This window comes from Cryptomeria japonica, chromosome 7, assembly GCF_030272615.1.
Source record: "Cryptomeria japonica chromosome 7, Sugi_1.0, whole genome shotgun sequence".
Classification (NCBI taxonomy): domain Eukaryota; kingdom Viridiplantae; phylum Streptophyta; class Pinopsida; order Cupressales; family Cupressaceae; genus Cryptomeria; species Cryptomeria japonica.
Window position 1 is genome coordinate 598,374,430 of NC_081411.1, and position 288,358 is coordinate 598,662,787.

General features: G+C 36.5%; 1 protein-coding gene, 1 long non-coding RNA gene and 1 other non-coding gene across 9 annotated transcripts; 2 read left to right on the top strand and 1 right to left on the bottom strand.

The window, feature by feature from the left end:
- Positions 1-20,779: 20,779 nt before the first annotated feature.
- On the bottom strand, positions 20,780-21,629 carry LOC131857103 (uncharacterized). Its single transcript, XR_009358535.1, has 2 exons — positions 21,222-21,629; positions 20,780-21,087 (listed from the first exon to the last, which is right to left on the bottom strand). It is a non-coding gene; the product is annotated as an uncharacterized LOC131857103 (long non-coding RNA).
- Positions 21,630-77,225: 55,596 nt separating this feature from the next.
- LOC131079306 (uncharacterized protein At3g52155, chloroplastic) lies at positions 77,226-187,652 on the top strand. 7 transcript variants are annotated; one of them, XR_009113952.2, is made up of 6 exons: positions 77,230-77,687; positions 100,708-100,807; positions 137,721-137,900; positions 140,882-140,999; positions 163,613-163,717; positions 179,518-179,656. XR_009113952.2 is itself a non-coding variant. In XM_058017215.2 (5 exons), exons 1-5 carry the CDS (start codon positions 77,360-77,362, stop codon positions 183,049-183,051), a joined length of 873 nt encoding a protein of 290 aa, XP_057873198.1. In that variant the 5' UTR covers positions 77,226-77,359; the 3' UTR covers positions 183,052-183,217. The 7 variants fall into 7 exon arrangements, 6 of the variants coding, with proteins under 6 accessions (XP_057873198.1, XP_057873199.1, XP_057873200.1 ...); XM_058017215.2 differs by lacking the exons at positions 163,613-163,717; positions 179,518-179,656 and adding an exon at positions 182,905-183,217 and having other exon boundaries at positions 77,226-77,687; XM_058017216.2 differs by lacking the exons at positions 163,613-163,717; positions 179,518-179,656 and adding an exon at positions 141,729-142,109 and having other exon boundaries at positions 77,226-77,687.
- Positions 135,863-135,934, top strand: TRNAV-AAC (transfer RNA valine (anticodon AAC)). The gene has a single exon. It is a non-coding gene; the product is annotated as a tRNA-Val (tRNA).
- Positions 187,653-288,358: the final 100,706 nt, after the last annotated feature.

The window sequence follows — 288,358 nt, forward strand, 5'->3', positions numbered from 1 at the left end:
AGATAGTGATGCTATGAGAAAGCTCTATGCTAATACCAGTATAACAACAATACTCTAAAATGCTTCCTTTTTTGCTTGAGGAGAAGGATTCTATTTATAGAAGAAATGGGTAAATGAAGGGTTAAGATTGAGCAATCTTAACAAGGGTTAGGATTGAAAAATATTCAATCCATGTGAGACTTTCAACCCAATCCCATGTTGACAAGTGTCACCATGAGGAGGCTTGAGAGGAGAGATAAGGAGCATTAAATGCTTGAGGGGACATGATGGCTATCCTAGTCAAAGAAATAAATGCTTTGAAGAGACACATGGGTTACATGAGGGTTAAGTTAGGGGTCAAATTCCTTAACCATGGGTGCAAGTGGAATTAACCATTAATGGTCATGTAAGAGCCATAAGTGGTTTGGAAGACTTTAGAGGTTAATTTGTTGAACACACAAAGCATTAATTGTTTTTCAAAGACTTTGGAGTCTTTGAGAAGAGACTCCAATTTTCTTAGGAATGTGACAATATTTAGGGGATGGATTAGGTTAATTAGGAAGGGTTTAGAAGAATCTAGAAGGGGTTTAGGCATGCAAGTGGATTTTGTAGGAAAATGCAAGTGGGAGAAATTTTGGTATTTTCAATTAAAATAAAATCATTTATTTCAATTAAATGGTGTAATTTGCATTTGGATAAATATTCAAATAAATATTAATTTATTTAAATGAGAAAAAGGAAGATAAAGCATTAAAATGCTTGAAGACTTTGAGGGAAACCATTAAAGGCTTGAAGACTTTAAGGAAAACCATTAAAGTCTTAAGAAGACTTTAGAAGGAAGCCATCAAGTTTGAAGACTTTAAGGGAAACCATTAAAGGTTTGAGAAGACTCTAGAAGGAAGCCATCAAGTTTGAAGACTTTTAAAGCCATCAAGTTTGAAGACTTTAAGGGAAACCATTAAAGGTTTCAAGTGGGTGAGGATAAATAAGATTTTAATTAAATAATTTATTTAAAATAGTTGTGCAACTTGCATTTGTAGGAAAATGCAAGTGGGTGGAGGATAAAGGTGATTTAAATAAATGATTTATTTAAAATAGTTGTGCAACTTGCATTTGTAGGAAAATGCAAGTGGGTAGAGGATAAAGGTGATTTAAATAAATGTTAATTTATTTAAATGTGTTGTGCAACTTGCATTTGTAGGAAAATGCAAGTGGGTAGAGGATAAAGGTGATTTAAATAAATGTTAATTTATTTAAATGTGAGAGGTGGGATTTTGGGGGATTTAAATAAATATTAATTTATTTAAATGTGAGAGAAGATTTAATTAAATAAATATGATTTATTTATTTAATTAATGGTCTGAATTTGGTTAAGTGAATTAAATCAAATAAATTGAATAATTTATTTAATTAATAGGAGAAGAGGGTTAAGATGAATTAATTAAATATATTAATTTAATTAATTATTAATTGATGGTTAAATAATCAAATAAATATTAAATATTCATTTAATTAAGTGGACAGATTTATGTGACTACATATTCTATTTGTGGTTGACCTAGTTGAGTTTTTTAATGAATAATATTGTATATATAGGTGTGCGGATGTACATGAGTTGAGCATGGAATGTGTGTGAATTGATGTGAAAATTAAATTTTGAAGAGCTTTGACGATTATATCTTTAGTGTGATAGTGTTTTAAGATAGTGGTTGATGTCAAATGTGTTTGCCATGATATCGGTCGCTTGACATAGTGGTTCAAGGAAAATTTCTTGATTAGGAGATCTTTGTTCATTTCAATTCATCTATTCTTTGTACTTGTTGAAAGAAGATGTGTTCCTTTTGGTAGCTTGTATAGACCTTCGTATCTTTCCCTAAGGTTGTGCACCGTAATCTTGCAAGTCCTATTAGCTGCAATAAACTCCTTAACCTTGAGCCTAAAATATTTTATTCAATTATTCGTATTATGAGTGTGATTCTCATTGTGGTTTTTCGTTAATTAGTGTTTTTCATGTAAATTTGGTGTTCATGTGCTTGTTGTACTTTGTGCTTTCATGTTTTATAATTGTTGTAATAAGTTAACTATAGTTTGAAGTTTAAAAGATCAAAAGTAAAGTATTGTAAGGTACATGAACTGATTCACCCCCCCTCTTAGTCTTGTGGTGTGTTCAACACATTTCAATTGATGTGAGAATCCACATCTTGTCCCAGTTATAGTCAAACCATGTTATATTTATTCAATGATGTTAGAACAAGATTGAATATGTTCCATAACCAAATTGTAATGTTATTTGATGCTAAATGTAGTGTTAACTCATTGATAACTGTTTTTTATCACCTTGCTCTTTGTTCTTGTTTACTTAGTGATTTTTCTCTTTCTTTCTTTGCATGATTTAGAATTACCTAGGACTCTCCTTTATATACAAAACCATTTGACATGAATCTTGTCAAGCTGTAATCACTATGATCCTACAAAATCAACTATAAACGTGGGTAAAAGATATAATTGTGGTCAAGGTCACTCTTATAGTATTGAACTAGGTTTAGGACTACAATTATGGTTTTAACATGGGAATAGAAACATTATAGAAAAGGATTAACTCAAATAATTGCCTATAACCACTACAACCCTGACAAAATCTTTAGATCTCAAACCCCGAAACATACAAGATCAAAACCAACAGACTCCTCACACATTCCTCAAATAATGCAACACTTGTGAAATCAATTCGCCCAAGTTAAACAGGGTGTCAGAAGATGCTTCTGCCAGCCACCAGTCTTCATTCTCCTTCAACTATCTAAATGCAATCAATTCTCCATTCGATACCTCATCTCTGAGAGTCACCTAGGCTGACATGACAAACATCTTCTTCTATCGCTTCTCCTCCCTCTACTCCCTATCCTCTCGCTCCTCTTCGTTGTCCGCCATATTCTGAACACCACCTACCTCCTCAACATCTGACAGGTCTTCATCCTCCTCTGTCTCTCCTTCTGAATTAGAAGACAAATAGTAGTCAGGATTAAAATATACTTTAATAATACTCTCCTTCACTTCATTCTGCATCTCACACAGTGCACCAACCACGGCATCCCCATAGGCTTCATTAATAAAATCACCCACAATCTCAATGCACCTCTCCTTGGATTCTAGAACATCCACAATCGGTGCTAAAACAACCTCATAGATGAAGTCGTCACACCAATGCCTATCCAGATTTAAAAAGATATCCACCATTTCCAGAATAGCCTCATAAATCTCATCCTCTGCACTGAAAAGTGTTATGCACTGGTGTTCAATAAACTCTACACAATTTCTGCATTTTATCGCTATAAATGGAGTCATCCTAATCATACACCAAATATGTTTCCCTATACAGTCTCTCTTCATATAGAGATCCATTGCTTCTAGAAGCAAGTCATAAGCGCACACCACCGTCTAGAAAATCTAATATAGATCTTCTAAATCTGCTAATTCTGACTGACCTCTACAGAAGCGTCATATCCGCCAGTAAGTGACCATCAAATACTCTTATCTTCCCATGACTAAGATACTTCGTCGATGGTACTGGCAAGTCCTGATGCCTTGTCTGCAGTGCATGACTGTGTGAAAGAAATATAAAATTGGAACACAAATAAACTATTCCATTGATTCAAGAGATTGCATGAGCTTCTTGATCAATTGATCAAGGATTAGACTAACTGATAGAGAATAAATTGCAACTGCCTCATTATATAGAGGTTTTACATACATGTAGATTTTGGAAAACTTGTATTATTAGAATTAAAGCAAAAAACTAAAACTAAAAAATAAACAACTTTTATGCATAATCATCCCAAATAAAGCTGAAAAACTAAAAGCATAAAACTATGCAAGTGGGAGGAATTACTAAACAGTATTCCAACACTGAGAATGTCATATATATTGAAATGCTCAGATTTGTTATAGAACAATTTCATGCACATAGAACCAAATTTTTTATTTTTTTTTCACCATATATATTGAAATCCTCAAATTTCTTAGTGAGCCAGAATAGAAGCTCAAATTTGGCCACAAATTTGTGCTACAAGAATTTAATTTTATTTGCAGTCATATATATTGAAATGCTTGAAATTGATGTTATAGAACAATTTCATGCACATACAATAAAAAACATATGTTTTTTCACCATATATAATGAAATGCTCAAATTCCTTATCAAACAATTTCAAAACAGAGACGATAAGAGTATCAGTTGTTGTCAACAAAATTTTTTTTGTTCGATAAAACTATATTTTATATTAATTTTGAAAATGTTTACATTCTAAAAGAAAAATCTCCACGGCTAGCCGACTAGACTATCGAAGCCAGTATACATAACGGTCCATACATAACACATTGAAAGACATTTAAAAAAACATAGTCCTTGCTTCAAAAAAGGTTATATGTTCCATCTCACTACTCCACGTGAATAATCACCGTGCCCTCTTCCACATCCATCACTTCCATGTTCCTCACTTGGTTCATTTTCGTCTCCCTGTTGGAGCCTTCACCAAACTATAGCACACAACCCTTCTTATCTCTTCCTCGTCCACCAGGTCGACCCCATTGTTTTGTGCATGCAGGAACCGTTCGTTGCACAAATGCTCTATATTCCGACCAAGGTTCCTATTTTTCCATCTCAACACGGTCTTGCCAGACATCGACCGTCTCAAGGTATTCCACAATAGCATGCATTCTAGCCTATGCTACACTTCTTCTCACCTCTTTATCGAATGTGGTGCTCCAGAGTAAGAATGGTCGCAAGGGAGGAGTGAATTCACTCACGTAAATCCATGCTTCTTCCACACTATCAAAGTCATCCATGTCTCGATCCAAACCTAATAAACATTCCATTCCCCCTAGCCATTCATTCTTGACACACCTGTTCATTATTTCTCTGACTTTCACAATAGGTCGGAGCTCCAAACACCATGCCATAAATAGAGACACTATGTCTGAATTTGTTATGTACTTCCATCCACCGTCTAGATACTTAGGTCCAAGGATTAACTTCACCGTGGAAAGGAATGTGTTGTATTCATAGATGAACAGGTTCATCAACCTATCATCGCTTATTCCTCCCCAAAATGCAACCTGTGTTTTGCTTGTCTGTAAAGAAAAGTTGGCCTCCATATTTCAATTCAAGATACCTGTAATTCCAAAACGGACATGCGAATCTGTCAGACTAACAATGACGTCTATAAATTATTTCATTTTTTATCAACCTATGCGTTAATTTTTTAGTGCTTTCTAATAACTAATTTCATCTACCACAAGTTCCATGCTATTGCCCTTCTAGAATCTAAGTACTTGTATTCTGCACCATAATCTGTTAGGGTGTTTGTACACTTACACGTATCCATGCTATCCTACGAAGACCTTGGATTCATATGATGCACATAGCTAATAGAAAATTTCATTCTGATATCAACTAACAAGGCGCGTTATGCGCTTTCGCAATTTTGCACATGACCCTTTCAATGCATTTGCTACTACCATGAAGCAGCGATGAAGACTAACACTACGTGTAATGCACTTTCGTAATGTCGTGACTTCACGGGTGAATGCCATCTATTGACCCACGAGACAATGATTGCACCTAACACACCATGTTAGGTGATTTTGCACATTCGCACATGATCTGTTAAACGCATTCTCTATTAGTGCAAAGCAGCAATTTCAACTAACACGGTGTGAGTATGCTTTCAAAAAATTTGCTACTTCAAGGGTCAATAACATTTGTTGACTCGTGAGGGGGTGATGGAGACTAACGCGCCGCATTGTCCTCATTCACAATTTCACGTATGACCTCTTTGATGCATTCTCTACTACCACGAAGCAGCGATGGAGACTAACACCATGTGTGATATGCTTTCGCAATTTTGTGACTTCATGGGTCAATACCATCTGTTGAGTCGCGAGACAACGATTGTGACTAACACACCATGTTAGCTGATTTTGCACTTTTAAACACGACTTGTGTTCGTGACTTCTAACCCTAACACAACCAATCAAAAACCTAACGCAACTTCTAACCCTAACATGGTTTCTAACCCTAACATGACTTCTAACCCTAACGCAACTTCTAACCCTAATGCGACCAATCGAAAACCTAACGCGACTTCTAACCGTGGGGTGACTTCTAACCCAATCCCAGTCATCCAATTGAAAATCTACGATTCCAAAGATGGGACTAACATCGTGTGTTAGTCCCAGCGGGTTCACTACTTCGCGGATTAAGCCCAACATGTTAACCCGTGAAATGATGATAACACAATCTCTTCTAAATCTAACCCTAACCCGACCAATCAACACAGCTTCTAACATGGCTATGTCTGTTAGGACTGTCTATTATGACACTTAATGCAAAAACCTACGGTTCAAAAGGGGTGACTACCATCACTTGTTAGTCGCGTCGTAAGGTTTTGTGGAGCCAGCATACATGCGTCCCGTGTGGTCTCTAACCCTAACGTGATGGTACGCATCTATTCTGGCTCCAAAATAGGCAAATATTCAACATATAGAGGCAAACAAGAAATGCAAACAAACAATGCAAACCCTGTTGATTTTAAACAAAATCCAAACCGAAACAGGAAAAATACAAGTTATAGAGGGGTAAGTGCAAAAAGATGGTGGTCAAAAAGGGGGGTATAAGTGGACACTTATTTTTTGAAATCAAGTGAACTTGAACTTGGAGGCAAATTTGAAAGTCATCCACTCAAGATATGAAGATAATCAAACAACAAATATTGTATTACTTTGAATCTAATTTCCAAACTACTAAACTTTTTCAAAATTGGATAAGATTAAGGGGGTCAAATCCTTTGTGCACGAAAAACTGACCTTGATTTTTTCTGAAAAACATAACATAGTGTCTGACGTGCGCATCAAAAAATTCATAGTTAGATTTAGTATTTTGACAAATCCTTTGGTATAAAGATAGATAAGATTGAGCACTAGAAGATGTGTATTTTTTGTAATTTTTTGTTGAGTATTTTTTTTTTAATGATTTTTCCAATCGAGCACATCCTAAAAAATTAGGTACCTGTTCATGCGCGAAGCATAAGTTGCACTAAACAAATCAAAAAATACAATTTTTTTTTTAAATTGTAAATAATTAAGTGCACTACAATAATATATAAAGTTTTTTTAATTTGGATAAGTATATCAAAATTTATTCAAAAAATGGTGCACCTATGTCTGTGAGAACTATGGAGACACTAGTAAAAGAAATTCAATAATAATATGTTATTGTTGTTCAAATTGAAAACAAATTATATGGTTAGAAAGCTCAGAAGATGGGTGAAAATATGGTGGCAATTTTAGAAATACCCACTTTATGAAGTGTAAACCTCATGATGAAAAAGTCGATAAACCAAGTTGCTAAAATAAAACACGTCAAAAATGAGAGAAATGGAGGGAAGTCAAACTTTCAATCCGTAGCTTTGTCATCCAGGCCTATTTCCAAGCCTAAACAGTCAAAAGCGCGTACGGGGTACTTATGGTTTAAAAAGTGCGTACGAGGTACTTATAGTGTAAGCAGCGCGTATGTGCTATTGTATAATATGATATTCTATGTATAATATGTGTATATACATATAATATATGTAATATATTATATGTGTATAATATGACATTGTATATATAATATGTTTATATACATATATTATATGTATATATATAATATATTAAACATATATATACACATGTAAGTGTATCGTCTCTCCCTCTCAAACGCATACGAGGTCTCTCTCTCTCTCTCTCTCTCTCTCTCTCTCTCTCTCTCCATACCCCATCCCTCTTTCTCTTCTTCTCTCCCTCCATACCCCACTGCAACTGTGTCTGCACTTCTATAGAAGTAAGTGAATTTATTTCTTGTCTACAACTTCCTCTTTGATTTTTATCATGTATCCTCTCCTAAAAAAATTGACTGATGGATTTTTGTGTGTATATTGAATAGGAGGAATAGGGTTTGAAATTGAACCATGGGTGTATTACTATGACAAACAAGGAAACCTATAGCAATATTCTTCTTGAATGTGTTTTTAATGAGCAAAGCAGATGTGGAAAATAGTGTCAGCAAAGCAACATGATGAGTCAGAGTACCCGCAATATGTTTTTTAGAAGAAAACAACAGGTAGGAAGAGAAAGAGGGAGAGTAACACAGATGATGTCCTGTAGAATGATAGTGGTGGGTATGTGAGAGTTCCCATGTTGTTACATAATGCCTGTCACCTAAAGAAATTAAAGTTTGTTGTATGCATGGCAGTGGTAGTATATGATAATCATCACTTGTCAAACAACTTGGAATGGTACATACCCATGAAATAAATCAAGTGTGTAATTCCTATAGTCACAATCGAGATCAGTCTTATAACCTTGCAAATTTAATAGCATCATATGTTTTAGAACTTAGGCAATAATCTTAGGGTTAGGTCAAGCTCTTACACTTGCTTTTTAGTGAAGCCTCGTTGTTTGTTCGCTTGGAGTTTCATTGTATGATGTTCTATTCATAACTTTAAATTTAATATATCATTTTATTATCCCACCATATGACCCCTTAGGTGTCATTAGAGGTCGTATTGTTTCCTAAGAGGTCATATGGTATCCTGTGATCCCTTAAGGACCCCTCCTCTTTCTCTCCCCCCTACTCTCCCCCCTACTCTCCCCCCTCTCTCTCTCTCTCTCTCTCTCTCTCTCTCTCTCTCTCTCTCTCTCTCTCTCTCTCTACCTCCCTCTACCTCTCTCCCTCTCTCTACCTTCCCTCCCCCCTCTTCTCTCCCTCTCTCCCTTCCTCTACCTCTCCATTCCCCCCATATTCTCTCCCCCTCTCTCCCTCTCCCCTCTCCTCTCCCTCTCCCTCCCTCTCCCCTCTCTTGTCCCTCCCTCTCTTCTGTCCCTCCCTCCCTCTACCCTCTCCCTCCCTCTCCCTCCCTTCCCCCCTCTTCTCTCCCTCTCTCCCTCTCTCTCCCTCTCCCCTCCTTCCCTCTCTCCCTCTCCCTTCCTCCATACCCCTTCTCTCCCACCTCTCCCACCTCTCTCTCTCTCTCTCTCTCTCTCTCTCTCTCTCTCCCTTCCTCCATACACCTTCTTCTCTCCCACCCCCCCTCTTCTCCCACTCTCTCCCTCCCTCTACCTCTCTCCCTCTCTCTACCTTCCCTCCCGCATCTCTCTCTCCCTCTCTCTCTACCTGCAATATGTTTTTTAAAAGAAAACAACAGGTAGGAAGAGAAAGAGGGAGAGTAACATAGATGATGTCCTATAGAATGATAGTGGTGGGTATGCGAGAGTTCCCATGTTGTTACACAACACCTGTCACCTAAAGAAATTAAAGTTTGTTGTATGCATGGCAGTGGTAGTATATGATGATCACTTGTCAAACAACTTGGAACGGTACATACCCATGAAATAAATCAAGTGTGTAATTCCTATAGTCACAATCGAGATCAGTCTTATAACCTTGCAAATTTAATAGCATCATATGTTTTAGAACTTAGGCAGTACTCTTAGGGTTAGGTCAAGCTCTTACACTTGCTTTTTAGTGAAACCTCATTGTTTGTTCACTTGGAGTCTCGTTGTATGATGTTCAATTCATAACTTTAAATTTAATATATCATTTTATTAGCCCACCATATGACCCCTTAGGTGTCATTAGAGGTCGTATTGTTTCCTAAGAGGTCATATGGTATCCTGTGACCCTTAAGACCCCTCCTCCTCCCTCTCTCTCTCCTCTCTCTCTCTCTCTCTCTCTCTCTCTCTCTCTCTCTCTCCTTCCTCCATATCCCTTCTTCTCTCCCACTCCCCTCTTTTCTCTCTCTCTCTCCCTCTCCCTCCCTCTACCTCTCTCCCTCTCTCTACCTTCCCCCCTCTTCTCTCCCTCCCTCCCTCCCTCTACCTCTCCCTTCCCCCCATCTTCTCTCCCTATCTCCCTATCTCCCTCTCTCTCCCTCTCCCCTCTCCCTCCCTTCCCCCCTCTCTTCTCTCCCTCTCTCCCTCTCTCTCCCTCTTCTCTCCCCTCCCTCCCTCCCTCTCCCTCCCCCCTCTCTCTCTCTCTCTCTCTCTCTCTCTCTCTCTCTCTCTCTCTCTCATCTCTCTCTCTCTCTCTCTCTCTCTCTCTCTCTCTCCCTTCGTCTACCTCTCTCTCTCTCCCCTCTCTCTCTCTCCCTTCCTCTACCTCTCTCTCTCTCTCTCTCTCTCTCTCTCTCTCTCTCTCTCTCTCTCTCTCTCTCTCTCTCTCTCTCTCCCCCTCCCTCTACCTCTCACCCTTGCTCTCCCTTCCCCCCTTTTCTCTCCCTCTCTCCCTCTCTCTCCCTTCCCCCCTCTTCTCTCCCTCTCTCTCCTTCGCTCCTTCCCTCTGTCCCTCTCTCTCTCCCTCTCCTCTCTCTCCCTTCCCCCCTCTTCTCTCCCTCTCTCCCTCCCTCCCTCTCTCTCCCTCTCCCTTCCTCCATACCCCTTCTTCTCTCCCTCTCCCTCTCTCTCTCTCTCTCTCTCTCTCTCTCTCTCTCTCTCTCTCTCTCTCTCTCTCCCTCTCCCACCTTCCCTCTCTCCCTCTCTCTCCCTCTCCTCTCTCTCCCTTCCCCCCCTCTTCTCTCCCCTCTCTCCCTCTCCCTTCCTCCATACCCCTTCTTCTCTCCCACTCCCCTCTTCTCTCTCTCTCTTTGTCTCTCTCCCTCCCTCTACCTCTCTCAAGAGCACGTACGAGGTACTGAAACTATTAGTTCCCTGCCCTGCCATAACTTTTTAAGGCTTAGTAGCGCGTACGCAGTACTTATTACTCATAAGCACGTACAGGGTACTATTCCCATTATTTGTTACCCTGTGATAACGTTTTTAGGCTTAATAGCGCGTACATTCTACTTATCAGCCCAGAATGGGAAAAAAGAATACCATTGGGCTTGTCAACATTTTATGGTCTAACGGTGCATACGCGGTTATTAATGTAGCGCGTACGCGGTTTATAGACATAGTTTTAGTTGCTCAAGAGCCTCAATGACCTCAAAAGAAGTTTTTAAGGTCGTTGAAGGCCCCACTAGAACTGTGTCTGCACTTCTATCACTGTTGTATACATAAAAGTAAGTGAATTTTTTGTTTTTGCATGATTGAATTGTTATTTTTATTAGTTTTTTGTTTTTGCATGGTTTCAAATGATTGAATTGTGATTGTTTAATAGTTTGGATCCAAAAAATAGTGATAAGATGCATATTTATGGTTATTTATTTATTTATGAACTTTCTTTACATATATATGTAATATGATTCTATTTAGGTCAACCGATATCAACCATGGGAAAGAACAAGCGAGGAACGATGGAACAACAAGAGGCTCAAAAGGAAAGACAAAGGCATCGTATGAAGAAATTACGTGACATAAGAACAATGGGAGAAGAAGGTATGTCATCCTCAACATCTCAATTCGATTTATCAAATGAATATAATGCACCTAATGCAATTGAAGAAGAAATATTTGGTAATTTACCGTTTGAACCTAATGCAATTGAAGAAGATGCCGCATTGAATAATCAATTAAATGAACATATTACACCTTCTCTACTTGATGAATTGAATGTACATAATGCATCGATGTTAACACCTCCTAGAATCATTCGTAGGAAACCAAAGTATCTAATTGACATTGATGAGAATATATTTTCCCAATAAAATGAATGAACGAACTTGTAGGAGAATGGTTAAAAGAATATTGTAAAACTATTTCAAAAACTTAAATCAAACCGCAAGATGTCAATTAATTGTTCAAATGATTAAAAATTTGAATTTTAGAGAGACAATGAAAATTCTAGGCCTAAGATCATCTGAAAGTAACAGTGAAAGAACTATTGTCAGAAATCTATTTGATGCATATCAATCTATTGGTTCAAAATCATGTAGTAAAGATTCTAATGCTACTCGACGTGTCATTACATCAACCATAATGAGCAAGAAAATAAAAAAAGATCGTTTGATAAGCAAAACAAGTAAGTCATTAAACGTTAGTAGAACAACATTAAGTAAAGCATTAAATAGGCGAGAACAAATAGAGGAACCTAACAATAATTCTCTTTGGGCATTCTCAGGTAGACTACCACGCAAAGACAAGGTTGTTGTAGATGCACTAAAAACATTAATTGAAATTTTTTGGCATGACAACGCAAGAGTATCGCCCAACCAAAGAGATGTTGTTGGAAGACGAATTGGGTCTAAAAATCATGAGCCACATGCGAAAAACTATTTGGATATGACTCAAACTAAATTTTATGAAAGATTCCTTCAAAAGTTTCCTCAAATAAACATTTCTCAAAGATTTTTTGAAATGGTAAAACCTTTTTATATTAAGATTAATCATGTACGCACCACATGTTGTAGGATGCATATTAAATTTTCCATGCATTATGATATTTTTCGTCATATTTGTTCTACTTTGCACACTAACGATGTTCTGCAAGAATGTAATATACAAGCACCTCCTAAGTCGGAAAGAGAATTTATTTCAAGTGTGCTATGTAATAGACATGATGGTTGCATTTATTATAAGATGCCTTGTTTGAAAGGTTCTTGTGCTATATGTGGTAGTTTACAACGTTTACCAAGATGCATACATTTGGAGAGCACACATGAAATTGGTACGAAACTAGTTTCTTTCAAAAAATACAAGACAATCACATATGGAGTTAAAGATGGAAAAGATTTGAAGAGATGTGAGCTAGTGAAAAATGATATGTGTAGATCAATTTATGAAAATATTTCAAGAGAAACTAGTTTATGAGTACATAATGCATACACATAGAGCTCGATGGTTAGATGAGCAATTCAAGTTATGTAAGGACACATTTCCTCTTGGCACCATTGTCTCTATCGTTGATTTCGCTGAAAATTATACACTACAACCTCAAAATGAAGTGCAATCCATGTATTATCACTCTACACAAGTTTCTATTTTTGTACACATAGCATTCATGCATGCAGATGATAGCACAGAGGAGGATAGAAAGGTTGTAAGAGAGTATCACCTCTACATAAGTGATGATCATACTCATTCATTGGATTTTGTACAAGGATGCTTTAAAGTTTTCTATGATAATTTAAGGGAAAGGAACATACGATACAACCGACACTTAATATGGTCAGATAATTGCACCACACAATTCAAGAATGCAAGGATGTTTTATTGGTTGACAGGATGCATGTGACAAGCGGTGTACAACATTTTTGGAATTTCACTGAGGCTGGACATGGTAAGGGAGTGCACGATGGTGCAGGAGCGTGTGTGAAAAGAGCCCTAGCCAAGGAAGAATTGAAGTACGAAGGTGGTGCTGAGTTGGTAGATGCAAAAACAATTGTGCAATGGTGTAAGTCTACGATGGGTCCAGGTAATCCAGGTACGTCATTGGTTCATAGATATTTTTGGTTGATCACTAAATGTAACATTGAAAACTATCTAGATTGTTGTACAGTTGCAGGATCAAGTGACATGCACTCATTTATGAGTTCAAATTCAAGCTCACTGGTAATTTATACAAGACAAATGGTATGTTTTTGCTCTTCATGCATGTATTGTTTGTGGGAAGAATGTGAATCAGAAGAGTGGGTTGACAAATGGTCTTGTAGACCGTTGGTTCCCATTGATTCATATCAAATTCCCAAAGCACTACAATTGAGCCAGATGGAGACATTAGTGGATTTTGACCATGTATCCGACCTAGTGGATTCAGGTGATTTTTTGAGTTAATTTTTTTGCAAGTATTCTTTTTGGTTCATTTTGTTGTACATCATACTTTATTTTTGGTATTAATTAACACTTTATAAAATGCAGGTCATGTGTATGCAGTTGTTGCAGAAGAGAACAATGAAGAAGGAATAGATTACTATTTGTGTCGTTGTGTTGAGCCTAAAAGAAAATTGACAACCACAATCATTGACAGAGAGGGTATTGAGTACCCAATAGGGTTTGTTGTCGTGACAGAAACATGGCTTTGGAGATACCCTATCAAGAATTATGATGTTTGGTTGTTTGAGGACTTTGAAACACACAGACATATTCTTCGTTTCTCTAACCTTGTTGTTGCAACAAATATTCATTTGATGAAGTATCGTGGTAGACCTCATAACAAGATTTTATGGAAAGTTCGTGAATCTGACCACGAGGCAATACTTGACACAATACGGGTTAGAGCTGATCCTGAAGGCTCACTTGATTGATTATACGGTTCAGAGTAGAATGATTTTGAGAATTTTGTATAAATCGTCGACGAATTGTTCTATATTCGTTTTTTGTATATATAAATGCCCATGAGCTGATTTTTACATGTTTAGGGACATAATTTTGTATATTTAAGTGGCAATGAGCTGATTTGTACATATGTACATGCCAAATTTTGTATATTAAAATGGCGATGAGCTGAACCGCACATATTGTAATGCCAAATTTTGTATAAAAGCCCATGAGATGATTTGTATATTAAAATGGCGATGAGCTGAATCGACATATTGTAATGCCAAATTTTGTATAAAAGCCCATGAGATGATTTGTAAGACAATTTTTTGTATAATCAAATAGCCAAGAGCTGATTTGACCATATTTAGAGGCATATTTTTTAATAATATGTGACAATGTTTTGTGACTATTTTGTGTGTCAATGTTTTGAGTATATGTGATGTGTCCCTGGTCAATCGTGAGCATTCTTGATTCTTGTATAATCATGGATAATTATTTGAGTCATTATCGAGTCATAGGGGTCATAGATTGAGACTAGATACAATTTGAGAAAAAATTGTCATTGTTGTCAAAAAAGTTGTCAAGCAACTTCTACATTGCGTCGGTAGGGCATGACTCAAAGTTTTGGTGCTTTGGGATGCATGATAGGGGCATGCCAAGCGTAAACCTGTCCACCTGAACACTCTCGCGACGTCAATTTGTGCATACGACGAACCGAATCAATTCTAGCCAATCTTTCAACTTTTCCTTGCAAGCAACTGATGGTTTTTGGAGCAGGCGAAAAAATGCTACTAATTGAAAATGGCTCCGAGTCGTCGAAAACCGAGATAGGACATTGTAGAGGAGCCTCACGCGACCCCACGAGATCAAACAGATCGACCATATGTGTCGTGGATTGGAAGAAACAGTCCATCAAATTTTGATAATTTTTTGGACTCAGGGCACTTGAGAGATCGCACCGGTAGGGTATGACTCTCGACGTTCTGGTGTTTTGGGATGCACGACAAGGGCATGCTTAGCGTAAACCTGCCCACCCAGACGCGCTCACGATGTCAGTTTGTGCACACGACGAACATAATCAATTCTAGCCAATCTTGCAACTTTTCCTTGCAAGTAACTGACGGTTTTTGGAGCAGGCGAAAAAATGCTACTAATTGAAAATGGCTTCAAGTCGTCAAAAACTGAGATAGGCCATTGTAGAGAAGTCTCACGTGACCCCATGGGATCAAACAGATCGACTGTATGTGTCATGGATTGAAAGAAATAGTCCATCAAATTTTGACAATTTTTTGGACTTGGGGCACTTGAGAGATCGCACCGGTAGGGTATGACTCTCGACATTTTGGTGCTTTGGGATGCATGAAAGGGGCATGCCTAGCATAAACCTACCCACTCGGCCGCGCTCGTGATGTCGGTTTGTGCACACGACGAACAAAATCAATTCTAGCCAATCTTGCAACTTTTCCTTGCAAGCAACTGATAGTTTTTGGAGCAGGCGAAAAATGATACTAATTGAAAATGGCTCCAAGTAGCGGAAAACTGAGATAGGCCATTGTAGAGGAGCCTCACGCAACCCCACGAGATCAAACAGATCGACCGTATGTGTCGTGGATTGGAAGAAACAGTCCATCAAATTTTGACAATTTTTTGGACTGAGGGCACTTGAGAGATCGCACCGGTAGGGTATGACTCTCGACGTTCTGGTGCTTTGGGATGCACGACAAGGGCATGTCTAGTGTAAACCTGCCCACCCAGACGTGCTCACGACGTCATTTTATGCACACGATAAACAAAATTTGACCATTGCGAGTGTGAGGGTGCTCTCGCACCAAACACATTGTTGTTTATATTCATATTGTCGATTTTTGCTGTTTATATTCATATTGTTAATTACATATGCAAATATTCATTTAAATTTATAAAAGGGAAGCCACCAAATACAACGAATACACAATAATGAACTGAATACAAGAAGTTTTGTAGGGTTAATTCAACATTTTAGAAATTTTATCAAATCATATTCCACGATTGCAATGTTTATATCATATATTTTTGTTGTTTATATTCATATTGTTGATTACATATGCAAATATTCATTTAAATTTATAAAAGGACAATCACAAAATACAACGAATACAAAATAATGAACTCATTACACATTTATTGGATCGAATATCGATATTTATATATATAAAAAAGGCATGTCTGCCAAGTCAATACAAGTATTACAAAAATGTGGCATATGCCATGTCCAAATCGATATACAATAAAAATGTAGAATATATCTACATGTATTGGTCATTCTATGACCAAAACTAACACTATATGATCCTAAACTTGTGGTGGATCATCAAAATCAAGCCTTTTCGGCGCAGTACGCGGCTCTGTAGATGGCTGCAAAACCAAAATTCAAAAGCCAAGTTAGAATTCTTTTGTAGAAAATAGTTCACAATTAACAACATAACTATGCATTTAACTTTAATTTCTTTGCAATTGAAATGTAGATTACCTCATCGGCTGATCCAAGAGCTAATGCCGTCGCTCTCCTCTCCTTGTCACTCTTAGGAGTTTTCTTAAAGACATACTTAAATGGATCCACGTTATGGCCGTACCGCGAAGGAGTCTATTGTAGATTAAATGTACAATTAATACAATGTACTAACATAAATATATCAAAAACACTTAAAATCTATAATATAGAGAACAATGACGTACCTGTGCCTGAGATGCTTCTCCAATGGAATGAGGATGGCTCACCATCGATGTAGAAACTGTCGCTATTACCTATACAAAAAATGTACAAAGATTAAATACAATTAATATAATGATAAGTATTGAAGGTTGAAAACAATTAATTTTACATATCAAACAAAAGTGTACCGGATCCTGAAATGCTTCTCCAGTGCAAGGAGAAGGGTTCACCATTGACAAAATAGGTATGGATATTTCCTGTATGAAAAAATTATAAGATTATAATATATCACAAGTTCACATGTACACGTGCATATAATCATGAAATCAAGAAAATAAAGTAGAGATACATACCTCCGCCCTCTCTTGATCCGCAGGCGAATCAGGTGCATTCAACATATCCACAAAGCTCAATGGCCGATGTACATGTAAAATAGATTAAAAAAAACACTAATCAATCTACAAACCCCAACTAATACTTGATTTCAACATTTTCAAACAATTGTACAACTAAAAATGTGTTCAATTACCTTCTTCACATGTTTTGGCATCTTCGAGGAATTCTTTTTCTTCGGACGAGCCCTAGACGCGAAGGGGGTACCCTAAAAACACAAAATTAATATGAGATATTAGTACAGATAAAAATTAAACATAATTTTAAAAATCTAAAATGAAATGACTTGCATATTCCATCAAAACAATACATAAAAAGAGTTGTACAAAATATGATACCATATAGCCTTGTAGGCCAAAATCGATCGCTGAGAGCGTGATGTCATCAATCTAGGACATTTCGTCCCCTGTCAACACCTACAAACCAGAAATTGGACCAAGCATTAAAGATAGTTAGTATATCTTGTATTTTTTTGAATTCAAAGTGTACTATTCTATTTTAACATGTTACAAAATTTATACCTTAGGCATCGAAGTTGCAGCTATGGTAACTGGGGGAGGTGTATGGGATACCGCTGCTGCATCCTGAAATGCATATTATTTGTCTCAATTTAAATCCATGTATAAATGAAAAATTCATTTATGTAATTACAAATTTAAAGTGACTGATAAATAAAATGTTATGAATTCAAATCAACACACCTGTGTCTGTGGCTCATGGGCAAACACCAAGTCCATCAACTCATATGTCAGTGTGACATCCTCAACCGTGTGAGCCTGACATCTACAATCGCAAATCGTGCACAAATGATATGAGTATCCATCTGCACCGACTAAATCATCTATCCCCAAGCATATCCCCGAGCAACTGACACACATATGATCGATGGGCTCTCTATTGCCCTCTAACGACTCATCATCCAATACAATAGGGTGTGCTAATGGCGTCCCATGTTGGATGATGGCACCAGTCAATGTTGTGGCCGCCTGAAGAGTCTGTAGCTCCATCGACTGTTTCAGCTCTAATGGGACAACCTGATGCACCTTGGGTTTGGGTGCTAGGGGGTGGCGACTCTCTGCGGCTAATCGCCTACGGGCTCCAGGTCTATCTTGGGCAGAGCCACCACCTCTACCATGAAACTCTCTCATGTCAAAATAGTTTGGCCGCACATTGAGCACAAATTCACAATATATTTTTCTCAAGAAATATAATGGCACCTCATAATTATTACAAGGTGGATCATTAAAGACCATCCACCACCTCTGCCAAAAAAGATTCTTCATCTGCGCATTGGTACACCAATGTATGGGAAACCTCTTTGCATTAAGAGGTAATGACTAACCATTTTTGGGATCAACAAAAAGGGCACATATTTGTTGTTTAGAAATATTTTTGTTTTTTACTCCATCGTATGATAGCCCATTAGCATAGAATTGACAACACCTATCCCTAAAGCTTCCCCATTTGGTAATTTTTGTGGAAACAGCTATGGCACCACTAGCTAATGTTTCTAGGCTAGTGGCGAGGGATTGATGATGGTCAAGTTCAGAAGTTTTCAATTTTACAATCAGTCTATTGATTTTAGACGTATTTTGTCCTAACTGTTTAATTAATTCTTCCTGTGTTTCGGCTGTGCGGTCAAAAGAAGGAATTGGGGTTTGTTCTTGTGTGTTTTTCAGGAGGTGCATTTGGTTGTTCTTGTGGGTTTTCAGGAGGTGCATTTGGTTATTTTTGTTCTGGATTAGAAGAATCTGGTTTTTGAAACAAAAAATGAAAAAACCTAATCAAAATTAATGAAATTAAATTCAAAATGTAAAACAAATTGCATAAACTGGAAAGAAAGACAAAAATAAACAAAAACTAACCTTGATCCATAGCCTGGAGGACAAATTTAGCACCCCGTTCGCGGTTTAGGTGAGAAAATGGGGAAAAAACAAAGTTAAAAACGCGATTTATGGGTAAATGAGACCCAATTTTTTTTTTTAACTTTTTTTACCAGGCACTGCACTGCATACGTGGTTTTATTTGGATTATTAGCGCGTACGTGCTCATTTTCCTATAAGCAGCGCGTATGCGCTCATTTTCCTAGGAGTAGCACGTACGTGCTCATTTTCCTAAAAGCAGCGCGTATGCGCTACCTTTTATAGGCTCGGGAAGAACAAACCTAAGCGTGTACGCGGGAATTTTAAATTTTAAAACCGCGTACGCGCTACTTGTTTTTCCAAAAAAAAATTTTGGGTGGTGTCCACTTTTCTTTCCACCATCTTTGTGCACACGCCCAGAGGCGGATTTCAACATACCTCACGCCTTGTTGTCACTACCACAAAACGTTTGTCCAGCCCAAGCCGCAACACGACACAAAAAACTGCAGTCCAAGAAATCCGCCCTCAACCGTTGTGAAATCGAACGCCCTTCAACAGTCAACTTGTTTTGTGCTTCAACAATAATGTTTTCGTTCACGCATTAGTCTGCCTTTTTCCACGTTAGGCCGATAAAAAAGGTTGCGTCTCTTCTGGCTCCAAAACGGACCTTTCGTACAACGTGTTAGCGACAAGTTAGTCAATCGCAGTCGTTAATTGTAAAATGAGCGACTAACACGTGTGTTAGTCAATTTGTAGTGTCGTTTTGGAGCTAGAATAGATGTGTTCGATAAAAAAGGTGAGATGTTTGTCTATCGTCTAAAGAAGGTACTTTTTTTGAAGCTCGCGCCCTCTTTTTCCCACTGGTATGTCGTCCAAACATAGTTTCTTCATTTGTCGGCGATAATTTTATTTCTGGCTTTTAATGTGTGTGTTATGCACAAAAAACCGCCAGTAACCACGAAGCAAGTTGCGGCCGTCCTTCGGTATGTTCACATAATTTTGCGTGGGCCCCGAGGATTGAAACCAACGAGTCCATGACAACTCCACATCACATACCATGGGTCTGGCCGCTATGGCAAATTGACATGGTATGCATGTCTCGGACATGTATGTCAATGCATATCGTTGGTACGACAAGTCCCTTTTGGAGCTAGAATAGACGCGTCCGTAAACGTATAAGGAACAACACACTGCCTGTTTATCGTGAGCTAAAATAAAGCATCTACAAATTTCAAAAAACAAAGAACCCAAAAAATAACATTTTATCAGAAATAAAAAGTGAAAAAAGAAGGGTTTATAAAATTTGTTGTTAAAATCCTGAAATATGTCTGATAACATGAAATTGATTTTAGTTGAGCCAGAACCTGTCATAATCAACATTTGTTTTAAAAGATAACAAGAAAATTTGAATAGTTACTTTTTAATCATTAATAATACCACAATCAGGTATTTATGTTTACCAATTTCATATTTATATTTCAGTGTTAATACACTTTTTAGTTCATTGTTAAATGTTAAATGTTAAAGATGTTAATGTTATTTAAAATTCATTTCTAGAGTATTAACACTTAAATTTTATTGGCGAATGCAATATTGAGAATTCAAACTTTGGCACTTGAATTAGAAGTGGCAAATTTTAATCCGTTGAGAATAGGATTAACTGTCCCAATAGCAAAAATTATTACATAATTTATGTGGGGAAAAATAAACCAAATAGAAACTTCACTAGTATGAAAGCACAAAGGAAACGCTGCTACAAGGATGTAAAAAATCTTTGCAGCATCCACCCAAAGCGTTGTTCTGTGTCCATGTCACTGGAGAAAAATTCCAACTCAGCAATTTAGTGACCTTGCTCCACAGAAGATATTTGAAGATAAATTCAACACGGTCATCCACTCCTCTTGCCCTTCTCTGCAACCCTAAACAGAGCATTGTCTTTAACAACAGAGAGATAAACAGAGAATATGAGAGTCTCATTTCATACCCACAAATGTTTGATAAAAACTTTCCAGGATTCTGAAAACAGAAAACGAAATTTTATTGCAGGTCAGCAGTTTAAGAGAGATTACCCGTATTTGAGCCTTGCGGACCACTGAATATTTCCAATTTGGTACCTAACAACGGACGATAGCAATGGCGACATTTCTGCAGCACTAAAAGCATGTATTTCAACTCGTCGCTTATTCAACTACCCTGCCCCTCGATCCAGTAGAAAGGGCTATTCCTATACAGTATGGTAGACTGGTTACTGGATTGTCTGTTTTGGCTTGTAAGGTAGACTGTCTCTTCCTTGCAAAAATAATGCGCCATAAGTCCTCATCCCACTTCAAGCCTTGACAAGTAGAGCTCCCATGTAGCTGGCATCCTGCATCTCTTTCCGTGGCTGGACACCTGTATCTGTAGAGTTACCACATATTGAACTGTGGTTGGCAGTTATCTTTTAAATATCAAATGGTAAAAGTCGCTATACCAGATGTTAGCTTCTAATATTATAATACTGTTTATTGTTCTAATAAATTTTTTATTATATTGGTCAAGTTTGGTTTTATTTGTAATTTATAATATAAAGGTTTTTTAAACTACTAATATGTGATTGCAAATTTGTTTTAAGAGAAAACAATAATATATTTTGTATATTAGTTTTTTATTCTAAATTATTTTATTTGTATTTTTAGTAATAAATTACTAATATGAATATGTTAAGGAATTGTTTTCATAAATAAATAATTTAATTTAAAAAATCAATAATTTTAATAAGAAATCTTATTGTTGAAAAAAATTCAATTCTTATTAATGTTAAAACTAATATATAAAAGATTCAATTGTTCTAGGATTTCATATATAAATATTTCCACATCAATTAGCGATATTGAAGTTCCATTTCTGAAATTTTAAATTTATGTGCAAAATAGTATTTGTTTCACAAGTTAAATAGTTTTATGGAAATTTATTGCGTTCTCAAATTTTTGTTCATTTACATGCCATTGGCATGCATACAACATACTTGTAATTCTTACTTTGATAAATGTAATCTATATCACCTATTGATATGCTCTAAGTTGTTACTAAACTGTATACCTATCTTTCATTTTGTTCGTTTTCTATTTGCATTCCATTGTTAGGCATAGAACATATTAATTGTTACATGGTTTCACATTTTTTGTTTTAGTTTTAGTTTGATTTGTATATATACTCTGCTTAAAAAATATGCTATTCAAACTGATTATTCCCAATTTATACTGTTGTCCCCAACCTCCTTATTAAGAACCACCCGTAACAAAGATATGTTCAACCCTTCACATCTCTAACTCTCTGCAGGAACATGACGCTTCGCGTCTCTTGTTGAGATTATCATATAGGACTTATGAATTTTGTGGATCAAATACAAGGAAAACAAGGGAAAATCTTAAAGATGAGCAGAGAGCAGTCATTGATCAATGACAATGGAGTGAAAGAAATGCAGCCTAAACAATTTTAACAGTCCAAAGCAGTGGGGCAGAGTGAGTAAGCATGACAGAAGAATACAACCTAGGTGTTGTCAAGGCAACACATACTGAAAAGGGTTGTGAGTATCATACTCTAAAAGGTCACAGTCTTTCAAAGGTTGAGTGCACTGTTTTGCAGTCAAGTGAAGGTTGCAAATAAGGGTTTGTCCAAGCAAGCCAAATCAAAATAAATGAGCAATATATGGACAACTTAGTAGTTGGACAACTACTAAGCAACTTTAGACAATGAAAAGAATAAAGGTCTTTAAAGCACACTCCATCACCATCATACACAGAGGCTTGTAATTGCCTCAGTCGCCTAGAAGTGTAGGGAATAAAGAAAAGACAGTCATAGGGTACTGTCACAAAGCCTCATAGCAGCATCATAAGACTTTTGATGATCACTGTCACAAATTTGTAGTATTATAAATTACCCTCTGTCTTTGACTTAAGGCCTTGACAATGACTAACGAGTGATGGTAATGGTAAAGAATTCATAAGGTAAGTATTTTCTTTTCAAATCACAAGTTGAATAGTGTTCACAGTCCCATGACTGTTAAAAGAGGGCAGAGTTTAGTCCATACATATGGAAAGCCCTTTACGAGTAGCCATCATAGAGGTTGACTAAGCTTTCTTCAAAAGACAAAGAACAAAGAAGTCTGGTAGCTGTGAAAGGCATAGGACCATGATAAATTTGAAGGCATCATGAAGACACAGTAAGCACAAAGTAGTCCACAGTGCTTTGAAAGTGGATAGAAAGTTTTAATCGTCCTTTCACATTCAAAGCGACAGTGTTAAGATCAAAAAGTTTCTAGTCAAGGATGGCTTAGCAGTCCCTAAGCAAGTATGGCAGCCATTAACACAATCCAAAAGCAGTCATCTTAACTAATGGATGTAAGGACAGTCACTGGTAAAGGATAAGATGTAACAGTTAAGCAAGATGAATCCAGTTACAGCCATAAAACAAACAAGACGGTCTCATGAAAGTTACAAGGTATATTTTGAGGTTTAAGGACAAGATGAAGAGTTTGCTCCCTCAATCTTCTTCTCGAAGATCAGGGTGAAGAGCAAAGATAGTGAGCATAGCTTGCAATGGAGAGATCACTGTCAAAGATGAAGTATAGATACAATGTGTAGCCTAAAGCTTAAATGGCAGTAAACTTCGACCGTTAGAGGACAATCACCATAGCAGTGGGTCGAAAGGCTTATAGACAATCATTCAAACAATTAAGATGATAGTGATAAGATTTTAGGGGCATTCAGGCTAACTCACAGTCATAGAACCATGAAAAGAACAGTGGCCACTCATCAACATGCCTAAGAGACTATCAAAGGGGGCGGTTCATCAATGCTTTCAGAAGAGCATTAAGGGTCAAAGGTGCAAAGATAGTAATATTGCAGTCACCATCAAAGTCATGAATGAATCAAAACAATAACAGTTGTGTTTTAAGTAAGAAAAGGCAGTTAATGCCAAAGTACAATCCATTGATGATTGAGGCATTATATACTAGTAATAGCAAGCAACACAATGAAAGCCAAACTAAGGAAAGTTAACTCCTTAGAGATGAATGCAGTCATATGACAATGGGATCAATGAAGAGGCCCGTAAAAGACGGTGAAAAATGACTATCCAAGCAATCATAAATGTATGGAAGAAACAACTCTATACCTTGTGGAGGTAGATATAAGACAATGTTACATCAATGGATTCATCCATTGCACTAAAAGACCTAAACCACAAGGGCAATACCTTCAATAGTGCAGGTAGTGAATGGTTAAGATCATCCAAAGGTATTCGCACCCAAGAACAATGAAAAGGCAGATTGGAGACAAAGGCTTCTTTCATATAGCATCAAAGCCATGAATGGGACAATACACAGTCAATGTCAAAGAAATGAGTTGGAAACCTTCATAAGATAGCATTATCCTTCATAAAATAGTGAAAGGGCAGAGGTGTCAAAAGTAAAAGCACAGTCAACTAAGCCATGAACACAACGAATGCAAATCATAATGAAAGCTACGGTCCAAAGAGCCCTTCATTAGTGAAAGTTTCAGCCTCAAAATTGCAATCATAGCACATGAACAATGCACAATACACAAAGACAGTCCTCGAGCTCCTGGGCACACAAAAGAGCATGGGAACAATGCTTATTGAGCTAATGATAGTCATGATACAAAAAATCAGTCTCAATGAGCAAACACAGTAAGAAGATCTTCAAGAGGAATAAGATACAATCAATAATACCATGAAAAAAGGTTTCAGTCGGAGTCATGGATTGACTGTCAGAACAACAAAATACAGTAAAGATAGCATATGAACAGCAAGAATGGTCATTGCCAAAAGCGTAGAATGGTCATTTCCAAGAGCGTGAAAAGTTTGAATAAAGCCACGAGTACAGTCATTGGCGATGTCTTGAAGATGATCAAATGAGTCAAGGTGTGATGAGCAGTCACCACGTGAGATAATACTGTCCAGGTACAAGTAGGGCAAAAAATGAGTGACAAAGAACATATGATGATCAATGAACAAAGGATCACAGTAATAGATGCCCTTACAAACTCAAGAATCAGTCAAACAGTGTCTCAGTCAAAGACAATAAAGTAGCAGAGATAATTACAGCCCTTAAAGGCCTTATTGCGGCTATGATCACAGTCAAGAGTTAGAATTCCTTATGTGAAAAGGATACCATTGTCTTTATATTCATGAGAGAGCATAGTGACATACACAATCAATATTGATATCACAAATGGTGACCTCATTCTAACATATACATTCAATAATAATACTAATAAAATTTGAATCTTGATGACAAGAATAACATCAGCACAATTAAATCATCACACTATACCAATATCGACTTGAATTTAATTGTTTCATGTCTATATATATATATATATATTTTGTGATCATAAATAATTTATAAATCATGATTATGAGAAATTCTTCACAATTACTCTTATAAGTCAACACACAGTTTTAATACAATGCAAAGATTTATGAGCTTATACAAGACTAAGGTTTGATATCATTTAGTACTTTGGTGGTGTACAATAGATTTATCAAATATGTATTAGCAGTTTTAAGTTTTAACAATGGCTTTTACATTGGACAATATAATGCACTCCAAGTTCGTTGGAATGAATTTACACCTTCCATGTCTAGGAATTTGAGCTTCATTGGTGAACACCAACATATATATACACATTGCTAGTAAACGAATTTGTCACTGCAATGTTTCGTTGTAACATAGCTTGATTGACCCAATGGGCAATGACAATGTTAACAACAGTTGAATAGATTGTGATGTACATAGTAGTAACCTTTGCCTATTTTTGCCCTTCAGGCCAAAAATGCCTTATAGAGTCTTAGGCCCTAATAATTAAAATTTTTAGGATAATTTCATAATAAAAAGGGTAAAAATATTAAATCAAATGTATTTTGATTTAATAATAATAAAGTGGTAAACGTTTAAATTCTTCCTTCAATCTTCAAAGGCTATTATTAAAGTCTTTCTTCCACATTGAAAGTCAAACTCAAGCTCTTTTAAGTGATAAAGAGAAAAAAATAAAAAAGGATTAATCAAATGCTTGGAGTTCAATAGGGAAGAATGTTTGTGCATTAAAGCTCTTATTTTGTTGGTCAAAGAGTTTTCAAATAAGCAAAATGAGATTACTGCTATGTTAAAAGAATAAGGTGAAATCTTTTAGTTTCATGTGTTGGAGGGAATTTATAATTTAAATTGAAAGGTAAACCTCTCTACGTTGCATGTAAGAGATAGGACCTAAAGATGCACTTGTGATAAGAGACTCCTTCGCATGACAGTATCTCCATGTGTTAGGGTTCTTTAAAGAAAGACTTGAGTTGTTATGCAAAGATGATCCTATATATTTGCAAGTTTTTGTGTATAGATCTTCAATGGCGGCAAAATAGAAGGTAAGAGGCAACTTGAGTAGCTACAGGCGTAAGGGAAGCATTGCATGGAGTTTTCAGCTTGATACCATTCAGTTTGCATTTTGTGACTCAGGAAGGAAAAGCCTTGTTATAACAGTAAGTCATTACTTATCTCCTCCTCGTTGCATGCTCACAATCTTCATTGTAATTTGTATACATAAAGCATACACAAATCTCATAAGCAAGGATCATAAATCTTGTAATGATACATGCGAATGCATAGAAATGAGGTGATTAAGTGTTTTTTTATGTTAGACTGTGGAAATAAAGGGACTAACAGTTCAAAGTCTAGATCACGGTATAAAAGATCATCTACTGTTATAGTGGTGTATAGATGTATTATGATGAGTGGAATCTTTCAAGGCAGTGAGGATGAAGACAGGGTTTACTCCAAGATTATAGCAGTAGCATGAACAGTCAAACTCCAACTATAGCAAACTTCATGAAGAGAAAAACAACGGCAAAGATTTTTTGCAGCATGCATGGTCACCAAAGAGGATCCCTGAGAATAATGATAAGACAATCATACTCAAGATAAACAAAGAAAAAGCTAGGGCATTTACATTTTTGGGAAGGTTTTATTTATTATCTTCCATGAAGTCAAGAGCAGATAAGAAAAGATTCAATCATGAATGAAATATATCTTTGAGTCTTTGTGAAAAAATCATTGAAAGAAAAGGAGTTTTGATTGTTATTATATTATGTAAGATTTTTCTTTATCACCCATTCAAATCATGAATACAATGAGCAAACCCCATAGAACAAGTTATCAGCCCTGAAGGGAGACAGGTAAAAGATCTGCTACAGGTCAGAGACAGCATTAGCAGCCAAGTAATCAAAAGACAACAATAAAGATGGTCTCACAACCATCAAAGAATGGTGATCTCAGAAAAGGGGACAACATACTAATCAAGGATATTACAAAGATAGTCATGCCCCGTGCCATGAAGACAGTAATGATAAAACAATCATGTGAATCTTTGAGAATCACAAGCATAATGGACAAGAACTTCCAATTTGCAAGACCATAAAAGACAGAGCACAGTAGGCATGAAATCCATGCAATCATAACAGTGAGGTCTAAATTAGTTCAAGGATGAGATCAATCTGTATAAAAGGATAGGTTATAGTGAACCTTTATAACCCATATCACAAAGCCTTAAGCCATGGAGCAGGGAAAAGTGTTTGACAAGCCCTTGAGAAGAGCAGAGATTTCACAAAGCAGTCTTTAGGAAGGCATGAGAACAAAACTCAGAGCATAAAGGCCCTAGTAGCAGCCTCAGGCCATGTATGAATCCAAGAGAAGGGCTCACAAAGTCATGAAAGAGCAAATGTTATGCTAGAAAGACTTCACAGGTCATAAAGATGGTGATCTTATTTTGCAATATAGATTCTATTATGTCTTCATGAACAGCCATAGCAAAAGTTTAGATGAAAGCACTCATATTTAAGAAAAGGATTAATGGCAACTTAGACAGTGGTGTGCAATGAGAGTTTCTAGATTTGATGAAGACAGGGAGGAAGGGCATATTATTGCCTATTATTGATGGCTCGTGCCGCTTCAACAAAACCAACTGCGCAAACAGTTTTGAAGACAGTAAAAGCAACTTCAATAGTGAATGTATGCAGAGGGTTTTGAAGAGAGTCAAAAGGCAGATTGCCATCATCATCCAAAGATAATCTCTATGGTGGCAATGGCATAACAGTGAAGCAGGGTGTTATTATAGAATACTGTCAAAAGAACACAGATAAAAGGCTTGAATGAACTTACATGCAAATTCCATAGCCTTAGATCTAGAAGAGGAAAAACCAAAGTAAGGTTTATGACAGATTTCAAGAAGTGACAAGGATTTGGGCATTGACAGTCACTGTCAAAGGAAAAATAGGTATAAATCCATGTTGTGGTGTAGCATGTGTTACATAGACAAAGAAGGGATAAATAAGGGTTGTTGCTGTCAATTAACAAAGCTACACAAGCAGCTAATCATGATCCAATAACAAAAAAATGATCAATCAGATCACTAGTAGTCCGTAGCAATGAATGAACACAAGGAGATTCTAAGGACAACATAAAGTATGCACAGGGAGCCTTGGAACCATCCATAGCAGTCCAAAAAAAGAAATAGAGCAATAAAATGTTCATAAGAGTAGAGAAAAGACATTTTGCAAAAACAGTGAAATAGAAGAATCGTAAAGCCTAGTAATGAATAACTCTCTGCTCTGATATAGCAAAGACTTTGTATCAAGAGCAGCGATGGAATGTGTAGCAGCCAAAACATCGTGACATTTAGTTCTTAACGTCAGAGAGTGTCATCAAGGATATCAGACACTAAGCACAGTAAATGAGCATATTCATTGGTTAAAAAGCAGCAGACAAAGGACTCTCAGTCCAAATACTGTTACAAGGCTGTCACAGTCTATAGGACACAGAGATGACCAAAAGATAGCAGTACTTTGCATCAACAATGCAGTTAAAAGATATGACCCTCGCAATCAATAAATAGACAAAATACAGTCTCATAACCATTGTAGATGCATATCAGAGAAACAAAAGGTCTATCTCTGTGACAATAATATAGGTGTCAAGTGAGAATAGATAGGTGGCATCATAACGGGGAATAAAGGCATTCAATAATTAAAAGCACAAACAGTGACCATGATGAAGGGTATTTAAGTCCCTTTGAGTACTCACTTCCATCAAAGACCATGTTGGGAATATTAGAAGCACTTTTCAAATAGCAGATCCAAGCAATAAAGATGCAAAATTTGAGTTCATATTTGGAGCCAAAGACATTAGTCACAGTGATAAAGATTTGCACAATGACAAAGATTTACCAGAAAAGTTCTCAAACGAAGCAAGTTGTTGGTCTAAAACAACAACAAGAATCCAGTCTTACTTTGGAGAAAAGACTGAGCTCTTGAAAGCATGTAAGAGCAATACCAAGTATGAGAACATTCCAAGTCAAAAGCTTAAAGACTGTCAAAAGTTCAAGACAGCAATAGGAAAAACCAAACATGGGCATCAAACCACATTCAAAATGGAGTTAAGAAGACTGATCTCAAAGGATTGCAGTCTCAGAATGAATACATAATAGAAAAGGAGCAGTAATAGAAAGCACTACAATGATATTGGCAAATAAGAGCAATCAAGATAGACAACACTGGTAAAAGCCTTTGTATCAAACCATAATAGAGAAGACCTTCATTGCAAGTGATAGAACCTATGAATAGTCTCAAAGGATAACAGTGAGCATTATTTTGTCTTAAACCCTGATACATATAGTCCTTGAAGAACAAAAAGCATCCGTTTGACACTTATGGAAGAGAAAAGATCACTAAGGAAGAGCAGCAAAAGTCAGCCTTCCAAGTCTAAAAAAAGACATCAAATACAGAGGATACAGTCGTGATGGTAACGGGTCTGAAACAAAACAATTTGAGCAATCGTTGTTCAATTTGAGCAATCGTTGTTTTGAGATTGTTAACAAATTTTCCCTTTAAAGGTAAAATGCCTTACATAGAGTCTTCTTTCTTCTTGGTGAGTTTTTTAAAGTGTGTTAAAATGTTGAGAAAGAAAAATCACTCCCAACGCTTTGATTTATATGATAAAATAAATTAAATATAGAAGATGTCTTTTGTTTTTGTATGAGAATTTAAAGAGAAAAAGAACTTTCAAAGTTCCACTTCTACGTGGCCTATGTTCAAAAGTCCATACTTTAGTGATAGTGCATGGTGAAAAATTGATTGAACAAAATAATCAGATAATTACATTGAACGATATACACACGTATATATAGAGCCTATAAGACGATGTTCTATAAATAGAACTAGTCGTTAAAGTGAAATTAAATAAGCTAAAAAACTTTAAAAGCTAAATATAGCTTAAAAGCTAACTAAACAAGCTAAATAAGTCGACTGAAAAGCTAAATAGCTAAATAAGTCGACAACTAAGAATAAAAGATGACCATTATAGAAGATATTAATATTGTTTTAACACCCTCCCTAATGGTCATCGTACTCAATACCCTACAGAAGACACTGCAGGTGTTATGATCACAAATGCAAAGACCATTTGCTGCTACGGAGACCCTCCGAGGATCTGCAAAATATAAATGACCAAAGAGTACCAAAAGCCATCTAAGCTAATGTAGCCTTCACACTCGAATTAGAGATCTAGCACATGCGAATTACCGAAGCCTAAAACCATTATTTTGAGGAAAAAAATCAGCAAACCCTTTTGCAGAAGAGTACCAACTCCAAAACTGACTGCAAGCTACCACGGTTGCAGATGTTCGCCTTAGCAGGTGCGACCCAAACTGATTGCAACAAAGCACGATTTTTGAGGAGAAAAATCGATCAAAACCAGATAACTTTGCGAATCACAAATCCCACACGAACTTCGTGTATTACAGATGATTTTTGAGGAAAAAATCATAAAAACCAACAAACAATTTTTGAAGAAAAAATCATGAAAACCTAGAAATATGAGGGCTACAAAACATCGTTTTTGTGGGAAAAACGGTAAAAACCAGATAACCTAAATGTTACGCGAATATTGCGAATTACAGATGAGATAATTTTTAAGAGAAAATTATAAACCCTGCGAACAATTTTGAGGAAAAAAATGTGAAAGCCCTAGGACTTGTAGGATGAGGTTTGGCCTAAATCAATCTGATCAAGGCGATGATATTTAAATATCGTGAACAAGTGTTGTTTCCAGGTGTTGTGGCAACTGTTGAACTTCTGACTGTGTTCCAAGATGATGTTGGTCAAAGATGTCATCACGAAAACCGAGTTTGAACGAGGTCAACCTAGTGAAGGCACGAGATAGAAGAATCTAATTAAAAAATCAAAATAAAAGCAGTTGCAAAATGAATCTAAAATCCTGGAGTGGAATGTTGGTACGAATCCCAATGTGCGAACTTCGAGGTTTTAGAGAAACTCAAAAAAATTTAATTCCCTGCAGATGTAAAACCCTGAAAATTTTCTAATAAAAATCAGAAAAAATAATTTTTTTAAAAAAAATAAAACAATAAAAAGGACCATTTTTTTAATAAAAATTCGTTAAAAAAAGGGTAAAACACTAGGAGCTAGTGTGACAAAGCCACGATTTAAAAAAAAAATCGAAACAGATTCTAGGGTGCAAGTTGCAGGAAAACAATCACGATTTTTAAAAAAAATCATGTGTTCACTAGATGCCCAAAGCAAAAAATCGCGGAAATACAAATAAACCGAGCCGGAAATCGCGCGATTCACGAGAAAAAAAAAAAAAAAACTCTCACCGTTGCCGCCACACATGCCCTAGGTCGACTTCATTTCTGATCAGAAAAAGACAACTTGGTTTTATTTCATCTCTTTAACAAATTTAGTGAGCCTTTTTGTTATTTCAATGGAGAGAAGAACCTACGATCAACTTTTTTGGTAATTTCCAAACTAGAAACGTGAAGCCGTAGGTCAAAAGTCGCGAAAATCACGAGTGGTTGCAGATGCAAAAATCACATTGAAAATCCTACGGAAAAAAATGCGGAAGAAATCCTTGTGCCGCCGTCGGAAAAAAAAAACACTGAAAAATCGCCAAAAATGATTGCAGAAAACCCCAACGCCAAAATCATGCCACTGCCAAAAATGTCACAAAAAAAATATATATATATATCCTCCGAAAAACCTTCACGCGTTCAAAAAATAACAGTCCAAAAAGTATTGTGGCTCCTACAAATCGTGGTGCTAAAAAAATGACGAAAATCGCGTTTCTTTTTTCAAAAAAAACAATCTCGTGGGAAGCAGAAATAACCACGAGCTGAAGAAATTTGAACCAAAAACCCTCTAGAAACCAAACACGCAAAATCCGAAAACCTTAGCCGGATTTCGTTGCACCAGATCTACAAAAAAAATTCAGAAAAACTTCTTTTCACGAACCTCAAACAAAAAGCCTCCCAAAAAGTAAAATCGTTTTTTTTTTTTTTAAATAATTAAAAAAATCTGGAAAATAAAAAGCTAATAATAAAAAACTAACTAAACAAGTTAAATAAATCGACGAAAAAGCTAAATAACCGACAACTAAAATGACCACTAAGAATAAAAGATGACCATTATTGAAGATATTAATATTGTTTTAACACATGGAGGGAGTAATAGTTTCAATTTATTAAACTCCTTGCAATTTGGGACTTTTCTATCGGGTCTTGCAAAAGGTTTTGTTTATTAGGTGTTCTTTACATTAAAACAATGGTTCTACAAGTTAAGTTGCAGAGAGAAATGTGTCAAAGACTCCATGCAGGCGTTTGATTCTCTCACATGTCCATGCAAATGTTCCTTCACCCCAGCCACATCGCCAAAGATTCAAGAAGGGATAGTTAACAGAGGAATGCAGAGCTTTTTATAGAGAAAGGGCAGGATCATGAATTTAGACAAGTAGATCTCCATGTGGAGGTAAGGGTTTTTTAGGCGCTATTTTGCAAAACAAGTGTTATGCATTTCTATTCATTAGTTTTCTTATGATCCGCTTGAAGCAATACAACATATAGAATAAAAGGGCAAATAATAAGGAAGCAATGATGATAATAGGAGATGGTAATAAGTCAGAGACAGTTCCAGAAGGCATTTTCACAGGTAAATTAAGAGATACAGAGCTCTGGATCAACAACACAGAGGAGATAGAACAATCACGTTAATGCATGGAGAGAATCTCAAGAGGGTTTCAAAAAATAGTCACAAAATAATGTATTTTGGAGTAGTCATAGAAGACCATAAGAGAGCCAAAATATTAGTTTGCACAGTCCAAATGACAACCATAAAGGAACAAAATTTGCTACATCCCATCAAGCGCAACAAATGACAGACCTTTAAAGGTGGATAAAGAATGACACAGATCAGATTTGAAAGGCAAAGAATCATAAGGAATACTGTGTAACGGTCTACTCTCTTGAAATATAGTGTATATTAACAATAGAAGAACCTGGTAGATGTACAAAGACAAGGATATGAGCTAAATCACATCAGAACAGCAGCACTATCAAAACAATCCAATCGACATTTGGCACCCAAAATCAAAAAATAATAGCAGTCATCAGGCATCTTGAACAGAGCAGTAGTTAAAGGATCCCTCTCATTATTAGTGAAAAGGAGGACAACTTATAAGACAATACTGTCAATAGGTGTATAAGCCTGATGCAAAAGCTTTAAGACAGTCACAGTACAAAGACAGAAAGGAATCATTTTATAGAGAAGAAAAAGGTAAGGAGAAGACGTTTCATTACACATTACCATCTATTAAAAGTGAAATCACTATCAAAACTGAACAATGGATATATACAAAGTTGGAGATTTTTCATGATTTAAATAAAACATCACTTATGTTTCATTCAATTGGACAATATAAACCAAAGGCCTTTAAACTACATTTTACCCCTTTCAACAATTTTAAAATCTCTTCTACATATTACCTAGGAACAAATGACCCTATGTGAGCCAATTTTTGGCTGGAAGGGAAAAAATTGGCTACACAAACATAAGAGCAAATTTTGTTGAATAAAATAAATAAATTTAAACAAAATTTTGAAAATACTTGGTCCTATAAAATAATTAGTAACCTTGAAAAACATTATGGAAGTAATGTTTTTCAATAGAGTTGAGAGTCGCTATAATAATTGATGGATGAAAAGTTCATGACTTCCCGTCATTCCTTTGCCTTTGTTATCTAATATTAGAAAATGCAAATTATTTTGTCTTAATAAAAACAAAATAATAATTTTAAAAAAAAACATTTTAAAGTGCTCTCTTATGTAGTAGTGTTTGCAGAATATATATGCATTTATTTTACAAACACTACTACATAAGAGGGCACTTTAGAATTATGTTAAAAGGGTGTTAAGATATTTTGAAGGTACTTCTAATTATTATTTGATTTATTATTGTTATATAACAATGTTGATAAATTGTTGGAAATATAATGTTGTGTTAATGAGGATTTGGCCAGCGATTTTAGTAGTCAGAAGTTCATTAGTGGATATGTATTTACTTTATTTGGTGGTCTAATGAGTTGAATGAGAAAGATGTAGCCCACTTTTTATTTTTGCACTATTGAAGTAGAGTATATGGTTGTTACACATGCCTCCAAGGAGGCTTTTTGCTTACAAAGGTTGTCTAAAGGTATTGAGTTTGATTATAAGACTATTTAAATTGGATGTGACAATCAAAGTGTACTTTGGTTGGAAAAAAATCCAATGTATCATGCTCACAAAAAGTGTATGGATGCTCAATACCATTTTGTTCAAGAAATAATTGAAAATAAATAGGTAGTGCTAAAGAAAACCAACACAAAGTGAATTTTACATATTCATTGACCAAGGTTGTTAGCATAGGAAATTTTTGTTTGTGTAAGGCAACCACAGGCCTCATTCCTATTACTTGATATTTTGGTATTTCTATGGATATATTTACAATGTATGAGGTCAAGTGGGAGAATGTTAGTATAAGGTATCATTATCCATGTAAATACTATGTCATTATATTAATGTACCAATTATATGTTTTAAATGCATTCATAAGCAAGTTTTTTAGCCCGTAATTGTAATTCAGTTCTTCCTATTTTCTTATTGTCTCATGTAGATGCCCAAAAGGAGGTGATAAAGGACAATATAATAAAGAAAAGGTGATTGTTTAACTTCTCAAGTTTGACACCTAGGAAAGAGAGACAAATGAGGGAAATTTGAATGTTGTTTCACATTCCAAACATGGAAAACCAATGGCCAAGTCATGTTAAATTGAAGAGGTAGATTTGGTCACCTATTTTGGGCCCTTAAGGCTTCTCCACATGTCTATATATTGAGGTTCTTGGATGTTGTATGTGAGGAGATAATTTGAAGCATACACATGTTGCAAAATTGGTTGTAAAAGGAATATTGTCGTATATATTTCATGTATTTGAATATTAATACACTCATGACACCTTTCTTATGTATTTTTTCCCTTAAGGGTTTTATCCACATAATTTTTGTTTTTTGTGTTGATTCTATATGTTTTGTTGTTTTCTATATGACTATTTTTTGTCGTAACTTCTATTAATGTTTTCATGACCTCCATTAATGATTTTCAAAAATTAATCTCATTTTAGATGGATGTTTATTCATGATCTAAATATTTTAGTTTGACATTTGCAAACAAAATTTTAGATTCCTAGATGTGGTTTTTACCTTTATTCTTAATAATAGTGAGAAGAAGCTCCAGAGGAGAAAGAAACTCACTAATCTTAATGAATTAATCATAATAATATACATATAGAGACATCCACAACATCACCTATTGTGAGGGTCTATGGTCCTTAATTAAAGGAAGAGTGTGGAATATCATGAAGCTTGTTAAAATTACTAGAATCTTTGCAATGTATACTATCATCGACAAAACAAATAAGACAAGTAAGCACATGCTCAACCTATGAAATGAAAATAAAAATGCAATGCAAAAAGAGAACATGTGAAATTAGTTAAACCTGCATAAATTATTAAAATAAAAAGAGATGTACATATGAAAAAGAGGGAATAAATTTCCACAAAATACTATGCAATAAACTCACACTAACAATGAGTGGTGGTGGGTTAAATTCTTTAAAACTTGCAAGAGGTGGTGAGTAAACCATCTCTAACTAGAAAAATTTACTAGGCTTAATCTCATGTATATAGACATGTGCATAAAATGCATGAAATAATATATACTCTAACATCCCCCTTAAAAATAGCATAGGTGGGCACAATGAAACTAGGTCTTGACAAATAGGCCTAATGAGGTACCCACATACAATGTAATCTCTCATAAAGTGGAGAAAGGGAACAAATCAATGGGGAAAAATCTCTCGCAAAAGAGAGAAAAAAAATAAATATGCTCTCTAAAATATGAAATAACAAATCCTCGTGTGAGGAAAAAGTGCCCCCATAAGAGAAAAGAAGAATAAACATTATATAGCCTACTTCAAAGTAAATTCTCCTACAATGATGGTAGATTCTCAACATCGAATGTTGAAGATGATCCAATCCCATAAAAAACATTGATCCCCTTAGGAAGAAACAAAACCAAGAATGTATGAATAATGTCTTCCAATTCCATAAAGGAATGTGAGGGAATGAAAATTAATATATGGGATGTCTCTAAACTCTACTCAAATATCTCCATGTCCACATTTAAATCTGTCACAATCAAACAAGTTTTTATAGGCTACATTAAGATGAAAATCCATAATTTTATATAAATTATGAAGAACACAATCCAAAGACAAATATGGATCCTCCAAATATTGTTCAAAGTCTTCACATTGATACCAAACTATAATAAATGATGTGGTGGAGAAGGAACAATGAAATATAAATGTTCCTTTGCAACATCCAATGAAGAACAACTCCATATGAAGTAACATCAAGGAGGATTTAAATATCATCAATAGTGTCCTCTAAATATGAAATGTGTGGTTCAATAAATAAATTTGTAATATTTGCCAAAGAATCATCCCTCAAAGATGAAAGTGAAAGACTAGTAACATCCTACTAAAATAAATTGATAGTTGAAGATGTGGGAGGTGGAAGAGATGTAATCTCAACATGAACCAATGTGGATCAAATTAAACATAGATTAAGCAACCAAAATTATCCTCATGTATCTTATCAACTCTAGATATAGGAGAGTGTAAACTAGTCAATAGTATTGTAATGTCAATTAATAAAAAACATGAGAACGGAATGCAACCAATATACATGGTCAAATGTCCTAATTGCATTGAGCTATCTACTCCACAAATCTATGATATATGGGAAATGAGATCTTACCCTATGGATGTAAACTAAGATATCAAATCTCCATGGCATATTATTGGAATCATAAATAGGTTCAACTATAATCCTAATAGGAGAGCTAAACACTAAGGGTTTATAATTCCTTTGTTGCAATGGAATTGGGATTGTGCAGCGTGTGTTTAAATCTATGCTAAATGATATGAAATTGACAACTTTCAGTAATAATAGTGAAATGCAAAATACAAAACCAACATAGTAGGCTAGATCTAGAAATAGTTGTTATGTAGAGCCCAAAGTGATAAACACTGTTGGAGGGTGCCCTAAACTAGGGAGAGTCCAAACTGATAGAAAGTAGCAAAAATATAGTGAAGAGGTCTTATAGGCCTATCTCCAAGAAATCTAGACAAAATGTGTCGAACATAGTTGGAGGGAACCTTAGTTCACGTGTTTTTTCCTATTTGAGATATTGGATCACCTATTATTGTCTTGTTTCCACACCTATAGTTCTCTTTGTTGTCAGATCTAAACTTGTACATAAGAAAATATGAAAAAATAGTTGAGTTGTATAGGGGCTTGCCTAAATAAAACCCCATGTTGGTGTTTTGACCTTCGCAACAACAATGCTTAATTAAAAGAGAGCTTATCCTCATAAATGATAGAGGCTAAACCCTAATGGAAATGTTGAATTGGTAATATTATACCTAAGTGATTGAATTAATGGTGGTGATGTAATGCTCTTTAGAAAAGTCCTCCCAATGTTGATGTAATAATATGACAACAAAACACAATCAACATGAAATCATACTTGAATGTAGGTTATTGTATCTTGTTGCTCAATATGTTGAATGCTCAAATTGGAAGTGCTTTCTTGATAATATGGTATCAACGAAATTCATTCTTAAACTATGTGAATGATAGAAGGTTGTTTTATATAGGGTTCACAAGGTATTTTTGAATGTAGACTGACAACCAAAGCTAAAGTGAAAAGATCAAGATTGTGTTGCAAGGTGTGCGCCCTTGGTCTCCTTGTGTTATGCAGTGTAGTGCTCAAGTTTGTGACATGGCTTCGCTGTCTCCTGTGGATTCTATAAGTCTAGTGGTTGTATCGGGCATTAATAGGTCGATCTTTTGGTGCAACAACAAACACACTTGTAACAAGTGGTATCATAGCTTGGTCACAGGATCAAACCCCTCACTTGCGCTGGGGGGGATTATTGCAAGGTGTGCACCCTTGGTCTCCTTGTGTTGTGCAACGGAGTTCTCGGGTTTGTGACATGGCTTAACTGCCTTCTGTGGATTCTATAAGTCTAGTGGTTGTATCAGGCATTAATAGGTCGATATTTTGGTGCAACGACAATCACACTTGTAACAGATTGGATCATGAATGATGAAGGTTGACAACTACACACATTTGAATTTGGGTCCCTTTTAGAGGGACTAGGGTGATAGGCACCCTAATCCACTAAAAAATGGATGGAAAAAGGTTTGGTGGAGTATCGGGGTAGAAAACATAGCACCTAGTCTCAAAACTAGTATATGACAACAATTAAGTTGAAAGTTTAACAATTAACTTGAAGAATAGGATAGGGTCCAAACAAGCTTAAAATAATATAGGAGAAAGCACACCAAAGTATGAGGTAAAATAGAGTGTGAAATTTTAAAGGGTTGCAATTTACTACCCTACATTTAGCTCCCACTTTATTGAGAGTCTGAACTTATGTTCGAACTTGCTAGTAAAGTAAATAAAGTAGTCAAGAGTAAGACATGCAAGGGATAAGATGTCACTAAGTCAAGGGAAGAAAGCCCCATGCTTAGGTTATTTTCAACACACATAAGAACATCCAAAGTAGAATACACAAAACAAACCAAGCAAAATAAAGCCAAAATAATGCAAAGAAAACAAAGGAAAAGAAAAAGACACCAATAACAAAGGCTCCAAGTCCACTAGTTGAAGAGACCTTGACTTCAAAATTGTCTCAACCACTAAATATCATTCTTTGAATGCTATTGCAAGAGCAAAAATAGACTTTTAAAAAGAGACAAGAGAATACACCACTTTATAATGAGAAAAAGGGGTTCATGGTCCAACAACTAACAAGTTATGTTTTTTTATGGGTCCACGAATAGGCATGAATTATACTGACCAACAAGTTATGTTATGTTGGGTGATTCATCTTTACAACTTGGATCTATTGGCCAAAAAATTGTGTTATGTTGGGTGATCCATGAAAGGTATGGATTACACTAGACAATGAGATGTGGGATTTGTGTATTGCAACAAATAATTACACTAGCAAGCCTCACTATACTAGGTAATCAATGCCTTAGGGAGCATAAACAATGTTGGTTATTCCAATTTGTTATATGAAGGGTTCCTATAAGTTTGTCAAGCTTAATCAATAGACCTTCAAGTCAGTGGCCAACAAACGAGGTCTTAGCTAAAGGCTAATGACCTCCTTCCCTTAATGCTCTACAAAACCTAGGCGGGTGTACTTGTGATACCCTTGACATATAACATGCTATCCATGGTATTGCTAAATAATAAATACATCTCAATAAAAATATACCAAGGAAAGATGACTTAACCTTTATTGAAAGTATTCCTCTTGGTTTGACAACATATAAGTGTAGATTGAGATGAAATCCTACACTAAACTACTCCTACAATTGAAAGTAAAGATTATTATGATTCTAATGATCCTATAAATAGCCAAGAAAGTAAAACCAATGTCTATTCATTGGTAACATACTCAAGTTGCAAAATACATATAACATATGACAATTTAAATTCACTCAATAGCCCCTAATTCAACATTTATGCTTTGCATACAATGTTGCTGAAACAAACATTTAAATTCTTCTTGAAATCACAACCAAGTGCAATTGCATTACTATAAATGAGATGCAAACCCACTACCCAAAATACGCATTCTCCATTAGAGAAGACAAATCAACATATCATTGACGTACTAGTTCATGTAATGCAAACACAATATCAAAGACAATATAAACTGCTTCTTCTCATTGATTCAAAAATAGTGTGTGCATTATGATCATAGTGAAACAATATGACTCTATAAAAACTTTCTTCTATTACTGAGAATTTATACCCTATGTACATTCTACTTGTTTTTCAAGTTCTAGAATCCTTTAGTACTGGCCCTAATTTCCCTTTTATTACACAAGGGAGCAAAACAAACTTCAGGCCAGTAGTACACTTGTCAAAAAATGATTGCATTACAATGGAATATGCCTAAAGGAATCTTTACAAGTACAAGACAAAAATTCATCTTTGAGAGAGAAGAGAAGGCAGTTGAGATAACTACTTCTTGGGATGGGAGTCATAGGCTACATTGTGGTGGTGATGAGGTGTCTCCATGTTCTGGCATCCGTCCCTATCTAAATTCAAAAAATTTGTGTTGAAGTTGATGTTGCCCTCAAGAGGTATGTGCTAAATGTGAAACAAAAAGTGTCAATCTACAAAACAAACCCGCAAAAAGAATATGGCAAACAAAAACTAACAAGGAAAGTTGCACTTCTTCCAGCATGCAATGTTCCTTGTGCCAATTCTCAATTTGTTCAATGGTGGGCCAACTAAAGGCTTTCGACTCTTGTAGCTTGTTCAAAGCTTCCACTAGTTTTATTATCCATAGCATGTTTAACTTCAACAACAAATTTTTGATATAAATAATTAGTTTCCAAAATTTTGTCAATAATCAAATAATATGTGTCATTCTGGAGTTGACTTCCCCATGTGAGCTGATTTAACATTAACTGTATGGCCATCTCAAAATCTCTTTTCCATTCCTCTAGGGCCTTAATTTGATAATCCTCTCCCAAAATTATGGGAATTGTCCAATGTTGCAAATCTTTAAATGAATTCATCTTCTCTCTTAATGTTGTCTCCCGAACCTTAATGTACTGAAGCTCTCTAATCATTATATTATAGTTTTTCCATGTGAATCCAACAAGGGGGGAGGCTAAGGACAAATTCTTAATTGCCAATAATAGTTCCTTCAAAATTGTTGCTCTAGGATGCCACGTAGCCATCAATGCCTTAAAGAATGTGATAAGGTCCTGCATTTGTTTATGGATCTAAAAAATTGTGTTGGTATGAAGAATGGGCCTCATCCAACTTATTTAGAATATGTCCTAATAAATGAAAATATGTCTTTCATGACATTCAAACATTTTTCTTTTCTCTTGGCCTTGGCCAAATCCAAAATTCTATCTTTATTCTTAATCACCCAGGCTAAGGCCTTGTTTTCATGGCTCAACAACTCAAGATAAAAAATAAGAGCAGAAGGAATGTCCTCAAGTTCTCTGAGCCCAACTTGCTTATGTTGTTCATGGGGAGGAGCTTGTAGCTTAGTTATTAAGGTAGAGGAGGAATATTTCTTTGATATCTCCTTTCTTAATCTAATATTTTTCATATATGATTGATTAAAAGAAGCATTGAGAGTTGTATGGTGTATTTTCAATATCTCATGCCTCTTCTCTTCTTCTTTTGCAACTACGTGTGCAAGAAGTGATGAATGGCTCAGTGTAATTGTTGTTGCTTCAATAACCGATGTGTCCCTGAATATTCTCACAACTGGATCACCAACCTTTTCCTCAACCCCATATAACAGTCTAGGTTTGTCAATTCTAGGGGCCTTGGACCATTGTGTCAATGCCTTTATACTGGGATGAAACCTAGTCCCATGAGTGCCAAATTCCTTGGCATAGATTGGGTCCTCGTGTTTCATCACTTGATCGGAAACAAAAAAAAATTATACATCCCATCCCAGGACCAAAAGCATACCACTTTCCTTAATCTTTTTCCTTGCCTCATTTGGGGTGATATTTACATTTTCTTTGTTAAATGTTTTCCATATCATCCTCTAATAGGTCCTTTAATTTGGCTTGCAACCAAAAACTCTTAAACTTTGGGGTTTTGATGAATTCGTCATTAGACAAAAACTGAGTAGCAACTATTATCTTTTCATCATTTGTTTCATCCTCAACAATCATGCTGGTGATAATAGTCCTATCAGTATCTAGAGGTTCATCTACAAAATCAATATCTTGAAATGTGTCTCGAGTAGGGGAAGGAGGAGCCACTCTTGAATCTTCTTCTTCATCTTGGATTTATACAAAATCTAGTGGAGTAACTCTCTCCTTTTCAAAATGTCTCTCTTGCCTTGGAGGAGGTTGTCTTTCTTAGGACTCTTGTTGAGAGGGGGCTGGTATGCGTGGCTCTTCCCCCACAATTTGTTTTCCTTTTCTGTCATGTGTTGCATCTCCAAATGATTCTCCTTGTGCCTCAGCAAAAATTGCCTCAAAATTTTGTAGTTTGTGTTACATTTGCATGGCGTGATTTGATATTTTAAGCAAAATCTTTTGAAGTTAAGGTCTCTTTATTTCCTTCCCTTCTCAATCTTGTTTAAGATGTCCCTTTTCTTTTTGCTACTTAAAGCATTTTAAGGCGAGCAATTTATTATCAGATCTTCATGCTCATAATGCTCATGAAACACCTCCTTTCTCTTCATCTTGCCTACCTTGAGGTCATTTATATACCCCTCATGATTATATTCTCTGGCCTTCCCACTTTGCAAGCGGTAGTTGTCTCTCAAAAACTCCTGCACTTTCTCAATAGTATCACAGCCAACTACAAAATCTCCACATACACAGTATACATGGGAAGATAAGTTCCCTTTTTTTTGGGCTTAACCCACGGTATTTCCATCCACATGAGCTACCACATACATTCAATAAATGCAAGCCTTTGAGAGACATAAATTTGTAGCCTATGAGGTGCTTAAGGGAACCGATAAATTCTTATCACTATACAATATGACTATAAGAAAAAATCACCAAAATTATGAATGAATGCACCCTCAGGAAATTGCACATTCTTTGGCCTCAAATCTTTGGCCCTCAGCACTCTCATAATATTGTTGGGAATCCTTGGGCATTGTAGCCCACACCGTCCTAGAATCTTCATAACAAACTAACCAAAGAATGCCACATAATTTGACCATCTAGACCCTTTATCCCATATTTGAGTCCATCTTTGCATTGGCCACCTGTCACCTTCTTTAGGATCAAACATATTTATGTTTAGGCTAGAGACCTATTTCGTTCTATTTTGAAAAAGAATTAAATGGCACAAGAGGGAATAATATTTGAAATCTACTGAAACTTGATCATTCTTTACCCTCATCAAACCCTCATGCAGCTTATCTTGTATGTATGTGGCAAAACCATACAATTCTTTTGATTGCGGATGTTGGATCTTCATCGCGATCATCATCATACCTACATGCATCTCGGTTCTTCCTGCATCAATCCCCAAAACTTGATACAAAGCATAGTATATTTTCACAAAATAATGTTCAAAAGAAACCAATTCGAGCAGCTCTTGCTCCAACTGAAGCAGATAATGTCTCCCACTCTAATATAACCTTTTTCTTATATCTTCGCACTTCTTCTTTCCTCAGTGCCATCCTCTTCCAATTATATTCGTCTTCAAATTTCCTCAGATCAATCTCTTTCAAGGCATTCATATTCAAATCAAAACAAGAAATTATTGCCTCTTTGTCTACATCCACCAAAATTTTGCCTTGAACTATTCTCACAATCATAGACTCAAGGTTTGATAAAAACCTAATGAGTACAAGCTCCACAAAAACACTAGGGACCACTAACTTAGCCAAGTCTAGCACCCAGGGATTTATTTGACACAGGTGCATCCTTGTCCCTATTTCCATATAAATAATAAAAAATATCCCACCCCTATCTATAGTGAGTGTGTCCCCACACTTCAAACACTTATAAAAAAATACCTTCCTCAAGGAGTCTTGCATAGTTGACCCCTTAAATAAATCCACCAAATCTTGTTGGAGACCCCTTACATCTTTCTTCTTCTTCTCCATTTCAACCAATTGTTCTTCAACTTGTTGACCTTGGGTTTCGACACTCATAGCCAGAGCAGATGGGGTTTGTGATGGTTGTAGGATTTGAGCAAGTGGTAGGGTTTGGACTGGAGGCGGAGTTGTGGCCTTTTTGGACGAGGAGGCTCTCTTTTTCTTTGGACTTGAACTTTTAGCCTCATCGGGTGAGACTAGCTTGAAACAACAATCTCGTTAAAGATTTGAGGTGCAGTGGTAATGGTTGCAATTAGAGTGGTTTTTGTAATTTGTGGGGTGGCAGACTTCTTTCTTGAAGGTTTTGAGCCTTCCCCTTGCACAAGGGTCTTTTCAGCAGTTGGTTCATTGGTGGTTTTGCATTTTGGGGCCACAACTCACTTGCTAGGGTTCTAAATTTTATCTTCTAAACACAGAAAAACCCCAAATCAACCTACTGAGCCTTTTTTAACAGAATTACAGAGTGATAGGCTATAAAGGTTACTTGTGTTAGGAGAGCTTTTCTGCACAATTTTGTCGCTACAAATTGCCTTTGGTCCCTTGGGAAATTTCTTCTCTTTATTTCTTGATCATTGGGTGAACAAATGAATTGAAGAGATTAGTTTTATTCCTCGTGAGAAGCTTGAAATTCATCTGCCATTAATTCTCTTTTGTGTGAGCATGGTAAGTTGGTGGCTTTGAAATTTGAACTTTGTCGTCGATATGGAACAGATGACCACAATCTTGCTTTGACTCCATTTGATTGTTGAGATGGCATCCTTCAATCCTCATCATCATTGCTCCTTGGTTTTCTTTCATGTCGCCCGCTACCCCTCACCACCTATCTTATCTTTATTAGTTCCTGTCAGCGCTAGAAACTAACGGATCCGTTGGATGCATTTTAGTTTTCCACCTCGTTCAATAAGCGGTGAGAATTTTTAGAGCTTGAATGTTAGAACAAATGTTAAAAAATTTAAATTGGAATAAGAAATAATATAATAGTATTTATGTTTAATATGATTGGTGAATGTCGTTAAAATATTTGATTAAATGCAATTAATAATAAGAAAATATGAACGCCCAAAAACTTTAGAAATTGAAATATTTTGGAAACAGTAGACATGTTATTGGACACCAGCTGTAAATCAGGTACAAATGCTCAATTCGATATCTGTAAAAATTTTCATTCATTTAATGAATTAAATGACTTTGGCGGACTTCACTCAGTCCTTAACTTTACTTTGGAACATTCTCGATCTGTGCTTTGCATTGTGTTTGAGTACTGTATTTGAGTACTTCTGCATCTGAGTGAACGCACATCCTTCATTTTCCTGGAAGGCAAAGAACAACAGCCAGAAATAGGGGTGAAAAAGATTGTTAGGTAAGATCTTTATTTTTTTCCTTGTGGCTTTTATTTATGTTTTGGACAAATTAATGCTATTGAATTGTGTTTCAATGGTTAACCAGTTATGAATTCCCCATGTTTTCATTTTGGTCACTGGTTTCACATCTTACTTTCTGTAACAAATGTCTGCAAGCACGGTAAAAATGATTAAGCTACATTTATCTTTAACATTTTTATTGTGATATTGTGGTTTTTCATGAATTATTGAGACAACTAAGATTCGGAAGGTAGTACCTTTTGTAACCGCCATAGGGTACTTTGCTTCTGAGCCACAAGCCCTTCACAGGTCCAAGCTTCACTGTTGTAGATCGGCCTTCACACAAATGTCAGACTACAACCCCCAGTAACGTATAAGGAACAACACAATGCTTGTTTATCGAGAGCTAAAATAAAGGTTTTACAAATTTTGAAAAACAAAGAACCCACAAAATGACATTTTATTAGAAATAAAAAGTGAAAAAAGAAGGGTTTATAAAATTTGTTATTAAAATCCAAAAATATGTCTGATAACATGAAATTGATTTTAGTTGAGCCAAGAACCTGTCATAATCAACATTTGTTTTAAAAGATAAAAAGAAAATTTGAAAAGTTACTTTCTAATCTGAGTTTGATAGAGCCCTGGAATTGCATTCAGTCTAGCTTTATTTTTTTGCCTGTGTTGGTTACTGGGTCGCATAATTACTTAGGGAGTGAGCCCAGTAGTCTTCAATCTCAAATTGTCATCTTGACAATGCTCTGACTAGTCTATGTTGCTTTGGCCCAAACAAACCATCTTCCTCAGATTGCTTTGTGGGCAATACAAGTAAAGATCTGACAGACTTTTTAATTGTGAAATCGCCGAATTGGGGTTTGAAGTTCAAGAAGAAGGAAGGATTTCCCCTACCTAAAAGATTAATTTCTGTGGTCATCGCCAAGGCAGCTGCTGAAGGAGAACCCCACTCACCGATTCCCATTTTGAGCACCATACTGAAAGGATTCCATGTATCATTACGCTTGTAAGCGACTTTTACAGCAGGGCCTGCGTCCCAGAAAGTACCCAAATGCAAGCACAATTATTTGCTATCTCCTGCAGCAATCCCAGAGATCAACGGTAGACCTAATATGTTAATGGGAATCTTAGCCTTAACCAACGGCTTTTGCCCTTCTCTCAGCTTCACAAAAGCCTTCATGGTTGATGTGACGTCAACTGCTCCTGTGAATACAATCACTCCTGCATTAAGCATGATTATCCATTGCTTGCATGCATGCAAATCCAAATCGACTTGCCCATGCAAAGTTAGTCAATTCAATTGAGATTAGGCTCATTCTTCCATTTGGAAGCGCAAATCCAAGGTAGATTGTCTCTTCCTTGCAAAAATAATACGCCATAAGTCCTCATCTCATTTCAAGCCTTGACAAGTAGAGCTCCCATGTAGCTGGCATCTGCATCTCTTTCTGTGGCTAGACACCTCTATTTGTAAACAGTGGCTGGCAGTTATCTTTTAAATACCAAATGGCAAAAGTAGTTGTACTAGATGTTAGCTTCTAATAAATTATAATATTATTAATTTGTAATTAGTAGAAAATTAAATTAGACAAAATTATATATTAATTATATTTTTAGTTATGAATTAAGATTGTTCTAATAAAATTTTTATTAAATTTATCAAGTTTGGTTTTATTTGTAATTTTTAATATAAAGGTTTAAATCTTAAACTAACAATATGTAATTGCAAATTTGTTTTAAGAGAAAACAATAATATATGTTGTATATTAGTTTTTTATTATAAATTATTTTATTTATATTTTTAGTAATAAATTACTAATATGAATATGTTAAGGAATTGTTTTCATAAATAAATAATTTAATTTTAAAAATCAATAATTCTAATAAGAAATCTTATTGTTGAACAAAATTCAATTCTTATTAATGTTAAAACTAATATATAAAAGATTCAATTGTTCCAGGATTTCATATATAAATATTTCCACATCAATTGGCGATATTGAAGTTCCATTTATGAAATTTTAAATTTATGTGCAAAATAGTATTTGTTTCACAAGTTAAATAGTTTTATGGAAATTAATTGCATTCTCAATTTTTTGTTCATTTACATGCCATTGCCATGCATACGACATACTTGTAATTTTTACTTTGATAAATGTAATCTATATCACCTATTGATATGCTCCAAGTTGTTACTAAACTATGTACCTATCTTTCATTCTGTTCATTTTCTATTTGCAATCCATTGTTAGGCATAGAACATATTAATTGTTACATGGTTTCAGATTTTTTGTTTTAATTTGAGTTTGATTTGTATATATAGTTTTTTTTTAAATATGCTATTCAAATTGATTATTCCCAATTTATACTATTCTCCCCAACCTCCTTATTAAGAACCACCTGTAACAAAGATATGTTGAACCCTTCACATCGCTAACTCTCAACAGGAACATGGCGCTTCGCGTCTCTTGTTTTCCTAGTGCGGGATGGCGGGGAGTGCCTTTTCCTTTTAATATTTTTCTATCCTGCAAGATAGAGAGAAAGAATTTCCATTTTCTTTTGTTATTTCCCGCTAACCCGCGGGGTCTTTTTCTCTCTATCATTGGTCATGCGAAGACGAGGGGTTCAAGGATTTCTTTGGCTTTGATTTCCCCCCGTCGTCCCGCATCACCATTTCTTTCTTTATTTCCTTACCACTGAGACACGGGGAGACTGCCCCCTTTACTTCTTTGTCTTCACTTTTCCCCTCCATCCCACATCATATTTTAACTACGATCTAAATCATGTGGGGACAAGGGGATAGCCTCTTTGTCATACACCATTCCTCCTTGCTATCTCGCATCATTATTATTTAGACCTCTAGAAGCCTTGCGAGATAGAGGGATAACATCAAAATCTTGCAAGTAATATTTCTCCCTTCAACCCATAGCACCTTTTATCCTACACAGAATACCGTGGGGGGAAAGGAAAACCCGTTTTTGAATGGCAGCAATCATGGTCCTACTACCCTGCATAGTTTACTTAATCATTTAAACCTCTTTGTGGGATAGAGGGGGTAATATCATTTTGAACAAAATGATACTGCGGAACCGCACTCCCGTAGTATCATTTTAATCACTGAATTAACTACACAAGGGTGAGGGGAAGAATTTGAGATGGAGCCACAACATCTTCTTGCTACCCCGCAACATACTTTGCTTCCTAAAAAGGGGCCCATTGGGTAGAGGGGAGGCCTTAAATTAAGTGAAACAATTACACACATGGCCATTAAAACTTAAGGGTCGGGGGTTTGTGAGAGACATAGACACTAGGATAATTCGAACCTTAGACAAAATAATCCACGACCCATGAAAAAAATTAGCCAGTGGAAACGAAAACTTGGTACATGTAGGGTCGGTAATCAAACGACTTCAAACCCTTAAAGACATAACTAAAACTCAAATTACCCACTCCAACTGGTCAACACCAAAATAAGAAAGGGAAAAGAAAACACCTAGGACAAAACAAAACAAAACAACCCAAGACTTGGACAAAATTTTGAACACCCTAACCCTATAAAGTCCCAAAAGAGAAAAATTCCAACAAAATCATAGCAAATTTTGATAGTCATAACAAACAACAACAATGATGAAGCTATCAAGACTTGCTATATTGGTTGACCAACACCTCAAGGAGAATAAGTAATAATGAGAATCAAACTAGCAAGCCTCGCCTTTGTGAGCATAAACACACACAACAAGGAATCAAGATAACAAGTTTTGTTAAGGTAGAAGATTAGGATGAGTTATATGGATGTTACTGGCTAGCAATTTGTGTTATGCTAGGTGATCCATAGATCATCAATTCTTCAAGAGATCAAACTGGTAAGTCACATTATACTAGATGACCAAAATAAAGGTTATATATGATGCAAGTTGCTAGATATAGGATTGATAACAATTTTGCAACACAACACCACCTCTTGAGGGTACATCATGAACAACTACAAGAAACAAGGAGGCCTCATATGTCCCCTCTTAAGATGTTAACATGTTACTTATGCGGATATCTTAAGGAGGATAGAGATCCATTTCAAGGACGAACACTTTCAACACCAAGGAGATATACTTTTCAAAAATGCATGCATCCAAACTAGGAGTATATCCTTATGAAGGATATAAATCTTCAAGCAAGGAAGAGATTATTGTAGAGGAAACATATTTCAACAAGGCTAAAGGGATTCTCATCAAGGATACTTAACTATTAAAAAGGGAGGGAGAGATCTTTGTCTAAGGATATCTACCTCCATAAAGAAAGGAGATCTTAAAACAAAAATAGCATCGTCAATATTAAGAAGGGAAGGATATCCATAGAAAAATATACACCTTCCCAAGTGCTATGAAAATATATTCTTGATGAAGGATACACATTTTCAATACCAAAGAGAGATCATTTATTAAATATCTACACTTTCAAGCAAGGAAAAGGTCCTAATCAAGGTTGCATACCTCTATGTAAGGATGCACATGCAATTCTATGCAAGGAAGGATATATTTTATAAAAGATACATCTCCAATGGAAAAGAGATTCTTATAAAGGATAAATGTTCCTAATCTATTATTTCCCCCAGTGTATAGACAAGAGTAATTAGGCTATTATGTTGCTACCCAAGCATGATTGCATATGAATTTGTAAAACCATGAATGACAATGAGCCCCCCAAAGGTAAGCTATTGTCACATAGTGAGGAGAAACATAATAGACCAAAAATGTTATCCAATTATGTGAGAACTAAATTAAGAAAAAGGTGAATATCACATATTATAGGAATAGTACCATTATGAACGATTTGTTTAACATCTTTCTTAAAGGCCCTACAATAAGCAATAGTATGACCATACATGCAATGATAAGCACAAGAGAATAAATCTATGTGGTCACCTTTTCTAGTTTCATGATCTTTCATAGGTGGAAGAATGATCAAGTGGACTTTTAAGAGTCTCAACAAGATTCTCTCTTCTTTGGATAAGGGTCAATGTTTGGGTAAAATTCCCCTCCCATGTGGCGGGAGATGTTAAGATTTGGTGAAGGAGTTGGTAAGGAAGGAGTATGAAATCACTTTTCTTCTCTATTATAATGAGGTGTGCAATCTATAGGGATATTAATTTCTTGTTCCATACATTTAAGACCTTGTCTACTATATACTTGTTTAGAAATAATCTCAAAACCAATATTGTATTGTGTATGCAACTTTAATAAGGAAGGACTTTCATTATAAATCTCATTGAAATTTGTTGCATAAGCATATTTTGAAGTACTAAAAGGATGAATAAATGAATAAGGATTGATCCTTGTGGGAGGATGCACATATTTATTAGCATAATCCATACATCAATTTTGGAGTTAAGGGAGTCCTCTTCCATTAGGTTGTGTAATGGTGGTAAAATGGTGAGTGATAGATCAAGAGGAAGACTACCCTTTCCCTCAAAGAGATGAGAATTTCACTATTGACTATCCTTCAAGCACTTTTCACCATTACATTAGAAAGAGGAGATGATAATTCACTAGATTCAATCTCTCCACACAAAGATGGTAGATTGAATTCTGAATGAATTGGGAATGGTAAGTTGATCCCCTCTTTCTTGTTTGAAATAGAAAGGAAATTGATTGAATTATGTAGTGCAAAAGTGACAAAGAATTGATTATAACTTGAGATCGGAATATGGGATGAAGTTGTGCACCTAAATTTGACAGTAAAAGAAGTCGCCTTGCGAATTTGAGGAAAAGTTGCCCAGATCATGGCGGGAATGTATACGGTCCTCCGAAAAATCTACGAAACGAAAAGGGTTCTTCGGCCTCTGCAAATGAAGCCCGAATCCCAAAGTAGAACTACGCACCTGCAATCTACACACAAAAAAGAGAGGAAAATGGGTTGGGATTGGGGGTTTGCCTTTAGGTCAAACCCCAGTTTTGGAATTAACCAAGTAATGAAAGAAAGTACTTGCAAGTAGATGTAAATGAAAGACTGGATTGTAAATCACCTCAAGGGAGGTTGTAGTAGCAATGTTGATAGAAGTGCTTGTGTAGAATTGAATGTTGGAATCAATCTCCTCTTCAATGGTTGAATCCTTGACTTGAATGCAACACCTAGCCTTGAAGGGAGACTTGAGAATGCTCAATGCTGGAAAAGAATGCTTGAATGCTTGAATGCTCTCGAATGCTTGATTGCTTGTGAATTTCTCATTCATCCAACTTAAGCAAATGAGAGGACAAATGTCCCTTAAATACACGATAGTGGATTTGATTTTCGTCAACATGCCGACATTGGGGGAGTTTCCTGCCCAATGCACAACCAATAATGCAACCCTAGGAAGGGTCCTGCCCCAAAACAGGGCAGGGACAGTGGCGCCACGTCCTTGTCCAAGGGGGGTTAGTGGCGCCACGCCCTTGTCCTACCCCTTTCTTTAGGGAAGAATGTGGACGGGGTGATGCAGAGGCCAAGGAAGAAGCTGTTTCCGCAAGCTGAGCAATATTTGGTCTCCGATCAGGCTAGAGGATTCGAGTTCGTGTGCATGAGGACCCTAATGCAATCGAAAATTGCTAGGGTCACAATTTTACGACACTACATTCAGCCCCCACTTTAGCGGGAGTATAAGCATTCACGAATACTGCCAATAAAGTTTAGGGAAACAAGATTGAAAGACTTTTACCATGTCAAGGAGGCAAGATGCACCAAGCCCCTAGTGGACTTATGATCTTATGACTTCAATTGACAAAGTAAAAGGGAAGATCAAGAAGGGGAGAACCATGATTGCAAGTAGCAAAGTTCCATTCACTATGAGTCATGAAAGCAAGGATACACAAGATTACAAAGTAAAATAAAGTTCACTAAGTAATTATAAGTATCACAAGAAGGAACATATGAGCAGAGTGTATGCCCCCACGTTAAAGCGATCACATGCGCCTTATTGGGAGCGATTGCTTTAAGGTAGGATACACCCAAGAGAGAGAGAAGAAAGGGAGCACGTTATCGCAAGGATTTAGCCCCCAATCGAGGAATAAACCCAAGGATAATGAACACAAAACACGAGGTAGTGTCGCTTTCCTCGAGGTCAGTATGTTGTATGATAACTCATGTATATCATGTATGTATATGCATATAATAATCTTCATTCTCGAAAAAAGGACACTACCTTAGAAGAAAGGGAAGAGAGGATGTCTTTTGAGTCAACATGAAGAGACCAAGAAAAGATCTCAATGCTTTGCATCATCCCCAAGTAGACATTAAGGGAACAATAGAAGAATAGGGGTACACATAGAAGAATGGTCACACAGAGCAAGAAAGGAGAGAGAGAGGATCTATAGTGCTAGTATCACTAATCTAGCACGACATCCGCCTCCCGTTCTTGTTGATCACTATTTTAGGAAGGCGAGCAACATGCCAAAGGAGCGACATCGAGCACAGTAGATGGAGCTATCACAAGATCCAAACAAGGACTATGCTCATGTTGTAAGTCACTTTGTTCGATTTGAGGAGCTAGGATTAGGGTTTGTGAAAACTCATCTGATAAATGTTTGTCCACATCAACATATTCATACTTACTGCCAGAAACATTAGGAGTTGTATTACCATTATGAATAACATTTTCACCCATTTCTTCATCAAAGTTTAGAGAAAGAGGAGCAAGAACACGAATAGGAGTAAAACCATCACATGTTTTATGCAACTTATGCTTTGGAGATGTTGGTTGAACATCTTGCTTAGGAAAAAAGAGAATCATGTCAATTGTCGGAGTCTAAGGAGATTGAGTATTTTGAGGGATAGCTTCATGAGCTCAAACACGACGTCTTCGTCGACATTCTCTCGAACAACAATTTTGTCAAGTCTTAGTGGAAGGCTGAGAAGAAGGAGGAATACTTGAAAAAGTAGGAATGTGTACTCATTGATAGTTTTAGGTTTAGGTTGATGTCCTTTTGGTTGAACAATAGGAGAAGTAGGCCTCTTCTCTCAATAAGAGCAAGGAGGTGGAACTGCGCCATAAAAAGGAGGAATATTAGGTGTAGGAAGGAGACCAGGTCCATCATGAGGAGGAGGTATAGGTCTAACCTTAGGAAGAATATTGTTGTTCTCCTTAAGAGAAGGTAAAGTCACATCCATAGGAGTAGGTGGACAATTTTCCTTAGGAGGGAGATTAGTTCTATCAGAGAGGGGAAGAACCTTATCTTGAAGAATAATAGGAATGCCAAGTGTTGGCGATCTAGGTTGACTTAAGGATGAGATCATATCGTTCTTCCATTTTTTATAAGATTGAAAAAGAGCATCGCTCCTTGATGGAAGATATTGAAATTGTTTAGGCCAAAAGAGATCAATAGGAACACCGAGGCTTCTTTCGGATGGACGAAATAAGCTATGGTTCATGATTATGATTTCTCCATTGTGAGGAAATTTAAGACACATGTGTATTGGAGAAGCAATAGCCTTCATGGAAGATAGCCAAGGATATCCCAACTTCACACAGAATTGCTCAGAAGATGGTATGATAACAAAGTCAACATCCATGGTTTTAGCATGAACTTCAACAGGAAGGGTGATAGAGCCAATGGTAGGACAAGAGAAGCCATCAAATAACTTCACAACCACATTAGAAACCTTATATAGTGGTTTATGCAATCGTAAAATGAAAAGATACTCTTCAGTTATGACATTAACCATGCAAGGGGGATCAATAAGGGCACCACGACAAGGGATATCCTTAACCTTTGCAACTATGTATAAAGGACCATCGGGTGCTCTAATGGTCTCACTAGGGTCAAATATAATACAAGGATCCTTAGGCGTATCTTGTGTTTCTACCATATTAACCAAGTTTGAGGCCATAGAGGTGAATTCTTTAGAAGAGAGAGAATTAGGCTCAATCTCAATAACATTAGAGGTATGAGATGGCAAGGGATCGGTGAAAATCTTAAGATTTTGATTAGGAGGAGCCACTGATTTATTCCCTTTTTTTTCAGTATCATGACCAGGTTGACGATGAAATTGGCAAAAGGAATTGTTATCAAAATAAGGAGATGCAAGTTTGGAAGGATCAATTTGTTTTATAGGAGGAAGTTTGATAACATTTATGTGCAACAACTGAGACATAATACTATTTAAAGATTCATTCAAAGGAGTAAACTATCTTTCTCTTTGGAAAAAATTAGAAATAAAAGGCACACCTGTTGTAGCATTCACATGGTTGTTGTTGATTGGATCATTGAACTTGATGAAGCTTTTTGCTGGTTTGAACTTCACAAATGGTTGTTGAACACTCTCCCCCTTATCACTTAGAGCCATAGGAGTGGATTGCTCCATTTGACTCACAACCAATTGATAATTGTGGAGTGTTGCGCGCAACTGCAGAAAGGAAGTAAACTCAAACAAAAAAGTTTTTCCCTGATATCTTTTTGTAAATTAGAAATAAAAATTCTTTGAATATCATTATGAGGTACATGAAAAGAAATTTGAGCACGCAAATGCTTATATCTACCAATGAAATCAGTCACTTTTTCTTTAACACCTTGTTTACAATGCATTAAATTAGACAAAGTGATTTTAGGACCAATGTTGTTTTGAAATTGTTGGATGAAAGCATTTGCTAGTTGTTGAAAAGAACCGATGGAATAAGAAGGCAAAGAGCAATACCATTGTAAAGCCTTATCTCTTAGTGTTCTTGTAAACAGTTTTGCAAGCAATATTTGATCATAAGCAAAATCAGTACACAAGGTATGAAATGTTTTGACATGCGTAAGAGGATCACCTTTTCCATTATAGAGTTCCAATTGAGGGATCTCCACATGTTTAGGTGGCACGACTTTAACAATATCAAGAGAAAGTGGGCTCGCAACATCAAAGGTGGGCACACTAAACTTGGATTGACTCATGGAAGCAATTTGTTGTTGTATGGAAGACACAATTTGAGCAAGATTATTGATTAGCATTTCGGTGGAAGAATTGATGTTAGACATAGGTGATTGAGAAGGTGGTGTGATGTTGTTGAAAGAAGGCATGGATTGAGAATAAGGTGGTGGGACATTATGATAAGTAGGCATTGGTGATGATTGGGTAGGAAAAGGGACACTTAAAGGAGGAATAAAGTTGTTGAAGGAATTGCCCCCTTGTGTCACACTGATTGGTTAAGGAATAGTAGGAACACTCATGGAAGACATAGGTAAAGATGGAGGATTAAATTAAGAAGAGGGATTGCCCCCATGACCTATGGTTGTAGGAATGACATTTTGGGTTGAACTAGACATTATGTTAGATGTGAAAGTAGGAATACTAGTCTTAGGATTAGTCAAAGGAATAAAGGAATTGACTTGTGTTGAAGGTTGTGAGTAACCTAGGGTTTCGGCACAACTCTTGATAGGCATGACATTAGAATCAACAATATGTGCAATGCCACACAATATATCAATTCCATTCTTATCACTTTGAATCATGCACTTAAGACCTTCAATTAATGGAAGAGCTTCACTATTAGGGTATTCTTGGGACATCCATTGTTGAAAACTATCAAATTGATTGTCCAATGTAGAAAGTTGATCTAAAGAAACCCTAGTTAAAACTTCTTCATCATCATGGGATCCATCAATGGGGTGAATAGGCACATGATTAGGATGGGAAGAATTAGCATGATCCTCATTAAAGAAGTCACCCAAATTAGGCTTCATCTCCTCAGTAATTAAACCTCGGCAAACATTAATTCTAATGCTTCGTCTAATAGGGATAAGATAGGTAGGACTAATAGTGGTAAAACTCATGCACTAGAGGGAAAATTTGAATTTTGAATTGTAGAACAAAGCTTACAAAATTGAGTAATGCAAAATTCAAGAAAATAATGATTACACAATTTGAACTTTTTTGGAGGAGGAGGATGACACAATTTCCAAAAATGAAAGGAAATTGGAATTTTAAAATTAGGGCCAAGGGAATACCAATTAATTTTAAAATTAAATTTTTTAAAATTAGAGCAGATTATAATTAACCTCTTAATTTTAAAAAAGTTCTTAAAAGTTGAAATGTTGAATTTTGAAGGTATTTTCGATTCTAGAGCGATAAAAAATCGATAAAATCAGCCAATCTTCTGGATTTAGGCTATTAAATACAATCATAATAGTCTCTCAAAATTTTAGGAAAAAAGTTGAGGACTGTGGCGGGAACGCACATGGTTCGACCAACTTTTTTTGAAATTTTCAGGGATGGATATTACGATGATTTTAAAGCTAACCCCCAAAAATTGGCAAATTTTATGATCTCTAGATGGGCGAAATGAAGGCACAAATGTGAAAATATGACCTTAATAGGGTTTTGAAGAAAAAGAGGAATTGAATTGCAAATTTGAAAAAGGTCAAACCTAATGGATGGGGACACCTTAGAGAATGTTTAGAAATCTGAATGTAAATGAAATTGATTTGAAATTACAAAAAATCCAATTGATTTTAAAAATTAGGGTTTGATGACCTACCCACTTAATTTTGAATTTTGAATTTTGGGGAAAAGGGGGGAAATTGAAAGTTTGAATTGCAGGATTGAAGACAAATCTGAGAACAATCAGAAACCTGAAAATTAAGTTGAAATCCAATTTTTTGCACAAGTTCAAGATGATTTTTTAAAATTAGGGTTTTAACAAGTAACCTCTTAATTTTGTAAATTTTAATTGCAAATTAAACAAGACAATGAGGAAATTGAATTTGACAAACAAAACAATTTTAAGATCTAAGATAACCACAAACAATTTTTACAAATTACAAGTTCAATTTTAAATTTAAAAACTAGGGTTTTTAATGATTTAACCACTAAGATTGCAAAAAGTTGAAACTTGTAAATGAAAAAATATGCAACTTTGTTCAAAGGAAAGCATGCAAGATGTTGGGTTCACCAAAATGTAATGGTGGTAAAATGGTGAGTGATAGATCAAGAGGAAGACTACCCTTTCCCTCAAAGACAGATGAGAATTTCACTATTGATTATCCTTCAAGCACTTTTCACCATTACATTAGAAAGAGGAGAGGATAATTCACTAGATTCAATCTCTCCATACAAAGATGGTAGATTGAATTCTGAATGAATTGGGAATGGTAAGTTGATCCCCTCTTTCTTGTTTGAAATAGAAAGGAAATTGATTGAATTATGTAGTGCAAAAGTGACAAAGAATGTATTATAACTTGAAATCGAAATACGGGATGAAGCTGTGCACCTGGATCTGGTAGTAAAATGTCGAGACAAAGTCGCCCTGTGAATTTGAGGAAAATTTGCCCGAACTGTGGCGGGAACGTACACGGTCCTTCGAAAAATCCGCGAAATGAAAAGGGTTTTTCCGCCTTTGCAAATGAAGCCTGAATCCGAAAGTACAATTGTGCACTTGCAACCTACACACAGAAAAGAGAGGAAAATGGGTTGGGATTGGGGGTTTGCCTTTAGGTCAAACCCCAGTTTTGGAATTAACCAAGTAATGAAAGAAAGTACTTGCAAGTAGATGTAAATGAAAGACATAATTGTAAATCACCTCAAGGGAGGTTGTAGTAGCAATGTTGATCGAAGTGCTTGTGTAGAATTGAATGTTGGAATCAATCCCCTCTTCAATGGTTGAATCCTTGACTTGAATGCAACACCTAGCCTTGAAGGGAGACTTGAGAATGCTTAATGCTGGAAAAGAATGCTTGAATTCTCTTGAATGCTTGATCGCTTGTGAATTTCCCACTCATCCAACTTATGCAAATGAGAGGACAAATGCCCCTCAAATACATGATAGTGGATTTGATTTTCGTCACGAGCCGACATCGGGGGAGTTTGCTGCCCAATGCACAACCAACAATGCAACCCTAGGAAGGGTCTTGCCCCAAAATAGGGCAGGGACAGGGGTGCCACACCACTTTCATGGGAGGACAAGGGCACCACACCCTTGTCCAAAGGGGGACAGTGGCGCCACGCCCTTGTCCTACCCCTTTCTCCAGGGCAGAGTGCGGCGGGGTGATGCAGAGGCCAAGGAAGAAGTTGTTTCCGCAAGCTGAACAATCTTCGCTCTCCAATCAAGCTAGAGGATTCGAGTTCATGTGTGTGAGGACCCTAATGTAGTCAAAAATTACTAGGGTCGCAATTTTACGACACTACAGGTTGTTTGGATGGGAGGAAGTTGTTTCATCATTTAATGTTTCTTCTCTAGTTAGTGTAATGTTAGGTGGCATGTCATTAAGGAAACATCTTCTTGCATTAAAGCATTTTGGCGATTAAAATAATTTTTGGGAGAATAAGCATTTAAGTCCATAAATGTGTTAAGATTTGAATTGTCAATGTTTAAAGAACGTTCCTATTGCATCGAAGCATCCTTATGAACAAAGTGAGTCTTGGGAGAATAATCATCATCACTCTTCAATGCTTCATCTGTATGAGAGCGATCATTGAGAAAAGTATTAATGATCTTCTTTTCTTGCACCAAAATATCCTCATAAATAAGGGAAACTTTGGGAGAGGGACAAGCATGGTTCATTTCAACATCACCTGTACAAGTAGCATCAAAGGTACACCATGGAACATCTATCAAATCTTTTATGAAAGAAAAACATGCCATGGACATTTTTGAAATTCTCAATATACATAACATGAAACATTTATTAAAGCTTTTAGAAATGAAATAAATTTCATGAACATCTTTGAAATCCTTATTATGGCATACATGAATATGCAATGAATGAATGCAAATTATAGGAAATGAAATATGCCTCTTTTGAACAAATGATCTTGATGGATGTTGCTAATTAGCAATGTAATCAATGTGAAAGTGCAAACCAATTAAATTTTGTCGGGTTACTGGATTAAATTTGAAATTAAAAAAAAATGCAAATAAATGAGATTTGAAAATCCAATTCAGAAATTATAACTTGCTAATATGTGGGAATGAGATCCCATCTTGTGGATGCAAACTAATATCTCAAATCTTCATTGCATATCATTGGAATCACAAATAGGTTCAATTTTAGTCCTAATAGCAAAGTTGAACACTAAGGGTTTATGATTCCTTTGTTGCAATGGAATTGAGATTGTGAAGCGTTTGTTTAATATCTAGGCTAAATGATATGAAATTGACAACTTTCAACAATAGTTTTGTGAAATATAGAATAGAAAACCAACAAAGTAAGCTAGATCTGGAAATAGAAAACTGATATAGAATTAATTATTCTAGATGAATTGTATTTGATAATCCACCATAGTTTCCTTTCCCTTCTCAATTGACCATATGATTACATAACAAAAGTAAATGAATTTTCTTAATAATTATAGTTCAATAATTATTAAAATTTATGTATAAATTCAAATAATTCAATATAAACTAATAATACCATATTTTAAAAATATCTATACAATTGTTTTATTAAATGTTTATTTTTGTTTAAATCTAATAAAAAGTAACAAGTCAACTCAATGTCTACAAATATAACACACAACATAGGAAAAATATTGATTTACTTTTAACTAAAATTGAAGTTCCAATTCATCTCGCTCCATAAAAAGCGCATTGCCAAAAGCAATGCTAGACATAGACTCGCTAAAATATTAAGTAAAAATAAACCATAAAGATGATTGTAAAGGACATGCTAAAATCTCATCAACAAACATTTAATTGTAGCTTAACAATGCTAGGGGAAGCATACTAGTAGTCGTTATACCTAACTTTGCGCATCCACAGATCCTAAACAGTACATTAGATTTCAATGACTTTTTTTTGGTTGTCTTCATATGTGACTTAAGTGCTTGTAGCTATTATTATGGCTTCTAGGTAGTAACTATACATGTTGTGGGATCTGTTATGTGTGCAAGGGTCAACAAGTGGTAATTTCAAAGTGTCCCCTGATACCTATTTAAAGATGCCCCAATAAATGTACATTATGCACAAATATACAACTCCTCTAAAGGATGAACAAAGAGTGAACGTAACTACAACATAGACGGTGAAGGGTAGTATTCCCCTATAAATAAATAATCGTAATGAAGCGAACACAAATGTTAGGGCCAGCCTTAAACAACACCCACTAAGCGTTGACCGCTTAGTGTGGCTGGTGTGAGACCCATGGAATCCGTTTCTTTATGGGTTGTTGTTTCCGTTTCTGACTGTTGTTTCAGTTTTCTCCAAACAGTCATGTAAACCGTGACAGTCAGTGGTCACCCACCCAAATTCCCGCCCATAAGACAAACCAAACTAAATTCAAATTGGAGTTGCCGCGCTACGGAAGTTAAATGAATTGAAAGAAATAGATAGCTTACGACATTAATTCTTATGTGCAATCAAAACAGGAAAGTTGGGCTTCTATGTCAATCGATTTTAAGGACAGATCTGCAGGCAAATGCAAAGATTTCTCCGCAATGCACTTTGACAGATGGTGAATAATTATGGTTGGCTTTGGCAGTTTAGTTTACTGAAGAAATTATGATCCTAGCCAAGATTATGTTTTTATTCCTGGTCAATGATAAACACCTGCTTTTGCCTCTATGTGATAAGTTTTTTAGTGAACACGAGGGTACACTTAATTTTTTACAAAGAACAGAAATAACAATGGATAAAATTATTAAAGTAAGAATTATGAATTCAAAAAGTGAAAGGAGGATAAAGTTGTTAAATAATAAAAAATATGGCTTTAAATTCTTGGTATGTTTATTATGAGCATAAGACTTATTTTTATATTTTTTATTATGAAGAGATTGAGTATAAGACTTATTTTTATATTTTTTCAAATAAGTTGTCAAGTTGAATTACAAATCTTATTGAATTAAAGATTTATAATGTTTTAAATGTATAAGATTAGAATTGTACTTATATATAATTTATGTGAAATAAATATTCTTAATCTTTAATTTTTAATTTAAACATATCGATTATTGTATAATAATAAAATTGTAAAAAACAATTAAAAATATTTTACAAAGTTTGAAAAAAAATTGACTTGAAATGAATATAACAAAATTTAATTCTCAAAACATTTTTTTTTTGTTAGAATATTTTTCAACAAGCTTATTTTAAAAATAATAAAATAATAGACGAACTGTTGTTAAATGTAGGAATGATATTTCGCTGGTTTAAAACTAAGAATTGTATAGATGGGGATTACCTATGATAGATGAAATACAAGGATTATATTCATATGTAGTTATATGCTTTGTATCTGTCATTTTATGGATGAGTGGTCTATGAATCATATTCTAAATTTTATAATTCACCTAAAATATGTCCTCGGATAAACTCTAGAATTAAAATGCCTGATTGGAGCATTTTCTGATTATCACTATATCATCCACTATAGTAAGACGGTCCAATTTCCTTTAATCACCAAAGTGTTGCTTGATCTCGGACTAACATATGTTGACGTGGTAATTTAAGATGTATTGCAGATGTTCGAGTGCATGGTTTTGTGTTTTTGGGGTGGTTGGTTTGTTTTGTAGGGCAAGAATACCGAGAAGAAATGATTGTATCTTTTAAGCCACACCCCAGGATCAAAATCAGAAAGTGAATATAAGGCTTCCAGAACTTTCAAAATTCCACAGCATTTGTATAATTTTTTACGATTTTTATTTCAACGACAAAACTGCCAAGCAATGTAAGGTAGAAATACCATCAAAGGATTTTGTATATTTTTCTAGGAAGTCAATCTTCCTTGGGCTAGACTAGAGGTATTCTTGCCTCGGTTCTTTCCTACCAGTGCCCACACCGAACCGAGATGTAAAATATTTTATATTAATAAAATTCTTTCGGCCCTTGGCCTATTACCTATCAAATAATAATAATAATAATAATAATAATAAAACAAAATAGTCAATATATGGTAAGATAAATATTATATATTAAGAATTTGTTTAATAGTTTCCTTATAACCTTTATTAGTTCAATTAACCTTAGAACATGGACATTTTAATTTTAATTATAATAAGTGTAATTACAATAAAAATTAAATGTAATACCAATATTGATATTTTCATTTTTTTATTGATATTTTGTAAATAATTAATGGAATAACAATATTGATATGTTCAATTTTTATTTTTTATTTTGTAAATAAAATTATACTTAATTATGAATAGTAAAATTTACATTACATTAATTATAGCATACATGTATTGAATTTTAATAAATCAAATAATTTTTAATTAGATATTTGATGAGGAAAATAAAATCTTATTATTTTTATACTCGAACAAGCACATATATATTTAAAAATCCATCTATTATTCAAGTTCATTTTCATGACAATCTAATTGATCTTGGTGCATGTATATTTGATGGATCGAAACTTTTAACATGAAATTATATTTATTGAATTTGATTTGTAGAATCTATTCATCTTGATGCTTAAAACTTGTGTTTGAAAGGGGTAGCATCGAAAAACGTCAATCAGGATCTTGCTAGTTTATGAGTGTTCTCTTTTGGTAAAACCCTTGTTATGAACTCAATGGTATGAAATAAATGATCAAATATGTATTGATGTCTAAGGTGATGATATAATCTAATGATGAAATATTGTTTCTTTATTACACTCTCCATGTGATTCCAAAATGTATCTTTAGTGGTTTAATAAGTTAAGGTTTGTCCCTATATACAATACTTTAGCACATAAATAAAAATGTTTCATTCTTAAAGTTCTACCCATAATATCTAATTGGAGGGATTTGTCTTGGGATTAGGTTTTAAATATAAAAATTTGAAACTTTAAGGTCATTCTCACACTCATGAAACTAACTTGGGTTAGTTTTGTTGTCACAAATTTGATTTGAGATGATAAATATATGTAATGAGTATTAGGACAATCCTTGGGGATTTATGTAGGTGAAATTAGGTAAGGTTTAGGTTATATGAATTCTTTTATATTGAAGCATGTAAATTCTGTAATTGTCATCGAACTGAGGATTCAAATTGAGTTAAAAAAGGACAAGAAAAGTGCAAGGTATTCAATTTTTTTACCATTATATTTTACTAAATTGGAAGGTAGAAAATTGCAATATTGTAATCCAACCATTTGTTTTAGCTCTATCTCATTTAATCTACCCATTAAGATAGACTTAGAAAAAGCCAAGTATTTCATTTTAAACTATAAATAAAGTTAACATTTCAAGTCTAATCATACCATTATTACTACAAAATGGCAACATGTCATCGATATATAAGGTGATAACAATAAATTAATTACCATATTATTTGTATAAGCACAATGATAAAATTTAGACCTAGTAGATCTTAATATAAAAATATATGAATGAAGCTTTTGGTATTACAACCTAAGACACTTTTTGAGACAATATATAGATTTATTTAACTCATTTTTTTCCCTTATCTTTCTAATTGCAAGGATTTATAAGTGATGTATAAAATTCTATTTCCTCAAGTAATTATGCATGAAATCTATCTTCACAACCATATGATCAATCTCAAGGTCAAATGCAGTAGCACAAGATAGTAATAATCTAGTGGGTATGGGTATCAGATCAACAACATGAGAAAATAAACATAACAATAACTAGAGTATATATCAATGGCCTTTTGTTCCTTTTGAATTCTTGTTTCTCGCCTAGTAGGTTTCCACTACCTTGACTCTAGCAGTGGTTTTGGGTTTGATGGGGAAGACTACTTCAACTCTAGTAGCATCCTTAAGCCCTAATTTTGGCTGCAAGGTTTTTGGCTCTACTAGTGTGGTGGTTCCTCTACCTCCTAGCTCAATTGAGACTATTATTAGAGTGAAATTGGTGGATTTTGTTGGTTCCCTAGTTGATGTTGTCCTACCAAAAACCTATTTTGCTCATGCCATACATGCCTCTACTACTTCTCGTGCTTCTATGAAGGTGGGCTATATCAAGGGGATCATTCTCTATGCTTCTACTACTCTTGTGATTCCTTTGGAGAGAGAATAGATTGAATGCAAATATTTTCTCACTAGGAAGGTTTAATCTATAGATCTTATCATTTTTGGCCTTCTCTTCTTGACTTGCACTCTTGGATTTTATAGTCATGGCCTCCTTTAGTTGAGGCAAAAATGGATATTTACCCTTCCACCAGAGGTTCTTTTGTGGTTTTCTTTAATTCTGAGCATACAAAGCCACCCATTCTTGAATCTTCTCCTCCTAGCTCAGTTGATGTGTTTGTGGATTTGGAGTTGCTCGCTTATTTGTCAATTACTTCCTAGTCACTCTCAAGTAAGACTCCTAGTTTTCCTTTTTTTTTCTTGTTATGTATGCTCCTCTAAGATAGGAAAAGGGTCCCACATGAAAAGTTAACATAACAAAATATAGATGTTCAAATACAAAACTAGGTGTACACTAATGCAACCCCAAAATGATCAATTAAAAATAGAATAGCTAGAGAAAAGGAAAAAAAAACACAACATACTAAATAGACTTCATATTTTTGAGACTCATTAGATCATTCAAATCCTTCAAAACCAAGTTCAATCATTGATTCCATTTTTTTGTAAAACAAGGTGAAGGAAGTTGCAATATGAACTTGAACCAAATGTAAAGTTACAAATATAAAATCAAGATTAACCCTTAATGTATGTGATTACAAAATCAAGAATAAACAAAGAAAATCATAACACATATAAGGGTAGATATACATGGAGTAACCTTTTCAAAAAAAAAATCCACCACAAAAAGAGAGACATGTATATTACTAATCCAATGAAGATTACAACATCAATGCACTTCTTTGTAGACCTCTATAAATTTGTCAGAACCTTATTACCTACATAGTTAAACCAAACTCAATGGAAAACACAAACTTCGGGCCTTAATTTATAGTAGTTTTTTGTTTTTTTTTTTGTTGGGGGTGGTGGGGGGGGGGGTTTGAAAACCACTATGGTATCACCAAACAAAAGGTAGAAAAACCATGTAGAAAATTGATTCATGCATATTGACCCATAATATTTTTTTGTTGTATCATCTCAACAAAATCTCGATTTGTACTACAACCTCCCCTTGCATGCATATTAGAATGCTAATATGTTGCACACATGGACAAGACACTCAAATATAATGACATCACACACAACTACATAAGAAAAAAATATAATATATCTACACAGCTCGGTATAAGATAGCTATGCATACACACACATGCTTACAATTTATTCACATCACATGACTTGAAGAGTATATTTCAACTCTAACAATAGTATTTATAACTTTTAAATCAACCTCTTGGAATTGCACATGTCTTTCATTTGGGAAACACATGTACCTATAATAATACGATCACTTTAGCTCTAATATCAAAAAGATGACCATGTTTACTCCATAAGATCATGATAGCTAATTGGCACCACATGGATTTGACACCTAGCATAACCTTGGCCATATGAAAAGCACACCATATACAAATGACATAGTATATGGTGGAAATATTTTTTGGAAACATATCATATAACCATAATTTATTACGCTTCTTTTGATTGGAAAATTCATTCACATCCTTGAACCTAACTTGGTTGTACTCTAGGGTTTCTATAGAAAATTAGATAGACAAGCTTTTTTTATTTGATCACATGAGATTTATCTGCTACTAGATTCTTTATAATTATGTATCACGTACCTTTGATGAACATGACTATAAACCTCACATAATTACTTGATGAGTGATTGTATGAAATCCTAACTAGTTATTATCTCTCAAATCTCGCACCTTTATATTGTCAGTTATTTCTTTATTGCACACTAGAAATCATAGTATAGTAAGGAAAATTATATAAATAATTATAAGAATACATAAATAGATTACATAATTTTTACCATGGGAAACTATTTTGAGAAAAAAACCTAGCCTCAAAATCTTGAACTATTATATTATTAGTAAACAAAATTACAATATGATTAGGCTCAATATTTCATAGAGGTCACACAATTATACAATTAAAGAGATGTTTCAATATGATAATTGTACCTACAATTATATATCATAATATTTGCATCCAATTCTGTATATATAGCAAAGAACAACACCATAAAATATAAGTATTATTTAAATCCATCTATTGGAAACCATTGAATAAATTAGCCAACCAAATTGATGCATAAAATTTAATTGCCAATTTATGATAAGTTAATTGACAATCAAATAAAAACTACCATTGCCAACTATTGTGCTCCACTTGTGCTTATCTTTATTTTTTTAAATATGCTTCTTGATTTTCTCCATTTTCACACTTAACTCTTCTTATAATTCATTTTCTATAACAATTAAAAAACACCTTGAAATTTTTCATAGTTTCATTTATCAACTTTCATGATACTAATAGAGACTTACAAATTACCATATTCAAATTACAAGTGACATAAAGCGCCACTCCAAGTAGGATGTCTCATCTATGTGCATATAATAAATAAACAATTGTTTAAATTACTTAATACATTAATATTGGAACCTGTGTATGACACCTATCCCTACATTTACCCCCTTTTTGACTTGCATGTGAACTACTATTAAGATGCATTTCAAAGTATAACAAGTAGCCAACATGAAAAAATATTTACACCCACAAAGAGGATATTGATAATGATGTCAAATTTCATAATTTCGTTACAATGATTTCTCTATGTAAAGAACTACAAGCACAAAATAAAAAGCTCAAATAAATTACATTTGCCAACGATAAAAAAAATACATTAACATACTTTGTAAATTGTTCTTCAACAAAAAATAAATAAATATATAAGAGATCTTTTTTAGCACATAAATAATAGGACTCTAGATGATGTAGAAATAAGATTTTATTTAAATATATAAATAAGATCCTATCTAATACAAAACTATGACTCCTAAAACTAAAAAAAAAAAAGTAAGGATCTTTTTGACAATTATTATAAGTGGGAACTCACCACTAAAACCATAATTATGTCTGGTAATAATAATGATAACATATGATCTCCTACCCGTTAATGGGTCCCTAAGGGCTAATCCCACTTTACAAAAAGAGGAGGTTACATGGGAGCTGCCTAGCAAAGAATGGATAAAAATAAATTTTGATGGGGCATCTAGAGGAAACTTGGGATCCTCAAGTGCGGGGGTAATTGCGAGAAATGACAAAGGGTCTATCCTCTTCAAAGGAGCACATCGATTGCAGGATGGAACAAACAATGAAGCAGAGGTTCAGGCAGCACTTATGGCAACTGAGTTGGCCTTAAACATGAAAGTCCAACGACTGCACTTGGAAGGAGATTCCCAGGTGGTTATCAATGCAATTGCTAAGGGCAATACTCCATCATGGAAATTATCTCGTTGGGTGGCGATCATCCAAGAGAAACTCAACCTCTTTGAGGAATTTCGGGTATCCCACGTCAGGCGAGGTGCCAATGAGGTGGCAGACCTACTCTCCAACATTAGATGCGACATGACTAGCCAAATGGCCAAGTGGTGGAAGGGAAATGGCAAAGTGTGGAAGTGGTCTTAAATACAGTCCTAGAAGCACGAAGCAAACAACATGCACGCAAGGAAGCTCGAAATGACAAGTACATCCTTTTGAAGACGTTGCAATTAATGAGGTAGTTGCTGAGTGTAGAGTACCTGTTAGAGATGATGGCGGAGGGCAGCAAATTTGTTGTGAAATCTTATTCCTTTTATGACATTGCGCTTGCATTTATGACCTGTCTCAAACGACGGTGGAGGAACTTAACTCCTTTGGTTTGTGAGCGGAGTATTGAGTCTGTATTTATTTTGATTGATAAATGGTTTCATGTCATTTGCATTGTAGAGGTTGGCATTAATAATTTGTGCAGGTCCAATGGAAGCAAATTTCACTTTGCGAACCGAGAAGAAATTGGTCCCATTCCTGGGGACTGTATCGGAGAAAAGAATGCAGGGGCTTTTTAGGTACAAAGAGGAGAAATTGTGGAGTGTGGCGCGTCTGATGCTAGGAGAGGAGGTGTCGTATATCCATTTTCGCTATCGGACGAACATGGAGGTATATTCCCTAATTATGGCATGGGCATGTGAGTTCGAACCGGAGGTAGAGAAAATCAGGTTCACTTTGACAAAATTGATAGACGAGGAGTACCTAATCAACCTCGACTCCATTTTGGGGTGGGTTGTGCCTCAAACAAGCATTCACATTAGGGAGGGAGACGTTGAGGAGGAGCTACTGTCGTTTGTTCAAGGGCCGAAAAACCACATTAAGGAACAATGTCATGAGTGAGCTCACATTGGTTGGGAAGCCATGAAGCTATGTGTTAAGCTAATCGGGACATATGAAGTATTGAAGGCTATAAAGGTGGTGGCGCGAATGGAGGTTGGGAGAGATCTACGAGATAGATTCGAGGAAGGGTGGGTGGTCCAATTGCTAGCAAGTCTGGAAGGTGACCCCGATTTTGGATGCTTGGAATGCATCCCGAAGATGAAGAGTGAAGCTGCAAAGGGAAAAGCGCTGGTAGATATCGCGGATGAGGAGAAGGCGAACCAGAGTGATAGTGAGTGAGCGGCCATGGGGCCTTTGTGTTTTTTACATTTTCTCCCACTTCTGTTTTGAAAAGACTTTTTAGGCATGTCTGTAATATTTTGGTGCAGAGATGCACAGAACTGGTTTTATTTCCTTCTTTTAGCTTCAAATGTTTTTCAGATTAGGTCAGGACTATGATATTTTGGGCCGATGTTTATATCTTTAGCATGGTCCTGGATGGTTGTATATCTTTTTTTTCTGAATCAATATACTACAAAATTACCGATAAAAACAAACAAACATGTGATCTAAAATTATTAGCACACATAGGATATAAATAATTCGAGGAGAAAATAATGTGATCATGTAGAATACAATAATCATGTAATAATTTTCGTCAATAACATCATGTGACAAGTAATCAATCTGTTAAAATGTAAGTATGTAAGCACATATGGAAAGGGACAATAAGTTGCACCCAATGTTTCCCCTAATACCACAAACATAAAAGAAATAGGAATAAACATAAATAGATCCTATAAGAATAAGGAATTTGTACAATAGAAAATGTGAACATGTAAGCCTAAATATGAACGTATATCCAATAATTTGTAAGCATGAAAGAACACATGACAATTATAGTAATAACACTAGTGCCTAGAAATAAACATATGACAATGATGAAACATAAGTGAAAGGATAAAAAAGGAGAATAGTAAAAGGGCTTGGAAGATCTAATACCATCTACAATTGCTCTATGTATTTATAACATTGTAAAAGACTAAAACATAAATATATTAAAAACTTAAAAATCATTGAATACCATGTGAATCTATTCGATGCAATAACCTTGAAATATATCATCTATAACATTATAACTATGAGAATAGAATTTTAGAAGATTATCCACTAGGTAACATATAGAATAGAGCTTCTCAAAATTTGTAGCTTAGAACAATTGTAAAAACTAAAGATTAGATCTCCTCTATAATAGTAAAGTGTAAAAAATATAATTATAAGTATGTGAACCAATATCAAATATATGGAAGATATCCTCATACAAATATATACAAGTGCAACATACTCCCTCAAATCTTATTTATAGATATAACATCCAAAAATAAGTCGACCATATCACTTTGAATTTAAAAAAAAAGTGATCATATTGTATAAATGAAGACAAACAAAAATATCATTGAAAAAATCAATATCACATATCATGATTAATAAGATAAATTATGATGAAAAGTAATATCTACACAATTAGTTAGACCAAAAAGTTATAATGCATTTACTATATATTTAAAAAGAAATTAAATACAAACTATATAAAATTTTTACTCTTTATTCTAATTTTTAAATCTATTAATAAACATTAATTAGTTTAAATAAAAGATTATAATTCATACACTTAGATCTTATATTACCTTAAATTCTACCACTAAAATTCCTTGCAACTTCAAAAACAATTTTTTAAAAATATACTATAATATTAAATTTTATACAAATAATACTAATTTGTTAAAATATATAGGAAATGTAAAGGAAGAACGTCTAGATACTATTCCCAAAATGCAATGAATATAAATGGAGTAGAATCCCTAGTGTCCACTGAAAAACTTATCACACAGAGGCAAAGTGGGAGATTATCATTGACCACGAACAAAAACGCGAACTTGCGCACGGACATAATTTCTTCAGCGAACGGAACCACCAAAGCCCGCCAGAATAACTCGCCATCCATCCTAATTTCTTCAGCGTTGTGGAGAAATCTTTGTATTTGCCTGCGGATCTATCCTTGAAATTGATTCACATAGACGCCCAACTCTCCTGTTCTGATTGCATAGAAGAATTATTTGTTACAAAGCCCTAAGCATTGAGGCTCGCTAAAAGTCCTACCAAAAGGCCATAAGAATTATATGTTAGAAACTTGGAAACAGCTCTCATACTCACCTGTGAATTGGAGATGAATTTCTGCACTCAAAATGCCATCTTCAACAAATATAAAATCTTATGGACCATTGCTCCTTTGGCGTGCTCTAATCTCCCATCATCTCTTCACTGGACAAAACCCCAATCTGCCATGTTCGTCTCCATTATCCAACTCTATGAGCTTCTTGACAGCCGGCGTCCGACTCGGTGAAGAACCATATCAATGCATGGCTATCTATTTCTTTTAATTCATTTAACTTCTACAGCGCGGCAACCGCAATTTGAATTTGGTTTGATTTGTCTTATGGGCGGGAATTGGGTGGGTGACTGCTAACTGTTACAGTTTACAGGGCTGTTTGGGTGAAACGGAAAGAGCAATCAATGAAGTAACGGATTCAATGGGCTTAGTATGTGATGTTTAAGCCGTGCCTGATTCCTCTTGGAGTCGATTTGGTTAAATTCCCCCAGAACTGTCCAAATCATGCTACCTGTGGAATGTAGGGGAGGCATTTATAATAAGACTTAGTTTCGTTGGATTGGGAATTGGAAGAGAATCGCCTCTCCCTCTCTCTCTTTTTCTTCCTTTTGCAGACCACGCCTTGCACATAAGGATACATCACTGTTCTTTCAGATTTTTATTTGTTGAAACCCTTGCCAAAATTAGTTAATTTCCCTAATTTTTCCTTCTCTAGCTGAAACCGATTCCACTATGATTGAGTGGATCAATTGATTCTTCTAGATTTAAAAAAAAAAATAGTATTGAAAAGAACATCTAGACAATAGATCGTTTTTAATTGCATAGATAGAAGATGAATTAAAATCTTTTAATAGATTTGTTAATTTAGCCTTGATAATACTAAGGTTGATTAGCTTTTGGATTTGATTTTCTTCCAAAATCAATTGAATTAATGTTTGATTCATATATCTAAAATACATAAGGCTCGATTATTTATATATTTATTTAAATTTCAGAACTTAAATTAATTAAGTTCATTATAATATTAACACTAAGTGTCCATAATTTGGGATTTTTTTTTCTCTATCTCAATTACTGTCTATGATGGATGAACTGGAAGATGTGCTTGTTTATGGGTAAAATTAGGGAAGGGTGATTTTTCTTCCACCTACCTCAATAGGGTAAAATTGGTCAATAATTTATTTACTTTTCTCCCTACCATAACACATGTAGCTGAGTTCAACAATTTGGTTGTTAGGTACTACATGCATGCACAGGTTCATTTCCCGCCAGTTGGTTCCTGTTTGCTAGGAAACTCCGTCATGAGAGTCGAGAGCTTATCATGAGCATTGGGAAGTGTAAGCTTCATTTGGTTGGATGGATAAAATGTCTGGGTCATATGTTTGTCTTCCAAATAGATTTAGAGAAATTATATGTAATGATGTAAAACGTATTCTATTATATTATTGTATTGACCAGTATGGTCTCATGAAAAAGCTATGTAAAGGACTTATGAGGTCTTCTGATGTAAATGCGACATAAAGTCGCCATGCAGATGTAACTAATAGGAAGAAGAGAAAAATCACTAACCTGCTAACATGCGTCTTTTTGTGCATGATTTACTTTCTTTTGGTTGATTTTGTTTTTATGTATGCATGCATGTTTGCATTTAATTTCGATTAGTTAACTTAATTATGGCACATTAATTATAGATTTTACATGTTATTCTACCTTCATGCTATTTCATGCAAACTTCACTTCTACTTCACTTTTTTTACATAGCATGATAGATATTGCATGTTAGAACTTGCACCGCATGGATGTTAAGTTTCACTTAATTTATTTGAATGCATGTTAGCTAACTTAAATATCTTATGTGCATTAATGGAAATTTAATTAGATTTGTAATTATGAATCAATTATGATGGTTAAATTAAGGTTAGAACTAGCGGGTCCTTACATAATTTACACCAACAATACTTTTATGAGAGAAAGAAAGAATGACTTTTATTTCATTAAAAATATATCATAGAGAAGTGAGTAGGAGTACATGCAATTTTGTCAATATTAAAAATAGTAGAAAAATTATAATGCTTAATTAAAAAATTAAAAACAAGAGAGGGAAGAGAAGGAGCATTATGCAATATTATAGCATGTAATAATAACGAGGTGTAAGGTAAAATATGTGTGGAAATGATATTCCTTTAGATCGAATAAAGAGTCATCACATATGCTAGAAAGGAAAGAAGGAAAATTTACACCTAATAACAAGAAGACATCAAAAAGAGAAGGTAAGAAAAGAGCAACGAAAGGTAACTAGATGGAAAAATGAAGGGAAGATCTAAGATGGAAACCTATTAAAGATGAAAAGAAAAGAATTTGAAGAAAACATTACATAGTATTAAGAAAAGAGGTATCTAAGTAGGATTATAAACAAAACTAGTTAAGGGTGAGTAGGAAAAGAATGTGGAAAAAGAAGAAAGGATATAGAGAAGGTTAGGTTCACCAAAATAAAAGGGAAATAAAAGATGAACCTATATCTTGTAATAAAAAGTGGGAAACTAGAAAAATATTATAAAAAAAGAGCTAAAACCATTCTAGATATGCATATATGATAAATTTTGGTCTTATCTAAATTCATTATCAAGGCTATAAATACAAAGCCTTGCTTACAAAAGATGAGTTGTTCTAATTTAAAAGAAGTGTTTTAAGAGATAAAAGGTGTGATAAAAACGTCCTTTGATTTCAAAGTTCGATGATTCGAGAACTTGTCTAGATTGATTTGATGTGGGGAATAATCTACTTAAAATTAAGTGTATGGATACTTTTATAAATATGGTGGAGTCTTCCTAGTTGTGTTTGTATCTTAAAGTCATATGAACTCAATATTATTGGTGCATAAATGTGATAATCTAATTTTTAAAATTTTGAATGCAAAAACTAGAACTAATGCACGCATGAACATAAATCTAAATTTGAACCCATGTCTAGTATAAGGAGAAAGATTGGAAGCTTTCTTTAAGTCCTTGTTTGGATTTTCAATTCTATTATTAGAAATTTTTTTGGACTCTATGTCCATCCTTGTGTACTTTATACTAGGAATGTAAACACAAATTTTAAAAAATACCATCAAAGAATCTAGAAGCTTCTATATAATGTTTGAGAAAGATATACATACAAAAAGAAAAAGAGAATGTAAACATCAAATTGCTAAGAGGTAGAAGAGGCAATCGTAAAGAATTTTCAAGATTATGTTGAAAAGTTAGAAATAAATTTTTAAAAATTACAAGACTAAAAATAAAAGACGATTATATAAATATTATAATTATGATTGAAAGAAGCAACAAAGAAGAATTATCTTTCCTTCAAGAAAGGGGGGAAAAATAAAAAAAACATAATTTTATGAACACAAGGGTAACTATATAATATTGAAGCAACCAACATGCTAAAATTGCAAATAATGCTATCAAATAGGGGTTGAAGAAGTTATATTATTCTAAAACAATAATACATTATTTAGAATTAAGAGATCTTACATGTTTAACAACTAAGAATCTTGTTTTATAAAATATTGGGAAGAAAGCTATCAAGAAAGCATAAAAAAATATTTAAAGCTATTTGATTTTGCTCATTAGAAGGGATAAGGATTGAATTTTGGCACACATATATAATTGGTTTGAATGTCGAGGACACAACAATGACTATGCCAAAGTTCAAGTAGAAATAAGTTTAGAAAATGTAGAAAATTCATATAAACTAGAAAGAGGTAAAATTAGGCAATTGATGTGAAAATTTGATTCAATAAATAGGTTGTATACATCTGTAATGGTGGGAAAATGGTGAATGATAAATCAAGAAGGAAACTACCCTTTCCCTTAAAGAGAGATGAGAGTTTCGCTATCGATTACCATTCAAACACTTTTCACCATTACATTAGGAAGAAGGGGATGAGATGATTCACTAGATTCAATCTCCACACAAAGATGATAGATTGAATTTTGAATGAATTGAGAATGTTAGGATGATCCCCCTTTTCCTTGTTTGAAATGGAAAGGAATTTGATCGACTTATGTAGTGCAAAAGTGACAAAGAATCGATTATAACTTGAGATTGGAATATGGGATGAAGCCGTGCACCTGGATCTGGTAGTAAAATGTCGAGACGAAGTCGCCCTGCAAAATTGATGAAAAGTTGCCCGGACCATGGCGGGAATGTACACGGTCCTCCGAGAAATTCGTGAAACGAAAAGGGTTTTTCTGCCTCTGCAAATGGAGCCCGAATCCAAAAGTACAGCTGCACATCTGCAACCTACACACAGAAAAGAGAGGAAAATGGGTTGGGATTGGGGGTTTGCCTTTAGGTCAAACCCTTGTTTTGGAATTAACCAAGTAATAAAAGAAAGTACTTGCAAGTAGATGTAAAAGACTGAATTGTAGATCACCTCAAGGGAGGTTGTAGTAGCAATGTTGATAGAAGAGCTTGTGTGGAATTGTATGTTGAAATCAATCTCCTCTTCAAGGGTTGAATCCTTGACTTGAATGCAACACCTAGCCTTGAAGGGAGATTTGAGAATGCTCAATGCTGGAAAAGAATGCTTGAATGCTTGAATGCTCTTGAATGCTTGATCGCTTGTGCATACTCCAATCTTATCCAACTTCAACCTATCCAAATTATGCAAATGAGAGAGCGAATGCCCCCTTAAATACATGTTTGAAGGATTTGAATTTCATCACGAGCTGACATCAGGGAGGTTTCCCGCTCGAGGCACAACCCACAAGGCATGCTCTAGGAAGGGTCCTACCCTAAAATAGGACAGGGACAGGGGCGTCACGCCGTTGTCCAAGGGGAGATAGTGGCGCTACGCCCCTGTCCTACCCCTTTCTCCAGGGCATAATGCAGACAGGGTGATGTAGAGGCCAAGGAAGAAGCCATTTTTGCAAGCCGAACACTCTCCGGTCTCCGATCAGGCTAGATGATTTGAGTTCGCATGCGTGAGGACCCCAATGTAGTCGAAAATTGCTAGGGTCGCAATTTTATGACACTACAACATCCTAGAAAATGTTGTGATCGTGGTCACTAAACTAGGCCTAATACATAGACTAGAAATTACAAAAGAGAACATTTTCAACTCTACCTCATCTAATATTTCAATTATTTTTATAAGACACTACATACAATGAAGTCTTTTTTGATGTGAAAGTCTTTCAATTATAAATTATTTTGTTAACTAATTAACTTTCTCTTTCTCTTTAGCATTGAGATATTTAACAAATTTAGTGTCTAACATTGTGAGCACTCCATAGTTTCGTACAACATATCTTAAGTTATAGTTTATTGAAGATCTGTACAGTTAGATTTATTTTCATATTAATAATTTAGTTCTTATTCTAACATCATTTAGTTTTGTCTTTGAATTTTGAAGGTACATTTTTAAATGCTATGATTAGCGACATTATGAATGTTGTGTCAAAATATATAGCTTACATATCAAAATTCTGTGTATTTTTTGAATTAATATTTGCTCACAATGTGTTCCCATAGTTCATCGAATACAAGTTTGACAATATTGAAGTAAACTTTAGCTTACAAGACTTTAAAGTAGCGTGTTGGTAATGTCATTATTTTTTAGATTGACTTTGGTTCCTCTTGTGTCAGTTTTTTTGAAGATTTCATTGCTATTATAGTATCTAATCTATTTATCTATTGATGTGAGTTTCTTTAATATTGATAGTGGCACTATGATAATAATCCTCATCAAAATTAGCTAAGAGAAAGTAACTTACATATTTTTTTATGTGGAACCCTCTCCTACCTAAACAACGACAACACATAAGATATTTAAACAACCATATCAAGTTCATTTAATTGATAAATACAAATATGTTTTCACATAAAGATCAAAATTGAGACCAATATTCATGAAAAGTCCAAATTGATTTATAAAATTAAAGAACACAATAAAAACCAAAAAACAAAATTAAATGCAACTCTAATATGATAAATTCTTCAAATATAATTTAAAGAAAAATCTTAAATAAAAATAAAGTAAAAGAAAAATCTTAAATAAAAATAAATTTATATATAATAAATAAATTAAAACAACTCTTAAATAAATAAATATGAACATTTTATAAATACCTATATTTTAAATATTTAAAATAGTATAAAACTACATATTATGAATATTAAAACAAATTTAATTAAATAACTGCATGAAATCATATTTAAAAACATTCGATCTCTCAAAAATAACAAAACAGAACAAAATATAAAGGTACCTTGGAAGTTCCAAAAAAATAATTTCTGTTGGATAATATAAGCAAATTCATGCCATTACTTCCTTCCGACAGAAAAGACGAATTTATCACAATGCAAATAAAATACGCTGAACACAGGTTGGAATGAAAACAGAATGGCCCTGAATTTGCTTGGAGATCCTCTAACAGCTAAACAGGGCCTCACCCATGCCTCTTCCACCTCAGCATTTGGATTTGTTAGCTTAGCAAGCGGTAGAATGAGCTCTATGATTTGTCCATCTCACCCAAAGAGACACTTTTACAAAATTGATGATTATAAATGGCAATTCAACAAGCAAAATTTGAAGCAGAGAATAAGCTGTGTTGTCACAAAGACTGTAGTGGAGGAGAAGAAGACTGTAGAGACATCCTTGGGGCCAAGGTCACGCCGGCTTATATTGCTGCGTCATGCCAAAAGCTCATGGGATGATCCTTCTTTGAGAGGTAAACTCTCTTTCTATTTAAGGAGTATTAGATTATTTTAAAAAACATTGAGAGTTCTTTTTTCTGCCAGCATTTTTAATGTAAATTTTTGGTTTTAAAATTTGGTGAGACTATGAACCACCACTTACACACCGTGTGCTCAGCATGTACCACATTCCTGAAATTTGCGAACTTGGCTTACTCTGTATTGTACACCATGATTATGTACCTTATATTTGTTACAACACAATCTTGTTCTTTTTGCACCGAGCTAAATGCCGTGGATTGGCAAGGTTCCATTTATTCTTGAGCTTGATCATAGCATCAAAGCACATGGTGCAAATTTGAACAATATATAAGATAGGTGGAGAGAAAATGAATTAAACAATATATAACGGGAATGGAGGGAAATTCCTTGTGGGCTTCTACAGGGCAGGTCTTAAATGCCAATTTTATATCTTGCTTGGGTGACCTAATAATTTAGGTCCCTCTTTTACCAGAGTTGCCAAATGACCATCTGGTTTGGTTGTGGCCTAAAATATTGCTGTTATCTATTAGTAGAGTTATAACCTTATTATGAAAAATGAGATTTGAATCCGGGTCGTGCTCTTACTATCATCATCTTTTTTTTGGATAGGTTAAATAAGAAATTTTATTGGATTCCTCACTCATATATAGAGGAAGTAAAAATGACATTACATTTGTAATGTCCCTTTTTTTGGTAAATACCCTAGTTTTTGCCCAAATATATAAGCCTGCTGCCCAGTTTAATTTATTGTAGGCTGCAAGTATATTCCTTGATCGAATGCCATTTGATCTTCTCTTCTTCGATGCCTTTTTAAGTATTTATTTCTGTATTGTTTTCTGTTTATTGGATTGAGTGCAGACTGTATTACTATTTAATGAGTTCTGCTCCTTCTAATTGATGTTAACGGTTCGATCTGTATTTGATTGCTGAAGATTCGTTGCTTTCTTAGTAGAATTGATGTTAATTGTATTGATTTCCTCTATTGATTGATAACTTCCCTTCAATGCTTGGAATGCATTCTCCTTTATACTTTATTGGTGGAAGTGTCACCACCTTTTATAAAAATCGAGTCACCACTTTTCATCATTGCCTTTGAGAATAACATATTATTCCCCAGATTGATCTCCCCTTATCTATCTCCTCCTCAAATGAAAACTTCTTCCTTTCATATCCTCTAATGTGAGGGAGAGTCACACCTCTTCATAATGGTCACAACCTTTCACAATTTCCACCCTTTGAAAGGGTCACAACCCTTCATCATTGCTGCCCACTTTGAAAGAGTCACTTTCTTATCTACTTCCCATTAATGCTTCCTTAATTCCTTTGCTTCCTTCTTTCTTTTTTCCTTCATCCCTTTTTCTCCCCCAAATGAAGTTCTCTTCTCTCCCTTTTATATCTCATGTTTGAGGGAGTCACGACTTTTCATTTCATGCCTTTTGACCATTCATTAAACTTAACTAAATTTTAATTATATAAAATTAATTTTTTATTCTTTTATATTTTAATTTACTATTATTATTTATTAATAAATCCTATTTCAACAAGGGGACATTACAGTTCGCCCTTTCCAAAATTGCTTGTCCTTAAGCAATGTAGGTTTCTAAGAACTGAATAAATCAACCCTTGGAGATTGGAATTTCTTCTTTAATGTGGTTAACCCAACGCTTGCACCATACTATGGATATCTCTTTGCGTTAAATCAAGGATGATCTTAACATATACTAAGATGAGAATTAGGAGCATGGCACATATCTATTACCCTAAATAAATTCATATCTTTTTGGTTTGCTGTTGTTATTCTCGTATTCTAGATCAACCCAAGGCAGCAATCATAGAGATTCATGGAATAGACATGCTGGGAAGGCATAAGGCCTGAACTAAACACGGAGTATACACATGAATATATGCAAACACAGAGTATACACATAAAACACGAATTGTTTAATTTCTTCTCCTTGACTAGAATGCATCCATAGATTTACCCTAGTACTCCAACACATTAGGATTTGGAATCAAACTGTTTATTCAAGGAAAACAACAATTCCAATAATAACATGCTAAGGTAAACTCAATTTATCATTAATGGTTTAAGAAATAATGAGCATTTTAGTGAATAAGCGGGATTATGATAAATATTATGGCTAGTTAACTACCCTATAAATAGTCATTGCTTAGTTCAATAGAGACTTGAAACGGTGTTAGTAAATTGCCCAACCCAACTAAGCCCAAGAGCGTGCAATATCCAAGTCGTGGCCATTTGCATCATATCCCACAAGGGGTAGGAACTTCCAGTCAGGACTAGATGCATCCCTTGGAGTAATCAATTCATCACTTAGCCCATGAGAGGTAGGAACGTCCAACTAGGACTAGATCCATCTCTTGGGGTAATCAATTCATCACTTAGCCCATAAGAGGCAAGAACGTCCAACCAGGACCAGATCCTTCTCTTGGGGTAATCAATTTATCACTTAGCCCACAAGACGTAGAAACATCCAACTAGGACCAGATCCATCTCTTGGGGTAATCAATTCATCACTTAGCCCACAAGAGGCAGGTTTATCCAACTAGGACTAGATCCATCTCTTGGGGGTAATCAATTCATCACTTAGCCCACAAGAGGTAGGAACGGCCAACTAGGACCAGATCCATCTCGTGGGGTAATTAATTCTTCACTCGGCCCACAATAGGTAGGAATGTCCAACTATGACTAGTTCCATTCCTTGGGGTAATCATTATTCTACAATTCACAATAAATCTCTTCCGCTAATCTGCTTTAAAGTCTTCCAATCTGCTGTAGAGTCTTCTATAATCTGTTCATAAGACTCTCAAAAGTATCCACAATCTCTCTCAAAAGTTTGTTGCAAAATCTTCATATACTTCACCTTAGATCTTCATATAATATTCTCTCTTAATCTAGTGTATATATTATATACTTGATTGTCTTCTTCGCACACAATACACGCATGTTCAACAATCTCTCATATTGTCTTGCCATTGTGATTTAGTTGTTGCCATATTTTTGGACTGAGTTAATATATCCCTTCTCATTGATAAGAATGCATAATCGATTTATCCTTACCCTGCAGGCTGGCAAGATCATGCTCTGATACCATTTGTAATGCCCCATTTTGGGAGGACACTAAATCTTGCCCACTATGCTTGTAGAATTGTTGCAGGTTATGTCTTTCAAGTCTGCTGTGGTAATTTGGATGGATTCAATTCGATGTTGTTTCCCTCTTTGAAAGCTGAATGCTGCTCTCTTGGATGAGTGCTATTGCTGAATGGTTAGATTTGTATTTGATTGCTGAAGATTCTTTGCTCTCTTAGGAGTATTGATGTTAATTGTATTGATTTCCTTTATTGATTGATAAGTCCCTTTCAATGCTTGGAATGAATTCTCCTTTATACTTTATTGGTGGAAGGATCACCACCTTTCATAAGAATTGAGTCACCATTTTTCATTGTTGCCCTTGAGAATAATATATTATTCCCCAAATTGATCTCCCCTTTTTTATCCCCTCCTCAAATGAAAACTTCTCCCTTTTATATCCCCCAATGTGAGGGAGAGTCACACCTCTTCATAATGGTCACAACCTTTCACAATTACCACCCTTTGAAAGGGTCTCAACTCTTCATCATTGCTGCCCCTTTGAAAGAGTCACTTCCTTATCTTCTTCCCATTAATGCTTCCTTAATTCCTTTGCTCCCTTCTTTCTTTCTTCATCCCTTTTTCTCCCCCAAATGAAGTTCTCTTCTCTCCCTTTTAAATCTCATGTTTGAGGGAGTCGCAACTTCTCATTTCATGCCTTTTGACCATTCATTAAACTTAACTAAATTTTATTTTTATTCTTTTATATTTTAATTTATTATTATTATTTATTAATAAATCCTATCTTAACAAGGGGAGATTACACAACCCTTGATATAGGTCGGCCAAGATAGCATTTTATTTCGTTTTTATTTCCCTTCACCAAGGTGGGCACTCATCTTTATGAGGTCATCCCAAGACAAGTTTGGTTTATTTAATTTTTTATCTAATTCATCATTCCCTAAGAGGGGCGAACATAAAAAGGGGGCCGGCCTTAAATATGTAGCCCTTGTTCAAGTTGGCCCTACTCTATTTATTTCCTAAGCTGCGATCTGTCTTACATTACTGCCCTAGGTCGACACTAATATATGCAAAGCATTGCCCAATTTTAGATTATTAATACTGCTATGGTTGGTTTGTTTAAGTCTCCACGGTAGGGGCATTACAGTCTGTCCTTCCCAAAATTGCTTGTCCACAAGCAATGTCGACTTTATCCAAATCCTAGCCCTTGGAGATTTGTTGTCCCTAGATCCTTCATGGGATGTGATTAGCTTTTTCTGTGCAACTCTAATATTAATTCAACTTGCAATTTTGAATTGAGATATGTTTTGTCTTTAATCCTAGGTGGGGTGTCCCAATAATTCTCAAAAATGTGATATTAAGATGAGGATTAGAAGTATAACACACATCTATGACCTTAAATGCAGTGTTCTTTCCTAAATAAATTCATCTCTTTTTGTTCGCTTTGTTATTCTCAAAAATAGGAATCTCATGATGATAGGAATATGCTTATAGTAATCATAGATATTCATGGAGTAGACATGCTGGAAACACATTAGGCATGAGCCAAACACAAAGCATACACATGGATATATGTAAACACGGAGTATACATGCGAAGGCACAAATTGTTAGATCCCTACTCATTGACTAGAATGCATCCATAGATTTACCCTAGTACTCCAACACATTAGGATTTGGACTCAACTTGTTTATGCAAGGAAACAACAATTCCAACAATAAGATGCTCAATTTATCATCAATGGTTTAAGAAATAACGAGCATTTAGTGAATAAGAAGATCATGATAAACATTATGACTAGCTAATCATCCTATAACCAATCATGGGTTATTTTGGTAGGAAAATCTAAAGGGTGTTAGTAAACCACCCAACCCAACTAAGCCCAAGAGCATGCAACATCCAAGTCATGGCCATTTGCCTCACATCCCACAAGCAGTAGGAACGTCCAACTATGACCAGTTCCATCCCTTAGGGTTATCTAACTTGCTTCTTATCCCACAAGCGGTAGGAACGTCCAACTATGACCAGTTCCATCCCTTGGGGTTATCTAACTTGCTTCTTATCCCACAAGTGATAGGAATGTCCAACTATGACAAGTTCCATCCCTTGGGGTAATCTAACTTGCTTTTTATCCCACAAGCGGTAGGATGTCCAACTATGACTATTTCCATCCCTTGGGGTGATCTAACTTGCTTCTTATCCCACAAGCGGCAAGAATGTCCAACTATGACCAGTTCCATCCCTTGGGGTAAACTTGCTTCTTATCCGACAAGTGGCAAGAACATCCAACTATGATTAGTTCCATCCCTTAGGGTAGAAGTTTCAATTTGACATGTTACATGTTTTATTGTTGAGATTGGCTGGATAATTTGTTTCTAGATCTTGAGGATGCAAGGGTGTCATAACCACTAGATTTGTTCCTCCACAAAGCTCCAGTTGTTGATTGTCCCTTCTTCCTTTGATTGGATGACTTAAATATCTCCTTCATTGTGCCTTATTTTCTTGTCTGGGTTTTCTTCTCCCTCTTTTCCTCTTTCTCTATTGGATAATTGCTTCTATATTATAGGCTTGGCTTCTTTTTCCACATGTATGCCTTGGTTCCCATTTTTCTTTACATTTGAAACACAAGTTTTTCTTTTTGAGATCTTTTAGACTACAAATGTGTCCATGCCACTATTCATCTTTGCATTTGTAGCACACCTTTTTCTCTCTACCCCTTGTCTTACTCACAAATATGCCCAGGCCTCCATCTTCCTTCGCATTGGAAGCATAAGTTTTTGCTTCTTAAGTCATCATGGTCATCTTTAGAGATCATGGTCATCTCTAGAGATAATGGTTTCCTTTGCATTGGAAGCATAAGGTTTTGTCTTTTGATATTGTGTGTTTAGAGTATCCCTTTTCCCTTGTTTGGTTAGCATCAAGCCGTGTGGCTTTTAGGATTGCCTCTTGGAGTGTGGCTAGGTCAAAGACACTTACAAGGCCACAGATTGTACTTGATAACCCTTCAATAAATAGATATGTGAGCCTTTCCTCAAATATTTTGGGAATCATAATTGCTAGTCTTTGGAACTCTGTCAGATAATCTTCAAGGGTTCCTTCTTGCCTTATTTTTGTTATCTCTTTAAAGTACCTTTGGGGATATTTCTGGTCAAACCTCTTAGTGGTCTTTTTCTTGAAGGCATCAGAGGTCTTTATGCTTCAATGGTTTTGCGTGATTAAGCCATTGTGCCACCAATCATGAGTGACCCCTTCTAGATGCAACATGGCAAATGTAATGGCATCTTCCTCAAACATGGGGCTAAGGGTTAAGTAGGTTTCTAGTTTTTGGATCCATGCATGGGCCATGATTTTTCCCGACCAGTCAAAGTTTGAGATGATCAATTTTCCTACTCTGTTGTAAATCTTGATTAGTTTGAATCCTCTCCTTTCTATGATTCTTTCTTGCCTTAGCCTTACGATACACCATGAATGGAATGCTCCTCTTGAATTTAGGGTCACGCCTTGCATATGCTTGGGCAAGTTCATATAAATCAGGATTGGGTGTATTGATCTCCCCTTCCCTTGATGGCCCTTCCCTAGTTAAGAGGGGAGGTCGAGTTGGGGTTGACCCTAGTGTAGTTCTATTGTCACTTTTGGATTGGCTAGGGGCAACATCTCTCCCATTTTCCAGGTTGGATCTAAGAGTACTTATGGTGACGTTTATGTTTTGTAGGGCTTGGGCTGTTTGCTCCATGAAGGCCCTAAATTCATATTCCATTTGTTCACTCCTTGTGTGGTCTTGGTTGTGGTTATTGCTTGTGGCAATTTTATTCTTTTCCCTCTCTAGAGCTCTCAAAGCTCTTTGACTTAGTTGCATCAATTTCTTTTTGTCCCTCAGGTTGGCAGAATCATGCTCTGATACCACTTGTAATGTCCCTTTTTGTAAATGCCCTAGGTTTAGCCCAAATATATATGTAAGTCTGCTGCGCAATTTAATTTATTGTAGGCTGCAAGTATATTCCCTGATTGAATGCTTAATTTTCTCTTCTTCGATGCTGTTTTAAGTATTTATTTCTGTATTGTTCACTGCTTATTGGTTTGAATACACACCGTATTTAATGAGTTCTGCTCCTAATTCTGTTCTGAATTGGAATAATATTCAATGATCTCTTTCCTGAAATAACTCCAAATGATCACTCTTATATACACGTAAATGCACCTTGTTGGTTGGTGTTTTATGACCACACCAACACAGAATAACGTTTTCCAACGGTCACTTTATCCTCTCTTGATCAAAATCATATGTATGCTAAGATTGCAGGAAGATCATACATTGACTCCAAAGTTCCAACTGCATACTAGTGACTTTATTGTGGATATAGACTCGTTTTGTAATGTCCCCTTCCTAGGTGACAGGCAGTTGAGCAGGGATTGGCCTATCATCGGGGTCTCGTAGGTTAGTAGAGTGGTTTGGGGGACCCAACTGAGGATTGTGGAGCTCAATAGGGAGCTTTACGAGCCTTTCAGTTTGGAGTTTTGGGGTGAAACCATAATTAAAATTGAAATATTAAAGTTGGCCTTATGTGAATAGTAAAAAATGAAACATAAGAGGAATAGTGAAAAGTGCCCCCCATCCTAGTGACTTAAGTTGTTTTTTAAAAGGAGGCCAAGTTCACAATGAGAAATTAGACCCTCAAGGATATTTTATGATTTCAAGGCCAAATAGTAACCCCAAAATAGATAAAAAGGCATTTTGCCTATCATTTGGATTCATTCTTATGCTTCCAATTTTCAGGTCAGCAGCTTGCTTGAGGGTTTCAGCAGCTTGGAGTTTCCAAGAATGCAAACTTTTGGAAGAATTCGGAGATTTGGATGAAAACCCTTCACACCTAGGGACAAGTTACATCAATATCTAGCTTCATTGTGTAGTTGGCAGCCTTCTTTGGGGTTTTGAGTGCAGAATTATTAGTGTGAGGGCAAATTTTCTTCAATTAATTGCAGGGAAGACCTTTTTGAGGTTAATATCACTCATTTCCAGCTTATTCTCAGCCAGCCGCTCCATTTTGGTAAGAAGGGCATCAAGCCCTAGGTTGTAATTGAAGTTTGAAGCTAATATTAGAGCTGATTTTTTATATTCTACCTGCTGGAAATTTGTATCGGACCTTTATGCTCAGTTAAAGGTATGTACATCGGTCATTTTAAGTGAAAGAAAGTTATCTTAATTGCCTTCTTAATGTGTTATGCATTATTCTATCTTGTATCAACTATTTCTTTCACTTAGCATTCAAAACATTATTAAAAAACTCTCAAAAAATCCAAACAAAACAAAGAAATCAGTCAAACACCTACTTAACATACGCTGGCCAAAGACCTTATCAGCAAAACAAACAGTTGGTTTGGATCAGATTTGGTTAGAATTGGTTTGGGATCTATTGTGATGTTTTCACAACATCGCCCCATTGCAAATGGGGACCCCCTTCTTTTTAGGCTCTTTCGGTCTTTTGGCTTTGTTTTTTGGATCTTTTCGTAGTAGTCTCTCCAGTCTCTTTTCTTTGCAGGTGTTTGGGGGGTTGAATTGGTCAAGTCTGCTTTTCGTTTGAGTGATTTTGGTGAAGTCTAGGGCCTGTTTTGTCAATTTTAGGGTTTCTGCTTTTAGTCCTAGATTTTAGGGGTTTCTGCTAGGGTTTTGAAAAACCGAACATGGAACTAGAATCAAGACCCTTCGAGAAGCCTCCTAGTAATATTTGAGTGAAAACGGAGCAACTTTCTATTTTTAGAAAGTTCCTATGTTTAGGGATTTTACTGAGCCCCGAAATGTCTTCATTTTACCAAAAATCAAACTTACTATTCTTAGTAAGTTTCTATTTATAGTAAGTCATTCCTGTGTCCTGTTTGGGGTCTAACACTGTTGTTCTGAAAGTTTCTATTTTTGGACAGTTTATTTCTGATAGGACCATTCAAGCAGGCAATGAAGATCAAGCATTCACGACCACTTCTAAATCCGGAAGGTTTGAAAAGTAGATAGAATCAGTCAAAATTGGCTAAGTATTGGAAGCCCATTCCATTTTTAGACACCAAATCTCATTTGAATTTTCAAAATTTTTGCAGATTTGGATTCGTAGGAGACTTTTCTATCTCCTAGACTCGGGACCTAAATTTTTGGAAAGTTCCTAAAAAATAGGAAATGTGAAAAGTTGGTCAAAAAACTCCCTACAGACATGATGAATTCAAAGAGCACAAAAATTCCTTCCTCAAGGAACAAATTTCCAGAATTTCTTCTCCAGTTCCAAAATGTGCCCAAGGTTGGAAACAAGACATAAAAATCAAGGTTTAGGAAGAAAAGTCTAAAATTCAAAAAATTCCTTCCTTAGGGAAGAATTGCGCCCAAGAAGAAGAATTCTTGGAAAAGGTGAAAATTTGGCTAAGTAATGGAAATTCCTTCCTTCACGACAGAATTCCAAGAAAGTGGAAAAATTGACTAAGTGATGGAAACTCCTTGCTTCATGACAAAATTCTTGGAAAAAGTGAAAATTTGGCTAAGTGTTGGAAATTCCTTCCTTCGGGACAGAATTCCAAGGAAGGAAGAAATCACACCCAAGGACGAATTGAAGATAAAATTTTTAAGGCAAGGAAGAAATCAGGGATGAACTGAACAAGAAATTTCCCTTGGGAAATTTCTTGAAAAATCCATTCTCGGGCATCAAATCACATCCAAATTTCAAATTTTTTATAGATTTGGATTCATAGGAGAATTCTCTCCCTCCTGGACTTGAAACCCTAATTTGTGGAAAATTCCTAAAAAATAAGAGATGGTGAAAATTGATGGAAAACCTTCTCCAAGCAAGGAAAGTTGAAGAGACTTCAAGAAAATTATTCCTGAATCAAATTTTCTCTCTCCAACAATTCTAATGTGTAGTAGCGGATATACGACGACGGGGTCCACTTGCATGGCAAGGATCTATTGAACGCATGGCAGTATGGTGGCGCATTCATTGCCGGAATATTTGACCAAATGGCGACCCGATCATTGCATGTTGAATTTATGGCAGATTCTTTTTGCATGCAGCTGCCGCATGTGGAAATGATGGAGCATTTATGACATAATGGGGTGATTTTTGCATGGATGAATATTCAACGCATGTTGGGCGAATTTGAAAGAGGTGGTGCATTTAATGTGCAATGGATGCTATTTTGGGCACTTTTGAATTAATTGTACATGGGCTTAGTAGGTATTAATTATTGTTTCCCACCTTGTTGCATCTTGAGTGGGGAATCTTCTAGGGTGAAACCCTAATTAGGGTTTTGCATGTAATCATGGCTTGAGGCCTATATAAAGGGGTGACCCCCTCATTTGTAAGAGGAGGGAGATTTGTATGAAATTGTTGCGATAAGTTTTGAGATGATAGCAGTGAAACATTGTTCTCTGATGGTGTTCACTTAAGTTATTTGTTCAAGACTTGCATGGTTTCACCTTCCTCACTTAGAGTAGAATTTTATTTTCTCAGTTGTTAGATAAAGTGCTTTGATTTCAATGGAGAATGTCATGGTGTTTGATGAATTCCCATGGTTCATACTTTTTGCATCTTGCTGATTGTAAGTTGTAGTGTAAAGTTAGCCTGAAGCCCCAAATTTATGCTAAGTTCGATTGTGAATAGTTGTTTGGATTGCGTCGTGTTGAGTATTCAAATGCACTTTCTCAATGTGAAAATCCTTCAACATCCTCAGAAGATTGCACTGGTTCTTGCAGAGTTGTAGTTGATCTAGGCGAAGCAGAGCTTGGTTTATTTGGAGTTCGTCCACTAGAGCACTATCTATTGATATCACTGCCCTTAGGAGTAGATTTATATCCTTCTAAACCCTTTCCCCTTTATTTCCAGTTCATACCAGTTCAGTTCGTTTGAAGCAAAAGCATCATAGAATTGTTCTATTTGATGATGAAGTTCCATGCCACATGAAAGAAGTGAAAGAATGATTCAAACGTAAGTCCCCTTGGATTACCAGCAATCACATCCGCCAACTGAGTCACGTCTGTTGCATGAAGGAACCTTGGAGTTATCCGTTTGAACTTTCCGCAATCTTAGCATACGGTTAAACTTTGATCAAGAGAGAGTGAAGTGACCATTGGTAACTTTATTTTGTGTTAGATGCTGTCATAAAAAACACGTCAACAGGATCTTTCACGTTTGGTGATGTTGCTGGTAATCCAAGGGGACTTATGCACACTTGAAGAAGACTTAGACAAATTTATAGCTTCAAGGAGATTTTTCGCGAATGATTTGGCAATGAAATAACTCTTTTTTGGGTCTTTTCAATAAGATGATACAAAAAATAAAATGGGAAAGGGTTTAGGAAAGCTATTCGAAATCTAAGAACTCAATAGACAACAATGATGCAGATGAGATCTACTCCACTTTACTTTGCTACTAGTAGACAACTACATAAAGCGGGTGCAATCCTTAGAAGTTTTGTTTGAAAGATTTTAAATCGTTGATGAACACCATCAAAGAACAATGTTCATCCAATAATTTAGATTAAGCATTCACATAGAATAGCTCAGTCCAACCTTGCACTTGGATAGAAACCATCTATCAACAAAAGGTATGAGCATGCAACCTCACATAAAACACTGCAATCAACTTTGTTCATCTAAATGCTTGAAATAAATCTAAACTAAGTGAGGAAAGTGAAATCATGCAAGCTACAAAATAACAAGTGTACACCATCCGAGAACAATGTATCACTGTTTATTACTTCAATAGCTTATCACAACAATTTCATACGATCTCCCTCCCTTTACAAATGAAGGGGTGACCCCCTTTTGTAGGCCTCCAGGAGGAAAATGGACTACCTAGATTACAAACCGATCAATGGCTAAGATTGAACATGCAAGCCCTAATTAGGGTTTGACCAATAGATTCCATATACATGACACCACATAGTGGGAATAAACATTAATGTTACATCACACCCACTATTAATTAATTGCTCCTTGCTTAAAATGGCGCCTATAATGCATTGATTGCCCATTACATTCAAAAAATCGCTCACTGTGCATTAAATGGACCACTTCATTTAAACTCGTCCAATATGCAATAAATGCACCACTATCTCCTTAAATATGACGACTGCCATGCATTGAATCAGCCATAGTTGAACTACTTGCGACTCGGCTCGACTTGCCAAGCCCCTGAGAAAAAAACTTGGCAAAAACTCGGGAAAAACTCAGAAAAACTCGGTGAAAAACTCGGCAACGTAAAAACACACTTAATTTTAATAAAAAATGCATTTTTTTTTGCAAAATTTAATGAGAAGATGCATCCAATGAGTCAATAAATGATAACACAAAAGAAACAAGCTGATTCTAGATATATTTAAATGCAAAGTGTCTACAAAATCGCATCCTCATGAGAAATGCTGATGGCTGGAAGCAAAATAGTAAATAGTTTTTGTAAAACCAAAAGTAAATACAACTTCCTCTTCCCAGCTCTAGCCAAAACTAGTTTCAAACTTTCATCATATTTGAAATTTCATCATTCATACTCATAGTTTCAAAATTTCAACTCTAAAATGTATAATACCCGGATTTCTTCAATGCGAATTATGTTGTTATATGGAGCCTAATCAGACTCAGAGGTTAAATTTTCCCTACTTCCATCAGCACAGTTTCCCCCTATATTTTTCGATGGGGGTTTGGGGGCAGCGCCTTCAGGTTGGGGTCAAGGGGCATTGCCGAAGGATCCTGAAATTTGACTAAGTCTGGAAAATTGAAGAATCCTCCAAAAACTAGATTTTGCATTATAACTCCTGGAGGTCCGAAACCACTCTCAAACATCCTGACAGTATATATGGAATATAACTTGACGTATAAGAAACTTCTTTCTTATACTTAAATGTTATATTCTACGAAACCCGGGGAGGCGTCCCCTACCTGAAAACCCCCATCCCAGTCCCAGGGACGTTTCAGGGACTTGGGGATGGCCAGGGGACGTCCCCCCCCCCCGTCCCCAAATTGTCAGAATTTTGAGGGGACATCCTCGAAACGGGGGGATGGATGGGGACGGATTGGGAACGGCTGGGGATAGATTGGGGACGACTAGGGACGGATTGGGGATGGCTAGACGTCCCCCACATCTAGAGCTAGGGAAAAATATTAAAAAGAAAAGTCGTATTTTCAATTTTTTTTAAATTTTTCTAACATGGGCCCTCTCTATTGAAAAAATTTAAAAAATGACTATCAATTTTTTTATTATTGAATTTGAATAGTTGTGAAATCAAAATACGACTATCTATATTTTATTATTTTTCTAACATGGGCCCTCTATCAAAAATTAAAAGGCAACATTAAATTTATTAATTCATGTCAAATATTTATAATTTTAAATTAATTCATATTATAAATTTTAAAATTTATAAATAGAAAATAAATTAAATAATAAAATATTAAATAATAAATATTATACTTAGCTTTTTAGTATTTACTTAGTACTATTTTGATTTCCATATTGCAATTGACAATGAAACAATATGGCAGCAGTGTGGCCTTTGGGCATTTTGTATGTTATTTCTTTAATATCTATTATGATATGCATATTGACAATGTGAATGAATTGAAATTCTGAATTATGAGTGCATATTGAGTATTGAGTCTATTGATAATGTTGTATGTTCGATGTTTGCATTCTAAAATGTTTTCATAGTATCATACACATGCTATATCCATGTTTTCATATGAATATAATGTATAGATGCATGCTTTATCCATGTTTTCATATGAACATTTAGAATTTTCCTATATATTTTAAATTTTCCCTATATTTTATATAGCCGTCCCCTTTGCTGCCCCCCCCTGTCCCCAAATTTGGCAAAAAAATTGCCGTCCCGGAAACTCATCCCCCCGTCCCCCTGTCCCGGAAACTTGGGGTAACATAGGTTATATTCCATGTGTATATTCTTATGAAGAGAATGAAACTGACCTGAAAAAACAAAAATTGATAAATTTTTCACATGTTTGGGCCTCTTTTTTTAGTCTAGCCGAGTTTTTAAAAGAAACTCGCCGAGTTTTTTGCAAAAACTCGGTGAGTTTTTGCTGAAAGTTAAAGTCAGAAAAACTCGCAGAGCTCAAAAACTCGACGAGTTTTTGCAACTCGCCGAGTACTCTGCGAGTGTGCCATCTAATTAGCTGCCACTTGGTCAAACATTCCCAGCAATGAATGCGACACCATGCCTTCATGCGGTCAAAAGATTCTCATCCAAAATTGGATGATCACTATCTTGTTCATTAATGGCAAATGCAATGAATTTGACAATGATGACTTCTAGTTCTCCTATGGAGACACCTGGCACATTCTCCATTTTGAATTAATTCTAGCAACAAAATATCCTCTTTGCACTTGGAGGAAATTTTCGCCCAACTTGAAGCCACTTCTTGAGTCCTTCGCATCGTGCTGGAGAATAAGGAAACATTTTCCAGATGTCCTTTGGAAAAGAATTCCACAAAGAAGAACTTGTGAAACTTGTCGTTCAAGAAGTCAATTGTCAGCTCATCATCAGTCAACTTTTTTGCAAACAATGGTTCAACTGCATTATGGATTTCTCCTTGTATCTTCCTAACGGACTCCTTCAATGATGTTGACTCCTTGCTGAACCTTTCAAAGGAGTCCTTTCCAGTGTAGACGTCATAAAACCACCATGGGAAGTCATAAATTTCATTCTCTTGGACAAGCTTCCCATCAATCAAAGTCTGCCTAGGAATTCCTATCAATGCCCTCAGTCGTTGAATTGTCAAGTCCCGATAAATATGCACATCTTCCCATGAACTATCTGCAGTCTCAAGTCTGTTCAGGATAGCTAGAATTCTCTAGTGGAAGTGAGCCAAGTCTTCAATGAATTTTTCCAACTGAAGTGAAGAAATCCTCCACCCATTCCTTAGAATATTGAGCCCTTCTTCTCATTTCTTCGATGTCATCAATGGATTCCTTGTGAAAAGAAGGGAGAGGAACAAAAGATGGATCTTCTTCTCTGAGTGGATGCTTCAAGCGTTGTAGATATTCGCATAAGGCCTTGTTCTCACTCTTCAGCCTCTTATTCTTCTCCTTCATTCTTTTCATTTGCTCTTTCAGTGCTAAGGAAGATTCATCAAAATCTTCCACCACCTGTGCCGTGGAAGCACGCCCTAAGCTGACCTCTCTGATTTCATATTCATCAACCGTGATTTCACTCCTATCCTTGTCCACTCTGGGCACAACTAAGTGCAATGGCTTGGATCTTGACTCGTCCCTTGTGATCTTGGAAAACTTCCTAGCTGCCTTCTTTTCTGCTGGCTTATCTATTCTGCTTAGAAGTTCTTCCAATTCCTGTGCAGGATCCATCTCTTTTTCTGGCTCCTTTTTCATCCTTTCCTTCAATTTGGAGTGGTTGTTGGTTGATCTTGAACTTCCATCTGCACTTGTTCCTGCGAAACTTCCTCAAGAGTTCTTAAGTCTCCGAGAATTGTTTCCATGAAAAAATCTTGATCTTGTGGTTCTGGATTAGGGGGAAGTTCCTACCTTTGACTTCTTTGCTTAACAGGTCTGTGAGAAGCACTAATGCTGAGAACATCTTGTGCTTGTGCCATGTTAAGATCATCTTCTTGTGGCTGACCTCTTGCAACTTCCTGTGTGAACATCTCAACCTTGTGCACCCTGGAAGAACTAGCCAGTGATTGCGCTTCTTCTATTCTTGGCCTCTTTTTCTATGGCTCCTCTTGTTGGACTTCTTTTCTCTTGTTAGTTTGTGACTTCCTAGGAACATCTTATTCTTTCCTATGCTCTATTCCTTCTTGTGGAACTTCTTCTTTCCCGACCTAGGCTCTTGATGATATTTTTGTTGCCTCGCTATGGGAATCTAGATTTCCCATCAACTGGTAAGTTAGGGGAGCATTCTTTGTCTTTAACTTTATGGTGTGCTGTTCAACCCAGTGCCTAGTGAATTTTAGGACTGGCCTACTTAAAACATTTAGATCATCAACCTCTGACTCTAACCAATCTGGAGCCTGAATAGGCCTATCCTTTAGGTTTCATACTTTGGTTGAACTATACTTTCATCTTCCTCCACCTGATCTGACACTTGAATAACTTCACAAAGTCTTATAATATTAAGGGACAATCTGGAACACATCCTTTTCCTGACTTCAAAGTTGTCTCTTGCATTGGCCCAGTAATCCTCCAGTTGGATTTTGTGCTTGTGCTTGACTCTTGTCAACCATCCTGATCTTGTTGTATGGATCAAAGCATGATCTAGTTGTATGGAATGTCAAGTGATAAAATAGCAATTCATCTATTGATTTCTTTGCCGCTGCCAATGTTGGACACATTTTCGTGTAATCTCCTAAGACAATTGGAAATTCTATTGACAACTTCCTTTTCTTCTTCTGGATTTTGTCATAGGCGGTCAATTGCTTGGTAAGCTCCAACAACACCATCTTATCCATTGGATATCTTGGCAGCTTATGCAGTTGGTCAGAGAACCCCTAGACCTGGATGTAGGTAAACTTCGGAAATTGGATAAATGAGGCTCCATACTTCTTTATCAGCTTTCTAGCCTCCTACGACAACCTTGTGTCGAGTCCACCTTGTAACAATCTGGTTAAATGCATTGTGAAGGTGTCGCTTACTAGTTTGAAAGAAGTAGTTTCATACAAGTGCAACTATGGATAACACTCATGAACTTTCAATTCTCCTAATCCACATCCCATGGGTCCCTTTCCTGGCAAGCCATTGAATTTGCCCATTCTTGCCAGCGAGTAGATGACATATGAACTCATATAAAAAGATTGGGCTTGCTTCAAATTCTTCAGCTACTTATGCAAGTTGTGGTTGATCAACCTTGCCTAATCTACTATTCCATTGCCTTTTATTACTTCTCCGATGAAGAAAAACATCCAAGTTTCAAACATGAAGGTGTGTGGATATCCCATAATTCTTCTCAACATCAGCACAAGATCAGCATATTATTGCTTAAAGTCCATGCTGGTGATTTGTTTGGGCATCTTGGAAATATGTGGCTTCGGCTTCTGCATCCAAACTTTGTTAATTATTCTAGCACATCTCTCAACGCCAACATCATTTATAATCATTGCTCTCTCTTTGGTCCTATAGGTCATAGATTGGTATGCTGGAATTCCAAATGTTTCTCCAATTGCTTCAGTTGTCAAGTTGGCCAGGATTTTGCCATCTGGTGCCAAAATTACTCTTCTCTCAGCATTATAATGTTTCATGCACTCCATAATCAGCTCCGGGCATTGGATGGCTGGAGGGAAACCAGCAACTGCAATGATCTTGCTCTTGACAACCATCTGACGGAGCATGTCTAGCTGTTCCATAAACTCTCTTTCAGAATTCTCCCAGCTGAAATGTTCCTAAGTTAGTGTCGCTGACTTCCTTCCACTTTGAAATGATCTTTGATTCTGGAAGGAATCCCTTTTGCTCATTTTTGATCTGTGCCTGCCGGGAAGTGTCTGCAGCCTTGCTGGATTCCGCCATTCTTGTAAAATAAAATAAAAAAACATTAAAATCATCATAAATGAATTTAATAAATCCGTTGAAGAAGGAATTCCAACTTGTAAATTCCAAACTTGGAATAAAATAAAACCTCTAAGAACAAGAACTTCTAGAAAATAATAACACTTCACTTCTAACTTTTCTCCACCTCTCTCTAGCTTTGAATTTCTCCAATAATTGTTGTGAGAAATGAATTCCAATTCTTCGTATAAATAGAATTCTCCCACCAAGCTGCTAAGTTGGTGAAAGGTTAAAATTGGCAACTGCATTAAAATGCGTCATGTTTCCTTCGACAACTCGCCATGCAAATGGACCCTGCCATCAATGTTGAGTTCCAATATGGAAATTTCTAAAAAAATCTTGAGTTGTGTGTCATAAATGTAAAATATTCTTTTTGCATGTTGCCAACTCATTATTGGCGAGAATCTTTCCCTTTTAGTCGCACAAAGGTATTTTGAAAGATTTTCCTTCCTAAGGAGAATTTTAACAAATTTATCCGCTTCTGCAGGAATCCTGTTTGTTTGGAATTTTAGGAGAGAGAAAAAATTCTTCTAGAGAGATTTTCATCCCGAAGGAGTTTTCTTGTGCACATCTTGTTCTGAAAGAGAATTTTTTGATCAATCAATCACTTTCCAACTTTTGAGGAATTTTATCTTGTCTGGAGTTTTGGAATATTGGAGAGAAAATTCTCTCACGTAGTCTTGCCAACTCCGCGTTCCATTTTGTCCTTGTACACACCTTAAATGAAGGAGATGAATTTTTTTGAAATTTGAAATTTTCCTTCCTAACACTTCCTTGGCTCTCTATTCTTGGCTTGGGTGTTATTCACCTGTGGAGGAGGATTTTAACTTGGAGGAGAAAATTCCTCCTACTCACCATTCTAGCGCCCTTCTTCTTGAGCAGCATTTCCACCTTGTGGAGAAATTTGTGGCACACTTGGAAATTCCTCCCTTACCCCTATTTGGCGCTATTTTGTCTTGGAGGAAATTTAGAGTTGGAAGGAAATTCCTTCCTTACCATGTTTTGGTGCCCACTCTTCAACTTGAGCGCTATTTCTCAGTGATGGAGGAAAAATTGATTTAGGAGGAAATTCCTCCTCTTGATTTGGCACCCACTTCCAAGTTTGGGCAGAGTTTGCACATGGTGGAGGAATTTGCATTTTGGAAGAAATTCCTCCTCACCCCCATTTTGGCGTTGTATCCTCAGCTTGGGCACTAATTTCACTTGGAGGAGGATTTTTGATAGATTTGGAAATTCCTTCATGACCCCCATTTGGCGCCCTACTCTAGTCTTGGGTGAATTTTGGCAAGGATGAAGGAATTTTGTTAAGTTTGGATTTTCCTCCTTGCCTTAAACATTTTTTCTCATCACCTGGATTTGGATGCCATTTTTGGATTGAAGTGGATTTCTCTTGCCTTAGAACAATTTTTTTATACCTTTCCACTTCAGGAAAGAATTCCATTTTAGCCGTTTTTTTTCTTCTGATCATCTGCTTGCTTTTTCAACTTTCTAGATTTGGACTTGGATTTTCAAGAATGCTCTGCCTTCAATGTCCCGACTTACTAAAAATAGTAAGTACTTCCAAATATCAAATTAGGGCAAATTGGGACATGGTGACACTTACTGAAAATAGACTTACAAAAAATAGAAACTACTAAAAATAGTAAGTGTTCAAAATTCACTCAAATTTCACTGGTAGCTTCCTTGAAGTGCCCTAACTTCATTGCAACGTTCAGATTTTCCAAAACCCTAAGGAAATGACCTTAAATCTAAGTCTGAAGGGCAAAACCCCAAAGTAGACCAAACAAGCTCCAAACTTAGCCAATTTCGCTCAAAACACTTGCAAACTTGATCAGAACTTATCAAAACACTTGCAGACCTAGGGAGACCAAAGGGATTGCTGCCAAGATACCCAAAGAACCACAACCAAAAGACCAATAGGACCTAAAAAGTAGGGGCTCCTTGTTTGGAATGGGGTGATGTGTGATTAGGTCACAACACACCCCTTAATCCAAGGGATACAACCCCTCATACAGGTCAGCCAAGATAGCATTTTATTTCTTTTTTTTTCCCTTCGCCAAGGTGGGCGCTCATCTTTATGAGGTCGGCCCAAGACAAGTTTTTTTTTTTTTTAATTTATTTCTAATTCATCATTCCCTAAGAGGATGAACACAACAAGGGTGTTGGCCCTAAATATTTAGCCCTTGTTCAAGTCAGCCCTACTCTATTTATTGCCTAAGCTGCAATCTGTCTTACATTACTGCCCTAGGTTGGCCCTAATATATGCAAACCATTGCCTAGTACTAGATTATTAATACTGCTATGGTTTGTTTGTCTAAGTCTCCATGGCAGGGGCATGCCAACATTGCATAATAAGACTAGAATAAATAACATAGTATGAAAAAACAACTCAACCCTGGAGTCAACTATATTAGAGTAGAAGGTGCCCTAGAGTTCGTAAAAGAGAATGGTGATCATTTATGTTCCCCCTCCACAATCCGGTACTCCAAATAATTTTTGTCACTCTAAAACTGCCTGCAAACTGCCACAACCTGAAACTACCACCACAAGCCTGCCGTTGCCATACTATACCATCTTGCCAATGCTGTCTGCTGTCAATCCAGACTTCACCTAGCTGTTGCTACTACTGACCCAAAGCAGGACATTCCCTATTGCCCATCCAAAAACTTTCCCATGATTGTAGATAAATTTAGTTATGCTTGTGGTGTCTTCAAACACATGCTTTTGACCCATTCAATCTTTCCAATGTCCTCAAGTATTAAATCCAGGCAATGTGCAATACAAGGACTCCAACAAAGAGTGGGATGCCTCTCCTGAATAAATCTCCCTGTGGGTACATGGTGCTGCATTGTTTGTGATTTGGTTGTATTCTCCATCCCAACCTCTTGGATCACCCCCTCCAACAGATTGTACTCACAAGAAACTCACAAGTTTCCTGCCCTGACCTGACCTGGTTCATGAATCTTTGGCAAGTTAATATGATTATAAATGTCAATTAAGGTAGTGTAAGTTATTTGATGCTTGTAAACAGTTAAACCCATCAATTGAGGCCTATTTGACAATCATTTATTCTTTAAATATTACTTCCACTGTTAGGGAAAGATGCCGATTTACAAAATGCTCTTCTTATATTGCTTGAGTTGTAACTTGTAAGTGAACACTAGCTTTGGAATACAGCATCAATTATTACATTCTAATGCAGCCATTCTTGTTATGAATGCTATTTTTAACTCATACTAAAAATTACTGTACTGGTAGTAGTTTTAGTAATAACATATTTCTTTATCTGAAGGAAAAAAACATATATCGTAAAGCCATCGCATGTTATTGAGAAGTATTTATATATGTTGAATGCTGAGAGTATGGTCTTTCACCTAGAGAGGTTCTTCTCACAGTAGACCATTTGGTCAAACTTCAAAGTGTCATCTCAAAATCTTTTTAAATTTTTTTAGAACTAAGGAGTTTTTAAGAATAGCTTTTTAAAAAACATATATGGTCACTCAACAATTACACTAATTCAATTAAATTATACCATATTCTGCCAAGTATGCCTAGAAGTACCCCAGAATCCTAGAAATGGTATTTGAATATGAAAATAGCTACAATGTTGGCTGTTATTTAGTATTTACATGTAGTTTAAATTGTCAATCCTAATTTATTGTCTTCAAAAGATTTGCACCCACAAGGGAGGTAACTATCCTCTATAGGACTTCAATTTGACAAATGATTTAGTCAATGATGACTGAGAAAACCCACAAGGAAAAAATAAAGAGATTGCACAAACAACAAATAGAAACATAAAAGAGAACCACCAAACTCTTATTAGAGTGGATTAAAAAATTGTACAATTATGAGGATTGTTGTTGGTTAGATGAGGCCAAGCACAAAGAAAGGTAAAAACCAAAGCAAAAGCTGATTATAGAAACATTTACACGAGTGAATCTCACCATTTCCTCCATGCTGACAGCAACTTGACCCAACTTCTACATTAGATAAAAACAAAAAAACTGCAAAAGTGATCTTTGGTGATAGTTTCCCCTTGTTGGATGAATAGAAAATGAGGGGATTATACTTCTATTCTTTGGCTTGTGAAGTTGATTCCCGTCCAAGATGTGCGCTTTCTTTTTTTTTTTTTTATGTTGAAACAGTTTGTGTGGAGATACCTAATTTTTCCAAGAGCTTTGTTCACTGTTAATTATTATTTAAATTCAGTAAAAAATTCTTGGTTTAAGATCCATTTTGCTGGGAATTTGATTATATATATGGAGGAGATTGCATATGTTTGGAAATTGATGTGGATATATTCAAATAAATGATTCATCAATAGGTTTGTCATTTTTTAGGCACTGTTCCAAAGTTCTGTGCTGCCGAAACAATAATCTAAGGCTGCAAAATGACGATCTTACAGCTATTTGGCTGCTATCTGCACCATATATCTATTATGTGATTGTGTGCATGCTCATTTACATGCCTGCAATACATAGATATTACATGTCATACCCCGTCAGAGCTAATACCAACATGCAACTCTTTTTATTCCATAAAACCAATAGTGCAACAAAGAGTATGCCCATTCTTTTAACTTATGTGAGATTGAAAACTACTTATAGCTGCTGTTATGAACCAATACTATGTAATCATGAACAAATCAAGTTTATGCTTTCTTAAAGTGCTTGAGTAAGTGAAATAGCTGCATGGAATGAAGGTAAGTAAGCACATGAATAATACACACATTTGAAGAGAGAGAAACACAAGGATTTACCCAAGAGAAACCAAATATGAAAAACTTCAGAACAATGAAGCTGTCATCCTCATCCCTACAATCATCTTACAAATTCTTACAAGTCAATCGCTTATGTTGAGCCTTCAAGTTTTGCTAGTACCTCTACAATTATCGCCTAGTAACAAATGTAAGCATCATACTTGCTACCTACATACAGACAAACTGGTTTTAAATAGTGGTTAAACTCAGCCTTATGGGCATTGAAGAAGCCTTGATTAATGAGGTAAACAACTTTAATTGTGAATTGTAGAAATCTTGGGTGCAGTTCTTGTCCTTATGATGTTCATGTTCCCAATACTGTCAAATCATGTTAACCTTGACTTTTATTTCCTGAGATTCTGCTGTTTTTGTTTTGATGTGTGCTGAAATGGATTAGATATTCTTGAGAGTTACCATGAAAAGTATGTTAAGCATTGTTTTTTTATTTTGTCTGTTGTAAACTGTTCTAGATCTTTCATAGAAAGATGTTTACCTGGTTGAGATTGACAATCATAATTCATAGAATGAATATTGGTAATTATGGGACAATATTATTTTTAAGAAATATACATATCTAATGATTTATTTTGCTTAATGTGTTCTAGACCATGACAGGCCTTTAAGCAAGCATGGTCGCCTAGCTGCAGCAAGCATTGCTGGCAAACTGTACCAGCTAGGCTGGTTGCCTGAACTAATTTTGTCCAGGTTCATGAATTTTCTTTTGTTTACTTATAAATGCATATCCAGTAATATTGCATTGTTTTATGTGTATCTATTCGTTAGAGCTAAAAGATTAGAATTCATCTGGACTTTCTGCACTAAATAAAGGTTCACAAAAATTCTTTCCTCTTTTAAGTAGTCCTTTTTTTTGCGAAGTGACTAAACTGGACATATTAGGAAGGATGTGCGGATTTTCAAAACAAAGTTTTCTTCAAAAAGGTGCTATAAACAGAAATGTTAATTCAAACTGAAGTCAAGCTCAACATGCATGCACATGCCAAAACGATACATTATACATTATTTTTGTCAAAAAGGGTTGCATTGATATCAGCAAATAAACCAATGCCATTAGGTATTTTGACATTATGAAATGTCCCTGGTAGGACTGTCAGCACAAATTCACCAAATTTTTTTACAGTCAGCTCAAATCTTAGCTCTTTTTAATCATCAAGATCCTGAAATGGGCAAGGTGAGAGCAAACAGAAAGTAGAATGAGGACATTAACCATAACAATGTAATTTATTGGTGGCTTTCCAACCACTTTACAAATAGTACCAATTTATCAAACAAGCAAAATTGATCAATGACAAAATGACAAGTAATGATAAGCAAATTCTGATAAATAATAGAATGAAAAATAACAAGAGGAAGTGTGCCAATGCCAAAATGGCAAACTATATCATCCAATTTTGAGTCAACACCAAAATGAAATAATGAGATGCGAATAAAAGGGATCTCTTGGTGAAACCATGATCTTTTTACAATAAAAACTTGGATCTGATATGGACCATCTAGGATCTTTTCGCAATATATAGATGATCAACAATCTGAAAGTAGTCATTTTGGCAAATGGTTGGCAAGCAATCTGCATAAATGTAAAATACCTGGTATAAGTGGTTAGCTGTAGAAGAAAAATCAATGATATGGCTGATGCAAGCTTTCTAATTGAAATGCCACTTCTGTAACTACCAAGCAATTGTGATAATAATCATTGATACTGAGTATAGGCACCAATGATTTCCTTCAAATCAGCTACAAATTCCTAAGAGAAGTATGGCTGCTTAAAAATATTCATTAGTATTCCTTACTACTTCCAAAGTGAAGTATGACAGGCCAAACATTCAACAATTACAATATTATATTATCATCTTCAAGTATCAAACTGTGATCACTTTAAAAGTTCAAACAAGCATTATAATAATCAACAAATTGTTTTTTGATTTTAATGTCAGAAATGTCCCCCAAAACTGTGGAAGGCATATACCAATCATTCTTTTTCTAATGCGGGTCCCACAAAACATCCTTCTAGGCTGTGAACTACTTTATTCTGTGTGGCATGTAGCTGGAATGGAAAGATATGGCAGGTCCCACAATATTTTCCCTTAACAAGTCACCATCCTTTTCCTTGTGTATGGTGATGAGGGCAGAAATGATAAAGGTGAGATGCAGCTGTAGACAAGCTTGTCAGAGGCTATCTCCTCCAAATGCAGCAGCCTTCACCTATATTTAAATGCTTCTTAGTTAAAAAAGACCAGCGGCAATTCATAACAAAACTGTGACTAGCATGAAATTAGTCATGCGACTCCAAAGTTCCATAGGGATCAACAAATACTAAAAGGAAAGTGGCATAAAGAAATGGAACGAAATCACTTCACTTAAATAAAATAATATTACTTTCAGCATCAATGTATGTTATGCGAAGTATGCAATTTGAGTATTATAAGCCTCAATGAATACCAAAAAGAATGTGGCATAAATAACTGAAACGAAATCACTTAAATAAAATGATAATACTTTCAGCATCAACATATGTTATGAGAAGTAAGCAATTTGAGTGTTATGCCCCTTAGGGTTAACAGATTGCAAAGATCTAGGGTTTCAAGTGAAAGAACAGCTTTAATAATTTAATTCAGGAAAAATAGTGTCAGTGTTATGATCCTTAGGGTTTTAGCCTTGTTTTTTCCAATCAGATCTGTTTTGATACAAAAGAAGACTTAGATCTGCAACCTATGTGTTACGATATAAGTGCAAACTGGAGGTTAAACTTTCACCATTCATACAGAAAGAAAATGATGCTTAGAAATCAAACATTGTTTGCAAATAGCCAATAATAATCAGTCACAAATGGACTAAAGTTTGAGTATGAGAGTACAGAGTTATTGCTGATGGCAGGTCTGTGATAAATGATGGCGATCCTAGACCTGATTCAGATCTGATTCCCTTGGAATTTGACTTGCTGTTACTCCTGGGAAGGGAACCTAGATGTACAATGACAAAATCGCTCAATGGTGATGAGAACTTGTCTTCCACGATGTCGGATTGAGGTATGCAACCCTTAATCTGTTTCCTTTCTGATTGCTGGTCCTTACAGGCATATGGTCTGTGCTCAGATTTGACCTTAAAAATCAATCTCTCAATGATTCTTGCAAGTACTCCAAACTGATGTCAATTCCCTTGTATCTGAATTTCCTGCTGCTTCCCAAACCTGGCCACCTAGGTCTCCCACGTTGTCCAATGATGGTTTCCTAACTGTGGCAGATTTTGTGTAAATCTGATTATGAAACCTCCTCGCAGATAACTTCGCTGCACAGAAATTAGGGCTCATCAAACTCAGGCTTGCACAGGGAGAAATGGCAGATTAGGGAATTAAATTGCAATATATTGAAGGAATGTTTATAGAAGGGTTTAGGTTTTCGTCTGACCTCTTAACACTTGGCAGATTTTGCATCTTGGAAGTGCAACCAAATAGTGAAATTTGTTCTCAAAACTCTAGCATGCCCCAAAAGAGCCTTGAGCGTTCCTATTTATACCTATTTGGAATTAACCAAAGATAGTCTGACCACATGTGATAAATGAATCCTCTTTGGGGCCACCCAGCATATTACATTTGGAATTTTTAAATTTTTTTTTTATATTTATTATTATTATTTTATTACTTATTTTATATTAATACAGATGGTGTTTAAAAATACCTTTATTAATTAGTGTGCTGGTAGCTGATCCATTTTAGTGGGGAACATGGCAGTCCTCCTGCCCCAAATATTGCTTGTCCTTGAGCAATGACAGGTCCAAATATTCTACCCACTTCATGCCAACGATGCTTATTATTCTTGGCATTGCTCTTGTAGATTCAACAATAAACTATCCCCTTTAGCAGTGATACACGCTGATCCTGGCTTCCCTTTGACCTTTGCTTTCTTAATGATTTCCTCATCATTGTGCAGTTGCCACCTCCAGATTGCTATTATAATTTTTATTCAGGAGTCTCCAATTGCTGACTGCGATACCCCACGTCGTCCTTCTTGAAAAATGACTTAAGTTAGACTGTGAGTACATATAGGGGATTGCAGCAGTCACATTTTATTCCAAATTTCATCCTTGACACTGCAAACAATGCTGTTACACAGGTGCTCCCATGTGGTACCACTAACTGACCTCATTTAACTAAAAAATTTCCTGTGTATCTGTTGAACTGAAGCTTTTCAAAACTTCAATGGTGTCCCAATCAACTGAAACACGCTGTCATGATTGTTCCCATGCCTTTGCTCATAAATGAAGCTTGAAAACCTTCCATTATAAGTCTCAAATATGTCTTTCAAGACCAAAGGTGGAAAACGTACCTTCCAAGAAATCAACAGTATCGAGATGGAAAATAGCACACATAAGGTCCATGTATTATAGTTCTTATCTTTGAAATTCCAAAAAGTCCTGCTAGGATGATAACTCTTCCTTAAAATTTCCTTTGTTTCCAATATCTCATGGTGGCCATTTTTTGCACTCCTGTTGACATATTCAACATGGAGTGACATGGACCAAGCTTTATGATAGGAGATATTCTACCTTCAAAAGAATCTTTGACTATCTCCAAGCTTGGAGTGGTTTGACTTTCCCTAACACTCATTTCCATTCTTTTTATTTCAGCTATGCTTGGGGTCCCATTTGTAATGCCTTGGAGTATCACGTCCTTCCCATCCACTTTGATATGCGTTGAAAGACGCGAGTTGTAAATCTGTAGTTACAATTGAATATTTCTAAGAAGTTTCCAAACTGCATCTGCACTATCTGTTAACAAAATCTGTATTGGCATTGATGTCAAAGTTGGCAAATTTATTTTTAACATACATGAGATTTATAGACAGGGGAATACCTTTGAATGCATTGTTTATAATCTCGATTTGTTCTTATTGCCTTGCTTTGCGGATTGGCTTCTTCTAGATCCAATGTTGATGTATTGCTGTGCATAGGACTTTCTTCTGACGTAGCTTAATAATATTGACTTCCATCTCAGAAAGAGGGCGTGATTTAAGCAAACCGCTTTGGTCTCTGAAAGTAATACCCAATATAAAAAGTTTGGTTTGAAACTTTTATCTCAAAAAGAAGACATTAATCAGCCAAACTGTTTTGGTTTCTGATCCGATATATGAAGTTTGGTTTGATCAGTTGTACTTCATTTTGATTATGTTTGTTTATAATTTGGTTATGATTAGTTGACAAACCAACCGATTGGTTTTAAACTGACTTAGCAAGTTGTAATTTCTTAACCGATATGGTTAAGAGTTTTCTATTGCCAACAAAGGCTATATAACTCTTTGTTGTATATATTCTAAAGATGGATGAAATATAGAAGACGTGTATCTGAAAGACTGAATACGATATAAAATATTTTTCATATGAAGAAAGTGATAAGATGTTAAGAGAATCCGCTGCATTTTCAGTAAAGACTATGTCTGCATACAGAGATAATGAGACATGAAAAATGTGAAAGAAATGAAATACGAAGTTCTGCTCTGAGAAATATCTGTGCATGAAAGAAATGTGTGTGGTTGAGACTGGTATTAAGCAATTAGAGCAGATATGAAGATGATATAATTCATCATATGCCTATGTATTTTTTCTTTCAGCGAAATCCCGATGAGATTAAATCATCATGTTATTTTGGATTAGTTATTTGTGGTTCAGAATTATTCCAGAATTGTTTCAGAATTGATATGAATCTTTATTCATGACAGTGACAGGATTAATAAGTACAGTTTGACATCCTTCTGAAGTGTGTTAAGACAGGGAATACTGAATGTTGTGATAAAAGTTAAAACAGAGATCAGATATTTGTTTGGAGACATTATTACTAAAACTTGGCTTGCAGAGAAACAAAGATTTGATTATAATTTTCAGAATATTATCTTGCAGCTATATAACATTCAGATTATACAGAAAGATATTTTGATAAGCAGATCAGTTTTTAGATTTCATGTGCTTATAATCTCAGATTGTGCAGTTTGCACATAAATCAGTTTGATACTTCAGATTTGTAAGAGAATATTTGTGTATTTGATACTGAAAGAAAAAGTTTGTTTTAAGACTTGAGTTGGTGCTCAAAGGTCTTGAAAGTGAAAGTGTTGATGCACTTATGAACAGGGGTTTGGTGACTCCTTAGGGTTGAGGCCCTTAAAGCATTGTAATTGGAGTAAAGATTGTGAGGCTGGATTAGGACAGTAGATCCTAGCAGCATTTCTCGCCGTGGTTTTTCCACATTGGGTTTCCACGTAAAATCTTGTGTGTTGTGCTCTTGTTGTTGCATCTTTTTCAGTTTCTTCTGTTGCATTTTTCAAATCTTTCATTTTCAGATTAGATAGAAACTATAAGGTGTTGAAAAGGATTAAAGTCTTTTTGTACTACTGATTACAATATAAAGTTTAATCATCAAATGGATCATCTAATTCATCCTCCTCCTCCTCCTCATTGACATTGACACAGTGTTCCATGGATGTTGGGGACGGGGAGACGGGGGGACGGGCTTCAGGGATGGGGGGACAAAGGGAAAAAGTTTTGGGGACGGGTTTCGGGGACGGGGGGACTTGGGCCTTGGAGGGGGAAACGTGTTTCCGTGGAACATTGTATTGACATTAGATGAGCCAATGGCACTTGCACTTGCACTTGCACTATAAGTTGGCTCGATTTCCAAGTCATCAAGTGTCAATGCAAGAAGTTGAGAAGCAGGAGCATCCAAATCAGTATGCTCTGGCTCTATATCCCACATCTTTGTTTCTACTTGTGTGTAGTCACGTTGTTTGTGTGAAAGAAGACGTAGGTTGGAATGCACATATACTAAATTCTCCACTCTTTTTGATAGCAGCCTATTGCGCTTTACTGAGTAGATGAAAGAGTATGTGCTCCAATTTCTTTCTGAAGTAGATGAACTAGCAACCTATGAAGACAAAGTAAACAATTAAACTTATACATTAATAAAAATAAAATTACTAGCAACCTATGAAGACGAAGTAAACTATAAATAAACTAAAACTTGTAAATTTAAAATTTTAATTAATTAAACTTACTTGTGATAAAAATTTTATAGCGAGGGGTTGTAGGTGTTGGAAGCATGTGCCATGGAAGTATCACCAGCTATAAGCATCTTTCTTGGATCTATGACGAAGTGCATCAACACTTAGACCATTCCCATTTGCGAATTCTATGAACTCATTTGTAACAACATCTCGCAAATCATCATCAGGATATAGTCTAAGAAATGCTGCCTTGTACCCATCAGATACTTCTAGATCTCTCCATGGTGGAATCCTTCCTGGTTTATCAAGAAACTGATTGCTATAGTACTTAGGTGTCAAGGCATAGGCAAGAAGATGCAAAGGAGTGGTCATCTTATTCCACCTTTCTACAATAATTGCTTCTAGTTCTTTGAAGAATTTCTCCTGGGGGTCATTCTCTTTTTCATTTATAGTGACCTTTATTTTTTCAAGCATCAAGTCAATGCCATCATAAATATCACCTATGCAAGGCCTATCCATGTCTATATAGCGAATCATGCTCATGATGGGCTTAGTGATACTTAGGAGATATGTAACAAGATCCCACCATTTCTCATTCAATATTCTCTCCCTAATTTTTTCTGCCCTCTCAGTGCTACTTTGCTTCCATACAGTCCAATTGGTGCTGATCACCATATTGCATAGTGCCACTTTGACTTTCACAAGTCGTCTTAAGACGATTGTGTTTGATGCAAAACGAGTCTCAACAACCTATAACACAAATTAATGCCAAATGATTAAAAAATAAAGCCAAACTTTAAAGAAGAATACACAATGTAGGTTACACAATGATATTATGAACATTGAAAATTAAAAAAATCAGAAAATGTAAAATTAAATTACTATTTCACTTACCTTCAATAGCTCCAAATTCGAATAGGTTCTAAAAATCTCTTGAGACATTTGGTGGTTTGTGATGAACATATGGATGCCCTCAGCCTTTGCATACACATCTATGATCCATTTTGTTTTTTGCTCAATCCTTTGTAGCATAAGATTGAGTGAATGTACCGCACAAGGTGTCCAAAAGATGTGATCATATTGTTGTTCAACCAATAAACCAGCAGCTCTACAATTTTTTGCATTGTCCGTTATGACTTGGACAACATTGCGGGGTCCCACTGACTCAATGGCGGAGATGAGAATTTCTGCAATAAATTGGCCATCTTTTATTTGGCCCTCACAATCCACAACTTTCAAAAACATTGCCCCTTTAGGGGACACCGCTATGACATTGATCAAGGGACAATTTTTAGCATCTTTCCACCCATCTGAAACAATTGTTACACTTGTCTCAACCCATGAATCCCTTATGGGTTTCAATGCATCTTCAACCCTCTTCACCTATTTCTCCAATAATTACCTTCTCATAATTGGGGCCTTTATACCCTCTTGGAGCCTCATTAACACTTTTTATTATTTGCTTCCAATATGGGGAGCAAACAACATTGAAAGACAACCCATTTGCATAAATGCACCTTACTATATCTTCGTCAGCATTGTCTCTACTCTCATTTTGGAATGCGGTTTCTAAAGGCCCCTTTGTTCTTTTACATGTCAAGGGTGGTTCACTTTGAGGTTCATTTGTGGCAAAGAAGGGGTTGTCTTTCACTACAATATTGGGATTGGAAGGGGCTTGCATTCCCCTTGTTTTCTTTGATGCAGTTTGGTTCAATCTACGGGCTTCTCTCTCTTTTGTCGCCTCATGCTCCCTAATATATTTCATCACTATCTCATCTGGTATAGGTTTACCATCTTTTCCAAGGCATTTTTTGATGCCTCTTCCTTTTATTCCATACAAATGGCCTACCACCCGATAATATGAACTATTACGTTCAATACCACATCCTTGGCATCTCCAACGGAATCCCCCACCTCCTGGAAGTTGTTTTATAATGTCAACATACTTCCATAAGGGAGAATTTGGATCATTTCTTTGTTTTGCAATTATTTGTTCATTGCGAATGGAGGAAAATGTAGATGCCATTCTAGTTCCTATAGCAAGAAATAATATAAACATATTCAAAAACAAAAACTAAATAATGAAAAAAAATTCAAGTTTCATGTTTGACAATTTGTGAAACAAAAATAGTTGGAAAATAATGTTAAAAAACCTACCTCTTGCAGCCAATGGAAGCTTGAAAATGTATGGAAATGATGGTGCAACACTTGTTGAAGCTTCAAAAATCAGTCTTCAACTCCTCTTTGATCTTGGAAGCCAAATTTTGTTCACCCTTTCTTCAACCTGCTCTCATAAAACTTTTGTTTGCAACACAAATGAGGTGAAATGAGTGAATATAATGTTTTAAAAGTCACTTTTAGGGTATAAGTTTCACTTTTTAGAAGGCGGAATTTAAAAAAAAATTAAACTTTGCATATATTTTGCTTTTTTGGGCCGCCCAGCCGCTCGGGTTCGACTGGGTTCGACTGGGTTCAACTAGGTTTGAACCACCTCTGGGTTTTTCGAACCCTGGTCGAACCTAGTTCGAACCGGACCCAAACCAGGAACTCGTTCGAACCAGGACCAGTACTAGGGGGGTCGAAAGGCAAACCCGGTAACTTAGAATATATTTCAGAATGCACATGACATTTTTAGAATGTGGTTTCTAGTCACTAGATTTCACTTTTGATAAAACTCTCATCATGGCTGTGGCTTCCTTATCCATCTGTTTGCTCTATAAATAGCCCTATGCCAAATTTTCCGACATTTTATAAATTGGCTTATCTGTTTCCTTTGCAATATGTCTCTGAAAACTTAAAGTCTTTTCCCGCACACATCCCCTCAAATATGCAGCAAGAAGTAGGTTAGGAAGTCTGAAATCATAACTTGAACTTGTTGACTCCTATTCTTTGAACATCCTCTCAGCTTCTTTAATGTTTCCAACCTTTGTCTTTGTGTTCACAATAAGCAGTGCTGATTCAAGAACACTATCTTTCCTAGGAAGTTTTTTTATCTCGATTCACTCTATGCTTATGATATTGCTTGTAGTGTTAAACCTAGTTTTCATGTGACATAACTTTTGATCCCAAGTCAATAGGAATACAAAAATCCTGAGAATATGTGACGCAATTCTGTACTGATCCTGAAATAGCATTGGAAGATGAATCAAAAGCATGCAAAGTGTCATAGTCTGTTGGTGATTCTGTGCCTTTATTTGGTAAGGCATCTTGCTCGACAGGGAAAGTTATGCCCGATTTCCTTCCAGATATTGAGAGGAAACACCAATCACCTGGTTGCTAATTAGCAGGGACACTTGTTGACTTCATATTCGAACCAAGATTTGCTGCAACAATCCAGTAAACATATACAGAATCTGCCTCCATTTACTGATTGTACTGTCCATACAGAATCTGACACTTTTTAAAACAACTGAAGTACTACCTCATAGTTCGTACATGTTGACCAGAAGGAAAATGCGTACCGCTGAAAACATTCTTATAAAATGACATAAGGCTCTCAAGATCTGCCCTCGTTACTTCACATTTTGAGTCATCATCAAATAAAATTGTCACATTATCTACCACCTCAATGACCCTGTGTGATGAGCCCTTGCTGGTTCAACTCTTCAACCTACTGTAATTTGTAGATCTTCTTTGTAATTTTTAATTATTAAGATGGTCTTTCAGAAATAGATAGAAGTTGCAAAAGAGGCAACACATATTGAATAATACATTAATTTAATCAACTGAAACAATGAAATGGACAATTTAGAAGCATACCTGTAGGTCCTTAGCCAATTTATTGAAAAGAAAGAATAAATCAGCAACTTACAAAGTTCTGATTTTTATTCTGGAACAATTCAGATCTGCTCTTATTTAAATACTAAGACACCCAAACAATGAAAGATGGTGCCAATAAATGAGCAAGCTGTGTGTTTGGGAAAAGAAGCCTCCAAACCACAGAAGAATCAACAACAAAACAGTAAATAGGAAAACCCCACAACAAATCTGCCTTGTAAGAAGCCAAATCTGCCCCAATTCAATTCAATTTGACTTCTGAATGAAGCCAACCAAGCTGCAACAATTCGATTGATCTTTCACAATCTCAAAGCTACTGAATTCTGAAGAATGCATGCTCTCCAAAACAGGTCCAAACCCTAGCCGCCATAGCCAAGTGCTTAGAAGAAAATGTCAAATGCTCAATATCAAGAATGAGGTTTAATTTCCATCTTGGCTGCCTAAATACCCAAAAGGTGCGATTGTTAGCAATTAGGGATTAAAAAATAATAACTTGCTTTTAGGGTTCCCAACTTAACCCTAAAAGCAACGCCTAGCTTAGGAGATAATAAATTTTCACTTAAATAAATTTAAGTGATGCACTTTATGATTTTATATTAATATTTCATTAAAATATTAATTGCCTGTGGAACCACTTAAAAATTCATATCTCTCTCATTATTGCTCTGAAACTGAATCTGTCAGAAGCTAGGGCCACGGTTTGCCATGCCAATAAAAATAGGACCATGTCTATTTTTAGCAATTTTTCCCTAAAAAATAGGAAATCCTCAATAAGTGTCTAGAACTGAACTCAACACCGAACTAGAAAAAATAGACAAACCACTCCTCAAGATACTGCATTACCGACCCCTTTATCCATACTCTGTTAGCCTACAAGGGTCCAAAAATAGGCTAACTCCTCAATCCCAAGTCCCTGACTAGGATGGGGACATTACAGTCCGCCCTCCCAAAATTTGCTTGTGCTCAAGCAAACTCAATGCTGGATGCTATGAAATGCTATCACACTCCCAAGTAGCATCCTCTATCGGCAGATCCTTCCATTTAATCTAAAATTCCCTGATGACACTTCTTCGCAAATGACGCTCTCTGAACTCCAGAATGGCCTCAAGTACTAGCACTAACTTCCCCTCATCATCTAAGGGTGGTAGAACTGCAAAAGGAACTATCTGTTGTCCCAATGCCTTCTTAAGGCGTGACACATGGAACACATTATGAACTTTACTATCAGCCGGTAAATCTAACTCATAAGCCACCTGGCCAACTCGCCTGGAAATCTTGAAAGGACCATAGTAACGTGGCTTGAGTTTCTTTGAGCCCTTCTTTCTAAGAGAGGATTGTCTATAGGGCTGTAGCATCAAATACACCATATCCCCGATCTCAAAAGATCGCTCAACCCTCCTTTGATCAGCATATTGCTTTTGCTGATTCTGAGCTTTCTGAATATTATCACGAAGTGCTCTCATAATATCCTGGTTCTCCTGTAGCAGATTCCCAACACTCGGTACTCGGCAATCACTCATCAATAAATCCAGAAAACTAGGAGCATCATATCCATACAAAGCTCTGAAAGGTGTCATCTGAATAGTCATGTGGTGAGTGGAATTATAACAATACTCGCACAAATGTAACCACTTCACCCAAGCCTTTTGCTGCCCTGAGATGTAGTTCCGTAGGTATCCCTCCACCCACTTGTTGACAATCTCTGTCTGTCCATCAATCTGGGGGTGGTAACTGGTACTCGGAGTGAGCTCTATCCCGCAAAGTCTGAATAACTCTTGCCAGAAGTGACCCATGAATCTGCTGTCCCTATCACTGACAATACTCTGAGGTAAACTGTGCAATCTCAATACCTCACGAAAGAAAAGATCAGCCACCTGACCAGTGGAATAAGTAGTCGTGATCAGAAAAAAATGTGTATACTTAGTCAACCGATCAACCACCACATAGATGCTGTCTCTCCCTTGGGCTTTTGGCAAGCCCGTAATAAAGTCCATAGACACGCATTCCCACTTCCTGTCAAGAATAGGAAGTGGCTGAAGTAACCTTGCAGGGAAGTTGTGCTCCTGCTTGTTCTACTGGCAAACAAAACACTCTCTGACGTACTGAAGAACATCAGACTTGAGACCCTTCCAAGAGAATCTCTCCCGTACTTGCCTATAGGTCTTAAAGTACCTAGGATGTCCAGCCATAGGTGAATCATGGAAAGTCCTCAATACTATGCATTTCACCTCAGAACCTGGGACTAAAAATATCCTCTCTTTGTAAATGATGAGGTCGTCCACAAGAGAGTACCTGCTGTCCTGTACTGTTCCATCAATTATACTAGATGCCCATAGATTCTTGGCATACTCTGCTATAATCAAGTGTTTCCAATCTTTGTACACAGTTGCCATGGAGCTCAATTGGGGGCGGCGAGATAAAGCATCAACAACAATGTTCTGAGTCCCTTTGACATAGGAGATGTCAAAATCATAAGACTGTAACTTGCTGACCCACTTCTGTTGACGCTCATTTAGATCCCGTTGTCCAAGAAAATGCTTCAAACTATTATGATCAGTTTTGACACAAAACTTGCTACCAACTAAATATTGCCTGAACTTGGCCATTGCATGCATGATGGCCAACATTTCCTTATCATAAATACTATAGCTCCTCTCCGGACCTCGAAGCTTCCTGCTCTCATAAGCTATAGGGTGACGATCCTGCATAATTACTGCACCAATACCCTCTCCACATGCGTCACAATGAAGCTCAAAAGGTTTGGTGAAATCGGGTAAAACAAGAACTGGACATGTAGTCATCAATTGCTTGAACTTCTCAAAACATTCCTGTGGGGGAGGTGTCCAAAAAAATGCACCCTTCTTGGTCAAATCAGTGAGTGGTGCAGCATGCCGTGAAAAACCACTAACAAACCGACAGTAGAAGGCACATAAACCAACAAATCCCCTGAGTTGAGTCAGGGTCTCAGGCATAGGCCAATCAACAATGGCACGAACCTTATCAGGATCCATGCGAACTCCCTCTTTGCTGATTATGTGATGCAAATACAAAAGTTCTGCCATTTCCAATGCACACTTGGACTCTTTGGCGTAGAAAGACTCCCTATCAAACATGCCTAAAATAGTATCCAAGTGAACCAAGTACTCCTCCCAAGTTCTACTGTAAACCAAAATGTCATCAAAGAAAACCAGAACGAATCTCCTCAACTGAGATTGGAAGACCCTATTCATAGTGGACTGAAAGGTAGTTGGTGCGTTGGTCAACCCAAAAGGCATAACCAAAAACTCATAGTGTCCACAATGACATCTAAATGCAGTCTTCTCAATATCCCGCTCCCTGACACTGATCTGATGATAACCTGTTCTTAAATCAATCTTGGAGAAGTAACAAGCTCCGTGAAGCTCATCTAACAACTCATCAATGCCAGGAATGGGATACCCGTTCTTTATAGTCTTTTTATTTAGCATACGGTAATCAATGCACATTCTGAGTGTACCATCTTTCTTCTTCACCAAAACAACTGATGAAGTGAAAGGAGATTTACTCGGCCTTATGTGTCCCATTGGTAGAAGTTCTTTGATAGTTTTCTCAATTTCATCTTTCAACCGCTTGGGATGCCGGTAAGGAGTAATCATAATGGGTTTGGTGCCCTCTTCAAGCTCAATAATGTGTTCTATGCCTCTATTAGGAGGCCTACCAGGAGGTATGTCACTAAACACTTTGTTATGCTTAACTCTAAGCTCCTAAATATCTGAATGATAAGGTGTTTTATGCTGCTCCTCATAAGTAGGCATGAGTTTACACTCTGCTGCCCAATCCACCATGTCATGCTTGACAAATCTCTCCATTCTTTTAAGAGTGATTAATTTCAAGTTGCTGGCTTTGATAGCTTTAAGAATATGATTAGTCCCATCAACCCTGAATTTCATCTCCATATCTCTAAGGTTGAGTGTAAATTCACCTATGGCATGAAGCCACGTCATGCCAAGAACCACATCCGTGTTTCCCATGTTAACCACATAAAAATCAGCTTTGAATTCATAATTATTGAGTTTCATGGGTAAGTCTGAAATCATTTTATCACAAGTCAGCACATTACCATCAACAACTTTCACCTTTATGCCTTCAAACTCTTGAGTTTGAATCCCACGCTTCTCCACCAACCGTGCATCTATGAAATTATGAGTTGCACCTGTATCAAGTAGAGAAATGACTCTTTGACCGGCCAAGAGTCCACGCAACCTAAAAGAACCTTCTCCTTGCATGCTAGACATATGAGCTTCCCGTAGATCGAATTCTTCTTCATTTTCAACTTCTTTTTCTGAATTTTCAGTCTCGGAGTCATTTTGATCAGCTTGCTGGTCCGTGTTATCAGTCATGTTTTCTCCCTCATAAAACCACTCCATATTCCTATTTTGACCCTTAGGCTTGAGGGGACAATCATGGTTTTGATCATAAGGACCCTTACAATGAAAACACAACTTCCTTCTACGCAAATCATTGAGTGTTTCGCTATCCAAAGCCGCTGTAAACTTCTTCCCTTGGTCCACATTTTCTGATTTCTTTTGATCAGACTTGCTGTCATTAAATGTTGAGAATGGTTTTGAGTTGTTTGGAGTGAACTTACTACGAGGAGCGGTAAGTTCCATGCTGCGTGCCTTCCTCATGGCTTCTTGCAAGGTAGGGGGATCAAAAGCCTTAATCCAACCTTTCATAGGCTCATAAAGACCTTCAACAAAAAGAATGACCGGTCTTCTCTTTGAAATGTTAGTTACCATAACTGAAAGCTTCTGAAATTCACCAATATAAGATTCCAAGCTGCCCATTTGTTTCAGCTGAGCTAAATCCCTAAAATACAACTCTGGATCTCTTTTATCAAAATGCTCAACCAATCTGTCAGTGAATTCTTGGTATGTAGTAATAAGGTCATGATGCAAAGTCACCAATCCATGGTGCCACCAATCATGGGCTACCCCATCCAAATGCAAAGCAGCAAACTTAATAGCATCTTCTTCTAACATAGGACGTAGATTCAAGAAGGTATCCAACTTGCTGATCCAAGCTCTGGCTGTAACACTACCACTACCATCAAAAGTAGAAAGTATGAGCTTGTTGATTGCATATTTGAGATCATTAGTTTTGTTCCAAGGTTTCCTGTCATTCCAATTCCACTTCTTGTTGTGTTCCCTCTTTTGACTCATAAACCTATCAAAGTTAAGATGTTCCTTAACTCTCGGTGGCAATGCATCCCATTCATCATGAAGTGTGGTTACGTTAACCGTAAAGGCCACCTCATCTTCCTCCTCAGCCACGTCCTCTTCTTCAGGTTCATTCCTAACAAAGGTTGGGCGCGTAGGCCTATCATAGGTGTGTGTGGGAGTCACTCTTGCCCTTGGGCGACCAGCAACACTACCAATTTCCTCTTGGTTCTGATTATGCCCCCTTGGCACATTGATCTGTTGTATGGCTGTAGTCAACTGTTGCAACACATTTGCCACTTGTCGCTGCCCTATTACTAAACCCCTCATAATAACTCCGACATCTTGGTCCTCATTGTTCATAGCCTCTCTGCGTGGCTCACCATCATTCCTGTCCCCCATAATTTCCAAGCGTATTTCTTCAGTTAAATTAGGATCACCTTGTAAATTAGGTCTCTTGCGTGTGTAATACCAGTGAGGTCCAGTTTGTTGTTGATGCATAAAAAAAATTCTAACCCTCCAGGAAGGTAGGATCACAGCTCTGATATCACTGTGATGAACCCTTGCTGGTTCAACTCTTCAACCTGCTGTAATTTGTAGATCTTCTTTGTAATTTTTAATTATTAAGATGGTCTTTCAGAAATAGACAAAAGTTGCAGAAGAGGGTTTCTTTAATTTGCAACACATATTGAATAATACATGAATTTAATCAACTGAAACAATGAATTGAAGAATTTAGAAGCATACCCGTAGGTCCTTAGCCAATTTATTGAAAAGAAAGAATAAATCAGCAACTTACAAAGTTCTGATTTTTATTCTGGAACAATTCAGATCTGCTCTTATTTAAATACTAAGACACCCAAATAGTGAAAGATGGTGCCAATAAATGAGCAAGCTGTGTGTTTGGGAAAAGAAGCCTCCAAACCACAGAAGAATCAACAACAAAACAGTAAATAGGAAAACCCTACAACAAATCTGCCTTGTAAGAAGCCAAATCTGCCCCAATTCAATTCAATTTGACTTCTGAATGAAGCCAACCAAGCTGCAACAATTCGATTAATCTTTCACAATCTCAAAGCTACTAAATCCTGAAGAATGCACGCTCTCGAAAACAGGTCCAAACCCTAGCCTCCATAGCCAAGTGCTCAGAAGAAAATGTCAAATGCTCAATATCAAAAATGAGGTTTAATTTCCATCTTGGCTGCCTAAACACCCAAAAGGTGCGATTTTTAGCAATTAGGGATTAAAAAATAATAACTTGCTTTTAGGGTTCCCCACTTAACCCTAAAAGCAACAGCTAGCTTAGGAGATAATAAATTTTCACTTAAATAAATTTAAGTGATGCACTTTATGATTTTATATTAATATTTCATTAAAATATTAATTGCCTTTGGAACCACTTAAAAATTCATATCTCTCTCATTATTGCTCTGAAACTGAATCTGTCATAAGCTAGAGCCACGGTTCGCCATGCCAATGAAAATAGGACCATGTCTATTTTTAGCAATTTTTCCCTTAGAAATAGGAAATCCTCATAAAGTGTCCAGAACTGAACTCAACACCGAACTAGAACAAATAGACAGACCGCTCCTCAAGATACTGCATTACCGACCCCTTTATCCATACTCTGTTAGCCTACAAGGGTCCAAAAATAGGCTAATTCCTCAATTGCAAGTCCCTGACTAGGATGGGGACATTACACCTTGCTCAACCAATGTCCTTGAAGTGTACAATCTTCTTTTGTGAATGCTCTTATCCATTCCAGCTTCTTCCAGGGACGTCTGTTTTAATTTCCCCAGAAGGCATCTTCAAATCAACAAAAAGGTGAATGTTGATTACTGCACTTGCCTGCCGTTTATATCCAAAATAAATGCAATGATACTCCTATCAACTATAACAAGATCTTCAAGTTTCTTAGTTTTCTCAACAAGATTTGCCCAAATTACCTGAGCATGATCTCTTGATGTAGATTCGACATCTTGATTATGTCCATTATCAGTATCTATAGTTGTAGATACATTGATCCCAATGGGAAGACCTTTTGGTTCTGAGTCACAAACATTCCCAAAGGAACCATTAGAACCAATTATAAGGCTCTTTTCTTGGGAACCCATGAAACTAATTAAGCCTTTCTCTTGTAAGCAGGCAGAATGCACTAAATCTGTTGGGGCAACATCAAAACCTTGGCCTTTCTCTAGCCTTCAGCTTCCTGAATTGACTATATTCATTTGGTCTTCAAGTTGGTGAAGTGACAATTTGGTGTATGCATCTTTTGTCCTTCACTGTCCATGTTGGCCTCTCCTAGACCCACCTTGTGCAAATCAAGAGTCTTGTTCTCATGACTACAAACTAACTCATCAATGAGCTCATTGACCTTCGAACAAAGGAGTTTGAGTGTTCCTTGATCAACCTTTATGTAGTTGGTGCGTATCATCGTGGAGTCTTCTTCCCTCTTGTCAATAATTGCCGAAAAGGCAAAAGAGCTGGAAATTCTGTAGCCCATTTTGCATGACTCTCTATCATGTTGCAGATCTTCATCAAGCATCGTATAAACCTATGAGATCTCATCAAGAGGATGTGTCAACATTTTAGTCCCAAAATATAAATCACCCTGTACCTTGTACTACTACTTGCTCATGGTCAATCTTAACTGTTGTTCTACACATGTATAAGGGATGGAAAATCTACAATAAACAATGGGAGTAACTCCATCAAAGACATAATCAACTGGGTCACACACCATTACATTTGAATGTCCTTGAACTTGAAGAAAAGGAACATCTTGCCCAAAACTATAGGGTATAACCTTCATCTCTCAAATAAATTTAAGGTTTTTATGATAAACTTGCAATTCCTCCTCATGGGGGGCAATCTTAATCGAATCAGTCTTCACATTAGCATAACTAATGTCTTGCAAATCATCTTCACATGGTCCAATCATTTACATACATTGCGAATCATCATTACATGGTTCAATCATTTCCATACATTGCAAATCATCATTACACGATTCAATTTATTCCATACCTAAAGATTGGGTGGATGTTTCTTGGACAACATTTGCAATTATTAACACATCTTCAACACACAAAACCGGTTCTTCGTGAGGGTAGATTCTTTATTGATCTTGGTCCACAATGCCTTTTGTCATTTAGGTACCCTCAACTTCATTTTGTGCGATGAACTCCTTGGGTTCCGGTATAAAGATTGGTTGAGTCTCAATGTCTTGTGGTTTTAATAATGTCATTTCCTTGCTCATTATCCACACCCCTTCTATCTTGAGATCCACAAACTCTTTGAAAGGTATCGCATTTTGAATGTCTTGCCTTAATCTTGTATATTCTGCCCTATACACTCCCAAGTCGGAACCCAAATCAGATAAGTTCTTCCTTTTTCTTCTTCAACTCAATTCAATTTTTGTTTTGTGATACTCTAGCTAGCATTTGACTTTGCATGTTACTTTGGAATTTTTCCATTGAATTGATCATTCTAACTTGGCTCTTTTGTATTTGCAACATTGTATCTTGAAAATATTCTTTATTTTTTCCATTTTTGAGAAACCTAAAGAATCCTTCCATGATTGATTTACCCTGCACGCTGGCTGGATCATGGTCTGGTTCCAATGTTACAACCCATAAGGTTAACACATTACATATCCAGTTTCAGATCTAGGGTTCCAAGTGAAACACCATTAATTCAGCAAAAACAGTGTCCATTTTATGATCCTTAGGGTTTTACCCTTGTGTTTTCCAATCAGATCTGTTCTCATACAAAAGAAGACTTAGATTTGCAATCTTTTTGTTAATGATGTAAGTGCAAATTGGAGCTTAAACTTTCACCATTCACACAGAAATAAAATGATAACTTAGATATCACACACTGTTTGCAAATAGCCAACAAAAATCAGTCACAAATGCATTAAAGTTTGAGCATGAGAGTACAGATATTATGCCCCTTTTTGGGACATTCCTGATCTATACCGAAAACAAAACAACAATTCCAATTTAAGTTGAGAAAATAAATATAAGTTTACAATCAAATTACAAATTGTAAAGGCCCTATTGTAAATGATGTTCAATCCTCAATTCAATATGCAAGATATATTCTAGTTATATTTTCTTGATCTACGTGTTGTGTATTTATATGATAAATCTGATTATCTTCTTTTGTATGGCAGGTGAGAGGAGCATTTATTGATTTCTATATTCTTCTCACAAATATCGATTGATATATATATATATGCAAGAGGGGAGGATCAAGCAATGCCTTGACCGGTCATGTCTTTTAGGCATGACCGATCAAGACATTACTTGATCGCACCCTTTGCGTTATAATTTCCAATCGGTGCACACATTAATCAACAGCCCGATACAAATCGGGGTCTATGTAACTTATTCTTTAACACCAATCAGTGTCTACGTAACTTATTCTTTAACACCATCGGTGTCTACGTAATTTGATTTAACCGATACTAATAGGTGATCGCTTAAGTGATACCAAGCAGTGTATGCTTTGTCATTCGATAACCAATCGGTTAATCCCGATAATCATTTATTAGTTTACTGTCAATACATCAACCGATATAAATCAGGGTTCTTGGTTAGCCCGATAATAATTGGTATTCACAGTTATAATGCAAACCGATATTAATCGGTATACTATGCTATGATATGATTATCGATAGTTTGAACATTTATCGAACTAAGTAGATTGAACATATCCAAAGGAAGTATGATCATCAAATGAAATAACAATAGCTTGAAGTTTTTCCTAATAGTTTATCGATAGGATAAATGATTGAATGAGAGACTTCATTTATCTCTCATTCAATCATTTATCTTACCGAAGCTATCATGCATTAACACTCCCTCTTAGCTAGGTAAGATAAATGCCAACAATATATCAAGCATCACAATTCAAATGATGATTAGTATTCTTTACACAATCTGACTCTCTGAGAAAATCATATCACCTAATCACATGATATGAAGTATCACCTAAACACGTGATACAAATGTCCATCACATCAATCTTGTGATGACAGGATATCACCTAAGCATGTGATATCAGTATTGCCTAAACACGCAATACTTAAGGATAATCATATGAAAAAGATTTAAATTCTCATCTTAGAAAATCATATCACCTAATCACATGATATGAAGTATCACCTAAACACGTGATACAAATTTCCATCACGTCAATCTTCTGATGACAGGATATCACCTAAGCATGTGATATCAATATTGCCTAAACACGCAATACTTTAGGATAATCATATGAGAAAGATTTAAATTCTCATCTTATCCAAGTTGTGGTATGTGCACAAAACACCTTATACAAATGTTTTACCACAACACAATCATGGTACATCCATGACACACCAGAGATCCAACATGATAACTGGTTTGGACATTATAAGATCGTCACCTTATAATGTCTACATACAAGTGTTCATTATCTTGAGAGATCGTCACCTCTTAGATATGAACCCAGGGGATAAAATCCAAAATGTCCTTTCATGACAAAGAAGTTTACACATTAAACATCTTATTGATATGCAAATATAGATTACAAAGCAAATTACCTTTCAATCATACCTAAACCTTTTCTGAAGTGATCAACCTTCACTCTGGGAAGAGGTTTGGTCAGAATATCTGCAGTTTGATCTCCAAGGGAAAAACCTCCTACTCGAGGGGGAAAACCCCAGCATAAAATGTCTTCTTTATATATCAAATATGTCTAGCAATAATGCAAGATATAAACCCAATATATGTTGCTTCACTCCTTGAAGCAAATTTCACAAGAACAAATCTAATTGGCCTTCTTCACAGGTTTGATCTGCTCTAGCTAATATATAAACTGCTCTTCACATAAATTGAATGGATCAGAGAATGAGTTTGCATCTTCTATATATATATGAGGGAGGCACTCTTTCACAAGGGGTCGGTCCTCAATGACACCATATGTCTCTTCACAAGGGTGGCCACTACAACATCAACACTCCCTCTTAGCTAGGGAGGAATCCTTGTTAATAATATAGTCATGAAATGACATCCACCATGGCTACTCCTAGAGGGTAAAACACGATTCATCACGGTACTCAACATGATGACATCCATCATGGCTACTCCCATGTATGAGAATGCATATGAACACAAGTGCCCATCACGGAGTTGCTCAACATGATGTTTTCATCGTGACGTTCACCATGACTACTCCCAGAGGGTGGAACAAGGGCCTTCACCTCAAACTTCTCCCTCACAGAGAAGAGTGTATTAACAAAGGGCTTGCTCCTCAAACTTCTCTCTCACAGAGAAGAATGCATTAAGCATATCTTCATGATGGTGTGGCTCCCTCTGAAATTGATATCAACCTTCTGACCTCCTTGTCTAAGGTTGCTTCTGATGAAATGTTAGACTCCCTTTGAATCTGATATCAACCGTTTGACCTCCTCTTCGAAGAACCAGATTGCAAGGACAAACTGTATGGGTTCTTCTTCTTCGATAAATACTTACCGCCATCAACTTAGTCCTATGACTGCAAGCATCGAGTTCTTTCTCCCTTGAATGAAATCTCTTATGCTTCTTGGTCTGTCCTTTCTTTATCTCGAAAGATCACCTGCAAAACATGACTTATAAAACTCTGGCATGTACTTAGCAAATTCACTACTAGTAGCATAAGCAAGGGCCCCTATGGTCAACATTGCTTCCTCATGGACTGTTGCACTTTTGCAGGCAAATACTTGTTTATAGAATGGAAATGCGAAATCTCAAAATCTCCACTAAAGTCCCCTCCATATTCTTCCTGAATTCTTCATCACAAATAGTACTTCAAAGCTCTATAGCCTAAAGAGTAACAAGCTCTTCATCGCTTTTAACTGCTTTTGTTGTGATTCTAAAGATGTCCTGCATGTAAGGGGCAAGTTTCTCATAGTACGTTGAAGAAATTGAAACAAGATATTCAAATGCTGCTTGTCGTGTGCGGACACCTATTGACAATGTTGATTCACAAATAACACGCATAATGTAATTGCATGAATTAATAACTACATATGAAATTCATGACCATTAATCAAACATGGATTACTTATCTCTTTGTTTATTAGTCTTCCTCGCAATCCAACAATTGTTTATTCCTGATTCTTTGCACTTGAAGATTTAGATCTCATTTGATGGTTGCTCTTTGATACACATACTTTTAGTTGTTATGTTCATCTGACATAACTAGGATCTGTGAGATGTTGAGCCCATATGCCACGCACAGGATACTCAGCAGTATTAGTGTGGCATCGATCTTCCTCAATAATCTTCCCAGCCATGCATTTAAATGAAGACCCTTCTCTGCAAATCTGTACATGCTATGGAAAGAGAGCATCGAATTGATTTTGTCTACAGTAAGACCGTCGCTTCTCATGTCGCTCTTTGATTTGCAAATATGAGTATTGTTTCCAATGTTGTGGCACTAGCGCCAAACAACATTAAAGATAAACCTTAATGCCCAATTCAATAGATGGAACTACCAATCACAAAAACTTGCTAAGTGATTCGATACACAGTCAATCCATCAGATTTATGTCAGATCGAGATCTTGCCGTCTCCCTTGAACTTTCATTGTTGATCAATTTTTTTTTTTTTATTACTTTGGCAATTTGCTCTAGTTTCATAAAGACATTTGTGACTGCATCTTGTCTACATGTAATTGCATCGTCCAGAGGTGTCTATTTCCGGTCATCTTGAACATCTACTTCAGCTCCCTTCTCAAAAGCAAATGAAACGTATTTGCGTGACCCTGCCGAAAAAACAAGATGAAGAGAGTTCTCTCCAACTTCATATTTGTTTGGAGTATTTATCAACTGTTTTCCTCCATCGCATTCCTCCAACAAAAAATCCTACAACTTTTATAATAGCATCATCTTCAATACACCTTATAACATCTAGGGTTGTCAATGCATTATCTATTAAATAGACCGATCCAACCCAAGCTCCGCAATCTAATAAACTCATTACTGTCAATATAACATGTCCTGCCCTCTTTTCCAACTGACTAGGAGCATGGCCACCGGCTACAACAATTAGAGCTTTTTTAGAAGATCATAATTTCTAATCTGGTTGTTGCTCTTCTACATTGCATTGCTTTGCAGTGTCTGCTTGGAACATGGAAGATCATCTCTCCCACATTTTGATGCTACATACTTTATCATCTTTGTAGCGCAACTGTATCCGTAACTGTGTTCATGGGGTGTGTGTACTATGTCATCGCCTCTGCAAAACTTTTAGACAAAAAGTTCCAGATCGCATCACAAGGGTTTCAACTCCATTCACAACTAGAAGGAGATGATACTCACACAGCCTGCGATAATATCCATCAACTTATGTTTCATTACTCTATGAATGTGATAGACCTCTTCATGCGGCATGTTCGAACCCATCCTCGTACATAAAGGCACTTGACAAGATAATTTTGTCTCATGGTACGAATGCCCGACAATTGATCATACAGTCGTTGTTGTCTGATGATAACAAGGCACTGCGAACAAGTGTTCATCTAGAGTGCACTGTTTACTCCTGTGATCTTATGGACAGTTAGAGAAACATATCCGCCATCAAACTTTGACTTGCAACCTTCCTTATTGCCTTGTTCGATTCACATAGAATCGCTCCCTGGTGATTCCACAAAGATCTTGGCTCTTAATGTGCAAACTGCAGTTGATTCCTTGAGAGTAGAGTCGATCTCCCTTAATATCCAAATTGCATTAGAATAGGCAATCTGGATATCCAAATCACCACGCTCAAAGAAGTTCTGACCTAGACGAGGAGTTGTCTGATTGCTTCAACAAATCTGATAGGATCTTTAAATCTGATGGCGCTACCCATTAGAAGAATTTTGATGTTGAATATATGCTTGTTTGAATTTTCCACATAATTGAACAGCCTCAGGTTCAATTTAACCTGGCTCCGATACCATGTAAATGATGTTCAATTCTCAATTCAATATGCAAGATATATTCTAGTTATATTTTCTTGATCTACGTGTTGTGTATTTATATGATAAATCTGATTATCTTCTTTTGTATGGCAGGTGAGAGGAGCATTTATTGATTTCTATATTCTTCTCACAAATATCGATTGATATATATATATATATATATATATATATATATATATATATATATATGCAAGAGGGGAGGATCAAGCAATGCCTTGACCGGTCATGTCTTTTAGACATGACCGATCAAGACATTACTTGATCGCACCCTTTGCGTTATAATTTCCAATTAGTGCACACATTAATCAACAGCCCGATACAACTCGGGGTCTACGTAACTTATTCTTTAACACCAATCGGTGTCTACGTAATTTGATTTAACCGATACTAATAGGTGATTGCTTAAGTGATACCAAGCGGTGTATGCTTTGTCATCCGATAACCTAAGTTACCGGTACGTCCATTTTTTCTGCCGATTCCAGGTACGATACGTTTCTGAAACTGAATCGTGCTGGAATCCCTATGGAATCGGATAGGGTTCCTTTATTTGCCCCCTGAAACGCATCCACTTTTTCAACCAAAAATCCCGACAAATTTAAGATGACATGGCGATTTTGTCACGGTTTTTTGGGGTTTTTTTCGCTTTTTCTTTGAAAACGGGTCTAATACGGGTGTAAACCCTAACGCGAAAAGCAAAACGTTTTCTCGTGTGCGGCGGAGGAAGAGCTTAACACTACACACAGTGTAGGAGGAACTCAACACGACGAAGCAGGCAGAAGGATCTCGACGGCAGCTCACAACAGCTCATGACAAGTCACGACAGGTAGGAGGAGCTCGACGGGTCACGGTTTAGCTCGAGGTAAGTTTTTGTTCATAAATTTTGTTATGAAGTTATAAACTATAGTTTTAAACTTTTAATCTTTAGGATTTTCATTTATATTTATTTTTTTATTTGTTTGTTTATTTTATTTATTTATAATAATAAATTTAGATTTTTATTTTAGGTTTATTGTTTATTTGTTTATTACTTTATTATATGTTTAGGAAGTTAAGAATTTAATTTTAATTTTTGAAATATAATTTTATAATTAATTAATTATTATTTAATTATTTATATTTGTATAATAATAGATGTTAAAACTCAAATATTTAAATTTAATATAAAGTGAAAATGTAATTATTCATAATCATTAAGTAAATTTATTTACTTAATGATTATGAATAATTACATTTTCACTTTATATTAAATTTAAATATTTGAGTTTTAACATCTATTATTATTTACTTAATGATTATGAATAATTATTCATTATCATTAAGTAAATAATAATAGATGTTAAAACTCAAATATTTAAATTATTCATAATCATTAAGTAAATAATAATAGATGTTAAAACTCAAATATTTAAATTTAATATAAAGTGATCATTAAGTAAATAATAGTAGATGTTAAAACTCAAATATTTAAATTTAATATAAAGTGAAAATGTAATTATTCATAATCATTAAGTAAATTTAATATTTACATAATTATTCATAATCATTAAGTAAATTTAATATTTACATAATTATTCATAATCATTAAGTAAATAATAATAGATGTTAAAACTCAAATATTTAAATTTAGTATAAAGTGAAAATGTAATTATTCATAATCATTAAGTAAATATTTACTTAATGATTATGAATAATTACATTTTCACTTTATATTAAATTTAAATATTTAACATCTATAGTTTATTGTTTAATATTAAATTTTAATAATTATTTTTTAATTTGTTGTAGATAGCATAATGGCAATGTTGCTAGCTCTATTACTTATTAGATTGCATATATGTATATATTTATGATTTTTACATTTTTTTGTACGGACGTACCCAAACGTACCCAGCGCCCCACCAAAAAAATTGTCGTACCAGTGTACCGTACCCACGCATCCGTACCCATACCCGTACCGGCAACTTAGCTGATAACCAATCGGTTAATCCCGATAATCATTTATTAGTTTACTGTCAATACATCAATCGATATAAATCAAGATACTTGGTTAGCCTGATAATAATCGGTATTCACAGTTATAATGCAAACCGATATTAATCGGTATACTATGCTATGATATGATTATCGATAGTTTGAACATTTATCGAACTAAGTAGATTGAACATATCCAAAGGAAGTATGATCATCAAATGAAATAACAATAGCTTGAAGTTTTTCCTAATAGTTTATCGATAGGATAAATGATTGAATGAGAGACTTCATTTATCTCTCATTCAATCATTTATCTTACCGAAGCTATCATGCATTAACACCTATAAATAATACTATCACTAAAACCTGACATTGGAAATCATTAGGTATTAAGAATTCATGATATCATCTAAATTGATAAATTTTTAACATTAAATGTTAAGAATCCATGATAACCTTTCAATCCATATAAGCATCATTCATATTTAAATCAAAATACCTTAATATCATTAACAATTATTCCAAGGCATATTCGTAATTTCCTATAGTCAACCATACTAGGAACTCATTGAAAATGCTTGCAAACACAATCTTAAGGATGGTCCTCCTTGTTTTGTTAGAAAGTGGAAAGATTTTAGCTCATTCCATCCCTTAGTCCACCTTGGAGGCTGGCCGTCCTCCTCGACCAAGCCCAAGAGCACAAAATGGATTAATAGTTCATTTAGTCTCCCGACCCATCAGCATGGCAGGACCTCCTGTCCATCCATCTTGGGGTGGTGTGCTTGATAAGACGCATGAAGATTGTCCTCTTCAACCAAGCCCAAGAGCATGGTGTGGATTTATGATCCATTTGGCCTCCCAGAACACGAGCATGGCAGGACCTCCAATCCATCCATCTCGGTGTGGCGTACTTGATATAAAGAATGACTGGTTCTTTAGCTCTCGTTAACTCGGAAGGCTGGCCATCCTTTCTATTTGCAAGATGTTTCTAATAAATTCAAAATAGATTGTTAAAGGAATTTGCTATATGAATTGCTAATAACATGCCATTAAGGAATTGCAAAAGATTTACTTACAAGAGGCTGCAATAACTTGATATATATATATATATATATATATATATATATAAGATTATACTTCAAACTTATTTCAAAATGATACTCTTGCTGAAAACAATATTTTATTTCGAATAGATATCTTGTCTCTTAATTTCCTTCATACCCTCACAAATGAATTGATCTCTTTTTTGAAATCCCTCATGGTGGAGTGAATAGCCACAACCTTTATTATCATCCTACCTTTACAAGGGATGCACCTTCTCCTCAATCCAAGTGCTGCTTGGCTTAATGTAAATTGCAGGTCAATTAATTATTTTTGTTTAGTTTTAAATGCACATTTTGGGAGATTGCTGCCCATTGTATTTCGTTTGTACAAGATCAAAGGCAGCAACATGGAGTTTTACAATGCTGCGGTTTTCTTGTGAGAGTACTGTCCTCATGGCGGGGGCATGACAAGATTTATTGCTGATGTCCGGTCTGTGATGAATGGTGCTGATCCTAGACCTGATTCCCTTAGAATTTGACCTGCTGTTACTCCTGGGAAGGGAACCCAGATGTACGATGGCAAAATCCCCCAATGGTGATGAGAAATTGCCTTCCACAATGTAGGCTTGAGGCATGCAACCCTCAATCTGTTTGCTTTCTGATCGGCAGTCTTTACAGGCAAATGATCTATTCTCAGATCTGACCTTAAAAATTAATCTCTTGATGATACTTGCAAGTACTCCAAACTGGTGTCAATTCCCTTGGATCTGAATTGCTTGCTGCTTCCAAAACCTGGCCGCCCATGTCTCCCACCTTGTCCAATGATTGTCTCCTAATTGTGGTGATTTCATGTAAATCTGATTATGAAATTTCCTTCCAGACTACCAAAATGCAAAGATATCAGGGCTTATCAAGCTTAGGCTTGTGTAGGGAGAAATGATAGATTAGGGAATTAAACTGCAAGATATTGAAGCAATGTTGTTAGAAGGGGTTAGGTTTTTGTCTAACTTCTTCACACCTGGCAGGATTTGTATCCTGGAAGTGCAACCAAAATGTGAAATTTGTTCCCAAAACTCTAGCAATGCCCAAAAGAGCCTTAAGCGCTCCTATTTATAACTATTTGGAATCAACCAAAAATAGGCCAACCACATGTGATAATGAATCCTCTTTGGGGCTGACCAGCATGTTACATCTGGAAATCTTTTATTTTGTTTAATATTTATTATTATTTTTATTCTTACTATATATTAATACAGATATTAATGTGGTGTTTAAAAACACCTTTATTATTTGTGTTGGTAGCCGACCCATTTTAGGGGGCGACATAACATTGAGAAATCCTGAGCTTTGTCATTGGGTGTTGAGAATTTGGGAACTCGCCAAGGACACTGACAGGGTGTTGAGCATGGGATTCGTTCGGCTATGGAAAATCTTTTGCTTGACCTAAGGCATACATTGGGAAGGAGTGTTTCTGATGCAGCTCAGATTTTGTCTTGTCCTTCGTTCTTGTCAATTGTGGCCATTTCCTTTCTGCTTCATTATGATATTGATGATGTGGTCTATCAGTTTGAGGTATATTTTAATTTCCCCCTTGATCATTTGCATGCTACCATGAAAAAACAACAATGCTTGCAATGTTTTGTGGAGAAAATAGACGAGGGTTTGAAGGTGGCTTTGCCTATGGATGTGATTCCAGCATTTTCTTTGTGTTGCAACAATGAAGACTTGATGAAGTGTCGGTGGTGGCTTTGCCTAGTAAGGTTTTGTTCCATGTAAAAAATGTAATGTTGTTTTAGGGGGGTGCTTGGGGCCTATGTAATTTTTCCCAGTCCACATTTTACCTCTCGAACTGTTGTGAGTTCTCTATTAATGGTGAGGTAGGCTGGTGATTTTTGTGCTAGTTTTGGTTGAGCGGTTGCTGTCATGCTGGGTAAAGTTCAGTTTCAGTGTTTTCGGATTATATAGTCTCTTTTTTTATAAAGGATGGGTGTGAAGTTCATTCTCTTGGCAATGTGGTTGATGTCTCGTTGCTTTAATATCCACTTTTATGTCTATGTAATGACTTTTGGGCTATGGTATTGGTGGTTGTTTATTTCTAGCTTCCAAGTTATGGTGCCCATTTTGTTAAAAAAAACTGTCAAAAGTCTAGTTAATAAGTTAATATCTAATGTACTTGTTAAAATGCACATCACCACAGAATACTAACAAAAGAATTATTGGATTGAGGCCTACACGATTATATCTTTTGCTTATGTTCTGCTACTTTCAGATTGTAATATTTATGTTAATTTTTTTTGTATTTATTATTTTTGGATCATTTTATAATTTTTTTAAAGAAGAAATGGATTTTGTACTGTTCTAAGATGCAGTGAGTATTGCTAGATTCAACTTAGCTTAGAAATGTAGATGAAATCTATAGATATTGAGATACAGAGAAAATATGAACTTGGGGCATGCACATGTTACAACTGTGATTGTGCTACTTTTGACTGAAGATGCACATTTGCAATGAAGAGTACTTGTTGATGCCTTAGTGAAAAGCATTTAGATGGTGCTCTTTGACTTGTTGTAATCCTAGAGGGAAAATTGTTTTGATCAAAATGCATACTGGGTATGCATGAATGCTTATAGCAACTATATGATCATTGTTAGCAAGAAATCTGAAGGAGACAAACTGGAATTCTGTTGTAATGTCCCCATTTTGAAATAGGATTTAATAATAAATACTGATAATAAAATTAAAATTAAAATAACTAAAATTTAGTTAAGTTTAATGAATGGTCAAAAGGCATGAAATGAAAAGTTGTGACTCCCTCAAACATGAGGTATAATAGGGAGAAGAGAACTTCATTTGAAACAGCAACTTGGATCTACGATCAGAAGTGCAGATCTGATTTAAATAGTAAGACAGAAATGAAGAGACATGACCCTTTAGAGGGATATCTCTTTCCAAGGAGATGTGTCTCCTCAATGAGAGATGAAGGTATAAAAAGAGTAATCAATTAATATGAAGAGTGGGGAATAAAAATTCAGATTCTGGGTTTAATTCGGAAAATCAGGCAAGAACATTCATTCCTAAAGACATTCTACAAATCAACAACAATCAGCAAGCAATACACCTAGATCAAGGAAGAAAATGGAAATTAAGAAGAATAAATGTTAAATCCATAAATCAGACTCAGACCTGACTGGAGTATGAATAGAATAAGCATTCAATATTACGTAAGGAAATAAGGCAATAAGGGCAGACATCAGAGTAATTTGTGCATATTTGATTCCGAGTATATCATCAAATATCACACAAATTACTATCATCGAACATCAAGAAAACACACAAACACAATCACACCCAAGAAGACATTCAGCAGTTTGAAGAAGGACTAATTCTGATAAAGAAAGGAAATCCAGATCAAACCTTTAGCCATCCAACAGAAAATACGTCAAAGAAATTAATCTTCAGATCAGACTTAAATGAGCAGTCTAATATTATTTTCGAATCTTCCCTTCTCAGCACTCTATATCCTCACAACCGCTTGTGGTATACATATACATATTGCTTATGCATAAATAGATAAATGCTTAAGTGCATACTTATATATAAGATATGCCCAACTGTCTGAAATACATCTTGTAGAAAGGGCTTGGGGTGTAAGAGGAGGGTTATCTAAGTAGGCCAGCCTAGAATTAACCATATAACTGGCTCCTAGGGCCAAGAAGGCTCTGATATCAATTCGCTCTTGGTTTTAGATAAAACAGCCATGAAACCCCCTATGACCTCCGTCCAACTCCGCAATGATGGCTCTTGTTGTTAGGAGGATGAGACATTGATAGGGAAAGCAAGTACAAGGAACCAAGTAGGCCACCTCAGTGGATGCCCTTATTGATTGCCCACCAAGGCCAAGAGGGCTCTGGCTTAGTGTAGAAATATGGCTTCAGGCGGACCTATCATGTTTCTTCCTCTGAACCCTAATGTGCTTGTATAATACTATTGATAATATATGAGTAGGATGTGATCTTGTCTAACCCTAATAATTGGAAGTACGAGTATATATATATGTATATGTTTCTTCTGTTATGATTGTAGGATTCAAATTCAAATTCACATTAATTAAAGAGATATTTTACTTGATAAGATGTAACCCTAACCCCAACTTGTTGCAATTGTGATTCTAGGGCAAATTAGCATGGGGATATTACATCTGTTCCCAAAGGATTTCTGTTAGTTGTAGTCTAATAACCCCGGACTTAGTCCTATTGAGGTAATAATAGAGTTATTCTGGATCTAGTCTAGTCACTTAATTAGAAAGTAAACACCATACGCAATATTAGGCTTGATGCTCAGATCTCTTATATTAATATCTCAGTATATAGTACATTCCTTATATCTCCTTTACACTTTCTATCTTTTATCTCTATTCTTCTATTCTTATCTATCTATCCTCATCTCTTCATCATCTATCTTACTCCTTGGTAACTATCTACTTATATCTCCTATTAGGGACACAACCCTTAGATGATATCCCTAAAGACTAATCTATTTCCTAAGTTATATATTCTGGAACTCTATTACTGGATTACATCCTTATCTCTTCAGACCAGTGTTTGTATCCTGTTTTCTGGTTAACAATCATGATTTATGGTTAAGGGATGTTAATCCTCAATTGATGATGATTGGCAGTAAAAAAAATGAGGCAAAAGAAGCTAGGGATGATAAGAGTGGCTTACAGTCTGTACAACTATTGTTGGACTGATAAACAGACCTCGGAAGGCTTTATTAACATCTTAATTTTACTTTATAATGCTGATGCTTTTCTTATTAATCTTTTTTTTCGCATCTTGCATGTATTTTTCAAGATTTTAAATGTATAAGTTAACATTTGCATGTCCTATCATAAACTGTTAAGCTCGTGTCTGGTATTTTTAAAGATTAATAAGATGGGGGCGTCTATAGGCGTGCCAGCCTGAAAAGCATTAAAGACGTACAAATTACAAAAAAATGATATAGATGTTGAGCAAAGCCCAAACAATAAAATAGAACAAAAAGGAAGCATGAATGGAAGACCATTGTAATTAGTAGCTACTAATCACAACCATCACAACTAAAACCATGAAGCCCACCAAAGCCAAACATCTTCATTGAAGTCTCCAAAACCAAAAAAAGTGCCATAGCTAGAGATGCTAGCAAAAAATCCTCCCAATGAATGGAACTAGTGAGGTTAAACAACTCCCCATCGTCCTATGCTAGACGACTCTGGATCAAATTGGCCAGCTACTTCCTCCACTCCAAACACATTTTTGCCACTTATTTTAATAGTTGGGTCAAGAGATGGACACCAAACACCAGGGACAGCCTTGGTTCTCTACCCTGAGCAGTGCACCAATTTACGACAGAATACTGGAATTATGTGGCAACTAGTGACCTCCAAGTGCCCACAGCAGTGTGTAAGCATTAAACCCAACATTAGATTGTCCATATTTGAGCCATAGACTTATAAAACTGGCACCTCCTATGAAGATCATTGACTACATCATCTGTAGCACCTGCATTCATTGGATCCGTCTTGTTGGCGCTTTCTCTTGTTTTTTCTGTGTCATCAAAAGCTACCAAGGAACCTAGGAGCGACATTCCCTTGAATTGATTTAGAAGTAGCAGCTGGAGTGATCATAACCTCTGTGAAGCATCAGGGACACAAAAGTTCGGTTTTGAAATGAAATCTCACCTAACCATGGCTCTAGACCATAGCGTTGCCAACCCAAACCGTCCTCTCCTAGAACAACTTTGACAAAACCTAACAAAGCTGGAGCCTTACAGCTGAAGCTTGAAACAAGCATACTATTACACACAATACCTTTATGCTGTGGATCCCTTGAGTGTTGAGAAATCCCTTTTGAGCCATGCTGCCACCTTTCCAACCAAGACCAATAAACGCCACACACAACACTGCCCTATCAACCACCTACCACATGCCACCAAATATACATTAACAAGACATGTCACGAGCACAAATACTTGCTTCATACATGCCACATTACAGAAGATTTTCTACCTTACAAGAAAATTGCACACAAGAATATGGTAACAAATTGACAACAAAAACTCTGATAAATGCATCCTGCTCACACCCAATGTCTCTAGGGTCTTAAAAATGAATAGGGATTGAAATCCGTGGGGGCTTAAAAGAAAAGTAGGCGTTTAACCCGCCTCAAGACAAAGAAATGTGACTGTAAAGTAGCATTATGGTTCCTTGATAGACACCATAATTAGCTAAAAAATTTGCCACTAAATCAGCTGTATACTTGCAATGTTGGTATCTAACTTCATAGAGTTAAGATCCTAGAGCTAATGCTTCTTCCACATAGTGCTTGAGACATTGGTCAGGGCAAGATCCTTTGTTCAATGCATTGATTACAAGGAGTCTCCTTTCACAATTAAATTTTACATACCTCTAGCTGCTGCTGCTGCCTTTCCACCCACCAAATTTTCCCATTTTTCTTTATTATTGGTTCTCATTCCTAGGAAGAGATAACCACCATATGGGAAGTTTCTTGCTGCATCTTTGACTAGGAAACTTGTACCAACATTGCAAAGATTGCCATGATATGCACTTTTGAAATTTAATTTTTACAAAATTTTCATGGGTGATTCGTAACCTTGTTTTTCTCATTAGAAGAGCTGGAATCCATATTCTCTCTATTAATTATAAAGTCTCTTACCCTTCGAGTGACGAAGTTTATGTCTATAATTAACACTAGGGAGTGCTTGCAAATTGTTGGAAGAAATCGTCTTCAAAATATTAATCTTTTTGGAATCCATTATTGGAAGAAAAGAATTGGATAACCCACCCCTTGGAAAGTATATTGTAAAATCAAGGTTTTAGTAAAGTGCATGCAAGATATCATCCTAAGTTCAATTTTCTCACAAATGCCTTTTTAACAAGGGATGGTGTGTTGATACTAGAGTATTGTTCAACTGATGAGATGATATTGGACAATGGACTATTTCATTAGTAGATGTGTTGGCTCACAAAGTTGTAACCCCACGTTCCTAGAGGGGAGTCCAATACTCAAGGCTTGGGAAATATAACATCTTGAGGATAGGGCTGAGGCTTATCAATAGATAGTGGACAACTAGGGACCTATGCATGAGAGTGCACAAGCTCTTCTCCTTTAGGCTCTACTAGGCAAATGGTGGTGTTCCCTAGGTAATTGGGAGGAATTTAAAGACAAATGAAATAAAACATAGACCAAACAGCAACCATGCTCAATGTGCTATGAATCCCCAAGATTTGTCACTAGATTATGTCAACACTAGTTGCAAAGAAATCTTCAAGACCTCAAATATACAGATAACAACACACTCTTGCACATCCATCAAATGATAATAACATTTCTGTTAGCATTTCTGCACCCCTACATGTGAATCCACTAAACTATGCGTACACAAGTGGAAGAGGTAAACACACTATCATGATCCTCTGTCCTTTTATCAATTTGAGCTCACATTAGATGTGGCACAAGTTGCATTATTAAATCATGAAAGCATGGTAGAACCTAAATTGCTCCTAAACCATTGAAAACAAGAGAAATGTATATGAATTTATGATTGGTTTGGCCTCTCAACAGTTGGGACTGGTGCCTGCTCCTTTGGGCAATTAAGTCCAAATTTTGATGGGAGTCAAGAATAAATTTGAAAACTACCAGAGTAACTAGATTTGCATATGCATACTGTTGGCGTTGGAAATAAGCCATACCCGGACCGACGATGGACTGGTCCAAGAGGGGCCAGTAGCTCAGTGGTAGAGCACTCCAGCAACATATGGAAGGTCCTAGGTTCGAGTCCTAGCTGGTCCATGTCTCAACATGGTATCAGAGCCAGGTCCAGGCTAGGAGCCCCAATCACACGAGAGGTGTGGCTTAAGGGGGGGTGTTGGTGTTGGAAATAAGCCACACCCGGACCGACGATGGACTGGTCCAAGAGGAGCCAGTAGCTCAGTGGCAGAGCACTCCAGCAGCGTATGGAAGGTCCTAGGTTCGAGTCCTAGCTGGTCCATGTCTCAACACATACAAATTATAAAATAAAGTATATCCACAAGTAAACATGCTTCAGATATTCATCTCAGAACAATAACAATCCGCATACGATAAGAAGAGACCATGACAAAATAGGTTGCAATGCATTATAACGCTTTCATCATAATCAACTTACCATGACATCAGGCCAACAAATGTGGCAATGGAGAACTAGTAACTGGGATCAAAGTATCCCCTGAAATGTTACAGATTGCCATGTTGAAATATTATAGTCGTTTGGAGATCAGTGCAGGAAATATGATAATAATAGTTTTTTTGGACAATTTTTGATTACAAGCAATGCGATTTCAAATAAAGTTGGGTGTTGATGCTGGGGTTAAATTAAATGCACAATTAAGGCTTGAAACGGTTAGGATTCCTCCTCCCTTAAGTTTATGAAGCTCAGTTTTTGATGGGGAAGCAAAAGAAAACCCAGGTTTAATGGGCAGGGGTGATATCTTTATAAATGATAAATGCTAGGAATTCTAACCTTGAAGCTTGGGTTTGCTGGAAAAAATTCAAAATGTGGTTGTTAGGGGCTAGAAGAATCTAATTGTAGGAGCCTTGGAAATCGTGATTAGTACTATTAATAATGAAATATTGCTTCATGGCATCTAAAATAATAGGGTCCAAGAAGTGACACAGATTGCTAGCAAGTCTATTCCTAATTTATACAAGTAAAAAGAAAAGTAAATTAAGTGGCAGATCTTGCAACAAATTGTTGGGTAGGCATTTTTGTCATTTGAGGGTGCTCATACTAAATTTTAAGGAGGCAACTTCTTAGATGGTCTGTAGGGACTCTTGGTTGAAGCTGCTTCTTTGGCCCTCATCTCTCTAAAAATCTAGACCCTAATTTTCTAATAGTTCCCCATCCTTCACCTCCTTACAATGCCATCCCTTCTACTAATCCATCACTTCATGCTATAACAGATTTTCTTTTTGCACTCCATTTGGTTGGAATCTGATCTTTTTCCTCATCCCGTTTTTAATCACATGAAACCCTTGGACCATAATTATTATACTTAAGGGGAATTTTCCACACCCAGGTACATGTTAGCCTCTCATTGAGAGTAGCGTTATATGGCCTTTTGGTTATCTGTATTAAGCATTACATTTTTATTAACATAATTCAAGCTAAGAGTAGGTCCATGGTCATTTTCATCAGGTTTAAACTTTCCTTTTCTTCCAAGTAATCCCAGTGACCTGTTTTTTCTGTGTTGTAATACTTGTCCAGTGGCACTGAGCAATTTACGTGGCTGTGTGTACATATTCATACATATAATTTCAGAGATCAATTTATAAAGTTTAAATGGTTATTGCAGTAACAAAGCATTAGTTTAAATTGTTATTGCAGTAACAAAGCATTAGTGATTAATTTACTAATTATATTTTGAATACTTGAATGGATGTACATCTCCTTTTTCTTTCTAAGATTATTTAGTAACCATGTATAGATACTATACTTATTATGTGTCTCTTTGGGAATCTGCAATCTCTTACTAGGATAATTATTCTTCTTCTGTTTATGAAAGGTTGCTAAATACTTCTCTTGGCTTTACTGATCCAGTGATGCATACCGTACACGTCAGACACTTCAAATTATGCAAGCACATATAAAAGAGTTTTTGGAGGCAGAGGTGCATTTCATTCCAAGCTTTTATTCGATAGCAGCAATGGATGGGCAAACTGCTCAGCATTTACAACAAGCTGTCTGCCAATATTCAAGAGATGACATACTTACTATAATGTTAGAAGCAACTATGCCTTCTTGTTTTTTCATACAGATCTTGGATCAAAATGCATATTTCTGTCGTATTTTCCATTCATCTAAAGCTTGGTTTGTTTAAACAGAAAGATGTTTTACAGTCATTACTTGCTTTTCAAAACTCATATCTTATTAGATTCTTTCATGGATCTTCTTGCTTCTATGCATGAAAAGAATTGTTGAGCACAGCATTATTAAAATGTGGGATGTGATTAAAGTAATTCTCAAATAGGAGGCTTTGTCAGATTGCCATTGTCGCAAGCTTCTTTGAATCAACTAAGAATTGTGCTGAACTATTCGGGCTTCTGGAATTTCTTCCTTTGTAGGCCAGCAACCTTTCAGTATCAAACACATTCAAGTTACTGACTCAAAACATTCACATTTAGTACTTGTTGCAAACTGGCGTGGATGTCAGTGAACACTGCTAGAGATAAATGAGCAATAGCTGATAATATTTGCATCCAGGAACATTGAACATAAAAGAATGTGTTAGGTAATCCTTTTGTCTAGTAAATATTTGGCCTCTTTGACTATAGCTATTTGTGGAATTGATAGCTTGAAACTTTTTTACTGGGGGAAACCTAGCTAAATTGGCTATGTAATAGTTGATTTCCATAGTAATATTCATAGATGATATTGATTATGGTATTACATTGAGGATATTCAGCATTTATATAACTTTTGTACTGCTGGTTCCATTTGAAGTAGGAGCTATAACCTTTATCTATACAAAAGTCTGAGCTTTCTTAGGGAAAGCTAATGGTTTATAATATGATCTTGATAAAAAGGAAATGTCTTCTAAAGGGAATCTAAAATAATCTTTTCTGAACAAATTATGAAATTAGTATTTAGTCACATTGTTCCTTGGGAACATGAATCTAAACTTTGCTACAGAGAGCAATCATTTCAAAATAAATAGGCCTATCTTGCATGACAAACATTATTTTAGATACCATAGTAGCAGTTGTGCACTGTGCTTAAAATATTAGAACAGATCATGATAAACACATCCTGTTTGTTTAAAGAAAAAGAGAAAACAATGTTTTATGATAGCCAACAATAATTCACCTCGATACATAGAGTGAGCCTTAAATAATTTTTATTGTCTGTAAAAAATGGTTAATTACAGTATGATGACATTGGAATTGGTTAATTGTAATGTCCCTTGCTGGGATTCCCCAATTAAGTCCACTGTGCTGATATATCAGTTCAATACCTCATTAATTAATAACTCAAGTTTATTTTAAATATAACCGAAACAGTAATAACAGATTCAATTTGTATTGTATGTCTCTGTCTTATAAACTTGTATTTAAATTAGCTGAAAATAGATATGTCACAGATTGTTATGGTAATTGCAATTTGAGGGCCTATAAATCCTGAAGAATCTGCCAATATATAGTGTTCCTACAACTGGATGCTTAAGCAAAACAGAGGAAGATAAAGGAATACCTGATATGCCGAAGTGAAGTCCTGCAGACAAGTTAGGAGATATAAATTTATAAGATATGTGATTATAACAGATCCTAAAATCCTACTAATGTACAGTATGAACTTATTTTCAGGAGCCTAATCATAGGAACGGAATGTGGGGTAGGATAGCTAAGTGTGGTGCCCAAGAAGCCCCTCACCCTAGGCTCAAGGGCGGCTTAACCCCCTTGACCTCAAGTGGCCCATGCCATCAATGAGGTGTCCTACCTAGCGTGGCGCCCTATCACTGTTCTCCTCCACGTGCCATACCTGTCCCACAATCCAGGGTTACAGATTCAGTCAGTATGACAGAAGATGTACGGTCTATTACAGCAAGGTGCCCAGGAAGCCCCTCCTTTACAGGCCCAAAGGCAGCATCCCCTATGCTCCTTTGGCTTCATGGGACTCCCCGGTCCTCAATCATGAAGTGGCGTGCCTTTAAAGGTGACCCCGGCACCGTTCTCCTTACTGTAACCCATTACCTTAGATCATACTTATGAACAGTTCACCAGAATTGAACGTGTCAACCTACATGGAATTTCCAGCCTTCAAGTATATTCACAAACTGAATATTCAAGGGTATGTATATTTCAAATGTAGGGATGTTATGCATGTCGTATTGTGCAGAATTAGTTGTGATATAATTACAGAATTTACACGTGCAAGTTAACATACCAGATATTCTGCCTTTTAAATCCGTCTGAAATGCCTGTGTGCCTCTCTTTTCACACGCCTTGCATTTCTGTATTCCTTCTGCCTGTGTAATACTGTGTAATCCCCAATCCCTCTTTAAGTCTGCCAGCCCGATCCTATATACCTTTGATGCAAGGGCAGATTAGGAGAGTCATGTCTCTTTTAAGAGGGCGTTCCTGCAAAAGGGTGTGACCTTTGTATTACCCGTTTCTTAATGAATCGGTACTAGTTAAGATCCCACTATTTTGTCATTAGTATTAAGACCAAGCATTACACGTATTAGATATTTAATCAGATTAGGGCATTAACAACTGTATATTATAGTCAAATTGATTTTTACATTAAATACTAATATTTATATTATTAATAGCTGAATTCGTGGTGCTGGGTGCGGTTCATGACATTAATCGGTATTAAAAGGAGTTTGAGTTGTCCACTAAGGAAAGGGAAACAAGATCCTTCTATGTTGTAGTTTCTTCTCAATATCTATCTTTGCAAAAGCATGTTCTGTGCAGTGCTTTGATTTTGATTTTATTGCAAGTAGATGACTATGGAGAGGAGGTTGACAATTCTTTTATTTGGCTAAATCCTATCAGGAAGATAAACTAGAAGCTCTTTAGGGTTTCATTGACCAACTAGAAGGTCTAAGCTTGTAGGTTTGAGGATTTTAGATCCTTGGTGCTAATTATAGTTGTATGTTTCTTATTTTAGTTTTTAAATGCTATTATTTAGGGATATACAGCTCTATTTTAATGACCAAATTTATTCATCCACAAATAATTAGAAATCTATTTTCACAGGTGCATGGGGCATAATAGAGGCTGGGAGGAAGCAGCCTCAGTGTTCTCTGGGGTTCCCGTTGAACTTAAAACAACCAATGCTGCTGTACTAGAAGCCTCTGGAAAGTCTTGGGAAGAGGTAAGTTTTAGTTGACTATATGCTTGATTAGTCACATACAATTCAGTGCTATAAATCTCTTGAATAGGTCAAAAATAACATGACTCTAAATGGCACAATGAACCATGATGTAAGATTACAAGCAAGTAATATCTTTTCTTTTAGATTCAAGAAACCATTGTAAATCAAACATGCTAAAGTTGAGTTATGGACAATATAACTTAAGTCTATTGAGATATTATTAAGACGTAGTTAGAGGAGCTGCTCTCTCTGCCCTTGGTACAGATCTCTGGCAGAGGGGACATGTCTCTGGTACAAGAGATGGGGTTGAAGATGATCCCCAATATCTGGGGGGGATATCTTCTGGTATCTTAGTGACTCATGGTCTATCTTACAGGTAACTTTGTAAGGATATGAATTTTTCCGAATTGTAAACATGGCACAAGGTCCCCATCCCTGATTGGTAGTCTACTTGCAAAACAAAAAAATTAGTTTTGTTATTATTAATAGCCAACCACTTTTGATAACTTCTGAGGATGCCTAACTTCTCTCATCATAAATTTCATTATATGCATCCCTTGGAGAGAATTGAAATTGGGTTCCCCTAAAGGACTGTCATTCTACTAGCAGGTCATTACCTCATGGACCAAAAAACTGGCAGTTTTGAATTTATTTATGAAGTTCATATTTGTGATGTATCTGGAGGGGGATACCTTCTGATATCTTGGGGACTCCTGGTCTGTCTTGCAGGCAACTTCACGAGGATATAATGTTTTCAAAATTGTAAACATGGCACAAGGTCCCAATGGAATATCCCCTGTCCAATGGATGATTGAAAATAAAGAATATCTTTGCCCAAATTTTCCAAATTGGTCTTATATGTGCAGCTGATATGTTTGTCTCAGATTTGGAGCAAGGAGTTAACAGCTACTAAGAACAATTATAAGTGTTCTGTTAATGTTTGGAAGACAAGTCTAAGATACTTACACAACTACTTGAGAGTTCAATACCAAATTAGACACATAGATAACATTTTCAGTCAACTGACATTTTAACAAACACTTGGTATGCGTCCTCAGATAATTGATACAATAAAATATGGACCAATGCAAGCTTCTATCTTCCTTATTCGGATCAAGGGACTTATTACAATGAGTCAATGATAATCATGACCTCAGCTATCATCTTAATAATTAACAGCAAGTATGAGTACAATGGACAGCCATGGATACAACACATAACCAAGAACTAGGACATTAAAAGAGGATTAAAAAACCTGGTAACAAATCGCCTCAAAGAAGGAACCAATATCCACAAGCCTAGGCACTTGATTGTGACAAACTGATCACCCTTTGATGCCACCCCTGCTGCTGAAGTCTTGGACTGAGATCACTGATAAATGGTAGCCCAAATCACCAAGAATCTTCATCAAAATGATCGCTTTATATGCTAGATAAGATTGGCCTCTTTATTGTGTGGTTTAGGAGTCCCTTGCATGCACTAGAAGCCAAAATCGAAGGTGACGACAGTCTGATCCGAATTTCTGATATACATTGATTGGTGGCCGATTCCCCTATCAAACCTCCTCCAAATAGCCACTAAATGAATCGCCTTACTCCCTTAATCAAATCGCTAGCCTCAAAATGAACTTTCAATGCATTAATGATGTGTGATGAGCAAAATCGAAGGGGCTGCTGATCTGGCACGATTTTCTTCAGATTTTATTTGCTGCTGATCTCCTTACAAAAGCTCCTTCAAAATATCACAGAAGGCATCGCCCTCCTTTGCTAATGAATTCGCTGATCACCAAGGTATGGTGCAATGCTTGTTGATGAAGGAAGAACCAAATCGTAGTTTTTCCGAAGCTGATATAAGACTGAATACTGCTGTGGTTGACTTCAGATATAAAGTAGGTATAATTATCTGCTTAACAATGAGGTTCTATATCCTCCAAAGGTCTCCAAATCTTTCTCAAATCCAAACCCAATAAGTTGGCCTTTTGGCCACCACTGAAGCACAATCGAGGTAACTGAAGTATCACCTCCTCACTGCAACCCCTCGAGAGATCTTTCACTCTCTCAGTTATGCGATCAATGGGAGTTCTCGTTCCCAAGGACCCAAGTCTGCAGACACCTCTCGGTTCTACAAAACCAATCAACTCAAATATCAATTCACCAATCTGCCTTGAAGCTTCCTCTTGATCTCTCTTTATACTTTTTTACTCCCATATCCAGAAGCTTCTAGAAGATTCCATTTACAAAAAATGTTCAAAATCACGATCAATTCCTTTCAGCCCCCCCCCCACCCGCTTTCCCTTCCCTTTCCTAAAGGAAGCAACCAAACAACCAGCTAGCTCTTCCGTAATATTATTTTATTTTAGTGACTTTATGATTTAATATTTTATTTTTAGTCACTATTTAATTAAATTGATTAAATATAAAGTCACTTTTTGATTTTTAATTTATTTTAATGACTTTATAAGAAATTAATTTAATTAATTTCTCCTTATTCCTCCATTTAGCCAAAAGGCTAGAAAAAAATGGGGACATTACACCCAACCTCTGATCAGTAGCCTGCATACAAAACCAAGAAATGCTTTGTTATTAAATTATACTTTTTATTCGCAAACCACTTTTGATAACTGCCGAGGGCTTCTAACAATTGTAGCATTCTATTTACACAGCATTGACATGGTGGGGCAAAAGTGTAAATGGAATTCAATTATCCAGATTTAAGATGTTGGGAATAGATTCACCATCTATGCTCATAGGATTATGAGGAATAAAATAAAGAAATGCATAAGAGCCATTGCAAACACACATAAGACTATAAAAACCAGTGGCATATTAATTCATTCCTTCATTCCTGCAATAAAATTAATGTACAATAAAAGAGTAGATAAAAGACAAGGCACAATATAACTCCCTCAATCACCAGGGATGACCACTGCCTTAATTAATCAGTTGTTATTAGCAAATCAATGAGACATAGACATCTTAAGAGTATGAATATGGAACAAGGTAAATACGAAAGCATATCCAACAAACTCCCTTCTAATATGAAGTTTTAAATCAAGCCACAAAAAGGATGAATCTCGCCAATGGATCCATTTCACTCCCATCACGTGCCAAAGAGAGCAAATAATCTGGATAAATCAGGTACATATCAGCTGAGTAACCCCACAAGCAAGAAATACATGTGCACAATTGTACACTAATACATATGTGTACTGGTTAGAATCTAGATAACTCAGGTACATATCAACCGAGTAACCCCATCAACAAGAAATAGATGTGCACAATTGTACACTAATACATTTGTGTACTGGTTAGAGCCCTATAACCAAAAGCTCTTGAACCAATGAAGGCACATGTTGACACTGAAGAAAACTGGGTCTGGCAAAAAAAAGTGTAGATCCTTAAATTTGATTGCTTTAGCTCCTAGCACAGCCATGATTCAGTTACTCAAATGATTGCATTGCTTAATCCAATGCAACAATAAAAATAGGTGATGCATTCTCAGATACTTTCACTCTCCAATGTAATAACGTTTTGAGTGCTATTCAGAGCCATCTCCTAAAATGGTGATTCTGCACTCCCAATCATTGGTGTAGCCATGCTCCGATCAAAGATGACCAGCTTGAAGGCTAACCGGTGATGAGTCACTCTTATTAGTGATACTCCAAAATCATGTGGTGTTTACTCAATTGATCTCATAGTTTTAGAACTCGCAGACTTGGCAAGTACCTGTGAGTAATTCTGGAAATAGGTTATTTGTGCTTGAACTTGCGACTTGAAGGAAATGCATTCCAGTGAATTTGTGACACAAACTCAACTCAAATGCTAGTGAGTACCCCGTGAGACTGCAAAGCAGAATTTCCAGACCTAGATTGCAGGTATAGTGGCCAAAAATATGTGGAAAATAGTAAATATACTAAAAATCCATGGTTTTTTGTCATTTCAAAGCAAATTCACTCATGCCATTGCCTTTCACAGAATTGAGCAAGGTTGTGCTATTTTGGGGTTTTAGGTGAGAATTCTTTATCTTTTCTCAGCACTGTAAGAACCTATTTTCTTTCCAAAAATGTTAAGAGTTAGGTGTTTAAACATGTTTCAAAAGCATTGAATTCAATTTGCATGAAATTTAATGCTGATTGAAGCTATTATTTATATACAAAAATGCTATTTTTTTCCTATGTACAGTTTAAGGTGTTAAAATTTGTTATTATGCTTAAATTATTTAATGGTATTGCTAGCTAGCTACGTAATAGTGTAAGAAAATGGAAAAGACCGGTGGAGGCTGAAAAGTTATAAATATGTTGAAACAAATGCAGATCAGCAGAACCAGGTGACTTTCTCACTGCTTGAAAGTTTGGAGTGAAATTGTCTTGTAGGCACATGGTGAAACCAAGCAAATCAGGATGAGATTGACCATTAGAAACATGTAATTAGAAAAATTGACTATTAGGAAAATTGTCTTGAAAGTTTGAAGGCCTTGATGTAAATGAATTTCAAGTGATTTCCACAAGAATATTGAGAGGTGCTTTTGAAGATCTCAACTAATTAACTGTTTCATTATATGCAGTGCATTGTACGCAACACAACTTTCGTGTTATGTAAAGTATCTATTTCTAAAACTGAAGTCTGTTTGGTTTCACAAATAAATGATCAAATCTTGTGCAGTATACATAATGTCATCACCTTTTTGTCCTTTACCATATTTGCAGTGTCATGGAATGAGGTTATCGAAGACATCCATCTTGATGGAAGAAAAGAGGCTCTCAAATTTGAAAGTTGGTTAAGTCATAAGATAGATGCACACAGAGATTTTGGCATGCACATCAAGGCAAATATTGAAACAATATTGAGAGGTGCGTATGAAGATAAAAGCACACACTATAATGGAAACAAGTTTCAACTTTAAACATAGAGGAAAATGCTTTATCAAGGAAGACAAGTGACATACACAAGTGCACAGGGCTGTCCCAAGTACCTCACCAAAGGGCCATATAATGAACTTAAATTTTTCTGTGTCATTTAGGCATGCATTGTGGGCTAAACAATGCACCTGTACAAAGGCAGACTTCATCAAGCAGGTATCCAAGAGGAAGTGCACACTTCACTAAAGGTGGAGAATTTTTGAATAAGTTGTCTCAGATTCTTGACATGCTCTAGGCAACAAGCTCACGCCACTATAAAGAACCTGCTTCTTGTTTTAAAAACATTTTTTTTTTAATTGTTAGGTGCACACTTATACAAAGAGAATTTGAGATCGATGTTCAGATAGGCATGTTGTTGAGGAAGAATTAGGTCAAAGTTCTTTTCAAATAACAAACAAAGGTATGTTAGTAAAGGATTGGTGCAACTCATAAAGATTTGGATGACTGTGTAGGGATCATTTCATTTGTTTTGGGGGCTCATGCACCTGGTCATCCCGTAGAATGAGCCCATGGAATGAATGAGTCTTCTCCCCTCGGCGTTGATAGAAATGTGAGGCTCACAGGAAGCGGGGAAACAGACCGATCTGTGCCCTTCTGGGATATAAAGAAATTGATATCGACTGTGCTAATATATATAAAGAGGGTGGGCTTGATGGTGAAAAAGAAAATCTTGCGGTGATAACGAAAATCTTGCTATCTAATCTATAAGTGAGCTAGATAAGGGTGTTTCATGTTCCTCCCCATTCCATTTGAACTGGTTCTCGTCTATGAATTTGATAGAGGTACTCGCCTTGTAGGGCCCACCCAACCCTTCCTATTGCTGTACTCTAGTTCCGTTAGCCATGTTTTAGGGGTTTGAGTGCACGTCATAAGTAAAGGATTGTGAAATTTTCAATAGGTTTATTTCCAAGTGTGCACTAGGAGATAGAGGTGCACCTATCTTCCCAGTGTTAATTTTAGATCAGATTGATAGCATATAAATAAATTAACACAGTGAACAGTAAGAACACCAAAAAACCCTGGGAAAAACCTTCCTCCTGATGGTGAAAAACCCAGCAACAGATCTCAAATTATATTAGACAAGATCAATGTGTGTCTTTACAAATTTGCTTCAACTCTTGAAGCAGTATGAACAGCAGCAAATGAATCCGAATTAGGGCATCAAATCTGATATACAAACAGTATAACAAACTGATCTGCAATATGCTTGATTCGCTGAACAAGGAAGAGTATTCGCTAGCCAAGGTGTGAATGTGCAGACCAAGGAATGAGCTCGCTGCCCCAAGAAGTGAAATTGCAGCACAAGGACTGAATTCGCTGCCCTAGAAAGAGATTCGCAGATCTGGTAATGAATTCGCTGCTCAGGAGATATAGTTCGCTGATCTAAATATACTCTGCTGTAGTTATTCGCTGGATGACTGAGTGAATGAATGAATTTATATTCGCTCTGCTGGTGAGAGATGAAATTCGCTGATGATGTGTTTGGAATGATTCTTGCACTTCATATATATATGGAGAAGAGACACCTCTTCACAAGAGGTTGGCTCCTTAAGACAATAATACAATTTACAAATAACATAATAATCCAATGTGGTGGACATACAGGGTCGGCCCTATATGAAGTACAAGTTACAAAGACAATTTATTACATTGAAGAATATAATAGATCATAACTTGGACCTATAATTGTCTAATGCCGATTAGGCCAATTAGACAATTAAGTAAGCTATGCCGGCCCATAGAAGGATCCGACCATAGCTACAACATCAACATTCCCTCTTAGCTAGGGAGGAATCCTTCTGAGTCACAGTGTGACATCCACCATGGCTACTCCCAGAGGGTGGGCCATCATGGCTACTCCCATGGATGGAAAAACAAATAAACGCAAGTGCCCATCATGGTCGTCATCTCAACATGACGTTCACCATAGCTACTCCCAGAGGGTGAATAAACACAAGTGCTAGGTCATGAAATTTCTCCCATGACATCCACCATGGCTACTTCCAGAGGGTGGAACAAGGGCTTTCACCTCAAACTTCTCTTGTAGAGAAGAATGCATTAACAAGGGCTTGCACCTCAAACTTCTCTCGTAGAGAAGAATGCATTAAAGTACATCTCAAGAGATCACTGATGCTGAGACTCCCTCTTAGCAAGGGCTTCATTCTCCACAACTCCAAGCTTGTCTCGAAAATGCACAAACTTCACTTTGGCAAGAGGCTTGGTGAGAATATCAGCCGTTTGCTCCTCAGTACAAATGTATCTCAACTGAACAACTTTCCTCTGTACCATATCTCTGATGTAGTGGTATTGGACCTCAACAAGTTTTGTTCTGTCGTAGAACATTGGATTAGACTACTTCCTGCTACACCAGGAAATCATAGTAGATCCCAAACTGAAACAACAACCGAAGGTGCTCTTTTGATCAGTAACACTCCCTGCACAATTAGAATCAAAATAGCCTTCTAGATTTAAGTCCACACTGGAAGAATATTTTAAGCCATATCCAGCTGTGCCATGCAAGTATCTCAAGATATGCTTGGCTGCAACTAGATGTATCTGTCTTGGTTCACACATGAACTGACTAAGTGCACTCACTGCATATCAAATATCTGGTCTAGTGTTAACTAGATACATCAAAGATCTGATCAACTGTCTTTACATAGTAGGATCCACAAGATCTGAACTAGCTACAGATTCACTTAATTTCTTCAAGTTAGTTTCCATAGGTGTAGACATACACTTGCAATCTAACATTCCAAACCTCTTCAAGATATCAATGGTATATTTCCCTTGACTCAGATCAATTTCCTTTGGCCTTTGCCATACTTCCAAACCTAGAAAGAAATGCATGAGTCCTAGGTCCTTCATCTCAAATTCAGAAGTCAGCTCCTTGCATCTAAGGATGAGATGATCTTCCCCAGTGACAAATAGGTCATCAACATATAGTACCAAAATTAACATTTCACCATTGAATACCTTGAAGTAGAGATTCGGATCAGCATCATTCTTGCAGAAACCCAAACCTACTAAGTATCTATCAATTCTTTCATACCATGCACAAGGAGCCTGCTTAAGACCATATAAAGCTTTCTTTAATTTGTGTACATGAGACTCTTTCCCATGAATCACGAAACACTCAGGTTGCTCAATGTAGACCTCTTCCTCAATCACACCATTGAGAAACGCTGTCTTTACATCCATCTGGTGTAGCTTCAATCCTTTAGCTGTTGCAATGGCAATGATGGTCCTGATGGAAGTATAGCGAGCAACATGAGCAAATGTTTCTTCATATTCTATTCCCTCTTTCTGAGAGAAACCACGAGCCACAAATCTAGCCTTGTATTTCTCAATGCTTCCATCAGCTGCATGCTTAATCTTGAATAGCCACGTGGAAGATACAATTGACTTTTCCTTTGGTCTAGGCACAATATCCCAAACATCATTCTTAAGGATGGATTGATATTCTTCATCCATAGCATCTTTCCATACTTGCTGTTTTGAGGCTTCCTCAACACTGGAAGGTTCAGTCTCAATAAGATTACACATTAATGAAACATAGCTAGGGAATCTCTGTGGTCTTTTACTTTCTTTGAATGTGCCTCTAGGAGCCGCAAACCGATCTGCCTCTTGCATAGTGTTCCTTGCCCAAACTAGTCTCTTTCGGTTCACAACAATATCTCTAGGCCCATTAGTAGGATCCAAAGGTTTAATTGGATCATCATCTGCAATAGGTTTGGTAGACTCCCTGTGAATCTCAGGAGCATGATTAGTGTCCATGTCTTGAGGATTCTCATGGACTTCATCATCCATCTCCATGCATGAACCTTTGGATGTTTTGAATGCAACATCTTCCTCAAATGTAACATCTCTGCTAACCTCTATATACCTTTGACCTGGTCTGTAGATTTTGTAGGCTTTAGAGGTTTCATTGTAGCCCACAAATATTCCTCTCTTGCTAGAAAGTTCCAACTTGTTCCTCTTATCTTTAGGCACATGAACGTATACTGGACACCCAAAGATCCTCAAATGACTGATATTAGGCTTGATCCCTAAAAAAGCTTCTTCTAGAGTCATTTTGTAGAATCCGATGAGGACATCTATTCTGGACATACACAACTGTTCTAGAAGCTTTTGCCCTTAGAAAAGTCTATAGATCTTGGTCATGAATCAGAGCTTTTGCAGCTTCGACAATAGATGTGTTCTTTCTTTCTGCAACCCCATTTTGCTGTGGGTTGTGTTGTGACGTTTTCACACATCGCCCCATTGCAAATGGGGACCCTTGCTTTTTTGCTTTTTAGGGTTTTTTTTTTTTTTGTTGTCTTTTAGGGTTTTGTTAGCTAGCCTTTGCATTTTGAGCGTCGCCCAGGTGATCACATGGATAAGCAAGTCCGGCTTGAGTGATGTCTTGATTCTGAAATTTGGCTAAGTCTGGAATGTCCTGAAATTTGGGCTAAGTTTAAAAGTCTTGATCCTGAAATTTGGCTAAGTTTGAAAGTCCTAATCCTGAAATTTGGCTAAGTCTGGAATGTCCTGATCCTGAATTTGACTAAGTTTGGAAACTGAAAAACCTCAAAAAACTAGATTTTGCAATATAACTCCTGGAGGTTTGAAACCACTCTCAAACATCCTGAAAGTATATATGGAATATAACTTAAAGTATCTTTCTTCTTTCTTATACTTAAATGTTATATTCCATTAAAATTGTCCTGATAGAGAGTTCGAAAAGTCAAATTTTGCTCCTGACCTTCACTGAGGATCCAGAGCGAAAAACGCTCCTGTCCCTCTCCAAGGGTCCAAGGCGAATCGCTCATGTCCCTCACCAAGGGTCCAGAGCGAAAAAGCTTAGTGGAGTCATTCCTGACCTTGTTTGGACAAATTGAGACATCAAAGGCATGATGGAGGACAAAATGAACGTGATAGAGCATCCAGACTTGATTAAGGATGATGAAATGATGGAGTATTTGTCTAGAAAGGTAAATTCGCTCCTGTCCCTCACCAAGGGACCAGAGCGATTTTATTCATATACACATTTTTAGACCTTGTTTGGACTCGAACTTTTATTCATGGCGTGTAAAGAGATGATATTTTCCTCAGCGAAGGAAATTTGAAGTGAAAAGTAAAAAGATTTGGCCCTGAGAGCAAAAATCGCTCCTGTCCCTCACTGAAGGACCGGAGCTTGAATTCCAATTTCGCATTATCCTTGCAAGATTTAAGTGGTTTCGCGATTTGAGGAGGTCAAGGGAAGTATGTTTTGCCCGTTGAATATAACTTAAGTACGCCACAATGAAGAAAATCGGCCTAAGTAACAAGTTCGCCCCTGTCCCTCTCCAAGGGACCAAGGTGACTGGCTAGGGCGCTCCTGTCCCTCTCCAAGGGACCAGAGCGATTTTCCCTCAAGACAAGATTCGGGCAAGAGAAAAACAAGTTTTACGTTTGAGGTGGGTGAAGGAAGACGCAATCGATCCGTTGAAGATAATTTTCGAAGCTAGCAAAGGACGAATTGGCTTGTAATTGCAAAAGTGCTCCCGTCCCTCACTGAAGGACCGGAGCTTGAATTTCAAATTTGCACTGTTCTTGCAGGATCAAGACAATTTTATGATTTGAAGAGACCAAGGAAAACATGATTTATCCATTGAATATAATTTGGAAGGCTAACAAAGGACGGATAAGCTTGGATTTGCAAAATAGCTCCTGTCCCTCACCAAGGGACCAGGGTGAAAATGCTTTAAAGTGCACTCATTTCAAAGATCGAATAAATTGAACTCGAAATTCTAAGTAAAAATGCCATCTTGGACGTCAAAAATGAGGTCTTGGACGTAAAAAACAAGAAGTGTGAGGTCTAGAATGAGATCGCTCCTGTCCCTCACCAAGGGACCAGAGCGATCTTGTTAATAGCCATTATTTTTCATGATTGGGCGCCAAATATCCTTCAAATTACATTAAATGCCAGATTCGATAAAACCTTGAAATATTTTTGGCATTTAATAAAAGCGCATGGTATTTAATAATTAATTTTGAGCCTAAAAAAATCGAATTTTTTAATTATAAAGGCATTTAAAATTAATTATTATTATTTTAAAAAAATAAAATAAAATTGGAGCGCTTGGGGTATTATTTAATGTTTTTATCAAGTCGGCCTCTTCTTTTATTAATTTTTATTTATCTTTTGGCCTATTTTTCCAAGTCGGCCCATGGAAATAAAATGGTGAGCGCTCTATATATTTGAGGCATGTTTTTCATTATTCAAATCATTCACTCATCATTTCAAGTGCGATTTGGAAGAGCAATTTGAGGAGCGAATTTCTACCAAGAGTGGAGACTAAGAAGGGCGAAATTCATCTTGAAGGCTATTGGAGAGGCGTATTTCTTGCTAGATTGGAGGATAAATTCCAGATGTTTTGAAGGTATTTGAAGGCGAATTTCCAGATCTTGAAGAAGCTAGTGGAAGATGGAGTTCTTTTCCAAGCTAAAGGGGGCGCATTTTGCTAAAGGGAGTCTTGATCTACATTTTGCCTAGCGAATTCTCCTATTTTTGCATCATTTTTTAGAATTAATTCCCAAGTGGAGGTATGGCGTAATCACCTTGGGACCATTTTTGAAGATTTAAATTTTGCTTTGAAAATCCTAAATTAGGAAATGATAACTCAAGATTTATCATGAAGTTTTCTAATTAAAATCTTGAATCTTCCTTTTAAAGTTTAATTTTTTCAAAGATATATTACTAATTTTGAAATGTTGTGTAGGTACCAAGATGGCGACTCCCAAGCTCGAAAGAACTAATGAGTCGGAAGACTCTCCTCAAGGAAAATCAAGCCAGATCAAGGACGGTCAAGCAAGGACAAGGGCGACCTCCTCCAGCCTAGCATCGACAAGGACGGCCTTCTTTGGACTAACGTCATCAAGGGCGACCTTCTCCAATCCAGTATTACAAGGCGAGGTACATCATCATCCTGCACATCAAGGACAGAAGAAGTTAGAACAAGGGTTTGTTGAAGAAGCAGATAGTTCCAGATGAATTAATTAAAGCTAGCTTCTCAACAACACCAAGTTGAATATTTACCAAGTTACAAGTGTCAGACGAGGTGGCATCCTAGTCATCACTTCTCCAGTCAGTGTGGTCCACCTCAGCATGTCCAGATTCAATGTACCTAACTCATGGAAGGTGGCACAAACTCCGATGTACCTACCCCGGCTATTCATTGGTGGAATTTTCTAGAGAGGACATGTGTCCAAGCAATACAATTTTATCATTGGTCAAGCATTAAATGTTATGTAATGGTTGTAACAAAGCCTAATTAGGGTTTTCATTGTTGAATCTTGGCCATTGATCTTGAATTGATCTAAGCCATCGAATTGTATTGAGGGCACTATATAAGCCCTGGCATTTCATTTTGTAAAGGCAATAAATTAGGAGTTAGAAAATAGTTGGAAGCATTAGATAGATAAGAGATAGATAAGTAATAAGATAGAATAGCAATTAGAGTAGAGAGAGAAGGCAAAGATTGTTGCCAAGATGTTGTTGTAAAAGACTTGTAACTTCATTGAAGAAATGGTGAAATTTATGGGTCGATTCGACAATTTGCATGGTCTTTATACTTCTCATATTTGATTTCATGTTATTAGATGAGTGGAAGAAATGTGCTTGATTGATGGTGAAATTTGTATATCCATACTACTAGCAGTTTGTTGATTGCAGACTTGCCTTGCGTAGTCAACTGGAATCGTTTAGCTTAAGCCTAACTTCAATTATCGCTTCTTCATTGATATGCATCAGCGTGATGGTGTCTATGCCTGCAGTGATGATTTGAACATCATAAAGCTTTCCTTCGAAGATCGCACTAACCTTGTGGAGATGTTCTTATGATGTCAAAACAAGACTTAGTTAGAATTTCATCAAAGATCATTCATTGCTCTTACATTCTTAGTGTTAGGATTAGATCCTTTCCTCGCCCTCATCTTTTTTCCTTTTTTCAAATCTAAGCTAGTGAAAATCTTGTGTTCTAGCAATATTCAAAGCAAATCAGAAGTTCAGGCATCAAATGTAAGTCCCCTTGTGATTCCAGCAAATCACATCATACCACAAAGAGCTTATCCACACGTAGAGACCCTACATACAAGAACCTTGAAGTCATCCTGATTGATCCTTTTTCGCGATATCTTCAGCAATCAGAGGCTTTACTCAAGAGAGGATAAGGTACCTTTAGGTATTTTATTCTGTGTTTGATAGTGTACAAAATACACGTCAACAGGTTGTAAGGGACACAAAACTCCCTCTTGATCCTTGCCTCAATACAGAAATCATGAAAGCTACCCGAGGTGTATTCACCTCCATTATCAGACCTTAACACTTTAATTCTTTTCCTAGATAAGTTTTCTACTAAGGCCTTAAACTCTTTGAATCTACATAGGACTTCATCAGACTCTTTAGACCTTAAGAAATAAATCCATGTCTTCCTAGAGTAGTCATCTATGAAAGTTACATAATACAAAAATCCACTTGGGGATGCTATAGACATAGGTCCACATAAATCAGAATGTACAAGGGCTAATATTTCTTTTGACCTACTTTCACTACTATGAAATGGACTCTTAGTGTTTTTACCCATAGCACAACCTTTACATGTATCATCATGAGCATGACTAAGTTTAGGCATACCTTTAACCATCTTTTCTAATGTGGGGAGAGCCCGGAAGTGTAGATGTCCAAGTCTTCTATGCCATAGCTCGCTTGAACAAGAGGAGTCATGAAGGAGGGCTTGAACTGGACGAGTAGAAAGCTTGTACAAGCTCTCATACCGACTCCCAATCACAAGAGCAGATTTGATGCTGGATTTCTTTGGCCATGCAAGAACTCTTCCTTCTGAAAATGCTACTTGATAACCTTTATCCTCCAAAGCTGAAATGTAGATAAGATTCCTCTTGATTCTCGGCACAAACAAGACATCATTGAGATGAAGAGAGATTCCAAAATCAAGGTTGAGGAAGTAGCACCGAACCCTCTCATAGAATAGCGTGCATCATCTCCAATGATCACTTGAAGATTAGACTCCCTCTCCACCAAATCTGAAAGATGCTCCTGATAGCCAGTGATGTGTCTAGAAGCTCCACTATCAATCAACCAGGTATCACTATTAGTGGGAACATTGCTTGACAAGGCTGAAATGAAGAGGAATTCATTGGAGTTGTCTTCCGCTTCTTTCTGATTTGAAACTTCATTAATGTTCTCCCCTTGATGCTTTGGCCTTGACAAACAATCTCTTGCGAAGTGACCAAACTTGTCACATCTAAAGCACTGAATGTGGGAGAGATGTTTCTTCTTCTTATTTGAATCAGGAGCAGATTCTGATCTTTGATCTCTATGTCTCTTGAACTTGCCTTTCTTCCAATTTCCTCCTTTCTTCTTGACAGACTGAGAGGCAAGAACATGAGTGTCTTCACCATGTGAGCTTTTGATGATTCCTCTTGGATGCAATCAGCATGAAGGCGGTCAAACTTGGGAAATTTGGATTTCCCACTTATACCTTGGATAAATGGCTCCCAAGAGTGAGGAAGGCCATTCAACGCTAGCATGACAAGGTCCTTGTCCACAACTTCATCTCCAATGGCGCTTAGCTGATCTCTCAATTTTGAAATCTTCATGAAGAAGGATACGACTGATTCACCCTTTGCCATCTTGACTTGATGAAGTTGCTGCCTCAATGTAAGTGCTCTACTTGTGTTGTTGATTTCATACATCCCTTCCAATGTCTTGAACGTATCTTTGGCTGAAGACATCTTGGAGATGATAGGAACAAGATGATCTTTGACGGAGTCAATCAGAATCTTCTTGGCTTTGACTGCATTCTTCTTGAACTGAAGTTTCTCTTCTTGATCTTCAGGTTCAGACTGTTCTTTTCTTTGCACGAACTCAAGAAGATCATTTTCTTCGAGAGTAACAAGAATTCTGAATTTCCATGAAGTGAAATTCGAAGCTCCTTCAAGTCTGTCTTCAACTTTCAGACTGCACACCATCTTGAATGCTAGAAATAGCATGAAGAAGGTGAAGTAGGAGGGAGAGCTTCGCTGCTATCAGACAATCTGATCACGATCGATTCAAAATTTCAAACCCGCTTTGATACCATGTTAATTTTAGATCAGATTGATAGCATATATATAAATTAACATAGTGAACAGTAAGAACACCAAAAAACCCTGGGAAAACCTTCCTCTTGAAGGTGAAAAACCCAGCAACAGATCTCAAATTATATTAGACAAGATCAATGTATGTCTTTACAAATTTGCTTCAACTCTTGAAGCAGTATGAACAGTAGCACATGAATCGGAATTAGGGCATCAAATCTGATATACACAACAGTATAACAAACTGATCTGCAATACGCTCGATTCGCTGAACAAGGAAGAGTATTCGCTAGCCAAGGTGTGAATGTGCAGACCAAGGAATGAGCTCGCTGCGCCAAGAAGTGAAATTGCAGCGCAAGGACTGAACTCGCTGCCCTAGAAAGAGATTCACAGATCTGGTAATGAATTCGCTGCTCAGGAGATATAGTTCGCTGATCTAAATATACTCTTCTGTAGGTATTCGCTAGATGACTGAGTGAATGAATGAATTTGCTAAGGATATTCGCTCTGCTGGTGAGAGATGAAATTCGCTGATGATGTGTTTGGAATGATTATTGCACTTCATATATATATAGGGTCGGCCCTATATGAAGTATAAGTTACAAAGACAATTTATTACATTGAAGAATATAATAGATCATAACCTGGACCTATAATTGTCTAAGGCCGATTAGGCCAATTAGACAATTAAGTAAGCTATGTCGGCCCATAGAAGGATCCGACCATAGGTACAACATCAACACCCAATGCAAATGCCAAGCGTGTGAAAATGTTGTTATTCATGGATGTGGTTTAGGGAGGTTTACAAATATATGAGTAATATATAGGGGTGTGCCATAGTGAAGAAATCATATGTTAGGTCTCTTCATAGTGTTTGCAAAGGACTAAAGCATCTAGTTTGAAGGTGCATGGAGAAAGAGAGTTTAAATGTGTGTATGGAGATATTGATGCATGCATCAGGAAGGAAGATGTTTTCTTTTTAAAATTTTGAATTCATGTTTAGAGGCATGCCTAGGAATAGGCATGTGCTAATACACAACAAGTATTTCTTCAAAGCATGCACACCTTAGGGAAAGACATCAATTTTAAGTCAAGTTTTAGACATGCCAAGGTGTTGGGTGCTCCCCAATGAAGAGTAAAATATTTTCATCCTTCTGCACATGGGTGTGCACCAATACACAATAGGCATATCTTAAAAGCATGCACACCTCAGGGAAAAGCATCAATTTTAACTCGAATTTTTAGATGGGCTAGGGTGTTGGGTGCACACCAATGAAGAGCATAGGATTTACATCCTTTTGCACTTTTCAAACTTACATTCATGGTTGCCTTTTAGGATCATGGACACACTCAAAGAAGGTTTAAAAATGTTTGAACAATGTATAGGCACATATAGAAGTCAAACATGTGCTCCAACAAAGAAGGCAAATTTTTAATTTAAAAAAACTCTGCCAATGTGTCTAAAATAATGAAGGTACATTATAACAAGCACATGAATGGTGTATAGGAAAATGTGAATACAGAGTAAGACTAGGGGTGTCAATGGGCTTGCTTGAGCGATATAAGTGAGAAACTCCTTGCAATATTTAAGTCACTTGAAGATAACCATGTTTTGTTTAATTCTAAAATTCTAAGATGGAAGTTAGCAAGCTTATGAGAGTTTGTTACAAGGTTTAATTGTATTGTGACAAGGATATCAATCAATTTATATCCATCTCTAGAAATCTATTTTGAGCAGTTTCATATCTGTCTTACCATCCAAAATTGGTTTCTTTCTCAAATTAGGATGAGGATAACATGGTCACTTCTAGGAAAAGACAAAAGGATTCAATCACATAACTGGTTCCTTTGAACATTTGATAACTTCAATAAGATCCACCTCCTTCAAGCAAAAATTTTGATTTCATCAATTATGTTTGATAGTTCTCATGTGCTTACTTCACCAACAAGGCAAGTAGCAAAAGTAATTTCTCTTGCACACACACATTGCTTATTCCATACAACGAGTGAACATGATGGAGAAAGTTGACTTGATATGCATAGATTCACATAGATATTGATAGCTTCAACTAAAAATCAAGGATTTTCTAGTGATCTTAAATGTCATTTAGACAAATTTGATGTCAGCTTTGTGATGGGATATACCCAATGTAAACTTGATAAGGTGAAAAATCATTTTCAATACATATAATGAATGATGTCATGTGTTCATAACTTCATATGACTAAGAATTGCAATAAGAACAAGAGTATCCTTGAAAGGTAAACATTTGGCCTTCTTTGCTCAAGGTCTTTAAAGTCGAGGAAGTGTTGTTAATGGAAGATATGATGTTATGCAAGTATGCCATATTTCATCTTTGCATGATGATATCAAGTCAAATTGCAAGTAAGAAGAAATTATTTACGCTAAAGAGGACAATGCTATATGCAATTACTTCATTTCCTTATTTAAAATGTTGTTTGAAGAACTTGCAATAATAGATATAATTGATAGTTTTCTTTTTCCAGAGTTTTCAGTTTCAAGTTTAGCATTTTCATAAGCATTAAAAATAAGGAAATTTAGGAGATATCTAATGAAGAAGCAAAGCATCTCATGCCGTAAATTGATGTTTTATTTGACATCTAACTATATTGTAAGAAGACCCAAATGTTTGTTTTATGGATTCAAAGAGTGGGTTTAATCAGATGCTTTAGTTCTAGGAAGTTGATATTGTTCATGATGTCAATGATAGATCACAATTAAATGAAGAACAATTCCCCAAACATAATTGAGCTTTGGAGACACTTGTTAGCTCATTTGTTCATGAAAATGATTCTATACTAGGTCTTGGTAGTTTTCTACAAGTCCTTGAGAGCAATCTTTCACTAGAGGACATGATGAACTCTCTTTTGAGTTTTGACTCATCTTCAATAGATCTCATAAATGTAAGTGAAGAAGTGGATATGTATGAGGAGGAAAATTCCAGAGCATGATGAATCATCAAATAGGACAACCACAAAGACCCTACGATTCAAACTAATTCCAAAACCTCAAAACAATTGGAGTATTTATGAATGCAAACTTGAAATTAAATAGAAATCAAACAATTATACCCTAGTCAAGCATGCATCATATTGACCTCCATTGCTCTTCTTGACCTTTGTGTATTGGTAGTGTAATGTCCCCACTTTGAAATAATAATAATAATAATAGAAGAAAAGGTCAAAAGGTTATGAAGTATAGATTTCTGAATTTGACATATTCAGATTTATCAGGGCTGCTGTGTGGAGTTGCTTTGCACACATAATATCATATCCCATGAATATTCCATTATAACTTCTACTGATTAATTTGAGAACATTATATCCTAAGACATCGCTGCAGTTTAACTATTAATGCAAATGATTAAAAGAATGAGTGGTATTTTATATTGACTTGTTTGTCTGATGTAATACCCCTACATAAATTCTCATTCGAATTAATAATGTTCTCATATTAATGTTAAATTGTATCATATATGTGACCATCATATAATTAGTCATTACTGTTAAAAATATGAAAGTAATCACTGCCGTCAAAATCAAATAACTAAACATTATTATTAGAATACAAGGGCACCGTTTTATGATGAAAGGGCATCGTTCTTACAACAAATCGAATCATTATAGAAAGGCACTTAAACAATGATTAGTTCGGGTTAGAAAGAAACATTACAATTGCGGTGAAAGGGTGTGACCCCCTTTGAAGGGACAGCCACATCTAAAGTATTTTTCTCTCCTCAAAAGGACCATAAAGGTATAAAGTAGAGAAAACCAGATAGGAAAATGAGGCATGGAGAAAATTAAGAAAAAGGAGGGATATAAAAAAATATATAAAACAAATAATACCAACAAAATCAGGTCGGAACTGATATTAAGTTACAGGCAGTAACATTCTTGTTCCGGGTAGTATGCATGGTATGCACTTAATATGTATGCTTAACTAATGAAGCCTGCTGATGTTCTTATATAGGATTTGATAGTATTATAAATATTGATTATATATATTATAAATATAATTATTATAATATTTTTCTGGAAACTACTCTGCAGTAATATATATTATAATAACAATTAAGAGTAAATAAAAATATATAATATATATTTATAATGTCTTAATTAGATAAATAACAATAAACAGTAAGAAGAATTTGTTTGTATATAATTCTTGTTACTACTGTCAATATTTAAGAAGTTGGGAATTGAGATGTTTCCAAAGAGGGGCAGTCTAAATCCAGACAATAGGTGACTCCCAAGAGAGGGTGGGGATCAGCGTCTCGAGAACCTTGTGGGACAGGGTAAGGGCTTGGATCTGTAAACTTTGAGGAAACCCATTGTATTTGGTATCTAAGCACTTTGGTAACATTCACATCCTCTTCTTCCTTAAAATTGTAGTAACAAAGTTTGACACTGGCATTAAGAATTATGGGTGTATGATAGATGAGCAAGTTACTTAATAAATTAATTGATTGAACTATGGAATATCACTGATTTGATTCATGTCAAGATAGAATTGTCTCCTAATCAATTTAGTTTAAGTCATAAGTACATTGAAATAGGTTAAAATAGGCCTAATCCTAGTAGGGGACATTACAGGTAGTATGTTTCTCTCAGAATCTGTAGCACCATTATTGCAGCGTGATTGCACAAAAGCTTGAAGACCGTGGTTGTTCAAATAATCAATGAAGTTTTCTTTTATAGATTTTCTGAAATCGATCAACGATGGAGATTTGAAGAGAAGATTTGATGATCAATGGTTGAGATTTGTTGAGAGGAATTGATTGAGAATTAACTGTTTGCATGATGGAAATTGGTTGATCAGTGAAGTGGTTTGATTGCTTTGTTAAATGAATTGATGGATTTCTTAAGTGCATCGATTGATCAGTTGAACTCGAAGTGAGTGGGAGTTGAGAGGTGGACGTGGAAGAATGAATTATCATTAAAAAAATATTTAATTGTGCATGAGAGAGAAATAAATAAAATAAAGATTTTATTTATTTTTTAGAAGACATGTTTAGAAAAGTGAATAATCAACTAAATTAAAGAATTCGTTTAATTATAGAAGACTTAGTTGGCTAATTAAATAATTAAAATAATTATTTAATTAGCAATCTAAATTGACACACATTCGCTTTATATATATATATATATATAAAACTATTTTATATTAAATAAGCATAAGAATAATATGGATAAAGGTTTTCTTCCCCAAAAAAATGCAATTTTCTTTAAAATATTAACTAATAAATTGTCATAAAGATATCCTTCCTAAAAATCAATGTAATTAAAGTAAATTTCTAAATTCATATTTAAAAAATATTTATGACATTTTAAAAAAAAAATTTAAAAAATGAAAAAAATATTTATTTATCTTTATCGTTAAATTTTTTTGAATTAATTAAAACTTGTAATAAATATTATAAAATGATATATATTAGTATTATAAATTATAATATTATGCTACTTAAGTGGCAGGAAATTAAATTACTATATTATATTATTAATTTTTTATTTTTACCTTTTGAAACATAAAACAAAATATAGAATATCCTTATAATTTTTTTTTTTTGATTGGTAATGTTGATTTATATTATTAATATAAAATATGAAAAGTATACATTCTGTCAATTCAAAATCAGGGATTAACCCTTGTTCAAGTCCTAGAGCATAGAGAAATAACCAACAACTAGCAAAAAACCTACAACCACTGAACCACTATACCTCCACCCCCCAAAATACATACTACTGCCTACACAACAGCCCATCAAAAAACAAAATGTGGTCTGAGACCACCATCGCAGGGCACCCTAATACAAAGCATGACCAAAAAGTACTACCCAACAACCCAAAACAAAAGACAGCGACACAAATTAAACTTTTTTTTCTTCTTGCCTAGTTCGTTCACCCAAAAATCCTCATGGCCGAACTCTTGTTTCTGTTCTGTGTTCCTTTTCTTGGCCTCCCTGGCAATTTGCAGCTCCACTTCACATTCCCAAATGAAATCTTTGAGCACCTCTCACCCCAATCTTGCTTCCTTTGTAGGCATCTCTCTGTCCGCCCCATCATTCCACAAAATAAACGGGCGGAATGTAGCATCTGCCTCCCCTCCTTCCTGCATGATACCTTCTGCGAATGGCCAATGAAGACCCTTCCCCACCACTACCCTTGCCATGAGAGATGTCAATCCGTACAAGGAATGATTTGGAACGCAGGCCTTTGCCACCCACACCACCTCTCTTGACCTGAAAACTAGACCCCAAGCCACCATCAAAGAGATAACATCTGCGTTTATCTTGTAGGCAAATTCCGATTGTAAGTAATCCTACCCGAGTAGGAGATCCATTATCTGCAAAAAGAGGGGTCGTTGAATTTGAAAACCCCCCCAAGCCGCTTCTTCGAAATCTTGCCGAAAAAGGCATGTTGTTGTTTGAGTGAATGCAGCAAAAAATTCGCTTCAATCTCCCATAGTTGTAAGACTCTCAGGCTCCCCTTGTCTCAATCCCTCCAATTTCTTCAGCATGCCAACACCTAGAGAATGCCAAAACCCGCTGCCCACCTTCACATTTAAATAGCCTCCAACTCACCCCTTGTCAAGGTCATCATTAATGGTCATTGAAGATCGCATGAGTTGCAGCATACTCAACACCCCTCCATCAACTTGACACCACGAAAGTCTTCCCACACTCCATCCCTGCCAACTTCGATTAATAATGTGGCCTTTTTCGATTAATTATGTGGCCTTTTTTGATAGTACATCAGCCATATCATTACCCTCCCTCAAAACATGGGATATTTTAAAGAATCAAAAAAATCTAAATCCTCTCTAATAACTTGGATAAAACTATTAATCTTCCACACATTTGCCTCCCACAATCTGAGAGTCACCTTCTAAATGTATACATGAGATTGAAAGACCTTGTGCCATCCTCACTCCCCAAAACGCTGCTTGCACCTCAGCCTCATTATTTGCCCCATCAACTAATTGCCTAGCTCCAATAGCCAAAATGTTCCCATTCCAGTCCCGAGCAACAAAGCTCGCCCTCGATGGACTTGGATTGCCCTTAGACACACCATCAAACTTCACTTTATCCAACCAACTTTTGCCTTTTGCCAAACCGTAGTAGCCTTGGTATCTCCATTGTCCCTCGAAGAAATCGGATCCATCTAGGAAGGCCCATTCATGGGCAAATATCCTCATAATTATCATCAATTGAATTAAATAATTCATCATTATCTCCTTATCACTTTGAAATGACAATATTTCATTTTCCAACTCTGATCTTTGATCTCATCCTTATCTTTCATTTGATTTTCCCTAGAAGAATCTAAAATAAGATCATTATTCAATATTTTCATACAATCATATTTATGCAAATTAAGTGTATTGAAATCAATCATCAGTAAAATCAAAGTGCATCGATTTTTGGGTTTGCATCTCACATTAGAATTTTAATTTAATTTCCATTCTACTTTCAAATTGTTTATATTTCTTGTTTTTTTATTTTAATTCTTACAATTGGAGTTGGGTCAAACTGTGGATACACAATTCTATTTTGTAGGAATATTGTACTCAGTATACATTGAATTGAGGAGCAATGAATATCAAGTCTTCAATTCATAATCAAACAAATTTCTCACTTGAGTTTTCAAAGGGAGCACTACAAGTAAGTATAGATGAGAATTTTATTTTCTTTTTGCTGAGCATATCTGTGGCATTGAGTTTGGCTGCAGGTGGAGCAAAGGGCACAACACTAGATCAGTTTTGTACTTGTCTTAGGTTCAAAGATGCCCATCAATTGCATGAACTTTATTCTCATATTATCAATGTAGTTTTGCTACATGAAAATGCTAGGGAAGGTCCCCTTTTGTCATTTGTGAATGGTGTATGTGTGGATTAGTCCATGAAGCCCAATCACAAAGTTGTTGTGAAGAATTGATATACTACTGAAATTAGCTTGATAGATTTTATCAATAAGGCATATCCTTTTCTTTCATCCCAAAATTTAATAACATGAGAGGTAGAGTAAAGCGATTTTAGTCCACTTTTCAATTTTAATGTTTTTGAATCCCCAATTCAATGAAAATTTATGTTGCCTATTATATTTAAGTGATTTTAGTCCACTTTGCAATTTTAATGTTTTTGAATCCCCAATTTAATGAAAACTTATTTTGTCTATTACATAATGTGCACAATTATCATTGAGTGATTTTACTCCACTTTTGTGATAACCCCTACGGTATCGCGAGATGTAAAATCACTTGCGGGGTTAAGGATATTGTAAAGGAATAAATTAAAATAAATAATCTAAAGGAAATATATTTAATTTATTTAATAAAGGGAATGTTATTTAAATAATTAATATTTCAATGGAAATGTATCTAAATATATTCTTGATATGTAACATTGAATATATTTAAAAGAAATGTATATATTTAAAAAAAAAGAAATTATATTTTTTTGAAGTGTAATTAATATTTAATATATTAAAAAGAAATAATATACTATATGAAATGCAATTAATAATTAAAAAGAAATATTATAATATATGAAATGTAATTAATATTTATATTTTATATATTAATATTTAACATAAGTTGCATATCAAGAAGGATTATGAATACAAGGTATTTTAAGAAACATATTGCAAATGTGAAGGATGAAAAATCATGTTGATATATATATATATAAATTAATTAAAGAATGCATTAAGAATTCATGTTAACATAAAGGATCGTTTATGAACTGAAAATGTTATGCAATTACATGGCTTGGTTGACTCAAACTCAACCAAGAAGAGAAGGATCGGGTCAATCCCCTTTGAGGACTTGGATGATGGAGGCATCATCCAAGACAAGGAAAGGCAAGGGTCTTCCTTGGCTGGCTTGGGTGTAAGAGGTTATACCCAAGACAGGACTCAAAGGTCGGACCGATCCCCTCTGTGGACTTGGATGATGAAGGCATCACCCAAGGCAAGGAAAGGCAAGGGTCTTCCTTGGAGGGCTTGGGTGTAAGAGGTTACACCCAAGACAGGATTCGAATTAATCTTCGATTTCCTGGAGGGGTTGGGACCAAGGGGTTCCAAGAAGGTGAGCCTCATGACCACCTAAGGACATACTTACGTATGGCATTGTATCCTCTTTTTTAGATAGGAATTATGATTATGTTAATTGAGCATTGAAGTTAGATTGCAATTTGGATTACTTATATATATATATATATATATATATATATATATATATATATATATTTGTTATGTTCTAATATATATATATATATATATATATATGTTTGTTATGTTCTAACAATTTGTTTTGCAGGTTAATGATCTCTAACTAGTAGGGACATTACAACTTTCCAATTTGAATGTTTTTGAATCCCCAACTCATTGAAAGTTTATGCTGCCTAGAATAATTAAGACTAGATTTTAAAAAATTTAACATACTAAAAACTCAAGATTTTAAAATATCTGATTTGGATTTATTTTTTGTTGTTGAGGGTATCCCTGTGACACAGCCTGATGCCCATTAATGAGGGGAGCTGAGGTGAGACTAATCCCTTGGGGTGTGGGTAAGGGACCGTACATTACACACACCATATAAACACTCGGTTTAGAGAGTCAAACTAGAGACCAATTGGGGAGCAAACCCACTACCCAAGCCAACTCTCCTACCAGTCGCGGGCTGATTTGGATTTTCAATTATTAGTATATGTTTGAATTCAATTATTTTGATAGTTTTTTTTTTTATGTTTATAATATTCAGAAAATTAGAATTTAAATTATTAAAACATTAAAATATCAAAAAAATTTCAAAATTTGTAATAGTTGGATTTATTTTGAATTTTTTTGGTGAATTTTAATTTTTTCCAATATAATTTTATTTTACTTTTTGGTGATGAAAAATTTGTTAATGGGATTTATATTAGTATTGGTATTCTTATATGTATGCCTTTTTTAATAATTTAAATTGATATCTCTTGGTGTATTTTACATAGATTTTTTAGAATATAAGTATGCTAGTTATAGAAGACTAGAAGAAAAAGAAATAATTAAATAATTAAAATCATTTAATTAATATGCATGATGGAAAGAATTAGAAAAAAATTAAATAGATTAATTATTTAATTCATGTGCATGTGTGAAATAAATAAAACACCAATTTTATTTATTAGAAGAAATATATTAAGGAAATGGATAATTAAATAAATTAAAATAATTTATTTAAGTGTAGGAGAGAATGTTAGCTAGCTAAATAATTATTTAATTGTATAAGACTAGAAGAAAAGAATTAATTAAGTAATTAAATTATTTAATTAATGAGGTGAGGAAAAATGATAAAATAATTAAATAATAAAGATTATTTAAGTATTGTGCAAGCATAATTTAATTAAATAATAAAAATCATCTAATTAATTTAGAAGAAATTAAGATAATTATATAATTAAATGCTTGAAAATGATTTAATTATAAATACAATGAAGGGAAAATTGAAATTTGAAATTGAATTAGAAGAATAATGTTAGCTTAATTAAATAATAAAATTATTTAAATAATTTAGAGGAATAATTAGTAAAAATGTTGCTGGTGAGCGATGGACAATTTTTCAGTGTATACAAGATCTTTTTTATGAAGATATAAAAGAAGAAGAATGGCTAATCAAAGAAAATGAAATGCCATTAGAGAATCATATTCATACTCCCAACCGGGTGACAAGAAATAAGAATGTCAAGATTGATAATGAGGGACCTAATTGTTTTCTCCCACCAAAAGACTTTCATTAAAGTTGCTTGCATTGATAAAACTGAAGAAACATAGTTTATCAAGGACCAAAACTATGGAATGATGGATGACAAAGTGAGCTACTAGAAGATGATATTTTTCAGCATGTGTACTTTGATAATAATTTAGTGTTTGAAGATTGACGCACTCAAAAGGTTGGATAGGCAAATGCTCGATTGATGAAGATGGTTGAAAGTGTTTTCATGAAAAGATGCCTTGTTGGTATCAATTTGGATGAAGTCAAGAGTTGGTGAGTAAGATTTTCTTTCAATTGCTCTAGCATTTACTAGAGGTTGATAGTTGGACTGAGTTCAAGATTATGTATGTTGAAGAGACAAGTGGAGAGGATCAATTTCTACACGTTTTGATTACTATGCTTATAGATGTACTATGGCCACATGACATTGCTAGGTACTTGTACGAGGATGCTCAATATCTTCACCTACTAGAGAGATTTCTCCTGATAGAAGATTATTTGGCCTTGGTGCATATCAATCAATTTGTATTGAGTTTTTCACCAAATGATTGTTTTTGCCCACCTAAATTCTGGATCTTTTAGAATTTTTTGTGAATGTTTGCAGGCTATGGGTTAGCATGATTGAATTCTCAGCTCACGAGGAGTGGTTTTTACTTTTCCTAGCTTGTAAATGGTTTCCATTTGTTTTTGCTTGTAAGAGAGTAGTTTTTTCACTTTATTTGTATTGTGTTTCCCAATTTGTTATGTTTTTCATTATGTAGTATTTTATTTCTATTGATGTTATTGTAGCTTCAGTTGGTATCCTTCCCAGACTGACTTGAAGAAAATAAAATGAGTATATATTAAATATACTCATAGAGCCGACCATGACATATATTAAATATAAAATGTGATTAATATTTGTTTAAACAATGTGAGCCGACCCTCATGTAAGAGATGTGTCTCCTCATCCAAGGCGGATATATATGAAGTGTTATCACATTTATTTTATCATCAATCATTTGGGAAAATATATGTATTGTGCTCGGGGGTGACGATAAGAGTTTATCGTCTATGGTTGGGAAGGCAACAAATCTGATGGTTTGCTTGTGGTTAATCGGGCACTACCAATTAACATGGTATCAGAGCCACGGTGAAGAAGATCTTGATCAGATTATAAGGCAATATTCAGTGGTAAATAAGTGACTGAAAACAATTTTAATTTTGACACTTAGCGATCTTGTTTAGAGCCAGTGAATTCATCCCTTGTCCACAACGAAGAGACTACATTTTAATCAGCAACTCAACCTTATTGGCGATTTGGTTATTGATGCCAATTGATCAATTTGTGTCTAAGGCAATATTGAAAGGTTGCATCACAGGGAACTCATTTCAGAGAACAACGATATAAATATTGTTACATTTGACCATTCAACATCATAGCATGAGGTGTTGGTTTTGGCACAGCAGTGAAGGCGCTGGTATAAAATCGATTTAGAGGGAGGTTATCAAATCTACCTTAGCGATCTGACAAAAATTAGAGGCTGGTATTGAAGGCACATTCAGCTTTAGAGGTTATCTGATCAAGTGCAGAGACATTGATATATCAGTTTGCTTTAGAACAAGTCGCAGATCTGAAACAAAGCTTATTCCACCAATTTCGTGTGAAAGGTGGCTGGAGCAAGGCGAGCTTTCGTCAAGAAGGACTTTGCACTTCAAGTCAGCTGATGGGTGTTGTTTGATGAGTTTGTGGAGAAAACGAAGGAGCGAGTGGATGGAACTCAACAATTGAAAGCATAAGCTCGAGGGTGCCCATGATATGCTGGCCGTTCTTTGCAGAGCAGCCGACAAATAGGAGATTTGTAGATGATGTTTGGAAGGTCGGTTATGAGATGAGAGAAAGTGTTGTAGATGCATCCATCCCTATTCCTCCTGAAATTGTGTTTGATCTGGAATATATGAGGTTGGTTGCATGGGATGGCAACATTGAAGGTGGCAAAGATGAGTCACAGCTACAGGTCTAGTACTATGGTGTACCAACAATAAAGAGATAAGTATTTCTTTCTTGTTTGTACCTTTGATTAATGATCATGAATTTTTTTGTAGAGTATAAATTCATGCAATAACATTGGTTCATTAGATGAACTATTATTAATCTCTTTGAAATGCTTTCAGGACGGATCAAGAAGCATAAGAGATTGGTTTCAAGGAAGGAAGAACTTGATGCTTGCTGCCATGAGACTGAGTTGGTGGCTAAAGACATTTCTCCGAAGAGGAGGAATCAAAATTTAGAGGAATTCTGACAATTCATCAAAGACAACCTTGGACAAGGAGGTTAGAAGGTTGAGACCAGATTCAGAAGGAGTTTGGCACTTCATCAGAGGCAACCTTGGACGAGGAGGTTAGAAGGTTGATATTTGTTTCAGAGGGAGCCACATCATCATGAAGATCTGCTTAATGCATTCTTCTCTATGAGGGAGAAGTTTGAGGTGCAAGCCCTTGTTAATGCATTCTTCTCTGTGAGGGAGAAGTTTGAGGTGCAAGCCCTTGTTAATGCATTCTTCTCTGCGAGAGAAGTTTGAGGTGCAAGCCCTTGTTAGTGCATTCTTCTCTGCGAGAGAAGTTTGAGGTGAAAGCCCTTGTTCCACCCTCTAGGAGCAGCCATGGTGGATGTCATGTGAGAGACTCCATGACTTAGCACTTGTGTTTATTCACCCTCTGGGAGTAGCCATGGTGAACATCATGATGAGATGACGATATCATGTTGAGTGACTCCGTGATGGGTAGTTGTGTTCTTTTGCATCTCCATTCATGGGAGTAGCCATGATGGACCCACCCTTTGGGAGTAGCCATGGTGGTTGTGTTCATTTGCATTTCCATTTATGGGAGTAGCCATGATGGATCCACCCTCTGGAGTAGCCATGGTGGATGTCACTATGTGACTAAGATATCGAGAAGGATTCCTCCCTAGCTAAGAGGGAGTGTTGATGTTATTGTAGCTTCGGTCTGTATCCTTCTCAGGCCGACTTGAAGTAAATAAAATGAGTATATATTAAATATACTCATAGAGCTGACCATGACATATATTAAATATAAAATGTGATTAATATTTGTTTAAACAATGTGAGACGACCCTCATGCAAGAGATGTGTCTCCTCATCCAAGGTGGATATATATGAAGTGTTATCACATTTATTTGATCATCAATCAATTGGGAAAATATATGTATTGTGCTCGGGGGTGACGATAAGAGTTTATTGTCTATGGCTGGGAAGGTAACATATCTAATGGTTTGCCTGTGGTTAATCGAGCATTACCAATTAATAATTTCCCCTTTTAGTAACGTGACATCATGTTTTGTTGTCATTTAGGAGTGTTCATTTTTATGTGATTTAGTAATAGTTTGATTCCATTGCTTAATTGATAAAGCATTGGTCTACTTGTAAAACCAAAGGTTCTATGCTGCAAGTATACACCATGGTCCCAAACATAGCCAATTTTTGTACCCAATATGAAAACTTTCATATTATGTCAAGTTTTTCAAATTGAAGTCTATTGGTTTCTCACAAAGTCATGATCAAATCATGTGCAGTCTACATCATGCCATCTTTTTGTCCTTTTCTGAATGTTTGTAGAATCATGGAATTATACCCTTGAAGGCATTCATCTTGATGGAAGAAAGGAGGCATCCGCATTAGAACATTGGTTAAGTCATGAAGATAGTGTTGGGAAATAAACAGGTTCAATACTAAAGATTGTGAAGATCAATCTCTATCCAATAAACCAATCAAAGGATGAGAATCAAGGCTTGGATAGCAATGACATGAAAATCTGAAACTCATGCAAATCTGAAAATTAAGTTCCCTTAATTTTGGAAAACCCATGATTAGATCCTTCTTCTTTATGATGTCAAAAATCAGCCTGTTAACCATGCTTAATAAACCTATCTTATGTGAACTTATAATAGCAATATATAATAATTAACATCAGAATAAGATTAGCAGCAATAAGGCATAAATCAGCAACATAACATCTGTCATCCACACATAACACATGATTTACATGGAGAAAGCCTTGCGGGAAAACACTCCACCAAGAAGAGAGGACAAGCTTGTATTAACAACAATAAAAGTGCTTACAATACAATCACTTCCATTCTACTCTTTGCCTCCACCATAGCAGCACCTATGTACATGTGAACAACCTCCTTATGCCTTCCATTCGTCCTTCTTTCCTACAAAGAAAACTACATTCATCTGTTCCACATTTTGTTGCACACAAAATCTACACCCAATGGCTGAATTTATAGAATGGCAAAAGCTCCAAAACCACCAATAAAGGTTCCCAAAGAAGACTCTTGATTACTCACGACCACAACCCTTGGAATGCCTCCACGAAACTCGAAAAGACATCGGTTTAGCTTCCAATACCTTCCCTCCAACATGGACACCTATACTTGCAAGATAAACATTACATTCAATGTAATAAATGGCTGAAAACCAAGAGACACCTGTTTCCTCTTCCATACTCCCACTTGGAGAAGCCCATAGGTCACTCTTTTACCACTTTCTTAAGTCATTAAATATCTTATTCTAGACATCCATAAGTGGGGAAAACAATATTAAATATTTGTGTTCACAACCCACTTTTATCGCTGCTAGTGTAACCCATCACCCCTTATGAATGTATTACAAACAATGGTGAAAATTAAATATTACAAATTATTTTCCCAATACATCCTAACTACCTTAGGACACTTTCCAAGGATGTTGGAATCATGTCATAGGATTTACAAAGTAGATGGCACCTTAATCCTAACATTCTCCTACTTGACATCATACATTGTAAATACACCCATAGGAATCACGAACAAGGGAAAACCATCCCTTAGCCATCCATGTACCATTTGAATCTTCACCATGCTCCCATGTTCCAACAAGACACTTGCAAAAGCAATCATGACAACCACCATCAAGCAACAATTTCCTCACATCCTCCAACACGCCACATATGGAAGAAAAAGGAACAAGCCAAGGTGAAACATGTCAACTGTCATTGAAACCTGCACCAATCTCTACACGAACATAAGCATCAAATTCAAATGATAACAAAGGCTTTGAATAACAACCTTCTCATTCCACGTGGAATAACAACCACAACAAATTGCAATTCATCCAAGCTAACCATACCTTAAACCAAGGTATACCAACATAGATAGAACTTCGTGCTGTCAACATATCAACTCTAAATCTACAATCATGTCTATGTATAACCGTCCTCCTATTTCAAAGCAACATACCAATGCATAAGTGATCATAGACAGGGCCAACTAACAAAGTTTGCATCACCATTGAAACAATCTTGTGGATATAGACAGTCTATATCCGAGTCATCCTACTACAATCGATAGGCTATACACACCTACAAATTGTAAAACTCATAGATCCAAATCCAATGAAACATGCAAACTCATTATTACATTAGTAATCAACAAACCAAGATATCACAGAGGATATACAGGCATATATCCTAAAACTCCCACTGCGCGAGTAATGACAAATCCTGGAAAAGATCAAAGCATACAAAGTCTATTTAGAGTACTTCACATAGAAGATGTGGCCAACTCCTCTATTACATAGCGTTAAGGAAACATACACTAATCTGCAAATCCTACGACCAAAAAAGTTGCAATACCTCTCTCTCCATCAGTCTCCATAGCTCTCCCAAGTTCTTCACACTCAACCTTGTGAACACAAACATCTAGGAAGGAAAACAAGACCAAAGAGAGAACTTGCAAGTCAAGCCATATCCTTGTCCCACACTAACATGTACCAAGCTATGTAATGTAAGATCTCCTTCACCATTCCCATATTGAAAGGATATCAACATCCAACATTCAATCAAATGAAACATGGCAGCAATAGACGTAAACCTCTCATACCAAAGGTAGATCAAACAAACCATCCTTTCCCACAACAAAGGGAATTATGCCCAAAGCCACAAACCATTTCTTGTACCTCTCCAAATAAGTCCTCAAAACTATATCCATAGCTTAAGACAAACAATAAGGAGAACAACGGAAATCCATAAAACTATCTATCTTCTTCTCAACAAGTCCTCAAAACTTTTATATTCAAGACATATTCACATGAGAAAACAAGGTACAAAATAAAGAATGCATCTGATAATCAGGTGGGCAATACCTCTCAAATTATTCACCTGCCAAGTAGACGAAGAGTGGGAAACAAGATTGTCATGTGCTCACAACACCAAGCAATAACGGTTATAATAAATTACAATCTTCTCTTTAGGTCCATAATGGATTCACATCCAAGACCAGGTGTAGGCTCCTTGGTCTTTCAGTTGAAATCCTCATCAAAGAGTCACCATCTCAACACACGATCCCAAAAACATGATATCTCATAGCCTTACCCAAGTCTCTCTAGTCTCCATGAGCATAAACCAATCAATCCATGCTAACTTCAAATGCGATCTTGCAAAATCATGAAGCTCCAAGCAAATGATTAATACTCAACACCAAAGAGAAACAACACCTCACCAAAGACTCAACAGTCCTCCATGGCACCAAGATGTAACCACAACCATCCATCATCAAATGATGAATCCACATCACTGCCAAGACTCCCATTGAACCGTGTAACCAAGCTCTTTAGGCATCATGACAACCATCTCCTAACTGAAGATCCTCCATGGCCCCAACACGATCAAAGAGCTCAACCAAGAGCTCCCAAAAGGAAGAGTCAAACCACGATCTCCGAACGAAGAAGATATAATTGCACATCCTTTGTCAATAGAACCAAAGATGTCAAACTCTCACTGCAATCTAAAGGTAGAATCCAAGAGCTCCACATTACACCAACACCCATTACAAAAGCTTAGCCATCTTCTAATCAAAGATTGTCCATGGCTCACAATACACTGCAACCACAATAGCTTAGAACCAAATCTTGAAACAAACAAGATAGAATTCATTATGTGACTACATAAAGCTCTTGCTGAAAGTGATACCGAGTGATACATGGCACCATGAACAACATCATTACCAAAACTCCACTGAAAGTGAATAAAGCTTCTCATGCATGGTAATCTATTGCTAAGATTCAAATGATCAACTATATCAGGTACTCCAAATAATCATTTTCTCACTGCAATCAAAATGTCAATGTAATAATGGCGAGCAACAACAAGGGCCTACCAAACTAAATCCTCATCAAACAATATACAAGATCAACACATAGGCAACATCTCAAAGAAAAAATACATAATCAATGCTCCAATCTCAAATAACTAAAAGATTCAACCTTACATTAGTATCATGCATAACAAAAATAATCAAGCATAACATGTGGATTTCCAAAACTCAAACACAAGAATCAATGGTAGACCTAATTTGCCAAACAAACCCACATAGGAGTAACCATAGAATAATAAGAACCTTCCAAGTAGCCATGATAACTTGTAACTGTCTCCATCCAAAATACCCTGAATCCAGTCATACCATAGATCTACATACCTGGTGCAGGAGCACCCCTCCCTATAGACTCCAAGGTTGATCCAGGATCCCTTGGTAGGTTTCAAGGTTCACTTGATGTTCATCTTTGTCATTTTGTTATTTTCACTGTTTGTAATAAGGCCATGAGGTCAAATGGCCACCTTTGATGTCATGTACTCATGGAACCACTTGTGGTCATGAGAGACAAACACAGTCTTTCATCTATGCCTAATAGAGGATAGATGAGTTTTAGGCGTCTTGTGAGCCTAATAGGTTGTTTTGAGTGGCTTTGTAGTTGAAAATTGTTAAGACACCTCATAATTGTGCAAAGTTGTAAACATGTGTTCATTACAACTTGATGACAACTTGGATTAGTTGCCTTCTAACATCCAACCAACTCAAATTTCGGTTGGGATAGTTGGGGGATGGATGTTTAAGTCCTTTGTTGACGATTTTGGATGTAATGATGAAGTTTGGCATGAATGAGGAGTTGTTTTGCAGAAATTTTGAGTTTTTCCTGAAAAGTTCACTGTTCCCTGTGAATGCAGAGCCATATCTGAATTGAAAGAAGCAATCTAATGCCATAAAAACATTGTCTCATGAGTTAACTTCAAGCTACTTTTGGTTTTGTTTCGGTTGGTATTCATTTGTTTAAGGTACTGCAAGTTTTGTGAAGACTGGTCCAGGAGACTGCACAAACACAGAGTTTTGGAATTCAATGGCGTTAGCCTGACATTCTCACATCAGATTTGGCCAATCTCTTGGGGAATGTTAGGGCATTGTGTGTATTTTAGAATGGACTTGGTTTTGGATCCAGCAAAGCAATCCATGATTTTTGCCACCAAACCCTAGGCTTGGCATTCGGATGTGACAAACCTGATCTGTGTATAAATTGACTTGCAGAGAAGTGTATGGAGTGTGTGGGTGCGAACCAAGAGTTATTTCAAAGTCCCCAAGCATAGACAAGTTTGGAAATATAGGCCTTTTGCCTTGAATAATCAATGTTTGTGAATGAGAACAAACCCTCATGGAATAGACCTAATTAGCCTAGTTTTGGCATAGTTCCGGTTGACCCGGTCAAACTCATAACCCACATGCAATTTTGTGGTATTTCATGGAGGTCCCAAATGGGTGTCAGAATCTATGATTTATTTGGGCTTTGTTAAGGAAAATTGGAAATGTCAAGCCAAAAAGTCAATTAGGAGGGCTAATTGAATTAGGTCTCTTACTAGGTCTAATTGAAAAAAGGAGTATTGGGAACTTGTTTCATACCCTCAAAGGGAATGATTGGATGGTTTGTGGTTGTAGAACATGAGAACACACCCACACATGTTCTCTATGGACATATGTTGAAGATCCTAGTTGCAAAGTGAAGGTAGATGCTAGAGAAGGTCTTAGGGGGTTGGGCTTGTTGTGAGGAGTTGTATCTCCTTGTTGACAAATCAGATTGCTCGTGTAGAGACCTCAAGAGAGGACTAGAGCAAGGCTTGATTGAGGTAGTGACCTTGGAAGGTTAGGAGGAAGGACCATTGGATGGTGCCTAATTGAAGCCCTTGTGGTTGAGACCCTAAGGATTTTTGTAGTGTTGCTTGTCACTCTGCACCAATACCACTAATTTTAGTTAACATGTAAAACCTACAAAACCATCTCTGTAAATCTGAAATCCATTTTAATCTATGAAGGACACATATGTCTTCCACAGTCTGTATAAATTTTGTTAAAAAACCCACTAGCTATGTTAGCTCTGTAAATCTTTTTTTTTTGCATAATCCATTTAAACATCCGAACATTCACATTATACATGTCATCTGAACAATAGAAATACAACAGATCTACAAAATCCAATAGCTGAAAACAAGAGATCACTGCAACCCAAGAAAGGAGAGGAAAGCTGTCCAGGAGCTTAAACCATATGAACATGTCAGCTCCACAACTCTCAAAGAGGTTAGTGACTTATCTTTCGGTGTTTTCATGTAACCATGGGCTAAAACCATGAACCCAACATAAGCGCTCCATTCCATAGTCCAAACAGTTGGTGTATCTCCATATGACCAGCATATCCATACTTATCCAACGTGAGCACCTTCTCACTACACATGACCACAAGGTAAAGGAACAAAACCACCAAACAAGAGGATACATACATATTATCAAACTCCATGAAGATCCATAAGCATGAGCTTCAAATGCCCAACATAGATCACATTGATAATATCCATGGTTTCCATTCTCACAAAGCTACAAAATAGATTTAACTCATAGAACATTCATTGCAGCCCCATAAGACTTCCAACAACCTTTAATTCCTTCTAAATGATTCCCACAAGCTTGCCAAGCTAAGAAACCAAAAATAGAAAATACCCAGAACCAGTAACCTTCAGCTCTAATACCAATTGTTGGGAAATAAACAGGTTCAGTACCAAATATTGTGAAGATCAATCTCTATCCAATAAACTAATCAAAGGATGAGATTCAAGGCTTGGATAGCAGCAACATGAAAATCTGAAACTCATATGCAAATCTGAAAATTAAGTTGCCTTAATTGTGGAAAATCTTTTTCTAATTTTATAAGTAATTTTTTGATCCTATGATTATAAGATCTAGCATTTTCATGGATGCCTTGTCTAGTGTTGTAGATTTCTAGTACGATTTCATTGTCAAGAAGCAATTTATATTCTTCTTCAAAGGCCTTCTTTAATGTCTCCCATGCATTTCGGGAAGTTTGTTTAGTTCTGTTTATAGCCACAATAGCCATGCCTCTTAGGGTGGCTAGAAAAGGTTGTAACCAATATGCTCTATTGTCTTGGCCATTTGCTGTCCAAATTGTTTCACGGCTCTTACAGTGTCTTACAAGATCCACTGATCCATGGCCTGTAAACTTAGAGGCAGCTTTTGCCTTTCTACATTGAGGCTTTATGGTGGGGTCACCATAGTTTTGTTTTGATGCAAATCCAATGCTTGGAACCTGCTCGTCAAGGAATTTTGATTTAGACGTTTCAGTGATCCTCTAGCACTCTTCTACATGTAAGAATTCTCTACTCTTCTTGTAGCTTTAGCATTGTGCATGTGTTTCATCTTCGTGTTCTCTTTTATAGACCCTTAGCCTTCACTTTTTTTGGCTCAGTTTCTTCTTCAATTAACAAACCGTTGATGCCTCAAAGGTTGCTCTCATATGCTTCGGAGTCTGGACTCTGTCTCCCAACTTCCTTTTGTCTAGAGGATATGGTGACTTTTCAACTTGGTTTGGAACATTGACCCACACTTTGTTTGGTCAAATGTTTTGATATCTTTTCTCTCGACTAGGACTTTGACTAACTCTTCAACTTTGACATTTTCTTCAAGATGAACTACCTCAGGATGAACTTTGGCTTTGGATCTGCACTATTGGAGCCTCTATCAAAATTGGGGATGCTGATCGTCTATGAAAGCTTATGGTTGGTTGTAACTACTTCAAAGGAAATGTTCTTCTGTTTCTATTAAACTGTACACAATTGCAGGGGCATAGACCGGAAGAGCACAGGTTCTTGGGTTCCAGTCCAGGAGATATTTGGCTTCAATCTCATAAAGTTACAGCCATTTGCAGTGGGAAATAATTGATTCAGTGGTAGGATACCAAAGTCTGAAGAATTTTTTTCTCAGCTCTCAGAAATCACTCTCTCAGAGAATCTGCCTAGTAGTGTGACACCTCAAGAATTGGGAATGCTTACTGCTCTGCAGTTTCTTGTACAATTTTTTTAACTAATTTGTCAAGTAATGTGTTATATTTGTGCTGCCATCCCTTTGCGGTCCCTAAAATTTTTGATACATAGTTCCCCTGTCCCTCAAACTCATCCATGTTCCCCAATTGTGAAACTCCGTGAAATGTTTCAATTCCTTATGTGGATAATAAAGATAGGAGTTTTATCACCTCCGGGCAATGGCAATCATGCCATATTCTAAATGATAACCGTTTTATCTTAGTTTTGATGCACAAGAATCTTCTAAAATAAAAACCAAGGGGTAATTAAATGCAATGTTCTGTTCTAGTCAAGATTTCTCTTTAGATCATGAAGAGCATGGTTGGATAAAAGTACCACCTCTCTTTATTTGTGACTGTGGAGTATACTCAAACCCAATAAGAATTACAAGCCCTTTTTTATATGAGAAAAAAATTGCTGCATATATTCAACAAGAATTATATTAATCCTGTTCCAGTGGCCTAAACGAGAACATTTTATCATAGTTTTAATGCTTGATAAGCAGAAACGATGTGTCTCAGCCTCTCAAGAACAAGACATGGAGATATTGCTGTGGACTGCTAAGTACACTGTTGAAGAAAAAGATGTGCTTCTGAATGATTGCAACTTGTAAGTCCTAAGTACACTCAAACCTGATCTTTCTTGTAAGTTCTTTGTGTATGTGAAACAACCGATTCTCAGCTGTTGTTCAACATAGATCACATTAATACCATTGCCAAGCTGTTTACTGAAATAGCAAAAACAGTGAGAAGCATGCAACAAAAGAGATCGCATCTTTTCTTATTGGTACTTTGCCTCTACGTTTGATCCATTTGATGTGAATGGCAAGGTAAATTCCAGTGTAGTTTTTAATTCCTTGAGTCAGTGAAGACCTAGCAATCCACCTTTCAATATGTTCCCATAGGCCATTTCCACTTGCATTTTCAATCCGAAGTACTTGATAAACAACCATGGTACTGTTAAGCTCCTCAAGGCAGCAGAGTCTTATGATTTTCACTGGTGGCTGTGATTCCATTCTTTTTCTGGATTCAGCATTTTTCCGTTTCACTATATCTAGTGATCATTGATTAAAAAGAGATTTTCCTAAACTACTAAATGAAATCCATTTTAGATGGCATCTGTATAATAATGTAATACGTGTTTTCTTGTCTGTAGTATTTTCTTTTTCTATTATTATTTCCTTTGGAAGGTCCAATACAATATAGATGATGCTAAGGAATGGGGGAAGCTTTCTTTAAGTCCTATATTGTGCTTTGATATCAATGGACAGTAACATATTAAGAATGGTTGCTTCCTCTGTCATGCATTTCTTATGATTTCAGTTTGGATTACAAATGTCTACCATGGATAAGTAAAGAAATTTTGTAATATATGCTTCCTCAGTCAAATTATCACTATATTCCCCTAGATTTTTGAGGATTTTAATCCTAACACAGGATAGGTCCAGATAATTTCATACCTAAAACTGTTGTCTGTGCAGGCTTTCTATTCTGCAGGTTTTGGTGGTTGGAAGCTTATTGATGTTGTTAAGCCAGATTAATGGACTGAATCAAATAAGATTTTATGCACATTCATGGGAACATATTTTAAATTTCATTGTACAAGAGAACAGTAAACTATTAGCAGGCTAAACGCATACAATGGGAAAGAATTCCCATTGCACAGACCTTTAAGAAACTGTTTGCTTCTTAATATAGAAATAGATGGAGAAATGGCCCTTTCGCATGTGCAAGCAGAAGTGAAATTCCTACTTGTAACCAATCTTGAAAGACAATTTTCAGTGGCTGCGAGAAGTGGCTTTGTCAAAGCAGGATGAACACAAAGAGTATTCAGATATTAAGAATTCATCTGCAACCATTTACTTATCAGTGCTGATCTGATTAAAATGTGACTGGGGAAATTGAGAACAAATGGATAGTTATATTGTATCTTGTTACCATTTTGTGTGACAGTGGAATCTCAATGCATGACATGCTTAGATGACTCCATTGAATATGGTTGTCTCCATATTCAGTCGCTCTGTAAACTTTTAATGTAAAAAGAAATTAGACAGTTCGAATCTAATATTAATGCATTCTCCATATATTGGGAGTTCAACAACAATTTTGTCATCTAGTATTAAATCTAGAATACATTTGGTATTCGTAACCATTTCTATTATTCTGGAATGAAATTCTGCATGCTATACAAACCTTAGTCATTGGAAGGAAAATCTTGCAGACAGCATATGGAACCAATACGTTAATGGGTGCTATTATTTCATAGGTTTGAGGATTGGGTTTAAATTTAAAAGGATCATATTCCTCCTGTGTCAACAGTGACTTTGTGACAGTTTATAACAACTATTAACAAGAAATAAATGACAAGTGTTCCAGCCTATGGAAGCAATGATGGCACACTTATAATAATGGTAGGGATTTATATTTACATACCCAAATATTTCCCCTTTTTTTGTTCTTGGAATGTTTTTAAGTATTTGTGAAAGAAAATTGCTTGTCTTGGAAATATCTACTAATTAAGTTGGATGGAAGTTTTCAAGAAAGAATTAGAGAGCACTTCTAGCCATAAAAATTGAATGTTAATTTACTTGTGCTTCTATGGTTGGACAAGCCTGAAATGGTGAGAATTTTCTTTATGACAGTCATCCATGGATTGCGCTATGCTTTAAATTGCAAATGTGACTGATTGGAAAAGAAAACTGCAAAACGAAGAAGACAATAGTTGTTCACTTCAGTCTTTGGAGTTTGAACAGGTGTCACAATTTTCCTGGCATTTTAATAAAATCCTTGTTGCTACAATTTTTCTCAAGCGCATGTTCATGCATTAATCCATCATTTTATGGCTCAAATTCTATGCTGGGATTTCACTCTTCTTTAACAATATGGGAAGGAGCGGAATGTCTTGTAACCTTGCCTATTTTGGAAACCTTAAGAATACAGTTGGAAAGCTAATATGATGTTGATTTCATGGGGAGCATCTAAATTATCCAAAGTAATAACTAATAAGGGAGATCCATAACAAGCCAAGTTATAAAGATATTAAGCTTTTTTGAATTTTCCTTTATTGAGGTAACCATGACTTTGCTTTAATAAAGAAGCTAGGTTGGGTTATGGACTGAAATCAAAACACAACCCTTAGTGAGGAATGCATTTATTGTATAAGGATTAGGAGCTTTAAATTTCCCCACCACACATCGCACACATTCCATGCTTTGTATTGAGCACGAGTATCATGTCATTTCCCATAATTATATCCACACCTACATATCATGAGATAGAAAAAAATAACGGCAGGATTTCCTTAGATATTTTTTCAAATTCATAGGTTCATTAGTTGTTTTCCTTCATTTGTGAGAGAACCAAAGTAAGCATGGCAAGGGACCAAGGTAAGGCAGAAGTTCAAGCTCAAAGATGGTCTCCTACCTGCTTGGTAATGACGTAGAAACGATAAGACAAATGTCTATAATTGCGATGAGGATGGGAAAATTGCCCTCTCAAATGAAGTTAATCACCAACATGAAATTGATGGGGGTTGCAATCGATAATGGAATTGTTTTACTTGGTGGTGGTTTGTTCCATGCTGCATGCACTTATCATTGTATTTTTTGGATTTGTCCTGTGAAATTTGTGGTGGGTTTTTTTCTCTTGCACCTAAACAATTTTAGCTTGCATTAGTAATATATAAACTATATTAATTAGATTCAATCATCATTGTGAGCTATGATGTAGTTGTGCCAAATAAATGAAAAATTTCATCATAAGTACATCAGTACCTGTTATTGTATGTCTATATAATGCGTAAATTGGTGTGATTGATGACTTTAGTCTGTCCACTGGATTTTGGATGAAAAGCTATATTAGCAGGGAACCAAAGTGCCCAAAATGCACTAATAAATATAGCATGACAATAAATAACTATGATAACGGTAGGTCCCTAATCAATCTAATATCTGAGGAAAAGTTTAGCAAATGTTTGATGCCTGAGGTGAGCTTCTAGCATGATGCAAGATAGCCATCTTTAAAAAGCAATCAACTACCAAAGCTATGCGGATGAAATTATGCTTGTTACTTGGTAGACCTTAGAGAATGCCTAATCGTGGACTCCTATAGCGGTTCTGTAAAAGGAAATGGACTATGAATTTTTTGCTTCCTATTAGATAATTTGGCAATGGGCCATGATGAGCAAACATGGATATAAATAGGAAGTCTTCATGCTATAAGAACCAAGAAAATGTTAAAGGTGGTACATGCATTCTATAGATAATAAATCAAGCCTAGGGAAGGAGCTCCATAGATTGTTGAGAATTGCAATAAAACCTATTACAATTATGATCAAGTCCATGTTTAAGATTGAAAGTGTTCATGATGTTCAAATGGATGATTGAGGCAAATTTTGACAATATTGATGAGACCTTTGTTATGCTTGATCAAGAGGTGAAATTGTTTTAGATTTTCATCCTATCAAACAAGTGCTTTCCGACTTGTTTTGTATATCAATGAATTGTAGTTTCCTTATGATAGATTTAGTGCTTTGATTGACATACAATTTGAATAGTCACAGATAGTTCCCGATCTTAGGTGTAATTAATGACAAGTTGTGTTGTTAGATATTTTATAATGATAGACAATATGAACATATTAATTTAAGATTGACTCAATTGCATAGTCATTGGTGTTTTTCTCAATCACAAAAAAGTTACAAGAGTACCTATTGGAGAACAAAGTGATATACTAAAATTTCTTAATTTGTTTTTGTAAATGTTGTTCAATTCTCAATTCAATATGCAAGATATATTCTAGTTGTATTTTATTGATCTATGTATTGTCTACTTATATGACGAATCTGATTGTCTACTTTTGTATGGCAGGTGAGAGGAGCATTTATGATTTCTATATTCTTTCTCACGAATGCCACTCAATATAAGTATAAAACAAATGGGGCACGGTCAAGTGATGCCTTGATCGGTCATGACCGATCAAGACACCACTTGGTCGTGCCTCTTTGTTTATGCTAACTAACACTATGCTTTCACGTTAATATGGATCAGTGTATTGCAAACGATGGCATGTGCTAACTGCTAGCGACTAACAACCGATAGTTATCGGTGTGTTAGCCTTAACACCCGATAATTATTGGTGTAGGCTTAGCACACCGATAACTGTCGGTGGTCTTTATAATACAACCCGATATTATACGCAACCCGATACTTTAATTGGAGTTTTCCTGTAGTCATTTATTTATCATCATATGTGTTAATCGATATACATTAAATACGATATTTACTAATCGATGAACATGAACAAGATAAATGGATCAGTTGATTATATGCAAGAGCAGAACAATTATCAAAGAAGAATTAATTGCTTGAAGGTTTTATCATAGTTATCGATAGGATAAATGATTGAATGAGAGACTTCATTTATCTCTCATTCAATCATTTATCTTACCGAAGCTATTATGTGTTAACACTCCCTCTTAGCTAGGTAAGATGAATGTAGGCAATGTATTCAAGTATCACAATTCAGTTGATGGTTAGCATTTTAGACATTCTTAGTAAATCAAATCACCTACTCATATGATATGAAGTATCACCTAAACATGTGATACTGAAGTTTATCACATCAATCTAGTGATTGATAGGATATCACCTAAACACGTGATATTAGTATTGCCTACATGCAATACTTAAGGATAATCATATGAGAAAGATCAATTTCTCACTTTATCCAAGTTGTGATATGTGCACCAACATTTTATACAAATGTTTCATCACAACATAATCATGGCACATCCATGACACACTAGAGATCCAACATGATAACTGGTTTGGACATCATAAGATCATCACCTTTTAATGTCCCCATACAAGTATTCACTATCTTGAGAGATCGTCACCTCTTAGATATGAACCCAGGGGATAAAATCCAAAAATTATCCTAACATGACAAAGAAGTTTACACATTAAACATGCAAATACAGATTGCAAAGCAAATTACCTTTCTATCATACTTAAACCTTTTCTGAAGTGATCAACCTTCACTCTGAAAGAGGTTTGGTCAAAATATCTACAGTTTGATCTCCAAGGGAAAACCCTCCTACTCGAGGGAGAAATACCCAACATAAAATGTCTTCTTTATATATCAAATATGTCTAGCAATAATGCAAGATACAGGCCCAATATATGTTGCTTCACTTCCTTGAAGCAAATTTCACAAGAACAAATCTGATTGGCCTTCTTCACAGGATCGATCTGCTCTAAATAAGATATAAACTGCTCTTCACATAAATTGAATGGATCAGAGAATGAGTTTGCATCTTCTATATATATGAGGGAGACACCCTTTCACCATATGTCTTTTCACAAGGGTGGCCACTACAACATCAACACTCCCTCTTAGCTTAGGGAGGAATCCTTGTTAATAATATAGTCATGAAATGATTTCCACCATGGCTACTCCTAGAGGGGTGGAACATGATTCATCACGGTACTCAACATGATGACATCCATCATGGCTACTCCCATGGATGAGAATGCATATGAACACAAGTGCCCATCATGGAGTTGCACAACGTGATGTTTTCATCTCATCATGACGTTCACCATGACTACTCTCAGAGGGTGGAATAAGGGCCTTCTCCTCAAACTTCTCCCTCACAGAGAAGAATGCATTAAGCATATCTTCATGATGGTGTGGCTCCCTCTGAATCTGATATCAACCTTCTGACCTCCTTGTCTAGGGTTGCTTCTGATGAAATGTTAGACTCCCTTTGAATCTGATATCAACCATCTGACCTCCTCTTTGAAGAACCAGATCGCAAGGACAAACTGTATGGGTCCTTCTTCTTTGATAAATACTTACCACCATTAACTCAGTCCTATGACTGCAAACATCGAGTTCTTTCTCCCTTGATTGAAATCTCTTATGCTTCTTGGTCTGTCCTTTCTTTATCTCGAAGGATCACCTACAAAACATGACTTATAGAACTCTGACATGTACTTAGCAAATTCACCACTAGTAGCATAAACAAGAGCCCCTATGGTCAACATTGCTTCCTCATGGATTGTTGCACTTCTGCAGGCAAATACTTGTTTATAGAATGGAAATGTGAGATCTCAGGATCTCCACTAAAGTCCCCTCCATATTCTTCCTGAATTCCTCATCACAAATAGTACTTCAAAACTCTATAGCCTAAAGAGAAACAAGCTCTTCATCACTTTTAACTGCTTTTGTTGTGATTCTAAAGATGTCCTGCATGTAAGGAGCAAGTTTCTCATAGTACTTTGAAGAAATTGAAACAAGATATTCAAATGCATCTTGTCGTGTGCGAACACCTACTGACAATGTTGATTCACAAATAACACGCATAATGTAATTGCATGAATTAATAACTACATATGAAATTCATGACCATTAATCAAACCTGGATTACTTATCTCTTTGTTTATTAGTCTTCCTCGCAATCCAACAATTGTTCATTTGCACTTGAAGATTTAGATCTCATTTGATGGTTGTTCTTTGATACACATACTTTTAGTTGTTGTGTTCATCTGACATAACCAGGATCTGTGAGATGTTGAGCCCATATTCACAGGACACTCAGCAGTATCAATGTGACATCGATCTTCCTCAATAATCTTCCCAGTCATGCATTCAAATGAATACCCTTCTTTGCAAATCTGTACATGCTATGAAGGAGAGCATCAAATTGGTTTTGTCTACAGTAAGACCGTCGCTTCTCATGTCGCTCTTTGACTAGCAAATATATGAGTATTGTTTCCAATGTTGTGGCGCTAGCGCCAAACAACAAAAACCTTAATGCCCAATTCAATAGATGTAACTTCAACATTAAAGATAAACCTTAATGCCCAATTCAATAGATGGAACTTATCTTGATGGATTTCTTGTTTTGACAATGGATTTATGCTGATCATAAATCTCCCATAAAACTGATTACTATCTCTTTACATAGGAAGGAATGAGATAACGTTTCACGAGATATAGTTATTGTAGCCTTCGTAAGATTGCATCCTTGCGTGGTAGTCACACTATTTTACCAAATGCAATGTGTAATGTTCCCTACCAGTACAATGCCTTAAGCCTGCACTCGGTTGCTTGATTATGGATATCCCTGCAATCACAAGGATAGACACACAATACCTACACACACACACACACACACACACACACACACACACACACATATACTCTTGATTAGCCCAAACCATCAGCACTAACATGCAGATAGCAAGAAAGTATCACAGGTTAAAGAGGAGAGCAAGGGACTGCTTGCCTACCAAATCCAAGGGCTGGTTGCTTCTAACTCCCTTGCTAGATGGGTAGTCTCCTTATGCTTTCCTTCTAAACCATGATACTATCAGTCACACAAATAACCTCTCTGTCTTGAAAAGACTGGCAGGGAGATAGCAACTAGCATCTTGACTTCATGGGTCTCTGACCGCCTAGTAGCCCCTCGTTGCCACTGATTACCATCTCCAGTGCTCTCTCCAAGATAGAGTTGAAAACATTACTCTAACTATTAATTGATGTGCAGGAGTAACCTAAATGAGTTATCACATATATTCAACCAGTTACATGCAACCGTATTCTAATTACTAATTGATATACGACAATAATTTTAATTGGAATTTACAGTACATATAACAGTCATGCTGTCTTGGTCATATACAAATAGCAATATGTATCAGTCGTGTTGTTCCAGTCATATATAAACGGTAACATATATCAGTCATGTTGTCCCAGTCATATATAGAAAACATATAAATAAATACATACATACATAAATAAACACAGACAGTATATATCAGAACCATCATATTTAATAAAAATATTTCATATTTAATATTTTAATACTGTTTCCTAAAGCAATAATTTATATCCTGATTGAAGCAATTTATTGTGTTCTTGGCTAGGCCAAGAACTTAACTCCTTACCTGTCCTTGGTAAAGTAGAAGAAAATACCAATGTTCTCTTGCTGATAATAATTTCCTCTTCCCTTCTTATTATCGATTCCCATTGAAGACCCCGTAATGGTTACTAATAAGAAAGTAAGATAAATCCCTTGATTGAATTTTCCACAAAATTGAACAGCCTCAGGTATGATTTAACTTGGCTCTAATACCATATAAATGTTGTTCAATTCTCAATTCAATATGCAAGATATATTCTAGTTGTATTTTATTGATCTATGTATTGTCTACTTATATGACGCATTTGATTGTCTACTTTTGTATGGCAGGTGAGAGGAGCATTTTATGATTTATATATTCTTTCTCACGAATGCCACTCAATATAAGTATAAAACAAATGGGGCACGGTCAAGTGATGCCTTGATCGGTCATGACCGATCAAGACACCACTTGGTCGTGCCTCTTTGTTTATGCTAACTAACACTATGCTTTCACGTTAATACGGATTGGTGTATTCCAAACGATGGCATGTGCTAACTGCTAGCGACTAACAACCGATAGTTATCGGTGTGTTAGCCTTAACACCCAATAATTATCGGTGTAGGCTTAGCACACCGATAACTGTCGGTGGTCTTTATAATACAACCCGATATTATATGCAACCCGATACTTTAATTGGAGTTTTCCTTCAGTCATTTATTTATCATCATATATGTTAATCGATATACATTAAATACGATATTTACTAATCGATGAACATGAACAAGATAAATGGATCGGTTGATTATATGCAAGAGCAGAACAACTATCAAAGAAGAATTAATTGCTTGAAGGTTTTATCATAGTTATCGATAGGATAAATGATTGAATTAGAGACTTCATTTATCTCTCATTCAATCGTTTATCTTACCGAAGCTATTATGCGTTAACAGTTTTCACTTGTTCAATTGACTTGTTCCACTAGTTCTTTGTTAGCTTTGGGTAGTTTGGTACTAAATGACATACATTACTAATGGTTGTGAGCAAATTGATAATCGTTGGGCCCTTTAAATAGAATATTCATAGTTAGTGAAGTAGTCTAATTTGTTCCTCCGTGTTCTACACTCATTGTAATCAAACACTATCTTCAATAAAACAATAATTGTGTTATTCATCTATAATCACTTTGGTATATACTATTCTTATTTGTGCAATTAGTAGAGTAATAATATAGTAGGCATTTGATGTCGCTGCCTTAAAAGATTCGAGTCAAATTTAAAGATAATTAACACCAGTCAAGGATACGTATTGACAACGATGTTGGAAAGAGATCTCAACATAAACGGGTAGGCTTATTGAAGTAGCTGAGAATACATAAGAGAAGAATTCAAAATAAATTAACCATAAGAGATGTAAATTGGAACAATTCGGTAGTAATTGAAGACATTGATATACTGCTTGATTGCCTACCTTGATGCCTTGCTGCGCGCAATATCATAATACAAGACCTCTAAGCCATATGTGACTTCTAAGTATATAAACAACAAATAGTACAATGATTGCAAAGGAAGCTATCATCTAAAGGATGAGGAGTGAAGTGAAGATTGATGCCATACTAACAAAATTAATGTCATTAAGTGGGAGAGGACCACAATGTGTTTTGAGGACGAACAAGGAAATTAGATGATCTCTTAGATTAGTCTAAAAAGAAACAAAGAAGGGATTATGAGAGGTAGTTAAGGAAAATCCAGTTTTAACTAAAATAAAAGTTGGAATTGAAATAGAAGTGTATGTCAAAGATGTTACTATTAATGAATAAATCTAATCATCAAATTGACTTCAAAGAATAGCCCATGACTAACAAAAAGAATAGCCCATGACTAACAAAAGGAGAGTGGGTAGAGGCCGTCAGACAACTTCTCTTCCTAAAGAAGGAAGTGTTAATATCTTTTTAACCAAATAATGTTGAAATTTAGAAGATACAATTGGCTCATTTGAATGGACAAAAACCTCTCTTAGCAAGGGTAGTCTTCATTTTTGGGATGAAGTCAAAGAACTTAGAAATTCATAGAGAGGAGAGACATACAATAACAATTTTTGATGTATCAAAGTTGTTATTCAAAAGGACTAAGCCAAAGACATTATGGACAACATTTGGATTAGAAAGAGGGGAGCTTGAACATGATACCAATAGTGTCATGATCATTGAAGTTTTACAAAGGTGCCAAGATTTTGCCATTTCTAATAGTGTTCAAAGAGCAAAGGATTGCCTAGATTAGAACTTCTTGAGAAGGTTATTGTCATATATACAAAAATATAGACTCCATATGAACAAAAGGAGCTTACAATTAAACCTGTATACAAAATTAGGCTGTCTTCACATTAGGCCGTGAAATACTCGACTAGTAATCTTCCTTCTTGAATTTCAGTTTCTTCTTTGGGTTCTTCTCATCATTAGGGCCAAACACCTACACCACCTGTTCTTTGTCCCGAAGATAGTCCTTGATGTAGTCTTAGCCCACTTGAGCCTTCATGCACCACGCTTCCTTGTTACAATCAAGCCAAATGAATCCGTTTGCCATCCTTTGTGACAAACCCTTCCCCTAGCCTTGCCATTGTCATAAAAGTCTCCATCCCATACTTTCATTCATCCCTCACACTCTCCCTCATGACCCACTGAACATCTTCCTTGGAACCTAATTCCAGACATCAAGCAAAGAAAACTGAAGCAATATTGACATTTGTTCGATACCTGAATTCGAACTTCATGAATTCATCTGCCAGCATCATGTCGACCATCTGCAAGAACTTCCAATCTTCGATCTTAAAAACATTCTTTAGTCTCTCCTCCAAAATTGTTCCTAGAAATGCAAGTTGCTTGTTGCAAGTAAGGAGCGTAAAGTTCACCTCCCTTCTCTGGTGTTTGCAAATTGCTCAGCCTCTCCCCAACTCACACCTTCCAAAATCAACTATGATTGAATTGTTACCAAGCCCTGCCAACTCTAAAGCCATTGCACATGTATCCCATCATGCAAAGACAATTGACTTAATGTTTCATTAATGCTTTCTCAATTGGCAGCATATGTAAGTGAGCTTCATTAAACCACTCATCGATATGGATGCCACAGAGGTCTTCCAAGATCTCGTCAGTTTGGTCATCGTTCAAAGTAATGACCCAATTAGAAAAGGCGTCCGCCAAGACATTGCCTTCCCGCCTTGTGCGGGTAATTTTAAATTCAATAAATTCTGCCAACTCTTTCCTAATAAAATTAATATTTTTATTCAACCTCCATGGGATTGCTTCACCCTTTACTATTGCATTGATAATTACTAGCGCTTGCACCAAATGTAGGTGCAATGGTTAAGCCGATAGTAATATATGACAAAAATATTGGAATTTTGAATACAGTGGAATACAAACTTGATATACAACTATAAATAATAGATACATATCAAGATACATATCAATACGTTCTTGGAATTGAGTTCAATAAATACATTTGTTTGTCAATCATTTTTCTATAATATAAAATATAAATCTCTAAAATATTAAAAACATTTTTATCAATATCATCGTAATATATTATTAAGAAATCACCTCTCATTTTAAATATTATGAAAAGTTACTATTTTTTTTAATAATAATAATAATTTATATTATATCAATCTCTTTCATTTCTAATTTTCTTTGTACATTCTTGAAATCAAAGTATTTGCGAGTCAAATTTTACGAGAGATATTGCTACACAATGTTTCTTTGTTACCTATCAAATTCTATCATTCATGTCCTCCAATAGTTGCAAGAAGCATGTGCATGAACTATAAAGGACAATAGAGTGGTTTGCATGTTGATTTTTCATCTGGACATCTCTTGATAGTGGAATCATTCGTATCGTTTTTGGGAAAAAGAAGTAATTTCTCAAGTTCTTGTAGATGCTTGTTAGGTTGTAGTAGGATTTGAAGCCACTCTTTATTGTAGAATTTTTAAGTTGTTTTGAAGAATTCTTATCAAGATACAAGGAAGGTTTGGAGAAGGCTAGCCAGGGGTTTGGAGGTGATTCATCCACAAGCGCTTCATTCAATCTAGGTTCCCCTCCTTCTATCCATTTGCTTGCTTGTATGAAATCTTGTAAACTTTCAAAGAAATCTCTTTATCTATTTCCAGATTTTGTTTGTCTGAATCTCTTTTCCGAAAGAAATCATAGATCAAATAAAATAAGAGGAGTCGTCTTTCTTATGCTTTCAGTCTCTTTTGTTATTATAAATCTGCACGCAGGAAAATATTTTAGTATGCAAATATTATTTAATCTGTTATTTTTTTAAAAAAAAAGAAAGAAAAGAAAAATCACTAGGAACTTTTTGTGATTTAAAAATCAGGATAGAAAAATCAGTAGATGCTTTTGAGATTTAAAATCAGAATAAATAAAAAAAAAACAAGTGAATTATTCTTGTGATATCTTATTCTCAAAATATTAATTTATTTCAAAAGCCTTGTGTAAATAATTCTCTGTGAAATCTCCCCTCTGTGAAATCTATTTCTTAAAATATTAATTTATTTCAAGACCTTATGTAAATTATTCTCTGTGAAATCTTCCCTCTTTGTGAAATTTATTTCTCAAAATGTTAATTTATTTCAAAGCCTTGTGTAAATTATTTTCTGTGAAATCTTCACTCTGTGAAATCCATTTCTCAAAATATTGATTTATATCAATGCCTTGCGGAAATTACTCTCTGTGAGTGAAAACCATCTCTCAAAATAATAATTTACTTTGAATGCCCTGTGTAATTATTCTCTGTGAAAATTTTAATCATGAAATATATATTTCTCTCATATATGATCATATATGAGATCACACAGAAAATTTTGCATTTGAACATACCAATTTATCTCGGGTTTATATTTCTTTGTTGTGAAATAACAAAAAATATAGAATATGTCATATATATATATATATATATATATATATATATATATATATATATATCGTAATAATTTATATTTTCGAAATGTTAATGAATTCGAATGAACACCCTTGTTTTGTTGCTCTTTTAATTAAAAAACACATCAATTCTATAAAATAATAATATAAAAAAAAAAAAATAACAATCAAATTATTTAAAATTTTTCATACATTTAAATGTTAGAAACTTAAATGCTTCCAGTTTTTATTACAGACATTTTTTTATATGAATGTAATACACCTTCACATAATTAACCAAAATAAACTGTCTTTTAACTAATGATGCACATTGATATGGCTACATATGTAAGGAAGAAAGTAAAAGTCAAAACACATATGTACATAACTTCATATACAAGGATACAGGTTTTGTAATTCATGCTTGCACTTGCCTCGCTATAAGACTACACGTAGTATGCATTTATTGTAATTGATTTTAGTTTTTAAATGTGAATGAATAATTTCCCATCAGGTGTGTGTACAAAACCAGAGAAGAAATTAGATCATATACACGCTCATATGCAGTTACAATACATGCAAGTATAAGCACCCCTGCGTCGCAATTCTCTTATAATCTACACAACGGTATTCCAGATAAGGAGATCGGTGGGTTGTACAAATTTAAATATGACTTAAGACTTAAACAATGATAGCTGGGCAAGAGAATTGCCAGATAAGGCCGCCATTCATCCAAATACATGGTAGATATCCCACAGCAGATAAGGAGTTTCCATTTAAAAACAAAAAATAAATACCTCATTTATTTATCGAGTTTAAAATAAGGGATTCTAATTAAGAATCATTTTGAAATTTAATATAGGTTAATAAATAGTACCGTATGATATTATATCACCAAAACAGTAACGAGAAAAAAAAAAAATAGTATTAATTTCAAGTCTGTATAATTCCATCACTATTAAGATGGAGGGTTTAATTGGGCAATGAAGTATGTCCTCTTAGTAATAGAGATGCCACATTGCTAATGGAGGATATACTATTGAGCAACCCTTATAATGCTACCAAGTGGTCTGAAGTAAAAGCTACGGGTTAGCAAATAATTTCTAGAAGTTTAAATTAATAAATCGAGTTTCACCCAGAATTTAATTCGAGAATCTTATTAAAAAACTAGTGATGTGGACGTAACTAAATAAAGGTTAGGGTACGGTTAAAAAAATAAATTGCATTGTAGTTGACCTAGTGGACCACGACTACTAATTTGGCTTTAAATTGACTATGCCATAGTAATTCAACTTCCATGCATCCACCTCATGGGTCTATCTCTCACACATACACACATACATAAGTTGGTGTTTAAAAGTTCATCTAGGCTAGTCTAGCATTGTTTAAGGGTATGAAAGAATATTATCGTACAACCACTCTTGTATCCATCTTCTCTTTCTTGAGTAGTACATTAGGAGTAAAATTTTGTGCATGATATTATGAAGACCATATAGAATGAACCAAAACTACACAACCAAAGTCTAGTAAGAAATTAATAAGATGCTCAAAGAAAAAAACGTCTTTAAAGTGAAGACTAGTGATAGGGTGTCTTCTATAGTCATTTCCTTAAAGAAAGAATTAGAGCAATAAGGATATTTGTAGATTTTAAAAGTTTGAATGTGGTCATAATCAATTGTTGGACACAAGATACCACTGAGAGGGGGGTGAATTAGTGGTTTCCAATTTCTTAATCCTTAATCTTCTAAGTATGTGTACCGGTTAACATCCTAATACCTAGTGGGCCTATTGGTAAGATAAATCAAGACAATGCAATGCAAGCATACACAAGGGCACGTCACATAACACCAGCGTATATGAGGAAAACCCAAGATGGGAAAAACCTTGGTGAGAAATGTTGCTGGAGTCTACTGCTCCAATCCAACCTCACAATAAAAACAATGTATTACAATTTTTAGGGTACCAACCCAAGGAGCACCAACCCCTGATAGTTTATGGGCACCAACCCAAAGGAGTACCAACCCATGTTGTTTATGGGCACCAATCCAAAGGAGCTACAACCCCTACACCGAGCACCAACTTAGTGTCCACAATATATGATATCATAACAACAGTAATAGCCCGATTATAAATGAGTTCTATAACCACTAATGATTAAGTTCTTTGCTGGTTTCCCTTCTCATCAACTTTAACGGTAGTGTATTCTATCTTCCACTCAACCTCCTCTCTGCCGGATCACACTATGTCCCATTCACTGCTGCCTCCTTCTGTCTCTACTGCTCTCTTGCCGACTCAGCCTCTACCGGTTGTTTATTTGATAGACTTTACACTTGACTGTTGGTTACTCAACATACCGGTTTATCCATGCTCTACTCTATGCCTGTTGAATCTTCTCTGCCACACTCGCACTCTGAGCTACCTTCATGCTGGTTCTAACACTACCGGTTGTCTTCACTGCTGCACTTTTGTAGTTTACCGGTTGCTCTGGCCTTATCGGTTAAACCTCTGCTAAACCCTTCCATCGGTTGCCTCACTCTCATCGGTTGAACTCTTCAACTCGATTTTCTCACACAATCAATCTCTTCTCTGATGGACATTGAGCACTTGACTGAAAATGATTCTCTTCACTTCTTCACTCTCTCATCCATTAGCAGAAACCACCTTCCTATCTTTGGCCTGCATACATATACATGAGTTTTCCCTCCAAAGCTTCAGTTCAAACTCCACGCCTTAGGGTTTCTTCTTCAACCACCATGACATATCATATCTAATCAGATCTGATCAAATCTCATCTCCTTGATTGATGATCTGCAACTCATCAATCAACACCGCCATTATCGTGCCTTGCAGAACACACCTTCTATATTTAGCAATCTGCATTTAATCTATCGGTTGATCTCTTGGTCGGTCACCAAGAGAGGTTTGGCGGTTTCCTTCACCTACTTCAATCTTCTCAATCAGTTTGTCTTGGATCTCTGTTGTCCATTTGACCTCGAGCCGCAAATCTCATCTTTTCTTCCTCGGGCTTCACATTCGCCATTAAATGCTGGACTAGTCGCCAACAAACTCACCAACAAATTTCACCAACCTGTGCATGTATGCCCACTTCACCTTCATGTGGTTCCTTTGTCAACATCCACCTTTTCTAGGTCATATGTGTCGATCTGGATAGGATCACTGACCAACCCCATAACCAGGTTCATCTACAAGTTCACAAACCCTGCTGGTTATACCCTAACCAACCTGTCTTCAACCTTGCACTTTTCTTCTCTTCTGGTGGAACACCTTCACCGGTCATCACTCTTGCCAAAACACCTCATGCACATCTTCATCAAATGAGAGCCTAACATCTCTGCACCTTGTCAGCTTTACCGATGGACATACTTACCAGTAACCACCTTGATGACACCATGTCATCAACCTTCAACAAGCTCCATCTTCAATCCGACAATGTCCTCTATTTGCAGCTGTTCCAACTTTGCCTTCTTCATCATTTGACCGGTCCTCCTCTTAACTGGTTTTACAAAATGGCAAACATATCATTCCTTCTTTGTATCAACAACTCAACATGTCTACCTTTGCAGATCCGGTACACATCTCTTATCTGAAGGTCAAGAGGCTTCCTCATCATTCACATTTGTCATCCAGTCTATGCATCCAATCTCCCACCTTTTCTTCCTATGACTGCTTTCTCTTAGAGGGATATGATGCACTCCATGTATATGTCACAAGATAAGTTACACTTACTAGTGGGAGTGGATCTATGTCACCTGCTTCTGACATTTGCATCAATATGGCTTCCCTGTTTGAGTAGACATATCTTTAAACAACCACATATAATCTTGTTGAGCACACTCTCTGTCAACCTTCTCTTCTTTCTATGATATCTTCTTCACCCAGTGACTGCATCTTTATCCAGTGGGAGTCCTGCTATTTCACATCCACACATTCAACAACATATCGGTGGCTTGCACATACTTCACCTCTAGTGTTGATGTGATCCTTAGTAACATTCCCCCTCTTCATCACAATCAACACCCAACAACCTTGCATTCTTGCAAAAGACATCATACTAGACTGATCTCCAATACTTGTCTTTAACACAAGCCCACATTGACTTGTGTACCGGTGATCATCAATGACATCACAAGGCTGGTTGACATCAAAGAAAGCATGTTAACTATTCTCCCATACCAGTTATCCTGCTCTACCGGTAACATGCAATACCAGTGACAACTATACCGGTTGACATCAATGACAACACAATGCCAACAATCTCCCCCTTTGGCATTGATGTCAACACATGTAGTATCCAACATACTACAAATTCTTTCTCCCCCTTGGACAACAATAGCAAAGGGAACTGACAGAGTTTCTCTTCTCCTTGTGTCTATCGAGCATTGATACTTTTCTCCCCTTTTTCTCTACTGGATACATCTTCTCCTTCAACCTTCATACTTTGCATCCTCTCAAATCACAACATTTGAGATGGAGGGCTCAACCACCAACTGACACCAATTTCTTAGCAACCAAGTATATATACAAAATGCATATGCAAGACTGAAACCAATTGAAGGCCCATGTGTCAGTGAATACAACATACCTGTTGATCAAGCTGCATCATTTCCCCTTGATATGCAGAAGCCATTCTGACCCCAAAATGCTGATATCAGGTGTTGAGGCTAAAACTGATATCAATTGTATCTCTTCTGATACCAAATGCATGTTCTCTTGTGCAGGTAACTTTCCCTCTTGGCAAGCAACACTCTCGGTGATCCAGTTGTGATTTCAATTGAATAGGCATTGGAATATCTCACAATCCCGGAAACCACCAAAGACACAAACATATTGGTACAGCCATAGACACTTGCACACCCTCTGTAATCAATCTTCGCTATATAATGGTTGAGCTGTGCATATGTGATCAATCTAACGATCTATCATCTCCACAATTTCAACCACAACATATGAAATGATCCTAGGTGTATACAATGCCATACAATATCATCATCATGCCATAAATCAAACCTGTTATCCCACAAAAGGATGCATGCATACATAATCAACAACTGGGCCAACATATGTCATTCAGGTCTTCATCAACACCACCCGAGACATAAACTCTTCATTCCATGCTATCGGGGCTAATGCAATGATCCTGGACCTCATTGTCTTACATAACCTGCACTACCGGTTAGTATTCATATCGATAACATACTGCACATGCCGGTTTCCTAGCCTGGTCGAATGTCTCCACCGAGACACTCTGTCCATCAACCTCTATCCTCTCGTGTCAAGATACCAATTGTTAGACACAAGTATGAGTGTGTAGTCAAGGGCAGTAACCACTCAACCTCCTATCTCAACTTTTCCTTCTTACCGACAACAACCTGTCATCTCCTTTGTCCTTTTCAAGAAAGAGGGTGGATGATGTGATCAAGAAGAGACTCCCCCTAAGATCCCGCATCTCCTTTAAGCCTTAGGAGATATCACTTGTGCATTGAATGCACAACGCCGGTCCATGGTCCTACTTTCTTCTTTCTTCCTCCAAACCTTCTTGGTTTCACTCTCTTTCTCACTTGCAACCTTTGGAGCAGTGTAGACTTTCTTTTGCTTGTTTTCCCTTGTACTACAAACGTTGCTGTAACAACACACAACCTCCATGCCATGTGAGTGAGTGGGGGATCTCTTATTAAAATGATTTACACCTCTTCTTCTGATTATGCCATTGTAGCCAGCTTCCGGTCTCCATGGATTCCTTGCATGTGCAGGAACCCTTCTCATCCTATTCCATGCAGGTCTTTGCTGCTCATTTCTTCTATAACTGCCTCTATACTGAGCATGATTGTTCCTCTGGTTACCATAGAACTGTGAGTTCTTCTTCTTGCATTCATAACTTCTATGGCCAGATCCATTGCAGTTATAACAAACACTATTTACATATCCGGGAGAGGAAATATGCATGTTTCTACTCCTTGATACATTTTGCTCATATGCATGATATCTATGAGATCTTAGATTGTTCCTTCTAGATCCCTTTCTACATTCTTTTGCCCTATGGCCATAACCATTTCATGTAAAGTAATAACCAAAGAAGGAAGATTTATAACTTACAAACTTATTCTGCCATGCATGGGGAGATCTTACTGGTTTGGCATCTCCATTTCTACTTTTCCAGGGATGGACTCTAGGTTGTCCATTCTTTGCATTTCTTCCATCTGGTTCCTTCTTCTTCCACACTTGCCTTGACTTGAGGATAGAAGCATTTCTTTGTCTTCTTTCTGTAGGTGGTCTTCTAGACTATCTTTTCAAGTTCTTGCTACCGGTGAAGCTGTCTTCTCTCAGCTTCCCTTTTCCTTTTGCATCTACATTATTCCTCCTTGTAGTACCAATCTTCTTCTTCATGTCTTCACCAGTTGTAGTTAGGTCAACCTTTGTCCTTGGAGCATTTCTGATTGTGAAGGTCTAACCCTTCCACTTGAGGAGACAAATTGAATATCTTTGTGGGGGATATCCTTGCTTGTGGAGCATTCATCGATATCAAATCCTAATCCTCTAGTATCCTTGGAGTGTCTTTGTTGACTCAACATTTTGTCTAGGGCATCAGTGCTACCATCATACCAGATTCTCACCTTGAGCTCATTCTGACACTTCTCAAGGTCTTTCCCGAGTTCCTCCACTTCACCAATTAGATATTGGCATTTCTTGTCCTTGGCCTCCAACTCTAATGCTAAATCTTTGCATCTGCATGTCTTGGTTTCCAAGTCGAATTTGGATTCCACATTCCCCTTCTTAGCGTCATCCAATTGTGTTTTCAGATTAGCAATAGCTAATTCTGACTCTTGAAGACTATTGACCAACCAGTTTTGTTCCACTATAGCAACATTCTTGAACAACCTGTATTCTTTTCTTACTCTGCTAAGTTCCTCAAGTTACAAGTTCTCCTTCAAGATCTACTTCAACTTCTTCTTGTTCTTGTTCTTCTTCTTCTTCATCACTCCCAAACAGATCTTGTCGGTGGGATTCAACTGCACTATCACTTTGAGATGTGTGCATCTCACATTCTGTCTCTTGGGCCATAAAGAGATGAGTTTCCTTATCACCAAAACTGCTGTAGCTACTAACAAAACTTCCTCTCATCTGCACAGTCATTCTTCTTACTTTCACAAATTGACCTTGTAGTTGTAGGCTCATTTTCATAGAGATTCTTCAATCTATCCCATAGGCTTTTTGCCGATTTGCATCTGTTCACTTGTGAGGAAATATCACCCGAGAGCCCACAGAGTATAGCCTTCATTGCTTCATCATTACACCGGTATCTTCTTTCTACTTTTGAATCGATGGGAGGACTGACATGACTAGGGAGACCATTTACCATAGACATCCAGGTATCATACCCTAATGAGGACAGGTAGACTTTCATTCTACAACACCAAATAGAATATTTTGACCCATTCAACACCAGAGTTGGGATTGACACAAACTTAACCATTGTGTCCTAATACGAGAATCTACCCAAGATGAAGAAATCTTATCTACCCGGGAACCTAGGCTTTGATACCAATTGTTGGACACAAGATACCACTGAGAGGGGGGTGAATAAGTGGTTTCCAATTTCTTAACCCTTAATCTTCTAAGTATGTGTACCGGTTAACATCCTAATACCTAGTGGGCCTATTGGTAAGATAAATCAAGACAATGCAATGAAAGCATACACAAGGGCACATCACATAACACCAATATATACAAGGAAAACCCAAGATGGGAAAAACATCGGTGAGAAATGCTACTGGAGTCTACTGCTCCAATCCAGCCTCATAGTAAAAACAAATTATTACAATTTTTAGGGCACCAACCCAAGGAGCACCAACCCGTGATAGTTTATGGGCACCAACCCAAAGGAGCACCAACCCCTACTGTTTATGGGCACCAACCCAAAGGAGCTACAACCCCTACACTGAGCACCAACTCAGTGACCACAATACATGATATCATAACAAAAGTAATAGCCCAGTTATAATAAGTTCTATAACCACAAATGATTAAGTTCTCTGTCAGTTTCCCTTCTCATCAACTTTACCGGTAGTGTGTTCTATCTTCCACTCAACCTCCTCTTTGCCAGCTCACACTCTGTCCCATTCACTATTGCCTCCTTCTGTCTCTGCTGCTCTCTTGCTGACTCAACCTCTATCGGTTGTTTATTTGACAAAATTTGCACTTGATTGCCAGTTACTCAGCTTACTAGTTTATCCCTGCTCCGTTCTATGCCTGTTGAATCTTCTCTGCCACACTCGCACACATCTGCTTCACTCTGAGCTACCTTTGTGTTGGTTCTAACACTACCGGTTGTCTTCATTGCTGCACTTTTGCAGTTTATTTGTTGCTCTGGCCTTACCTGTTAAACCTCTACTAAACCCTTCCACCAGTTGCCTCACTCTCATCGGTTGAACTATTCAACTCGATTTTCTCACACTCAGTCTCTTCTCTGATCGACGTTGAGCACTTGACTGAAAATTATTTTTCTTCACTTCTTCACTCTCTCATCCAGTAGCAACAACCACATTCCTATCTTTGGCCTGTGTACATATACATGAGTTTTCCCTCCAAAGCTTCAGTTCAAACTCCGCACCTTAGGGTTTCTTCTTCGACCAACATGACATATCATATCTAATCAGATCTGACCAGATCTCATCTCCTTGATTGATGATCTGCAACTCATCAATCAACACCACCATTATCGTGCCTTGCAGAACACACCTTCTATATTTAGCAATCTACATTTAATCTATCAGCTAATCTCTTGGTCGGTCACCAAGAGAGGTTTGGTGGTTTCCTTCACCTACTTCAATCTGCTCAATCATTTTGTCTTGGATCTCTGTTATCCATTTGATCTTGAGCCGCAAAACTCAGATTTTGTTCCTCGAGCTTCAAATTCACCATTAAATGTTGGACCAGTCGCCAACGACCTCACCAACAAATTTCACCGACTTGTGCATGTGTGTCACTTCACCTTCACGTGGCTCCTTTGTCAACATCCACCTTTGCTAGGTCATATGTCTCGATCTGGATAGGATCACCGACCAACCCCATAATTGGATTCATCTACCAGTTCACAAACCCTACTGATTATACCCTAACTAGTCTGTCTTCAACCTTGCACTTTTATTCTCTTTCGGTGGAACACCTTCACTGGTCATCACTCTTGCCAAAACACCTCATGCACATCTTCATCAGATTCGAGGCTAACACCTTTGCACCTTGTCAGCTTTACCGATGGACATACTTATCGGTAACCACCTTGATGACACCATGTCATCAACCTTCAACAAACTCCATCTTCAATCTAACAATGTCCTTTGTCTCCAGGTGTTCCAACTTTTCCTTCATCATTTGACCGGTCCTCTTCTTAAGTGGTTTGCCAAGATGGAAAACATATCATTCCTTCTCTGTACCGACAACTCAACATGTCTACCTTTGCAAATCTGGTACACATCTCTGATCTTAAGGTTAGGAGGCTTCCTCATCATTCACATTTATCATCCAGTCTATGCATCCAATATACTTCCTTTTCTCAGAGGGATATGATGCATTCCATGCGTTTGGTGAGATAAATTATACTTACTGGTGGGAGTGGATCTATGTCACCTACTTTTGACATTTGCATCAATATGGCTTTCCTGTTTGAGCAGGCATATCTTCAAACAACCACATATAATCTTGTTGAGCACACTCTCTGTTAGCCTTCTCTTCTTTCAGTGATATCTTCTTCATTCGGTGACTGCATCTTTATCTAGTGGGAGTCCTGTTGTTTCACATTCACACTTTCAACAACATATTGGTGGCCTACACATACTTCACCTCTAGTGTTGATTTGATCCTTAGTAACATTCCCCCTCTTCATCATAATCAACAACCAACAACCTTGCATTCTTGCAGAAGACATCATACTAGGCTGATCTCCAATACCTATCTTTAACACAAGCCCACACCGACTTCTGTACCAGTGATCATCAATGACATCACAAGGCCGGTTGACATCAAAGACAACATGTTAACTATTCTCCCATACTTGTTATCCTGCTCTACCGGTAACATGCAATACCGGTGATAGCTATACCGGTAATATGCTATACCGGTTGACATCAATGACAACACAATGCCAACGTCAATGACTCGTTTTCAATACCTTTTGTAGATTCCATTCTTGAAGTAAATGGATGCAAGATTTCTTTATGGTCGATTCTCTAGGCATAACTAGATAAGAATAGTTGATGAAGACAAGTCGAAGACTATTTAATAGTGGAAGATGGAGTATATGCTTACAATCGAATACCATTCAAACTTTATAATATATAGTGAGCAAGAAACACACATGAAGGTATTGATAAAGTGCATTCAATAATGTAGAGTAACATAGTGATGCAGAGTCCCGGTATAGGTATAGGATAGGTTCCCCTAATCCAAGAACACACCAAGAACCCTAGAAATCACACAACACTCCAGGGGTTAAGGAATATCAGTTTGACAAGTCCCACATCCCTTTCTTCTAAACAAAAGACTACTGGTACAAGGTCTCTTTCATTTACCGATACAAAGACCCTACGGTCAACAATGGTTCGATCCCTTCTCCAATGCAAAATGACTAATTAAGGTTTGATTTTAAGTCCCCTAGGTCAGGGAGACCTCCTTCAATCATTGAATTCAGGTTCCCTCTAATGGTTTGGGTAACTGCTGCAACAAGGCCTACAAAACCTAGTAGCCCTGCCAGACCGGTTTTTGACACTTAACTCTTTATTTCTCCAAAAGACCAGACAAAAAATAATGGATTTGGATACCCTTTTGGGAGTTACAAAACATATCCTAAGGGTTCTTACCGGTAGGGAACAAAAAAAATCCAAAGCCTACTTTGGTTAGGAGACCAGTATAGCCCAATTAGGCCTATTTTACAAAGGAGTGTGTAGACACAGACCTCAACTCAACAAAAAATTCAATGAATACTCTTAAGCCATTGCAAATACACCAATTCATAAATCTTAGGCCATGGCCAGACCTTTAACCCCTGATGTGAGACCTGTTTGCTTACACTTGTCGGTGGCCACATGGAGTTGCCCACCTTAATGTATCAAAACCTCACCTCCAAATGGTCCTAACCTGCAAAAGGCCTTTATAATCCTAAAATAAATTGGCCATACTTGCATCCCCTCCTAAGCCGTGAACCACCAATGAAGGATCAACAAGGTAAGGCCATTTCTTTGCAAAACTCTAGACAAAATTGTCAAATCTAGAACACTTTTAGAAAGTTGTCGATTTTTTCCTTGTTTTGGCAAATTAGGACCTCATACTTGATGCATCTGAAAGGTGATTGGCCACTCTAACATATCCCACTGGTTTCCTAACTCTGAAATGATCGTATAGTACAGTACACCGCGTAGAATAATGAAATTGCAGTAAATTCTCAGAAACTGTATTACTTCAATGATGCCAAAAGTTTACAAAGTCATTCTCTCCCCCCAATGATTATTGGGGATGACATTTTTATACCTTCCTCAACAATTATCAACCACCCTTTTAATTGAGGTGACCGTTGGAAGGAAGTTGCTATTTGCAACCAAAAGTTGTCATTAAAAGTTGTCAAGTTTGAGCAACTTTTGACATATGTTAAATCCACTTACCTAGAGGTGCTTCAACATGTCCTAAACCTTCCTAAGACATCTCGAACACATAAACACCTAGAAAAATACTCAACCAAATACCCCTACGCCCATATGCTCATGGTGGCTTATCAACTTACCAAATCCATGTCATTGGGTAACAAGGTGGGTTTTATTACAAACAAATCAAACATCAAACAAACAAGACTACCCTATTACTTAGTTTGAAAGGTCACTTTCTCATGTGTGTCCTTTAGCCTTTATTTCTCTTATTATCTTAGTCATGAGGTGCTCCTGCACCATACTTCTTGGGTGAATGAATCTCAAGTCCACTTGAAATGAGGTCATGTAATGTAGTGCCATGCTTCTTATCTGATCTTCATCGAACCAAATGGCTTCAGAGTCTGGTTTTCCTTGCCATTTGACCAAGTATTGTTTGTACTCATTGTTCCTGGTCTTCTTTACAATCTTGGTGTCCAACACTTTTTCAAGTTTAGGTGGCTCATGTTTGGGAAAATCTATATCTGCTACTTCTTCTAGGACCTGCGGTGAGTTACCTGCATTAGAGTCACCTTTAAAAGGAGTTAGATCACAAACATTAAAAATAAGAGATATACCAAGGTCTGATGATAATTTAATTTCATGAGCATTGGTGCCAAACTTCTTCAAGATTTGACATGGTCCTACTTTCCTTTGCATGAGCTTAGTGTGTTTGCCTTTGGGTAACCTTTCTTTCTTCAAATTTGCCCAAACCAAATCTCCAACTTGAAATTGTACTTCTCTCCTTTTTTGATCTGCATGGTCTTTGTATTTTTCTGATGACTTTTGAAGTTGTATTTTGACTTGCTCATGAACTTCCTTTATGGCTTTAGCAAACTTCTCACCATCTGCACTTATGGGATCTGTATGGGGTAGTTTTCTCAACTCCAATACCCCTCTTGGATGCAACCCATACATAATTTGAAATGGTGACTTCCCTATGCTTCTGTTTACAGTGTCATTGTAGGCAAACTCAGCCTGAGGTAAGATTGAATCCCACTTTTCACCATGCTGCCTTGTAAGACATCTCAACAAATTCCCTAATGAACGGTTTACTACTTCTGTTTGCCCATCCGTTTGTGGATGATAGGTTGATGAGAAGGACAGATTGGTGCCAAGTTTCCTCCACAAATTTCTCCAAAAATGGCCAACAAATTTGACATCCTGATTAGACAATATGTTCAATGGAAGTCCATGAATCCTTTATACTTCTCTGAAAAACAAATCTGCTATATAAGACACATCACTAGTGGACTTACATGGCAAGAAATGTGCCATTTTATTAAACCTATACACTATCACAAATACATTGTCAAACCCCTTTTGGGTCCCGGGTAAACCCATTACAAAGTCCATTGACACACTTTCCCAAGGTCTTGAGGGAATGGGTAAGGGTTGATAGAGATCAACATTGGTACTTCTTCCCTTTGCCTTTTGGCAAACGGTGTATGTATCTACAAACTTTCTTACATCAACCTGCAATTTGGGCCAAAAGTAGTGCCTTCTTACCAATTCAAGTGTCTTGTCCAAACCAAAATGACCTACCATAGCTCCACTATGCTTTTCCTTGATGATATTAGTCCTCATTGAGCACTTTGGTATGCACAATTTCCCACCTTTGAAAAGAAGTCCATCTTGGATCAGAAAATCAGAAAACTCCACATGATACCTTTCACCAAATTCAGTACATGCCTTGTAAATCTCCTTAAAGTCCTCATTTGCAGCATACATATCTTTCATTGCATCAATCCTAATGCTTTCTAATTGGATTTCAGAAATGGTTAGCACTCTCCTACTCAGTGCATCAACCACTTTGTTGGCTACTCCTTTCTTGTGTTTTATGGAAAAGGTATAGGCTTGTAGGGATTCTACCCACTTCATATGCCTATGGCTTAGCTTTTCTTGGCTATTAATGAAACTCAAGGCTTCTATAGACCAAATATTCCTTTGGTAGAAGATAGTGTCTCCATTTTTTCAATGCCTGAACTAGTGCATACATTTCTAGGTCATAAGAAGAATATTTTCTCTTTGCCTCATTGAGTTTTTCACTAAAGAATGCTATAGGTATGCCTTCTTGGCTTATGACTACTCCTATGGCCACATGACTAGCATCACATTCATTCTGAAACACTTTGTTAAAATCAAGTAAAGAAAGTACCGGTTGTTGAGCTACCTTTTTCTTGAGAGTTTCAAATGCCTCATCCACCTCCTTTGTCCAAGAAAACCTGCACTTTTGACCATCTTTTATGGTTTCCAACATTGGAGCGCATATCTGACTGAAACCTCTTATGAACTTTCTTTAAAATGTGGCTAATCCATGGAAACTTCTAACTTCACCAATAGTCTTAGGAGTAGGCCAAGAAAGAATTGCATTTACCTTATCTTGATCCATCTTCAAGTGACCTTTGGAGATCACAAATCCTAGGTAGATGAGCTCTTCCTGCATGAACAAACACTTCTCCATATTGATCATCAATTCCTCTTCACTCAACCTTTTCAAAATCATGTCTAGATGCCACAAGTGTTCTTCCTTTGTCCTGCTAAATACTAGGATGTCATCCAAATACACTATTACAAACTTCCCTGTGAATTCTTTCAAAACTTCATTCATGAGTCTCATGAATGTACTGGGGCATTAGACAAACCAAATGGCACAACCTTCCATTCATACAACCCTTCATTTGTTTTGAAGGCTGCTTTACACTCATCACGAGGCCTAATTCTAATTTGGTGGTATCCACTCTTTAAATCAATTTTAGAAAAATATTTTGCACCCCCCAAACAATCACGCAAATCCTCTATCCTAGGCATTGGAAATATATACCTTATGGTGATCTTGTTGAGAGTTCTTGAGTCAGTACAAAGCCCCCATGTTCCATCATTTTTGGGTGCCAAAACTGCCGGTACTGCACATGGGATAAGACTCTTTCCAATCAGGTCAGAATCTAGCAACTCCTGAATTTGCCTTGCCATCTCCTCATTTTATTGTGGCATGAATTTGTATGCAGCCTTGTTAGGTAATGTGGCCCCTGGGATCAAGTCAATACAGTGACTGATCTCTCTCATTGGTGGCAAACTCCTTGGTACTCCATCTGCAACTATTCCTTGGTATCTGCCAATGATCTCCTTCACTTTTGGACTGAGATCCTTGTCGTTTCCTTTTGCCCTATCATCTACAGCAGGCTTCCCCTTTGAGGTTGGTATTGGAAGCAATGCAAAACATATTCCTTCTTCCATCTTTATCTCCTTGAGGAATGGTTTTCTCTCCATCATCATCACTTTGGACTCAATTTATTTCTCCTCTTCATTGTTTTCAGTCAAGGGCAGTAGCTCTATGACCTTGCCATTCTTTGTGATGGAATAGGTATTCCTAAAGTCATCATGGTGTGCTTTAAGGTCATACTGCCATGGTCTTCCAAAAAAGAGGTGACAAGCATCCATACTAACAACATCAAACAAAATCTTTTCTTTATATTCTCTTATCTGGAATTCTACCCATGACTGCTCTTCTACAAGAGTTTGTTGCCCTTTTGTGAGCCAAGACACCTTATAGGGGTATGGATGGGGTATCCTCCTCAATTTTAACTTCTCTACCATTTATATTGACACAAAATGTAGACCTTAAGTCAACCAGAACTTTACATACCTTTCCTCTTGATTGACAAGTGGTGAGGAAGATAGTCTTCCTCTAAGGTGGCTCCATAGGTGTTGGTACCTTCAAGAGGTTTCTTCTCAACATTAGTGCCTCTCCAGTCTTTGGATAACCATATGAATCAGGTTTACTACTGCCTTGGTAATCTGATTCTTGGGTTAGATTGTCTCTCCTTTCTACTTGGGAACTAGACCCCATCTTCTCCGGGCATCTATTGGCAATGTGTCCCTCTTGGTTGCAGTTAAAACATTTTATTGGTCTTGCTCCTCTTCTTGATGATCTTCCTCTAAAATTTGGCGTTCTAGCTCTAAAGTTGCCTTTGTTGTTGTTGTCATTCCTTGAGGAATCTTGACTGCTCTCTCCTTGAAATTCAAAGTTGATCCTCTTCCTCTGAAGTTGCTCCTTCCTCTTGGTTTCTTATCCCTTCCTTTACTGCTTTGCTCTTGTGTTCTTTTGAGCCTCTCCTCTACTTTTAATGCTAATTGATAGCATTTATGAACATTGTTAGGGCACAAGAGGTTCAACTCTTCTTGTATGTTCCACCTTAGACCGTTTAGATACCTTGCCACTCTTTCACTTTCATCTTCAACCTTCTTAGACTTTATACTCAATTTATGAAATTCTTCAGTATAGGCACACACATCCATCTCTTTCTATCTGAGATTCTTCCTTCTCTTGTGTAATTGGACTTCATATTCCTCAGGTATATAGACTCCCTTGATCTCTATAATCATCTTCTTCCAAGAGGTGATCATTCCTCTTCCCTCTTTCACTCTTTCTCCTTGCACAAAATTCCACTATGTCAAGGCTACTTCCTTCATTTTTGACTTGGCAATCTTCATCTTTTGGTTCTCAACAATGTCTTCACATTCAAAGAAAATGTTTAAGGACTCTATCCAGTCCATCACTCCATCAACATCCATCTTCCCACTGAAAATAGGAAGGTTTGATTTATGGTCCATGATTCTCCTCTCCACAGACTTCAAGGCATTGACCATGTACCTATTCTCTGCAGGAACTTCCTCTTCTTCCTACCCTTGTGGGTTCTCCTCTTCTTCTCCCACTTCCTCTGAGCCATCAGGTCCTCTCTCCAGCCTACCTTCCAAGTTCTCAATCAACTTCCTAAGCTAATCATTCTCTTCTCTGTTCTCTTGCACCATCTTGGAAAGTTCCACATTTGTCATCTTTGGAGGCATTCTTCTAGCCTCACCCTCTGATTCTTTTGCTGACATGTATTATTCTTCTTCCCAAAAGGATTCCTCCTATGCTCTAATACCAATCTGATGCAGAGTCTCGGTATAGGTATAGGACAGGTTCCCCTAATCCAAGAACACACCAAGGACCCTAGAAATCAGACAACAATATAGGGGTTAAGGAACATCAGTTTGACAAGTCCCACATCCCTTTCTTCTAAACAAAAGACTATCGGTACAAGGTCTCTTTCATTTACAGGTACAAAGACCCTACGATCAACAATGGTTTGGTCCCTTCTCCAATGCAACAATGGATAATTAAGGTTTGATTTGAACTCCCCTAGGTCAGGGAGACCTCCTTCAATCATTGAATTCAATTTCCCTCTACCGGTTTGGGTAATTCCTGCAACAAGGCCTATAAAACCTAGTAGCCCTACCAAACTGGTTTTCCACAATTAACTATTTATTTCTCCAAAATACCAGACAACAAATCCCGGATTTGGATACCCTTTTGGGAGTTACAAAACATATCCTAAGGGTTCTTACCGGTAGGGAGCACAAGAATCCAAACCCTACTTTGGTTAGGAGACCAGATAGCCCAATTAGGCCTATTTTATAAAGGAGTGTGTAGATATAGACCTCAACTCACCAAACAATTCAAGGAATACTCTTAAGCCATTTCAAATACATCAATTCATAAATATTAAGCCATGGTCAGACCTTTAACCCCTGATGTGAGACCTATTTGCTTACACTTGCCGATGGCCACATGGAGTTGCCCACCTTAATGAATCAAACCCTCGCCTCCAACTGGTCCTAACCTGAAAAAGGCCTTTAAAATCCTAAAATAAATTGGCCATATTTGCATCCCCTCCAAAGCCGTGAACCACCAATGAAGGATCAACAAGGTAAGGCCATTTCTTTGCAAAACCCTAGACAAAATTGTCAAACCTAGAACACTTCCAAAAAGTTGCCAATTTCTTCCTTTTTTTTGCAAATTAGGACCTCAGACTTGATGCATCTGAAAGGTGATTGGCCACTCTAACACATGCCACTGGTTTCCTAACTCCAAAATGATCATACAGTATGGTACACCACGCATAATAACATAATTGTAGGAAATTCTCAGAAAATGTATTACTTCAATGATGCCATAAGTTTACAAAGTCATTCTCTCCCCCCAATGATGATTTGGGATGACATTTTTATACCTTCCTCAATGGTTATCAACCACCTTTTGAACCGAGGTGACCGTTAGAAGGAAGTTTCTATTTGCAACCAAAAGTTGTCATTAAAAGTTGTCAAGTTTGAGAAACTTTTGACATATGTTAAATCCACCTACCTAGAGGTGCTTCAACATGTCCTAAACCTTCCTAAGAAATATCCAACACATAAACACCTAGAAAAATACTCAACCAAATACCCCTAGGCCCATATTCCCATGGTGGCTTATCAATTTGCCAAATCCATGTCATTGGGTAACAAGGTGGGGTTTATTACAAACAAATCAAACATCAAACAAACAAGACTACCCTATTACTTAGATTGAAATCTCACATTATAATGTGTGTCCTTTAGCCTTTATTTCTCTTATTATCTTAGTCATGAGGTGCTCCTGCACCACATAGTTGGCACTAACTCTAAGGAAGTACATATTCATAGCATGACAAGGGAAAGTTAGCCACATTCTTTGCAACATTAGATTAGAGATTTGATCCTAACAAGATACATATAGCTATAGAGATGGAAGCATTGAAGGACACCATAATGATAAGATCATTCTTGGTCCATTTGGATATTATGAATGGTAAATAAAAAATTTATCCAAATATCACACTCTCTAGATGCACTAACAACGAAGGGAGTTCCATTTGTATGGTTTGATGAACATGAACTAATATTTAATGAATTGAAGTCACAACTTATAAATTGACTTATCCTTTCTTATCTAGATTGGGAAGGAATTCCATGAGTATATAGATGCTTCCAAGGATCCTAAACAATAATCATTTCTTTTTTGCAATGGATTACTATGCTAGAATATAGCTTTGATAGTGCTATTTAATGCTTAGTAATGTGATCAAGAAAAATCTAAAAAATTGAAGGACAAATAAACATAGATTCTAGCCATTCCAAGAAACTACAAATCTTTATGAAACATTGAGGAATAGGCTAGTTTTGAAGGACCAATATGTTTTTAGAACAACTTTTACATGAGACTCATTCTTCTATAAGCAAGAAATGTACTTTACATCTTCAAGGTATAATCAATCATGTTGGTTTAGAGCTTGTTCTAGCACAATGTCTAGAGCACCAACTTGAATTATACAAGATGCTCTTTGTACATTTGATTATAAATGAGGATGTTAATAAGGTAAATAAAAATTCTTTGGGGGCATCCCTCATATTGAAGGGCATGAAAAAATCAGTCAAGGAGATGTTACTTAGGGTTGAATGTTCTCTTCCAAAATTTTAAGGTTTAATAGATACTTGAGGATATCTAATTTTGGATCAATATCGATTAATATATTTGCATCACAAAGGTCTTTATATAGATATTCATGTGCAAGACTAGATGATGATTTGCACTATTTATTTTATCAAGAATAATATTCAATGTATTTTCCATGCTAATCCATCCTTCTAAGGTTTTAGAACATTAAGACCAATGACAAGGCAATCAATTTAACTCTCACATGATGAGGTGTTCCATGATTCTTTTTTTTTTTGCATTAACCCTCAAAATTAAGATAACTTGTTTTGTTAAAAGATAGCTATAAGATTCAAAGGACATTAAGACTAGGAAGAATGACCTTTCTACCATCGACGAACAACAATTCAAGAAACATTGTTATCCAAATGCTCATTAGTCAAGAATAAGATAATATTTATTAAGAATAAATGAATGTTATTTATAACATGAAAATTATAAATTAATTTTTCAATTCAAATTAGTCAAAAATAAGAATATTTATCAATTTTTTTATACATAAACTCGTCAAATATCACATAAATATCTACTATTCCTATTGTAGCCAGACACTCTAAGAGGATTCCCCCTCACGCTCTTGTAAAGGCTCAAATTTTCATAATATATAAAATTCAAAAATTCCTCAAAATATTATATTTACCAGTGCATGAACATCCTTAGGATCTCTTTCTACCAATAATAATTCTCATGCAATAAGCATCAGTGCAAGCAAAAACAATAACACAAATCTGATCACCACTTTAAATAACTTAAAGCTTAATAAACATAAAAGAAATATCACCACATAAGCTAACACCCAATATATCAAGCTCCACATAAGACTTGAAGATTTGTTCATGGAAACCCAAAAGGGAAAAACCACTGTGGGAGTCAGAACCCACAAGATTCACTATCTGCAGAATAGAAATCTTTGACCGGTTAAGGTCTTACAAACATGCTCGGTTAGGAGCAGACCCTGTTAGGAGTCACCCGGTTAAGGGATTTACCTCAACCCTATTAAAAGATTTGCCCTATTAGGAGAAACCTCACAAGAGGATTTAGACTCAAGTTAATGAGCTACCCTGTTAGGGGATTTACAATTTCAGGCCTGTTAAGACCTACTTGGTTAGGGGATTTGACTACTGCAACTGTTAGGAAAACAACAGTAAAATGATATGCATGTAGCCCCTCTATGCTTGATAAGATCCACTTCAGTTATGCTCAATACATCAACGACACATCAATACAGAGCTTCTCAAATTACTGCACAATCAAACTCTCAATATTCGCTCATGATCTCATCCATCATCTCATAACTCATCACACTTTTTATAAGCGTCAACTTAGTCAGCTAACAACCTTGGAGCAATTTCCTAGGTTCAATGAATGTAGATAATCTTGCACTTCACGCTTTACTTATGTCGGCCACCGACATAACAACTCAAAAATAAAACATAATGTTTATCGGTTTACCAATCTTAGTGACTTTATTCTACCGGTTAGTTGTTCTTCATGATTAACTTCTCTATACATCATAACTCGCTCATCCTGATGAATGTGTTGTTGTGGTATGAAACATAGCTACCTGATATAATCTCCAACACTCTTGCAAAACCACATCACCTAACTCTTCATTGCTCAAAATGGTTACTTGAATACAAATATGTCCCTATTTACCAGTTGAAGTCCTATTTACTGGTTCATTGATAAACTGTCTCTTCTACTGGTTGTGCTTTACCCATTAGCCTAAAAGACTTAGATGACTATCAAAACATAGTTGCCATCAATGACAACATAAAACAAGTCATCAATCAACCTACTACATCAAAACATCATCATCAAGCCAACAATCTCCCCCTTTGGCATTGATGGCAACACTTAGGAAATTTTTTGTCTAAGTGCGCAATAAAAAAATTGACTCAACTCATGACACATACTCCCCCTTAGAAATTGCATGCTATTATAAAATTTACAAACATATATACTACTATTCCCCATTACAATTCAAAAATTTGATATGTTGGTATTTTGGTATGGTTTTGTCATTGATGTCAACACCTACTAAACACTTATCAACTCTGGCACTTTGGAGAATCAACAACATTCACCGGCAAGCAAGTGACTCATGCACAGTCACCGGTATCTGGTACACCGACAAGATATAATTATCACCGAGACTTGGAATGATATGGAAAACACTTGGTTATGTCAAAGACATTGTGTGGACACTTTGTTTTGGAGTTTTGTTTATTGATACATTAGCATTTGCATATTTGCTGTTATCGGCAAATAGGTCCAGGTTACATCGGTAGGTTTATCTTTTCCAGATCAGCACGACATGCTATGGAGATGATTAATTATTGTTGTAAATGCATTAAGCTGACATGTTGAATTGGTTATTGCATCAAATATTGTATTGTTTGTAAAATGTTTTTATTGTAATATCTTGTAGAGCCGACCTACTAAAATTGGTCTTAGGTTATGGTATAAATGTAAGATCTTATTTGTAAGATCAAATGTGGAATGCGAAAAAGGATTGTGTGAAGGTATATGCGAGAATAAGCAGAGCTATACACGCAGACATCATTTGAAGATTGAAGGAGGGTTTTCAGAACTACACCGGTACTGAATCCAGCATATGAAGATGCTATTTTGAGCAGTACATTCTTATTGGATTTAACCATCCAATTGTAGTCAGTGTGACTCCCATTTTGTGATTGAGCAGTGAGCTCTAGGCGCTTGGCCTTTTTGCATGTGCAGACCCCATTTATGTACACTTACTATCTACAGTAGTATCATCTGATTGTGGATAAGGTTTGCCACCGTGGTTTTTCCCCTTACAGGGTTTCCACGTACAAATATTGGTGTTATGTGTTGTGGATGACTTTGTCTTTATGTTTCATGCACTAATCCTTACCGATATAGCAATTAACTGTTAAAACTATCTACCAACATATTAAACTGGTTTACCGGCATTAAGCATTAAGTTGGTCAAGTTGTTTTTGGTTTGAATTTATTTGACAACTGATTCACCGCCCCCCCTCCTCTCAGTTGTCTCCGGGACCTAATAATTTATATCAGAGCCTAGTCCTCTTTTGGAGAAGTTTAACAACTTGAGGAGATCCAATGTCTACTAACTATTTCAGGAAGGACAGTCCTAAACTTGATGGAACCAACTATGGCATATGGAAGATCAGAATGGAGACACATCTAAATTGTATTGGAAAGGACATATGGGATGTTACAAAGAATGGTTATACTAATCCTACTCAAAGTCAGCCCAATCCACCCAACTTGACTAAAGATGAAGAAAATGATTGCAAAGCAAGAGAAGCACTTTTAAGCGCATTATCAGATCAACAAATCATGGGACTATCATATAGGTCTACTACTAAAGCTATGTGGGATCATTTGGAAACACTGAATGAAGGAGATTCCACAGTCAAAATTGCAAAACTTGAAAGCTTCCGGGTCAAGTATGAACATCTGAAAATGGAAGAAGATGAAAGGATTTCTGCTTTTATGGAAAGAGTAAATGAGATTGTTTTGGGTATTAAATGTTGTGGAGGAACCTTAAGTGAGGATGAAATTGTTTCAAAAGTTTTAAGAGGATTGCCATCGGCATAAAAAATGAAAGTCACTATTATAAATGAGTTAAGAACAATGCCTAATACATCAGTAACTAGGGATACATTGATTGGGAAACTTTCAGCTTTTGAAATTGAAGAATTTGGTCCCGTTGCTACAATAAAGACAGATTTGGCCTTTAAAGCATCAACATCATCTGCTCCATCATTTGACAAATCTGATTGGAAAGCCTTTTATGCAAGAGAACTTGAAGAAAGCAGGAAAGAAAATGAAGAACTTGAAGAACTTGAAGCACTATTTGCAAGGAAAATGCCTAAAGGTCCAGTTGGAAGTAAGTATGAAGTTAAAGCACCCTTTAAATGTTTTAACTACAATAAGATTGGTCATATGGCTTCAAGATGCCCTGATAGACATTCTAGACTAAGAGAAGAAGCTAGAAGAACATATAAGCCTAACCCTGAATATCAGAGATATAGATTTAAGAAGAATAAAGATAAATCTTGTTACATTGCTAATGAAGGTGTGACTGATGATTCTGATGAGGATCCGACATACAATGGATGGGTTTTTGTTGCTATAATAGAAGATCAACTGACACCTACTGCTCAACCTGTAGAACAGGCCTTGGTAGCTAAAGTTGAAGTAAAGGATGAATGGATCATTGATTCAAGATGCTCACATCATATGATAGGAGACAAAGGTAAATTCTTGAACTTTCAAGAATACAATGGAGGCTTAGTGAGATATGGAGATGACAAAGCTTGTTTAATCAAAGGTAAGGGTACAATATCTCTTGATGGTAAGCATAACACTGACAATGTTTACTATGTTGAGGGATTAAAGCATAATCTTTTGAGTGTTGGTCAATTAGTTGAGAAAGGATTTCAGTTACAATTCAAAAATGGAAAATGCAAAATCATGAATAGAACTGGTTTGGAAATTGCAATCGGTAATCAGACTAGAGGTAATATCTTTCACTTGAATAACAGTGAAAAGACATGCTTAATTGCACATATTGAGGAAAGTTGGTTATGGCATAAGAGACTCTGTCATGTAAACTTTGATTGCATGGTGAAAATCAGTACTACTAAGGCAGTTAGAGATTTACCTAAAATTGTTAAACCTCACAATACAGTATGTAAGGAATGTCAATTTGGCAAACAAGTTAGAGCTAGTTTCAAAAGTATTCCAGAAAAATCCAGTAATGCTCTTGATTTAATTCACACTGATTTATGTGGTCCAACTAGAACTAAAAGCTTACAAGGTGATAGATATTTCATGCTAATCATTGATGACTATTCTAGAATGTGTTGGGTTACTTTTCTCAGAGAAAAATCAGAAGCACTGGGAAAGTTCAAACTGTTCAAAGCAATGGTAGAAAATGAAACCAGTAAGAAAATCAAATGTCTAAGATCAGATCAAGGAGGAGAATTTACATCTAAGGATTTTAATACATTCTGTAAAGAAAATGGAATCAGAAGACAACTATCAGCACCTCAGACACCACAACATAATGGAGTTGTTGAAAGGAAAAACAAAACTATCTTGGATGCAACAAGAAGTATGTTATCAGAAGCAAACCTACCACATGTATATTGGAGAGAGGCAGTCAGTACAACGATCTATACATTCAACAAAGTTCACATCAAAGGTGAAACCGGTAAGACCTCTCATGAACTATGGTTTGGTATTACTCCTACTCTTAAATATTTTGGAATTTTTGGAAGTAAATGTTATATCAGAAGAGATGAGTATATTGGCAAATTTGATCTTAGAAGTGATGAAGGAATATTTCTTGGTTATTCATCTAAGAGCAAGGCATATAGATGTTTTAACAAAAGATTGCAGAAAATTGTTGAAAGTACAAATGTAAAGATTGATGAACAATTTAGAGGAACTTCAAGGTATATAGACTCTGAACCGGCAATAGAAATTTTGACAAATGAACCTACTCTGAATCCAACGGTACAAAATGAAGATCCAGTTACCCCGGTGTCATCTGAGGATTCCACAGTAACTGAGGAACAATAGCAAACAAAGACACCCCGATATGTAAGACTAAATCATTCTGAAGATCAGATAATTGGAAACAAGTTTAAAGGAGTTATGACAAGAGGAAGATTGGCAAATGAAGAGGTATGTCTTATTTCTCAAATTGAACCATCATAAGTTAATGAGGCATGTGAAGATAAATTTTGGATTAAAGCTATGGAAGAAGAATTAGAACAAATTGAGAAAAATAACACTTGGACATTAGTTCCTCGACCTAAAGATAAAAATGTAATTGGAACTAAATGGGTATTTAGAAACAAACAAAATGAAGATGGTAAGGTTGTCAGAAATAAAGAAAGACTAGTGTGTAATGGATATTCTCAGAAAAAAGGAATTGATTACAATGAAACCTTTGCACCGGTAGCTAGAATTGAGGCAGTTAGATTATTTTTGGCTTTTGCAGCACATAAGAACTACAAAGTATATCAAATGGATATTAAATGTGCATTTTTGAATGGAGATCTTGAAGAAGAAGTTTACATTGAACAACCTAATGGATTTTCTTTGACAAATAACAAAGATATGGTTGCAGGTTAAGAAAAGCTTTGTATGGATTGAAACAAGCTCCAAGAGCTTGGTATGCAAGATTGGATAAGTATCTTTTGAAAATTGGTTTTTCTAAAGGAAAAGCAGACAATAATTTATATTATAAAGTGACTAATGATGACATCTTGATTATAGAAGTATTTGTTGCTAATATAATCTTTGGAGGAGAAGATGGACTATGTAAAGAATTTTCTATTAAAATGCAACAAGAATTTGAAATGTCTATGATTGGAGAAATACAATTCTTTTTAGGATTGTAGATTTCACAGACCGATAAAGGTATATTCTTGAGTCAATCCAAGTACTTAAAAGAGTTACTAAAGAACTTTGGGATGGAGAACTCTAAACTGGTAAGCACACCTATGACTACAAATGACAAATTATCACTAAGGGATGAATCTACACCTGTTAATCCAACTAGATACAAATCTATGATAGGAGGTTTTCTGTATTTGACACAAACCATATCTGATATTATGAATGTAGTATGTATTGTTTCAAGATTTCAAAGTAATCCTAGAGAAAATCATGAATCAATAGTAAAAAGGATTTTCCGGTACTTACAAGGTACTATAAATCTTGGATTATGGTATCCTAGAGATGAAAACTTTGAATTATGTGCATACACAAATGCAAATTGGGCAAGAGATGTGGATGATAGAAAAAGCACCACCGGCAGAACATTCTTTCTTGGAAATAGAGTAGTTTCTTGGTTGAGTAAGAAACAAAGTTGTACATCTTTATCAACAGCAGAATCAGAATATGTTGCAGCAACAACTAACTGTACACAGGTACTATGGCTGAAGAAAATGTTGAAAGACATAAAGGTAAAATGCAAGGAACCTATTACTATCTATTGTGATAACACTGTAGCAATTGATATATCTAAGAATCCGGTATTACATTCTAAAACCAAACATGTTTCTATCAAACTGAATTTTCTAAGGGAAATTATTGAAGCAAAGGAAATAAAACTGGTTTATGTGAACACTAAAGAGAAGATTGGAGATATCTTTACTAAACCTCTACCTAAGGAGACTTTTGAATATCTCAGAGATCAACTTGGGGTCATACCCCCACTAGTAGAGACCTAGGAAGTTGATGATTGTCATCAACCGACATAATTAACAGAGAAATTTTTTATTCCGGCTTTGATGGGAAGCTACTTCTTAGGGGGAGTAGTTGGTATACTAAATTGATTGGTATTTTGTATATGACCATGGCTTGGTAAGAACTTTGGCATTTGATGTCAAAGGGGGAGAGATTGGTATTTGGTATGGAAAAACACAAGGAAAACACATGTTGCTCCCATGGGGAGAGATTGTTGTTTGGGAGAGATTATTACTCTCTGTATCTATATTTTGATTTCTGGTTATGATCTCTTTCTGGATATTGTTGGTTTTTGGGTATTTGGCATTTCTGTTTTGGCACTTTGATGGTTTTTCCATCTTGTGTTGCCATCAATGCCAAAAGGGGGAGATTGTTGGTATTTTGGTATGGTTTTGTCATTGATGTCAACACCTACTAAACACTTATCAACTATGGCACTTTGGAGAATCAACAACATTCACCGGCAAGCAAGTGACTCATGCACAGTCATCGGTATCTGGTACACCGGCAAGATATAATGATCACCGACACTTGGAATGATATGGAAAACACTTGGTTATGTCAAAGACATTGTGTGGACACTTTGTTTTGGAGTTTTGTTTATTGATACATTAGCATTTGCATATTTGCTGTTACCGGCAAATAGGTCTAGGTTACACCGACAGGTTTATCTTTTCCAGATCAGCACGACACGCTATGGAGATGATTAATTATTGCTGTAAATGCATTAAGCCGACATGTTGAATCGGTTATTGCATCGGATATTGTATTGTTTGTAAAATGTTTTTATTGTAATATCTTGTAGAGCCGACCTACTAAAATTGGTCTTAGGTTATGGTATAAATGTAAGATCTTATTTGTAAGATCAAATGTGGAATGCAAAAAAGGATTGTGTGAAGGTATATGCGAGAATCAGAAGAGCTATACACACAGACATCATTTGAAGATTGAAGGAGGGTTTTTGTGAAGACAATCAGAACTACACTGGTACTAAATCCAACATATGAAGATGTTATTTTGAGCAGTACATTCTTATTGGATTTAACCATCCAATTGTAGTCAGTGTGACTCCCATTTTGTGATTGAGTAGTGAGCTCTAGGCGCTTGGCCTTTCTGCATGTGCATACCCCATTTATGTACACTTACTATCTGCAGTAGTATCATCTGATTGTGGGTAAGGTTTCCCACCATGGTTTTTCCCCTTATAGGGTTTCCACGTACAAATATTGGTGTTATGTGTTGTGGATGACTTTGTCTTTATGTTTCATGCACTAATCCTTACTGGTATAGCAATTAACTGTTAAAACTATCTACCGACATATTAAACTGGTTTACTGGTATTAAGTATTAAGTTGGTCAAGTTGTTTTTGGTTTGAATTTATTTGACAACTAATTCACCCCCCCCCTCTCAGTTGTCTCCGGGAACTAACAAACTTCACTACTACTCCTCCTTTGACAAGAATGACAAAGGTAAGCAAATACATGAAAGATAAATGCAAAAGACAAAAAAATTTGCATTATCATATATAGATATAAATGTTCAAAATGTTTTACAATGCCATCTTAGAAAATGCATATCGAAAATGAGACTTTAACTACTTCAAATCATTGTGCCAAGTTTCCAAAAGAGTGTCGGTTATCTCAACATGTGTTCTTATCTGGTATGCCGACTCCTCCATGGCATAAATTGTGCTTATCTCAGGTGTAGCTAGAATAGCTTGAGTTTTCTTGTAGCCTCTCTGCAAAATTTCAAACTTAGTGATCAAAAGTGTTTGTAGCTCCTGCAGTGACTTAGTCCTTTTGACTTGCTCATTCTCATAAGCTTTTATCTTATATTGAAGTTCAACAACTGATCTAGCATAAGTTATAGCAGAATCATTTAGGGGGCTAAATGATTCACTTAGAACTTCAAGTTCCTTTTCAGCTTCCTGTTTCCTTTTCATCGGATCATCACAAAATAGTGAAAACTTTGCAACAGTGGATAGGATTTTACCTTCGGTTACAATTGCATCTTTAATATGATCTTTATTAACCGTCAAAGCAACTTTGTCTTTATCAATATGATTCATCAACTACTCTATTATTTTCTTCTTAAATTCCTTTTCCACATTCAAATATGCTGCATCTTCAAAACCTTTCATCTATTCACCAGCATCAACAACGAATTGACCTAACTTATCAATCGGTGTAGATAGTCTATCTGTGTCTGTCTTTGGTAATAGACTAGACAAAATATTAACAGCACATTGTATAGTTTGAGCTTCCTTTTGTTGTTCCTTCATTCTTTTCTTTTTAGCTCTAGATTGCATGGTAGTTGCAATCTCCATTAGTACTGTGGAAATCAATGCATCCATATTGATGGGTTCTTGTATACTTAGTGCATCATCATCCTCATCATCATCAATTTTCTACTTAGAAGTAAATGATAGGGGTGTTTTTATTGGTTTCAATTCTTCCTCTTCTTTCTTCTCTTCTGTCTTCTCCTCTTCCATTACCAGTGGTGTCTGTGTATCAAGTGTTTGAGTGATTACTAGTGGCTCTTGCTCAGTCTGCGTTTCTTCTCCTCTCTTCGGTTCCTGTTCCTGTTATTCAATCATCTGAAAACTTTCATCATGTATATCCTCAATGTGATATTTCTTTTCCTCCTCAGTACCAGTTACCTTAACTTCTATATCATCATATGAAATTAAAATTGTTTTAGTTTGTACATTTACTGATTTTGTCTTTTCTTCTTCATCTACCGGTTGATTAGTAGAAACAATCTCATCAGGTGTGAAATCACTGATATCAACATTGTCCGGAATATCTTCTGCCTTAAACTTCTTTGGTTGCTTTTCTTCCCAATCAGGTATCAAACCCAGTAACTTCTTCAATATCTGCTCAGTTTCCATATGAACTGATTGGGTCTCACAAATTAACAGTCTTGTCAAGATTTTCTTAGATCTAAAAGATGATTTAGCATTTGCAAGAATTTCATCTATCTCCTACTTTGTGGCTTCAGGTTGCAAGTTTTTAAGAATAAATTCAATAAATTCTCTATCCTGTTTTATGGCTGTCTGCCATCTAGCATCAAGATTATCATACAAAGAATTTGAAATCTTCCCTTGCAATTGAATTAGGGCTTTACTATATTTATTCATCATAAAAATAACTACATCGTCTATCTTCCTTTGTTCATCCTCACTAAACTTATCATATAGTTTATCCAAACCCTTAAGAACACCATATTCCTTAATATGCATTAACATCTTTTCAAAAGGTATAGGTTTAGTTACCGGTTTCTTGACGGATTTGATAGTAGATGCTCCTACAACTTTTGAATTTTTGCCACTAGCTCTCAGAGATTTCTTCTCACCTTCCGATTCAGTTTCTTCAAGTCATCACCAACTGTCGGTTTCTTTGCTTGCTCCTTTTTCCTCTTCCCTGTAGTTACCGATGCTTTAGGTGCAGGGGGCTCAATGACTTTTACCTTTTCTCTTGAATTGTATCTTGGAAGGTTTCTCATTCTTTACCTCCATAGGTTTCTCCTTCTTAACCTCAACACTTCTTGTCTTCATATTGGTGCTGGTACCGGTTGGGGCACTAGATGCTCCTACTTGTTTAGCTTCATATTTTTCTCTAGCCTCTTCTATTGCCTCCTTAGTAAATCCTTGTTGCTTAGCAAACTGCTCAACTTCCTTTCTCACTTTCTTAGCAATTACTGGTCTGGAAAGATCATAATGCACCTCAATAGATTTCTCCTTATAGGTTCCAAACCTCTCAGCAGTAGTATCTACTGGTTGTGCTAGCAAGTATTCAACATAAGCAACCAAAAGATCTTTAACTTCGTAGCCCATAGGAATCACCCAAGTTGTCCTAGGATCAATTGCCTCCATCTGACATGTGTCTGTGTCAACCAAAAAATAGATTGTATCCTCATATCTACTAACAACCTGTGCTGGTATCCTCTCTCTTGCATGCATCTTTTTCTGAAAATCTTTGAAAAAGATTGCATCCCCAAGCAATTTTACCAAAATCATTACCCAACATCCTGATGCTCTTCTTCATCTGTAACAATGCCGGTGTGTCCTTAGACCACTAAACATCACCGATACCAGGAAAGAAATTATGAAAATAGAAGAACAATCGAATAATCCGTTGTCCATATTTAAACTTCAGTCTTTTGTCTTTCTTGATCGATTCAAGATTGAGCACCAATTGACTTCTTAATGCCTCAGAAAAATCATAATCATTATTTTCTTTGATCATCTGGTAAGCAGTATGGGTGGTTGTAGCAGGGATGTTCTTCATCCCGCTAGAGTGATATACTCGGTATCCTATGACCATTGAAGCAAATTTTACTAGGGGATCATCAATCTCATTAACAGTCATAGCTCTTCCATCCCATCGTGACTTGGTCAGGTCGGCAACATCATTCTTAGGACCTGATCTCAGTACTGGAACTTCACTGGTGGAACACAATCCAATTACTGCATGAATCACTTCTTTGGTGATCTTATGTGTTCGATCAAGCCACATAAATTGGTTATGCACACAACTCAAACATATCTGACAAGATCATCTTCAAAATTATCAATAGAATTTAGTGCATGGTGAAAACCTTTATCAGTAACCCTCATATACTGTTCTTTCAATACTCCATCCTTGTCACACATTACCCTATATTGATCAAATATAGCAAAAATTCTAAGATCTTCCAACTTATAGTGAATATATGATCTAATATCCTCTACATGCAAAACTCCATATGGGACTTCAGATAGGGCTCCAGTGGGATCGATTTCAATGGATTTAAAAGGGTGCCTCTGAAACTCTGGACGAGGCCTGATTGTAACATCTACCAGATGTGGTGCATCCATCTTTAGAGATTTAGACTTAGAAACAGATAACAGGATTTGTCGGATAAATACCTTTCAACGCTTCCACAACTAGGGTTTCAACACTCAAAATACACTTTCACCGATTACCGATTGTAGATCATTCCAAATCTTTTGTTAACCTGATCAAATGCTACTCACACAAGCTCTTCTCTGCTCTTTTCGCTCTCAGAGTGCTCTCAAGAATGGAAAGTGACAAATGATATTCAAAAAGTCCTTTTATTTGCTCAATACCTATCGCATTAAATACTATTCCTAGTTGTATAAACAAACAAACCCTAAAACACCATTCAATATACTAATGGTTCTCATATCACATCAAATCTATCGGTTTGATCATAAAATCACTTTACAATATCATAATGCATCAAGATATGCAGATTTATCTTACCGCACACCATATAGGGGGATCAGGAAATGGATCTGACATTAAGCTCCCCCTAAGCCTTTTAACAACTTAGTTGGCCGATGATGAGTTCTCCACACTAGGTGAAGAATTAGGATCTTTTGATGGTTTCTCATCACTCTTCTTTTTCCAGATCTTGTTCATCTTTTCTCTAGTCTCTTCCACATCAAATTTCTTCTTTCCTTTTTGGTCAATAGATTGATTTACTGGTTGAGTCATTTTAGCTCTATAAAACTTTGCAAGGTGTCCCAATTGGTGACAATGAAAACATGCCTTACCAGATTCTCTCTAGGGTCCAACATTGCCTCTACTAGTCCTTCTTCTACAATTCATAGCTACATGATCGTAGTTATGACAGATTGTGCAAATCACATTCATTCTCTTTTCCATCTCATAGGGACTAGACCGATTAGCATAGGGTCTCTGCCAATTTGCATTTCTCTGGTTATTAAAAGTTCTTTGCCAATCTCCACCAGATCTTTGATTCATGTGGGGTGTCAGATTATTTGCTCCATACCTGCATTCAACAACTCTATGCCCATACATACATGTTGCAAGTTTAACAATATCCATTAAAGGTTCTAGGTTTGTATCCTTGATATGCATTAGGTCTATAACCATCAAAAGAATTAGATCTACAAACATTATCAGTATGTCTTGGCTTATGACAATTAAAGCATATTGGTTTATAGGTCTTCTTACATGTGGATTTTTGGATCTTAGGTGCATATTTACCTTCTTCAATGGTGTCCTTTGTACCAGAAGGCTCACCTTTCTCAAAAGTAGTGTATCCCAAGCTATGTGTATCTCCATTTTGCCTTTGTGACTGGATTTGCTCATCAAGCATAGTAGAGATCTTGTTAAACTTTGCAAGTGTTTCATTAGCATCATCAAGTTCCTTTGTAAGATCTTCATTCTTTTTCATCAGACTTTCTCTTAGAGACAATACCATGTCCAGATCAGCTTTTATTTCTTCTTTTTCTTCTAGTTCCTCATGAAGACAAGCATACAGGGTTCCAACCTCCTGGTTAAGCTTAAAGATCTCATGTTCTTTTTCTTTGATCTTGTCTTCAGTTGTCCTCCTTGCTTCAAGCTTCTGACTCATCCTGATGGTTAGGGCTTCCAACTCTCTCCTTAGGTTTGCCTTCTCATCATTCAGTTTTTCAACTTCAGTAACCAATGTATCCATGTTTGCTTCATCAGAAGAACTTTTTTTAGTAAACTCCATCAATTGTTCTACAAGCTCTCTTCTCTTAGCAATTGAGGCTTAATACTTGCCTTTCAATGTATCTAGGACTTCCTCAGCTTCTGCAGGCCGGTTAGACAACTCTCTATAACTCATATCCCCCATGATAGCCTTAGGGATCTTTCCCAAGTGGTTAAGCCTTAAGGGAATTAGGCTCTGATACCAATTGATAAACTTATAAGGTACTGAGAAGGGGGGGTGAATCAGTGCAAACAAAAACAATAACACAAATATGATCACCACTTTAAATAACTTAAAGATTAATAACTATAAAAGAAATATCACCACATATCTAACACCCAATATATAAAGCTCCACATAACACAAAGATTTATATGTGGAAACCCAAAAGGGAAAAACCATGATGGGTGTTAGTACCTACAAGATTCACTATATGCAGAATAGAAATCTTTGACCAGTTAAGGTCTTACAAACATGCCGGTTAGGAGCAGACCCTGTTAGGAGTCACCTGGTTAAGGGATTTACCTCAACCTTGTTAAAATATTTTCCATGTTAGGAGCAACCTCGCAAGATGATTTAGACTCAAGTTAATGAGCTACCCTGTTAGGAGATTTACAATTTCAGGCTTGTTAGGACCTACTCGGTTAGGGGATTTGACTGTTGCAACTGTTAATAAAACAATAGTAAAATGATCTGCATGTAGCACCTTTGTACTTGATAAGATCTGCTTCAGTTTTGCTCGATACATCAACAACACATCAATACAGAGCTTCTCAGATTACCACACAATCAAACTCTCAATATTCACTCATGATCTCATCCATAATCTCTTAACTCATCACACTTTTCATAAGCATCAACTTAGCTGGCTAACAACCTTGGAACAATTTCCTAGGTTCAATGAATCAGGACAATCTTGCACTTCACGCTTTACTTATGTTGGCCATCTACATAACAACTCAAAAATAAAACATAATGTGTATCGGGTTATTGATCTTAGTGACTTTGTTCTACCGGTTAGTTGTTCTTCATGATTGACTTCTTTGTACATCATAACTCGCTCATCCTGATGAATGTGTTGTTGCGGTATGAAACATAACTACCCGATTCAATATCCAACACTCCTGCAAAACCGCATCACCTAACTCTTAATTGAGCGCTCATACCGGTTGCTTGAATACAACTCTATTCATGTTTATCGGTTGAAGTCCTATTTTCTGGTTCACTGATAAGTTGTCTCCTTTACCGGTTATGCTTTACCAATTGGCCTAAAAGACTTAGATGACTATTAAAACATAGTTGCCATCAATGACAACATAAAACAAGTCATCAATCAACCTATTACATCAAAACATCATCATCAAGCCAACAGATTCACGTGCAAGACTAGATGATGATTTGTGCTATTTATTTTATCAAGAATAGTATTCAATGTATTTTCCATGCTAATCCATCCTTCTGAGGTTTTAGAACATTAAGAATAATGATAGGGCAATCAATTTAACTCTCATATGATGAGGTATTCTTGTTGGCAATTGACACTCATCCGGTGGTTACTAATGTGTGAATAATGGTCTAGGGTTATCATTGATGGCAACTCTTCACGAAAATCCTATCTGGTAATTATAAATCTTAGTAACCGAAAGTGAATGTGATCCAATGATAGATAACTATTATTTCAAGATGAGCAAAGCAGTTTTGGTTTAGAAGATTTTCGGTGATTGCAGTGGTCAGATTCGTGCATGGGATGATAGGGCCGAGATATAGAAATCATATTAACATCATTTGAATGATCCACATATGTTTTTGGTGATCCAGTTCAAGTCGACTCATGATTACACGTTACATAACAGGTCAACTTGATAATTGTTTATTTTATGATTGCGGATATATAGGACCGGAATAGAATATCTTTTTGGTGTATGGTATGATATGATACGAGCGAGGTGTGATCGAGAAACCCTTTTGGCATAGTTTCATGTGCGCATTCTTGATCTGGTAGCTGGCTAAGAAGCAAAACATAGCAGAGTTGCAGAGGTGATACAGTCAGAGTTTTTGCACTTAACCGAAACTCATCTAGGCATTGTTTGATGCTATTTTGGAGTTCAATCATTGTAGTTATCATTGTAATTGATCTTTAAGTCAGTGAGACTTCCATATTGTAATTGAACCTTTGGTTCTAGATAGTGTGCCTGAATGCAAGAGCATTCCCCTTATGTAATATTTATGTACTCTTGATCATAGTATATGAATATTGTGGGTTCCAATCCCACCATGGTTTTTCCCTTTTCGGGTTTTCATGTAAAAATTCCAGTGTTATGGTTTTGTGGCTGATTATATTGTGTTTCTGCATTTTACTTTCTTGCATTTGCTTCTGGTGGTCTAAGAATAAGTTTGAAAGTTTATTTACCGGTAGAATACTAATTCATCCCCCCCTCTCAGTGTTTCTTGATAGCATTGCCTCAACTGTTGTTTGTCAACAACATAATGGTTGTTCATCTCCTCTTCCCAAACTCTTTTAATGTCTAGCATATAATATATGGCTTGCCATTGCAAAGTCTGCAAAGGATGCGACCCTTCTAGGTGCCAATCTAGTGGTGCTTATGGGGCCCGACTCTTCTTCATAGCTCTCACGAGCTACTTTACTTACAAAGTTTGATGGCCTTTTGGATGCCCCTCCTCCTCTTGGTATTTCATGGCCTTTTGGTCTCATATTAACCAAGTTTAATTAGCCTAAGCAATCTTAATGATATGTGTAAGGAAAACACCTCTAACATAAGAAAAATTTAAAACCTACACTAACAATAACTATATATGATTTTAATATTATTTGGAAATAGGTATATAAGTAGTCTGTGAGTAAAGGATGCCCTAGTGACCAAAGTTAGTAGAGAAAGGTATAGGGAATAACTTCAAGGTTGAGGGTCACTCCTAGACATGATCAATCATCCTTCTTCATTGTGCTTCATCTACAAGCTGGAATTATATGAAATGGTTGTGAGCTCATCCTTTCAATTAATATTTATCGATTATATAGGGGTAAGTGCACAAAGATGGTGAACAAAAAAGTGGCCACATACTAAAAAAAACTCAAAAACGCACATAACTCAATCAAGTTATTTGAAAAATCAAATAACCTAATTGGGTCACGGTTAGGAAAATTTGAACCATAACTTGATCGGGTTATTTATTTTTTAATAAAAAAAGATTGGGTTCTTTTATTTTAAAAAACCCAATTAGGTTATTTAAGTTTCAAAAAATTGATTGAGTTATTCTGATTATAATTTTTTTTTAGAAAAATCCCACTGGGTCATTTTAACTTGCAACCTCTACGAAAATCGCATAAACCCTAAGCTATAGTGGGCAAGACCCAACCATAATTTTTCTTCTATTAGGAAAATCAAGATACCACGTCATTGTAGAGGTAATTTTATGATTCGTTTGTGCATTTTAATTGTTTTTTATTTAACATTTTGTTGTCGTTTTTTAAGTTTTTGATTAATTTTATTTTATTTTTTAAATTTGATATTTGATGCTCAACAAAACAACCCCCCTCCACAAAATATGCCTCGTAATCCTCCCAATCCTTGATAAACCCTTCCCAAACCACACATGAGGATTTACTAGGCTGTCTGGCACAAAATAGGGTTACCATTTGTAATATAGTGTCTAGATTGAAGGCATTAGAACACCAACACCATGTAGACCTTTCCACAACCCTAGAAACAATGGTTGAAAGTGTTGCAAAAATTTATAAACAAGTGACTGAATGGGATGCATATAGATATTCATGTCACAACTTTTATTGATGCAGGAGCATCCCTGGTTCTTGGCAATACTGCATCAACCAAAACCATTTTCTTGTTAGTTTGTTCCTATTTTGCAGTTCAACATTTCATTCTGTGTTTCTTTGCATTTGCTCACTGGATCTTGTGGAGCTGGTTTTTGATCATGGACATGTTCATCAACCTAACCCCTAGTCTGCAGGATGTTTGGATCTTTTCCCGACAAGTTATTGCTTTCGGAATCCAAGACAACTTCTGGCTTAGAACACCAAAACCGCTTAGACCTATTTGCTATTGGTGAATATTGCGGATCTCTTTCGCAGCTTGCAGAGCTTCAGTTCATTGTTTCCAACGTTCCTTGGTGTGTGGACGACCTTCCCTTTGGTCTTCTCTTCATTCTATAAATTTTTCGAAGGGATCTCTTTGGTGGAGGCCGACCTTGTTGTTTTACATGTTTCATCATGTTCATCGGTTATTGTTTTATCTTGGGCCAACATAGATCACCCTTGATCATATAAATCAATGTAATTAGGCATTTAGAATCAATTCTGAGAATATAGAAAAAAGATATAAGGATTAGGAGGTCTGGAGTTGGCTCGCATTCTTGTTGGAGCCAAATGTTGCATAACATGCATGTTTTTTACTCGGGTCTATGAGCCGAATCTATGAGCCCATATATTGCCAATAGATTGTAACTGATTTTCATGAGATAATAAAGTGTGTTTTGCACTACCTCCATCACGGTTGTGTTGTTTTTGTTGTGTAACTCTTGCTGCATGACCCAAATTGTTCTCTTTGAGGACCCTCCCGCCGCGACTGCACCAATTGGTATCAGAGCGAGATTTCGTTCTAGAGATTGTGAAGTCTTGTAAGATTTTTTTGTGGGGTGGCAGAATTGAGGATCCGACCCGCAGCTATAGAGGACTTGCATGAAGATAGTGCGAAGAAATACTAGAGGTGGTGGAGAGCATGGAATGTAGACCCCGGTGTGATGGAAATGTTGAGAGGAATTGTGGCCCGATTAGAAGTTGTTGAGATATCCCAAAGACGAGTTTGACATATTGAAGGTATGAGTGATGATGAAGGGGAAGTTGAGGTAGGAGAATCAGTAGAAAATCAACTAGCGATCAATCTGAGAGAAGAAAGGTTCATAAGGTTTTTGAGTAGTGCAAACACCAAACCGTATTTTACCCCACTGGATTATGATGGCAAGTTGGATGCAGATGAATTGATGGATTGGAGCTCAAAGATGGAAAAGCATTTTGATTTTGAGAATACCACAAAATAACAAAAAGTGAAATATGCCTATACTAGGTTGAAAGGTCATGCATCTCTTTGGTGGGAACATTTGCAGGTAGACTGATAGTTTAGAGGTAAAGAAAAGATCAAATCATAGGAATAGATGGTTAGTAAGTTGAAATCAAAGTTATTGCCTATTGGCTATCAAGTGAATTTGTTTTGGAAGTTACAGAATGTGAAGCAGAAGGAAACTAGTATGAAGGAGTATACCAAAGCACTCTACAAGCTGAACATCAAATTCAGACATGTCGATGATGAGGTTGAATAAGTTTCTTGATATTTGAATGGATTGTGGATGTCAATACAAGATGAACTCAGTTTGATCAAGTTGCAGCCTGTTGAAGAAGCATATCAATATGCCTTGAAGACGAAAGAAAAGTTAAATAAAAGACATAAATAGAAGCAGCGAGGTAGAGGTGGAAGATTTCAGGGAGGAAGATCCTATACCGGAGGTCAAGGAACCTATGTAGATCAAAATAAAGACAAGGAAGTTAGCCAAGATGTTAGTTCATACCAGAGAGATGATAGAAATTTTTACCGGAAGAAAGAAAATGAAGGTTACCAGAGTGAGGGTTATGGGAAGGAAGACAAAAGACAAGAAAAGAGAGTGTTTAAAGGAACCTGTTTTAAATGCGGAGGAGAAGGACATCACACTTTTTCATGCAATAATATAGAGAATCGTGGAAGTGTAGCCTTCGTAGAAGAGGAACCTACCAAATCAGGTAACAGACTGAAGGATGGAGAGTTGCTGATGGTGTAGAGAGCATTATATCATACCGGAGGAGAGCAAGAGCCCTTGCAAAGGAAGAATTTGTTCAAGAGAAGATGCAAAGTAACTAGTAAGTGTTGTAAAGTTATAATTGATAGTTGTAGTATTGATAACCTTGTTTTAGAGGAAATGGCAACTAAGTGGAGAGGTTGAAACACCCTAAGCCTTATGAAATAACATGGATTCAAGATGAGCATAAGTTATTAGTAAGTGAACAATGTTTGGTAAAATTAAAGATTGGAGCTTATCATGATGAAATTTTGTGTGATATTATGCATATGGATGTATGTCATATCTTGTTGGGTAGACCTTGGCAGTATGATAAACAAACGATGCATGATGGAAGAAGGAATATATATACTATTGTGGCTAATGAGGAGAAACAAATCTTGTTGCCTTTGGAGGGGCCCGTGAAGAGTGAAGTTTGTACTAATGCCAAAATTTGTCTAGTTGATGGAAGGAAGTTCCCGGATGGGATGAGACATGAGAATATGTGATTTCCCTTAATTCCTAAGAAGAATGAAGATAAAGAGCCTTGAAGAAGAACAACTGGAGGAAATAAAGGAGTTGCCGATAGAGTATGTAGACATCATTTTAGATAATGTTCATGATGGATTACCCCCTGTGAGAAGTTTCAGTCATTGCATCGACCTCATTCCTGAAGCTAGTTTTCATAATAAAGTACCACACCGGATGACACTAACAGAGAATGAGGAGCTAAATAGAAAAGTGAAAGATTTGTTGAGGAAGGGTTTGATTAGAGAAAGTTTGAGTTCTTGTGTAGTTCCAGCAGTGTTAGCACCTAAGAAGAATGGAGAATGGAGGATGTGTACCAACCGTAGAGAAATAAACAAGATCACAATGAAGTATAGATTTCCCTTGCCTAGGATTGATGACATAATGGATTGTTTGAGTGGAGCCAAATACTACACAAAGATGGACCTGAAGAGTGGATACCATTATATTAGAATCAGAGAAGGAGATGAGTGGAAGACAACATTCAAGAGAAATGAAGGATTGTATGAATGGTTGGTGATGCCTTTTGGATTGACTAATACACTAAGTACTTTCATGAGGTTGATGAATGAGGCATTGAAGAAATTATTGTGTAAGTTTGTTATTGTGTATTTGGATGACATTTTGATTTTCAGCAAGAGCAAGGAAGAACATATGTTGCATTTAAGACAAGTTTTGCAGAGGTTGAGAGAAGAGAAGTTGTTGATAAACATTAAGAAGTGCACTTTCAAGAAGGAAGAGTTAGTCTATTTGGGATTTGTGATATTTGTGGAGGGATTGAAAATGGATCCTGAGAAGGTAAGAGCAATCATTGAGTGGCCTACACTAGAAAGCATTGGAGAGGTAAGATCATTTCATGGCTTGGCTAGTTTCTGTGTGTGTGAAAAGTGAACCTGTATTTGTATCTGGAATACACAACACTTCAATTAAGTCATTAGATGCATGGTTAGTAAATCAATAATCAATGAATAATAAACCATTACAAAGCGACCCATTTCCTTCTAGTAGATGCGAGTTTAGATTTCTCTCAGATTGCTAATCTATCCAGTGACTAGACAACAACTAAATGAAGGATTTTTAATCTATATGAGCATGAATATGAGCTAAATGGATGCAAGTTTTAAGCTAGATATGCAAGATTAATCTAACATGATTTAAGCAATATATGAATATTTAAGCTAAATGATTTAAGCAATATGAATAACTAATATGCAATATCTCAATGCAAATTCTCAATGAACCTAGAGCAAAAATAGCATAATAACAATATATTCTCTAGGATTTTTGAATGAGAGATGAGAGCCTGAATTTATAGAAAATTTAAAAAGAAACCAACAGCTGAGATCAAATGATGATGAGCGGTCAAGATTTTCCAAGAGGAAGCACAATCCAAGTGAATTGATGTGATTGGATGCTTTTCTCAGTTTTAAAGGAAATTGAACTAAAATTAAGATAAAATTAGAAAAAACTGATTTATTCTCTATTTCATTCAATTTTGAGATTTAATTGTTTTAAATGCTTTTCTCTGAGATTATTTATCAATTATTTATTTGTTTTTCAAGATTATCTCAAATTGATTTCTTTTCTCAAATTTTAATTCTTTTTTGCCAATTATTTCTTTGTTTGATTTGTTTCCTTTTTTGATTTGAGAGAAGTAACTAAGATTTGGTCTGGTTTCAGGAACGATCCATCCTATGTAAGACAATATCTAGGTTAACTTAGGTTTGATAAGATATTGTTTGAACTAGCTGAGAGATGATCGACAAAATCGTGCAACACAATAACAGGGGTACACTATCAAGATTGTTTATGCTCAAGAGGATGATGACCAATTTTATGCTTGTTGTAGACTAGTTTAGGAAAGTTTGACTGTTCGGGACTGATAAAATCAAGAATTCATATGATAGAGGTTTGGACAGAGATGAGATTCTTACAGACAGAGTTTCAATGACTGACAAAGATCAGTTTTTGATAAGGACTAAGTTTTTGATATTTGACAGAGACCAGTTTTGGACACGGACAATTTATCACTGACTTGTTGATTTGTTTTCTCCAGTTTTAGTATTTTAGTTTCAGTTTCAGGGATGAAAATACAGAAAACATGCAAGATATATAATAATTTGATCACAACACGCTAACCCTACAGAAGTTGGCTTAAAGAAGAAAATATTTGCTTGCTGACTTAGGTACACACCCAATAGCTAATCAGAATACGACCACTGAGTCTCACACAATGGATTCTCATCACCGTATTAACCGACTCCAAATTCTAATGGGGGCACGATATGGCAAGTGTCTTGGGAGAGTTACTATCTCTCTTGCACAAAGATTATCCCCCTTTCGGAGGTGAATCGAGTAGCTTCTATCTTATAGTTCTAAGTTAGGAATTCCATTTGAAATTACCCCTTGAAGTCACGCAAGCATGATTGAGGCCTATAGCCCAAAAAGGTACTGAAACAAGTTGTAGTCATGTAAACGTGATTAAGACCGCAAGGCCCTACAAAATGCTTGATATGAGAGATCTCAAAGAGAAAACTCAAATAATCCCATCCTCTGAGACTTTAATCACCAGAGGCCTATTTATTATAGTGTGTTGGAATGCTCAAGTCCAGCTGTGCTCACTTGGGTCGTTCTCACAGGGTGATTACTTTTTCCCACTGTGATAGGCCTGCTAAAGGTAAACAAATCTCAAAACTTAGAAAAAAGCTTTGAGGGTCTAGATTTCTGATTGTCTATAAAAGACAGGAGCATACTCTCTTACCTCTCAGATTTTTCTGAAAACATAAAAGACAGATTTTTTCTTTAACCAGATAGCAATTTAAGTGCCTAAAAATTAATTTAAAGAATACACGATGTTTGGTCGATTCTCTTTAGGCAACCTGTAAAACCAACACATCAATAGTCATGTTATTTTTTATTCTTTGACAGGCATATGTTTGATTGATAAATTCTTTGTCAAGCGGACCTGCAAACATTAAAAGCTCAAAATTAGTTGCCAAAATAACATAAAAAAAAATCATCAAAAGAAAATTCTAGCATGCAAACTGTAAATTAAACTAATCTAACAAGAATTTCCATTTTTTATGACTATCGTAGTTATGACAGTTTTGATAGTACTGCACTCTGTCGTTTATAACTTTTCAACTAGAGATAATTCGGAAAATCGCTTCAATGGAAATGTGGACAACTTTCTTTTACAAAACATATTAAAATTTTGTTTAGATTCAACAGTTCAATAAGAAGTTATGCCCTCCGAACAGAGACCATTTTTGACTGTCATAGAAGAATAAGTAAAATGATAGTACTGCACTCTATCATTCCTAACTTTCAAACCAGAAATTCTTAGGAAAATCACTTCGGTGAATACACAACACTTCAATTAAGTCATTAGATGCATGGTTAGTAAATCAATAATCAATGAATAATAAACCATTACAAAGCGACCCATTGCCTTCTAGTAGATGCGAGTTTAGATTTCTCTCAGATTGCTAAGCTATCCAGTGACTAGACAACAACTAAATGAAGGATTTTTAATCTATATGAGTATGAATATGAGCTAAATGGATGCAAGATTTAAGCTAGATATGCAAGATTAATCTAACATGATTTAAGCAATATATGAATATTTAAGCTAAACGATTTAAGCAATATGAAATAACTAATATGCAATATCTCAATGCAAATTCTCAATGAACCTAGAGAAAAAACAACATAATAACAATATATTCTCCAGGATTTTTGAATGAGAGATAAGAGCTTGAATTTATAGAAAATTCAGAAAGAAACCAACGACTGAGATCAAATGATGATGAGCGGTCAAGATTTTCCAAGAGGAAGCACAATCCAGGTGAATTGATGTGATTGGATGCTTTTCTCAGTTTTAAAGGAAATTGAACTAAAATTAAGATAAAATCAGAAAAAAAATTGATTTATTCTCTATTTCATTCAATTTTGAGATTTAATTGTTTTAATTGCTTTTCTTTGAGATTCTTTATCAATTTTTAATTTGTTTTTCAAGATTATCTCCAATTGATTTCTTTTCTCAAATTTTAATTCTTTTTGCCAATTAATTTCTTTTTTTGATTTGTTTCCTTTTTTGAAGATTTGTGCTCATAATTTCCAAATCTTCTTTCTTGATTTGTTTCCTTTTTTAAAGATTTATGACAATTTTTTATTTATTTTTCAAATTAATTCCTCTTTTTGATGATAAAATGGCAAATTGATTTATTTAATTAAATATGCAAAAGATATTTTATTAAAATAAATAAGATAATTGTTTAAAATGATTTAGTTGGAATGATCAATTAATTAAATAAATATTTTAATTAATATTGGTTGATTAATTTGCCATGTGACATTGGTGATTTTAGAAATTAATTGTATGCTCAAGATTGATTTAATTACCTTTGGTTAGGAACTTGGTGACGTTGTCGAGATTAGGGGCTCATGGTTTAGATGACCATTTTTAGGGTATTACAGTTTCTATCGGAAGTTTATAAGAAATTCCAGTTCAATTTGTAGCCTATGAAAGAAGAAATGAGAGGTGATAGAAAGGATTTCAAGTGGACAACTGGAGCAAATAAGAGTTTTGAATTGTTGAAACAAAATGTGACTAAGCAGCCTATGTTAGCTTCACTGGATTTAAGCAAAGTATTTCAAGTAGACTGTGATGCAAGTGGAATTGCCATTGGAGCAGTTTATAGTCGGGAAGGAAAACTAGTAGCATATTTTAGTGCGAAGTTGAATGATGCAAATAGAAGATATTCAAGGTATGATCAAGAATTTTATGCCATAATTCAAGCATTGAATAAGTGGAGACATTATTTGTTGCCTAAGGAGTTTGTATTGTATAAAGATCATCAAGCTTTGCAGTATTTGAAAAATCAGAGTAAGTTGAATCAGAGACATATGAGATGGGTGGAGTTCTTGTAGAGTTATACCTTTGTTTTGAAGGAAAGAAGTGGGAAGTCAAATAAAGTTGTTGATGCGTTGAGTAGGAGGAATCTGCTGACATAGATGAGAGTGGGGTACTAGGTTTTGAAGAATTAAAAAACTTGTATGAGGATGACCCAAATTTTGCAGAGCCTTGGAAAGACTGTAAGGAACCGATTATGGTGGACATAAGTAAGTGGTTGGATTATTTCATTCAAGTTGAGATGTTGTTTAGAGGAATTTAGTTGTGTATACCTAGGAGTTCCATGAGAGAGAGTTTGATAAAGGATTGTTGAAATGTGGCGACTGATCAGCAAAGTACTGTACACTCAGCACGTATCCTCGTCGTGGTCTGGGGCCAAGCTGGGCCCCGGGCAAGGATTCGGGGGCTCCTTGCCCGGGGCCCAGCCCCCGAGAAATTTTTTTTTGCTGTTTTTCATTGATGAAAACCAACATTGTAATAAAACCCTAAAAAGGCCGACTTTGTTTGTTGCCCTAAAAACACATGTTATAAGCGGCTGGGATGCTTAAGGCATTGTAAGGTTGATGTATTATTTTTGCTGGATAATAAGAAAGATTGGACGACTGTGTATGGTGGACGTAACCCATTCTGGGTGAACCACGTTAAATCTCTGTGTTATCTATGTCCTGTTTTATTTCTTTATCTTTTGTATTTAAATCTGCATATAATTGTTAGTTCATATTTGCTTCAGATCTGCTTGAAACCCTAACAATTGGTATCAAAGCGAGGTTTTTTGTAAATTGGCACGACTTTCAGATTTGAGTGGGAGCAATGGAGGATTCCAAATTTAAGGTCGAAAAGTTTAACGGCCAGAATTATCAGTTATGGAAAATGCAGATGGAGGATTACCTGTATCAAAAGGATTTGTGGCGGCCATTGGAAGGAAAGACAAAGAAACTGACCACAATATCAGATGAAGAGTGAGACATTTTAGATAGAAAGGCACTGGGATCCATTCGATTGTGCCTTGCGTCGTCTGTAGCATTCAATATAACAGAAGCAAAAATGACTGTAGATTTGATGGCAACATTGGCTAAGTTGTATGAGAAACCCTCGGCTTCAAATAAGGTATTTCTTATGAAGCGTTTGTTTAATTGGAAAATGAGTGAGGGAGGATCTGTAGCGGAGCACTTAAATGAATTTAATACAATTACCAGTCAATTGTCTTCGGTAAAAATTACCTTTGCAGAAGAGGTTAGGGCTCTCTTGATTTTATGTTCTTTGCCAGAAAGCTGGAATAGCTTGGTTATGGTTGTAAGTAATTCTGTCTCTGGTAAAAATACTTTGGTATTTGATGATATTGTTGGTGTTATCCTAAGCGAGGAAATGCGAAGGAAAAGCACATGTGAGACTTCAACATCATCGGGTAGTGTTTTGAATGTGGAGAATAGAGGAAGATCAAAGGAAAGAGGAAAAGGCCCTGGGAATGAGAAGTCACGAAGGAAGTCAAAGAAAGGATGCTCTCAATCTAGAGGAAAGAAAGATTGCTGGTACTGCGGAAAGCCTGGTCATCTAAAGAAAGACTGTTGGTCTCGAAAAAACAAAGGAGACAAAAATGAAAATGATAGTAAGGAAGCTAATATTGCAAGTAATACTTTACAAGATGCTTTAATCTTATGTTTGGATAATGTTAATGATTCCTGGGTAATAGATTTTGGGGCTTCATTTCATGCTACACCCCATAGAAAATATTTTCTAGATTATGTTCAAGGTGATTTTGGATAGGTTTATTTGGGTGATGATGAGCCTTGTCAAATTGTTGGAAAAGGAAAGATAAAGATCAAGTTGCAGAATGGTAATGACTGGTTTCTGCAGGAGGTAAGACATGTTCCTAATTTAAGAAGAAATTTAATTTCTGCAGGGCAACTAGGTAGTGAAGGTTGCATAGTTACCTTCTCAGACAGTATGTGGAAGGTCACTAAAGGATCATTAGTAGTAGCTAAAGGTGCGAAGGTAGGCACATTATATCTGTGTACTGGTAACACTTACTCTACCTTAGCTGCTACAGATAAAGTTATTGCAGGGACAACAACAATAAATGTTGCAAGAACAGATTCGATAATGTGGCACCATAGGCTTGGGCACATGAGTGAGAAAGGATGAAAATCCTTCACTCCAAAAATCTATTGCCAGGACTAAAGAAGATTGATTTAGAGTTCTGTGAAAACTGTGTTTATGGTAAACAGAAAAGAGTCAGATTTCTCAAGGTTGGGAAAGAGAAGAAGAGTGAGAAGTTAGAGCTTGTACATTCAGATGTATGGGGATCGGCTCAGGTATCATCTCTTGGTGGCTCTTGTTATTATGTTATTTTTATTGATGACTCAACCAGAAAAACATGGGTATATTTCCTAAAACAAAAATTAGATGTTTTTGAAACTTTTAAGAAATGGAAAGCTTTGGTTGAGAATGAGACAGGAAAAAAGTTGAAGTGTCTCAGATCGAATAATGGAGGTGAGTATTGTAGCAAAGCATTTGAAGATTACTATTCCTTAAATGAGATTCGAAAGTAGAAGACAGTTCCAGGAACTCCACAGGAAAATGGTGTGTCAGAGAGAATGAATAGGACCATCATGAAACGTGCGAGGAGCATGAGATTGCATGCTGGATTGCCCTTACATTTTTGGGCAGATGCTGTACATACTGTTGTCTATTTGATAAATAGAGGACCTTCAACCCCTTTGGATGGTGGTATTCCAGAGGAGGCATGGATTGGTAAAAAGGTAAATTATTCTTTTCTAAAAACTTTTGGTTGCGAAGCTTTTGTCCATGTTGATAAAGAAAACAGAACCAAGCTTGATGCTAAATCTCATAAATGTACCTTCATTGGGTATGGGATAGATGAATATGGCTATTGGTTATGGGATTTTGAAAATAAGAAAATAATTAGAAGTAGAGATGTTATATTCAATGAGAAGGTTATGTATAAAGAACAGATGCAGGAAAAGAAGCATGAACAGGACAAACAAGAATATGTGGTGTTGGATGAGATTCTTGAAAATGAAATGCCACAGGTACCTGATGCTCAACAACAACAGATTGTCCCCCTGAAAGATTTTCTCCTTCTTTGTATTCTATTTTATTAATGGATTCTGGTGAACCAAAAGAATATGAAGAAGCAATGCAGGTGGATGCCAAACAACAGTGGTAGCTAGGCATGAAAGAGGAGATGGACTCCTTGATGAAAAATAAGACTTGGGACTTAGTCCCTTTACCTGTAAAAAAAAGAGCCTTGCCTAACAAATGGGTTTATCGGCTGAAGGAGGAGGAAGGAGGTCAGAAAAGATATAAGGCCAGACTTGTGGTAAAAGGTTTTGCACAGAAAAAGGGTATAGATTATGATGAAATATTTTCTCTAGTTGTAAAAATGACTTCAATTAGAACTGTACTTAGTCTTGTGGCTGCAGATGATTTACATCTTGAACAATTAGATGTCAAAATAGCTTTTCTCCATGGAGATTTGGAGGAGGAAATTTACATGTTGCAACCACAGGGATATGAGGTCAAAGGTAAGGAGAACTTGGTGTGCAAGTTGAAGAAAAGTTGTATGGCCTAAAGAAAGCACCCCGACAATGGTATTTAAAATTTGATAGTTTCATGGCTGAACACGGTTATCATAGATGTCATTCTGATCATTGTGTATATTTTAAGAGATTTGATAATGGTAGTTATATTATCCTATTGCTTTATGTTGATGACATGCTTGTTGCTGGGTCTAACATGCAACATATAAATGATCTTAAACAGAAATTAGCCAGGTCATTTGCTATGAAGGATTTGGGTGTAGCTAAGCAAATTTTTGGTATGAGGATTACACGGGACAGGAAAAATAGAACCTTGAATTTGTCCCAAAGTGAGTATATAAAGAAGGTGTTGAAAAGATTTAACATGCAGGATGCAAAAGCAGTTAGTACACCTTTGGCTAGTCATTTCAAATTGACTAAGGAGATGTGCCCAAAGGCACAGGAAGAGGTTAATAAAATGTTTAACATCCCGTATTCATCAGCTGTTGGTAGTCTGATGTATGCAATGGTATGCACAAGGCCAGATATTGCACATGCAGTGGGAGTTGTGAGTAGGTTTATGAGTAATCCGGGTATGGAACATTGGAATGCTGTGAAATGGATTCTTCGGTATTTGAAAGGAACTACTATGAAGGCATTATGTTTCAAAGGATCTAATGCTGTTCTAAATGGATTTGTTGACTCTGATCTGGCGGGTGATATTGATTCACGGAGGAGTACTACAGGGTATGTTTTTACTATAGGGGGAACTGCAGCCAGTTGGATTTCTAGGCTGCAAAAGGTTGTTGCACTTTTAACCATTGAAGCTGAGTATGTTGCTGCTACAGAAGCCAGCAAAGAGATGATTTGGTTGCAATGTTTTCTGAAGGAATTGGGTCAGACACAAGAGGATAGCCCATTGTATACTGATAGCCAGAGTGCCATTCATCTTGCGAAGAACTCTGCTTTTCACTCAAGGACAAAGCACATTTAGCTCAGGTACCACTTTATTCAGACTATTTTGGAGGAGGGTCAGTTACGACTTGAGAAGATTCACACAAGTGAGAATCCTGCTGATATGTTCACAAAGGCAGTTCCACAGGAGAAGTTGATTTCTTCATCAGTTTCTGTTGGTCTTCTTGATTGATAATTATGGAATTTATACCAGTCAAGTCCTAGTGTTTTATCCAGCGGATGTTGCATGTACAGTGGTGTCGTGTAGTATCAGTCTCCAAGTGGGAGAGTGTTCGGTGTGGAGCCTGATTAGTCTCCAAGTGGGAGATTGTTGAAATGTGGCGACTGATCAGCAAAGTACTGTACACTAAGCACGTATCTTCGCTGGGGTCCGGGGCTGGGCTGGGTCCAGGGCAGGGGTTCGGGGGAGGCAACCCCTGAGAAAAGCGGGGGTTCGGGGGTGGCAGCCCCCAAGAAATTTTTTTTTGCTGTTTTTCGTTGATGAAAACCGACATTGTAATAAAACCCTAAAAAGGCTGACTTTGTTTGTTGCCCTAAAAACGCATGTTATAAGTGGTTGGGATGCTTAAGGCATTGTAAGGTTGATGTACTATTTTTGCTGGATGATAAGAAAGATTGGACGGCTGTGTATGGTGGACGTAACCCATTTTGAGTGAACCACGTTAAATCTCTATGTTATCTGTGTCCTGTTTTATTTCTTTATCTTTTGTATTTAAATCTGCATATAATTGTTAGTTCATATTTGTTTCGGATCTGCTTGAAACCCTAACAAGGAGAAGCATAGTGAAGGATTAGCTCGACACTTTGGTGTTGATAAGACAATAGCATTGGTGAGTGAGAATTAATTTTGGCCTCAAATTCATAAGGATGTCAAGAAATTTGTGCAAAACTATAGAATTTGTCAACTTGCAAAAGTTAGTAGTCAGAATTTTGGATTGTATAAGCCATTGACAGTTCCGAAAAGACCTTGGGAGGACATAAGTATGGATTTTATATTGGGATTACCTAGGACACAGAGAGGAAATGATTCTATATTTGTGGTGCTGGATAGATTCTAGAAGATGGCACATTTCATACCTTGTAAGAAGACAAGAGATGTAGTACATGTTGCTGACTTATTTTTCAAGGAAGTGGTGAGATTGTATGGATTACCTAAAAGCACAGTTTCAGACAGAGATAGTAAGTTTGTTGGATATTTTTGGAGAACGCTTTGAAAGAAGATGAAGATAGATTTGTAGTCCAGTTCTACTTTTCACCCACAAACTGATGGATAGACAGAGGTAGTAAGCAAAGGGTTGGGAAACTTGTTGAGATGTTTAGCTGGAGACAAAACCGGAAGTTGGGACTTGATCCTTGCACAAGAAGAATTTGCCTACAGTAATTCAGTGAACCTAAGTACCAGAAGAACACCTTTTGAGATTGTTACTAGAGTACACCCTAGAGGTATATCAGAGTTGAGAGACATCAGTAATGAAGTCAAAAGGAGTGCATATGAAGACAATGCATACTTAGGTTAAACAACATTTGGAGGACATGAATTGTAAGTATAAGGAGAAAGCAGATGAGAAAAGGAGACACAAAGAATTTGAAGTGGGCGATGAAGTGATGGTGTATCTGAGAAAAGAAAGATTTCTAGTTGGAACCTATAATAAGTTGCAGATGAGGAAGTTTGGACATTGTAAGATCTTGAGGTAATTGAGTTCTGAAAATGCATATGAAGTGGACTTATCGAACATATTAGGTATTTCACCTATATTCAATATTGCAGACCTACATCAGTATCATGAGGCAGAATTCAACGAGGGTAGTATAGCAGACTTAGAGAAGCAGATACCCTGGAAGGAACCCGATCAGATTGAGGATATTTTCGATAGTAGAATTGGGCGTAGATTCCGAAGCAACTAGTACATAGAGTATCTTATGAAGTGGAAAGCCATACCAGTTTAAGATTCATCATGGATTTCTCAAGAAAAGCCAGACTGTCTTGGTTTTCCTCTAACCCAAGGAAAGTGAGGGACTCACTTTTCAATCAACCCCAAATGTTTGATGCAGGAGCATTCCTGGTTCTTGGCGATCTTGCATTAACCAAAAACATTTTCTTTTCAGTTTGTTCCTGTTTTGCAGTTCAACATTTTATTTTGTGTTACTCTGCATTTTCTTAATGGATCTTGCAGAGCTAGTTTTTGATCGTGGACATGTTCATCTACCTTATCCTTGGTCCACAAGATGTTTGGATCTTTTGTCGTCAAGTTATCACTTTCATAATTTGAGAAAACTTTCTGGCATAGAACACCAGAACCTCTTTGACCTCTTTGCTATTGGCGAATCTTGTGGATCTCATCCCTAGCTTGTGGAGCTTCAGTTTATTGTTTCCAACATTCCTTGACATGTGGCTGACCTTCCCTTTGGTTCACTCTTCGTTCTATAGATTTTTTGGAGGGATCTCTTTGGCGAAGGCCAACCTTGTTGTTTAACACATTTCATCTTGTTCATCGGTAATTGTTTCATCTTGGGCCAACATGGATCACCCTTGATCATATAAATCAATGTAATTAGGTATTTAGAATCAAGTCTGAGATGATAGAAGAAAGATCTAAGGATTAGGAGGTCTGGAGTTGGCTCACATTCTTGCTGGAGCCAAATATTGCATAACACGCATGTTTTGTACTCAGGCCTGTGAGCCAAATCTATGAGCTGACATATTACCGACAAGCTATAACTGATTTTCATGAGATAATAAAGTTTGTTCTATATTGCTTCCATCACAATTGTGTTGTTTCTGTTATGTAACTCTTGTTGCACGGTCCAGATTGTTCTCTTTGAGGACCCTCCTACCATGATTGAACCAATTGGTATCAGAGGGAGATTTCATTTCAGAGATTGTAAAGTCTTGTAAGATTTTGTTGTGGGGTGGTGGAATTGAGGATTCGACCTGCAACTGCAGAGGACTTGCGTAAAGATGACGCAAAGAAATGCTAGAGTTGGTGGAGCACGTGGAAATGCAAACCCTGGCGTGATGAAAATGAGAGGAATTGTAGCCCAATTAGAAGTTGTTCAAATGGCCCAGAGATGAGGTCAACATATTGAGGATGTGAGCGATGATGAAGGAGACATTGAGGTAGGAGAAGCAATAGCAAATCAACCAGTGATCGATCCGGAAGAAGAAAGGTTCTTGAGGGTTTTGAGTAGAGTGAACACCAAACCACATTTTACCCCATCAGATTATGATGGAAAGTTGGATTCAAATGAATTGATTGATTGGATCTCAGAGATAGAAAAGTATTTTGATTTTGAGAATACTCCGAAATAACGAAAGGTGAAATATGCCTGAACTAGGTTGAAAGGTCATGTGTTTCTTTGGTGGGAACATTTGTAGGTAGATTGACGAAGAAGAGGTAAAGAAAAGATCAAATCATGGGAGCAGATGGTTAGTAAGTTGAAATTGAATTTCTTGTCTGCCATCTATTAAGTGAATTTGTTCCGCAAGTCGCAGAACCTGAAGTAGAGGGAAACTAGTGTGAAGGAGTATACCGAAGCATTCTACAAGATGAACATTAGATCCGAACATGTTGATGATGAGGTTGAACAAGTTTCCCACTATTTGAATGGATTGCAGATGTTGATATAAGATGAACTCAGTTTGATGAAGTTGTAGAGTGTTGAAGAAGCATATCAATATTCCTTGAAGGCAAAAGAAAATTTGAATAAAATACATGAGCAGAAGCAGCAAGGTAGAGAAGATTTCAGGGAGGAAGATCCTATACAGGAGGTTGAGGAACCTGTGCAGATCAGAATAAAGACAAGGAAGTTAGCCAAGATGGTAGTTCATACTAGAGAAATGACATAAATTTTTTACTTGAAGAAAGAAAATGAAGGTTACCAAAGTAAAGGTTATGGGAAGGAAGACAAAAGACAAGAAAATAGAGTGTTTAAAGGAACATGTTTTAATGCGGAGGAGAAGGACATCATGCTTTTGAATGAAATAATATAGAGAACCGTGGAAGAAAAGCCTTGGCAGAAGAGGAACCTACCGAATCAGGTAACAAACTGGAGGATGGAGAGTTGCTGATGATGCAGACTGTATGAATGGTTGGTGATGCCTTTTGTATTGACTAATGCACCGAGTGCTTTCATGAGGTTGATGAAAGAGGTATTGAAGAAATTATTGTGTAAGTTTGTTATTTGTATTTGGATGACATTTTGATTTTCAACAAGAGCAAGGTTAAGACAAGTTTTGCAGAGGTTGATAGAAGAGAAGTTGTTGATAAACATTAAGAAGTGCAGTTTCATGAAGGAAGAGTTAGTCTATTTGGGATTTGTGATATTTGTGGAGGGATTGAAAATGGATCCTGAGAAGGTAAGAGAAATTATTTAGTGGCCTACACCGAAAAGCATTGGAGAGGTAAGATCATTTTATGGCTTGTCTAGTTTCTACCAGAAGTTTATCTGAAATTTTAGTTCAATTTTCAGCCCTATGACAAAAGAATTGAGAGGGGATAGAAAGGATTTTAAGTGGATAACCAGAGCAAATAAGAGTTTTGAATTGTTGAAACAGAAGGTGATTGAGCAACCTGTGTTATTTTTAGCAGATTTTAGCAAAGTATTTCAAGTAGACTGTGATGCAAGTGGAAATGCCATTGGAGCAGTGTTTGTTGGAATCCAAGATCACCAAGAGGGGGGGGGGGGGGGGGGTGAATCAGTGTTCTACTAGTAATGCTAGTTTTGAACTTATTCCTTATTAACCGGATAGTAGTAAATAAAATTAGAATGCATACACCAAATAACACAATGAAAGACAACACCTAACACCAATATTTATACGTGGGAAACCCTACAAAGGGAAAAACCACAGTGGGGTTGATTCCCACAATATCTATATACTTGATCAAGGTATACAAATATTATACAAGGGGTCTGCACATGTGGAAAGGCCAACCGCCTAGAGCTCACTACTCAAACACAAAATATGAAGTCTCACTGACTTACAAAACATTTACAAGTGATTACAACTGAAAATCAAACTTATAAATAACATCTAACCATGCTGGATAAGTTTCGATGAGTGCTATGTTAACCTTATCTTTATATCGATTGTTTGATGCTCTGTTCTGCTACCGGTTATTCTGTGCATGTGAAACTGCACACAGTCACTGACCAAAATGAAAACCAGGAATCTTTGATCAATTCACCATCATAATATCATCAAACTTCATATCTCTCATCACACGATCCATTGCTAAATTGAGCTTCCTTAAATATCGTGTTATCATCTACCATGTCGGGTGTAATGAAGATATAAACATGTTGGCTACTGGTACATAATGAAATCAAATATAAATCCAATGACCATGTCGGCCTTCACACATTACCACCAAAATTAATGAAGGCATAATTGAAACCAAAACATTTCCTTAGCTGAGTCCTATCCATTATCAGGACCTATGTACACATTATCGGAATCGGGACCAGTTACTGGGATGAAGACCAAGCCGGGATGAGGTGAATACCGGTGCTGGTGTAAAGCAATGTTAATTCCGACTAGAGTAATTCATGCCAGTTAACCAAAAAATGAAACCTTTCACCCTAAGATGATGAGTTTCCATTAATGACAACCCATAATGCTATAACCTTGTCAGATGAGTGTCAATTGCCAACAATCTCCCCCTTTGACATTGATAGAAACACTCATGTGAAAAATGATATCAACCGCATAATCTCCCAATTTGTACATGAATCTTCTATATACAAGTATATATCCAATGCTCCAAAGCTCCCCCTAAGAAATATATACATTTTTCATATATTCCTCCTCCCCCTTTAACATCAATGACAAAGAGGGGTGCCCATAAAGAAATCAGTACAAGTATAAATAGAGCCAAGACTATACACACTTCAAAATATCAGCATACATGTTCTTCAAAAATGAAAAGTAATTTTCCCAACCAGTCTTAAGAGATTATAAGATAGAAATGAAACTATTCAAAATGTTGGCATAATACTCTATCTCATCTGAGGTAGTGGGATCATCCTTCTGCATATTAGAGATACATTTTGTTTTATGAAATAGTAAATTGTCAAGTCAAAGACCAATCAGATTCTTGAGCTCATTTGATATCCTTATTCTTCTATCCCTATCCTTCTCCAATTGCAGAGTTTGATCCAGAACATCAAAATTGGACCATCCAAAGAATTTGTCAGATTGGCTGCCGAGTTGTAGGAGTTAGAAATTTGCATTAAGTTTTTCCTACCATCAGATAACTGCTTGTCTATGGATCCAGTTAACTTCTCAAAATTTAGACAAGTCCTATAAACATTACCTCCTTCAGTTAGAGCTTTGTCAATGGACTGCAAGCACGTATGAATTTTCACCTTATCATTCTCAATCATGCACAAAAATGTTAGTTTTTGGGCCGCCACAAATTATTCTTTAGCTTGAGTTAGTGAGATCTTAAATAAATAATCATACTATTTAGGAATAATTTCAATGATTTCCTCTAGTTTACTCGAAGAACTAGCACCTTCTTGTGCATGAAATTTCAAGACAAACTGATGCAAAACTTCAAAACTGCGCTCAATCAAATTCCTATCCTTAGACTCTTCCTGGGATAATTCTTGAGTAGCTTGAGCCTGAAGAGCTGCTATCACCAAAATCTTCTCTTCCAGTGACATCTTATGATATGGTTTATCAAAACTGATGGAAATTTGTGGTAAGCTTCCCTTAGCTATGGCATAAGTGTCAATTGCCAAGCCGGAGGAATGATCCACCAGAGTCTCCTTTCCCTTGTCTGCCGGAGAGATAACCTTTGTATCTTTTAACTCTTGTGCACTGGTGGCTTTGCCACTTGGTGCCTCATAGAAAACTTGTGAATCCTGTACACCTATATCCTTATTTACATCTATCTCAATATCCTTTGTTTTCTGTTCATTATCTACGGGGATGTCCTCTATTCCAAAATGGGAGTTAGTATGAGAATCAGTAACAGGTACAGTGTTATCCGATTTAGTGCTTGCCGGTTTCTCAGTATTTACACTTGGTTTATCTGTCGGTTCCTTATCCTTAGGTAACTGATTATTATGTGATTGTACAAAATTGGAGCTTAACTCATAGCCAAGACCCAAAAATACTCTTACCCATATATCAATTATCTCCTTTCTAATTTCTTCAAGTCCGTCTAACATGAGACAGTTTATTTTGTGCTTATTGTTGAATTTTGAGGATCCGGTTTTATTGATTAACTCATCCATTTCTGGAGGGGTTATTGATGGACAAAGGTTGACCAATTCGGCCTCCTGAATCTGTCTATCCAAAGTCTAAGCATGTAGCTTCCTAACTTCTAATCTATCATATAGTTCCTTAGGCAAAACTTTCTCCAATTCTATCAATGTCCTACTAAATGAATCAAGATATAAAAGAATAGCTTCTTCTATTAACAATATGTTCAATTAAATCCTGAGCATTCATCTTTTTCTTACCAGTTCTCTTCTTGGGTTCTAGTTTGGTTTTCTCAGCTGATTTGGAATTCCTTTTGTGTACAATGGTGATCTTTGGTCTTCTAGGAGTCTCCTTAACCGATTCAGGTTTTTGTTCTTCTTTCTTCTCCCTGACCACTCTGGCATAAATTCCTTTCCTTTTAGGAACTTCCTTAATATTAGTATCAGACTCTATCTCAGATGATACTTTCATGTATTGCCAGTTCACCTTCTGTTTCTTTTTAGGTGGCTCCACTAGTGTTTCCTTGGTAGGCTTAGTTGAAGGTTCAACCGATTGTTTGGATGTTTGAGTTGTAACTGGGACCACATTGGGTGTGGCCTGAGATACTTTTCCTTGTTTATTTTTTCTCTCTTCTCTTTTGCATTAACTCTTTCTTCCTTCGTTCCTCCAAAATTTTAACATGATGCTCAAATTTGGCTCAGTCAACACCTTCACTAATTAATGTCTCTGCTGCTAACCGGGTCATCTTCTTCTGTATTGCTGGGGCTACCTGTTCTTGATAAATTTTAAGCACTTTTTCTTTAGCAGTTCCAAATTTTTCTTCCTTTTCATCTATCGGTGCTTGTAATAGATGTTGAGCATAGGCATCTAGTGTTTCTTCCTCAACCTCATAATCCATTGGCATTATCCAAATTGTCCTGGGTTGCACTGCTTCCATTATGCATTCATCCTTATCTACCTTAAAGCATATTGTATCCTTATATCTTTCAACTATAGATTTGGGGATACGGGATCTATTTTTCATTTCCTCTTGAAATGTTTTGAAAAATACCCAAAGATTTTCTTTGCTATCCTTATCCCCTTGTCTATGCAAAATTTGAGCAATCTGGGATGCTACCGGGTGATCAAAAGCCCATTGAATCTTTCCAAAATCGAGTACAATTCCCAAAAAGTAAAATACTAAGCAAATTATAAAGGAGCTATACTGAAATGTATTCTTCTTGTCTTGTTTGATGTTGTGCAGGTTAGACATGAGTTCCTTTAGCATTACACTGCAAAGATCATAATGGGCATCCTAATTGACCATTTGATATGCCACCAAAATGTTGTTGCCAGCTATTGAGTTTAACTAGTTTGAGTGATATACCTTGTAGCCAATAAACTTTGCTGCAAACTTAACACCAACATCTCTTACATCATCTACCCTCATGGATCTTCAATCAAAGGTTGCGCCGATAAGTTTGTTCATTTTAGTGTTGGACAACTTGCATTTAGGGTCGGGAACACCTCTGATTTTGTGAATGCAGGAGACGTTCTTGATAACCTCTTCAGTGATCTTATATGATTGGTCCGACCAGATAAATTCTCCATGAATTTGGCTCAGAGCATACCATACCCATTCCACCTCATCAAATGTCGAGAAATCCATAAATTGAGTGAAACCCTTCATCTGCAGATGTGAAAATTCTAGTTTCAGCAAGTTTTTGGTGATAAGGTTGTCGGTGAAGACGTAGGACAACTCATAATTCCCAATTTCTTCAATGTTGCAGTGGATATATGCCCTAATGTTCTCTGTATGCAGAATTCCATGATAAACTTTGAAAAAAGCACCTAGCGACTCGTCCAAGAGGGATTTGTATGGATGATTCTTCAGCACAGGACGAGGGAGGTTCTTGATCTCAACCACCAAGGGAGTATAAATGATGGAAGAGGATGAAGTCATTGTAATCAAACACGAAAGCTAGGGTTTCTGAAAACACAAAAAATACCTCAAAAATGCTTCTACAAAATCAAAATGCCCTAAAAAAAAATGCTTGCTTGAGTTTCTCTAGATCTCTGAAGTGCTCTGGAATTCTTCTCGCTTGAATACTTGATCATTGTGTGAGAAAAATAACTTTACATTTCCCTTTTATCTTCATTAACCATAAATTTTTACTGTTATAAATGTTGTCGATTAGGATTTACCAGTTAACATGATTTGTCAATCAGTTTCGGTAAGCCATAAAATCTCTGAAATATCCATCCACAATCAGAATCTTCTAACTACAGATCTAATCTAGGGTGACTGCAATATTTTCAATGATTTACCTCCCCCTAAGGCCAAATGCCTTAGTGACTGATTGTATCTGTTGTCGGTGTAGGACCCGATGACTCTACCAGTTGTTCTATCGGTGGTGTATCAGATCTCCTCACCCATCTCATCTCATGTTGTTTCCAGATGTCTTCCACTTTTTCCTTGCCCTTCTCATCTGTATTTGCATTAGTTGCCAATTGGTTCTTACTTCTGTAATATTTAGCAATATACCCAATCTTGTTGCATGCATAATAGACAATATTTTTTTTCCCGAATTTCCTTGTTAACCCCTTGATTTCCTTTTGATTTTGATTGGTTATCCATATGTCCAAATATACTATATGCATGACATCTTACATTTACAAGATAGGTGAATGATGTATTGTTATGATTATTCCTATTTCTGTGTTGACAAGCCATATGACCATATTTATTGTAAATAAAGCATGTACCATTGAATTTGTGAGCATTAGGCTGTCTTACCAGTGATTTCTGCTTCCCGTTGTCATGATTTTGCTTCTGTCTAGATGGTTGATTTTGTTGTGCACTACCAAAGCTTTCTCTTTCTTCATATCCAAGACCTCTTTTGTCCTTACCATGTCTCTGACTCTTCAATAGTTCATCAAGTTTGGTAGAGTTGGCTAGAAATTTGTCCTTGTACTCATTTGTAGTGACCAAATCATCTCTCATGATTATAATCTATCTTTCAAGTTCTTGTTCATTGTTCCGGGACTGGACCAATTCAAGTCTTAGCATATCATTCTCATGAGTCAGTCAGTGACATTCATCAGATCTATCCTTCAATGCTTGACCTAGGTTTTCTTCATTCTTCTTTTTGTCCTCAATCTCTCTGCACATCCTCGTGGTTATGGTTTGCATCTCAATCTTCAAGATAGTATTCTCTTGAGTAAGTTTTTGACAGTGATCCTTCAAAGCATCTTCTTCATCACTGTTTTGATTTTGCAATTGATCACAAAGTTCCTTCCTCTTAGCTTTGACAGCTAGAAGCCTTCCTTGTAAAGAAATGTTGTGTTCTTTGGCTTTATTCAATTCATTTATCAGTTTACTATTCTCCATTTCCCTAATGTCAAGATCTTCAAGAGAAATTCTGAGTTGTTGTTGTAGACCGTCTTCCATTGATTCCAAATTCTGGATATTCCTTAAGCTGTTAGACTTCTTCTAAGGAACCAAGCTCTGATACCAATTGTTGGAATCCAAGAACACTGAGAGGGGGGGGGGGGTGAATTAGTTTTCTACCAGTAATGCTATTTTTGAACTTATTCCTTATTAACTGATTAACAAAAAATAAAATTAGAATGCATACACCAAATAATACAATGAAAGGCAACACCATAACACCAATATTTATAAGTGGAAAACCCTTCAAAGGGAAAAAACACGGTGGGGCTGATACCCACAATATCTATATACTTGATCAAGGTATACAAATATTACATAGGGGTTCTACACATGTAGAAAGGCCAACCGCCTAGAGCTCACTGCTAAAACACAAAATATGAAGTCTCACTGACTTACAAAACATTTACAAGTGATTACAACTGAAAATTAAACTTATAAATAGCATCTAACCATGCTGGATAAGTTCTAGTGAGTGCTCTATTAACCTGCTCTATATACCAATTGTTTGATGCTTTGTTTTGCTACCCGTTATTCTATGCACATGAAACTACACATAGTCACTGACCAAAATGAATACCAGGAATCTCTGATCAATTCGCCATTATAATATCATCACAATTCATATCTCTCATCACATGATCCATCGCTAAATTGATCTTCCTTAAATACCATGTTATCATCTACCATGTTGGCTGCAATGAAGATATAAACATGTTGGTTGCCGGTACATAATGAAAATCAAACATAAATCCAATGACGATGTCGGTCTTCACATGTTACCACCAAAATTCATGAAGACATAATCAAAACCAAAACATTTCCTTAGCTAGGTCATATCCATTACCAGGACCAGTTACCGAGATGAAGACCTAGCCAGGATGAAGTGAATATTGGTGCTGGTGTAAAGCAATGTGAATGTCGGTTAGAGTAATGCATGTCGATTAAGAAAACAATGAAACCTTTCACCCTGAGATGATGAGTTTCCATCAATAACAACCCATAATGTTATAACCTTGCTGAATGAGTGTAAATTGCCAACAGTATTAAGTCAGGAAGGACGACCAGTAGCATATTTTAGTGAGAATTTGAATGATGCAAAGAAAAGATATGCAATGTATGATCAAGAATTTTATGCCATAATTCAAGCATTGAAGAAGTGGAGACATTATTTGTTGCCCAAGGAGTTTGTGTTGTATACAGATCATCAAGCTTTGCAGTATTTGAATAGTTATAGTAAGTTGAATCATAGACATATGAGATGGGTGGAGTTCTTGCAGAGTTATACCTTTGTTTTGAAGCATAGAAGTGGGAAGTCAAATAAAGTTGGTGATGTGTTGAGTAGAATGAGGAATCTACTGACAAAGATGAGAGTGGAGGTACTAGGTTTTGAAGAATTGAAGAACTTGTATGAGGATGACCCAGATTTTCCAGAGCCTTGGAAAGATTGTAAGGAACTAGTTATGATGGACAAAAGTAAGTGGTTGGATTATTTCATGAAATATGAGATCTTGTTTATAGGAATTTAGTTGTGTATACCTAGAAGTTCTATGAGAGAGAGAGTATGATAAAGGAGAAGCATAGTGGAGGATTAGTTGGATACTTTGGTGTTGATAAGACAATAGGATTGGTGAGTGCGAATTACTTTTGGCCTTAGATTCATAAAGATGTCAATAAATTTGTGCAAAACAATAGAATTAGTCAACTTGCAAAAGGTAGTATTTTGAATGTTGGATTGTATAACCCGTTGACGGTTCCAAAAAGACCTTGGGAGGACATAAGCATGGATTTTATATTGGGATTACCTAGGACACAAAGAGGAAATGATTCTTTATTTGTGGTGGTGGATAGATTCTCTAAGATGGCATATTTCATACCTTGTAAGAAGACAACAGATGCAGTACATGTTGCTGACTTATTTTTCAAGAAAGTGGTGAGATTGCATGGATTACCTAAAAGGATAGTTTGAGATAGAGATACTATGTTTGTTGGATATTTTTGGAGAATGATTTGGAAGAAGATGAAGACGTTTAGTTCTACTTTTCACCCACAAACTAATGGATAGAGAGAGGTAGTAAACAAAAGTTTGGGAAACTTGTTGAGATGTTTAGCTGGACACAAAACCGAAAGTTTGGACTTGATTCTTGCACAAGCAAAATTTGCCTACAATAATTCAGTGAATAGGAGTACCAAAAGAACACATTTTGATATTGTTAATGGAGTACACTCGAGAGGTATATCAGAGTTCAGAGACATCAGTAATGAGGATAAAAGGAGTGAATAAGTAGAGGAATTTGCAGAGCGTATGAAGACAATGCATACTCAGGTTAAACAACATTTGGAAGACATGGATAGTAAGTATAAGGAGAAAGAAGATGAGAAAAGGAGACATAAGGAATTCAAAGTGGGTGATGAAGTGATGGTGTATATGAGAAAAGAAATATTTCTAGTTGGAACGTATAATAATTTGCAGATGAGGAAGTTTGGACCTTGTAAGATCTTGAAGAAATTTAGTTTCAAAAATGCATATGAAGTGGAGTTACCGGACATATTAGGTATTTCACCTATATTCAACATTGCAGACATACATCAGTATCATGAGATAGAATTCAGTGAGGGTAGTATAGAAGAATTAGAGAAGAAAATACCCCAAAAGGAACTAGATCAGATTGAGGATATTTTGGATAGTAGAATTGGGTGTAGCACCCGAAACAACTAGTATAAATAATATCTTGTGTAGTGTAAAGGCAGACCAGCTGAAGATTCATCATGGATTTATTTGGTAGAGGAAGATCATCTTGGTTTTCCTCTGACCCCCAAAAAGTGAGGGTCTCACTTTTCAATCAACCTTGACTGTCTGATGCAAGAGCATCCCTGGTTCTTGGAAATCTTGCATCAACTAAAAACATTTTCTTTTCAGTTTGTTCCTATTTTGCAGTTCAACATTTCATTATGTGTTTCTTTGCCATTGCTCACCGAATCTTGTGGAGTTGGTTTTTAATTGTGGACATGTTCATATACCTTATTCTTGGTCTGTGGGACATTTGGATCTTTTCCTAGCAAGTTATCACTTTTGGAATTCGAGACATCTTTCTGTCTTAGAACACTAGAACCGCTTGGACCTATTTTCTACTAGCGAATCTTCCAGATCTCTTCCATAGATTGTAGAGCTTCAGTTTGTTGTTTTCAATATTCCTTGGCATGTGGTCGGCCTTCCCTTTTTTTTGTCTCTTCATTCTATAAGTTTTCCAAAGGCATCTCTTTGGTGGAGGCCGACCTTGTTGTTTTACACGTTTCATCTTGTTCATTAGTTATTTTTTCATCTCGAGACGACGCGGATCACCCTTGTTCATATAAATCAATGTAATTAGGAATTTAGAATCAATTCTAAGAATATAGAAGAAAGATCTAAGGATTAGGAGGTTTGGAGTTGGCTTGCATTCTTCCTAGAGCTGAATATTGCATAACACAATTTTTTTGTACTCAGGCCTGTGAGTCGAATATTTGAGCCCAGATATTGCCGATAGATTGTAATTGATTTTCATGAGATAATAGTCTATTCTGCATTGCCTCCATCATGATAGTGTTTTTTCTATTGTGTAACTCCTGTTGCATGGTCTAGATTGTTCTCTTTGAGGACGCTCCAACTATGACTATACCAATTGGTATCAGAGCGAGATTTCGTTGCGGAGATTGTGAATTCCTGTAAGATTTTGTTGTGGGGTGACAAAATTGAGGATCTGACCCGTAGCTGTAGAGGACTTCCATGAAGATGACGTGAATAAATACTAGAGGTGGTGGAGCATGTGGAAATGTAGACCCTGGTGTGAAGGAAATGTTGAGATGAATTATAGCCTGATTAGAAGCTGTTGAAATGGTCAATAGATGAGGTTGACATATTGAAGATGTGAGGGATGATGATGTTGGCAAGAGACACTATTTCGGTGAAGATTGGTGCATGATAGATGCTTAGGGGTTGTCATTGATGGAAACTCAGTTTGAGAATCACATCCTGTGTACATAGATTTAGTTTTTTCGAAGTCATATTGTTCATAAGTATAAGTCTGGAAGGTGGAACACAGTAACCGATAGAGAATGAGATCATGGTGTACATCTTGACATTGGTGATGCAATTATGATTGCGGTGATCAAGACAGGTGATTGAAGGTTTGAGGTAGCTTATCTGGTGATCCCAACATCCAATGTTGATTCATGAGCAAGTTTAGAGGTTCAGTATCTAGTAATTCAGTTAGAGTAGAGCTATCTTGGTGTAACATGTGTTGCAGAATCATTGGGTTGATTTTGGTATTAGTTTCATGTTTGAGGTGATTGGGCCAAATTATGGGAAGCTTATTATCTTCATGTTTTGGTCCGCATTTGGATTTGTGGTTGGATTGAGCCGACTTGATGAAACACATTTTATGTTGCGTGTTATACGGTTTTTGGAAGCCGACATGGTTAATGATTTTTTTTGTTGGCGCAGATATATAAGATCAATTTGGTTGAACATTTTGATGTGTGTTATGAGTGAGGAGAGTATGTATGAGTGAATTTGCAAGGTTGGTGAATTTAATTGAATATTCTGGTGGTCCGGTGTGTGACAGAGCAGAAGAACATAGAAAAATATCAAATTAGTTGTTGAAGATAATATGAGCCTAACCGGAACTGCATTTTGGCATAGTTAGATGCTATACTCTAGTTCATTCATCATTGTAATCAATTATTGTAGACACCTAAAATTGTCCTGTTTAATTAAATAAATATCTTTATTTATTTAATTATCTGAGCCTAATTCTTCTATTAATTAAATGAATCTTTATTTATTTAATTAATTCATTTATCCTCTTCTAGCCTTATTTCTCATTTAAATAAATACAATTATTTATTTAAATTATCCTTTTCAAAATTAAATAAATACTTTTATTTATTTAATTGATCCCACTTCTTCTATTAATTAAATAAATCTTTATTTATATAATTAATTCATTAGCCTTTTCTACCTATGACACATGTCAATCATCTCTTAATTCATACACTACCTACCCTCTCATTATTTTCTTATTTTCTTTACCTACCCTCTAGTCATAGCTGACCATTTATCTTTTACACCTCTTAATCTTATCCCTCCATTTCTTACAGTGTCTTCTATATAAAGAGATGCTTCCTTCATTATCAACCCTAATCAACCAATCATTCTATTCAGCCCTCGACTAATCGATCTTTGAACCCCGACTCCCCTTTCGAACTTTCATATGCGATCAAACCTACTTGCAACCACATTTCCGTTCTTTGTTGAGCTCTTGTGCACACATAAAATCTGAGAGCAAATATATCAAGCAAGATCAATGGAGATAGGAAGAATGGAGATCCAAACCCTATTGGACATGTGATGGTATAATCTATGTGATTTCATTTGATTTGCATTGTCTTAGGTAATCTTCATATGTTATGGTGGATCTTTGTTGTTGTTAGGCTAGGGTTTTGTGGTTGAATCTATTTAGTCTTTCAATATTATTGTTTCCAGTTTCACCATAAACATTTTGGCACGCTCGGTGGGACTCTTGTCCCTTTTGTATTTAACATATTTTGTTGCATATTTTGTGTTTTTGAAGTTGCAGATCTAACATTTCTGACAACATTTTGAAATTTTTCGCGTTTGCGCATTTTGAGATCGTGTTTTTTATTTTCTACCACTTCTGTAACCTCTAGACTCAGGTCTACATCTTTGACACTAGTTTATTTTTTTTCCAGATTACATGGCCGTGTTTGTGTTCCTAAATTGCGTTTGTGAAGCCTTCAGACACGACTGTGTTCGATAGTCACATTTGTGCTCGAAAGACGCATCTATGACATATCTAGGCGCATTTGCATTTTTCAGGGGCGTTTGTGTTAGGTTTAACCACGTTTGTGTTTTACCTTTTGCATTTCATTTATTTTTTTATCAGTTTTGAGGTTTTATTTCGTCATTTGGATTTCAGATTTGGTTTATTTTGAGCTAACATCTTCAGATCCAGCTAATAAAATTGGTGCAACTTTTCTTGAAAGCAAAATCGTTTTGTCGAAGGCCCCTATTTCACAAAGTCTTTTGGATCTAAAATTTACCTAACTTATGTGCTTGTAGGAAGGGGTGATCATTTGAAACAATCTAAAGTACTAACAAATATTTGTTGTAGGACCTTGATAAGGATTTTTCTTTTGATCTTTATTATGTGCCTTGTTTTCATAGATTATCAAACACTTCAATTGGGGCACTAAAATTGAACCAGTGTCTTTTGTGTCTTGGGCAATAGGCTCTTTTTGTTTAATCTTTAGAGAGGTTGTCTCCTTGTGTGGTTATTAGGACTACTTGTGAGGAGAGAATGACCCAAGTGGTAGCGAGGAAAAGCCATCCTCTTCTGAACCACTATAAACAACTGTATCCATGGTGAAAGCCATGGGTAACGTGTGTTGATTAGTTCATACCGACACTTTATCTCCCCATAAACCCGTTTGATCAAATTTATTTGATCAGTTGTAGGGCGTAACCCCTACCGGCTGGGAGCCTTCTATATTTACAGAGCTGAAAGTGTCGCATGTATGGCCACACAAGTGGATGCCCTTACTAGCACCTTTTTGTTTTAGAAAGACAAAATCATTCTAGTTGTTGGGTCAGGAGGTTGGACCTCTGGAGCGACCCACACACATATGGTTCTTAGTAGAGATACAAAGTTTGCCACAGGAAGTTTTCATGGGGACTGGTGCTTGGCTACCCCAGAGAAGTGAGTGCCGAGGGTGGAGCCAGTGGGGTCAAGAATCTAAGTATCCGCTCTGAATAGCGTAGCCTCGGGGGAAACCCCATGTGGGATCAACAACTATTGTCTTGGCCAGCCATAAGAATTGTGCTTGTCTTCTTTTGAACATTCAAACATTCAAGATCAAACATCAAAACATTGTGTCTTTTGTGTCTTCAAGTGTATGAAAAACATTTTACATCAAACAACACACTTTCTTTGGAGTCATTTTGAGTCTAAACACTTGCAAACATTGAGTCTTCATCAACATTGTGTCCTCTTGTCATGGAAATATAGTCAAAATTTCAGATTTGGTCACAACAAGCAACTTCACACATTGGAAAAATTGCACTTAATTTCTAGAAATGTGTTTGTGTCTGATAGAATCACGTCTGTGTCATCTAGCCCCATTTGTGCAGGGCAGAAACGTGTCTGTGTTCTCTTAAGCGACATTACAATTATAAAATCTTAGAAATGCTTCTGTGTTTGACAAAACCATGTCTGCATCGTTTAATCACGTCTGTGAAGTATACAGGAACATTTGTGTTCAGAATTGCAAAACTTTACAATCCAAAAAACAAGAACAGCCAGTTTCAGACTTATTGAGCTTCCTAGGTTATTTCTCTGGGTTTTCATCTAGAATTCAGCCTATTTCTGGGTCTCACAAATTTCATTATTGCTTTACACCTTGCATTACATTCACATTTGTCTAAAGTTGAGTCAAAAGGTCACTTTCTTGTCCTCATCTTACTTTGTCAACACACTACATACAATAACATTTTGCTAAGTGGTCCCTCATCAAGGTCTATCACCTTTGGGTCTCATTTGGTCTTACTTAGAGTCAAGGTCAACTTACCTCATCAAGAGAAACTATCATCTCTTTGGAAGTCACATCTACTCTACTACATACATACTTGGTCTTACACTTTGGACATTGCAAGTAAACCTCAGATTCATTTACATTCCATCCAACTCTTGGTCTTTCATACTCTTTTAATCTTCATCTAGTCTCACACACCTTGGTCAATACCTAGTTCATGGTTGAAAACCGTTCCCAAAAATCTAGGAGAGAAGCTAAAGAGGCTCAAGAGTCCACAAACATGAGTGCATATGAGTATGACAATGATGTCTTTTTCAATTCTGATCATACTACATTACCAGACATGGATGCCTATAGAAACATCCCAAATGTTGAGAACATGGATAACACAAACAACAATGATACACACAATGACAATATGGACAAATTTTCTATACATTCATCAGAAGTGGAAGACTGCATTATGGATTCTCATTTTAATTGATTGGTTGAGGAAATAATGAGGAGAGATAGACAATATTTCTTACAGGTGATGGCACAAAGTGGAGCCAAGATCCCTCATGATTTTGACATGTCTCAAATAATGGAAAATCAACCTTTGCAACAACCTCACCTCAACATGGATCAAAGGAGGCCTAATAGTGGAGGAAATAGAGGACCACATCTTGTGCCTGAATCACCATCATCTTTGTTTCAAAAACCTGAGGTCCCATACACACATGGTCAAGCATATGATACTCACCTTCGCAAACCATTATGGAAGTCTTATACAAAAAAATATACTCAAGCACACGCCAGTGCTAAGGACCAACCACCAAAGCAATTGGATATCCAAAGGCATGTTCAAAATTTAGACACAAGGAAACCCTGCGTCAAATTTGGCGGCAACACACTAGAACAAACTCATGACATGCCTGTAGAGTATGGTATACATGGACAAAGCAGATATTTCATTCCTCATCATGACTCTTTACCAAGTGGTCCTTATACACAACATCACTATAGACCTCCTCCATATGAACATGTGTATGATCAATATCATCCATATACGCAACATTCTCCTCCTCCACCCGGTGGTTCAGGCATGGGGTATGGTCCAAGAAGTCGGTCTCCACCTAAGAACAATTTGGAACAACAAATTAAGGACTTACAAAAGAAAATGGAGGACATAAATACACCGAAGCCAACTTATACAATGAGAGACATGTGTCCTTATCCATTTGACAAAAGAATTCCAATGCCTCCATTTCCTACACACTTTGTGACACCTAAGTTTGATAAGTACAGAGGAAAAGGGGATCCTAAGGCACATATAAGACAATTTTTTATAACTTGCATTGAGGTAGCAGCAGAAGAGACATATTTGATGAGATTATTCCCACAAAGTTTAGGTGATTAAGGTATGGAATGGTTCTCCCAACTCCCACTTGGAATTAAGTCATGGGGTGACTTAGCAGAGGCATTTATCCAACATTTCTCAACAACATAGAGACAAACATATCATTCACCACTTTGTGCAACACCAAGAAAAAGGATGGAGAATATTTTTCATCATTTTTACAAAGATGGAGAAATCTAGCCAATAGATGATCTTGTGAAATTCCACAGAAACAAATGGTAGAGATGTTCACCCAGAATGTTAACAAAGACATTGGTTATGACTTGAGAAAATCTTGTTTGTCCACCTTCAAGGACATCATTGAGAAAGGCTTAGCGATAGAAAAGGTCCTAATTGAGCAAGGCATCGTCAAAATATTCAAAGAAAACAAAGAGGACTTTAAAGGAAAAGACAAGCCAAGATTTTGGAATAAAAAAAAGAACACAGTTAATGATGGTGTTGTTGATGCCAATGCAGTACAACCCAAAATCATTTTTTTGAGATCAAGCTCTACAAACAATAAAGTGAATACTCAAACAACTTCCAAATCACGAAGGAAGTACACCCTATTGGGAGAACCACTTGAGTCAGTTTTCAAGAAGCTAGTGGCAAACAAAATAATAACAATCCCAAATCTTCCTCCATATGGGCCAAAGGTTAAACCAAATTGGTGGAATGATGATGAATATTGTGAATTTCATAAGAGAAAGGGTCATAAAATAGGAAACTGTCATTGGCTGAAGAACATCATACATGATCTTATTGATAGAGGCGACATTGAGATCGAGGGACACTCATCCAATCAAGAACATGAAATGTTTAAAGAACCATTCCCTAAACATGACAAGGGAAAAGCTAAAGCCACAGATGGGAAGACCAACTATACAAGAGCATCCTATAACTATGATTCAACTGTCAATCACATTTCAATGGACAATTATGTCTCTACCATTATCATCAAGGACAAAACGCCTAAGAATTCTACTCAAAGACCCAAGATTGTCCTAAAAGGCATTGGATCTTCTTTCGAACCTACCTCTGAATTGTAATGTCACAACTCATCGAGGTAAATTCACCTTGCAAGGTGCCCCAGCTAAAAACACCACTTCCTCATCAACCAAACCTGAGTATGACCTTGTAGAACAGTTAGGGAAGACACCCACGCTTATCTCCATCCTCGAGCTCTTATGCATATCCCGTGCACATAAAGCCATTTTTGACAAAACTTTGAGAGACACTTATGTCCCTACTAATCTAAATGTGGACCAGTTTCAAGCCATGGTGGGATACCTTTCCATTCCACACTCCCTTACATTCATAGAAGCTGACGATGCCTCCGTGAGCCAACCACATAATGCATCTTTACACATTTAAGCCTTCCTACACAAACATCAAATAAAATGAGTCCTAATAGATGGAGGAGCTGGTCTTAACATATGTACTTTGAACACAATAATACAATTAGGATATTCAGACAAAGTTGTGAATGCTACAAACAAAATTACCATCAAAGCATATGATGATGAAGAGCATTCATCCAAGGGCACAGTCACCTTGCCCCTTAGAGTTGGGCCAGTTACAAAGGATGTGGTTTGTCAAGTCCTAGACTTGGATCTCACATACAATATATTGCTATGACATCCTTGGATTCATGAGATGAGGGCAGTCCCATCTACATACCACCAATGCATTAAGTTTCCTCACAATGGAGTTGAAATAACAGTTAATGGTGATCCTAATCCATTTATATACTACAATAACTTGAGACCAAAAATAGATGATCATTCCAAGTAATAGGGAAGCTGTCCCTTCTTCTGCATACATTGATCCTGAATCATTAAAACCTTCGACATCAAAACAAGGTGAGATTAAAGGGAAACACACTTTGAATCAAACCATGTGCTTACAACAAGTTATGATTTCACCAAAATAATATGGACAACCACATCCTTCTAAACGGGTATCTATCATTACACTCAAGTGGGATCCTAATATCTTCCAAAAGTGGGGTGAAATGGAAGAAGAAGATTTAAACAAAATACTTTACAAAGGCCTTGAAAATGGTACACAAGATCAAATCAACATACCATGTGAAAAATATGGTAAAGGATTCAAGATCCTACAAGAGTTTGGGTATGATGGTAAAAGTCCTATTGGCTTAAGAAAGGAAGGTATCATTCAACCTTTGCAACCAGAATTAACATTTAAAAAGGAGCGCTTGAAAGGACTTGGTTTCATGTCTTCTAGGGTAAATATGTGAAAGACAGAAAAAACATTACAAATCAAAGCTGCCAAAAATCAACAAGAGAACCGCTATTCTACAGACTCCAATGAATGGGAATGGGATTCAGACAAATCCTCTAGTGACTATGAACTCACCGAGACATTTCGAGAACCAGGTGAACCCATAAAAGAGGAGGAATTTTATAGAAAATTCAAAGTTGGTCTGGAAACAACCCCTGAGGATCCCACACAGTCTTTGCCTCTAGGTTCGAGGTCAAAATCACAAAGAATGAGGACACCCGTCCTTAAATGCGCTACTAGTGATGACAATTTGGACTCGTTCACGATCGAGACAGATGAGGAGAGTGCCAACAATGACCTTGACAACTACCTCGACATACCTGAATATAACTGCATCTTCACCCTTAGTCCCGTTGACTTTGAAAATATTGAAGGCCTTCCCCTTGTTCACCACCAACTTATTGACTGGGACCATGAAGGACTTGTATAGTTTGACACATTCCAAAATGATGAATCCTTTATTGACTATCTAAGCATATGAGATGATCTTCCTCTTGGGGACCATAAGACAAGATACACTATAGAGCTCAATAGCGTGGCATATTTTGGCGAGGGTGTTGGGCCTTTCAGTCGTAAAATATAAAAATAAAAATAAATCAAGGGTCTTATGGTGAAAACCACATTGTGGTGTTGTCTGACCCCAAAAAATTAAAAAGAAAGGACGTATCCAAGGGCGAAAACCTCTCTGAGGCACCCGAGGATGGAAGGATCGACATTCTCCCGACATCATATGAAGAAAAATCATCTATGTTAGTAGAGGAGACCATCAAAACAAACATTGGTACAAAAGAAATTCCACATAACATATTCTTGGCTCAATCTCTGACAGAGGCAAAAAGACCAAAGTTCATAAGTTTCTTCACAGAGGGAAAAATCAATTTTGCATGGTCATATGTTGATATGCCTGGATTGGATCCAGATTTAGTAATGCATCATTTGACAGTCAAATCGGGGGCAAAACCAGTAAAACAAAAATTAAGAAAGATGCATCCACAAGTGGCATTATTAGTCAAAGCAGAGCTTTAAAAATTATTGAATGTCGGATTCATACGGCCAATTGATTATCCTGAATGGATCTCCAACTTAGTGCATGTCAGCAAACCAGATCGTAGCATAAAAAATGCACAAATTTCATAGATATCAACAAAGCTTGTCCTAAGGATGATTTTCCATTGCCAAATATCGACCTGATCGTAGATCTCACAACAGGTCATGTGATGTTATCTTTGATGGATGGATTCTCTGACTATAATCAAATAAAAATCGCATCTGAGGATCAGCACAAAACAACATTTACTTGTCCTTGGGGAACTTTCTGTTAGAATGTCATGCCCTTTGGGCTAAAGAACACAGGTGCTACATATCAAAGAGCCATGACTACCATCTTTCATGATCTCATGCACGTTACTGTGGAAGATTATGTTGATGACCTCTTGGGAAAATCAATAGACAAAGATACATATTTAGACATACTTTCAGTCATTTTTGATTGGTTGAAAAAATACAAACTAAGATTAAACCCCAAGAAATGTGTCTTTGGAGTAACCTCTGGGAAGCTCCTGGGATTCATTGTCTCGAAAAGAGGAATTGAAGCCGATCCAGCAAAAGTCAATGCCATCCTAGAGATGCAACCACCAAGAAATATCAGTCAACTTCGATCTTTGCAAGGGAGACTCCAGTCCATACGAAGATTCATAGCACAACTTGTAGACAAATGTCATCCTTTTTAGCACTTGCTACATAAAAACATTAAATTCAAATGGGATGATAACTGCCAACAAGCTTTCCAGATACTCAAATATTATCTTCTAAATCCACTAGTCTTGATGCCACCAGTTCCAAAACAACCCCTATTACTATACATATATGCTACTTCAACATCACTAGGGGCACTCTTAGCACAACAAGATGCTGAGGGCAAAGAAAAGACAGTCTACTGCATCAATCGTACTTTGGTGGGATATGAGCTAAACTACACACCAATTAAGCGTGCATGTCTCGCTGTGGTCTTTGCTTCACATAAATTATGACATTACATGCTAATTCATAAAACTATGTTGGTTGCAAGGATCGATCCATTGAAATACCTTCTAAATAAAGAAATGCTTACTGGTTGACTAGCCAAATGGGTGATGCTCCTGAGTGAATTCGACATTGAATATGTAGACAAAAAAACAATAAAAGGATAAGCTATCACAGATCAATTAGCAGATGCTCCCATGATAGATGATGCTCCTCTAACTTCAAAATTTCCAGATGAATCCATCTTGACAATATCACACACAAAGCCTTGGCAACTATACTTTGACGGCTCATACACACGACATGGTGCAGGAGCTGGCATCCTCTTCATCACACCTCAAGGGGATTCCATATCAAAATCATATTGATTATCATTTCCTTGAACTAATAACATAGCAAAATATGAGGCATTAACAACTAGATTATGGATTGCAGTTCCGTGGAAGATCCAGGAACTTCATGTTTTTGGGGACTCTCAGCTTGTAATTAATCAAGCAACTGATGACTACCAAACAAAAGATGAAAAATTAATGCCTTACAAATGAATGGTGGATGACCTGAAACAACATTTTGCGAAGTTAGACTTTGAGTAAATACCAAGAGAGTAGAATCGAGCCACAGATGCAATGGACACCATTGCTTCACTGATCGATCTACCACGGAATGAAACCCGCTATGAGTTCTTGGTGGATAACCTTTTGGTTCCCTTGTATGAGATCACTCCTATTGAGATGATATGTGTCGTTGGTCCTGATTCCCAGTTATATGGTTCCATTTTCACACACCTTCGTAATAATACCCTTCCTCCTGACTTATCCAACAATCAACGTCACACTTTCATTCACCAATCTTATCAATACGTCATTTTAGCCTATATCTTATACCGTCAAGGTCTAGATGGCACTCTTCTTAGATGTTTAGAAAGGGACGAAGCTCAAATTGTGTTACGTGAAGTTCATGAAAGGATATGTGGTCCACATTCTAGTGGTCCTACCTTAGCCAAGAAACTCATCAGGACTAGATATTACTAGCCCAATATGGAAAAAGACTCATATCAGTTTATCAAGAAATGTAAACAATGTCAACTTCATGGAGACCTCATTCATGTGCCAGTGCAAGAACTTCAACTGATTGCGACTCCTTGGTTTTTTTGCCAATGGGGACTCGATCTCATAGGCAAGATTCACCCTCCTTCCTCCAATGACCATAAATTCATCATCACCACCACAGAGTATTTCAAAAAATGGATTGAAGTCATGCCTCTTACACAAGTCACTGGAAAATAGATTGCTACATTCATTCTCAACTACATCATTTGTTGATATGGTATTCCTATTTCCATCATCATCGATAACGGGTGTCCCTTCAAAAATCAAGATGTTTGTGAACTTTGTGATCGCTTCCATATTACCCATCATTTCTCCACACCCTATTACCCCCAAGGTAACGACCAAGATGAGGCATCTAATAAAACCATTCTAAAAATCCTAAAAAAGACAGTCGATGACGCTGACTGCAATTGGCATATCCAACTTAATCCCACACTTTGGGCTTACCGCACAAGCGTCCGCACACCTACAGGAGCCACACCTTATTCACTTGTCTACGGTGTTGAATCTATCTTGCCTATTGAGGTCGAGTTACCCTCTTTACAAGTCTCTTTGCAAAACATTAGCAGTGATGAAGACTACAGGGTCTCTCGCTTAAAGGAGCTTGAACTATTGGATGAACGAAAACAAACTGCTTTTAGTCATCTCAAGGCTTATCAACAACAAATGAGTCGTAGTTACAATCATAAAGTCAAGCCTCACACATTTGAGGTAGGTGACTTAGTTCTCAAAGAAAATTTTAAAAATTAGCAAGACAGAGAGAAGAAGGGCAAGTTTGAACCAAATTGGCTTGGTCCTTACATCATCACAACAGCCTATGGATCCGATGCATATCAGCTCTCAACTCCAGATGGCGAACCTTTGGAGGATCCTATCAACAACATGCACCTTCGCAGGTTTTACACATAGCTCTTAAGAGTATCCTAATTCAAAAATACAAAAAAATCAAAAAAATTGAAAAATACAAAGAAATAAAATAAATTCAAAGACACAAAAAAATAAAAAATAAAATTGAAAAAAAAAAAAAAATACAAAAAAAATCATAAACATAAAAATCGTTACTTGGTGAAAACCTGGTAAATAGGCGCCTTGTGACACAAAAAAATTCAAAAATAGAAAAAATTTCATCCAACAGTGAAAACCACTTCGATGGCGCCTTGGGCAAGTACCATGGTGAAAACCGGGTCACCGGCGCCATGTGTAGAGACATTGCTCCTCCCTCCTTTAGGATTCAATCTCATCCTTTCACTTTGCACACACTCACAACCTCTCCATCCATAATAAACTTACCCATTCCCATCATGGCTTGTTATTGATCTACCCAAGATTGGTTAGCCATCCATAATAATCCTTCCTCTTCACCGCTTTCCATTCATAATAAATCAGCTCCTATCTGTGGCTAAGGTTAATCCTAAGTCTAGTGATGGGTGTGGAACTTAGAACATCACACCTTCTGAGGAGTACAGTTTCTTCCAGTTTTCTTCAGTCTATCCGTGCACAATCCATAATAAAAAAACATTTGCATCGCCAATCCGCAATAAAGTTCCGTCTTCTCCACAATAAAGTATCAGTTTCATGGATTTAGTCAGTTTCAGATGAGACACAACAACAACAATGGGCTTCAACAAATCAAATCTTTCAAAAGACTCAGACAACATTATGGTTCAGTGCTATCTATCCTTTTGTGAATGAAAACATTGTGACCACAATCAAATAGACCTATACAAGTGACAAGAGACACTATACTTGAGGACTATAGTGGATGTTGGTGTCGAGTCTTGGTTTTCTTTTGATTTTTATCTTTTTGGTGACATGTCTTTTAGCTTTTCTAGGATGTCTCTGACTAGAGATTCTATCTCCAAGATTTCTTTGACTAGAAAGGTGAGGATGGGGTATCGTCACCTATTTTTCTTTGCTGTCTGTGGATTGTCTCTTAGTAATTTTATGATTTGTCCAAGGATATGAGGACACTATGAGTCTAGTATGAACTGGGGCATTCCTTGTTTGAAACTGTCTTATCTCCATGCAAACAAGTACAATGACTTTCTGGGTCAAACATATGCCTCGATTGTCATAACCTATTTTGCCATAATAAAGCTCAATGATGATAACGCACAAGAAGCTCTTTCACTTCCATATCTTCTATCTTCCATCCCCCTTTCTTGATTGACTTCCATCATCCTTCCATCATCCGTGTAGCCTGCTATCACATGACTGAGTATAATGATACACCAAAAAAATGTTTGCATTTCATGTAGTTGCACCTCCATTCCCACATATTAGTGTTTCATACATACATATAGATATCACAATTGCATCACATCCTGCACACAACACATGTTAGCACATTTTACATTCTCATCATGTAAATAGTTATTTGCATCGTCATATCCATTTTCATTTCATACATTCACATTTGCATCATGCATAACATATTAAAAACATAAAAAAAGAAAAATATTGCATTTCATCATGTACATATTTGCATCCATATCATAAGAATCGCATAGAAACATACATCATAAAACATATAGAAGCATCACATAGGTAGACATGCATATAGCTACTGCAAGGATGAATCTCATATATATATATATAATCATAAGTGTCATGATACAATGATGTCAAATACATATGGCTACAATCACCCGAAGGTGTCATCATACAAAATCATACAAAAATGATACATAGGGAGCCCTCTAGGCTATGATGAACTCCCTCCCTTGGAGCCGGCTGGCCTCGACGGAGTTTGAGCCATGGAAGGACCCGCCCCAGGATCATCTTTCTTGTCCCCTCTATTTGGTGGTGGTGGAGGACCCATGACCCCACCGCTAGATGCATGTCTCCTTTCTCTCCCTCCAGTGGTCGTCACAGTCTGCGATGGTCTCTGAAAGCTCCTAGCCCGCTGATCTGGTGGCACCACTCCATAATACAGGTCTCTCCAGTAGCCTATCTCATCCCTGACCTGCAGAACATAGGCGTATCCAGCTTCTGTGTCCTCTACTGCCTACCTCCTTGCCCTTAGTGTTGTCTCAGCCTCTGTATAGTGCTTAATAGCCCGATCCCTCTCTCGCTTAGTATCCCTCAGCTGTCTCTTGAGCCTCGTCGTCTCCCACTCTAGATCCTAGATCTCATTTGCCTATCTCTAGCAGATCTCCCTCAAAGCTAGTAATTCATCCTCCTCCTCTCCCCCCTCACCCTGTCCCTGTACTTGTGGCTTCTCCTATGGCTACCCCTGTCCTTGTCTCTGTCCATGTGCCTATCCCTATCCGGGAACCTGTGCTGCTGGCACCTGTAAAGGCAATCCACCTCTGCCCCTCACTATGTGAGCCTATCGAGCCTGCCTCTCCTCTCCACCCTCTCTCCTTGAAGCCACTCTCCTCTCTCCTACTGCACCCTGCCTCCTCCGTCGGCCTCTACCCCCGCCATCTCCATCATCATCTCCATCTATCATCTCGCTTGGATCCTCATCCATGGAAATGGATGATCTACCCAATATGCAGTATACTCTACATTCATCCCCACATCCTCTATGTCTGGCCACATATCCCAAGGCAAGGGAATCATCTCTACCAGCTGTGTCACTACCTAATCATAAGACAATAATGGCCCAAAGTGCGCCTGATCTCTCACTGTTTTTGCATACATCCCGGAACCTCGTGGCATCCGATGTATCCTGCCAAACTGCCTGCCCACCCTATCCACAAACTACCTCTCAAGAACATATGGCATCCACCCAATTAGATATCTGCTCCTAAAGACATATGGCAACTCCACTGCGTCATCCTCCCACTCATCAGACTCTTGGTACGACCTCCATACTATATTGTCAAGCTCATCAATGACCCTGCGCTAGTACTCTAATCTCCCAATCCGTGGCTGAGATATAATCACATCATACAAATGCACAAAAATGCGCCCATGGTCCCTGCCTCTGAAATGAATCGGTCGTGTCACTGACAGATGCTCATATGCCCACACCTGAAACAATGTAACTCCGTAGCCCAATCCTGCTGATCCATGGTATACAAACTAATGTAACTCATAGTACAAGTGTGCCAGCAGACACGGTCCCCATGCAAACCTGGTGTGCTCTGTCACCAATGTCTCCAGTGTACTCCCCCATCCCACAACCAATCCTTGTGTCACCCTATCTGGACAAAGGAACCCATTGATCACTCCTATCAACACTATTGGTAGTGCTAATCCTGTCCGTGTCATGGTATCCCAAGCCACGTGTCCAACCCTCATCTCTAATCCCAGATCCTAGAACACTCGTCTCAGTGCATCCCTATCTATGTCTCAATCGTAGGGTACTAACTCCCCATCGATCGGTATTCGCAGTATCCTGTATACATCTTCTAAGGTGACTATCATCTCACCCATAGCCAAATGAGAAGTACAAGTCTTTGAGTGCCATCTCTCAGCCAGTGCAGTCAGCAATCCCATGTCTGCCCAAAACTCAAGCACATACAAAATATGTAGCAGGCACATAGCCTGAACTGCGGCTCTCTCCTCGACTATTAGCTCTGCTCGCAAACTTTGAGTCGATGGGAATCTTTCTCGTGACTCTAGCATAGGTAGGTCCTCCTGCAGTCAAGCAAATCAACTGTGTCAGTTAAAGTGGCATTCCCTGTTCATCACAAAGTGCTGCTTCTTATCATAAGTGCTTATGGCACTCTATCCTAACAATAGTCCCTATTCCTCACAAAGTGTTGCTTCCTATCCTAATGGTACTCCCTATTCATCACAAAGTACTACATTTTTGCACTCCCTGTTCATCACAAGTGCTGCTTTTTTTTAGTACTCCCTGTTCATCACAAAGTACTATGTTTTAGTACTCCCTGTTCATCACAAAGTACTATATTTTGGCATTCCCTGTTCATCACAAAGTGCCTCGATTTATCCTATCCTAGGGCCTCGTCTTGAGTGTATCATCTTGAGTAGTTTCCTGATTGGCAACATATGTTCTATCACATAATTGTCAATCCTAGCCCTATCTGCTATTCTAGTCTTCCCTAGAGGACCTGCTTGAGTGTATCCTCTCAGCAGCTTATCTAATCGACAATGTATGTTTATCACAGAACTGTTGATTTGGCCTAGAAGACATAAATGCACCTTCATGACATTAGCACGCTTACATAATGCACATACGCGCCTGCTCTGCATAGACGCGACGTGCCTACACAACACAGACATGCTCGCATCTGACACAGACGCTGCTGCATTCATAGATGCGCCTAACATAAACACATATGCGCCTAGCCAACCCAGACGTGCCTGGCACCAACACAGACGTAGCTTAGCATTTTTCCCCCCACTTGACATACCTAAAATGCATTTATTGCACTACCTAGCATGCATTTATGACAATATTTAATGCGACAAAGTACAAGGAGGTTTTGTGGTACTTATCGGCTCTCCTGCATCTGTTGGCTTCTAAAATCGGTGAGCGCGATCGAATCTGTGCACCAATGCCATCGTTGTTGACTGTTCTCTACTCTCTCTGCACTCTGATCTCTTGGCTATGTGGATGACAATGAGGATGGTTTCCTCTCGTAGTCTATCTTATAGACTTCCCTAGCCCTAGTCTCCCGAGTCAGTCTTCTTTATCCCGTGACTCTGTCACTCTATCTTGTCAATCCATTCTAGCCTTTCTTTCTTATCGAGAGATTGTCTACGATCTTTTCAGACATTTTCATCCAATCTCTCGAGGGGGCATATCATTCCCATCTTGGGACAACTTTGTATCAGCTCATCTTATCTTCTTTGAAACAACGCGACAAAGTGCATTGTCTCAAAGAGGGGCAAAATGTAGACACCTAAAATTGTCTTGTTTAATTAAATAAATATCTTTATTTATTTAATTATCTGAGCCTAACTATTCTATTAATTAAATGGATCTTTATTTATTTAATTAATTCATTTATCCTCTTCTAGCCTTATTTCTCATTTAAATAAATACAATTATTTATTTAAATTATCCTTTTCTAAATTAAATAAATACTTTTATTTATTTAATTGATCCCACTTCTTCTATTAATTAAATAAATCTTTATTTATTTAATTAATTCATTAGCCTTTTCTACCTATGACACATGTCATTCATCTCTTAATTCATACACTACCTACCCTCTCATTATTTTCTTATTTTCTTTACCTACCCTCTAATCATAACCAACCATTTATCTTTTACACCTCTTAATCTTATCCCTCCATTTCTTACAGTGTCTTCTATATAAAGAGATGCTTCCTTCATTATCAACCCTAATCAACTAATCATTGTATTCAGCCCCTGACTAATCGATCTTTGAGCCCCGACTACGCCTTCAAACTTTCATATGCGATCAAGCCTACTTTCAACCACATTTCCATTCTTTGTTGAGCTCTTGTGCACACATAAAATATAAGAGCAAATATATCAAGCAAGATCAATGGAGATAGGAAGAATGGAGATCCAAACCCTATTGGACATGTGATGGTATAGTCTTTGTTACTTCATTTGATTTGCATTGTCTTAGGTAATCTTCATATGTTATGATGGATCTTTGTTGTTGTTAGGCTAGGGGTTTGTGGTTGAATCTATTTAGTCTTTTAATATTGTTGTTTCCACTTTCACCATAAACAATTATAATAACCTGTAAGGCAATGAGCCTTCCTTCGAGTTGTAGCCCTTTTTTGTAATTGAGTAGTGAGCTCTAAGTAGTGTGCCTAAATGTAAGTGCATTCCCCTTATGTAATATTATCATACTTTTGGCCATAGTATAATAATATTGTGGTTTCAAATCCCACCATGGTTTTTACCTTTCCAAATTTTCACATAAAAATCTTGGTGTTATGGTTGTGTGGTTGTTTACTAAAGGGTGAACTCACAATAATGTTCCCACTTTTTTGTCACTTTTGCCACTAAGATGAACATTTTAAAAATAATCTTTAACTTCCAAGAACTATAACTTTTAAACTATACAAAGCAAACATTGGCAAATCTGAAGAAGGAACAATGGAGTGAAAGGGAGCGGAGCGAAAAGGAGCGGGAATCCCAAATTTCAAATTGGGAAATGGCAGAATTCCTGGGAATGGCAGATTTCCTGGAAACTGCTATTCCCCTGGGATCGAATCTAGACGCAGGTAGGAGGTTAGACATCTCAAGGGTCAGAAGAGGACAAGGAAAAAGCAAATCCGGAGGAAGAAAAAGATTAGATCCCCGGGGACCCACACGGCAGAGGAAAATGGAAAAAATGGTCCTCGCTCTTTTGAGTGAAGCCACTGGTTAAATCTGGGTTTCCAGAAGTAACGAACATTTCAGACCCTGCCTCTGGTCTGGTCGCTATTTCCGTTCCGGACAAAGTGGTCGATATGACTATAGCTAGCCTATCTATGACTTTAGTGGGATGATTCTCTGGCTTTAGGCCCAACATTGATGATGTTAGGAATTTCATAAGGAGAAAATGGATGGTAAAAGGACAAGTGGAAGTGGTGGCGCTGCCTAGAGGGTTTTTTACCTTCGCTTTCAACTCTAAAGAAGACATGAACAAAGCTCTCTGCGAAGGCCCCTAGATGTTTGGCAAGTCTTCCCTGGCTCTCTAGAAATGGGCCCCGAATCTCATCCTGGATGAATCCTTCTTCGTTTCTGCGCCAGTCTGGACATGCCTTCCAGGTCTCCTGCTCGAATACTAGAACGAGGAAGTTTTCAAGGGCATTGTGAAATCCTTTGGAGAACTCTTATCGATTGACCCAATGACGGCAGCTAAATCAAGGTTAGTCTTTGCTTGCATTTATGTAAATGTTAACCAAATGATAGATATGCCTCAATCCATAGATATCATATCTAAACTAGGAAAATGGTCCCAAGCTATTGAATATGAATCTCTACCGTTTGCCTGTTTCCATTGCAAAAAATCAGGGCATTGGGCAAAATCTTGTTTGCTTAAGAAAGGCAAGGAACCCAAGATAGATAGTAACTCTAAGAACAAAAAGATCTGGCAAACGACAAACAAAAAAGTAGATTAATCAGTATCCAAGAGTAATCAAAAAAAGGATGCAACAAAACTTATGAATGAAGTCAAGAGGACTGGGAGTAGCAGCAATGATAAACAGGATTGTGTTTGTTCCAACGACCCACCAGAGAGCTCTAAAGAAGCAGAACTAGGAACTGAGTTGATCAATAAAGAAAGCCTACAAGCTCAGGAGAATAAAACTGTAAGTCAGGAGAAGGATGAATCTATTCCGGACCAGAAGGACGGATTAGCTAGCCAGGAGATGGAAGAATCTCCAGCCTCTTCACTCTCTAAATCGGCCAACACAAACTTTAATGACTTTAATGAAGCCCAAGACCCTTATGATTCTGAGCCCTTATTGCTTTTAACTAATGGAAGCCCAAAGCGCGCTTATTCTGGATGAAATCCTTTGGATTCCCGGGTCGAGAGAAGGAAAATTGAACAAGGAGGAACTCAAGGAAGGAATCTCAACTAGAAGAAAGATTAAGAAAAAGGCAGATGTTGGAAGCCAAAATAAAAAGCAGGGAAGGCCATCCCTAAAACATCAAAGGGAACAGGAAAGCTAGAAGAACCGTGTTGATGGAACACAGTGTTCCATCAAGTTAGCCCTATCCCTAGTTAAAATATGAAGATCATATCCTGGAATATCAGAGGGCTAAACGCCCCCCACAAGAAGGATGTGTTACGGAACGTCATCAGAGATCATAAACCAGATGTGGTCCTAGTTCAGGAAACCAAGATGTCTAAAGAAAAAGTTGAAAGGATCAGAATTTTCAAAGAAAACGGAGTCATAGGAACTAACTTAGAGGGTGCCTCTGGAAGAACTGCGATCTTTTGGAACAAAAATACTATAATAGGAAAGGAAATCATCTCCGCCTTTAATAGGAACTCAGTTTTGCTTGAGCATATTAAGGACAACTTTGTTTGGGTGTTATCTAATGTCTACGCTCCTAACACTAAATCTGGGAGAGCTAAATTCTGGAAAAGCCTTGAGGCTGATAGACTCTAGTTTGCTGATCAAAGTTGGATTATTATGGGAGACTTCAATACCCTGCTCAAAGACAAAGATAAGATGGGAGGAATCCCCTTACATCTCGATGGAAAACAAGACCTTATGGATTTCATTAATGACCAAGCTCTCATTGATGTTGATCTCCAAGGCATCAATTACACCTGGACCAATAGAAGAACCGGAGCTGATTTGATTCAAGTTAGGCTTGACAGATCTTTAATTTCTCCTGACTGGCTTTCTAAGTATAGCTATTCCCTTGGTTCTGTTATCAAAATCGGTTCGGACCATTTCCGCATCTCTTTTTCTGCCAACTCTTTTTCGGCTAAGAGAAACTTCCCTTTCAGATTTGAAAAAGCTTGGCTCTCTCATCCTTCTCTGGAAGCTTGCATTACTGAATGATGGAACTCTGAAGTGGAGGGTAAGGCTCTTTTTAGAATTGCTAAAAAGCTCAACATCATAAAAGCCAAAATTAAAACCTAGAACAAAGAGATCTTTGGGGACATATTCAAGAACAAAACTCAAGTTAAAGCTAAATTAAATCTTGTTCAGGATAGAATCCAAGAGGTGGGGTTGACTGAAGAACTTAGGACGGCTGAAAATGATCTGTTATCTAAATACCACTCCATAATTTCTAATGAAGAGACTTTCTGGAGACAAAGATCTAGAGCTCTGTTCCTGAAGGAAGGTGATAAAAACACTCGCTTCTTTCACTTAACCACCCTTAAGCACAGGGCAGCCAATAGAATATCCAGACTAACTTGCAATAAAGGTGTCTTAACAAAGGATTGCGACATCAGGAAGGAAGCTCTCGAGCATTTCAGTACCTTACTGGGTGAAGTGGACAACCTGGACCACAGTAAGCAAAACACTCTTTTACAAGCCATCCCTTCTATCCCATCAGAAGATGACAATTGCCTCTTATCCCGTATTCCCACTAATCCTGAAATCAGAAAGGTGGTGTTTTCCTTTCAGGGTGATAAATCCCTTGGCCTGGATGACTTTCCCATGTTTTTCTTCCAAAATTTTTGGCACATTGTGGAGGCGGACATATGCAATGGTGTTAAGGAATTCTTTGGCTCCAGAAGACTACTCAAGGAACTAAATGCCACTTTCATTTTCCTTATCCCAAAGATCCCTAGAGCTGACTCTCTTAACAAGTTTAGACCCATCAGCTTGTGTAACTCTATCTACAAGATCCTTTCCAAGGTTTTGACTTCCAGGTTGCTTGATGTTCTCCCAAGGATTATCTTTGTCCAATAGAATGGCTTTGTCCTCGGAAGACAGATTTTGGACTCCATTATCTCTATTCATGAAAACATCCACTCCTTGAAAGTGGCGAGTAAATAGGGATTCTTCCTTAAGTTAGACATGGCTAAAGCTTTTGATAGAGTGAATTGGCAGTTTCTCCTCAGGATCATGGAATCGTTTGGTTTTGGTGACAAAGTTATCCAGCTCTATTCTCAACTCATGGGAACTTCCTCCTTTACTGTTATTGTTAATGGCTCCCCGTCTAATTTCTTCAAAAGCTCCAGAGGTCTCAGACAGGGAGACCCCATCTCCCCCATCCTGTTTACCATTCTTGCTGAATGCCTGGGTAGATTCATCCTTAAAAATGTGGAAGAAGGCAATCTTAAGGGTCTGAAACCCTCTTCATCCAATGCTATTTGCTCTCATGAACAATTCATTGATGATTCTATCACCATGGGGGAAGCCACCATTTTGGAAGCCAAAAACATGAAAATCATTCTGAATACCTATGAATCGGCCTCTGGTCATAAAATCAACTGGGATAAAATCTCTCTATTTTTCATCAACACCCCATCCCAAAGGCAAATTAGGATTGGCAGGATTCTTGGTTGTAACATATCTGAGTTTCCTTCTACCTATTTGGGGCTTCCTCTCTGTCTCAAGCCTGAGGATTCCTTCTGGAATAAGTTAATTGACAGACTCAACCTGAAACTCGCTGGCTGGAAAGGGGTTGCTCTTAGTCAAGCTGGTAAAGTCACTCTGCTCAAAGCCACTCTCCAAAATCTTCCTGTGTATGCTCTTAGCTTGTTCAAAATCCCCTCAAAGTTTGCAGAAGCTATTGAAAGAATCCAAAAAAAGTTCCTTTGGCTGGGAGTGGAAGATAAAAACAGAATCCCCCTTATAGCCTGGAATAACATTTGTACCCCTAAGGCCTCAGGTGGGCTAGGCTTAAGGAACATTAGTTCTATGAATAAAGCTTTATTAGCCAAACAAATTTGGAGATTCAAAGGGGAGGAAAGTAAATGGAACTCTATTTGGAAAAACAAATATCTCTATATGCAACCTTTTGAGGAAGAATTCTTTGACAACTCTTTCTCTATTGATGGATCTGCCATTTGGAATGTAGTGCAATCTGCTAAAGGCTGGGTTGCTACTAGCAGAACCTGGAACCTTGGGGATGGGAAGAAAATTAGATTTTGGGAAGATAGATGGATCCTGGATAAACCTCTGAAGAAAATCCCTATCATCAAAGATTGGAAAGACAGCTTCAAATGCAGGTATGGTGAAATGCTAAGAGATTACTGGATAAATGGGGACTGGATTGACTTTAGCCAGCAGTGCCCGGATCTCAAGTTCCTTCAGATTGCTCTTTTTGCCAAAATCCCTAGAGACAACAAAGATGACATTTTGATATGGGGGAAAACTCTGGATGGGAAATACTTTGTTTGCTTTGCTGTGGCTATTCATAATGTCCCGGTGGAAGCTACTCTCATCTGGGCTAAAGTTTGGAATAAGAACTTAGTTTCCAAAATCAACATCTTCTTTTGGATTTTCATCCAAAATAAGATATTAACCCTGGATAATCTTCATAAAAGAGGCATCATTTTTCCTAACATGTGTTCTCTTTGTTGCAGGGAAGAAGAGATAGCTTGCCATATTCTCAATCAATGCTCTTTTAGCCAGGACATCTGGAAAATCATCCTGACTAGGTGGAACCTGAGCTGGGTCTTCCCGAATTCTCTTGGTGACACTTGGCTTCAATGGCATTGTCCTAACTCTAATCCTAAAGTTGTGGAGATCTAGAGACTTACTCTGCCAATTGTTATCTAGAATATATGGAAAGAGTGCAACAATAGGATTTTCAGAGATAAAAGGGCTATTCCTGAAGTGGTTGCTGACAAAATCTTTAGGAGTATTTTTGAATGCCTCTATGGCATTGATCAGGGTTTTGCTGCTAAAGAGAATTTCAAAGACAGATGGAACCTTTCTACCACCACTACTAACAAGGAGAAAGGCAGAGAAGGTCTTGTCTTGTGTTTCCCCCCGCAGAGATGGATTAAGACTAACTTCGATGGGGCTTCCAAAGGAAATCCGGGTAAAGCTGGATATGGGGGCATTATCAGGAATTTTGCTGGAAGTTGCCTTAAGGGGGTGGTTGGTCCTCTGGGGAATCAAACTAGCCATTTTGTTGAAGCCTCCGCTGCCTTGCATACTTTAATTATAGCCAAAAATCTCAATTATGATAAAATATGGCTTGAGGGGGATTCACTTAATATTTTTAGTGCTTAAAGGGGGAATCGGAGCCATCTTAGTCCATTGAGAATATCATCATGAAAGCTAGAGAGATTATCACCAGTTTCAAAGAAATTATTATACAACATGCCTTCAGAGAGCAAAACAGTGTTGCTGACTGTTTAGCGAATACTGGAGTTAATTTTGATGTTCAAATGATTTGGCACGAGGATGATCTCAATTTAAACATTAAAGAGATACTTAGAAAGGACCATTATACGGAGAGAGAAGGACAATTAAATCATGACAAGTAAAAAGCACCACTTGCGTCTCGCTAGAAAGACCATCATTACCCGGCACTGCGGCAGATCTCCTACTATCTCCAAAAAATTGCCCCACACTTTGTGGGTTACTCAGAGCAATAATTTGAGTTGCATAGGGAAAGAAGTTCTCAATTTGCAGAGAAATAGAGTCAATATCCTGCACTCGAAAATGGGAGGAGATCTAAGATGTGAAGAACCTGACAACACGTCGACCTGGAAAGCAATGCCTAAAGTCTGGGCAAAGCTGGAGAAGGGCTCTCTCACCAGCTTCATGGAAAAGCTTGAGGACTATGACAAAGGTAGGGTCAACTTAGTCATTTCCAAGATTTCTGAAAACTGGTCTAATGGCTCTTTTAAACTTTACGGAGTTAAATTTAAGTTGGATGCTAGGCTTATTTCTACTGTGACTGGTATGCCCCACTCCGAGCTCAACTTCTTTCGAGACCTCAAGGTCTCCAACAATGCAGTTACCTTGTTCCCACGAAAAGAGAAAGAGTGGGCCAAAATCAAGAAGTTGTGGGGCTGGGTCTTGAACGCAATCATGGAGTATATTACTGTTGAAGGCCATTTCTCCAGGGCCCACACTTACCACTTCGTGCTCTTGAACCATTTTAGACACGACAAAAAAGTGTCTTTGCCCTACTACCTTTTTCGATTCCTCTCCAGGTCCCTGAACAAGCACAAGACTAACCCTTCCACCCCGATTCTCCACTATGGGCTCCTGCTGCTCATTTATGAGCATTGCAAAACCCTCACTCTGCAGGAAAATAAGCGGATTTCTGCTTCCCCAGGTAAAAGGAGGATGGAAGAGGGAGATAATAGCAAGGAGAAGACATCATCCAGCAAGAAAAGGAAAAGCACCCCTAGGTTGGAAACTGAGGACATTGTCAAGGAAAGCAGTGGTATGGAGACAGATGACTCTAACGGTGAAGACAGCTGGAAGCAATAGGAGCTGAGCAACGAGGAAGAAAGTGGAGATTTCAAGCCTAGTCAAGATAGCCCTATTCCAAGTGATCACCCTGGTAAGGACAATAGCCATTTGATGGAGGAGATGGCTCCCAAGGATAATGAGGAAACAAAAGTTAATTCTGAGAAGGAAACAAACAAAGGCTCTGAGAAGAACCTGACTAAGGAAAGGGATAGCAAGGCCAAGGATAGTGCTGGTGAGGGGCTTATCCTGGATAATCTCAAGAAGCTCTTAGAGGCTAGAATGAATTTTGACAGACGGACTTACGAAACCTTGAAGCAAGGGATAAATTCGGATAAAAAGAGTGAGGATAAAAACAAAGAGCATATTAATTGGAAGCAGGAAATGGAGAATAAGGTAAAATCGCTGGAAGAGGGAAAAGAAGTGATGAAAAATTTGATGGGAATTATCCCAAGTATCCTCTCTGCTGTCACCAAAAACCTGGACGACATTGCCAAGGTCTTTGACCATACTCCTAAATCGGTTGTGGATCTTGACCTGGAGGAGGAGACCATCCAGACTGGAAGTGGTGGTGATGCTACCCCGGCGGGCGGAACTGTGAAGAGAACCAGGGCCGGTATCAAAAAAGTTGTGGCTGCTGCGGCCAAGGACCCTCCCAACCTCAAATACAACATCAAAGAGCTGCAAGAAATTAGCAGCACCCTGGCTAAAGCCCTGGATAAAATCTGATTCCTGGATGGCCTGCTGGTTTTTAGGGGCTTTTGTGGGTTTTCCTCGGTTTTCCGCTGGTTTTTTCCTTTTGTTATGTTTCTCTCTGTTTCTCGTAGCTTTGCTGTTTTAGTCTTGCTTGTAAAGGGTTTCGGTGCCCCTTCAAAACCTGCTTTTTCATTAATCAAAAACTTTTAAACTATTAAAAGTTTGAAGATGATGTAAATTAGTGATTTGTAGAATTTTGTCTGTGGATTCTATATATATTTTTTTCAAATTTTTTTGAAGTATTTTTTAAAAAAATTTCCATCTCCCTCGAAAAGTAGTTTTTTACAACAAACTACTTTTTTTAAGAGTGATGTGCCTCCCGAAACACAAATTTTTTTTCTATAAATGATAAAAACTCAATTCTTTTGAATTTTGGTTTGTAACATCAATATTCAGGGCTTGCAGTTGGTTTGATAGTGATATGTTGAATATTTTTTATTTTATTAAGTTTTGAAGTTCAACTAGTCATAATTCAGACATAGGTTTAAGTTTGAACACAAACTTGTTCTATATATATCGAAATTCAATTATTATTTTTTTGTTAGAAAGAAGACATCAATACCTGGGGCATAGATATTTTTCAAAATTTTTTTGAATTAGTTTCCTATTTTTCCCAATGCGTTGAAAAGAGAAGTTCATGTTCGTTGAAAAACCAATATTCCATAAAATTAAAAAAATAAGAACATAATAAATTCACAATGTAATAAAATTATACTCATTGGAAAGCTTGCTCCAAGTACTACCATCTAATATTTTTGGGTTATCAAGATTATTTCATTTGTGCCTTGAACCAGAGGTCCGAAGGAAAAAATTCCTCAGAACTCTGAAATTTTTTGGGAGAAACCTCTAACAAGAGGGTTTGAATGAACACTGGTTTGAGTGAAGGGGGGTTCGCTCGAACCATAAGGGGTTCAAGCGGACCCCCCTTCGGTCGAATCCCCATGCTAAATTATGACGCACACATTTATGTAACGACCAGGTTCAAATGAACCCGACCTTTTCTAACTATCGGCGTTCGTTAGAACCCTGGCCGACTCAATTTTTTTTTTTGTACATTTAAGTAGAGTCGTATAAATTTACACAATTTTTTTAATTTTTTAACACACATGATTAAAACAATTCACATTTTTGGATGAAAGAAGAAATTTGAAAATTATTTTGAGGGCAATAATTTGAAGATATTTTATGGTTTTTTTAAAAGCATGAGGAACAAGAAGAGAAAGCAAAATAAGACTTCAAGGAATTATTCTCCCAAAATGGAACATAGATATCGAGAACAAAGAAGACAAAGATATCATGATGTAAGTATGTATTCTTATTTTTATTTCTATTTAATTTTATATGTATTACGTACCAAAAATTGTGTTTATTTTTTAGTATTAATTAGTTAAATATTTTTTATCTAATATTTTTAATGAAAATTAATTTAAATAATATAAATTAAATTAATTTAATTTATACAATAATTCTATCTTGATTAATTCTAAATAATGTTATTTTTATTAAATTAATTGGAAATAGTAGGATTAAAAATAATCTCATTTTAATTGGAAAGCATAATTAATTTGAAATAATATGTGTATTTGCAAATTTCAAATTCCATTAACTTGCTTGTTGTGTAATTGAATTTTCTCCTATATAATTAAGTCCATTTATAATAGATCATGGTTTTAATTTAAAATTTAGATCTTTAGGACCCCTCTCTTTCCCATTTATTATTTATAATTTATAATTTAATTTAGATTGTCCATAAACATATAATTTAATTTAGATTTTGAAACCATGTGTCTTTATAGTTTAGAAAACACTTCAATTGGTGCTCTAAAATTAACAAACTTGTCTTTTGTGTCTTCAACAATAGGCTCTTTTTGTTTTATCCTTAGAAAGGGGCCTGCCTCCCAAGTAGCCCTTAAGGCTCGGTGAGAGGGAACGACCCAAAGTGGTAACAAGCTAAAGCCAAACTCTTCCAAGCCACTATAAATAAATGTGTTTGTGATGAAAGTTGCAAGCAACGGGTGTTACATGCTTCTATAATGGTGTTATGACTCCCCATAAACCCTATAGAGCATAACCTCTATAGGCTGGGAGGCCTTCCATTTAACGGAGTGTAATACGCTGCTAATTATAGCCACCCGAACGGATTCCTTTACTAGACACCTTTTGTGTTAGAAGCCAAAGACCTTCTAGTTGTTGGCACAAGAGGTCGGACCTCTGAAGCGGCTCACATTCTTACGATTCTTAGTAGAGATACAAAGTTCGCCATGAGGATTTTTTGTGGGGACTGGTGCTTGGCTGCCCCAGAGAAGTGAGTGTCGTGGAGGGGAGTTAGTGGGGTCAAGCACCTAAGTATCCGCTCTAAATTGCGTAGCTCGGGGTAACCCCCCAAGTGAGATTCAACAACTACTATCTCGTCCAACCCTAGGATTTGTGCTTGCATGATCAAAACAATCAAACACTTTCAAACAAACAAACATTGTGTCTTCTTTGTTTTCAAGTGTATGCAAAAATATTTAACATTATACTTGAGTCCCCTTAAAACCTATATTATGTGATACTAAGACCTATTATGTGATATTAAGACCTATTATCTGCGTTAATACCTATCTTAAATATGACATAATAAAACCTATTATGACTTAATAGGTCTTATTGTGACTTAATAACATGATCATGTATGCAATTTAAACATTTCAAATTATATACTTGAGTCTGGGCCTTAAGAGGTCTATATTTATGATATATTAGGGCCTATTCTGTGTACATGTGATAAATTAATGACCTATTATTGCATAATTTAGCTCCTAATATTTGCATAATATCTAGGTCTTAAGGGGAGACAAGTATAATGTGAAATGTTTTTGCATATGTGGTCTTGTATTAAGTCATAAAATTAATAAGACCTATTATGTCATAATTTAGGTTCTAACTTATATCATATTTAAGACATGTACTTAATTTCATGTGATAGGTCCTTTAATATCACATAATATATTTGTCTTAAGGGGAGTCATGTATATTAATGTGAAATGTTTTTGCATACGTGGTCATATTAATTAATAATAAGGCCTATTATGTGATATTAGGACTTATTACATTGATTATAGGTCTTAAATGTGACATAAATTTAGAACCTATTATGTCATAATAGGTTCTATTTATATGATTTCACGTATGCAAAAACATTTCACATTATACTCAAGAGTCCCCTTAAGATAGGTATATTATGCAAATCATGTTAGGATAGGTATTACATGTGATATTAGGAGGTCTATTATGCAATAATAGGTCTTAAATACATGACATTATAGTCCACCTGTTATGACATAATTTTTAAACGTCTTACTAAATGTATTGAAAATTTGGTTTCAAATTAAACTTGGAATTTCGTTGCATTAAAAATATTCTCTGTCATCTTAAATTATGTGCAGAATGGGCTCGAGAAGAAGGGAGTTCTGAAGTGGGAGTCGAGGAAAACAAACCTATTGAAGAAAATAATATAGTTGATGGACATAGGGAGGAGCTTGTCCAAGTTGAACCAATGGAGGTTGAAGGAGAGGGGTTAGGCTCCTTACATCCTACCACTGGTATGGATGAGCATATTGTGGATCTAGCTAAACAGGTGAAGAGAATTACTTCTTATAAATATTTTGATCATTTACTTGAAATGGATATGGATGAGTTGAAACGTCTTAGTGAAGAACCTAGACATACTAAAAGGAGGTCAATAAATAAAAGTGCAAAAGAAATAATGTCTCATTTCAACAATCTTGATACTACACTATAAAAAACTCAATTGTTATCAATTGTACTTACTCGTAAAGACTTAATAGATCCACTGAAATTGTTGGGTATAGATACAACAAGTCAAAAGAGCAAAACTTCTCAGCTACAAAAATCTATTGTTGATAATGTTAAGAAAGGTTTGGTGAACATTGGTAAAAAATCTCGAACAATAGATAAGACCATTTCAAGAAGAGTGATGTTGACATCTTTAGTAAATGAAAGATAATCTCTTCACTGTCATCTGAGTTTGGTTTTAGTAGAAGGACAATATCAAAATATGTTAATAGGAGAAAGAGTTTGGATGATAGTACCTTAGAAGGTAATTGGACAATTATGTGTAGAGCTCCTCGTTCTGATAGAATTGAAGATGTTGTTAGGAACTTTGTGACAAGTTTTTGGAATGATAATACTTGTCCTTCATCAAACAGTAGAGATGTTATCAAGCAATGGATTGGTCCTGATCATTCTAATCTCCATGTAAAGCATTGGATAGACACAACAAAACATGAATTGTATGTGTTGTTTACTAAAACAAACCCTCATATAAAGATTCGACAAAACGTGTTTGAACGGTTAAGGCCATATTATGTGAAGGTAAACAAAGTTTTCAAAACTTGTTGTCATTATCACATCAAATTTGATCTGTACTATCAGATGTTTCGAAAGATTAGAGAAGATAGTGATGGTTATGAAAAAGCTCCCCCTAAATGATCAAGTCAATTCATAGCATCCATCTTATGTGATAAATCATATGATAATTCTGTCACAGTTTTATGAAATTTTATGCCCCACGTGTTGCTTGGGGCATTTGGAAGGAAAGGAAAAACCACACTTTCAAAAACAAAGATTCTCCTACTGTTTTGGTTGCTCGTTGTATTCAAACCTCTATTAAGGAGAATTTCATTTATGCTTGCCCTTCCTATAAACTTGACCCTGTTATTCAACCTTCCAAGCTGGATTGGGATATAGTCAATAGATGGCACATTAACTGGGATATTTCAAGACCAACTATTAAAAATAAGCACATCAGACCCAACATTGCTTGGATTGCTCCTCCTAGAGGATAGATCAAAATTAATGTTGATGGGGCAGCCAAAGGAAATCCTGGGCCAAAAAGTTGTGGGGGAGTTGCTCATGATTACAATGGTAGGCTTGTCTCAGCAAGGGCACTCGCACTCGACACCCAGACAAACCATTTTATTGAGGCAAATGCAACCTACATTGGGCTTAAAATGGCTCTTTGTGGAGGGTTCAAGAAGGTCTGGCTGGAAAGTGTTTCGCTAAACATAATCAATTGTTTGATTAAAAAGACTTCCCCCAGTTGGATGATTAATCACATAATGCAGAAGTGCTTTGAAATGATTGCCAAATTTGAAGAAGTTCAAATCTCGCACATTTTTAGGGAGGGCAACATGCCTGCAGACCACATGGCAAATCTTGGTGTTGCTAGGGATGATGAAAAATGGTGGTAGGAAGGGGAATCCTTTCCATTTCATTTATGTGAACTAGTGAGGAAGGATGTCGAAAATATCTCTTAGATAGAGCATTAATGATGGAATATTTTCACGTGTAAAGCCATTCCTAGAAAGACGTGGCAGTGACCTTCCAGATTTTTCCTGTGGGTCTGGTTTTTTATCACCTATTTGGAGCCTAGTTTTAGTGTTTTTGTAAAATATTTACAGAGGTAACAATTATATGGGGGGAGAGAATAATAGGATGGAACCATATTCGTGTGAGCTATGGGAGAAAAATGAAGAGGTTTGGAGGGAAGTTGTGGATGGTGGTCTTGAACCATACATAAGAAAGCTCCATGGCTAGAACCATAAGCTCATGGAAGTGTTTGTTAAAAATTAGAATAAGGGGGTGCTAAGTGTCTATGATGCTGAATTTAGGGTAGACGAACCCTTCATTGCTAAGATTACTAGGTTAAGTATGGAGGGTAAAAAATTCTACAGGGAGAGGAAAAATTTGAAAGAAGCCCTTGCGATTTTTTATGACAAAAAGAGTGAGAGAAGTAGAGTCAGGAAGAACCGGAGAGGCTACAACCGAAAGGATCTTCTGAAGATTTGGGAAGATATGGTAGAGCTCATCATGAGGTACATAACCCTAGATGGTCGATATGCTAGTATCTTTACTTAAATCATTTCACAATTCTGAATCACTTTATTCATGACAAAAGAATTTTGATGTCGTTTTATTTATTGTCTTCTCTTGAGCATCCTATTCATAAGAATTGTGAAAATGAAGAAAATCTGGTTTTGTATGAGGGGTCATTCTTCCTGATTATGGAGTATTCTAAGGTTCACGAGGTTAAACCCTCTCCTATTTCGATAAAACCCAAACACTCAGCCAGTCAGGAGGTGTGTGATGTTTCTGATACAGATTTTGGTGAGGAGGAGGGCGGGATTGCTATGAACTGAAATGACATCCATGTTTTAGATGACTTTGAATATAAACCCTCAGAGGATGAGGGCCCCCTGCAAAAGCCCACTCCAGGCACTACTAGTAGTAGGGAAAGTAAAAATCCACCTAGATGGGCAGTGAAAAAGTTGAAAACCCTTGTTTCTCAATCCCAGAATTTGGGTCCACAAAATCTTAAAAAGCAGAAGACTGGGAGAAGGGCGAAGACCCAATAAAAAGGGGAGGATGAAATTAAATTTGATATTCTCCTAATTGTGCACACCAATGAGCCTAAACGTGACGAAATGGATGTTGATAGGCTCATGGGTAATTTGTTCTCCAACCAGGAGAACTATCTTTGCTGGGTTTTTGGTGAAATTAATCTTCTGAAACAGGGGATCAAGGACATTATAGACACTTTGACTGAGAACCCGACACTTGATAAAGGTGATAAACTCCTGAAGTTGACCCAAAGAATTACGAAGGATATCAAGGTCATGAAAACTGAGCATGAGGCTAGGATTGACAGGTTGGAGAATGATATTCAAGACTTAAAGGGTATAATCAAGGGTTTAGTGGAGATTAGTAAGGAGGCAATGTATAATAGTATGAAAGGTCTCAAAAGAGTAAACTAGGAAATTGCCATTTAGAAAACTCATTTGATCAGATCTGACATGTCCTCTGACATTAACTTGGACATGAAGAACCGGGATGTGCAGACTTCCACGGGGTCCTCTCCCAGGACCAGGAGAAAAAAAAAAGACAGGGGAAGTTCAAGATTTATCATGGATGAACTCCAGGCGATCAACAATAACATGATCCAGAAGAATATTGAGCTCTTGAAAGATCTTAGGTAGTTGTTTTTTGGCTTGTTTTTTTTGCTTGCATTGTGTTTTTTGTTGTTAGTCTCTTTGGGGTGCTTTCTCTGTTCCTTTTGTTGTTTAGTGTCTGCTTAGACTCTAGTTTAAATCTATTTATTTTTTGATGGATTTGGGTTTCGGGTCCCTGTAAAACCCGTTTATCTTAATCAAAAGCTAATTCCAATTTAGTATTAATATGTAATATATATATGGTTGTATTTATTTTATGAAAATTGCAAGTTTTTCTTATTAATGTTATTCTTAACTAGATGAGATGTTGCATAATTTGCAAGTTTTCTTTATTTATACTCCAAGTTTTCTATATTAATATTACTCTTAACTAGAAGAAAAGTTGCATACTTTGCAAGTTTTGTTTATTTATAATCCAAGTTTTCCTTATTAAACAAACATTTTATACTTAGTCTAGTTAGCTTGGAGTAATACACACATTTATTTCATGCAAATTCTAAGTTTTCCTTATTAATATTACTCTTAACTAGAAGAGAAGTTGCATAATTTTTATTTTTTTCTTATTTATAATCTTTTTAATTAGAAGAGGAAGTTTTCCTTACACTTCATTAGTTACGATGGTTTGGTGAACAAGTTAGTGGCTATCTATTTGAACAATATAATCTCCTTCATTCATTTATTCCATCTGCTAGAGCATTGCTTGAGGTATCTATCACAACAACAATAGTCACCTTTGATTCTTTTATCCACAATGAAAGTTATTTGTAAATTTTAAGAAGAGATATTATTTTTATATGTTCTATTTGAAATACGATAGTTTTGAGACTAAAGTAATTGCATGTTCTACCATTTCTGTGTTTCTCTATTGGTTGGATTTTCTATTGGATCCAGTAATGAACAATTTGTAGCTAGCTTTCATTCATATAAAATTGGTCTTGTTTGTCCTTATGAAATAATTTATTTGCATGGATTTTTTTTTGTTGTAACTTGCAAGAAAGTTGTAATTATTGTATTAATTCTTTTAATGGTAGTATAAATTGAATTTATATAAAATTTATTTTTTAGAAAGAATATTTTTTAACAATTTATTATTTAATTTTTTTCAAAAATTTATTTTGTAGAAAAATTATTTTATCATATCATTTTTTTGTTTTTAATATAAATTAGTTTTTTAACATTAATAAATTTTTAGATATTAAAATAAATAGATGAATAAAATTATTTTGGAATAAAGACAGATTAAATTGCTAAAACACTCTGTTATAACAATAGATATGTACAAAATTTTCTCTTTAAATATAGTAGTATAATTGGAAACATTTCATTATTCCTTTATACATTTGTTTAATA

Excerpts from the sequence above, each read along its gene's own strand:
- LOC131079306 (XM_058017215.2), top strand. The coding sequence starts at position 77,360 with ATGGCCCTGAATTTGCTTGGAGATCCTCTAACAGCTAAACAGGGCCTC. Across the intron at positions 100,808-137,720 it reads CCTGAACTAATTTTGTCCAG|TGATGCATACCGTACACGTC; the intron begins GTTCATGAATTT and ends TTACTGATCCAG. Across the intron at positions 141,000-182,904 it reads CTGGAAAGTCTTGGGAAGAG|GTGAGAGGAGCATTTATGAT; the intron begins GTAAGTTTTAGT and ends TTTGTATGGCAG.